Source organism: Anomaloglossus baeobatrachus, chromosome 3, assembly GCF_048569485.1.
Source record: "Anomaloglossus baeobatrachus isolate aAnoBae1 chromosome 3, aAnoBae1.hap1, whole genome shotgun sequence".
Taxonomy (NCBI): domain Eukaryota; kingdom Metazoa; phylum Chordata; class Amphibia; order Anura; family Aromobatidae; genus Anomaloglossus; species Anomaloglossus baeobatrachus.
The window spans coordinates 167,779,214-168,067,571 of NC_134355.1; positions in this window are offsets into that span (position 1 = coordinate 167,779,214).

Consider the following 288,358-nt stretch of genomic DNA (forward strand, 5'->3'; position numbering starts at 1 on the left):
TACCAGCCACTAAGTCCAGTGGCCTGGTATGACATGCCACATACACTTCCACCGGGGCCCACATTCCAGTTCAGTGGCCCGGTAGCACATAACATGGGGGGTGACGTCTTCAAAAAGAATAAGGGGCAAAACACAGCAGGAAAGGGTGTCGTCTTCGAAAAGAATGAGGGGCAGACAGGGGCTATCTACAGTTCAGCATCTCTTCATCTTTACTTGTAGGGATTCTTCTCCGGCTCCCCACCTGGCAGCAGGTAGACAGCGGTCAGCACAGTCTGCGTCTCCTGCGTGGCTGTAGCAGGCCTGCTGCAAGATGCTGCGGCCTGGGCCTGCTCTGAGGTAGTGCTGCTGGCTTGCATAGGGTTACTGGCTGGCGCGAGGCTGCTGGCTTGCAGGGGGTTACCAGCCATACGGCGCCACTCTGGCTCTTCTGGGGCTGCCTCCTTGTCTTGGCGGGCCGCGCCTGGCATGGCGGCGGCCTGGGTTGGAGTCGCTGCTGCGGTGAGATCTTGGCGGGCCGCACCTGGCGTAGCTGCGGCCCGGATCGGCGTCGCCGTGTCGGGCGTCTCTCCAGGGACCGCGGGCATGGCAGCGGGGGTTGGGGCTCTCGCGCCGGCAGGGGCATTAAATGACTCACCCCTCAGTTGCATCTCCGGTGTTCTGGTGGTCGCTGTCCTGCTGCAGGGTGCTGGTATCGGAGCTGCGGTCGTGGCACGCGCGCCTGCAGGAGGACCGGGCAGGAACCCCACCGGGCAATCCGGGCTCCGCCGACTGGGGGTGTCACTCTCTTTACCCGGCTCTGCAGCGGCGGCTGGATCTTCTCCGCTCTCCAGGACGCAGGACACAACCCGGTTCTGAGGTGCGTGTCCCGGCTCGGCCACTCCTCCTCTGGCCGCTCGTTGCTCGGCGTCCATCCTTTTAGCTTCTTCACGCGCCATCTTTTCTTCCTCCGCCTTCTATGGCGGGCACCGCTTCGCGCGCTTTTCTTGGACAAGGGGGCGGGGCTTCTCTTCGCGCCCTTTCTTCTTGCACGCCCCCCTTCTTCCCGCTCTCAGCAGCGCTAATGGCGGCGGTTTCTCAGTAAAGTACACAGTCTGTCACACGGTTCTCCAGGCGCACAGTACCCGGTGTGACCGGGCACGAAATCCTGTTCGTGACGCCAAAAGTTGACTCGCCCACCCCAGGGCTATGGGACACTCGGTGCCGGGCCGGACTAGTCCGGTGGTAGTCAGTGGTGGCTGGGCCCGGCTCCGTGGCCCTGGTGGGTGTCAGTAGAATAAGTGGCTTAAGTTAAAGTTTGTGTTCGTGACGCCACCTGTGGTATGCGGCTAATAAGCCGCCGCTGCTGTGTGAGGCCTCCGGGATGATATTATGGCAGCAATGGTAGTACTGCTCCCCACAGGTGGAGCAATGCCCGGGGCACAGTTGGTGCTTGTAAATGTCTATGCAGATGAAATAACTGAGGCAACTTCAGAGGTGCAGTTCAAGTTCTTTTACTCACAGTTCTTGTCAGGGCAGGCAGAACCCTTGGACTGCTGGGACCGCTGTCAGGGACCTCCGTCTTCTGGGTGATTCAGAGTGTGAAATCCGGTACCCTCTCTCTTAGTGTCTCTTTCTCTGCTGTCTTCACTAGCCTTGCCTTTGTTAAGATGGACTTGGCTTGGCCTCCATTACAGCCTCCAGGCTGGGGGGTCACCTGTCGGCTGATTACCCCTTTTCTGAAGGGCTGCTCTGGGTTCTGGCCCTGGGAGCTTACAACGTCCCTGGGCCTCGGTTTTTACTGTTTGGAGATTGTCTTTTCACTCCTCCAGTCTCTAGGGACCGTCCCCTGTCGCAGCTAATCACTCCACCGATGTCACTGTGGACCAGGCCACCGCAGCCTGCAGCTACTCGTAGCGCCTCTGGGCCCTCGGCTTCGGTACCCAACAAGGACAGCTCGTGGTACCTACAGGACTACCCGCGGCCCTGTGACCCTTTCTTTCCTTCTCTTCTTTCTCCTCCTTGCCTGCCTCAGCAGGCCTCCTCCTCCCTCCTTTCTCTCGTTCTTCTCCTCCAACTACATGCTGCTTCTCTCACTCCCTGAGGTAAACTGAAACTAACTTGACCTTCCTTTCTCTATCTGCTCTCTGGTGGCTCCTCCCACCTCCCCAGTTGCTAAGCTACCACCCTATGGGAGCAGGGATGGGTCTTACAGCCCCTCTCAGCATGCAGCATGGGAGGGTTGCCTGCCACTTTCCCTGGTCCTGTGTGTCCCTAGCAATGGGTGTAGTGTGAATTTACCAGGGGACCGGAGTTCACTTTCTTCCTCTCCCAGAATGGGGCATCACACCGCAGATGGGGTGCAATGACCTGTGGCGACGGAAGCCTCAGGGGCGCCACATGCCTACCTGAAGTGTGGGGTGTGGTGGTGTTGTGACCTGTGTCCCCTGGCTTGCCCAGGGCGACACATTCCCCCTTAGCAAAATGCAGACCGTCCGCGGGCTGCCGTCCTACACCGGTTTTATTTTTCTGTAAAAGGGGTAACAGGGTTAAGCAAACATGAATAACATTTTTTTTAATCAAAAACTCTTCCCAAGACGGGAGGCACATTTACTTAAACGTTGCAACGGTATACGGTCACGGTTTCCGCTCTCTCCCACCCAAGCAACCTGGCCCTGATGCTGCCCCTAAAGCCCAGGCAGCACCCCTTGACCCACAATCCAGCACAAGTTACCCGAGCGGGATCTGTCCTTCCCCTCCAGAGGGTGGCCACTGGTTCCTTTGGTGGCTGGGCCCTGGCCTGCTCTGCTCAGGGCCCTCCCTCCAACCTGCCTCTCCGGAGGCGGCATTGCAGAAACGGTAACGGTACCCAACATATTTACAAGCCACTTAACGTTTGTGGTGCCCTGCAAGTTCACGGGCTTGTCCATGGATAGTTCCCATGCAAAACTTAAACGGTCCCCACGGGGACAACGGTGCCGGCTCATGCCGGTTGCAAATCAACACACAAATCAGGTGAAGTACTCGGTATCATTTTCATTTTCCTTATCATTTCAAACTTTTTAAACTTTTTCAACTTTCAAACACACTGACTTCTGGTCCCAACGGGGACAACTTTTAGGCGGAGGACCGCCGGCTTAGCAGTCCATCCTCACTCGTGGGGCTCTAGTGCCACCTTCACATGGTGCACCGCTCTGGACCCCAATGGTAGCTCGCTGCAGGCGATCTTCTTCCATATTCATGCGGGCATGCACATCCGCTCTACACCCCTCTCGGGCATCGATCTCCCTGCGCAGCTGCTGTTGCCGTCGCTCCCAGCCGGGAGCACTTTCTTTTTGCTCCGGTTCAGCGTGTGCGAGGGACGGGCCCAGCCAGAGACCCTCCGTGTCGGCTACGACCGGTACCTTCTGTAATGAGGGACCCCGCTGTGACATGGCCTGCTCTGCCTCCTGGCAGCTGCATCCCCGCCGTGCCTCCGGTGCATCTTTGCTGACGGGCTCAGCCTTTGGCTTCTTCCATAGAAGCGGTTCAGGGTGGTCATGAGCTTCTGCTGCAGGTCGGTCCGCCGGGGCGGATTGGCAGGGTACCGGTACCGGTGGTTGTGGTAGCGGGCCTAGTGGCGGGGCAGCAGCAGCTAACGCGGGTAGCGGGAGAGGCAGCAGGGTGAACGGGTGTAGGCCGGGCCCCTCAGCCGCAGCGGCCGATCCCTCGGGAATACAGGGACGTGGGTCTCTTACCCGTTCCTCCAAATCTTCCTCCACCTCGCATCTCCACATAGCAGCCACCACTTCCACCATGTCGGCCTCCCGCTCCTCCAGGAGGAGCTGCCTGTGGACCTGCAGACGGCTGCTTAGCTGGACGGTCCGGACTTCCACCCACGCCGCCATGCCCGGCGCGGGGACCACGGTGTTGTTTGTCGGACTCAGCATCTTTAGCAGCGGCCTCCTCCAGGAACCAGTAAATGGCCGCAGGGTCCTGGCGTCCCTGTTTCCATAGCCGCGCTTACATGCGGCCAGCCGCCATCGCGTCCCCCTTAGCTCTTTCCGGCCCCTCCTCTCTCGGGGCGGGGTTTTGGCCTTCGCGCCTCTACTGCTCGAGAAGACGCTCGAGCGGGAACTTTTCGCGCCAAAGATGGCGGCTTCTGAAATTTTTCTGCCGGATGCCTCCGGCGGTAACAAGGCGCACCTCTACCTGACGGCAGAGCGGTAAGATCCTGTTCGTGACGCCAAGTTGTCGCGGGCGGGGAGGAGGGTGTCAGCACACCGCGCTCACCCCTTCTGCTCGGGTCCGGCAGCTGCTCAGTGGTGGCTCGAGCGGTGGGCTGGATCCCGGGGTGTCTCGAGCGACACTCCTCGCCCGAGAGTGAAAGGGGGTGTTTGTTGGGTGTGGGGATTGTTATAGTTCGTGACGCCACCCACGGTTGTGGTGATTGCACCACCGCTGCTCAGTATGGGGGTCCCGGGGATGGTGATGCGGAGCAGCCAGGTGTTGTGTTGCCCCTCCGTGGGTAGGGGTTGGTGATCCCGGGGCCCGGTGATGAGATGTAAAGTGTAGGGCCTGGAGGGCGCAGGGACGCGGGGGCAGCGCTGTGCCTTGCGGCACTGTGGTACTCACTCAGCCTGACACATGGACACAGTTTGTACGGTAAACCAACGGCTGGTAGGACGGTCCCACAGACGGCTGCACCTGCACTCCCGGTAGGTGACGGTGATGTCTCTCTTCCTTGCACCTGTGTTGACTGATGGTAGCGGTGGATTCCCTCCGGTTACCCGCTCCCCGACTGCAATCTGGGCCGGAGGAGCTCTACACTTTGCCCGCAGGCGCTGGCCCTGAGAAACTTGTGCCGTGGTGGTGGCGGTGTCTCTCCAATACGGGTTGGGCTGTTGCCTTCAATCGGGACTTGGTTGTTGGGGGATCTGCGTCCCCGTCACTGACGGATTTGGCAAATCTGGCGACTCCTAGCCTTGCCGGGGTCCGAGAGGCCCCTGCCCTGGTGCTGACTGTCCTTCGGAACACTGCTCCAGACCACCGGGCACACAGCCAACGGGGTCCTTCCAGGAACTTCCAAACGGTCCCCCTCCAGACAGTCACCGCCGTTGCTGACCTTGCTGTTCTGGCCCTCACAAAGCCGGACCCTTCAGGCTGTCATTCTCTTCTGTCACTTTACTTGCTTTTTCTCCTTTTCTACTTTCACTTTCACTCTGTCTAGACTACTCCTTCACTCCTTCCACTTCCTCCTCCTAGACTCATCTGCCTGGTTTCTTCCTGCCTCCAGAGCTGTGAGCTCCTTGGTGGGCGGAGCCAACCGCCTGGCCCACCCCCTGGTGTGCATCACCAACCTCTGGAGGAAGGCAACAAGGATTTGTGGTTAGCTGTGATGTGCCTACCTGAAGTGTGGGGTGTGGTGGTGTTGTGACCTGTGTCCCCTGGCTTGCCCAGGGCGACACACTCCTCACCTCCAGGACTACTCCTCCTTTTATACTCGTCTCCCCCCAGGACTACGCCTCCTATTATCCTCCTCTCCCCCCAGGACTACTCCCCCTATTATTCTGCTCTCCCCCAGGACTACTCCTCCTATTATTCTCCTCTCCCCTTAGGACTATTCCTCCTATTATACTCCTCTTTCCCCAGGACTACTCCCCCTATTATACTCCTCTCACCCCAGGACTACTCCTCCTATTATCCTCTTTTCTCCCCAGGACTACTCCTCCTATTATCCTACTCTCCCCACAGGACTACTCCTCCTATTATACTCTGCTCCCCCCAGGACTCCTCCTCGTATTATCCTCCTCTCCCCCCAGGACTACTCCCCCTATTATTCTCCTCTTCCCTCAGGACTACTCCTCCTATAATTCTCCTCTCCCCTTAGGACTATTCCTCCTATTATACTCCTCTCCCCCCAGGACTACTCCTCCTATTATACTCCTCTCACCCCAGGACTACTCCTCCTATTATCCTCCTCTCCCCCCATAACTACTCCTCCTATTATATTCCTCTCCCCCCAGGACTACCCCTCCTATTATTCTCCTCTCCCCCCAGGACTCCTCCTCCTATTATTCTCCTGTACCCTTAGGACTATTCCTCCTATTATACTCCTCTCTCCCCAGGACTACTCCTCTTATTATACTCCTCTCACCCCAGGATTACTCCTCCTATTATACTCCTCTCACCCCAGGATTACTCCTCCTATTATACTCCTCTCACCCCAGGACTACTCCTCCTATTATCCTTCTTTCTCCCCAGGACTACTCCTCCTATTATCCTGCTCTCCCCACAGGACTACTCCTATTATACTCCTCTCCCCCTAGGACTCCTCCTCCTATTATCCTGCTCTCCCCCAGGACTACTCCCCCTATTATCCTCCTCTCCCCCCAGGATTACTCCTCCTATTATACTCCTCTCTCCCCAGGACTACTCCTCCTATTATACTCCTCTCCCCCCAGGACTACTCCTCCTTTTATACTCCTCTCCCCCCAGGACTACTCCTCCTATTATCTTCCTCTCTCCCCAGGACTACTCCTCCTATTATCCTCCTCTCCCTCCAGGACTCCTCCTCCTATTATCCTGCTCTCCCCCAGGACTACTCCTCCTATTATACTCCTCCCTCCCCAGGACTACTCCTCCTATTATCCTCCTTTCTCCCCAAGACTACTCCTCCTATTATCCTCCTCTCCCCCCAGGACTACTCCTCCTATTATCCTCTTCTCCCCCTAGGACTACTCCTCCTATTATACTCCTCTCCCCCCAAGGACTTCTTTTATTATACTCCTCACCCCCCAGGACTACTCCGCCTATTATCCTCCTCTCCCCCCAGGACTACTCCGCCTATTAGCCTCCTCTCCCCCCAGGACTACTCCTCTTATTATGCTCCTCACCTCCTGGACTACTCCTCCTATTATACTCCTCACCTCCCGGACTACTTCTCCTATTATACTCCTCTCCCCCCAGGACTACTCCTCCTATTATACTCCTCTCACCCCAGGACTACTCCTCCTCTTATTATCCTCCTCTCCACCCAGGACTACTCCTCCTATTATACTCCTCTCTCCCACAGGACTACTCCTCCTATTATCTTCCTCTCTCCCCAGGACTACTCCTCCTATTATCCTCCTCTCCCCCCAGGACTACTCCTCATATTAGAATCCTATCCCCCAGGACTACTCCTCCTATTATCCTCCTCTCCCCCCATAACTACTCCTCCTATTATACTCCTCTCCCCCCAGGACTACTCCTCCTATTATACTCCTCTCCCCCCAGGACTACTCCTCCTATTATCTTCCTCTCTCCCCAGGACTACTCCTCCTATTATACTCCTCTCTCCCCAGGACTACTCCTCCTATTATACTCCTCTCTCCCCAGGACTACTCCTCCTATTAACCTCCTCTCCCCCCAGGGCTCCTCCTCCTATTATCCTGCTCTCCCCCAGGACTACTCCTCCTATTATACTCCTCTCCCCCCAGGACTACTCCTCCTATTATCTTCCTCTCTCCCCAGGACTACTCCTCCTATTATCCTCCTTTCTCCCCAGGACTACTCCTCCTATTATCTTCCTCTCTCCCCAGGACTACTCCTCCTATTATCCTGCTCTCCCCCAGGACTACTCCTCCTATTATACTCCTCTCTCCCCCAGGACTACTCCTCCTATTATCTTCCTCTCTCCCCAGGACTACTCTTCCTATTAAACTCCTATCCCCCAGGACTACTCCTCCTATTATCCTCCTCTCCCCCCAGGACTACTCCTCCTATTATCCTCCTTTCTCCCCAGGACTACTCCTCCTATTATACTCCTCTCACCCCAGGATTACTCCTCCTATTATACTCCTCTCACCCCAGGACTCCTCCTCCTATTATCCTGCTCTCCCCCTAGGACTACTCCTCCTATTATCCTCCTCTCTCCCCAAGGACTACTCCTCCTATTATACTCCTCCCCCCCCAGGACTACTGCGCCTATTATCCTCCTCTCCCCCCAGGACTACTCCGCCTATTATCCTCCTCTCCCCCCAGGACTACTCCTATTATGCTCCTCACCTCCCGGACTACTTCTCCTATTATACTCCTCTCCCCCCAGGACTACTCCTATTATGCTCCTCACCTCCCGGACTACTCCTCCTATTATACTCCTCACCTCCAGGACTACTCCTCCTATAATACTCCTCTCACCCCAGGATTACTCCTCCTATTATCCTTCTTTCTCCCCAGGACTACTCCTCCTAATATCCTGCTCTCCCCACAGGACTACTCCTATTATACTCCTCTCCCCCCAGGACTCCTCCTCCTATTATCCTGCTCTCCCCCAGGATTACTCCTCCTATTATACTCCTCACCTCCCGGACTACTTCTCCTATTATACTCCTCTCCCCCCAGGACTACTCCTCCTTTTATACTCCTCTCTCCCCAGGACTACTCCTCCTATTATCCTCCTCTCCCTCCAGGACTACTCCTCCTATAATACTCCTCTCCACACAGGGCTACTCCTCCTATTATCCTCTTCTCCCCCTAGGACTACTCCTCCTATTCTCCTCTCCCCCCAAGGACTACTCCTCCTATTATCCTCCTCTCTCCCCAAGGACTTCTCCTTTTATTATACTCCTCACCCCCCAGGACTACTCCGCCTATTATCCTCCTCTCCCCCCAGGACTACTCCGCCTATTATCCTCCTCTCCCCCCAGGACTACTCCTCCTATTATACTCCTCACCTCCCGGACTACTTCTCCTATTATACTCCTCTCCACCCAGGTCTACTCCTCCTATTATACTCCTCTCACCCCAGGACTACTTCTCCTCTTATTATCCTCCTCTCCCCCCAGGACTACTCCTCCTATTATACTCCTCTCTCCCACAGGACTACTCCTCCTATTATCTTCCTCTCTCCCCAGGACTACCCTCCTATTATCCTCCTCTCCCCCCAGGACTACTCCTCCTATTAGACTCCTATCCCCCAGGACTACTCCTCCTATTATCCTCCTCTCCCCCCATAACTACTCCTCCTATTATACTCCTCTCCCGCCAGGACTACTCCTCCTATTATCCTCCTCTCCCCCCAGGACTACTCCTCCTAATATCCTCCTCTCCCCCCAGGACTACTCCTCCTATTAGACTCCTATCCCCCAGGACTACTCCTCCTATTATCCTCCTCTCCCCCCATAACTACTCCTCCTATTATACTCCTCTCACCCCAGGACTACTCCTCCTATTATCCTCCTCTCCCCCCAGGACTACTCCTCCTATTATACTCCTCTCCCCCCAGGACTACTCCTCCTATTATCTTCCTCTCTTCCCAGGACTACTCCTCCTATTATACTCCTCTCTCCCCAGGACTACTCCTCCTATTATCCTCCTTTCTCCCCAGGACTACTCCTCCTATTATCTTCCTCTCTCCCCAGGACTACTCCTCCTATTATCCTGCTCTCCCCCAGGACTACTCCTCCTATTATCTTCCTCTCTCCCCAGGACTACTCCTCCTATTATACTCCTCTCTCCCCAGGACTACTCCTCCTATTATATTCCTCTCTCCCCAGGACTCCTCCTCCTATTATCCTGCTCTCCCCCAGGACTACTCCTATTATACTCCTCTCCCCCCAGGACTACTCCTCCTATTATCCTCCTTTCTCCCCAGGACTACTCCTCCTATTATCTTCCTCTCTCCCCAGGACTACTCCTCCTATTATCCTGCTCTCCCCCAGGACTACTCCTCCTATTATCTTCCTCTCTCCCCAGGACTACTCCTCCTATTATACTCCTCTCTCCCCAGGACTACTCCTCCTATTATATTCCTCTCTCCCCAGGACTACTCCTCCTATTAACCTCCTCTCCCCCCAGTACTCCTCCTCCTATTATCCTGCTCTCCCCCAGGACTACTCCTCCTATTATCCTCCTCTCTCCCCAGGACTACTCCTCTTATTATCTTCCTCTCTCCCCAGGACTACTCCTCCTATTAAACTCCTATCCCCCAGGACTACTCCTCCTATTATCCTCCTCTCCCCTCAGGACTACTCCTCCTATTATCCTCCTTTCTCCCCAGGACTACTCCTCCTATTATACTCCTCTCACCCCAGGGCTACTCCTCCTATTATCCTCCTCTCTCCCCAGGACTACTCCTCCTATTATCTTCCTCTCTCCCCAGGACTACTCCTCCTATTATCTTCCTCTCTCCCCACAGGACTACTCCTCCTAATATACTCCTCTCCCCCCAGGACTACTCCTCCTATTATCTTCCTCTCTCCCCAGGACTACTCCTCCTATTATCTTCCTCTCTCCCCAGGACTACTCCTCCTATTAAACTCCTCTCTCCCCAGGACTACTCCTCCTATTATCCTCCTCTCCCCCAGGACTACTCCTCCTATTATCCTCCTCTCCCCCCAGGACTACTCCTCCTATTATCCTCCTTTCTCCCCAGGACTACTCCTCCTATTATACTCCTCTCACCCCAGGATTACTCCTCCTATTATACTCCTCTCTCCCCAGGGCTACTCCTCCTATTATCCTGCTCTCCCCACAGGACTACTCCTCCTAATATACTCCTCTCCCCCCAGGACTACTCCCCCTATTATCCTCTTCTCCCCCTAGGACTACTTCTCCTATTATACTCCTCTCCCCCCAAGGACTACTCCTCCTATTATCCTCCTCTCTCCCCAAGGACTTCTCATTTTATTATACTCCTCACCCCCAGGACTACTCCTCCTATTATACTCCTCTCCCCCCAGGACTACTCCTATTATGCTCCTCACCTCCCGGACTACTCCTCCTATTATACTCCTCACCTCCAGGACTACTCCTCCTATAATACTCCTCTCCCCCCAGGACTACTCCTCCTCTTATTATCCTCCTCTCCCCCCAGGACTACTCCACCTATTATCCTCCTCTCCTCCCGGGACTACTCCTCCTATTATACTCCTCTCCCTCAAGGACTACTTCTATTATACTTCTCTCACCCCAGGACTACTCCTCCTATTATCCTGCTCTCACCCAGGACTACTCCTCCTATTATACTCCTCTCTCCCCAGGACTACTCCTCCTATTATATTCCTCTCTCCCCAGGACTACTCCTCCTATTAACCTCCTCTCCCCCCAGGACTCCTCCTCCTATTATCCTGCTCTCCCCCAGGACTACTCCTCCTATTATCCTCCTCTCTCCCCAGGACTACTCCTCCTATTATCTTCCTCTCTCCCCAGGACTACTCCTCCTATTAAACTCCTATCCCCCAGGACTACTCCTCCTATTATCCTCCTCTCCCCCCAGGACTACTCCTCCTATTATCCTCCTTTCTCCCCAGGACTACTCCTCCTATTATACTCCTCTCACCCCAGGATTACTCCTCCTATTATACTCCTCTCACCCCAGGACTCCTCCTCCTATTATCCTGCTCTCCCCACAGGACTACTCCTCCTATTATCCTGCTCTCCCCACAGGACTACTCCTCCTAATATACTCCTCTCCCCCCAGGACTACTCCCCCTATTATCCTCTTCTCCCCCTAGGACTACTCCTCCTATTATACTCCTCTCCCCCCAAGGACTACCCCTCCTATTATCCTCCTCTCTCCCCAAGGACTTCTCATTTTATTATACTCCTCACCCCCAGGACTACTCCTCCTATTATACTCCTCTCCCCCCAGGACTACTCCTCCTATTATCCTCCTCTCTCCCCAAGGACTTCTCATTTTATTATACTCCTCACCCCCAGGACTACTCCTCCTATTATACTCCTCTCCCCCCAGGACTACTGCGCCTATTATACTCATCTCCCCCCAGGACTACTCCTATTATGCTCCTCACCTCCCGGACTACTCCTCCTATTATACTCCTCACCTCCCGGACTACTTCTCTTATTATACTCCTCTCCCCCCAGGTCTACTCCTCCTATTATACTCCTCACCTCCAGGACTACTCCTCCTATAATACTCCTCTCCCCCCAGGACTACTCCTCCTCTTATTATCCTCCTCTCCCCCCAGGACTACTCCTCCTATTATCCTCCTCTCCTCCCGGGACTACTCCTCCTATTATACTCCTCTCCCTCCAGGACTCCTCCTCCTATTATCCTGCTCTCCCCCAGGATTACTCCTCCTATTATACTCCTCACCTCCCGGACTACTTCTCCTATTATACTCCTCTCCCCCCAGGACTACTCCTCCTTTTATACTCCTCTCTCCCCAGGACTACTCCTCCTATTATCCTCCTCTCCCTCCAGGACTCCTCCTCCTATTATCCTGCTCTCCCCAGGACTACTCCTCCTATAATACTCCTCTCCACACAGGGCTACTCCTCCTATTATCCTCTTCTCCCCCTAGGACTACTCCTCCTATTCTCCTCTCCCCCCAAGGACTACTCCTCCTATTATCCTCCTCTCTCCCCAAGGACTTCTCCTTTTATTATACTCCTCACCCCCCAGGACTACTCCGCCTATTATCCTCCTCTCCCCCCAGGACTACTCCGCCTATTATCCTCCTCTCCCCCCAGGACTACTCCTCCTATTATACTCCTCACCTCCCGGACTACTTCTCCTATTATACTCCTCTCCACCCAGGTCTACTCCTCCTATTATACTCCTCTCACCCCAGGACTACTTCTCCTCTTATTATCCTCCTCTCCCCCCAGGACTACTCCTCCTATTATACTCCTCTCTCCCACAGGACTACTCCTCCTATTATCTTCCTCTCTCCCCAGGACTACCCTCCTATTATCCTCCTCTCCCCCCAGGACTACTCCCCCTATTATCCTCCTCTCCCCCCATAACTACTCCTCCTATTATACTCCTCTCCCGCCAGGACTACTCCTCCTATTATCCTCCTCTCCCCCAGGACTACTCCTCCTAATATCCTCCTCTCCCCCCAGGACTACTCCTCCTATTAGACTCCTATCCCCCAGGACTACTCCTCCTATTATCCTCCTCTCCCCCCTGGACTACTCCTCCTATTATCCTCCTTTCTCCCCAGGACTACTCCTCCTATTATACTCCTCTCACCCCAGGATTACTCCTCCTATTATACTCCTCTCTCCCCAGGGCTACTCCTCCTATTATCCTGCTCTCCCCACAGGACTACTCCTCCTAATATACTCCTCTCCCCCCAGGACTACTCCCCCTATTATCCTCTTCTCCCCCTAGGACTACTTCTCCTATTATACTCCTCTCCCCCCAAGGACTACTCCTCCTATTATCCTCCTCTCTCCCCAAGGACTTCTCATTTTATTATACTCCTCACCCCCAGGACTACTCCTCCTATTATACTCCTCTCCCCCCAGGACTACTCCTATTATGCTCCTCACCTCCCGGACTACTCCTCCTATTATACTCCTCACCTCCAGGACTACTCCTCCTATAATACTCCTCTCCCCCCAGGACTACTCCTCCTCTTATTATCCTCCTCTCCCCCCAGGACTACTCCACCTATTATCCTCCTCCCGGGACTACTCCTCCTATTATACTCCTCTCCCCCCAGGACTACTTCTATTATACTTCTCTCACCCCAGGACTACTCCTCCTATTATCCTGCTCTCACCCAGGACTACTCCTCCTATTATACACCTCTCTCCCCAGGACTACTCCTCCTATTATATTCCTCTCTCCCCAGGACTACTCCTCCTATTAACCTCCTCTCCCCCCAGGACTCCTCCTCCTATTATCCTGCTCTCCCCCAGGACTACTCCTCCTATTATCCTCCTCTCTCCCCAGGACTACTCCTCCTATTATCTTCCTCTCTCCCCAGGACTACTCCTCCTATTAAACTCCTATCCCCCAGGACTACTCCTCCTATTATCCTCCTCTCCCCCCAGGACTACTCCTCCTATTATCCTCCTTTCTCCCCAGGACTACTCCTCCTATTATACTCCTCTCACCCCAGGATTACTCCTCCTATTATACTCCTCTCACCCCAGGACTCCTCCTCCTATTATCCTGCTCTCCCCACAGGACTACTCCTCCTATTATCCTGCTCTCCCCACAGGACTACTCCTCCTAATATACTCCTCTCCCCCCAGGACTACTCCCCCTATTATCCTCTTCTCCCCCTAGGACTACTCCTCCTATTATACTCCTCTCCCCCCAGGACTACTCCTCCTATTATCCTCCTCTCTCCCCAAGGACTTCTCATTTTATTATACTCCTCACCCCCAGGACTACTCCTCCTATTATACTCCTCTCCCCCCAGGACTACTGCGCCTATTATACTCATCTCCCCCCAGGACTACTCCTATTATGCTCCTCACCTCCCGGACTACTCCTCCTATTATACTCCTCACCTCCCGGACTACTTCTCTTATTATACTCCTCTCCCCCCAGGTCTACTCCTCCTATTATACTCCTCACCTCCAGGACTACTCCTCCTATAATACTCCTCTCCCCCCAGGACTACTCCTCCTCTTATTATCCTCCTCTCCCCCCAGGACTACTCCTCCTATTATCCTCCTCTCCTCCCGGGACTACTCCTCCTATTATACTCCTCTCCCTCCAGGACTCCTCCTCCTATTATCCTGCTCTCCCCCAGGATTACTCCTCCTATTATACTCCTCACCTCCCGGACTACTTCTCCTATTATACTCCTCTCCCCCCAGGACTACTCCTCCTTTTATACTCCTCTCTCCCCAGGACTACTCCTCCTATTATCCTCCTCTCCCTCCAGGACTCCTCCTCCTATTATCCTGCTCTCCCCAGGACTACTCCTCCTATAATACTCCTCTCCACACAGGGCTACTCCTCCTATTATCCTCTTCTCCCCCTAGGACTACTCCTCCTATTCTCCTCTCCCCCCAAGGACTACTCCTCCTATTATCCTCCTCTCTCCCCAAGGACTTCTCCTTTTATTATACTCCTCACCCCCCAGGACTACTCCGCCTATTATCCTCCTCTCCCCCCAGGACTACTCCGCCTATTATCCTCCTCTCCCCCCAGGACTACTCCTCCTATTATACTCCTCACCTCCCGGACTACTTCTCCTATTATACTCCTCTCCACCCAGGTCTACTCCTCCTATTATACTCCTCTCACCCCAGGACTACTTCTCCTCTTATTATCCTCCTCTCCCCCCAGGACTACTCCTCCTATTATACTCCTCTCTCCCACAGGACTACTCCTCCTATTATCTTCCTCTCTCCCCAGGACTACCCTCCTATTATCCTCCTCTCCCCCCAGGACTACTCCCCCTATTATCCTCCTCTCCCCCCATAACTACTCCTCCTATTATACTCCTCTCCCGCCAGGACTACTCCTCCTATTATCCTCCTCTCCCCCAGGACTACTCCTCCTAATATCCTCCTCTCCCCCCAGGACTACTCCTCCTATTAGACTCCTATCCCCCAGGACTACTCCTCCTATTATCCTCCTCTCCCCCCTGGACTACTCCTCCTATTATCCTCCTTTCTCCCCAGGACTACTCCTCCTATTATACTCCTCTCACCCCAGGATTACTCCTCCTATTATACTCCTCTCTCCCCAGGGCTACTCCTCCTATTATCCTGCTCTCCCCACAGGACTACTCCTCCTAATATACTCCTCTCCCCCCAGGACTACTCCCCCTATTATCCTCTTCTCCCCCTAGGACTACTTCTCCTATTATACTCCTCTCCCCCCAAGGACTACTCCTCCTATTATCCTCCTCTCTCCCCAAGGACTTCTCATTTTATTATACTCCTCACCCCCAGGACTACTCCTCCTATTATACTCCTCTCCCCCCAGGACTACTCCTATTATGCTCCTCACCTCCCGGACTACTCCTCCTATTATACTCCTCACCTCCAGGACTACTCCTCCTATAATACTCCTCTCCCCCCAGGACTACTCCTCCTCTTATTATCCTCCTCTCCCCCCAGGACTACTCCACCTATTATCCTCCTCCCGGGACTACTCCTCCTATTATACTCCTCTCCCCCCAGGACTACTTCTATTATACTTCTCTCACCCCAGGACTACTCCTCCTATTATCCTGCTCTCACCCAGGACTACTCCTCCTATTATACACCTCTCTCCCCAGGACTACTCCTCCTATTATATTCCTCTCTCCCCAGGACTACTCCTCCTATTAACCTCCTCTCCCCCCAGGACTCCTCCTCCTATTATCCTGCTCTCCCCCAGGACTACTCCTCCTATTATCCTCCTCTCTCCCCAGGACTACTCCTCCTATTATCTTCCTCTCTCCCCAGGACTACTCCTCCTATTAAACTCCTATCCCCCAGGACTACTCCTCCTATTATCCTCCTCTCCCCCCAGGACTACTCCTCCTATTATCCTCCTTTCTCCCCAGGACTACTCCTCCTATTATACTCCTCTCACCCCAGGATTACTCCTCCTATTATACTCCTCTCACCCCAGGACTCCTCCTCCTATTATCCTGCTCTCCCCACAGGACTACTCCTCCTATTATCCTGCTCTCCCCACAGGACTACTCCTCCTAATATACTCCTCTCCCCCCAGGACTACTCCCCCTATTATCCTCTTCTCCCCCTAGGACTACTCCTCCTATTATACTCCTCTCCCCCCAGGACTACTCCTCCTATTATCCTCCTCTCTCCCCAAGGACTTCTCATTTTATTATACTCCTCACCCCCAGGACTACTCCTCCTATTATACTCCTCTCCCCCCAGGACTACTGCGCCTATTATACTCATCTCCCCCCAGGACTACTCCTATTATGCTCCTCACCTCCCGGACTACTCCTCCTATTATACTCCTCACCTCCCGGACTACTTCTCTTATTATCCTCCTCTCCCCCCAGGTCTACTCCTCCTATTATACTCCTCACCTCCAGGACTACTCCTCCTATAATACTCCTCTCCCCCCAGGACTACTCCTCCTCTTATTATCCTCCTCTCCCCCCAGGACTACTCCTCCTATTATCCTCCTCTCCTCCCGGGACTACTCCTCCTATTATACTCCTCTCCCTCCAGGACTACTTCTATTATACTTCTCTCACCCCAGGACTACTCCTCCTATTATCCTGCTCTCACCCAGGACTACTCCTCCTATTATACTCCTCTCTCCCCAGGACTACTCCTCCTATTATATTCCTCTCTCCCCAGGACTACTCCTCCTATTATCCTGCTCTCCCCCAGGACTACTCCTCCTATTATCCTCCTCTCTCCCCAGGACTACTCCTCCTATTATCTTCCTCTCTCCCCAGGACTACTCCTCCTATTAAACTCCTATCCCCCAGGACTACTCCTCCTATTATCCTCCTCTCCCCCCAGGACTCCTCCTCCTATTATCCTGCTCTCCCCCAGGACTACTCCTCCTATTATCCTCCTCTCTCCCCAGGACTACTCCTCCTATTATCTTCCTCTCTCCCCAGGACTACTCCTCCTATTAAACTCCTATCCCCCAGGACTACTCCTCCTATTATCCTCCTCTCCCCCCAGGACTACTCCTTCTATTATCCTCCTTTCTCCCCAGGACTACTCCTCCTAATATACTCCTCTCCCCCCAGGACTACTCCCCCTATTATCCTCTTCTCCCCCTAGGACTACTCCTCCTATTATACTCCTCTCCCCCCAAGGACTACTCCTCCTATTATCCTCCTCTCTCCCCAAGGACTTCTCATTTTATTATACTCCTCACCCCCAGGACTACTCCTCCTATTATACTCCTCTCCCCCCAGGACTACTCCTCCTATTATCCTCCTCTCTCCCCAAGGACTTCTCATTTTATTATACTCCTCACCCCCAGGACTACTCCTCCTATTATCCTCCTCTCCCCCCAGGACTACTCCGCCTATTATCCTCCTCTCCCCCCAGGACTACTCCTATTATGCTCCTCACCTCCCGGACTACTCCTCCTATTATACTCCTCACCTCCAGGACTACTCCTCCTATAATACTTCTCTCCCCCCAGGACTACTCCTCCTCCTATTATCCTCCTCTCTCCCCAAGGACTTCTCATTTTATTATACTCCTCACCCCCAGGACTACTCCTCCTATTATCCTCCTCTCCCCCCAGGACTACTCCGCCTATTATCCTCCTCTCCCCCCAGGACTACTCCTATTATGCTCCTCACCTCCCGGACTACTCCACCTATTATCCTCCTCTCCTCCCGGGACTACTCCTCCTATTATACTCCTCTCCCTCCAGGACTACTTCTATTATACTTCTCTCACCCCAGGACTACTCCTCCTATTATCCTGCTCTCCCCCAGGACTACTCCTCCTATTATCTTCCTCTCTCCCCAGGACTACTCCTCCTATTAGACTCCTATCCCCCAGGACTACTCCCCCTATTTTACTCTTCTCCCCCAGGACTACTCCTCCTATTATACTCCTCTCTCCCCCAGGACTACTCCTCCTATTATCTTCCTCTCTCCCCAGGACTACTCCTCCTATTAAACTCCTATCCCCCAGGACTACTCCTCCTATTATCCTCCTCTCCCCCCAGGACTACTCCTCCTATTATCCTCCTTTCTCCCCAGGACTACTCCTCCTAATATACTCCTCTCCCCCCAGGACTACTCCCCCTATTATCCTCTTCTCCCCCTAGGACTACTCCTCCTATTATAATCCTCTCCCCCCAAGGACTACTCCTCCTATTATCCTCCTCTCTCCCCAAGGACTTCTCATTTTATTATACTCCTCTCCCCCAGGACTACTCCTTCTATTATACTCCTCTCCCCCCAGGACTACTGCGCCTATTATCCTCCTCTCCCCCCAGGACTACTCCGCCTATTATCCTCCTCTCCCCCCAGGACTACTCCTCCTATTATGCTCCTCACCTCCCGGACTACTCCTCCTATTATACTCCTCACCTCCCAGACTACTTCTCCTATTATCCTCCTCTCCCCCCAGGTCTACTCCTCCTATTATACTCCTCACCTCCCAGACTACTTCTCCTATTATCCTCCTCTCCCCCCAGGACTACTCCTCCTATAATACTCCTCTCCCCCCAGGACTACTCCTCCTCTTATTATCCTCCTCTCCCCCCAGGACTGCTCCACCTATTATCCTCCTCTCCCCCCGGGACTACTCCTCCTATTATACTCCTCTCCCTCCAGGACTACTTCTATTATACTTCTCTCACCCCAGGACTACTCCTCCTATTATCCTGCTCTCACCCAGGACTACTCCTCCTATTATACTCCTCTCTTCCCCAGGACTACTCCTCCTATTATCTTCCTCTCTCCCCAGGACTACTCCTCCTATTAGACTCCTATCCCCCAGGACTACTCCTCCTATTATCCTCCTCTCCCCCCAGGACTACTCCCCCTATTTTACTCTTCTCCCCCCAGGACTACTCCTCCTATTATACTCCTCTCACCCCAGGACTACTCCTCCTATTATCCTGCTCTCCCCCAGGACTACTCCTCCTATTATCCTCCTCTGCCCCCAGGACTACTCCTCCTATTATCCTCTTTTCTCCCCAGGACTACTCCTCCTATTATACTCCTCTCCCCCCAGGACTACTCCTCCTATTATCCTGCTCTCCCCCAGGACTACTCCTCCTATTATACTCCTCTCTCCCCAGGACTACTCCTCCTATTATCCTGCTCTCCCCCAGGACTACTCCTCCTATTATCCTGCTCTCCCCCAGGACTACTCCTCCTATTATACTCCTCTCCCCCCCAGGACTACTCCTCCTATTATCCTGCTCTCCCCCAGGACTACTCCTCCTATTATCCTCCTCTGCCCCCAGGACTACTCCCCCTATTATACTCCTCTCCCCCCAGGACTACTCCTCCTATTATCCTGCTCTCACCCAGGACTACTCCTCCTATTATACTCCTCTCCCCCCCAGGACTACTCCTCCTATTACACTCCTCTGTCCCCCAGGACTACTCCTCCTATTATCTTCCTCTCACCCCAGGACTACTCCTCCTATTATCCTCTTTTCTCCCCAGGACTACTCCTCCTATTATACTCCTCTCCCCCCAGAACTACTCCTCCTATTATGCTCTCCCCCAGGACTACTCCTCCTATTATCCTCCTCTCCCCCCAGGACTACTCCCCCTATTATACTCCTCTCCCCCCAGGACTACTCCTCCTATTATACTCCTCTCTCCCCCAGGACTACTCCTCCTATTATCTTCCTCTCTCCCCAGGACTACTCCTCCTATTAGACTCCTATCCCCCAGGACTACTCCTCCTATTATCCTCCTCTCCCTCCAGGACTACCCCCCTATTATACTCTTCTCCCCCCAGGACTACTCCTCCTATTATCCTCCTCTCCCCCAGGACTACTCCCCCTATTATCCTCCTCTCCCCCAGGACTACTCCCCCTATTATCCTCCTCTCCCCCCAGGACTACTCCCCCTATTATCCTCCTCTCCCCCCAGGACTACTCCCCCTATTATCCTCCTCTCCCTCCAGGACTACTCCTCCAACACACACACACACTGCACAAAACATACCTCCCCCCAAAACACACAAACACCCACACAAACCGCGCAAGACACACAGCACCAAACACACACAACACTGCAGACACACAGCGCTCCACAAACAACACAACACACACATCGCAACACACAGCACCACACACACACACACACACACACAACGCTGAAGACACACAGCTCTCTACAAACAACGCAACACACAAAAACACCGCTCTCACCCCCCCACACCCAGACAACACCCAGAACATTTACAGCGCACTACACAAACACTTGGCAACTACAGACAACATCTATATATATATATATATAAAACAAAAATCATACAGTAACTACACAATAAGTTCTAGAATACCCGATGCATTAGAATTGGGCCACCTTCTAGTTAGTTATAAATGACTTAGTGACCAAGTGTAGAACTGGTGGAGGAAGGGTGAATTAGATGGACCTAGGTCTTTTTTCAACCTAAGTAACTATGTAACTATGTTCTTAGAGTTTTGGATTCAATGCTGTTTTTTTTTTCCGGTTGAGGGGTGCTGGAAGCAAGGGGAGAATGTATTCTTAAAAAACAGGGACATTTGGCTAACTCTTATTTAGGACGTTCCAATGATTCTGAATCAATGTGTGAATATTGTCTGAAAAGTGGTGAGATGTATGGACAAATGCTCTTCTTTTATTTGCTGAAATATCAGCACTTTGTGGATTATGTCGTTTCCTTCTTTTGAATATTTTGTATGGAGTCCAGGCCATGAATTCAGTATGCTTTTCATTGAACCATTTAAGTTTGATACTTTTTTTGTGTAACAATCCTGTCTAGTCTTGAAAACTGAGAAATTGTTATTGACTTTTTAGTTCCAGTTGGTTGACAACTAGTAAAATGTAATATATCATTCCTGTCTGTGTATTTGACATGAAGAATGATGTATAACTTGCCTCTTTGGTAACAGTAGTGTGAAGGAAATAGACATTTATGATCAAAATTGTAATTTAGGTCAAATGCTAATAAGATGATCCGGAAAATCCAAAGCGGAGTCTAGAGAACCCACCCATATGCAAAATATATTGTCTATGTAACAAAATAAATAAATAGAATGTGATCTAAAAACGCACAAAAACGCAGCGTCAAAAAAACGCAGTGTGTGAACCTAGCCTAAAAATGACTTGTGTAAGTAAACTGTTCTTCCAAAACTGCCATAAAGCAATTTTCATATGGGGTTTCTACACTGAACCCACAGCGATTCTTTGGATTTATAGATAAAAGGAATCCTGAAATGTAAAGAAAGCTTAAGAGATCATACAAAAATCACTTTCATTGTTTACCAAGCCATTATCACTGTGGAACCTTCTCAATGCTGTTGAGTCCTTTTCATGTGTAACGAAGGTATAAAAGTTGCTAACAATTCATGTAACTAGAAAGGCATTATAGGTTATCTGGACAATTTCACTAATAAAACTGAGAAAATCAACTGTATTAAGGAGAAATTAGATCACGTTTTTTTAAATGGTATCAGATTTTTTTCTAGCAAAATAGCAAGAGATGATCGAATGGAATCAGTAGAGGCCACTATAGGTCTCCCTGATAGTTTGTCCATTCTCTTTTGGGCATTACATATAATACAAAAATAGTGGGATATTTTGTCACTCTAGGTACAGGGGAGTACCAAGCGAAAGGCGAAAATGAAACCGTGTGTCTAGGGAAGGGGGAGATGTTGACCCCCTGACCAAACCTACCACTGGTCCTTGGGGTCCCTCACCACCCTAGATAGGTTCCACTTAAATGCACTGAGCTAGATACCTGACCCTAGGATGACCCTAGAGCATGGCCCTAGATAGGGAACGAGTGGGATGAGCTCTACGAAAACCCTACTAAACACCAAAGAAGACACATGGAGCACACACATAGGGACAGTGCATGAACAACGTCTCCAGATGCCTCAGGAAGAAGTTTAGCAAAGAGCAGCAATAGTCCAACACATGAGTGCAAGTTGCCTGCTTGCATCCAGAGCTTGTGAAGGAACTGAATATCAAAAGTACAAGTTCAAGGAAAATAAGAGTATTTAAACCCAAGGGGAAATAAAGATGAGTAGCAGCTGAAAGGAAAAGGAGTAGTGATGAGCGAGCATGCTTGTTACTACTCGGTACTCGCACGAGTATCACTGTACTCGGGCTACTCGGCGGGTACCGAGTAATTTCGCGATACTCGTGCTGTACTCGTGGTCTTCATCCCTGCATGTTGGCGCTCTTTTGAGAGCCAGCCCTCATGCAGGGATTGGCTGGCAGACAACTGCAATGCCACAGCCCTGTTAGTTGTGGAATTGCAGTGATTGGCCGGCCTGCACAGCGTGACCGAGCCTTTATACCGGCGGGCGCGCTGTGCTCTGCACACAGCCATCTCATATTCCATGCTTTCCACGCCCACAGGCGCCTATGATTGGTTGCAGTGAGACACGCCCCCACGCTGAGTGACAGGTGTCTCACTGCACCCAATCACAGCAGCCGGTGGGCGTATCTATACTGTGCAGTAAAATAAATAAATAAATAATTAAAAAAACCAGCGTGCGGTCCCCCCAATTTTAATACCAGCCAGATAAAGCCATACAGCTGAAGGCTGGTATTCTCAGGATGGGGAGCCCCACATTATGGGGAGCCCCCAACCCTAACAATATCAGTCAGCAGCCGCCCAGAATTGCCACATACATTATATGCGACAGTTCTGGGACTGTACCCGGCTCTTCTCGATTTACCCTAGTGTGTTGGCAAATCGGGGTAATAAGGAGTTAATGGCAGCCCATAGCTGCCACTAAATCCTAGATTAATCATGTCAGGTGTCCCAGAACTGTCGCATCTAATGTATGCGGCAATTCTGGGCGGCTGCTGACTGATATTGTTAGGCTGGGGGGCTCCCCATAACGTGGAGCTCCCCATCCTGAGAATACCAGCCTTCAGCCGTATAGCTTTATCTGGCTGGTATTAAAATTGGGGGGAACCGCACGCCGTTTTTTTTTAATTATTTAATTATTTATTTCACTGCACAGTATACACACACCCACCGGCTGCTGTGTTTGGGTGCAGTGAGACACCTGTCACTCAGCGTGGGGGCGTGTCTCACTGCAACCAATCATAGGCGCCGAAAAGCAGGAAAGCAGGGAATACGAGATTGTTTAATCTCCGGCTTTTTCAAAAGAGGAAAAGCCACCGGAGTTTAGTGAACACAGCTGTGCAGCGCCGCGGCAGTGATCGGGGAACGGTAAGTAAGAGAGAGGGGGGAGAATAACCGACAGACTGTGAGAGGGGGACAGACAAGACAGAGAGAGACCGACAGAGCGAGACCGACCAACGGGAGATAGAATGAAAAAAAATATGACCGACATCGCTAGTAAAAAGCACAAAACGTGCGTTTTGGACATCGGAGTGCCACACAATGTTTTACGTAAAATCTTTCATGTATTAATCTCAAAAAGTAACATACACCAGCTCTATCTCACTATTGGGTATGTGCCCTTAACATTTCCGCCATGAAAATTCATTTTGGTGTCATTTAGGAAGGTTTTCTGGTGAGTCCGTAAAAATGGCGTAAAACGCGGACAAAATTGTTCACAGCTGTGACTTTTGAGTGATAAATGCTTCAAGGGGTCTTCCCCATGCTGTTGCCATGTCATTTGAGCACTCTTCTGAGACTTTTGTGACATTTTTAGGGTTTCTACATGCTGCCGGGGGTCAATTCAGAAAAATACTCGGGTCTCCCATAGGATAACATTGGGCTCGGTGCTCGGGCCGAGTACACGAGTATCTTGGGATGCTCGGCCCGAGCCTCGAGCACCCGCGCTTTTTAGTACTCGCTCATCACTAAAAAGGAGCTTTGCTTGCTCCAAAAGGAAAAAGGATGGAAACTCAGCAAAGGAGATACTAAGTACACTGAATACTAACAGCAGGAATAATAGAAAGTCAGGGAGCCTTTTGCATAGCCAAATGCCGTGACATTATGTTGCCAGTCAGACACAATGGGATTGTCTATCACCCATGACATTTTTCTTCTGTAGAAAATTACAAATCTTTTTGTTTATACCTTGTATGTGTAAATATTGGTCAATACTAGGGATGAGCTGACCTGAACGGTAAAATTTGTGGTCCATACTGGACACGGGGGGTCTGGGGCTCGGACCTGTACATGGACTTTTAAATAAAGTTTGTTTCCAAGTTCGATGTTCAGGTCATGTTCATATGTTAATTAATTTTGTTCAAAGGCTGCAGGGCAGCTAGTGAACAAGCTTTATAGCATGTAGAAGTTGACTGTACACTGCTGGGAACAGTAAAGATAGAAAAAAGATGTGGGCTCCTTAATATTTTTGATAACAGGTAAAAAACATAGGGGGATCCTACTTTTTTTTAAAAAAAATGATTGAAATACCGTATTTTTCGCTTTATAAGACGCACTTTTGTTGCTGCAGGAGGGAGCCTTTGATCTCTTGCTCCCGCTCATATAATATGCACTGCCGCTGTCCATCACCGTGGTGCTGAAACCGCACTGCGGCGATGGGCAGGGGCAGCGGGGCATATTATATCTGCCTGCGCCCCCTTTGAAGGCACATGATCCCCTCTGTGTTAGATATGGCCCCCATACTGCTGCCCATAGTAAAATAAAAAAAGCTTTACTTACCTCCAGCGCTGATCTCCCGGTGTCTCTGCTGCCGCTGTCATCAGGCACGCAGAAATGATATCACTCTGCTGTGCCGATCACATGACCGTCACCGAGAACCAGGAAGTGGAGGAGGAGCAGGGAATATAGGGGAATGTGTGCCAGCAATAGGAGACTTGTGTCAGGCTGCCAGCAATAGGGTACGCATGCCAGCACAGGGGGACATGTGCCATAAATAGGGGACATGTGCCAGCAATAGGGGATGTGTGTCATCAATAGGGGACATGTGGCACCACTGGGGGACGTGTCCCAGCACAAGGGGGCTATATTCAATATAAGGGGGCCATATCCAGATTAAGGGGGGCTAATTTTAGGATGGGGGGCTATGAGGGACATATACCCTATATGATTTGTTAGACGGACACTGGTATTATAAGATGGACCCCATTGAACATTAAAAAAAATTATCTTTTTCTTCACCAAATTTGGGGCTGCGTCTTATAATCAGGTGCGTCTTATAAAGCGGAAAAATACGGTAAATAATTTATAAATATAACGTGATAGTTCCCCTTTGTTTTTGATGCCAGGCATGGCAAAGCAAATAGCTGCAGGCTAGACATATCAAATTAGAAAGGCTCATTGTTATTTGGCCCTTTGCAGCCTTAAAATAGTAGCTCACATCTGCTCCAGAAGTGGCTCATCCATTGGATGCACCAATTCTGGCTCTTTACCTGGCTCTTCCAAATTGCCCTGATGCAGTGACAATGGGGGTAATACTTTTGGGGTTCATGTCAGCTGTGATTGACAGCTGACATCAAACCCAGGAGTTATTAATGGATAGGTATCTATCATGCACCCCCATTACTAACCCGGCAAATATATATTTAAAAAAAGCACAGGCAAAAAAAAGTTTATTTGCATAAACACTCCCTCACATACCCTCGTTTACCAATTTATTAATAAAAAAAAATCCTGGAAGTTCCAATGTAATCCAAAAGGGGGACTAAATACTTCCCCAATCTCCCTCATTCACAAATTCATTAATTTAAAATGCATCCTGGAAATTCTGATGTAATCCAGAGAGTAATATTCCATGACAGCCATCGATTCCTATGAAGATGTGTTCTGAGAATTTTCTCATACTGCAGCTCCATAGGTCACTGCCTGTCATCGGTAGGTCAAAATTTCATAGAAAAAAATATTTAGCAGGACACCATTCCCCTATAGAGATCACCACCAGCACTGAACCTGAACATGAGAACAAATAAGAAGAAAGATGTGCTGGACAAAAGGGATCAACAAAAAAATATAATATTTTATTATAAATAGAATACATGTGAGAAATAGCAAGCAAAACGTGACCAATTCAAAACAATTAAAAAGCTAAAAAAAGGCTGACATAGAAAAATCCCACAATTTCCTAAATAAGCCCACAATATCATAAAACATACAGTCAAAAAATAAACACTAATGTGTGACACCCAATACATACAGACTGGATGTGTATGAAAAACAATATCTGACACCACCCACAGGCCAAACAGTCCCTATGATGCACATATGTAAACAGCACCCTAAAATAGGGCTAATTAGGTAGTGAGACTACCTCTAGCAAACGGGGAAGCCCAAAAGTCTGTGCTGCTAGAAGCCAGGGACTAAAAGTATTACCGTGTTTCCCCGAAAATAAGACCTCCCCAAAAGTAAGACATCCCAGGAGTTTTCAGGGAAACTTTAATATAAGACATCCCCTGAAAATAAGACATAGCTGCGGTCAATAATGAAGTGTCATGCAGCGGTGAAAGAGTTAAAGACACTGCAGGACACTTCATTATAGGCAGCGGGCACCCCCAGAAGAGAGAAGACAGAAGAAAGAAGACCCCCGATCATACTCACTAGAAGCCGACTGGGAGCAGGTGAGCGCATCAAGGTCCTGCAGCGGCAGAACACACACACACATAAGAACAGACACACACACATCAGATCACACTCACTCACTCTCACACACACCTCACACACACACATCAGATCGCATCCACACACTCACAACATCCAGTGATATCGCTTGCTTCTCGGCGGTGATACTGTGCATGCAGTCCCCTTCCAGGACCTGCCGGAGGATCCCATGGCCGGAAGCATGTGGTATCTCCGGATGTTGTGAGTGGTGTGAGCGCGTATGTGCGATATCGTCAGTGTGTGTGTCAGCGTATGCGATCGGATGTGTGAGTGTGTTCGGATGTGTGAGTGTGTGTGTGTGAGTGTATGCGATCGGATCTGTGAGTGTCGGCAGAAGGCAGAGGAGCACGGCGTGCAGCACAGCTGCTGGGACCGCCCACCGGAGGGCACAGGGAGAAGTGGGGTGTGTGTGTGTGTGAGTGTATGCGATCAGATGTGTGCGTGAATACTGTCTGATGTGTGACTGTGTGTGAACGTAAGCGATCGGATCAGTGAGTGTCGGCAGGAGGCAGAGGAGCATGGCGTGCAGCACACCTGCTGGGATCGTGGGGTGGGTAGGAAGAAGTGGGGTGGGTGTGTGTTTGTGTGTTAGTGAGTGTGATCTGATGTGTGTGTGTGTGTGTGTGTGAGATCTGATGTCAGCCAGACGCAGGGGAGCACAGCTGCAGAGAGATTGTTACGGTTGCTGTGGCTCTGGAGACTATGTCCAGATTTCTTGCTACTGCACATGTGCAAGCGCTGGAGACCAAGTCCTATCTTGGAGCCATTACACATGTGCGGGTGACATCATCGCTGACACGAGGTCACATGTCTCTGACACCTTCTAAGCTGATGGGCCACTGGTCATGTGCTTGTGACACGTAGTCACATGTCTCTGACACCTTCTATGCCGATTGGTCGCTGGTCATGTGCTTGTGACGCTTTGCTCGGTGATAGGCCAGCGTGACGTCATTGCTGTCATTCTGGCAGCGGATTGGCTCTGGTGTCCTCCATCTTGGATGAGGCGCAGAGTCTATATAAGACCCTGACACACGCCGCCCGGCGCTCAGTCCTCTTGGTTCATGCATGAGGGTAGACGCCCTGTGCACGTCCCTCTAGGCATCTCTCTGTCTATGTTAGGTGAGCGCTACTGGCAGGGTAGCGTTCTTATACCTTACAGCTTCGGCTGCAGTCTGTATCCTTACCTCTTAGTGGAGCGGACATAGGCAGGTGCCTGAGGCACATGGTCTGGCTGGGCCTTGTGATTCTACTCGTAGGTGGACGTTGCCGCTAGGGTAACGTTCCTTATACTGCGTCTGGTAGTTGTTCGTATCCTCACACACTAGGGGAGCGAACAGAGGTAGGAGCTTTGTGCGGCTAATGCTGCTGTCCGTCTCTTTTGCACCACTAGAAGAGCGGACCTAGGCAGGTGCCATATCTAGTGGTTTGTGTCCTCGCACACTAGTGGAGCGAACGCAGGTAGGAGCTTTGTGCGGCTTACGCTGCTGTCCATCTCTTTTGCACCACTAGAAGAGTGGACCTAGGCAGGTGCCATATCTAGTGGTTCGTGTCCTCGCACACTAGTGGAGCGAACGCAGGTAGGAGCTTTGTGCGGCTTACGCTGCTGTCTGTCTCCTGGTGTGAAGCCCCACAGGTGTAGTGTCAGTGTCGGTGCATTACCTTCAGGGACTCCACGTTGCTGGATCTCCGTCACTGGTAGGAAATCTTCTTGTTTGATCGTGACGCCACTCTCAGTATTGCGGTCAGTGGGGACCGCCACTGCAGGTTAGGGGACGCCTGGGGCTGATGGTGGGTGCAGTCGGATGTAGTAGCCTCCTGAGAGTGAGGCAAGCCCCAGGGCCCTGTGTAGGTTTGTAGTACCACAAGTCGCAGAATAACCACACAGGCAGGAATGTCTTTCAAGGGCTTTACTCACATTTGATGGCAGGGTGAGTAGCCCGGGCGTAGCTGGGATGAACCAGGTGGGAACCAGGTATCCTTCAGGCTGACTTTATGAGGGTGACTACTGACTCGCCTTCCTTAGCCCTTGGTGGTTTGGGGTGACCCCGACTTTTAGTCCCTATGGGGGCCACCCAGGGAAGATGCTGCAGCCTCTCTCCCCTTGTTGTTTGCCGTGTGCTTGTTCCCCGGACCAGGCCACTCCAGCTGCTTGCCTCCTGTGACCTATGGGCCCTCACTGCGGTTACGTGGCTGCGGCTTTTGTGGTGTTGTGGTGTGGGCTTTAAGAGCCCCACACCGGCAGGTTTAGCAGGGAAAGGTGAATCTATCCTCGCTTCGGGATCTGCCGCCCGGTTGGGCCTGGTGCTCTCTAGCAGTCTCCTTACTTCCCACTCCGTTGCACTCTCTAGCTGAAGCTGGCTTTCAGGCAGCACTCCTAGTTGACCGTTCTCCCCCGTCTGTAGCCACTGCGCGGACGCTGTCAGATTGCACAGGTCCAGGGATCTGCTCCTCACTTGAGCTCCCTGGACTCTACACTGAACTGGCTCACTGCTCCTCCTCTCCTGTTCTTGCCAACGCCACCTAGCAACCAGACTCTCCACCACACCCCTTGAGAGGAGATGGAGGCTCTACCCCCTCCACTATTCCAGTGAAGGTGAAGGCTTGCCCCCTCCTGGGATCCCCAGGGGTCCTCTCATGGGTACATGTGTGAGACCTGATCACTATGCGCCTGTGTTCCACACCCCAGTCAGCCTTCTGGATTACCTGTATTGTACTGTCCCCAGCATGGGTGCAGTACTCAGTGGTGCCTGACCAGGTCAGGGGCGCCACATTCCCCCTTAGTTATCACCAGCACGTCCTCGGGCTGCAAGACAACATTTTAAAATGCATAAAACATTAAAACATGTAAAACATTTTTAAAACCACCAGGTATCAGACATCACCACCCTCCACCCACAAGTCCGTTAACCCACCCAAAACCCTCTCAGGAGGCAGGTCACCGGTCCTTTTGGTAACCAGATCTGGGCCATCTACTTCCCCAGACCTTTCCTCCAATCTTCCTCTCCCGTTGGCCGCGACTTCAGCCACTTCTGGCAGGATGTAGAGGCGGCTTTCATGGGCTGGTGGTTTCAGGGTATACCTGGCCTGGTGGATCCGCGCCGTCAGCCTCTTCTGGCAGGATGTAGAGGCGGCCTCCACTGTTGGTGCTGACCAGGTACCCTCTTTGTGGTGGTGAGCCAAGGCCCCATAAACAGGCGTGCTCTCTGGTCGCAGGTGAGCCAAGGCCCTATATACGGACGGGCCCCTCCTGGTTGCAGACGAGCCAAGCCCCTAAACAGGCTGGCCCTGGTGGTGGTGCCACTGGTGTAACTATTTACACTGCGAGAGTTTGTGGCTATAGCAAGTTCATAGCCTTAAAGTTTATTTCTCACAATAGTTTTTGTGGGCACATGCTTAAACGTTGCAAAACAAAACTTTTCAAAACTGGTCAAAACAGTAACTTCTCTTCTTACTTTACTCCTCGGTACCAGGGCTTTGGCCTATTGGGCTACGGCACCTGCTGTTTTCTTGCTCCTTGTCATCCTCTGAGGTAGTTTCATCTGTAGGCTCTTTGTCTTTCCTTTCTTGATCTTCATCTGTTTCCTTTTCTGCATCTGTTTCTGTATCTCTGTCTTTTCTTTCCTCTTTGGGACATGGTGCTACGTCTAAGGCATAGTAGCCCCTTTCTCCTTGATGCAAGGTGAACTGTACTACGTCTCCAATTTTCAAATTTCTGCCTGAATGTCCTCTGGGCAGGTGGGCTTGAACATCTCTCCGATTCACAAATATGCCCTCTTTTATTCCTCTTGCTACAATAAAGCCGTATCCGCTTTTCAAATTGAAGTCCTCTACAACTCCTCTGTAAAGGGGTCCTCTGACCTGGACTCTAGACCTTCTCAGTAATCTTTTCTCCTGCAGGTCTCTGGCTGTGACCTCTCTCTGCTCTGGAGACTGTGGTGTTGGAGGATACTTTGTTCTGCTGCGCCGTGTCTTGCGAGCTGGGTTCATGCTTGCAGGCTCCCAGGTGAGGTCTTTGGGCTGATCTTCGTCAGCAGACGGGGTTAGGTCTTCCTCATCCCAGCGAGTATAGGGCAGCATCTCCGGCTCTGAGTATAGATCCCCTGCTGGTGGCTCCGGAGTCAGCTCCTCAGCTTCCTGGCCTCCTCTCCCCCTTAGTTCTTCGCTGCACTCTGGTTGTGGCAGTGCTGGGGATGGGCTCTCTTCAGCTGGTCTGGGCGGTGGACTCTCTGGCGCGGCTGCAGGGGTTGCCTGAATCTCCTTGGGGGTATGCGGAGGGAGCAGATACCGATCCACCATCTCTTGTGGGAACTGGGCCTCTAGGTCAGCCTTCAGCTTCCAGTATTCAGGGTCCTCTCCTATCAGGGTCTTCCTAGCAGGGACCTCTCTGGACTGGGGAGCGGTGTCTGCTCTGGCCTTGCAGGCCGGGGAAAATAGTGATGCAATCTCTTGGCGGGCCGCGCCCTGTATGGCGGCGGCCTGGTCTTGGCGGGCCGCGCCTGGCATGGCGGCGGCCTGGTCTTGGCGGGCCGCGCCTGGCATGGCAGCGGCCTGGTCTTGGCGGGCCGCGCCTGGCATGGCGGCGGCCTGGATCAGTGTCGCTGTTGCAGGGGGCTCTGTGCAGGCTGGGCTGGACGTCGCTGCAGCGATCGGAGCTTGGCGGGCCGCACCCGGCAGGGCTGCGGCCTGGTTCAGCATCTCACTTGCGGCGCGGACGAGCGTCGCTGCTGCGGTGGGGTCTTGGCGGACTGGGCTCAGCCGGGTGGCAGCCTGGGTCAGCGTCACACCTGCGGCACGGATCAGTATCGCAGTGGTAGTCGGACCTTTGCGGGCCAGGCGGGGCATGGCTGCGGCGGCCTGGATTTGGCGGGCCGCATCTAGCGTGGCTGCGGCCTGGTCCGGTGGCGCCGCGCCGGGCGCCTCTTCCGGGACCGCGGGCGTGGCAGCAGGGGTCGGGGCACTTGTGCTGGCCGGGGCATCACTCGACTCACCCATCTGTGGCAGCATCGGGGTCTGCGTCGTCGCCGCTCGGTCTGACATGCGTCGCGCGGCTCCCTCCTCGTAGGTCCGCACCGCCGCAGCCATCTCCAGGAGCTCCGTGCGTTCTTCCCTAAGCTGTCGCACAATCCCGGCCTCCAGCCGGTCGCAGAAGATGGCAAGCTCCCGGCACCACCAGGCAGCAGAGCCTGGCTCTGGGTATCCACGTCTGGACTCCATTTCCTCTAGCACGCTACTGGCTTCTCTTCTGCTCCGCCGTCTCTGGACGCTTCCGCTTTCTTCATCAGCGAGGTCAGGACTCTGCAGGGGATCTCTGGGTAGCCACACCTCTTCGTGGGCGGTAACTTCTTCCAGCGCGGGCTGCTGTTGTTTTTCAGCGCGCTTTTCATGGTGGCAATATGGCGGCGCTTCCAATTTTTCAAGCGGACCGCCTAGGCACATGGTCACCTGTCTGAACAGGTCTAGTCCTTATCCTGTTCGTGACGCCAGATGTGAAGCCCCACAGGTGTAGTGTCAGTGTCGGTGCATTACCTTCAGGGACTCCACGTTGCTGGATCTCCGTCACTGGTAGGAAATCTTCTTGTTTGATCGTGACGCCACTCTCAGTATTGCGGTCAGTGGGGACCGCCACTGCAGGTTAGGGGACGCCTGGGGCTGATGGTGGGTGCAGTCGGATGTAGTAGCCTCCTGAGAGTGAGGCAAGCCCCAGGGCCCTGTGTAGGTTTGTAGTACCACAAGTCGCAGAATAACCACACAGGCAGGAATGTCTTTCAAGGGCTTTACTCACATTTGATGGCAGGGTGAGTAGCCCGGGCGTAGCTGGGATGAACCAGGTGGGAACCAGGTATCCTTCAGGCTGACTTTATGAGGGTGACTACTGACTCGCCTTCCTTAGCCCTTGGTGGTTTGGGGTGACCCCGACTTTTAGTCCCTATGGGGGCCACCCAGGGAAGATGCTGCAGCCTCTCTCCCCTTGTTGTTTGCCGTGTGCTTGTTCCCCGGACCAGGCCACTCCAGCTGCTTGCCTCCTGTGACCTATGGGCCCTCACTGCGGTTACGTGGCTGCGGCTTTTGTGGTGTTGTGGTGTGGGCTTTAAGAGCCCCACACCGGCAGGTTTAGCAGGGAAAGGTGAATCTATCCTCGCTTCGGGATCTGCCGCCCGGTTGGGCCTGGTGCTCTCTAGCAGTCTCCTTACTTCCCACTCCGTTGCACTCTCTAGCTGAAGCTGGCTTTCAGGCAGCACTCCTAGTTGACCGTTCTCCCCCGTCTGTAGCCACTGCGCGGACGCTGTCAGATTGCACAGGTCCAGGGATCTGCTCCTCACTTGAGCTCCCTGGACTCTACACTGAACTGGCTCACTGCTCCTCCTCTCCTGTTCTTGCCAACGCCACCTAGCAACCAGACTCTCCACCACACCCCTTGAGAGGAGATGGAGGCTCTACCCCCTCCACTATTCCAGTGAAGGTGAAGGCTTGCCCCCTCCTGGGATCCCCAGGGGTCCTCTCATGGGTACATGTGTGAGACCTGATCACTATGCGCCTGTGTTCCACACCCCAGTCAGCCTTCTGGATTACCTGTATTGTACTGTCCCCAGCATGGGTGCAGTACTCAGTGGTGCCTGACCAGGTCAGGGGCGCCACATTGGCACCACTAGAGGAACGGACCCAGGTAGGTGCCATTTCACACTCACTGCTTTTGTCTCTGTGATCTTTAACAGAGACCATTCCACACACCCTCCAAGTAAGGGAGGAATTGCTTTATTTTCTAATTATATTCCTCTGTGAGTTTAACAGAGGTATTGCACTCTGCACTTGTGCTATTATTTTTTACAGTGGCACACTTATATACCCGTTATCCTCTGCCATAGTCTGCAGCAGAGTCTTTGCACGGTGGACCCTGACTGTCTGACATTCCTTTAGGTTTTATTATCAGACAGCCCCCCGTAACAGAGATCACAGGGAGATCACAGGGAGAAGTGTGTGTGTGAGTGAGTGTGTGTGATCTGATGTGTGTGTGTGTGTGTGTGTGTGTGTGAAATCTGATGTCAACCAGACGCAGGGGAGGCATGCAGCGTACATGATGGGAGATCACAGGAGGATCTGGGAGCCATACAGACGCCCTGGGCTGGTAAGTATGACGATCCTGGGAGAATAAGACACCCCCTGAAAATAAGACATAGTGCTTTTTTCAGGGCAAAAAAAAATATAAGACAGTGTCTTATTTTCAAGGAAACAGGGTATTATGAGGCCCGAGAGCCTGTAAAGCAAAATATCACCCCAGGTAGCAGAGCCATCTCAAATGACACAAAGGTTAGACAAAAGGTGTACACTACCCAAGATAATAAGGCCAAAGTGAATGGTGAAGGGCCAGGAAGCCTATGGATATGGGATGTTGCCCACTGTATTTATAATAAAATATTATATTTTTTTGGTTAATCCCTTTTGTCCAGCACATCTTTCTTCTTATTTGTTCTCAAAGCCAGAATTTCTTGTTTTGGTGAGAAATTTTGTACCTACTGCTGACCGGCAATAACTCATATGCGTCCTCATTTTTAATATGTTCCCATGCGGTTTTCTTAAACTACTTATTTACATAATTTTTAAAAACGGCATTTAATCCCATCCGTTTTTGATAACCAACCAACCAAGGTAATGATGACAGCTGAGGGTTGCATCCCGTAGCTGCGGCTTTACCCACTTTGCTTATCAAAAATAGGCTGGCCTGTACTTTTTTTATTTATGTATTCCCTTGCTGCATTTGTTTGTAGGGCAATTTCTCACATTTTACACCCTTTTGCAGTCCCTATCCCTTACTATGACCATTTTACAGCCATTTTACAGCACACAAGTTGAGGTCTACATTGACATATATGGGCTTTGACATCCACGGTCAAGTTTGAGTCCTGAACCAACTTTTATTTTAAGTCCGGCCCATACTGACAAACCCGAACTTCCACTGGTCCCCTCATCTCTAGTCAATACTGTAACTCCTTTCATTTTTTGTTTAACGTTTGGGGTCTATTGGCCTGGGAGGATTTGGTATATCTCCCTATGTTCCAACTGCGGCAGCATTTCATCCAAGTACATAATGTTTATCTATTCATGTTATGTAACAGGCAGCATGGTGGCTCAGTGGTCAGCACTGCAGTCTTGCAGCACTGGGGTCCTGGGTTCAAATCTCACTAAGAACAACATCTGCAAGCAGCATTGCACTGGCTACTGGAGGAAACTCCAATAATGCCAGGCCTGGGTTCAGGTACCTGCACTGCACTTCGGAGCTCTCACCTGAGCTCCGGCGTGCAGCCTAGACTGTACCGTGAGCGCCGAGTGATTGATTCCCTGGCACTTGTGGTTCAGTTCATGTCAGCTGGAGATCAGCCTGGCCTGTCTGCAGCTGACATTAACTGAACCGCAAGCGCAGGGGAATCAATCACTTGGTGCTTGCGGTACAGTCTAGGCTGCACTCTGGAGCTCAGGTGAGAGCTCCGGAGTGCAATGCAGGTACCTGATTCCAGGCCGGGCATTACTGCAGTTTCCTCCGGTAGCCAGTCCGACACTGTCTGCAAGGAATTTGCGTGTCTTTCTTCCAGTTTGTGTGGTTTCCTCCCACACTCCAAACACATACAGATAGGGAATTAAGATTGTGAGCCCTAATGGGTACGGTGTTCCTGATCTATGTAAAGCACTGTGGAATATGTTAGCGCTAGAATATTTTTTAATTTCTTGAGGATTCTCTCCAGACTCCAGTTTAATAAATGTTAGATGTAAATAATAGAAAAAATAGTTAAAGTAGTTTTATTTTTTATCTGCCAAATCAATAGTGCACATGAAAATAAGCAACTTTGTAATATATCTTATTAGAAAAAGCTTCTTCTTTCTCTGCCAGAATTGATCAGTCATTATCAAAATTCTCAATTCTGATTTATTCATTGTAAACTTTCCCATCATTGAGATAGGAGATGGTAGGTGTTACTGATGAGAAACTAGGATGGCAGGAGAAAAAAGGAGCTAGAGACAGAGAGACGTCCTATAGACAGAGGGAGGAGCTAGAGACAGAAGGAAGCGCTATTGACAAAGTGAGGAGCTAGAGGCAGAGAGAGGAGCTATAGACAGAGCTTAGCCGCTTCCTCCATCTACTATCTACATAGAATCTCATCAGCACCATCTCCTATCTCAGTAATGGGAAAGTCTTCACTGAATACAGATTTTACCTCAGAATTGAGAATTTTGATAATGACTGATCAGTTCTGGCCGAGAGAGAAGCAGATTTGTCTGATAAGAAATATTACAAAGTTCCTTATTTTCATGTGTACTATTGATTTATAAAATAGCAATCACAATGAAAGTTTCACTTTAAACTCATGAAAATCCAAAATATTGAGAAAAAGAAAGCAATCATCAGTTTGTAGAAAAATCAGATGTTACCTTTATTCATGCATTGGGGGAGGATGTTAGGATGGCGTGCACAAGGACTACGACTGTTTCGCACCGATTGCTGATGCTTCTACTGGTTGTAGAAGCATAGGCAATCAGTGCGAAACGGCCGTAGTCCTTGTGCACGTCATCCTAACACACTCCCCCAATGCTTGAATAAAGGTAACATCTGATTTTTCTACAAACTGGTGAGTGCTTTTTTTTCTCAATATTTTGGATTTTCATAACACTACAGCTTTGAAGTGCACCCCGGTCAGCAGATCCAAGCTCAGGCTTCACACTAAATGTCCATACAGGTGATATACAATAGTGGTTTAACAATTTACACTTTGAGTGGCGGTTTGAATTGGATTGTTCATCTTATAACAACCAAAAATAGTGCCCAGTGTTTCTCCTCTATTATTGGATACACTTTAAACTCACTTTACCACTTACCTCTGCTGCCCTGCAGGTCCCTAAGTGGTGAACCGTAAAGTGAGAATTAGTTGTTTCTTTTTTTTACTTTTTTATTTTATTCAGGGCAGCAAAATGGTTTCTATCAGCCATCATTTTGCTAAATTCATTCGTAAGTGATTTACAAGAAAATTCTGCATTTTGGGAAATGTCGACTTTTTCAATATTCAACTAGAAATCAATTATACTTGAATATATTTGCTCATTTCTAATTTTATCCTATGGAGGCTTACTGTAAAGTTTCTGTGCACATACTGGAATTTTTTACAAATCCCTTTCTCTACACTGCGGCATAAAATGCAAGTAATGTTACATATTTTGCCAATATTTCCCAAGGTGGTTTCTGTAGATATAGTGCTGTATATCATGTCTTGTATTTTGCTATATTTTAAAAACTTTCATTACAGTTGTTCTGGAAACAGTTCTTTAATCACATTTTAGAAAATGTATATTTACACTAAATAAGCTTCTTACTACAGCAATCTATCCTTAGCAGATATACTTCTGTTACTTATATTTCCCTTCATTTCAAGGCTAATTAATTTTAGCTAAGATAATCCAGGCTAACTAAGCAAAACAGATCCTTCCTAGATGGCTTCAGAATGCTGAGCAGAGGCACTACCACTACTAAAGACGGTGTCATATCAAAAGCGCAGAATTTGTCATTGGAGTTATGCAAGATTTTTTTTTTAAATGCAATTTGCTTTTCCTAGGAAAGATCAGACAATAGGATTATCCTGTCACAACAAGAATGATCAAGATGTAAAACATTCTTCAGAGCGTAGTTCTCCTTTCAGAGGGTAATATGTCTTTACCACTTTGCTGTTGTGTCCAGATAGCTGGTTCTTTTAAAGAAACACTCTAAGGCTAGCGCCACACATCCGTGCCGCCGGCACGTGTTTGTCATTTTTTACACGTACCGGCGGCACGGAGACATGTACAGCAATGCTACCCTATGGTAGCAGGCACACACACGTAAAACCACACGGAACGTGTGTCCGTGTGCGTTTGTACGTGTGTGCGATTTTCAAAGCGCTGACATGTCAGTGTTTTCTCCGGCAGCACGGGTGTCACACGGCCCGCACCCGTACCACACGGGTGTAGTGTGGATGCGGTCCCGTGTGACACGCGCCGGAGAAAAAACACATGTCAGTGAAAAATAAAAAAAACATTAACTCACCTTCTCCAGCCCTCCTGTCTCTGCCGCTGCTGCCTCTTGCTGCCGACCGCCGCTCATTATTCTCATTGAATATTCACTTCACTGCCTGGCAGCAGCAGCAGCGGGGAGACGGGAGGGCTGGAGACCGAGGATCAGCACCACGGACAGCAGCGCGGACGTCAGGAAGGACCAGGTGAGTATAATAATTACCGATTCTACGTGTGCTATCGCGGATAGCACACGTAGAACACACGTGTCCCGCACGTACCAGAGACACCTACTTACCTGCACGCAACACGCAGGGAAAATACGTGTCTCTCGGCACGTGCGTGAATTTCACGTGAGTGTGGCAGAAGCCTAAAAAATAGAAAAGATGCCGTGTGATGAAATATATTAAGCAATTCACCAGATATTTCTTTCTAATATGAGGTCAGGCATCTATTAGTTACTACAGCATCGTATAAAGACATATCTTTACATGTCTCTACAAAAATGATGTTACAGAAGTAGTGAAGCTGACAAATAACTCGACAGATATAATGTAATCTATGATAGTGCTATTCCCAATTCAGTTATGTTTTATGGAATCCCCCATTATTCATTTTTTTTTTCCTTAAAAGCATTATTGGGAGTACGTACAGTATATCACAAAAGTAAATACACCTCTCACATTTTTGTAAATATTTTATTATATCTTTTTAGGAGACAACAATGAAGATATGACACTTTGATACAATGTAAAGTAGACAGTGTACAGCTTGTATAACAGTGTAAATTTTGTGTGCCCTCTAAAAAACTCAAACACAGTCATTCTTGTAAGAAATGCTAACAACGGAAGTGAGTACACCCCTATATTGAAATTGCCAAATTGTGTCCAAAGTTTCAAAATGTTATATCCCCAACACTGACAATTCTGTCATCAGCATCCCTATTCCACTCATCTATATGTTGGAGAACACTTTGGAAAGTTTGTGGGAAGAGGTGTTGATCCCAGAGGATAAATAGAGAGAACTCCGGCACTCTAATAAACCCCAGAAAGGAAAAACACTGAAGTCATGCTGTGATTTATTTTATTGGAAAAAAGGGCAACTGTTGTCCATGAAATAGTCCACAAACGTGTGACATTTCGGCCTAACGGCCTTCATCAGGACGTGCTGTATATAGTTATGAAACAATACAAAAAGCTTTTTGTATTGTTTCATACCTAGATAAAGTCCAGCCTGACAAAGGCCGTTAGGCCGAAACATCACATGTTTGTGGACTATTTCATGTACAACAGTTGCACTTTTTTCTACCAATAAAATAAATCACCAATATCTACATAATGGCGGCACGGTGGCTCAGTGGCTAGCACTGCAGTCTTGCAGCGCTGGGGTCCAGGGTTCAAATCCCACCAAGGACACCATCTGCAAGGAGTTTGTATGTTCTCCCTGTGTTTGCGTGGGTTTCCTCCCATACTCCAAAGACATACAGATAGGGACTCTAGATTGTGAGCCCCAATGGGGACAGTGTTGCCAATGTATGTAAAGTGCTATGGAATTAATAGCGCTATATAAATGAATAAAATTATTAATTATCATTATTATAATAGTTCCCATATATTATTGACTATCAGCATAATCATATACTCTCAATAACAGTGCATGTCACAATTGACGTATTTTCCTCCATCATTTATTCCTTGGCTCACGCCTTGATGTGATTCTATGTCATCATACTAACTGTGACAAAGTCCAGTCTGATAAAGGCCCAAAGCCGAAACGTCGACTTGTTTGGACGAATCATACTACATATTTTACAGCATAATTTGATCAATAAAAAGAAATTTGCATATGAACAGCCGCATGTTTTTTTTGGGAGTAATAGTGTGCCGGGGTTATTCTCTATATTTGTCGTTTTTTCCCCCTGAGCACCTATATATCGGTGACGCAGAGCTTCTCTCCAATTGCAATAAAATAAATCACAGCATGACTTCAGTGTTTTTAATTTCTGGGGTTTATTAGAGTGCCAGAGTTCTCTCTATTTATGCTTATCTTTTTTTCTCCTGAGCACCTATCAATCGGTGACGCAGAGCCTCTCTTATACAGTGATCCCAGAGGAAGCTGAGGAAAAGGAAGAGAATGAGGAAGGGATACCGTTTCCTGTAAGGTCTGGACAGTCAATGCACAGGCGAGTGTCACAGGAGGGTGGAGTCCATTGATCTAGGCGGGCTCATGGTAACAAACAAGCTGGTAGCGAAGGTGCAGGACTCAAGGAAAAAATGGAGGAGGAAGAAGTGTTGGGCGCAGAAAATTCAGGATATGAAGATATTGATCCCGTCTCTGTTGTCTGTGTTTGTTGGGAGGTGATGGAGGAGGCAAACTTCAGTGTTACCCCACCATCAACACAACATGGACTTGGACCTTGCTGCACTATCTGCAATAGAATATCTGTATTGTTAGCATTAGAAATAGTGCTGACTACTGGTTTGCCACCTTTTAGATCCACAGTGCAAGAGTAAATTTAGCAAGATGCTTACCCCCTGGAAAGGAATGGTAGAGTTTCGAAACAAGCATGTAGACCATCTTAACAGTAGTTTTCCACAAAACAGCAGTGAGGCATACAGTGTGCATTGCAGTTTTAGCCTTCCAATTACAAGAACATTGCGTCGGTAATGCAGAAACATGTGCAGCAGCAGATCAAGTAGCTGAAGCAATTTGTGTCAGGTGTGGCACACATTTTTAGACCATTGAATGCACCAACAGAACAGAGTAGAAGTCTGACACATAGTGAATGACTGGAGAGGATGGTGCAGGAGTATTTAGAGATCAATATCGATACCGTAGGGGGGAATTTAACTTTTTTCTATTTTGGTCTTCAAAAATGAAAGCGTGGTCCAAATTCTCCAGTCACGCACAGCCAGCGTTTTCTCAGTATGTGTCTTTATCACTGCTGGTGGTGTATTGATGGATAAGCGCATCTGACTGTCCACTGAAAGTGTAGACCGCCTACCTTTCATAAACCAAATATAGAAAACATGGCTCTCATATAGTGATTATTTTGAAGTTTTATTTAGGAGAATTTTTCCAAACCAGCAAAAACACAGATGTTTCGATCTGAAAAAACCTTCATCAATGTGCGTGGCTCAGTTATACTCCACTAACTTTCATAAAGAGGAAAAAGTTGTGGATGTCCAATGACTATGCCAACCCAGTACCAGACTGTCCAGACTAGACAACGGTGTAGTGCTATGGGTCTTGGAGCGTTATCTCTACACCTTTCTGCCATCTTGCTCTCTCTGGTGAAGGTAGAAATGTTGGTTCAGGCCTTGTTACAGAGCCAGTGCCATGCATCCAAGTTGCGGCGTTCGACTATTTGTAGTCTGTGCCAATAGTTGCTACTTTTCCTGTTGCCTAACCTTAATTTTGAAAATGTGGACACTCCAATTACGGTCTCCAAATTGTCTTTTGTCTGCAGTGGCAGGGTTCTGGGAGCAAGAGGCCTAGGCCTGTATATCATTTTGCTGTCTGTGGTGAACGTAGAAATGTTGAATTAGGTTTGTTACAGGACCGGTCACACTCATCCATGTTGTGGTATTAGACTATTTGTACCCTGTGACAATTGTTGCCACTTTTACTGTTGTCTGACCCAGGCCCGGCATCAGCACCCGGCAAACCTGGTCAAATGCCGGGGCCATGGGCTACCCGGGGGGCCCATTCGTGGTCGCAGGGGGCCCTGTTGCCAGTGCTGTCACCGCCCATAACCCCCGCCCCCCCGCCAAGGATCGCAGTTACAATTGCATCGGCATCGCAAGTGCCGAAACAATTAAAAGCAATGATGAGAGATGGAGCGGCGCGCTCCCTCTCTTATCATTCTCCCCACTCTGACTGTCGGCGCTCTGAGCTTCTGACAGCTCAGCAGCGGAGCGCGGTGACGTCACCACTGCTCGCCTGCAGCGAAATCAGAGTGACAGCAGTGCACACGCCGAGGAGACCGCAGCAGCGAGGGAACGAGGAAAAGTGAGAATGTATGTGATCACAGTGGCCAGACGACCATGGTGGTGCATTAAATGATACGGGGGCTGTATACTACCTGAGGATGCCTAATGTTATGTGGGTCTGCACTGTGCTATATACAGGGTGTATACTACCTGAGGATGCCTAATGTTATGTGAGTCTGCACTGTGCTATATACAGGGTGTATACTACCTGAGGATGCCTAATGTTTTGTGGGTCTGCACTGTGCTATATACAGGGTGTATACTACCTGAGGATGCCTAATGTTATGTGGGTCTGCACTGTGCTATATACAGGGTGTATACTACCTGAGGATGCCTAATGCTATGTGGGTCTGCACTGTGCTATATACAGGGTGTATACTACCTGAGGATGCCTAATGCTATCTGTGTCTGCACTGTGCTACGTACGGGCTGTATACTACATGAGGGTAACTAATGCTATCTGGGGCTACACTGTACTATATGGTGGCTGTATACTACATGAGGGTGCCTCATGCTATCTGGGTCTGCACTGTGCTATATGGCGGCTGTATACTACATGAGGGTGCCTAATGCTATCTGGGTTTGCACTGCTATATGGCTTCTGTATACTACATGAAGGTGCCTAATGCTATCTGGGTCTGCACTGTGCTCTATGGCGGCTGTACACTACATAAGGATGCCTAATGCTATCTGTGTCTGCACTGTGCTATATGGGGGCTGTATACTACATGAAGATGCCTAATGCCATATGGGGACTGCATTGTGCCATATGGGGGCTGCATACTACTACATGGGGGCTACATAATACTATATGGAGGACTTTGGGGGCTTCTTATCACTATATGGAGGCATATGGGGGCTGCATACAACTATACCCTCAGAGTTGTATGTCACCTCCACCCCAGTGCTGTATACCCCCCCGAACTGTATACCCAGCAGAGCTGCTTGTCACCCCCACCTCAGAGCTGTTTGTCCACCTACCCCAGAGCCACTGCCCCCCTCTAGAGCTATATGCCCCCTCTGGAGCTGTGTGCCCCCCATTGCTGTATACCCCTTTCCTCAGTAATATGTATGCCCCCGGTGATGTGTATGTCCCTAGCCTCTCTAGTGATGTATATACAGCATTTTCAGTGTGCTCTATGTGCGGCCATGTCTGTTAGTGACTGCCACCAATCAGCGTGGCACAGATACATGCCCAGGAGGAGCTGGATGGAGACAAGCAGGGAGATGAATGAGGCTGTTCCCGGCTTCCCAATATTAGAAATATCTCTAATGTGTCTGTGTGTCAGTGTATATGACTGTGTGTAGATTTATGTCTATTTATACGTTTTTTTGTGAATTTCTCTTTAAATATGTGTATGTATGCCTGTATGTGTATGTATCTGTGCATGTCTATGTGTGGATGGGGCCCACTGAGACTCTTTCGCCCGGGGCCTACAAAAACCTGGAGCCGGCCCTGGTCTGACCTTAATTTTGAAAATGGGAAGACTTCAAGTAAGGTCTTAAAATTGTCTTTTGGAGCCAGAAGTCTAATCCTGTCACTCATGCATCTCTTCATTTAAAAAAATGGAAATGTCAGGCTACATCCTGTGTGTTGCTTGTGTGCCGGCCACACGCCAGCAGCAGCAGCTGCTCGGATCCGGATTTACGGTATGGCTCGAGGGGTTCTCTGGACCCGGGGGTCGCGTTTACTTCGAATAAAAGGGGGACGTAATTGTACGGGATTTGCTGTAAACTGTGACGCCACCCCCGGTGTGTGGTGAGATGTAGCACCACCGCTGCTGTTATGGGATACCCGGGGGAGATGTGATGGCAGCTGGATGTTAACCCCTCCGTGGGTAGGGATGGATGCCCAGGGGCCCAGTGTTGTGCAGGGTTGCAGGGATCAACACACTTACAGTTCGGTTGTCCTGGTGCTGGATGAGGTTGCACTGATGTGTGGAGTCAATAAACACACAGTTCTTTTGGTAAACCAAGGTGATGGTGGCCGGCCTACGCAGACGGGTGTATCTGGTCCCACACCCGGGCTGGTGGTCAATATCACTTTCCTCTGCAGTTTGTGTTTGCTGTGTTGGACTTCGCAGTATGTAACGCGGGAGTCCACTCCCGGTCCTTTGGTTGGGAGCCGTGCCTGTTTGACGCTGACCCTTGGGATTTACGGGCCCTGGCGGAAGCCCTATCCCTCTCAGTGGGTGGTTGTCTACTTTTCGGGACTTAGGTTGGGACAGGACCTAAAATCCTGCCCTCAATTGGTTAATTAGCTAGGCCGTCGGTGCCAGTCCTGGCTTCATGGTCCAAGTACCTCCTTTGTGCACGGTTTCCAGGTCGGTTCTCCAGTGTTGGTACCGGCGGGCTACAACCCTGCCCCGGTCTACCTCGGATCTCCGGCAGCTGTCTTCCCGTCTCCTGTAGACACTGGCCACTGTATGCCACCTAGCCAGCACGCCAGGGCTCCAACCCTGACGCCTGTCAGCTTGAGCTTCAGACCTTGACACTGATCTGAACTCCACTTAAGCTACAGACTAACTTAAAGTGACCTTTTTCCCACCCCGGTTCTCTAGAACCCTAGGTGGGTGTTCCCCATCCGCCTGGTCCCACCCAATGGTGTGTCTGTCCTACCCTGAGCGGTTGACTAGGATTTCAGGTCGGCTGATTTAACCCTGTGTGGGAAAGGTGTTATGCAGGGGCCTGTGTGTGACTACCTGGTTTTACTAGGGCGTCACACTAGGAGCTTACCTCATTGCTGTGCAAAAACACAATAGTGGGACAATTAATTCCACTGTCCAGCTGTCTGCCTGAATTTTTTTAAAATATGAAGACTCCAAGATGAGTCTTCAAGTTGTGTCTTGTCTGTACTGGCAGAGGTTTGGGAGCAGGAGGCCTAATCCTGTCACTCTTCCACCTCTTGATTTTTAAAATGGAAATGACAGGCCACATCCTGTGTTTTGCATGGACCATACCTTCCTGCTGTGCTAAGACACTATGGGGAAATGGGGGGCAATTGATGCCACTGTCTTGCTGTCTGCCTGAAATGTTTTTAAATATCAAGACTCCAAGATGAATCTCAAAGTTGTGTCTTTTTTGTACTGGCAGGGCTGTAGGACCAAGAGGCCTAATCTTGTCACTTTTTGATTTTTAAAATGGAAATGCCAGGCAACATCCTGTAAGTTGCATGGACCATACCTTGCCAGGGTGCAAAGAGACTATGGGGAAATAAGGGAGTGCAATTGACTCTACTATCCTGCTGTCTTCCTGAAACATTTTTAACTATCAATACTCAAGGATGGGTCTCCAGGTTCTGTCTTGTCTCTACTAGCAGGGATATGGGAGCAAGAGGCTTAATCCTGTCAATCATGTGGCTCTTGATTTTTAATATGGAAATGCCAGGACACATCCTGTGTGGAAGTCAATGCAATTGGGCAGTTTTTAAATTAATATGCATTTGAGAACGCAGTCACACAGTTGCAGAGTTTTGGACTGCTATTCAGGCCAAGTTGGATCAATGGTTATCTCCACTGAACCAGGAGCCAGGGAAGGTCGTGTATGATAATAGTGCAAACCTGATGGCAGCACTACATCTGAGCAACATCACACTTATGGCTTGCATGGCTCACGTCCGCAACCTGGTTGCACAGAAATGCATAGGCCACTGTTCTGGCCTGCATGCATTGCTGCAGAAGGCACAGTCTTTGCATGCTCAGTTTTAAAAATGGAAATGGCAGGCCCCATCCTGTGTGTTGCTTAGACTATACCTCACTGCTATGCAAAGACACTATGGGGAAATGGGAGTGCAATTGATGTCACTGTCCTGCTGTCTGCCTGATATGTTTTTAAATATCAAGACTGCAAGATGTGTCTCCAAGTTGTGTCTTGTCTGTACTAGCAGAGGGGTGGGACAAGAGACCTAACCCTGTCATTCATGCTCTTTTTGATTTCTAAAATGGAGAGGCCAGGCCACACCCTGTATTTTGCATGGAGCATACCTTGCTGCTGTTCAAAGACACTATAGGGAATTGGGAGGAGGATAACTGATTTTACTGTCCTGTGGTGGTCTACCTAAAATGTTTTTAAATATAAAGACTCCAGGATGGGTCTCCAAGCTGAGTCTTGTGTGTACTGGAAGGGGTAAGGGAGCATCAACCCTACACCTGTCTGTCATCCATCTCACTATTTCTTATGCCAGCTAATGGCTTCACTTAAACAGTGGGGCTGCAAAAATGTATTTTTGCTGTTTTGGATGTTTTGTGACACCCCTAAAGGTGTTTTCTCTGCCTTACCTTTGGCATCCCATTGAATCCAATGAGGTTCGACAAGGTTTGACGAATAGTCCGGAGAGCATAGCGTTTGTTCTGGAAGGCTCAGCAAACCAAACTTTGAAAGGTTTGCTCATCTTTAATTCTAATACCACCAAAGTAAATTCTTCCCTATATACTGTAGAAAGGAGACAGCGGGGAATACTTTGCTTCTTGTTTTAAGCAACCATCCTTGTCACACAATGAATTCATTACCCCACAGGGAATTCTTAAGAGCTAAATGCTTGTGTTCTGACAATACTTTGATACTAAAAGTAAAATTATCAAAAACAGACTATCATCAAGAGGATACCATACTGATGCCCTTAATGACACATGCAGTCTTATCCGCAATCATTCTAGACATGATATCCTTTAAAACAATTCACAATTAAGTAAATGTCATCAAAAACAATAATTTCCGTTTTTTTAACATCTTATAGCACACATTTTAAGCAAGTAAAAACAATAGTTCATAAATATTTACCAATTATAAAACAAGATCTGATTCTGAGTAAGATAATGGAGGACAGTTGCATGTGTGTGGCTAGACAGAGTCAATCTTTGGGTAATTCACTTTTTCACATTTTATAATCTAATATTAATCGCCACCAAAATTGGTTGCAATTTCAGGGTTTTTATAAGTGTGGTGGACCTAGGTGTAATGTATGCCCAGTCTCCCAGAATAGGACAACCGTAATTAGCCTTCCAACTGGAAAAACGCACAAGATAGGATCTTTTAAAAATTGTTACACAGATCATGAGATTTATTGCATTGAACGTGTATCATGTAAGTTACGATATGTTGGCTACACTTCCAAAAAATTTTTGAAACGCTTAGCTAAACACATTTCAAATATAAGTAATAGCAATGCATCATATTCGGGGCAGACAAACATTTTGTAACTGCACACAAAGGTAATTTAAATAGTTTCTCCTTTTTTGCTATAGAGTGCGTTAATGCATCTATTAGGGGTTGGAACTGGATAAAAAAACCGTGCATTAAAAGAAGCCTACTGGATTCTTACCTTAAAAACTAAATTTCCAGAATGAATGAACTATAGAAACGGCTTATACTATATTTAATAATTACAATAAAATCATATATTGTACATATATTGTTAATTTGTTTCATAGTTACTACTAGATAATAATGTAATGATCATGTAATATGATGTTTTCAAATTGTAATCAGGAGGTTTTGCTTTTTAATACTAATTCAATTGTTTAACAGAATTAACTGAATTGTTTCAATGCATTTAAGCATGTATATGGGATTTTTTTTCTGTTGTTTAGTCGATGCTGTTTCAAAGGTGTGTACTTTTAAATCGGTGTTGTCACTTGAACTTATTGCCATTTTGGATTGGTTAGTTCATGTATATAAATAACAAGCTGTACTACCCGGCGTTGCCCAGGATATTAACTGTCTCTCTGTTTCTCTCCCAGTCTCTGTCTGTCTATCTCTCTGTCTGTCTCTCTCTATCTCTTTTTCTGTCTCTTTCCCTGTCTGTCTCTCTATCTCTTTTCCTATCTGTCTCTTTATCTCTTTCCCTGTCTGTCTCGCTATCTCTTTCCCTCTCTGTCTCTTTCCCTGTCTGTCTCTCTCTTTCCCTGTCTGTCTCTGTCTGTCTCTTTCCCTGTCTGTCTCTTTCCCTGTCTGTCTATTTGTCTGTGTCTTTGTCTGTGTCTGTCTGTTTCTTTGACTGTTTGTCTCTTTATCTGTCTTTGCCTGTCTCTGTCTGTTTGTATCTTTCCCTCTGTCTGTCTCTTTCCCTGTCTGTCTCTCTTTGTCTGTCTCTTTGTCTGTCTCTTTGTCAAGTCTCTGTCTGTCTGTGTTTGTCTGTCTGTCTCTTTCCCTGTCTGTCTCTCTTTGTCTGTTTCTTTGTCTGTCTGTGTCTGTCTGTGTCTGTCTGTCTGTCTCTTTCCCTGGCTGCATTGTGACACACCAACATTCCATTCAAGGGCATGGCTGCATATTCTTCTGAAGTTCTAGCTGCATTGTTTTTTTTGTCGAATAACTGTAAAGCGCAGGGTAAAAAATTCCCCTCAAAACATAGTCTATGACGTTCCCTGAGTCAAATGGAGTATCTGTGTACAATTTCTTGATTGTACATGCGATGATGCGGATTCCTTTAGTGGTCACACACACACACACACACACACATACATACATACATACATTCAGCTTTATATATTAGATTCACTAATATTTTGTTAGGTATCCTATGAACAAGAGTGCCTTTTTTAACCGGAAACCCATCAGGGATACTATGTCTATGATTATGTTTTTATACATGCTGTAATAAAGAAGAATCAATTTTAATCATTCCAATTCTGGATGTGCCGATGCTTTTTTTTCTACATTACAATTTGTAATATATCTTAAGTGTTATTAAAAAGTACCATGTACTTTATGTTTAAATTTACCAATCGTCTTCTCTTACCTTGGAAAATTATGTTTTGTACAAGGTTGAAAATGATCAAATTGTTGTGGTGCAGATACTTTGCAAACACTTTTTAATCTCACAGTTATCACTAGCATTCTTTATGAGATCATCAACAATAGTCAAATTTACCTTGCCATGCAGGAGTAAATTATCATTTACAAATGTTTGCAGCAGACCCTACATATCTGATGTTGAGAAAAGATAGAAAGATGTTGTCAAATAGCTTTTGCCATCATGCATAAAACCAAACAATTTTAGAGGATTTGGGCAAAAAATGAGTTTCAATGTTATGCAACAACTGTTTTACAAATTACGTTTTATTAGAATTAGATGGCCCTGCTAAAACACATGAGAATGGGTGCTGCAGTCATGGGTCCATCACAATCCACAACTAATAGCCAAATAGCAGGGTGGTAAAATCATCTAATAGCCGACATTTTGTGTTAATATACTTTTGTGTTATGACTAAGGGTATTCCTTCAGTGTCCCATTACTTTTTGTTTTTCATAATACCAGGTTGTTCAACAATAATATGTTTCTGTGTTTCAGAGCCAGAATTACATGGGTAGCCCAGAACTAGATCTTTTACACTGCTAAAATTAATAGATTTTGTGTTACCAACATTTCATGTTATGGCCTTAATTTTAAGACAGTAATAGCAATGCATCATATTCGGGAGCAGACAAACATTTTGCAACTGCACACAAAGGTAATTTAACTAGTTTTTCCTTTTCTGCTATAGAGAGGGTTAATGCACCTATTAGAGGTGGGAATTGGATAAAAAAAAAACCTTGCATTAAGAGAAGCCTACTGGATTCTTACCCTAAAAACTAAATTTCCAGTGCTAGGTTTGAATCCATACGTTTTTGGATCCACAAGTGCAAATTCAGTGATGTGAGTGCCATCAGGTATTTTACTGTTAATCGTCTAAAGTTGAGTTCTGCTAACTTTCTCTCTGGACAAAAACAACTGAATCTGTGTTGTAATAAAGCCACCTTTCCTGCAACCTGTCCAGCATTGAATAGAGTTTTAGTATGGCAAGAAGTAATGAATGGAGTCAGCACACCAAGCACAAAAACAACTGACAGATACGAAAGTATATACAAAATTGAAAGAAGATCCCATGGCAAAAATTAAAGAAAAACTGCAAAGTTTTCTTAATAAGCAAGTTACAATAGGGACCATATTTTCTTAATAAGCAAGTTACAATAGGGACCATATCTAATAAAAAAGCAGAGAGCTTATTACCATCCCATCCAAACAGACCACATTGGCACTTTGCTCTGAAAATCCACAAGTCACAGGTTAACCCACTGGGATGACCTATAGTATCAGGAGTGGGTTCAGTAACAGAACCGCTCTCCAGTTACTTACATTGGTTACTGAACCCACTCCTGAAAGAAATTCCATCCTACATACGTGACTCTGAAGATTGCCTGAGGGCCTTGAGAGAGGTTCAATGGCAATCAAGTTATAACCTGGTCTCAATTGATTCCACAGGATCTGGGTGTAGAGGCAGTAAGATTTTTTTGCAAAAAATGGGAGAATCCACGCCATTTATAAACTTTGCATGTGAGGCATTGATGTTGGTATTAAAAAACAATGTCTTCAAATTTGTAGACTCATGGTGTTTACAGAATGGGGGTGTGGCACCCCCATAGCATGCACCCTAGCCAATTTGTTTTTGGCTAGGTTTGAAGAAGAAACTAGCTATAGTCATACCAACGTCTTTTTACGTCACATCAAATATTATTATCGGAATGTGGACGATATCCTTATAATATGGGATGGCACACAGGCTCAATTTGATATGTTTGTTACTTTCTTAAACACAGTGAACAACTATAACATGCTATTCACTAACGTATTTGGAGGAAATTCTTTGGAATTTCTAGATATTAAAATATCTATACACGAAAACACTCTAAAAACAGAAATGCATAGAAAACCTACAGCTGTCAACATCTTGCTTAGATTTGACAGCGCACATCCAGAACACATTAAAAGATCAGTGCCATATTGTCACGCTCCCCGGGTCCCCTGCGCTGCTCCCCGGCTCACCTGTCACGCTCCCCGGCTCCCCCGCCTCGCTCCCCGGTTCTTCGGTCCGGTCTCCGCCGCTCCCCGCTCTCCAGCCTCCATTGCCTGCGCTTCCCAGGCGTCCTGGTCCCCGCTCCCGGCGCCCGTCGGTTTCTCAGCCCCAGCCCGGCTCTGCTGCTTCCTCCTCTCAGCTCCCTGCTCTGGCTTCTGGCACCCGGGCCGCGCGCATGCGCATTAGGGCGCGCGCGCGGTCACTGACCCTTTCTTAAAGGGCCAGCGTCCATTGACAGGAAATGAAGCACACAGGTACAGGGTATAAAGGGGTTTAATGTCCAAGTGGGCGGGGCCTGATCTTCGTGTTTCTCAAGCTAGGAGTCAGGTCTCCTTGTGTTCCTGTGAGATACTCACCTCTCTCTCTTCTAGAGTCGATCCTGCCTTGCCATCCGGTCCTGCCGAATCCCGAACCCCGAACACTGTCTACCTGCCATCCTGACAGTCCGTACCATCTCGGATCCCTGCGGTGACCCGTCATCTCGCTCCAAAGGTTCCGGACTCCGCCTGACATCATCTTGGCTTCCGAACCTGAGCTTCGTCACCCGGACTACCATCAGTGACTCCGTGGTCCCAGGGACTTCTCCATTATACTTTTGTGTACGGACTGTTCTGCTACCTGTAGTGCTCCAGCTACCGGACCCCTTACCATCATCAAGGAGTTCGGCCCAGTGGATCCACCTCCTGGGTCTGCCCGTCCACCTGGCCCTAACACATATTCTCAATTTTTGAGAAATAAAAGATTGAACAGTAGCAGAGAGGGCTTTATGGAACAAGCCAGTAGTCTAAATAAAAGACTGCTGGAGAGGGGATACCCGCAGGGTGCAATAACCAAGGCTTTAGAGAGATCACAACATACACCAAATCAGGCAGTGAATCAAAATAGTAATCAAAAATTAGACAAAAAAGACATATTTAGGTTCAACTTTAAATATGGACCCATGGACAGGATAATAAGATCTGTTATCAATAGACATTGGCATATCATAGAAAGTGATAAGGATGTACAAATAATTGCAGCAAATAAACCGCAAATCACATACAGGAGATAAAAAAGCTTGGAAGGCATGCTAATAAAAAGATTTGTCCCATAGAAAACCTGGTTAGAAAAAGTGTCCCTCACGGGTAATCATAGATGCGGTAACTGTGAGTATTGTAACCAACACATAACGGGGAAAGCCCTAAAAATTGCAGAACGTTGGTATACAGTTAAAGACTTAATCACATGCCGTACTAAATGGGTGGTATATGTTATATTTTGCCCATGTGGGTTTCATTACATAGGGAAAACCATCAGACCCCTGTTCACTAGATTTAGAGAACATCTCCATTCCATTGGTTCAGGCATAGTTGCAACGCGCCTTATTACACATAAGCAGGAAGCCCATAGTGGAAACCAAAGGTTATTGCGTTTTGCGGGTATATAAAAAATTACCCCATCCCCAGCAGGAGGCGACACACAGAAACATCTACTTAGGAGAGAGGCACACTGGATCATGGATACAAAAGCCCTAGGTCTGATTGGTTTTAATGATAAAAACGATCTGGTAATTTTTTTGTGAATTACCACAGTGACTATATTGTTTAGAACACTGAAAATACATTTTAATACATACTCGCAGAGGGTTAATAATGCTATAAATTTTATAGAACTTTTTCCAACAGTGGCTATGTTAAAGTTTGATAGTCTATATGGTAATATGAGAAATGACCTGATTATGATAGGAAATTAATGAATAGCAATTTTTTGTGACAAACCACTTTCATACCAGTCTGATATGTTACTACTCTGTAAATGTTTTTAATTGTTTTCAATCTGGAACACGTGAAGTTTGACATACCCTATTTAAGAAGTTACTACTCACGTTTAAGTGCGGACTCATGAAAGCACCCTTAGAGGTGGAAACGGTACCGTCGTCCTTTGCGCTCCCTCCCCTCATTTCCCCTCTGTTGTCTCACCTGTTTGCATATAGCAACATTAAACTCCTCACACCGCAGAGTGCTGCCGATCTTTTTTCTTGGAATTTTTTAGTAGAAACTATCAAATTATCATAGGCTCAAGTCTCCTAAAGAAACTAGCAAATGAAATGAATAGTAACACTTTTTTTTTTAAAATAAAAAAGTTAAAGAAAAACATAAACATTTAAAACAACCCTTTCCCTCAGTTAATAAACACAAAATGTAAAAAATGAAAAATATATATATTTATATTGTCCCATCTGTAAAAGTTCAATCAAACAAAATCTAAAACTAAACACCAAAGACCAAAGAGAAAAACAAGCCTATGCCAATCACCGGCAAGATAATTTTTATTTATGGAATGATAAAAAGGTACAAGATCAAATATAAAAAACTACAACAGGTCAAGGAAAGAAAAGGGTGGAGACACCTTGCAAAACTCAGCTGGTACGGCACATAAAAATTAGGCTGTAACATATATCATAAAATATGAATAATTAATCAATAAATAAATTCATCATTGCAAACAATAAATATTATAATAGCAATTATAAATAAAACATAGTGAATACATAGAAAAAATAATAGATATATATATAACGGACACCAGTGTGTCAAAAAAATAGCAGCAGGTTAAGAATGTAACAGCATAAGTGCCACAGTGCGCATGTAATTATCCGTCCAGCAAGCCATACATAAGAGCCAGGTCCCACCACACTCAACGCACGTTTTGCAAGGAATTGAAGGAAGCAATTGTTTTTCCAGGATAACCTTGTATGTAGCTTGATTCATATATCCTTTGCAAAGTTTAATCTGTCCAATTGGACTGGAGTAAGATAATTTTCTCTGATGAGTCTAATTTTCAGCTTTGCCCAACACCTTGTCGTCTAATGGTTAGAAACCTGGAGAGGCATACAAGCCACAGTGTCTTGCACCCACTGTGAAATTTGGTGGAGTATCGATGATGATCTGGGGATACTTCAGCAAGGCTGGAATTGGGCATATTAAACTTTGCGAAGGAGGTGTGAATAAAACCACATACAAGGTTGTCCTGAAAAAAAAGTTGCTTCCTTCTGCTCAGGCAACGTTCCCCAACTCTGAGGACTGTTTTTTCCAGCAGGACAATGCGCCATGCCACACAGCTAAGTCAATCAATGTGTGGATGAAGGACCACCACATCAAAACTCTGTCATGGACAGGTCAATCTTCAGACCTGAACCCCAATGAAAACCTTTGGAATGTAATCAAGAGGAAGATGGATAGTCACAAGTCATCAAACAAAAAAAGAACTGCTTAGCTTTTTGCACAACTAGTGGCATTAGGTCACCCGAAAGCAGTGTTAAAGACTGGTGGAAAGCATGCCAAGACACATGAAGGCTGTGATTAAAAATCATGGCTATTCCACAAAATACTGACTTCTGAACTCTTCCTCAGTAGAGTTCAGCACGGTTCGTGGTTCGTGGTTCTCCAGTTCGCGGTTCGAGTCATTTTGGGGGCTGTTCTAGATCGAAATAGAACTCGAGCTTTTTGCTAAAAGCTCAATAGTTCTAGTTACGTTCGAGAACGGTTCTAGCAGCAAAAAGCCAAGCTAATTACTAGCTGGCTTTTCGCTGTAATAGTGTAAGTCACTCTGTGACTGACACTGTTATGAAATTTCAGCGTATAGTGTGTGGGAACAGCGCATTCAGATCACTGCTGCTGGGATAATGGCGATCGCCATTTTTTTTTTTCCTTGTCTTCCATCCCTAAGCCCACGTGTAGTGGGGTGGGCCAGAATGTCAGACAATCCCAGACACACACACAGCTAAGTGGACTTTTTGCCAGAGAAGCAAGGGCATGTGTCATAGGCTGTCCATGTCACATGTCCCTGCATTATAAAAATGGGTATCTGCCCGTTTGGATGCCATTATCTGCCTTCTGCGTCTGTGTGTCAGTCACCGCTGGTGCAGCTCCTGTCTCCGATACTGTGTACGCTCTACACACAGCGCTAAACAGAATAGGGATAGAAGTTTCTTTCAGTAAGGGCTAATTACAGCAGGCTCAGAGCCTTAGGTGACAGTCAGGTCCGTGGAAAGTGTTTTTAACAGCTACAGATAAGAGCATCTGTGTAGCTAAGGTCAGGGAGTTCCTTGCTGCATTTCACCATTAGGAGGGATAGAAAGTGAGGCTTCCTTTCCTCTACACTGACCCACAACCCGGCCACTGTACCCTCCTGCCCTTTGCACACTCAAGCTCATAGTTACTAAGCCATTATACTAGCAAACACTGGGGAAACTTAGTGGCATCCTAAAAGTGGCTGTTGGACTTCATTAGTGTCCCACTGGTGCATAGATATTTGTAGCACCTCTGCATTGCACACTCAAACTCATTTTTACTAGGCTATTATACTAGCAAACACTGAGGAAACTTAGTGGCATCCTAAAAGTGGCTGTTGGACTTCATTAGTGTCCCAATGGTGCAAAGATATTTGCAGCACTTCTGCATTGCCCGCTCAAACTCATTTTTACTAAGCTAATATGCTAGCAAACACTGAGGAAACTTAGTGGCATCCTAAAAGTGGCAGTTGGACTTCATTAGTGTTCTACTGGTGCAAAGATATTTGCAGCACCTCTGCATTGCACACTCAAGCTCATTGTAACTAAGCCATTATACTAGCAAACACTGAGGAAACTTAGTGGCATCCTAAAAGTGGCTGTTGGACTTCATTATTGTCCCACTGGTGCAAAGATATTTCTAGCACCTCTGCATTGCACACTCAAACTCATTTTTACTAAGCTATTATACTAGCAAACACTGAGGAAACTTAGTGTCATCCTAAAAGTGGCTGTTGACTTCATTAGTGTCTTACTAGTGCAAAGATATTTGCAGCACCTCTGCATTGCACACTCAAGCTCATTTTTACTGAGCTATTATACTAGCAAACTGTGCTGCCAGTTTAAGGGCAATAGTTGCATAGTCCGGGATAGTTATTGTTGTTTATTCTGCTGTCTAACGTAGACCACCGCTGCAATCTACATCACCTCTCAATTTTTACTATCACATTTTAAGTGCACAATCTTGTCGCAATATAAATGAGTGGCAAAATGACAGATGCTGGTGGAAACGGGAACAGGCGTGTTGGAAATGGAAAAAACGTTTGTGTCCTTGGGGAAGGTGGCAAAGCTCCATTAAAATCTGCTGAAGATAGGCCATCTACCAGCAAAAGTAAGATGTCTACTAGTTTCCGTGGACAATCAGATGTGCTCCCTTTTTTACGAACATGAACAACTGGAACAAAGGTAGATGATGGCCAAAAAAAGAAAATGCTTGAATGGATCTCAAGTTATCCAACAAGTGCCCTCTCCGCCACCTTAACTACCGCATCCAAAAAACACCAGTCCTCGGAGTTGTCATCCCAATCACACTTGCTGCCTCCCAGCTCTCAAGTCTCCATCCGCCCTGCACAGTATGGTGGAACAGAGATGGCTGAGTCTGCAGAGCTGTTCAGTCACACTATAGCCTGGAAATCAGAGGTCTGCTCCCAAGCTACAGTGAGTACAAACCAGGAAATGGTCTGCAGTGATGCCCAGAACCTTTGTGACTCAGATTCAGGCTGTGATGACCAAGTTTCTGAGCATAATGTTGACCCTTATTCACAAACTGAAACACCTGTTGTAATAGACAATGAGGAACATACTGATGACGATGAGACGCAGATACGAGATTGGGATGACAACTTAAATATTCGGTCAGGGCAAGAAGAGGCTCGGTCTGAGGGTGAGGGGAGTGCAAACACAATGCTTGATGAGGAACTTCTAGATCCCACCTACTGTCAACCCACAGTCAGGCAGTCGAGGAGGTCAACAGAGGCGGTGGAGGAGGATGCTACTGACGACGAAGTTACCTTGCGCCTTCCTGGACAGAGGAGGAGTACTGGTAGCACGTCTACAACTGAATCCTCAGCCACCCCTCTGCCTCTGAGCACTAGTCGGGGGGGCTCAGCAGGTCGCATGCCCTCTAAGCCTTGCCTAGCCTGGTCCTTTTTTGAACTTGCAAAGGATCGCCCAAATTATGTGATCTGTAAAATTTGTCGGGAATCTGTTAGTAGAGGCCAAAACCTCAGCAGTTTGACAATTTCTTCCATGAATCGTCACATGAATAAATATCATATGTACCAGTGGAAAGCTCACCGTGCTGCAATGCGGCCTAGCGGAGCGAACCATCCACCGCCTGTCCCTTCCAGTGCATCCGCGCGCTCTTCATCTTCTAGGTCTGTGGGGACAGCTGTCACACCTGATTTTCCACGCACAACTTCCACCAGTGTAACTGCAACAAGCAGTTTGCTTGGTAGGTCGTCAGTTGGTTTGGAAGGGGAAACAAGTGCGTGTGTACAGCTCTCTCAGACATCGATAGCATCAAAGTTGGATGAAGGCAACATCATGTCTACACCTGCACTTTCCTCACAAATCTGCATTTTTTCAGGGACACCCTACTCACCACCGTCTACACACAGCAGCCAGATCTCTGTCCCTCAGATGTGGACAAATAAAAGGCCATTTCCTGCAACCCATGACAAAGCTAAGAGTTTGACTTTATCCCTCTGTAAGCTCTTGGCTATCGAAATGCTGCCTTTTCACCTGGTGGACACACAGGATTTTAGAGACCTTATGTCTGTCGCTGTGCCCCAGTACCAGATGCCCAGTCGCCACTACTTCTCTAAGAAAGGTGTGCCTGCGCTACACCAGCATGTCGCACACAACATCACTGCTTCCTTGAGAAACTCTGTGTGTGAACGGGTGCATTTCACCACCGATACTTGGACCAGTAAGCATGGACAGGGACGTTACATGTCGCTTACTGGGCACTGGGTAACTATGGTGATAGATGGTGCAGGGTCTGCTGCACAAGTCTTGCCGTCCCCACGACTTGGGCGTCAATCCTCTGTCTGTCCAAATTCCTCCACAGCTTCTGCCTCATCAACCTCATCTGGGTCCTCCACCTTCGCCCTAAGCCTGCCTGGTCAGTCCACCAGCGTTGGAACTGCGCAGAAGGAATCACGCACCCCTCATTACTATGCTGGCAGCAGAGCACAACTACATCAGTCGGTCTTTGTCTTGAAATGTCTTGGAACTAAGAGTCACACAGTGGCTGAGTAGTGGGCAGCTCTGGAGACTGAGTTTGGTAAATAGTTGTCTCAACTCAACCTGCAGCCTGGTAAGGCCGTATACAACAATGCTGCAAACCTGGGTGCAGCCCTTCGCCAGGGAAAGGTGACACATGTGCCCTGTATGGCTCACGTGTTGAACCTTGTTGTCCAGCAATTTTTAACACACTATCCCGGCCTCGATCGCCTTCTGACCAGGGCACGAAAACTGTCTGCTCACTTCCGCCGTTCAAGTGCCGCAGCTAAGCGACTTGCATCGCTCCAGAAGTCTTTTGGCCTGCCGATCCATTGCCTGAAATGCGATGTGCCGACACGCTGGAATTCGATTCTCCACATGTTACAGCGACTGTGGCAGCACCGCCGAACCCTGGTGCAATACATCATGACGTATAGCCTGGGCCAACGAGATGCAGAGGTGGGGCAGATCACCCTGATGGAGTGGTCTCAGATCAAGGACCTATGCACCCTTCTGAACAGTTTCAACATGGCGACGAATATGTTTAGCGCTGACAATGCCATTATCAGCATGACTATTCCAGTCATTTACATGCTGGAGCACACGCTAAACACTATTCGGACTCAAGGGGTGGGACAACAGGAAGGGGAGGAACTACAGGAGGATTCATATGCGCAAGGGACAACAACATCACCAAGGTCCAGACGTTCATCATCACCAAGGCGGCAGGCATGGGACCATGGGGGACAGGGATCAACAAGGGCGCATATTAGCACGCGAGATGTTGAAGAAGGTGCAGGAGAACATGAAGAAATGGAGGACGAACTGTCCATGGACATGGAAGACTCAGCGGATGAGGGAGACCTTGGTCAAATTTCAGTTGAAACAGGTTGGAGTGAGATGTCAGAGGAAGAAAGAATGGTTAGCACCTCTATGCCACAAACACAGTGTGGACTTGGTCTGCATGGCTGTGCAAGACATATGAGCGACTTCTTGCTGCACTACCTCCAACATGACCCTCTTATTGTCAAAATTAGAAGTGATGATGACTACTGGCTTGCCACACTATTAGATCCCCGGTACAAGTCCAAATTTTGTGACATAATTCCAGCCATAGAAAGGGACGCACGTATGCATGAGTATCAGCAAAAGCTGTTACTCGATCTTAACTTGGCTTTTCCACCAAACAACCGTGGTACACGGAGTGAATCTCCCAGTTGTAACTTGACAAACATGGGACGGTCTCGTTATCTTCAACAGTCTACCCGTTCCAGCAGCACCGTATCTGGTGCTGGTAACAGCAATTTTATTGAATTTTTTAAAACATTTTTTAGACCATCCTTTGCAAGGCCTCCAGAGACAACAAGTCTGACACATAGTCAACTGCTGGAGAGGATGATACAGGAGTATCTCCAAATGAACATCGATGCCATGACTTTGCAAATGGAGCCTTGCTCATTTTGGGCTTCAAATCTTGAAAAATGGCCAGAGCTCTCCACTTACGCCTTGGAGATTTTGTCGTGTCCAGCTGCCAGCGTTGTCTTTGAACGTGTCTTCAGTGCTGCTGGGTGTGTGCTGACAGATAAGCGCACGCGTCTGTCCAATGACAATGTGGACAGAATAACGTTCATAAAAATCAACAAGTCATGGATCCACAAAGAATTTACTACCCCTGTGTCATCCTGGGGAGAGTAAATGCTTGTGGATTTGGAATGTGCTTGATGCAAATCTACCTATGAAGTGTACAACTGGGGCACAAGTGCTGCCACTGAAGGGGTGGGTGTCTGTGTGGCCCAATTTTTGGAAAAAAGGAAGACTCCGCTTGGAGTAACCCTTGCTTGCAGTGTTTCTAAAAATGATCCAAGATGAACAGATCTGGGATCAGCAAAGACTTAGCTACCTACCCCGGTGTCATCCTGGGGACAGTTAAGGATGGCGTATTTTTGAACGTGCTTGATGCAAATCTACCTGTGAAGTGTACAACTGGGGCACAAGTGCTGCCACTGAAGGGGTAAGTGTCTGTGTGGCCCAATTTTTGGAAAAAAGGGAGACTCCGCTTGGAGTCACCTTGCGGTGTTTTACATGATTTGCTAAGGGCATGCCATGCCTATATCTGTGTCTCCTCCTCTTTTTCCTCGTTACGCTGTTTTGTTTTCGCATGAGAATTTGTTCTTGTCACTTTCCTTATGGAAACACCTTTGAGGGTTTTTTCTAGGTGTTTTTATGTGTTTTTTATTGCCTGCCATTGTTTCCTATGTGGTTTGAGCGGTTCGCCGAACCGAAGTCGAACCAGATCTCGGTTCGGCGAACCGAGCTCGAGCCGAACCGTGAATGGTTCGCTCATCTCTATTCCTAAGTTAAAATATTATTAGTATTGTTGTTTCTAAATGATTATGAATTTGTTTTCTTTCCATTATTTGAGGTCTGAAAGCAATGCATTATTTTGTTATTTTGACCATTTCTCATTTTCAGTGAATAAATAATAAATTTATTGCTTGGAAATTCAGTGACATGTTGTCAGTAGTTTAAAGAAAAAAAAAAATTACATTTAAATGTCTTCATTTTTTCCAGGGCTGTATATACAGTCATATGAAAAAGTTCGGGCACCCCTATTAATGTTAACCTTTTTTCTTTATAACAATTTGGGTATTTGCAACAGCTATTTCAGTTTCATATATCTAATAACTGATGGACTGAGTAATATTTCTGGATTGAAATGAGGTTTATTGTACTAACAGAAAATGTGCAATCCGCATTTAAACAAAATTTGACCAGTGCAAAAGTATGGGCACCCTTATCAATTTCTTGATTTGAACACTCCTAGCTACTTTTTACTGACTTACTAAACCACTAAATTGGTTTTGTAACCTCATTGAGCTTTGAACTTTATAGGCAGGTGTATCCAATCATGAGAAAAGGTATTTAAGGTGGCCACTTGTAAGCTGTATTCCTATTTGAATCTCCTATGAAGAGTGGCATCATGGGATCCTCAAAACAACTCTCAAATGATCTGAAAACAAAGATTATTCAACATAGTTGTTCAGGGGAAGGATACAAAAAGTTGTCTCAGAGATTTAAACTGTCAGTTTCCACTGTGAGGAACATAGTAAGGAAATGGAAGAACACAGGTACAGTTCTTGTTAAGCCCATTTATTTTTCAAAAGGACAATAACCTTAAACACACCTCTAGGCTGTGAAAGGGCTATTTGACTAAGAAGGAGAGTGATGGGGTACTACGCCAGATGACCTGGTCTCCACAGTCACCAGACCTAAACCCAATCGAGATGGTTTGGGGTGAGCTTGACCGCAGAGTGAAGGCAAAAAGGCCAACAAGTGCTAAGCATCTCTGGGAACTCCTTCAAGACTGTTGGAAAACCATTTCCGGTGACTACCTCTTGAAGCTCATCAGGAGAATGCCAAGAGTGTGCAAGTCAGTAATCAAAACAAAAGGTGGCTACTTTGAAGAGCCTAGAATATAAGACATATTTTCAGTTGTTTCACACTTTAAGTATTTCATGTGTTAATTCATAGTTTTGATGCCTTCAATGTGAATCTACATTTTTCCGAGTCCTTAAAATAAAGAAAACTCTTTGAATGCGTAGGTGTGTCCAAACCTTTGGTCTGCACTGTATATATATATATATATATATATATATATACATACATATATATGTGACGCCCTGGCCTATCAGGTCGTCACAGGGTATTGTGCAATCTGCCCTTCTGCACAGTATCCCATCCTCCTTGGTTACGGATCCTTGTTTGTTGGTGTTGCTGAGAGACAAGCCAGTCAAAATCCTAGAAACACTTGCACCACACCCACCAGACATGCCATTGGGGGGCCTGAAGGGTTTAGTGCCACTAACGTGGGGGGTTGTCGAGGGAGAGTGAATAAAGTGTGTGGAGAGAAAGAAAGGAGAGAGCAGGTCAAGAGCTGGGCCCCTTGTAGAATACTAGGTGGCAGACGTTGGTCTGGGACTGGTAGGAGCTGGAACCCTGGTCATAGGGGATCGTGTCAAGGGGCACGGATCTGCCGAGGAGGGCAGCCGGCAGCCTTGAGCCATCTCCGGGCAGGGGCCAGGGCACGACGGATACGTGGACCCTAGGCCGGTTAGTAGCTTCATGCAGCCTGGTAATTTACCCGACTGGGGTGAAGTCTTCAGGATTCATCCCTCACCCGCTCCAAAATCGGGGTATTAGCGCACCGATGGGATAGGACTTTTCCAAATACAGTCCAGAAAATCCCAAGCGTGAACCCTGAGAGCAAGCTCACTCCGTTAGCCATACGGGTGAGCGGGACCCGAATAGTTCCACACTACAGGGTCCAAATAGTGAAGAAAGTGCAATGGAAAAGGTCACAGGTTAACAAGCAACACCAAGGGGCACGGATCCATGCATACTCCCTCCCTGCTGCAGAGGTGCTAAGAATTCTGGTTTACAAGCTGTCGGTTTCAGTATTCTTGGACTGAGTGAGAACACAGAAACCCTTTCCTCCCCAACGGCGTCCCTTCACCACCATCACCGGGCTCCCGGGGCAAAAACCCCCTACCCATGGAGGTGTTAAACACCTTGCTGCCTTACCACTGCCACCGGACGCCCCCAACAGCAGGGGTGGTACCCTATCTTACCAAGAACCGTGTGTGGCGTCACAAACTTCTAACCCCCCTGTACATACTCCCCCCCTTAATCGAGTGGCCGCGCGACCCCTCGAGACACCGCGGATTCAGATCCAAGCATCGGCTCGGCTGCTGGCACGGGGGCGGCACATATATATATATATATATATATATATATATATATACAGTGCCTACAAGTAGTATCCAACCCCCTGCAGATTTAGCAGGTTTACACATTCGGAATTAACTTGGCATTGTGACATTTGGACTGTAGATCAGCCTGGATGTGTGAAATGCACTGCAGCAAAAAAGAATGTTATTTCTTTTTTTATTTTTTTTTTTAAATTGTGAAAAGTTTATTCAGAGGGTCATTTATTATTCAACCCCTCAAACCACAAGAATTCTGTTTGGTTTCCCTAAAGTATTAAGAAGTATTTCAGGCACAAAGAACAATGAGCTTCACATGTTTGGATTAATTATCTCTTTTTCCAGCCTTTTCTGACTAATTAAGATCCTCCCCAAACTTGTGAACAGCACTCATACTTGGTCAACATGGGAAAGACAAAGGAGCATTCCAAGGCCATCAGAGACAAGATCGTGGAAAGTCACAAGGCTGGCAAGGGGTACAAAACCCTTTCCAAGGAGTTGGGCCTACCTGTCTCCACTGTTGGGAGCATCATCCGGAAGTGGAAGGCTTATGGAACTACTGTTAGCCTTCCACGGCCTGGACAGCCTTTGAAAGTTTCCACCCGTGCCAAGGCCAGGCTTGTCCGAAGAGTCAAGCCTAACCCAAGGACAACAAGGAAGGAGCTCCGGGAAGATCTCATGGCAGTGGGGACATTGGTTTCAGTCAATACCATAAGTAACGTACTCCACCGCAATGGTCTCCGTTCCAGACGAGCCCGTAAGGTACCTTTACTTTCAAAGCGTCATGTCAAGGCTCATCTACAGTTTGGTCATGATCACTTGGAGGACTCTGAGACAGACTGGTTCAAGGTTCTCTGGTCTGATGAGACCAAGATCGAGATCTTTGGTGCCAACCACACACGTGACGTTTGGAGACTGGATGGCACTGCATACGACCCCAAGAATACCATCCCTACAGTCAAGCTTGGTGGTGGCAGCATCATGCTGTGGGGCTGTTTCTCAGCCAAGGGGCCTGGCCATCTGGTCCGCATCCATGGGAAGATGGATAGCACGGCCTACCTGGAGATTTTGGCCAAGAACCTCCGCTCCTCCATCAAGGATCTTAAGATGGGTCATCATTTCATCTTCCAACAAGACAATGACCCAAAGCACACAGCCAAGAAAACCAAGGCCTGGTTCAAGAGGGAAAAAAATCAAGGTGTTGCAGTGGCCTTGTCAGTCTCCTGACCTTAACCCAATTGAAAACTTGTGGAAGGAGCTCAAGATTAAAGTCCACATGAGACACCCAAAGAACCTAGATAACTTGGAGAAGATCTGCATGGAGGAGTGGGCCAAGATAACTCCAGAGACCTGTGCCGGCCTGATCAGGTCTTATAAAAGACGATTATTAGCTGTAATTGCAAACAAGGGTTATTCCACAAAATATTAAACCTAGGGGTTGAATAATAATTGACCCACACTTTTATGTTGAAAATGTATTAAAATTTAACTGAGCAACATAACTTGTTGGTTTGTAAGACTTATGCATCTGTTAATAAATCCTGCTCTTGTTTGAAGTTTGCAGGCTCTAACTTATTTGCATCTTATCAAACCTGCTAAATCTGCAGGGGGTTGAATACTACTTGTAGGCACTCTATATATATATATTAGTGCAGTATGGTTTTCAGCATACCTGTCACAAGAATATTATAATCTCTGCAGATGTATTAGGAACTTGACTCTTTTTCAAAATCAAAACAGCGTGTTTTTAGATTATTTTCTTTTTCTTTTATTATTAAATACCCTTTCTATGTATCACCCTCATAAGTGGAGCTGTACTCTGCCATATGCTGATGCAGATCATACAATGCAAATGTCATTTCTACCCATCCATATCAGTCTGTGAGGTAGAAAAGGTAATTATTTTGTTGGCATTCTGAAAGTAGAATGTCTAACCACTGCTTTTTTTTAAATGCATTAGAACATGTAAGTGGTATTACTAAGAACTCTTTCAACCACGACTCCATATAGCTTTGAATGCCGTTTATTGTTATTTAAGCATCAAATTCCTTTATTTTAGCTCTCCATTACTTTTAACCTTTTCGAGTTTCTGACTGAAATTTTTCTAAAAGTGGTAAAAAGAACTTAATCTTTTACCCCGTGGTATTTTTCTTTTTTCCCCTGGCTTTCCAAAAGCCATATATTTCTAAAGTTTTCTTTTGACATAGTCATATGAGAGTCTTTTGTGGAACAGGTTATGGTTTTGAATTACACCATTTATTTTAACATCTAATATATAAAGCAGAGTGTATGTGTGTACTGTATGTATGTGTGTGTGCGTATGTCTGCTAAAGGAATCCGCACCGTCGCATTTACAATCATGAAATTTTGCACAGACACTCCATGTGAATCAGGGAGCGTCGTAGACTATGTTTGGATGGGAAAATGTAACCCTGCGCTTTACAGTTAGTCTCCAAAATCCTGCCTCCATTAATCTGAATGGAGGTGGGAGATACGGGCTATTAATAGCAACTATCAGTGGTTGCTATAGGAACAAAATAAACTGTTATTATAAGAAGCTTATGTGTGAGGTAATAAGATGTTGGTCGGTGGGGAGACGGATAGAGAGAGAGACAGAAAAAGACAGACAGAGACAGACGGGGAAAGAGACAGAGAGATAGAGACAGCAGGGCAAAGAGACAGACCTGGAAAGAGACAGCCGGGCAAAGAGACAGAGGGGCAAAGAGACCGCCGGGCAAAGAGACAGACGGGCAAAGAGACAGCCCTGGAAAAAGACAGACCGGCAAAGAGACAGACCTGGAAAGAGACAGATGAGGAAAGAGACAGCCCTGGAAAGAGGATAATAGACAGAGGAAAAAATGACTTAACGTGCAGAAAATCAGTATCATATTAAGTCAACATCACAACCTCAAATGATGCATATACAAATCATTTTTATTATCAGACATGTAAAAGACAGGTTGGATTTTCATTATATATAAATACACCTCAGTGCAAAAAGTTTAAGATCACAGAGTAAACGAGGACAGGGAAAAGCAGCACATTAACATAAACATGGAAAATATACTGGGCTGATTGTCAGCTCACCCATGGAAATTCAAATGAGTTACAGGAGAATGAGAGCAATGTGCCATGGGGAGGACAGGGTAAGTTAGGTTAGTCAGATAGGTGGAGGATGAAACAGGTCATATTCCAAGTCCATATGGCTGAAACCTCCATATGCCATATCATATGTTCAAGGCTCAGTCAGCCCTTCAGAAAAAGGGTCAGACGGAGCATATCAGAAAGCATATCGCAGACCTATTCAGACTTACCCATGTGTCAGGTCGCACCAGCCAGATTGCAAGTCGTGTGCCCCTACGCGTCTCGCCTAAAGCTTCATAAGAGGAAGATAAACAGGAAAAAGTGCCAGTAAGAGATTCCTTGCCGGGTGAGGTTTTAAAACACGTCACCAGTGCTGATAGGTGGATCAAGCTGCCAGTTTTGCCCAGATCGTGGCACGCGCATTAATGTCCCCGCCCCCGCTCGCGTCACTTACACTTTTTCCATTAAATTGTTTTCTGCCATTAGTGAGGTGTTTTTTGGTCCAACATTAGTCTGGCTATGAATCAAGCCAAGCCCATCTTTATTGAATGATCGTCTGTCCATCATCATGCACCTATGAGGGATAACAATGGCTGATATGACCACGGGATGCTTATGCTCATATATGTATATGTTTATTGTATATTTGTACTATTGGGAGGTTTATCAGTACAGCCCTTTTTCTGAAGGGCTGACTGAGCCTTGAACATATGATATGGCATATGGAGGTTTCAGCCATATGGACTTGGAATATGACCTGTTTCATCCTCCACCTATCTGACTAACCTAACTTACTCTGTCCTCCCCATGGCACATTGCTCTCATTCTCCTGTGACTCATTTGAATTTCCATGGGTGAGCTGACAATCAGCCCAGTATATTTTCCATGTTTATGTTAATGTGCTGCTTTTCCCTGTCCTCGTTTACTCTGTGATCTTAAACTTTTTGCACTGAGGTGTATTTATAGATGATGAAAATCCAACCTGTCTTTTACTTGTCTGATAATAAAAATGATTTTTATATGCATCATTTGAGGTTGTGATGTTGACTTAATATGATGATACTGATTTTCTGCACGATAAGTCCTTTTTTCCTCTGTCTATTATCCTGCATTCTAAGGATGTGCTTGAGTGGTCATGTGATAGCCGCATATATGATTCCACAACCGCGGATTTGCTTGTTTATGGGGTTTTTTTAGCCCTGGAGAGACACAGACGGAGACACAGACGGTGAAAGAGACAGCTGGGCAAAGAGACAGCCGGGCAAAGAGACAGCCTGGGAAAAAGACAGACTGGAAAAGAGACAGACTGGGAAAGAGACAGAAGGGGAAAGAGACAGACGGGGAAAGAGACAGACCTGGAAAGAGACAGCCGGGCAAAGAGACAGACCTGGAAAGAGACAGACAGGGAAAGAGACTGGGAAAGAGACAGATGGGGAAAGAGACAGACGGGCAAAGAGACGGACGGGCAAAGAGACAGCCCTGGAAATAGACAGCCCTGGAAAGAGACAGCAAAGGAAAGAGACAGCCCTGGAAAGAGACAGACGGGGAAAGAGACAGACGGGGAAAGAGACAGACAGGGAAAGAGACTGGGAAAGAGACAGATGGGGAAAGAGACAGACGGGCAAAGAGACGGACGGGCAAAGAGACAGCCCTGGAAATAGACAGCCCTGGAAAGAGACAGCAAAGGAAAGAGACAGCCCTGGAAAGAGACAGACGGGGAAAGAGACAGACGGGGAAAGAGACAGACAGGGAAAGAGAAAGACCGGGAAAAGATACGGACGGGGAAAGAGACGGACGGGGAAAGAGATGGACGGTGAAAGAGACGGATGGGGAAAGAGACGGACGGGGAAAGAGATGGATGGGGAAAGAGACGGCTGGGGAAAGAGACAGCCCTGGAAAGAGACAGATGGGGAACGAGACAGACAGACAGAGAGAGACAGACAGACCTAGAGAGACACAGAGAGAGAGACACAGAGATAGAGAGAGACAGACAGAGAGATTGATACAGACAGAGACAGACAGAGAGAGACAGACAGAAACTCGAAGAGAGATAGTTATGCCCGGGTACTACAGCTAGTATAATATAAGAAAGAAAAATCCAGTTGTGGTGAAATAGATACAAAATTTCGTAATCGATTGTAAGGTTTTGTTTCTACAGCATTCATTATACTTTAAAAGTATTAAGTTCCCATATTCCCAGATATGGATGTTTTTAACCTAAATAGTGGCATTTAAGTTAGGTTCCCGGAATACAGAGATATACCTTGCCGTTTGGTTTCCGGGCTTACATGCATTGGCCAATACATAAACTAAATATTAGTCATGAGCGAGTATGCTTGTTACTACTCGGTACTCGCACGAGTATCACTGTACTCGGGCTACTCGGCGGGGACCGAGTAATCTCGCGATACTCGTGCTGTACTCGTGGTCTTCATCCCTGCATGTTGGCGCTCTTTTGAGAGCCAGCCCTCATGCAGGGATTGGCTGGCAGACCACTGCAATGCCACAGCCCTGTTAGTTGTGGAATTGCAGTGATTGGCCGGCCTGCACAGCGTGACCGAGCCTTTATACCGGCGGGCGCGCTGTGCTCTGCACACAGCCATCCAGACAGTGAGTGCAGGGAGAGTGTTGCTGCTTCAGGGAAAGGTTTGCGGCCCTTTATAGTTAGTTCCGGAGCAGGGCTGCAAACAGTGTGACCAGAAGTCCTTCTCAGGACTATTATAGTTGTATACAGGCAGGCAGGGTATAGCCAGGTCGGAGTACAGTAGCAGAGTCCTTTTCAGGACTATTGTTGCTGTATACAGGCATGGTATAGCCAGGTCGGAATACAGGCTAGTGACCAGAAGAGTCCTTGTCAGCACTATTGTAGCAGTATACAGGCAGGCAGGCAGGCAGGCAGGGTATATAGCCATTCCTAGTGGTGACCGTATACCAGCCTTCATCATATCTGGGGCTGGTGTACACAGTCTAAAACAGTCCAGATAGTGTCAGACTTCTCAGTAATTGTCGCTCCTAAAAACCTGTTAGGTTCTTAGTGCGTCCGTGCTTGCATTTAAAAACCGCACGTGTGTGCCTGTCGGTGGCAGCGTACAGGTGCACGTTTTGCACAAACTATTATATAACGCACAAGTCTAGTGAATAATACACGTCAGTCAGCAGTGTCTGATAGTGTCAGACTTCTCAGTAATTGTCGCTCCTAAAAACCTGTTAGGTTCTTAGTGCGTCCGTGCTTGCATTTAAAAACCGCACGTGTATGCCTGTCGGTGGCAGCGTACAGGTGCACGTTTTCCACAAACTATTATATAACGCACAAGTCTAGTGAATAATACACGTCAGTCAGCAGTGTCTGATAGTGTCAGACTTCTCAGTAATTGTCGCTCCTAAAAACCTGTTAGGTTCTTAGTGCGTCCGTGCTTGCATTTAAAAACCGCACGTGTGTGCCTGTCGGTGGCAGCGTACAGGTGCACGTTTTGCACAAACTATTATATAACGCACAAGTCTAGTGAATAATACACGTCAGTCAGCAGTGTCTGATAGTGTCAGACTTCTCAGTAATTGTCGCTCCTAAAACCTGTTAGGTTCTTATTGCGTCCGTGCTTGCATTTAAAAACCGCACTTGTGTGGCAGTCGGTGGCAGCGTCAGGCTCCATATTGTCCCTGGATAGAGACGTGCATGATGGCCTGTAAACCTGAAGTGCCCGTTGTAAGGAAGTGGGTCTATTGTAGTATAGCCCTTAGGCAGGGCAGCCAAAAATTTGGAGGCTCCACATTGTCCCTAGATAGATGTGCATGAGGGCCTCAAAACATTGTTCCCATTGCAAAGGAGCGGGTCTCCTGTCGTTGTAATGCCCATTCTGAAAGAATGGGCGAAAAAATTTACCACTGGGGGTATACCTGAAACAACGGCCTAACTATTGTAACGGTCATCATGATGGCGCATGAGGAGAAGGAGGAGTAGTCCAGCGATTAGCCAAAGTCCAGAAGTGTGTTACCATGGGTGAGTGGAGGTACATGGCAAATTCCCGTTACAAACTTTAAATTCCGCTGTCATTTGCTGGTGGTGTGGGGAAGTCTGGCCCAATCCAACCCTTGTTCATCTTGATCAGAGTCAGCCTGTCAGCATTTTCAGTCGACAGGCGGGTGCGTTTATCTGTAATGATTCCACCTGCGGCACTAAAAACATGCTGTGACAAAACGCTAGCGGCAGGGCAGGCCAGGACTTCAAAGGCGTAGAGAGCCAATTCATGCCACATGTCCAGCTTGGATACCCATTAATTGTAAGGCACAGAGGAATGTCGGAGTACAGTTGTTTGATCTGCAAGGTACTCCTTGAGCATCTGGGCAAACTTAGGATTTCTTGTGGCACTACCCCGCACCTCAGGGGCTGTGGTATGTGAGGGGGTGATAAAACTGCCCCACATCTTGAAGACTGTTCCCCTACCTCTGGCGGATTGGACTTGTGCCCCTCTCGGCTGTACGCCTTGGTTGTCCACTGATTCCTGACCTATGCCGCTAGCGATTTGTGAGGGAAATGCTTTGCCTACTTCCGTGACTATGGCCTTCTGGAACTGCTGCATTTTGCCTGACCTCTCCGCCTCGGGAATAAGAGACATAAAGTTCTCCTATTAGCGTGGGTCTAACAGTGTTACCAACCAGTAATGATTGTCGGCCAAGATGTTCTTAACGCGAGGGTCACGAGACAGGCAGCTTACCATAAAGTCAGCCATGTGTGCCAGACTCTTAACAGCCATCACTTCAGTATCCTGACCAACACGATGACTGAACATGCTGTCCTCCTCCTCCTCCTCCTCCTCATCATCTACCCTGTCCTCTGGCCAGCCACGCTGAACTGAGGATATGACTGCATGTCATATCCTCAATTTGGCCGGAGAGTTGCTCCATGTCTTCATCCTCCTCCTCGTCATAGTCCTCCACTGCACGTTGTGATGAGACGAGGCTGGGCTGTGTGTTATCACCCACACCCACTACTGTTTCTTGCTCAAACTCATCGCGCTCTGCCTGCAATGCATCATGGTTGTTTTTTGAGCAGAGACCATTTTAGAAGGCAGAGAAGCGGTATGGTGACGCTAATAATGTCGTCATCGCCGCTCACCATCTTGGTGGAGTCCTCAAAGTTTTGGCGGATGGTACATAGGTCGGAAATCCATCTCCACTCCTCAGGTGTTATGTGTGGAGTTTGACCCATTTCCCTACGGCTTAGGTGATGCAGGTACTCAACAACTGCCCTCTTCTGCTCACATATCCTGACCAACATGTGCAGAGTTGAATTCCAACGCGTGGGGACATCACACACCAGTCTGTGAGCCGGAAGATGCAAATGGCGCTGAAAGCCGGCAAGGCCGGCTGAAGCAGTAGGTGACTTTCGAAAATGTGCAGACAGGCGGCGAACTTTTACCAGCAGATCAGACAGCTCTGGGTATGACTTTAGAAACCGCTGAACCACGAGGTTGAGCACATGGGCCACGCATGGACCATGTGTCAGCTGGCCTCGCCTCAAAGCCGCCACCAGGTTCCGGCCATTGTCACACAAAACCTTTCCTGGCTTTAGGTTCAGAGGTGTGAGCCAGTGATCTGCATGCTGTTTCAGAGCTGTCCACACCTCTTCTGCATTGTGGGGTTTGTCACCTATGAAGATTAGCTTCAGCACAGCCTGTTGCCGCTTCGCCGAGGCAGTGCTGCAGTGCTTCTGTGTCGCCCTGGACAAGCCAGGGGCCACAGAGCACAACACTTACACACCCCACACTCCCTGCAGGCACATCATAGTCAAAAGACAAAATCCTTGTTGCCTTCCCCAGGGGCTGTTGTCCACACCAGGGGGTGGAGCCAAGCGGTTGGTCTCCACCCACCAAGGAGTTCACAGTCCTGGAGGAGGGAAAACAAAGGCAGTGAGAGTTAAGCTAAGGAAGTGGAAGGAGGAAAGTAGTAGAGAGGAGAAAAGTGACAGCAAAGAGCCTGAAGTTGGTCTGGGTGTGTGGCCCAGACAGGACAGCAAGGTTGGCAGGATGTGGTGACCGTCTGCAGTGGAGGCCGATTGGAGTCTGCCGTAAGGACCGTGGACGGGTGGTGACCCGGCCGTACCGGACCTGTATACGAAGAGAAGCCAGCACCATTGGCAGGGGCCTTTCGGATCCCGGCAAGGCTTGGTGTCGCCGTGAATTTGCCAAATCCGTTAGTGAAGGGGACCTCCGGGTTTCCAAACAGCCAAGTCCCGATAGAAGGCAACCGTCCAACCGTGAAGGGGAGACACCGCCACCGCCAAGGGCAACCGTCTCCCAGGGCCAGCGCCTGTGGGCAAAAGGGGCTCCTCCGGCCCATATCCAGGTTGGGGAGCGGGTTACCGGTGGGAAACAATCACTACCAACACTGAACTTAGGTGCAGGGAGAGACAGTCATCACTAACCTGCACGGAGGAACAACCACAGCCGTCCGAGGGACCCATCCATCCAGCCACTTGTTTTACCGTGAACTGTGTCATCATCATTGGGCTGAGTGAGTACCTCCGTGCCGTGCGGCACAGCGCTGCCCCTGCGACCCTGCACCTCATCAGGCCCCGCAACCCGCCTGTCATCTATCTCTACCCCATCACCGGGCCCCGGGACAACCAACCCCCCTACCCACGGAGGGGATAAATAACAACAAAGCTGCTCCCTGTCACAGGCTCCCGGGATCCCCGTCCAGAGCAGCGGTGGTGTCCACACAATCACCACAACCGTGGGTGGCGTCACGGACAATATCCCCAAAACCCAAACCACCCCTTTTCACTCACGGGCGAGGAGCGCCGCTCGAGTCCCCGGGATCTGGCCATCGCTCAGACTGGGTCCCAGCTTCCACAATATTAACCCAGTGTGCCGTCAACGAGATGTAGCGGCCTTGCCCACAAGCACTTGTCCACGTGTCTGTGGTTAGGTGGACTTTGGCTGAAACAGCGTTGTTCAGGGCACGTGTGATGTTTTATGACACGTGGTTATGCAATTTGGGGACGGCACACCGGGAGAAATAGTGGCGGCTGGGGACTGAGTAACGTGGGACAGCTGCCGCCATCAGGTCGCGGAATGCTTCTGTCTCCACCAGACTAAAAGGCAACATTTCCAGCGCAAGCAGTCGCGAAATGTTAGCATTTAGAAGTGTGGCATGTGGGGCGTTGGCAGTGTATTTGCGCCTGCAATCAAAGGTTTGCTGAATGGATAACTGAACGCTGCGCTGGGACAAGGACGTGCTTGATGATGGTGTTATTTCTGCGTGGGCAACTGCAGGTGCAGGGCCAGAGGAGGCTTGTTCGCGGGCAGCATGGACAGGGGATTGGCATGCACAACAAGCGAAGACGTAGCAGTGACATCAGCAAGCACTGCTCCTCGACTCTGTTGTACATCCCACAAAGTCGGGTGCTTGGCTGACATGTGCCTGATCATGCTGGTGGTGGTCAGGCTGCTAGTTTTGGTACCCCTGCTGATGCTGGCATGGCAGGTGTTGCAAATGGCCTTTTTAGAATCATCTGGAGCCAACTTAAAAAACTGCCAGACTCGGGAAGACCTAACATTTGTACAGGCACCTTGTGTCGTGTTGTTGTTCCGGGGAACGGTTGCCTGACGTCTGCCTGGGGCCACCACCCTGCTTCTTACTGCCTGTTGGGATGCTACGCCTCCCTCCCCCTGTGCACTGCTGTCCTCGCTCTGCATATCCTCCTGCCAGGTTGGGTCAGTTACTGGATCATCCACCATGTCGTCTTCCTCTTCCGCACCCTGCTCCTCCTCCTGACTCTCTGACAATTGTGTCTCATCATCGTCCACCCCTTGTTGAGACACGTTGCCAACTTCGTGAGAACGTGGCTTCTCAAATATTTGGGCATCTGTACATACAATCTCGTCATGGCCCACTTCAACAGGAGCTGGCGAGAGGCCAGAATGTGTGAATGTAAACGTGAACAGCTCTTCCGAGTGTCCAAGTGTGGGATCAGTAATGTCCATGGACGTGTACTCGGCCTGGTGGTAGGAAGGAGGATCAGGTTCTGAAATGTGCGGTGCAGTATCACGGCTACTGACACTTGACCGTGTGGAAGACAGAGTGTTTGTGATGGTGCCAATCTGACTGGAAGCATTATCCGCTATCCAACTAACAACCTGTTGACACTGGTCTTGGTTCAAGAGCGGTGTACTGCTGCGGTCCCCAAGAAATTGGGACAGGACGTGCGAGCGAGTAGATGTGTCCCTTTGTTGTGGCGAAATTAGATCTTGCACACGACCTCGGTCTCTGCCTGCACCACCATCACGTCCACTTCCTTGTTCGTTGCCAATGCCCTTGCGCATTTTGCAATGCTGTGCTGATGTGTATTCACTAGACTTGTGCGTTATATCCAAGTTTTTGCAAAACGCACACAAGTGCACCTTAACGCTGCCACCAACAGGCACACACGTGCGGTTTTTAAATGCAAGCACAGAGGCACTAAGAACCTAACAGGTCTCTATCCAGGGACAACGTGGAGCCTCCCAATTTTTGGCTGCCCTGACAAAGGGCTATTCTACAATACACCCACTTCCTGACAATGGACACTTCAGGTTTACAGGCCCTCATGCACGTCTCTATCCAGGGACAACGTGGAGCCTCCCAATTTTTGGCTGCCCTGACAAAGGGCTATTCTACAATACACCCACTTCCTGACAATGGACACTTCAGGTTTACAGGCCCTCATGCACGTCTCTATCCAGGGACAACGTGGAGCCTCCCAATTTTTGGCTGCCCTGCCAAAGGGCTATACTACAATACACCCACTTCCTGACAATGGACACTTCAGGTTTACAGGCCCTCATGCACGTCTCTATCCAGGGACAACGTGGAGCCTCCCAATTTTTGGCTGCCCTGCCAAAGGGCAATACTACAATAGACCCACTTCCTTACAATGGGCACTTCAGGTTTTCAGGCCCTCATGCACGTCTCTATCCAGGGACAACGTGGAGCCTCCCAATTTTTGGCTGCCCTGCCAAAGGGCTATACTACAATAGACCCACTTCCTTACAATGGGCACTTCAGGTTTACAGGCCCTCATGCACGTCTCTATCCAGGGACAACGTGGAGCCTCCCAATTTTTGGCTGCCTTGCCAAAGGGCTATACTACAATAGACCCACTTCCTTACAATGGGCACTTCAGGTTTACAGGCCCTCATGCACGTCTCTATCCAGGGACAACGTGGAGCCTCCCAATTTTTGGCTGCCCTGTCTAAGGGCTATACTACAATAGACCCACTTCCTGACAATGGACACTTCAGGTTTACAGGCCATCATGCACGTCTCTATCCAGGGACAACGTGGAGCCTCCCAATTTTTGGCTGCCCTGCCTAAGGGCTATACTACAATAGACCCACTTCCTGACAATGGACACTTCAGGTTTACAGGCCCTCATGCACGTCTCTATCCAGGGACAACGTGGAGCCTCCCAATTTTTGGCTGCCCTGCCAAAGGGCTATACTACAATAGACCCACTTCCTTACAATGGGCACTTCAGGTTTACAGGCCCTCATGCACGTCTCTATCCAGGGACAACGTGGAGCCTCCCAATTTTTGGCTGCCCTGCCAAAGGGCTATACTACAATACACCCACTTCCTGACAATGGACACTTCAGGTTTACAGGCCCTCATGCACGTCTCTATCCAGGGACAACGTGGGGCCTCCCATTTTTTGGCTGCCCTGCCTAAGGGCTATACTACAATAGACCCACTTCCTGACAATGGACACTTCAGGTTTACAGGCCCTCATGCACGTCTCTATCCAGGGACAACGTGGAGCCTCCCAATTTTTGGCTGCCCTGCCAAAGGGCTATACTACAATAGACCCACTTCCTTACAATGGGCACTTCAGGTTTACAAGCCCTCATGCACGTCTCTATCCAGGGACAACGTGGAGCCTCCCAATTTTTGGCTGCCCTGCCAAAGGGCTATACTACAATAGACCCACTTTCTTACAATGGGCACTTCAGGTTTACAGGCCCTCATGCACGTCTCTATCCAGGGACAACGTGGAGCCTCCCCATTTTTGGCTGCCCTGCCAAAGGGCTATACTACAATAGACCCACTTCCTTACAATGGACACTTCAGGTTTACAGGCCATCATGCACGTCTCTATCCAGGGACAACGTGGAGCCTCCCAATTTTTGGCTGCCCTGCCAAAGGGCTATACTACAATAGACCCACTTCCTTACAATGGGCACTTCAGGTTTACAGGCCCTCATGCACGTCTCTATCCAGGGACAACGTGGAGCCTCCCAATTTTTGGCTGCCCTGTCTAAGGGCTATACTACAATAGACCCACTTCCTGACAATGGACACTTCAGGTTTACAGGCCATCATGCACGTCTCTATCCAGGGACAACGTGGAGCCTCCCAATTTTTGGCTGCCCTGCCAAAGGGCTATACTACAATAGACCCACTTCCTGACAATGGACACTTCAGGTTTACAGGCCCTCATGCACGTCTCTATCCAGGGACAACGTGGAGCCTCCCAATTTTTGGCTGCCCTGCCAAAGGGCTATACTACAATAGACCCACTTCCTTACAATGGGCACTTCAGGTTTACAGGCCCTCATGCACGTCTCTATCCAGGGACAACGTGGAGCCTCCCAATTTTTGGCTGCCCTGCCAAAGGGCTATACTACAATACACCCACTTCCTGACAATGGACACTTCAGGTTTACAGGCCCTCATGCACGTCTCTATCCAGGGACAACGTGGGGCCTCCCATTTTTTGGCTGCCCTGCCTAAGGGCTATACTACAATAGACCCACTTCCTGACAATGGACACTTCAGGTTTACAGGCCCTCATGCACGTCTCTATCCAGGGACAACGTGGAGCCTCCCAATTTTTGGCTGCCCTGCCAAAGGGCTATACTACAATAGACCCACTTCCTTACAATGGGCACTTCAGGTTTACAGGCCCTCATGCACGTCTCTATCCAGGGACAACGTGGAGCCTCCCAATTTTTGGCTGCCCTGCCAAAGGGCTATACTACAATAGACCCACTTTCTTACAATGGGCACTTCAGGTTTACAGGCCCTCATGCACGTCTCTATCCAGGGACAACGTGGAGCCTCCCCATTTTTGGCTGCCCTGCCAAAGGGCTATACTACAATAGACCCACTTCCTTACAATGGACACTTCAGGTTTACAGGCCATCATGCACGTCTCTATCCAGGGACAACGTGGAGCCTCCCAATTTTTGGCTGCCCTGCCAAAGGGCTATACTACAATAGACCCACTTCCTTACAATGGGCACTTCAGGTTTACAGGCCCTCATGCACGTCTCTATCCAGGGACAACGTGGAGCCTCCCAATTTTTGGCTGCCCTGTCTAAGGGCTATACTACAATAGACCCACTTCCTGACAATGGACACTTCAGGTTTACAGGCCATCATGCACGTCTCTATCCAGGGACAACGTGGAGCCTCCCAATTTTTGGCTGCCCTGCCAAAGGGCTATACTACAATAGACCCACTTCCTGACAATGGACACTTCAGGTTTACAGGCCCTCATGCACGTCTCTATCCAGGGACAACGTGGAGCCTCCCAATTTTTGGCTGCCCTGCCAAAGGGCTATACTACAATAGACCCACTTCCTTACAATGGGCACTTCAGGTTTACAGGCCCTCATGCACGTCTGTATGCAGGGGCATTGGTGAACCTCACAATTTTGGACTGCCCTGGCAAAGGAAAATACTACAAAGACTCACTTCCTCAAAATGGTCACATTAGACTCAAGAGGCCTTCATGTACGTCTCTTCTCAGGGACATTGGAGTGCCACACAATGTTTTACGTAAAATCTTTCATGTATTAATCTCAAAAAGTTACATACACCAGCTCTATCTCACTATTGGGTATGTGCCCTTAACATTTCCGCCATGAAAATTCATTTTGGTGTCATTTTGGAAGGTTTTCTGTTGAGTCCGTAAAAATGGCGTAAAACGCGGACAAAATTGTTCACAGCTGTGACTTTTGAGTGATAAATGCTTCAAGGGGTCTTCCCCATGCTGTTGCCATGTCATTTGAGCACTCTTCTGAGACTTTTGTGACATTTTTAGGGTTTCTACATGCTGCCGGGGGTCATTTCATAAAAATACTCGGGTCTCCCATAGGATAACATTGGGCTCGGTGCTCGGGCCGAGTACACGAGTATCTTGGGATGCTCGGCCCGAGCCTCGAGCACCCGAGCTTTTTAGTACTCGCTCATCACTAGAGTTGAGCGCGGTTCGTGGTTCGTGGTTCTCCAGTTCTAGGCTCGAGTGATTTTGGGGCATGTTCTAGATCGAACTAGAACTCGAGCTTTTTGCAAAAGCTCGATAGTTCTAGAAACGTTCGAGAACGGTTCTAGCAGCCAAAAAACAGCTAAATCTTAGCTTGGTTTCTGCTGTAATAGTGTAAGTCACTCTGTGAATCAAACTATTATCACATTTCAGTGTATAGTGTGCGTGAACAGCGCCTTCAGATCACTGCTGTTTCTATAATGGCGATCGCCATTTTTTTTTTCTTGTCTTCCTTCCCTAAGCGCGCGCGTCTTGTGGGGCTGGCCAGCATGTCAGCCAATCACAGACACACACACACCTAAGTGGACTTTGAGGCAGAGAAGCAACGGCATGTGTGATAGGATCTGCATGTCACATGTCCCTGCATTATAAAACCGGACATTTTCTTCACGATCGCCATTATCTGCCTTCTGCGTCTTTGGTGTCAGACATCACTGTCGCAGTTCCGTCCTTTGTCCTATCGCCGATACAGCTGTATGCGCTGCATACACAGCATTAGACAGCTTAGGGAGAGCACATTCTAGCAGTCCTTTTAAGGGCTCGTACCGGCAGGGTCAGAGAGCCATAGGTGACAGGTCCTGCAAACAGCAACAGCGTCTGTGTAGCCCAGGTCAGGGATTTCCTCCCTGCATTTCACCATTAGGAGGGAATAGAAAGGCAGGCTTCCATTCCTCTACCCAGAGCACCACAATCCTGCCACTGTACCCTCTTGTCCTCTGCACACTCCAACTCATTCTAACTAAGCCATTATACTAGCAAACACTCAGTGTACCTAGTGGCATCCTATCTGTGGCTATTGGACTTTGCTATAGTCCCACTAGTGCAAAGACATTTGCAGAGCACATCTGCCTGCATTGCACACTCCAAGTTTTTTAAACTAAGCAATTTTACTAGCAAACACTCAGTGTACCTAGTGGCATCCTATACGTGGCTATTGGACTTTGCTATAGTCCCACTAGTGCAAAGACATTAGCAGAGCACATCTGCCTGCATTGCACACTCCAAGTTTTTTAAACTCAGCCATTATACTAGCAAACACTCTGTACCTAGTGGCATCCTATACGTGGCTATTGGACTTTGCTATAGTCCCACTAGGGCCAAGACATTTGCAGAGCGCATCTGCCTGCGTTGCACACTCCAACAAATTATAACGAAGCCATTATACTAGCAAACACTCAGTGTACCTAGTGGCATCCTATACGTGGCTATTGGACTTTGCTATAGTCCCACTAGTGCCAAGACATTTGCAGAGCACATCTGCCTGCATTGCACACTCCAAGTTTTTTAAACTAAGCAATTTTACTAGCAAACACTCAGTGTACCTAGTGGCATCCTATACGTGGCTATTGGACTTTGCTATAGTCCCACTAGTGCAAAGACATTAGCAGAGCACATCTGCCTGCATTGCACACTCCAAGTTTTTTAAACTCAGCCATTATACTAGCAAACACACAGTGTACCTAGTGGCATCCTATACGTGGCTATTGGACTTTGCTATAGTCCCACTAGTGCCAAGACATTTGCAGAGCGCATCTGCCTGCGTTGCACACTCCAACTAATTATAACGAAGCCATTATACTAGCAAACACTCAGTGTACCTAGTGGCATCCTATACGTGGCTATTGGACTTTGCTATAGTCCCACTAGTGCCAAGACATTTGCAGAGCGCATCTGCCTGCGTTGCACACTCCAACTAATTATAACGAAGCCATTATACTAGCACACACTCAGTGTACCTAGTGGCATCCTATACGTGGCTATTGGACTTTGCTATAGTCCCACTAGTGCCAAGACATTTGCAGAGCGCATCTGCCTGCGTTGCACACTACAACAAATTATAACGAAGCCATTATACTAGCAAACACTCAGTGTACCTAGTGGCATCCTATACGTGGCTATTGGACTTTGCTATAGTCCCACTAGTGCCAAGACATTTGCAGAGCGCATCTGCCTGCGTTGCACACTCCAACTAATTATAACGAAGCCATTATACTAGCAAACACTCAGTGTACCTAGTGGCATCCTATACGTGGCTATTGGACTTTGCTATAGTCCCACTAGTGCCAAGACATTTGCAGAGCGCATCTGCCTGCGTTGCACACTCCAACTAATTATAACGAAGCCATTATACTAGCAAACACTCAGTGTACCTAGTGGCATCCTATACGTGGCTATTGGACTTTGCTATAGTCCCACTAGTGCCAAGACATTTGCAGAGCGCATCTGCCTGCGTTGCACACTCCAACTAATTATAACGAAGCCATTATACTAGCACACACTCAGTGTACCTAGTGGCATCCTATACGTGGCTATTGGACTTTGCTATAGTCCCACTAGTGCCAAGACATTTGCAGAGCGCATCTGCCTGCGTTGCACACTACAACAAATTATAACGAAGCCATTATACTAGCAAACACTCAGTGTACCTAGTGGCATCCTATACGTGGCTATTGGACTTTGCTATAGTCCCACTAGTGCCAAGACATTTGCAGAGCGCATCTGCCTGCGTTGCACACTCCAACTAATTATAACGAAGCCATTATACTAGCACACACTCAGTGTACCTAGTGGCATCCTATACGTGGCTATTGGACTTTGCTATAGTCCCACTAGGGCCAAGACATTTGCAGAGCACATCTGCCTGCATTGCACACTCCAAGTTTTTTAAACTAAGCAATTTTACTAGCAAACACTCAGTGTACCTAGTGGCATCCTATACGTGGCTATTGGACTTTGCTATAGTCCCACTAGTGCAAAGACATTAGCAGAGCACATCTGCCTGCATTGCACACTCCAAGTTTTTTAAACTCAGCCATTATACTAGCAAACACACAGTGTACCTAGTGGCATCCTATACGTGGCTATTGGACTTTGCTATAGTCCCACTAGTGCCAAGACATTTGCAGAGCGCATCTGCCTGCGTTGCACACTCCAACTAATTATAACGAAGCCATTATACTAGCACACACTCAGTGTACCTAGTGGCATCCTATACGTGGCTATTGGACTTTGCTATAGTCCCACTAGTGCCAAGACATTTGCAGAGCGCATCTGCCTGCGTTGCACACTCCAACTAATTATAACGAAGCCATTATACTAGCACACACTCAGTGTACCTAGTGGCATCCTATACGTGGCTATTGGACTTTGCTATAGTCCCACTAGTGCCAAGACATTTGCAGAGCGCATCTGCCTGCGTTGCACACTACAACAAATTATAACGAAGCCATTATACTAGCAAACACTCAGTGTACCTAGTGGCATCCTATACGTGGCTATTGGACTTTGCTATAGTCCCACTAGTGCAAAGACATTAGCAGAGCACATCTGCCTGCATTGCACACTCCAAGTTTTTTAAACTCAGCCATTATACTAGCAAACACACAGTGTACCTAGTGGCATCCTATACGTGGCTATTGGACTTTGCTATAGTCCCACTAGTGCCAAGACATTTGCAGAGCGCATCTGCCTGCGTTGCACACTCCAACTAATTATAACGAAGCCATTATACTAGCAAACACTCAGTGTACCTAGTGGCATCCTATACGTGGCTATTGGACTTTGCTATAGTCCCACTAGTGCCAAGACATTTGCAGAGCGCATCTGCCTGCGTTGCACACTCCAACTAATTATAACGAAGCCATTATACTAGCACACACTCAGTGTACCTAGTGGCATCCTATACGTGGCTATTGGACTTTGCTATAGTCCCACTAGTGCCAAGACATTTGCAGAGCGCATCTGCCTGCGTTGCACACTACAACAAATTATAACGAAGCCATTATACTAGCAAACACTCAGTGTACCTAGTGGCATCCTATACGTGGCTATTGGACTTTGCTATAGTCCCACTAGTGCCAAGACATTTGCAGAGCGCATCTGCCTGCGTTGCACACTCCAACTAATTATAACCAAGCCATTATACTAGCAAACACTCAGTGTACCTAGTGGCATCCTATACGTGGCTATTGGACTTTGCTATAGTCCCACTAGTGCCAAGACATTTGCAGAGCGCATCTGCCTGCGTTGCACACTCCAACTAATTATAACGAAGCCATTATACTAGCAAACACTCAGTGTACCTAGTGGCATCCTATACGTGGCTATTGGACTTTGCTATAGTCCCACTAGTGCCAAGACATTTGCAGAGCGCATCTGCCTGCGTTGCACACTCCAACTAATTATAACGAAGCCATTATACTAGCACACACTCAGTGTACCTAGTGGCATCCTATACGTGGCTATTGGACTTTGCTATAGTCCCACTAGTGCCAAGACATTTGCAGAGCGCATCTGCCTGCGTTGCACACTACAACAAATTATAACGAAGCCATTATACTAGCAAACACTCAGTGTACCTAGTGGCATCCTATACGTGGCTATTGGACTTTGCTATAGTCCCACTAGTGCAAAGACATTAGCAGAGCACATCTGCCTGCATTGCACACTCCAAGTTTTTTAAACTCAGCCATTATACTAGCAAACACACAGTGTACCTAGTGGCATCCTATACGTGGCTATTGGACTTTGCTATAGTCCCACTAGTGCCAAGACATTTGCAGAGCGCATCTGCCTGCGTTGCACACTCCAACTAATTATAACGAAGCCATTATACTAGCAAACACTCAGTGTACCTAGTGGCATCCTATACGTGGCTATTGGACTTTGCTATAGTCCCACTAGTGCCAAGACATTTGCAGCACGTCTGCCTGCGTTGCACACTCCAACGAATTATAACTAAGTTACATTGTCAGGGATATTTATTCTTTATTATTCTGCTGTTAATAAAGCTAGACCACCACTGCAATCTTCACCACCTCTCAATTTTTACTACCACATTTTCAGTCCACAATCTTGTCGCAATCAACATGAGTGGCAAAATGACAGATGCTGGTGGAAAGGGGAAGAGGCGTGGTGGAAAAGGCAAAAAATGTTTTGTCAGTGGGGAAGGTGGCAAAGCTCCATTATCATCTGCTGAAGATAGACCATCTACTAGCAAAAGTAAGATGTCTACTACTTATTGTGGACAATCCGATGTGCTCCCTTTTTTACGGACACGAACAAGAGGAACAAAGGTAGATGATGGGCAAAAAAGGAAAATGCTTGAATGGATCTCAAGTGGTCCAACAAGTGCCCTCTCAGCCACTTCAAGTACCGCATCCAAAAAACACCATTCCTCTGAGTTGTCATCCCAATCACACTTGATTTCTCCCAGCTCTGAAGTCTCCATCAGCCCTGCACAGTATGGTGGAACTGAGATGGCTGAGTCTGCAGAGCTGTTCAGTCACACTATAGCCTGGGAATCAGAGGTCTGCTCCCAAGCTACAGTGAGTACAGAACAGGAAATGGTCTGCAGTGATGCCCAGAACCTTTGTGACTCAGATTCAGGCCGTGAGGACCAAGTTTCTGAGCATAATGTTGACCCTTTGTCACAAACTGTAACACCTGTGGTTATAGACAATGAGGAACATACTGATGAAGATGAGACGCAGATACCCGATTGGGATGACAACTTAAATATTCGGTCAGGGCAAGAAGAGGCTCGGTCTGAGGGGGAGGGGAGTGCAAACACAACAATTGATGATGACGTTCTAGATCCCACCTACTGTCAACCCCCAGTCAGGCACTCGAGGAGGTCAACAGAGGCGGTGGAGGAGGATGCAACCGACGACGAAGTTACCTTGCGCCTTCCTGGACAGAGTCGGAGCACTGGTAGCACGTCTACAACTGCATCCTCAGCCACCACTCTGCCTATGAGCATTATTCGGGGTGGATCAACAGGTCGCATGGCCTCTAAGCCTTGCCTAGCCTGGGCCTTTTTTCACATCGAAAAAGATCGCCCAACTCATGTGATATGTAACATTTGTCATGATTCTGTTAGTAGAGGTCAAAACCTCAGCAGTTTGACAACTTCTTCCATGAATCGTCACATGAATAAATATCATAAGTCCCGGTGGGAAGCTCACCGTGCTGCAATGCCGGCTAGCGGAGCGAACCATCCACCGCCCGCCCCTTCCAGTGCATCCGCGCGCTCTTCATCTTCTAGGACTGTGGGGACAGCTGTCACACCTGTTTTTCCACGCAAAACTTCCACCACTGTAACCGCAACAGGCAGTTTGCTTGTAAGGTCGTCAGTTGGTTTGGAAGGGGAAACAAGTGAGTGTGTACAGCTCTCTCAGACATCGATAGCACCAACGTTGGATGAAGGCAACATCATGTCTCCGCCTGCACTTTCCTCACAAACCTGCATTTTTCCAGGGACACCCTACTCAACACCGTCTACACACAGCAGCCAGATCTCTGTCCCTCAGATGTGGTCAAATAAAAGGCCACTTCCTCCGACCCATGACAAAGCTAAGAGGTTGACTCTATCCCTCTGTAAGCTGTTGGCTACCGAAATGCTGCCTTTCCGCCTAGTGGACACACAGGATTTTAGAGACCTTATGTCTGTCGCTGTGCCCCAGTACCAGATGCCTAGTCGCCACTACTTCTCTAAGAAAGGTGTGCCCGCGCTACACCAGCATGTCGCACACAACATCACCGCTTCCTTGAGAAACTCTGTGTGTGAACGGGTGCATTTCACCACCGATACTTGGACCAGTAAGCATGGACAGGGACGTTACATGTCGCTGACTGGGCACTGGGTAACTATGGTGATAGATGGTGAAGGGTCTGCTGCACAAGTCTTGCCGTCCCCACGACTTGTGTGTCAATCCTCTGTCTGTCCAAGTTCCGCCACAGCTTCTGCATCCTCCACCTCATCTGGGTCCTCCACCTCCGCCCCAAGCCTGCCTGGTCAGGCCACCAGCGTTCTCACTGCGCAGAAGGAATCACGCACGCCTCATTACTATGCTGGCAGCCGAGCGCAACGGCATCAGGCGGTCTTTAGCTTGACATGTCTTGGTAATAAGAGTCACACAGCTGAGGAGTTGTGGTCAGCTCTGCGGTCCGAGTTTAATAAATGGTTGTCTCCACTCAACCTGCAGCCTGGTAAGGCCGTGTGCGACAATGCTGCAAACCTGGGTGCGGCCCTTCGCCTGGGCAAGGTGACACACGTACCTTGTATGGCTCACGTGTTGAACCTTGTCGTGCAGCAATTTTTAACACACTATCCCGGCCTAGATGGCCTTCTGAACAGGGCACGAAAACTGTCTGCTCACTTCCGGCGTTCAAGCGCCGCAGCTGAGCGACTTGCATCGCTCCAGAAGTCTTTCGGCCTGCCGGTTCATCGCCTGAAATGCGATGTGGCGACACGCTGGAATTCAACTCTACACATGTTACAGCGACTGTGGCAGCACCGCAGAGCCCTGGTGCAATACGTCATGACGTATAGCCTGGGCCAACGAGATGCAGAGGTGGGGCAGATCACCCTGATGGAGTGGTCTCAGATCAAGGACCTATGCACCCTTCTGCACAGTTTCGACATGGCGACGAATATGTTTAGCTCTGACAATGCCATTATCAGCATGACGATTCCAGTCATTTACATGCTGGAGCACACGCTAAACACTATTCGGAGTCAGGGGGTGGGACAACATGAAGGGGAGGAACTACAGGAGGATTCATATGTGCAAGGGACAACAACATCACCAAGATCCAGACGTTCATCATCACCAACGCAGCAGGCATGGGACCATGGGGAACAGGGATCGACAAGGGGGCATAGTAGCAGGCGAAATGTTGAGCAAGGTGCAGGAGAACATGAAGAAATGGAGGACGAACTGTCCATGGACATGGAAGACTCAGCGGATGAGGGAGACCTTGGTCAAATTTCAGTTGAAAGAGGTTGGGGGGAGATGTCAGAGGAAGAAAGAACGGTTAGCACCTCTATGCCACAAACACAGCGTGGACTTGGTCCGCATGGCTGCGCAAGACACATGAGTGCCTTCTTGTTGCACTACCTCCAACATGACAGTCGTATTGTCAAAATTAGAATTGATGATGACTACTGGATTGCCACACTATTAGATCCCCGGTACAAGTCCAAATTTTGTGACATAATTCCAGCCATAGAAAGGGACGCACGTATGCAGGAGTATCAGCAGAAGCTGTTACTCGATCTTAGCTCGGCTTTTCCACCAAACAACCGTGCAGGTGCAGGGAGGGAATCTCCCAGTTGTAACTTGACAAACATGGGACGGTCTCGTCATCTTCACCAGTCTACCCGTACCAGTAGGACCGTATCTGGTGCCGGTAACAGCAATTTTATGGAATCTTTTCATAATTTTTTTAGACCCTCTTTTGCAAGGCCACCAGAGACAACAAGTCTGACACATACTCAACGGCTGGAGAGGATGATACAGGAGTATCTCCAAATGAACATCGATGCCATGACTGTGCAACTGGAGCCTTGCTCCTTTTGGGCTTCAAACATAGAAAAATGGCCAGAGCTCTCCAGTTACGCCTTGGAGATTTTGTCGTGTCCAGCTGCCAGCGTTGTCTCTGAACGTGTATTTAGTGCTGCTGGGTGTGTGCTGACAGATAAGCGCACGCATCTGTCCAGTGACAATGTGGACAGACTGACGTTCATCAAAATGAACAAGTCATGGATCCAGAAGGAATTTACTACCCCTGTGTCATCCTGGGGAGAGTAAATGCTTGTGGATTTGGAATGTGCTTGATGCAAATCAAAACATCCTGTTTGCAACTAGGGCCCAAGTGCTGCCACTGATGGGGTGGGTGTCTGTGTGGCCCAATTTTTGGAAAAAAGGGAGACTCCGCTTGGAGTAACCCTTGCTTGCTGTGTTTTTAAAAGAAGCCAAGATGAACAGAGCTGGGATCAGGAAAGACTTTGCTACCTACCCCGGTGTCATCCTGGGGACGGATAAGAATGGCGTATTTTTGAATGTGCTTGATGCAAATCTAGCTGTGAAGTGTACAACTGGGGCACAACTGCTGCCACTGAAGGGGTGGGTGTGTGTGGGCCCAATTTTTGGAAAAAAGGGAGACTCCGCTTGGAGTAACCCTTGCTTGCTGTGTTTTTAAAAGAAGCCAAGATGAACAGAGCTGGGATCAGGAAAGACTTTGCTACCTACCCCGGTGTCATCCTGGGGACGGATAAGAATGGCGTATTTTTGAATGTGCTTGATGCAAATCAAAACATCCTGTTTGCAACTAGGGCCCAAGTGCTGCCACTGATGGGGTGGGTGTCTGTGTGGCCCAATTTTTGGAAAAAAAGGGAGACTCCGCTTGGAGTAACCCTTGCTTACATTGTTTTTAAAAGAAGCCAAGATGAACAAGTCATGGATCAGCAAAGACTTTATCTACGTACCCCGGTGTCATCCTGGGGACGGATAAGAATGGCGTATTTTTGAATGTGCTTGATGCAAATCAAAACATCCTGTTTGCAACTAGGGCCCAAGTGCTGCCACTGATGGGGTGGGTGTCTGTGTGGCCCAATTTTTGGAAAAAAGGGAGACTCCGCTTGGAGTAACCCTTGCTTGCTGTGTTTTTAAAAGAAGCCAAGATGAACAGAGCTGGGATCAGGAAAGACTTTGCTACCTACCCCGGTGTCATCCTGGGGACGGATAAGAATGGCGTATTTTTGAATGTGCTTGATGCAAATCTAGCTGTGAAGTGTACAACTGGGGCACAACTGCTGCCACTGAAGGGGTGGGTGTGTGTGGGCCCAATTTTTGGAAAAAAGGGAGACTCCGCTTGGAGTAACCCTTGCTTGCTGTGTTTTTAAAAGAAGCCAAGATGAACAGAGCTGGGATCAGGAAAGACTTTGCTACCTACCCCGGTGTCATCCTGGGGACGGATAAGAATGGCGTATTTTTGAATGTGCTTGATGCAAATCTAGCTGTGAAGTGTACAACTGGGGCACAACTGCTGCCACTGAAGGGGTGGGTGTGTGTGGGCCCAATTTTTGGAAAAAAGGGAGACTCCGCTTGGAGTAACCCTTGCTTGCTGTGTTTTTAAAAGAAGCCAAGATGAACAGAGCTGGGATCACAAAGACTTTGCTACCTACCCCGGTGTCATCCTGGGGACGGATAAGAATGGCGTATTTTTGAATGTGCTTGATGCAAATCTAGCTGTGAAGTGTACAACTGGGGCACAACTGCTGCCACTGAAGGGGTGGGTGTGTGTGGGCCCAATTTTTGGAAAAAAGGGAGACTCCGCTTGGAGTAACCCTTGCTTGCTGTGTTTTTAAAAGAAGCCAAGATGAACAGAGCTGGGATCAGGAAAGACTTTGCTACCTACCCCGGTGTCATCCTAGGGACGGATAAGAATGGCGTATTTTTGAATGTGCTTGATGCAAATCTAGCTGTGAAGTGTACAACTGGGGCACAACTGCTGCCACTGAAGGGGTGGGTGTGTGTGGGCCCAATTTTTGGAAAAAAGGGAGACTCCGCTTGGAGTAACCCTTGCTTGCTGTGTTTTTAAAAGAAGCCAAGATGAACAGAGCTGGGATCAGGAAAGACTTTGCTACCTACCCCGGTGTCATCCTGGGGACGGATAAGAATGGCGTATTTTTGAATGTGCTTGATGCAAATCTAGCTGTGAAGTGTACAACTGGGGCACAACTGCTGCCACTGAAGGGGTGGGTGTGTGTGGGCCCAATTTTTGGAAAAAAGGGAGACTCCGCTTGGAGTAACCCTTGCTTGCTGTGTTTTTAAAAGAAGCCAAGATGAACAGAGCTGGGATCAGGAAAGACTTTGCTACCTACCCCGGTGTCATCCTGGGGACGGATAAGAATGGCGTATTTTTGAATGTGCTTGATGCAAATCAAAACATCCTGTTTGCAACTAGGGCCCAAGTGCTGCCACTGATGGGGTGGGTGTCTGTGTGGCCCAATTTTTGGAAAAAAAGGGAGACTCCGCTTGGAGTAACCCTTGCTTACATTGTTTTTAAAAGAAGCCAAGATGAACAAGTCATGGATCAGCAAAGACTTTATCTACGTACCCCGGTGTCATCCTGGGGACGGATAAGAATGGCGTATTTTTGAATGTGCTTGATGCAAATCAAAACATCCTGTTTGCAACTAGGGCCCAAGTGCTGCCACTGATGGGGTGGGTGTCTGTGTGGCCCAATTTTTGGAAAAAAGGGAGACTCCGCTTGGAGTAACCCTTGCTTGCTGTGTTTTTAAAAGAAGCCAAGATGAACAGAGCTGGGATCAGGAAAGACTTTGCTACCTACCCCGGTGTCATCCTGGGGACGGATAAGAATGGCGTATTTTTGAATGTGCTTGATGCAAATCTAGCTGTGAAGTGTACAACTGGGGCACAACTGCTGCCACTGAAGGGGTGGGTGTGTGTGGGCCCAATTTTTGGAAAAAAGGGAGACTCCGCTTGGAGTAACCCTTGCTTGCTGTGTTTTTAAAAGAAGCCAAGATGAACAGAGCTGGGATCAGGAAAGACTTTGCTACCTACCCCGGTGTCATCCTGGGGACGGATAAGAATGGCGTATTTTTGAATGTGCTTGATGCAAATCAAAACATCCTGTTTGCAACTAGGGCCCAAGTGCTGCCACTGATGGGGTGGGTGTCTGTGTGGCCCAATTTTTGGAAAAAAGGGAGACTCCGCTTGGAGTAACCCTTGCTTGCTGTGTTTTTAAAAGAAGCCAAGATGAACAGAGCTGGGATCAGGAAAGACTTTGCTACCTACCCCGGTGTCATCCTGGGGACGGATAAGAATGGCGTATTTTTGAATGTGCTTGATGCAAATCTAGCTGTGAAGTGTACAACTGGGGCACAACTGCTGCCACTGAAGGGGTGGGTGTGTGTGGGCCCAATTTTTGGAAAAAAGGGAGACTCCGCTTGGAGTAACCCTTGCTTGCTGTGTTTTTAAAAGAAGCCAAGATGAACAGAGCTGGGATCAGGAAAGACTTTGCTACCTACCCCGGTGTCATCCTGGGGACGGATAAGAATGGCGTATTTTTGAATGTGCTTGATGCAAATCTAGCTGTGAAGTGTACAACTGGGGCACAACTGCTGCCACTGAAGGGGTGGGTGTGTGTGGGCCCAATTTTTGGAAAAAAGGGAGACTCCGCTTGGAGTAACCCTTGCTTGCTGTGTTTTTAAAAGAAGCCAAGATGAACAGAGCTGGGATCAGGAAAGACTTTGCTACCTACCCCGGTGTCATCCTGGGGACGGATAAGAATGGCGTATTTTTGAATGTGCTTGATGCAAATCTAGCTGTGAAGTGTACAACTGGGGCACAACTGCTGCCACTGAAGGGGTGGGTGTGTGTGGGCCCAATTTTTGGAAAAAAGGGAGACTCCGCTTGGAGTAACCTTTGCTTGCTGTGTTTTTAAAAGAAGCCAAGATGAACAGAGCTGGGATCAGGAAAGACTTTGCTACCTACCCCGGTGTCATCCTGGGGACGGATAAGAATGGCGTATTTTTGAATGTGCTTGATGCAAATCAAAACATCCTGTTTGCAACTAGGGCCCAAGTGCTGCCACTGATGGGGTGGGTGTCTGTGTGGCCCAATTTTTGGAAAAAAAGGGAGACTCCGCTTGGAGTAACCCTTGCTTACATTGTTTTTAAAAGAAGCCAAGATGAACAAGTCATGGATCAGCAAAGACTTTATCTACGTACCCCGGTGTCATCCTGGGGACGGATAAGAATGGCGTATTTTTGAATGTGCTTGATGCAAATCAAAACATCCTGTTTGCAACTAGGGCCCAAGTGCTGCCACTGATGGGGTGGGTGTCTGTGTGGCCCAATTTTTGGAAAAAAGGGAGACTCCGCTTGGAGTAACCCTTGCTTGCTGTGTTTTTAAAAGAAGCCAAGATGAACAGAGCTGGGATCAGGAAAGACTTTGCTACCTACCCCGGTGTCATCCTGGGGACGGATAAGAATGGCGTATTTTTGAATGTGCTTGATGCAAATCTAGCTGTGAAGTGTACAACTGGGGCACAACTGCTGCCACTGAAGGGGTGGGTGTGTGTGGGCCCAATTTTTGGAAAAAAGGGAGACTCCGCTTGGAGTAACCCTTGCTTGCTGTGTTTTTAAAAGAAGCCAAGATGAACAGAGCTGGGATCAGGAAAGACTTTGCTACCTACCCCGGTGTCATCCTGGGGACGGATAAGAATGGCGTATTTTTGAATGTGCTTGATGCAAATCAAAACATCCTGTTTGCAACTAGGGCCCAAGTGCTGCCACTGATGGGGTGGGTGTCTGTGTGGCCCAATTTTTGGAAAAAAAGGGAGACTCCGCTTGGAGTAACCCTTGCTTACATTGTTTTTAAAAGAAGCCAAGATGAACAAGTCATGGATCAGCAAAGACTTTATCTACGTACCCCGGTGTCATCCTGGGGACGGATAAGAATGGCGTATTTTTGAATGTGCTTGATGCAAATCAAAACATCCTGTTTGCAACTAGGGCCCAAGTGCTGCCACTGATGGGGTGGGTGTCTGTGTGGCCCAATTTTTGGAAAAAAGGGAGACTCCGCTTGGAGTAACCCTTGCTTGCTGTGTTTTTAAAAGAAGCCAAGATGAACAGAGCTGGGATCAGGAAAGACTTTGCTACCTACCCCGGTGTCATCCTGGGGACGGATAAGAATGGCGTATTTTTGAATGTGCTTGATGCAAATCTAGCTGTGAAGTGTACAACTGGGGCACAACTGCTGCCACTGAAGGGGTGGGTGTGTGTGGGCCCAATTTTTGGAAAAAAGGGAGACTCCGCTTGGAGTAACCCTTGCTTGCTGTGTTTTTAAAAGAAGCCAAGATGAACAGAGCTGGGATCAGGAAAGACTTTGCTACCTACCCCGGTGTCATCCTGGGGACGGATAAGAATGGCGTATTTTTGAATGTGCTTGATGCAAATCTAGCTGTGAAGTGTACAACTGGGGCACAACTGCTGCCACTGAAGGGGTGGGTGTGTGTGGGCCCAATTTTTGGAAAAAAGGGAGACTCCGCTTGGAGTAACCCTTGCTTGCTGTGTTTTTAAAAGAAGCCAAGATGAACAGAGCTGGGATCAGGAAAGACTTTGCTACCTACCCCGGTGTCATCCTGGGGACGGATAAGAATGGCGTATTTTTGAATGTGCTTGATGCAAATCTAGCTGTGAAGTGTACAACTGGGGCACAACTGCTGCCACTGAAGGGGTGGGTGTGTGTGGGCCCAATTTTTGGAAAAAAGGGAGACTCCGCTTGGAGTAACCCTTGCTTGCTGTGTTTTTAAAAGAAGCCAAGATGAACAGAGCTGGGATCAGGAAAGACTTTGCTACCTACCCCGGTGTCATCCTGGGGACGGATAAGAATGGCGTATTTTTGAATGTGCTTGATGCAAATCTAGCTGTGAAGTGTACAACTGGGGCACAACTGCTGCCACTGATGGGGTGGGTGTGTGTGGGCCCAATTTTTGGAAAAAAGGGAGACTCCGCTTGGAGTAACCCTTGCTTGCTGTGTTTTTAAAAGAAGCCAAGATGAACAGAGCTGGGATCAGGAAAGACTTTGCTACCTACCCCGGTGTCATCCTGGGGACGGATAAGAATGGCGTATTTTTGAATGTGCTTGATGCAAATCTAGCTGTGAAGTGTACAATTGGGGCACAACTGCTGCCACTGAAGGGGTGGGTGTGTGTGGGCCCAATTTTTGGAAAAAAGGGAGACTCCGCTTGGAGTAACCCTTGCTTGCTGTGTTTTTAAAAGAAGCCAAGATGAACAGAGCTGGGATCAGGAAAGACTTTGCTACCTACCCCGGTGTCATCCTGGGGACGGATAAGAATAGCGTATTTTTGAATGTGCTTGATGCAAATCTAGCTGTGAAGTGTACAACTGGGGCACAACTGCTGCCACTGAAGGGGTGGGTGTGTGTGGGCCCAATTTTTGGAAAAAAGGGAGACTCCGCTTGGAGTAACCCTTGCTTGCTGTGTTTTTAAAAGAAGCCAAGATGAACAGAGCTGGGATCAGGAAAGACTTTGCTACCTACCCCGGTGTCATCCTGGGGACGGATAAGAATGGCGTATTTTTGAATGTGCTTGATGCAAATCAAAACATCCTGTTTGCAACTAGGGCCCAAGTGCTGCCACTGATGGGGTGGGTGTCTGTGTGGCCCAATTTTTGGAAAAAAGGGAGACTCCGCTTGGAGTAACCCTTGCTTGCTGTGTTTTTAAAAGAAGCCAAGATGAACAGAGCTGGGATCAGGAAAGACTTTGCTACCTACCCCGGTGTCATCCTGGGGACGGATAAGAATGGCGTATTTTTGAATGTGCTTGATGCAAATCTAGCTGTGAAGTGTACAACTGGGGCACAACTGCTGCCACTGAAGGGGTGGGTGTGTGTGGGCCCAATTTTTGGAAAAAAGGGAGACTCCGCTTGGAGTAACCCTTGCTTGCTGTGTTTTTAAAAGAAGCCAAGATGAACAGAGCTGGGATCAGGAAAGACTTTGCTACCTACCCCGGTGTCATCCTGGGGACGGATAAGAATGGCGTATTTTTTTTTTTAATGTGCTTGATGCAAATCAAAACATCCTGTTTGCAACTAGGGCCCAAGTGCTGCCACTGATGGGGTGGGTGTCTGTGTGGCCCAATTTTTGGAAAAAAAGGGAGACTCCGCTTGGAGTAACCCTTGCTTACATTGTTTTTAAAAGAAGCCAAGATGAACAAGTCATGGATCAGCAAAGACTTTATCTACGTACCCCGGTGTCATCCTGGGGACGGATAAGAATGGCGTATTTTTGAATGTGCTTGATGCAAATCAAAACATCCTGTTTGCAACTAGGGCCCAAGTGCTGCCACTGATGGGGTGGGTGTCTGTGTGGCCCAATTTTTGGAAAAAAGGGAGACTCCGCTTGGAGTAACCCTTGCTTGCTGTGTTTTTAAAAGAAGCCAAGATGAACAGAGCTGGGATCAGGAAAGACTTTGCTACCTACCCCGGTGTCATCCTGGGGACGGATAAGAATGGCGTATTTTTGAATGTGCTTGATGCAAATCTAGCTGTGAAGTGTACAACTGGGGCACAACTGCTGCCACTGAAGGGGTGGGTGTGTGTGTGGCCCAATTTTTGGAAAAAAGGGAGACTCCGCTTGGAGTCACCTTGCGGTGTTTTACATGATTTTAGAAGGGCGTGCCATGCCTATATCTGTGTGTCCTCCTCTTTTTCCTTGTCCAGCTGTTTTGTTTTCGCATGAGTATATGTCCTTGTCACTTTCCAATGTGTTTGAGTTGTTTGTCACCTTTAGGACACCTTTGAGGGTGTTTTCTAGGTGTTTTTCTGTGTTTGTGATTGCCTGCCATTGTTTCCTATGCAGTTCGAGTTCGGTTCGTCGAACGTTCGACGAACCGAACTCGAACGGGAGGTCCGTTCGGCGAACCAACCTCGAGCCGAACCGCGACCGGTTCGCTCATCTCTACTCATCACTACTAAATATCTCTCTTTTGCAGTAATGCAGTGCCATATTTTTCCTAGTACATTTTTGGCTTTTTTCAGTGTGCAACTGTTTGCATTTATAGTTACTATGTTTTTTCAGTTAGCACCTGTTCACATTTGTTGGATGTGCGGGTCAGTTTTTTGATATTTCTAGTGAGTCTCTTTCTGACTGGGCTCTCCGCCCTAAGACCTGGCTGTTCATAACCATTATAGCAGGAGCCTAGCTGCCCATACATGAAGGTTTGCAGTCCAAATAGTGGCATTTTTTTCCAGATATGGATGTTTTTAACCTAGATAGTGGCATTTAAGTTAGGTTCCTGGAATACAGAGATATACCTTGCCGTTTAGTTTTCGGGCTTACATGTATTGGCCAATACATAAACTAAATATCTCTCTTTTGCAGTAATGCAGTGCCATATTTTTCCTAGTACATTTTTGTCTTTTTTCAGTGTGCAACTGTTTGCATTTATAGCTTATTTTTTGTGTCCTGAGCTGACACTTTTAATGGTACCATTTTTGCGCAGATGCTATGTTTTTGCGTTTTGCGCAAAATTTGCAACAACAAAAAACCGTAATTTTCACGTTTGGAATTTTTGTGTTGCTATGCCATTTACGGATCAGATTAACTGATTTTATATTTTGATAGATCAGGCATTTCTGAACATGGTGAAACCAAATATGTGCATATTTTTTATTTTGTTAACTCTTTAATTTTGAATGGGGGTTGATTTGAACTTTTAGGAGTTTATTTTTTCATTTTTTTAAACTTTTTATTTCCTTTTTTTATGTATTTACTATTCCCCCTAGGGGACTATAAGGATCAGCAGTGTAATCGATGATTCATTTCTGTTGATCAGAGCTGCACCCATGCCTGATAGCTGGATATGTCTGCTGCTCAAATAAGTAGACATATGCAGGGATCACTGCCGGCTCACCGCAGCAGCCAGTGGTGATCACTCTTTCATGATTTAGGACATAGCAGTATGTCTTTGGTTGTCAAAGGGTTAAGAAAATGGCGAAAATTATATTCCAAATCTCTTTAGCATAAAACAGAAAAGTATGAAAAAAAATTTTTTGCAACAAAAAACTCTGCAAAACATTAGGATTTCCTGTGACCTTCTTTCATAATGGCTTCTTTTAGGCAATGAATAATGAATCATGATTAGTGATAAGCGAACCCGAAACTGTAAAGTTTGGGGTTCATACCGGTCACCTAGTGTTCGGTACTGAACTCTGAACATGGACATCTCATGGAAGTCAGTTGTACAGTTTTGGTTTGGATGCCGGATAAAGTATTTTGAAAGGCTGGAGCACAACTTTTAAGATATGCGGGCTGCAATTCCAAAACCATATCTAATTGGCCTGGCTGTGATTGGCTGGTGCACCACATGATCTGGCCTGTATAGATGCTGGATTATGGGAGGGTCCTCAATACTGTTTTAAGTCTGGTGCAGAGTGATCTAATAGAGCTCGGTGCAGAGTACCTTAATAGGGCCTGATGCAGAGTGCTGTAACAGAGCCTTGTGCACAGTGTCGTAACATGAGAAAACGATACCTCTTAACCATAACTTATTGTATAAGAATGCACGGATGCCCACAATGGGGCAAACACGTGTCTAGCACATACTCCTAAATAATATGAAAAAACAAGAGGACATGGAGTAATAGATGGTGCAAAACAATAACAAAGTTTATTAATGTGTGAAATAGACAAGACACAAAATGGAAAAAATGGCCATGTAAAATACCATAAAAGACAGAAATGGGGAGAGGGGGTTTATGAATGAAGTAATGGCCCCCAAGGAATGGCTGCAGCATGTACAGGGAGAATCAGAGGTAGATGGAGTACAGGTACAGAATCCTGACTAGCAAAATCTTGCAAGCACAATATAAATATAGCAGCATATAATAAATAATCATAAAGTGCTGGGTACAATAGCGGGTATAATACAAATACAGCAGCATAAACAATTTATAAAGTGTCAAGTGCAATTGGTATCAAGCAAGCCATAGAGCTGCTGTAGATGCAATACATATGTGGAATCCACACTGTCACCTCTAACTATCACAAAACAATTAGGATGTCCTGAGAGTAAAAGAACAACGCTAGCAAAATGCTAAATGCAGAAAAGCCATGATTCCCAATGAAGGGAATCCCCCATGAAAACAGGCCCCCTAAACCTCCAACGTACGTTTCGCAGAGTTAAATAATACCCATGTGGATACCGCTTCATCAGGCAGGGAAGGCGATAGTATGAAGGTGCATGACCTCACTTATTTGTAATGCCCGTTGTACACGTGACTTCCTGGAGTAAGGCCCACCGGAATGATGTGCACGGAGGCCGGCACCACGCCCCCCAACCAAAGGAGCGCCGTCAGGCATGAAGCGCACATGCGGGAACAGGGACACGTCACCCAGATCCCACATGGGCGCTCCCGCCCCCCGTGATGGCGGTCACATTAGAGAGGAGGGAGGAGTCGGCAACCCCGCACGTACTGGAGGGCGGTAGGTCAGGAAGTCAGAGAGGCGTCATCAAAGGGGCAGAGACATATGTCCGATCATGTGACCGGGCAGGGCGGAGTTAAATCAGATGCACAAAAACAATACAGATTCATACATCCAGTAATGTCCAAGTTGGTCCAGCATAAGGTAATATAGATAACGATTGTCTGCCATAAGTTTAGTCCATATAGGTAGCCAAAAGGAGTCCCGTAAAGATAGTCCTATGATGGTCAATGTAGATGTAATCTGGCCTCATTAGTGGATCTCGGACATCAGAAAAACGGGCACCCAATAGATTCATATTAGACACCACCTATTCATAAAAATAAGGCATACAATAAGTGAGAGCCATGAGGCACAAAAAGAAAAAGGAAGGGGAACAACATGAAAAACGGTGTGGAAAATACTTAAAATGAATTTAAAATTATCCATTTATAGAATATAGATAAAAAGTCAATAAAAAAGTGGCAAAGAATATTCATGAGAAAAAAGACATGAAGAGAGTCATTCAGAGAAAACATGCAAAACTAATGACTTCATTGAGTCCCCTAGGGACAAGCGTGTCAAGGGTGCTTATCCACCGGGCTTCACACTGGGCTAATTTTTTCTTAATATTCCCCCCCCTTGAACCACAACTCACTGTGTCAGTTTCACGCACCTCAAGAAGTGTGGGATCGCAATTATGATGCCTCTTGAAGTGTCGGGGAAGAGTTTTAAGAAGAGTGAGATCCTGTACAGTTGTTGCTGCCGAGATGTCGCGCACGTGCTCCCTGACCCTAACGCAGAGCTCACGTAAAGTAAGCCCCACGTAGATCAGAGAGCACGGGCATGTGGCAAAGTACACGTGTGTAGTACCACACAATATGTATTTATGGATCTCAAAAGTCTTTATGTGGCCAGAGGAGAAAAATGTTTTAGTGCGAACAATATTACTACACGCAAGATAGTGACCGCACTTATAACATCCAAGGGTGAGGCCACAGGTACTAAAGGGATTTTTTATGTCTGGGACATAATGACTCCTCACCAACAAATCCTTGATGTTCTTGACACGTCTTGCTGTCACGAGAGGGGCATCCGTGAGGATCCCTGATAGTATCGGGTCAGCAAGTAAAACAGGCCAATGTCTGTGAAGGATCTCCCTCATGGTGTCCCACTTGTGATTATATGTACTAATGAATCTTGGTTCACCACCAGAAGACGCTTGCCTAGGCTTGTAGGTGAGGAGTTGCACCCTAGGGGTTTTTTTAGCCCTAAGATATCCCCTTTTCACCGTCCTCCTACTATAGCCACGCTCCTTGAAGCGACACCCGAGGTCAGTCGACTGAGCCTCAAACTTGTCGTTGGTCGAGCAGATGCGTCTCATTCTCAGGAACTGGCCAGTCGGGATAGCACGAATGGTAAATGGTGTGTGGGCTGACGAGGTATGCAGCAGAGCATTGACCGAGGTACTCTTACGGTGGACATCCGTCTGTATTAGATGATCCGTTCCAACCTCTATTTTGATATCTAAAAAATCAATGCTACTACTGCTATGTCTGTAAGTGAGCCTAATGCCAAAATCATTGACATTTAAATGCCCCAAAAAATCGTCGAGTTGCTCCGCTCGCCCTGACAGAATAATAACACATCATCAATGTACCTTAGCCAGCACTGCACATGGGCGCTAGCAACGACACCCCCGTCGCCAAAGATGTTACGTTCCCTGTACCCTAGGAATAAATTAGCGTACGAAGGCGCACAGGCCGTGCCCATTGCAGTGCCACGCCCCTGAAGGTAAAATTGTTCCTTGAAAACAAAAAAATTATGTGTGAGGGCAAAACGGAGCAACTCGAGGATTAGTGAGCCCATGGTGCCATCCCGACCATCTGCCCCCAAGAAATAACGCACTGCAGCTAACCCGTCCTCGTGTCGTATACAAGTATAGAGGCTCTTAACGTCAGCCATAACCACTTTATGATTATTTATTATATGCTGCTATATTTATTTTGTGCTTGCAAGATTTGCTAGTCAGGATTCTGTACCTGTACTGCATCTACATCTGATTCTCCCTATACATGCTGCAGCCATTCCTTGGGGGCCATTAAATCATTCATAAACCCCCTCTCCCCATTTCTGTCTTTTATGGTGTTTTACATGGCCATTTTTTCCTTTTTGTGTCTAGTCTAGAGTTGAGCGCGGTTCGTGGTTCGAGGTTCTCCAGTTCTAGGCTCGAGTGATTTTGGGCCCTGTTCTAGATCGAACTAGAACTCGAGCTTTTTGCAAAAGCTCGATAGTTCTAGAAACGTTCGAGAACGGATCTAGCAGCAAAAAACCAGCTAAATCCTAGCTTGGTTTCCGCTGTAATAGTGTAAGTCACTCTGTGAATCACACTATTATGACATTTCAGTGTATAGTGTGCGTGAACAGCGCCTTCAGATCACTGCTGTTTCTATAATGGCGATCGCCATTTTTTTTTTTTTTCCTTGTCTTCCTTCCCTAAGCGTGCGCGTGTAGTGGGGCGGGCCAGCATGTCAGCCAATCCCAGACACACACACAGCTAAGTGGACTTTTAGCCAGAGAAGCAACGGCATGTGTGATAGGATGTCGATGTCACATGTCCCTGCATTATAAAACCGGACATTTTCCTCCAGGACGCCATTATCTCTTCTGCGTTTTTGGTGTCAGACATCACTGTCGCAGCTCCGTCCTTTGTCCTATCGCTGATACAGCTGTATGCGCTCCATACACAGCGCTGGACAGCTTAGGGAGAGCACTTTCTAGCAGTCCTTTTAAGGGCTCAAACCGGCAGGGTCAGAGTTAAGGTGACAGGTCCTGAAAACAGCGACAGCGTCTGTGTAGCCAAGGTCAGGTATTTCCTCCCTGCATTTCCCTATTAGGAGGGAATAGAAAGGCAGGCTTCCATTCCTCTACCCAGAGCCCCACAATCCTGGCACTGTACCCTCCTGTCCTCTGCACACTCCAACTCATTATAACTAAGCCATTATACTAGCAAACACTCAGTGTACCTAGTGGCATCCTAAACGTGGCTATTGGACTTTGCTATAGTCCCACTAGTGCAAAGACATTTGCAGAGCACGTCTGCCTGCATTGCACACTCCAACTCATTATAACTAAGCCATTATACTAGCAAACACTCAGTGTACCTAGTGGCATCCTAAACGTGGCTATTGGACTTTGCTATAGTCCCACTAGTGCAAAGACATTTGCAGAGCGCGTCTGCCTGCATTGCACACTCCAACTCATTATAACTAAGCCATTATACTAGCAAACACTCAGTGTACCTAGTGGCATCCTAAACGTGGCTATTGGACTTTGCTATAGTCCCACTAGTGCAAAGACATTTGCAGAGCACGTCTGCCTGCATTGCACACTCCAACTCATTATAACTAAGCCATTATACTAGCAAACACTCAGTGTACCTAGTGGCATCCTAAACGTGGCTATTGGACTTTGCTATAGTCCCACTAGTGCAAAGACATTTGCAGAGCACGTCTGCCTGCATTGCACACTCCAACTCATTATAACTAAGCCATTATACTAGCAAACACTCAGTGTACCTAGTGGCATCCTAAACGTGGCTATTGGACTTTGCTATAGTCCAACTAGTGCAAAGACATTTGCAGAGCGCGTCTGCCTGCATTGCACACTCCAACTCATTATAACTAAGCCATTATACTAGCAAACACTCAGTGTACCTAGTGGCATCCTATACGTGGCTATTGGACTTTGCTATAGAACCACTAGTGCAAAGACATTTGCAGAGCGCGTCTGCCTGCATTGCACACTCCAACTCATTATAACTAAGCCATTATACTAGTAAACACTCAGTGTACCTAGTGGCATCCTAAACGTGGCTATTGGACTTTGCTATAGTCCCACTAGTGCAAAGACATTTGCAGAGCGCGTCTGCCTGCATTGCACACTCCAACTCATTATAACTAAGCCATTATACTAGCAAACACTCAGTGTACCTAGTGGCATCCTAAACGTGGCTATTGGACTTTGCTATAGTCCCACTAGTGCAAAGACATTTGCAGAGCGCGTCTGCCTGCATTGCACACTCCAACTCATTATAACTAAGCCATTATACTAGCAAACACTCAGTGTACCTAGGGCATCCTAAACGTAGCTATTGGACTTTGCTATAGTCCCACTAGTGCAAAGACATTTGCAGAGCACGTCTGCCTGCATTGCACACTCCAACTCATTATAACTAAGCCATTATACTAGCAAACACTCAGTGTACCTAGTGGCATCCTAAACGTGGCTATTGGACTTTGCTATAGTCCCACTAGTGCAAAGACATTTGCAGAGCGCGTCTGCCTGCATTGCACACTCCAACTCATTATAACTAAGCCATTATACTAGCAAACACTCAGTGTACCTAGTGGCATCCTAAACGTGGCTATTGGACTTTGCTATAGTCCCACTAGTGCAAAGACATTTGCAGAGCGCGTCTGCCTGCATTGCACACTCCAACCCATTATAACTAAGCCATTATACTAGCAAACACTCAGTGTACCTAGTGGCATCCTAAACGTGGCTATTGGACTTTGCTATAGTCCCACTAGTGCAAAGACATTTGCAGAGCGCGTCTGCCTGCATTGCACACTCCAACTCATTATAACTATACTAGCAAACACTCGGTGTACCTAGTGGCATCCTAAACGTGGCTATTGGACTTTGCTATAGTCCCACTAGTGCAAAGACATTTGCAGAGCGCGTCTGCCTGCATTGCACACTCCAACTCATTATAACTAAGCCATTATACTAGCAAACACTCAGTGTACCTAGTGGCATCCTAAACGTGGCTATTGGGCTTTGCTATAGTCCCACTAGTGCAAAGACATTTGCAGAGCGCGTCTGCCTGCATTGCACACTCCAACTCATTATAACTAAGCCATTATACTAGCAAACACTCAGTGTACCTAGTGGCATCCTAAACGTGGCTATTGGACTTTGCTATAGTCCCACTAGTGCAAAGACATTTGCAGAGCACGTCTGCCTGCATTGCACACTCCAACTCATTATAACTAAGCCATTATACTAGCAAACACTCAGTGTACCTAGTGGCATCCTAAACGTGGCTATTGGACTTTGCTATAGTCACACTCGTGGAAAGATATTTGCAGAGCACGTCTGCCTGCATTGCACACTCCAACTCATTATAACTAAGCCATTATACTAGCAAACACTCAGTGTACCTAGTGGCATCCTAAACGTGGCTATTGGACTTTGCTATAGTCCCACTAGTGCAAAGACATTTGCAGAGCGCGTCTGCCTGCATTGCACACTCCAACTCATTATAACTAAGCCATTATACTAGCAAACACTCAGTGTACCTAGTGGCATCCTAAACGTGGCTATTGGACTTTGCTATAGTCCCACTAGTGCAAAGACATTTGCAGAGCGCGTCTGCCTGCATTGCACACTCCAACTCATTATAACTAAGCCATTATACTAGCAAACACTCAGTGTACCTAGTGGCATCCTAAACGTGGCTATTGGACTTTGCTATAGTCCCACTAGTGCAAAGACATTTGCAGAGCACGTCTGCCTGCATTGCACACTCCAACTCATTATAACTAAGCCATTATACTAGCAAACACTCAGTGTACCTAGTGGCATCCTAAACGTGGCTATTGGACTTTGCTATAGTCCCACTAGTGCAAAGACATTTGCAGAGCACGTCTGCCTGCATTGCACACTCCAACTCATTATAACTAAGCCATTATACTAGCAAACACTCAGTGTACCTAGTGGCATCCTAAACGTGGCTATTGGACTTTGCTATAGTCCAACTAGTGCAAAGACATTTGCAGAGCGCGTCTGCCTGCATTGCACACTCCAACTCATTATAACTAAGCCATTATACTAGCAAACACTCAGTGTACCTAGTGGCATCCTATACGTGGCTATTGGACTTTGCTATAGAACCACTAGTGCAAAGACATTTGCAGAGCGCGTCTGCCTGCATTGCACACTCCAACTCATTATAACTAAGCCATTATACTAGTAAACACTCAGTGTACCTAGTGGCATCCTAAACGTGGCTATTGGACTTTGCTATAGTCCCACTAGTGCAAAGACATTTGCAGAGCGCGTCTGCCTGCATTGCACACTCCAACTCATTATAACTAAGCCATTATACTAGCAAACACTCAGTGTACCTAGTGGCATCCTAAACGTGGCTATTGGACTTTGCTATAGTCCCACTAGTGCAAAGACATTTGCAGAGCGCGTCTGCCTGCATTGCACACTCCAACTCATTATAACTAAGCCATTATACTAGCAAACACTCAGTGTACCTAGGGCATCCTAAACGTAGCTATTGGACTTTGCTATAGTCCCACTAGTGCAAAGACATTTGCAGAGCACGTCTGCCTGCATTGCACACTCCAACTCATTATAACTAAGCCATTATACTAGCAAACACTCAGTGTACCTAGTGGCATCCTAAACGTGGCTATTGGACTTTGCTATAGTCCCACTAGTGCAAAGACATTTGCAGAGCGCGTCTGCCTGCATTGCACACTCCAACTCATTATAACTAAGCCATTATACTAGCAAACACTCAGTGTACCTAGTGGCATCCTAAACGTGGCTATTGGACTTTGCTATAGTCCCACTAGTGCAAAGACATTTGCAGAGCGCGTCTGCCTGCATTGCACACTCCAACCCATTATAACTAAGCCATTATACTAGCAAACACTCAGTGTACCTAGTGGCATCCTAAACGTGGCTATTGGACTTTGCTATAGTCCCACTAGTGCAAAGACATTTGCAGAGCGCGTCTGCCTGCATTGCACACTCCAACTCATTATAACTATACTAGCAAACACTCGGTGTACCTAGTGGCATCCTAAACGTGGCTATTGGACTTTGCTATAGTCCCACTAGTGCAAAGACATTTGCAGAGCGCGTCTGCCTGCATTGCACACTCCAACTCATTATAACTAAGCCATTATACTAGCAAACACTCAGTGTACCTAGTGGCATCCTAAACGTGGCTATTGGGCTTTGCTATAGTCCCACTAGTGCAAAGACATTTGCAGAGCGCGTCTGCCTGCATTGCACACTCCAACTCATTATAACTAAGCCATTATACTAGCAAACACTCAGTGTACCTAGTGGCATCCTAAACGTGGCTATTGGACTTTGCTATAGTCCCACTAGTGCAAAGACATTTGCAGAGCACGTCTGCCTGCATTGCACACTCCAACTCATTATAACTAAGCCATTATACTAGCAAACACTCAGTGTACCTAGTGGCATCCTAAACGTGGCTATTGGACTTTGCTATAGTCACACTCGTGGAAAGATATTTGCAGAGCACGTCTGCCTGCATTGCACACTCCAACTCATTATAACTAAGCCATTATACTAGCAAACACTCAGTGTACCTAGTGGCATCCTAAACGTGGCTATTGGACTTTGCTATAGTCCCACTAGTGCAAAGACATTTGCAGAGCGCGTCTGCCTGCATTGCACACTCCAACTCATTATAACTAAGCCATTATACTAGCAAACACTCAGTGTACCTAGTGGCATCCTAAACGTGGCTATTGGACTTTGCTATAGTCCCACTAGTGCAAAGACATTTGCAGAGCGCGTCTGCCTGCATTGCACACTCCAACTCATTATAACTAAGCCATTATACTAGCAAACACTCAGTGTACCTAGTGGCATCCTAAACGTGGCTATTGGACTTTGCTATAGTCACACTAGTGCAAAGACATTTGCAGAGCACGTCTGCCTGCATTGCACACTCGAACTCATTATAACTAAGCCATTATACTCGCAATTTTTGCTGCCAGTTTAAGGGCCGTAGTTGCATTGTCAGGGATATTTATTCTTTATTATTCTGCTGTTAATAAAGCTAGACCACCACTGCAATCTACACCACCTCTCAATTTTTACTACCACATTTTCAGTCCACAATCTTGTCGCAATCAACATGAGTGGCAAAATGACAGATGCTGGTGGAAAGGGGAAGAGGCGTGGTGGAAAAGGCAAAAAAGGTTTTGTCCGTGGGGAAGGTGGCAAAGCTGCATTATCATCTGCTGAAGATAGACCATCTACCAGCAAAAGTAAGATGTCTACTACTTACCGTGGACAATCCGATGTGCTCCCTTTTTTACGGACACGAACAACAGGAACAAAGGTAGATGATGGGCAAAAAAGGAAAATGCTTGAATGGATCTCAAGTGGTCCAACAAGTGCCCTCTCTGCCACTTCAAGTACCGCATCCAAAAAACACCAGTCCTCTGAGTTGTCATCCCAATCAAACTTGATTTCTCCCAGCTCTGAAGTCTCCATCAGCCCTGCACAGTATGGTGGAACTGAGATGGCTGAGTCTGCAGAGCTGTTCAGTCACACTATACCCTGGGAATCAGAGGTCTGCTCCCAAGCTACAGTGAGTACAGAACAGGAAATGGTCTGCAGTGATGCCCAGAACCTTTGTGACTCTGATTCAGGCCGTGAGGACCAAGTTTCGGAGCATAATGTTGACCCTTTGTCACAAACTGTAACACCTGTGGTTATAGACAATGAGGAACATACTGATGAAGATGAGACTCAGATACCCGATTGGGATGACAACTTAAATATTCGGTCAGGGCAAGAAGAGGCTCGGTCTGAGGGGGAGGGGAGTGCAAACACAACAATTGATGATGAAGTTCTAGATCCCACCTACTGTCAACCCACAGTCAGGCACTCGAGGAGGTCAACAGAGGTGGTGGAGGAGGATGCAACTGATGACGAAGTTACCTTGCGCCTTCCTGGACAGAGTCGGAGTACTGGTAGCACGTCTACAACTGCATCCTCAGCCACCACTCTGCCTCTGAGCATTATTCGCGGTGGATCAACAGGTCGCATGGCCTCTAAGCCTTGCCTAGCCTGGTCCTTTTTTGACATAGAAAAAGATCGCCCAAATTATGTGATCTGTAAAATTTGTCATGGTTCTCTTAGTAGAGGTCAAAACCTCAGCAGTTTGACAACTTCTTCCATGAATCGTCACATGAATAAATATCATATGGCCCGGTGGGAAGCTCACCGTGCTGCAATGCGACCTAGCGGAGCGAACCATCCACCGCCTGCCCCTTCCAGTGCATCCGCGCGCTCGTCATCATCTAGGACTGTGGGGACAGCTGTCACACCTGTTTTTCCACCCACAACTTCCACCACTGTAACCGCAACAGGCAGTTTGCTTGGTAGGTCGTCAGTTGTTTTGGAAGGGGAAACAAGTGAGTGTGTACAGCTCTCTCAGACATCGATAGCCCCAGTACCAGATGCCTAGTCGCCACTACTTTTCTAAGAAAGGTGTGCCCGCGCTACACCAGCATGTCGCACACAACATCACCGCTTCATTGAGAAACTCTGTGTGTGAACGGGTGCATTTCACCACCGATACTTGGACCAGTAAGCATGGACAGGGACGTTACATGTCGCTCACTGGGCACTGGGTAACTATGGTGATAGATGGTGAAGGGTCAGCTGCACAAGTCTTGCCGTCCCCACGACTTGTGTGTCAATCCTCTGTCTGTCCAAGTTCCGCCACTGCTTCTGCATCCTCCACCTCATCTGGGTCCTCCACCTCCGCCCCAAGCCTGCCTGGTCAGGCCACCAGCGTTCTCACTGCGCAGAAGGAATCACGCACCCCTCATTACTATGCTGGCAGCAGAGCGCAACGGCATCAGGCGGTCTTTAGCTTGACATGTCTTGGGAATAAGAGTCACACAGCTGAGGAGTTGTGGTCAGCTCTGCGGTCCGAGTTTAATAAATGGTTGTCTCCACTCAACCTGCAGCCTGGTAAGGCCGTGTGCGACAATGCTGCAAACCTGGGTGCGGCCCTTCGCCTGGGCAAGGTGACACACGTACCTTGTATGGCTCACGTGTTGAACCTTGTCGTGCAGCAATTTTTAACACAGTATCCCGGCCTAGATGGCCTTCTGAACAGGGCACGAAAACTGTCTGCTCACTTCCGCCGTTCAAGCGCCGCAGCTGAGCGACTTGCATCGCTCCAGAAGTCTTTCGGCCTGCCGGTTCATCGCCTGAAATGCGATGTGGCGACACGCTGGAATTCAACTCTCCACATGTTACAGCGACTGTGGCAGCACCGCCGTGCCCTGGTGCAATACGTCATGACGTATAGCCTGGGCCAACGAGATGCAGAGGTGGGGCAGATCACCCTGATGGAGTGGTCTCAGATCAAGGACCTATGCACCCTTCTGCACAGTTTCGACATGGCGACGAATATGTTTAGCGCTGACAATGCCATTATCAGCATGACGATTCCAGTCATTTACATGCTGGAACACACGCTAAACACTATTCGGAGTCAGGGGGTGGGACAACAGGAAGGGGATGAACTACAGGAGGATTCATATGCGCAAGACACAACAACATCACCAAGGTCCAGACGTTCATCATCACCAAGGCGCCAGGCATGGGAGCATGGGGGAAAGGGATCAACAAGGGCGCATGGTAGCAGGCGAGATGTTGAGGAAGGTGCAGGAGGACATGAAGAAATGGAGGACGAACTGTCCATGGACATGGAAGACTCAGCAGATGAGGGAGACCTTGGTCAAATGTCAGTTGAAAGAGGTTGGGGGTAGATGTCAGAGGAAGAAAGAACGGTTAGCACCTCTATGCCACAAACACAGCGTGGACTTGGTCCGCATGGCTGCGCAAGACACATGAGTACCTTCTTGTTGCACTACCTCCAACATGACCCTCGTATTGTCAAAATTAGAAGTGATGATGACTACTGGCTTGCCACACTATTAGATCCCCGGTACAAGTCCAAATTTTGTGACAGAATTCCAGCCATAGAAAGGGACGCACGTATGCAGGAGTATCAGCAGAAGCTGTTACTCGATCTTAGATCCGCTTTTCCACCAAACAACCGTGCAGGTGCAGGGAGTGAATCTCCCAGTTGTAACTTGACAAACATGGGACGGTCTCGTCATCTTCAACAGTCTACACGTACCAGTAGGACCGTATCTGGTGCTGGTAACAGCAATTTTATGGAATCTTTTCATAATTTTTTTAGACCCTCCTTTGCAAGGCCACCAGAGACAACAAGTCTGACACATAGTCAACGGCTGGAGAGGATGATACAGGAGTATCTCCAAATGAACATCGATGCCATGACTTTGCAAATGGAGCCTTGCTCCTTTTGGGCTTCAAACCTAGAAAAATGGCCAGAGCTCTCAACTTACGCCTTGGAGATTTTGTCGTGTCCAGCTGCCAGCGTTGTCTCTGAACGTGTCTTCAGTGCTGCTGGGTGTGTGCTGACAGATAAGCGCACGCGTCTGTCCAGTGACAATGTGGACAGACTGACGTTCATCAAAATGAACAAGTCATGGATCCAGAAGGAATTTACAACCCCTGTGTCATCCTGGGGAGAGTAAATGCTTGTGGATTTGGAATGTGCGTGATGCAAATCTAGCTGTGAAGTGTACAACTAGGGCACAAGTGCTGCCACTGAATGGGTGGGTGTGTGTGGGGCACAATTTTTGGAAAAAAAGGGAGACTCCGCTTGGAGTAACCCTTGCTTACATTGTTTTTAAAAGAAGCCAAGATGAACATGTCATGGTTCAGCAAAGACTTTATCTACCTACCCTGGTGTCATGCTGGGGACGGTTAATTATGGCGTATTTTTGAATGTGCTTGATGCAAATCAAAACATCCTGTTTGCAACTAGGGCCCAAGTGCTGCCACTGATGGGGTGGGTGTCTGTGTGGCCCAATTTTTGGAAAAAAGGGAGACTCCGCTTGGAGTAACCCTTGCTTGCTGTGTTTTTAAAAGAAGCCAAGATGAACAGAGCTGGGATCAGGAAAGACTTTGCTACCTACCCTGGTGTCATCCTGGGGACGGTTAATTATGGCGTATTTTTGAATGTGCTTGATGCAAATCTAGCTGTGAAGTGTACAACTAGGGCACAAGTGCTGCCACTGAATGGGTGGGTGTGTGTGGGGCACAATTTTTGGAAAAAAAGGGAGACTCCGCTTGGAGTAACCCTTGCTTGCTGTGTTTTTTATAAATGATCCAAGATGCACAGAGCTGGGATCAGGAAAGACTTTGCTACCTACCCCGGTGTCATCCTGGGGACGGTTAATTATGGCGTATTTTTGAATGTGCTTGATGCAAATCTAGCTGTGAAGTGTACAACTGGGGCACAAGTGCTGCCACTGAATGGGTGGGTGTGTGTGGGGCCCAATTTTTGGAAAAAAGGGATACTCCGCTTGGAGTCACCTTGCGGTGTTTTACATGACTTTAGAAGGGCGTGCCATGCCTATATCTGTGTCTCCTCCTCTTTTTCCTTGTCCAGCTCTTTTGTTTTTGCATAAGTATATGTCCTTGTCACTTTCCCATGTGTTTGTGTTGTGAGTTGTTTGTGACCTTTTGGACACCTTTGAGGGTGTTTTCTAGGTGTTTTTATGTGTTTGTGATTGCCTGCCATTGTTTCCTATGCAGTTCGAGTTCGGTTCGTCGAACGTTCGACGAGCCGAACTCGAACGGGACCTCCGTTCGGCGAACCGACCTCGAGCCAAACCGGGACCGGTTCGCTCATCTCTAGTCTTGTCTATGTCGCGGGCGGGGAGGAGGGTGTCAGCACACTACGCTCACCCCTTCTGCTCGGGTCCGGCGGCTGCTGCTCAGTGGTGGCTCGAGCCGTGGGCCGGATCCCGGGGGTTTCTCGAGCGGCACTCCTCGCCCGTGAGTGAAAGGGATTTGTTGGGTGTGGGGATTGTTTATTGTCCGTGATGCCACCCACGGTTGTGGTGATTTCACCACCGCTGCTCGATATGGGGATCCCGGGGATGGTGATGCGAAGCAGCCAGGTGTTGTGTTGCCCCTCCGTGGGTAGGGGTTGGTGATCCCAGGGCCCGGTGATGGCTTGGGAGGTGCAGGGCCTGGTGGGCGCAGGGACGCGGGGGCAGCGCTGTGCCTTGCGGCACTGTGGTACTCACTCAGCCTGAGACGTTGACACAGTTTTTACGGTAAACCAAACGGCTGGTAAGACGGTCCCACGGACGGCTGCACTTGCTCTCCCGGTAGGTGACGGTGATGTCCCTCTTCCTTGCACCTTTGTGTACTTGTTGGTTGCGATGGGTCCCCACCGGTAACCCGCTCCCCGGCTTCAAGCTGGATCGGAGGAGCTCTACTCTTTGCCCGCAGGCGCTGGCCCTAAGAAACTGGTGCCTTGGCGGTGGCGGTGTCTCTCCTACACTGGCTGGGCTGTTGCCTTCAATCGGGACTTGGTTGTTGGGGGATCTACGTCCCCTTCCCTGACGGATTCGGCAAATTATGGCGACTCCAAGCCTTGCCGGGGTCCGAGAGGCCCCTGCCCTGGTGCTGACTGTCCTTCGGAACACTGCTCCAGACCGCCGGGCACACAGCCTACGGGGTCCTTCCAGGAACTTCCAAACGGTCCCCCTCCAGACAGTCACCGCCGTTGCTGACCTTGCTGGCCTGTCCTGCACACAGCTGGACTACTTCAGGCTTTTGCACACTCCTTCTGTTCTGTCACCACTCTTGCTTTCCTCCTTTACTACTTTTCTTCCTTCTACTTTCACTTAGCTGTTTACTTTAGCCCTGTCTGGCTACTCCTTCACTCTAGCCCTGCCTGGGCTAATCTGCCTGGTTTCTCCCGCCTCCAGAGCTGTGAACTCCTCGGTGGGTGGAGCCAACCGCCTGGCCCACCCCCTGGTGTGAATCATCAGTCTCTGGAGGAAGGCAACAAGGATTTTTGGTTAGCTTAGATGTTCCTACCTGGGATGTAGGGTGTGGTGGTGTGTGACCTGTGTCCCCTGGCTTGCCCAGGGCGACACATTCCCCCTTAGCAAAATGCAGACCGTCCGCGGGCTGCCGTCCAACACCGGATTTATTTTTCTGTAAAAGATAACATGGTAAAATAACATATGTACATTTTTAATAACTCTTCCCAAAACGGGAGGCACATTTCTTTAACGTTGCATAACGGTTTACGGTTACGGTTTCCACTCTCTCCCACCCAAGCAACCTGGCCCTGATGCTGCCCCTAAAGCCCAGGCAGCACCCCTTGACCCACAGTCCAGCACAAATTACCCGAGCGGGATCTGTCCTTCCCTCCAGAGGGTAGCCACCGGTTCCTTTGGTGGCTGGGCCCCAGCCTGCTCTGCTGAGGGCCCTCCCTCCAACCTGCCTCTCCGGAGGCGGCATTGCGGAAGCGGTAATGGTAAACAACATATTTACAAGCCACTTAACGTTTGTGGGTGCCCTGCAAGTTCACGGGCTTGTCCATGGATAGTCCTCCATGCAAAATAGCTTTTTAAACGGTCCCTACGGGGACAACGGTGTCGGCTCCAGCCGGTTGCAAATCAACAAAGCAAATCAGGTGAAACTTCGGTATCATTTTCTTATCATCTTTCAACTTTTTAAACTTTTCAACAACAAAGTGGTGGTCCCAACGGGGACTGGACAACGGTGCTCCGCTGCCCTACTGGGTATTTTCGTCCTCCTCGACCGGCTCGGGGTGGAAGGACACGGGCACCAGCCCCTCCAGTGCATAGCAAGCACGGCGTGGAAGGGCCGCCCGATACCCGTTGCCCCCGGTTCGGGGAACATAGGTGGCCTCCATGCCAGGCAGGGCGACGACCCCCTCCTCTTCTTCTGACACAGGCTCAGTGTCAGGACCGGAGTCGCTATCTTCTGCCCCCGCCGCAGTCACAGAGAGAGGCACACCCGACGGGCCAGGTGCGGTGCAGCGCGCGAGCGAGTAGGACGGAGGTAACACAGGAGCCAGGGGTAGACCGGGTCCCTCAGCCGCAGCGACCGGTCCCTCGGGGACACAGGGGCGTGGGTCATTCTCCAGCTCCTCCATCACGGCCTCCACTCCATACACTCGCGCCACAGCAACTAGGGCCTCCACCTCTGCGGCCCACTGCTCCATCAGCCCGCCGATCTGACTCTGGTAGCGACGGCCGATCCCCGCCGCCCGGGCTCTCAACCATGCTGCTGTTCCAGACACCGGCTCGGTAGTCTCTGCAGAACTAGGTGGGGCGGACATCTCGGCAGTCGTGCTTTCCAGGAACCCAGTATTCTGCAGAGTCCTGGCGTCCCTGCTTTTTATAGCTGCAGCTACATGCGTCCAGCCGCCATCGCGTCCCCCTTAGCTCTTTCCGGCCCCTCCTCTCTCGGGGCGGGGTTTTGGCCTTCGCGCCTCTACTGCTCAAGAAGGCGCTCGAGCGGGAACTTTTCGCGCCAAAGATGGCGGCTTCTGAAATTTTTCTGCCGGACACCTCCGGCGGTAACAAGGCGCACCTCTACCAAACGGCAGAGCGGTAAGATCCTGTTCGTGACGCCAAGTTGTCGCGGGCGGGGAGGAGGGTGTCAGCACACTACGCTCACCCCTTCTGCTCGAGTCCGGCGGCTGCTGCTCAGTGGTGGCTCGAGCCGTGGGCCGGATCCCGGGGGTTTCTCGAGCGGCACTCCTCGCCCGTGAGTGAAAGGGATTTGTTGGGTGTGGGGATTGTTTATTGTCCGTGACGCCACCCACGGTTGTGGTGATTTCACCACTGCTGCTCGATATGGGGATCCCGGGGATGGTGATGCGGAGCAGCCAGGTGTTGTGTTGCCCCTCCGTGGGTAGGGGTTGGTGATCCCGGGGCCCGTTGATGGCTTGGGAGGTGCAGGGCCTGGTGGGCGCAGGGAGGCGGGGGCAGCGCTGTGCCTTGCGGCACTGTGGTACTCACTCAGCCTGAGACGTTGACACAGTTTTTACGGTAAACCAAACGGCTGGTAAGACAGTCCCACGGACGGCTGCACTTGCTCTCCCGGTAGGTGACGGTGATGTCCCTCTTCCTTGCACCTTTGTGTACTTGTTGGTTGCGATGGGTCCCCACCGGTAACCCACTCCCCGGCTTCAAGCTGGACCGGAGGAGCTCTACTCTTTGCCCGCAGGCGCTGGCCCTAAGAAACTGGTGCCTTGGCGGTGGCGGTGTCTCTCCTACACTGGCTGGGCTGTTGCCTTCAATCGGGACTTGGTTGTTGGGGGATCTACGTCCCCTTCACTGACGGATTCGGCAAATTATGGCGACTCCAAGCCTTGCCGGGGTCCGAGAGGCCCCTGCCCTGGTGCTGACTGTCCTTCGGAACACTGCTCCAGACCGCCGGGCAAACACAGCCTACGGGGTCCTTCCAGGAACTTCCAAACGGTCCCCCTCCAGACAGTCACCGCCGTTGCTGACCTTGCTGGCCTGTCCTGCACACAGCTGGACTACTTCAGGCTTTTGCACACTCCTTCTGTTCTGTCACCACTCTTGCTTTCCTCCTTTACTACTTTTCTTCCTTCTACTTTCACTTAGCTGTTTACTTTAGCCCTGTCTGGCTACTCCTTAACTCTAGCCCTGCCTGGGCTACTCTGCCTGGTTTCTCCCGCCTCCAGAGCTGTGAACTCCTCGGTGGGCGGAGCCAACCGCCTGGCCCACCCCCTGGTGTGAATCATCAGTCTCTGGAGGAAGGCAACAAGGATTTTTGGTTAGCTTAGATGTTCCTACCTGGGATGTAGGGTGTGGTGGTGTGTGACGTGTGTCCCCTGGCTTGCCCAGGGCGACACATCTATTTCATACATTAATAAACTTTGTTATTGTTTTGCACCATCTATTACTCCATGTCCTCTTGTTTTTTCTCAGTGTCGTAACAGCCTGGTGCAGAGTACCTTAACAGATCCTGGTGCAAAGTACCTTAACCCTTTCACCACCGGGCATGAAAACAAACTTCTGACCAGGACATTTTTTTACAATTCTTATCAGAGTCACTTTAAGAGGTTATATCTCTTGAATGCTTCAACGGAACCTGGTCATTCTGACATTGTTTTTGTGACTTCATGATAGTTGTGAATTTTGGCCGATTTTTTTACATTTATTTGTGAAAGTATTGTAACTTTGGCGAAAGTTTTGGCCATTTTGCAATTTTCAAACTTTTCCACATGTCTACTTTACATCACTGCAATTTTTGAAACATATTCTTTTTGTTAGGAAGGTAGAAGGGTTAAAAGTTCATCAGCAATTTCTCATATTTCCAACAAAATTTGCTAAACCAAAATTACCTAAAAGTTACACCATTCTAAAAACTGCACTCCTCAAACTGCTCAAATCCACATCAAAGAAGTTTATGTCACGCTGTAGAAAGGTCTGTTGAGAAGTAGTACCGTGTATTCCCCACTAGGAGGCAACAGTGTAGTGAAGGAGCGTCAAAGTAACACTGTGACAGAAAAGAGGCTGAAGTACAGCAGAGTAACTTCATCACTTCACTGGCAAACCAACAGGGGGCAATAGAGTAGTTAAGCAGTCAGGATCTAGCCGGAAAGTCAATTCAGTGCACAGGGAGGATCAGGATCAGGTCAGAAAACAGAACGAAGGTCGGATGCTGGGAGATCAAGTATGTAGAGAGGAACACAAAGGGCACCGGGAACAGAACACAAGACCGGAGGGTGAGGAGACACAAACACAGGTAGGAGGATGAACCAGGATGGGTAAACAAATGATAGGAGAGGGGAGTCAGGGACTGGGACAGACGGACGAATGGGGGAAGGTACAAGTCAGGGCACGGTAACAAGGAGTCAGATCAAACAGGAAATCTCACCAGAGCCAATCACAGGCTGCAGAGCAAAACTATAACCAGCGCTGTAATTCTGGTGCAAAGCCCAGGAATAGTGTCTCCTGAAACCGGAACGAGGCTGATGGAAGTTAACCCCTGACATGACCAGGCCAGTTCTGGGAAACTCTGGAGTGGGGAATATCTGGATCAAGGCAGTTTATTAACCCTTTAGGTGCTTCAAAAGGAATTAAAGCAATGTAGAAGGAAAAAATTAAAATGTTACTTTTTCATGCAAAAAATGTTACTTTAGCCAAAAAAATGTTACATTTTCACAAGGGTATTGGGAAAAAATGCACCATTAAATTTATTGTGAAATTTCTCCTGAGTGTGTAGATACCTCATATGGGGTGGAAATCAATTGTTTTAGAAACTAGACCCATCAAGGAAATTATTTAGATGTCTGGTGAGCACCTTGAACCCCCAGCGGCTTCACAGAAGTGTATAAAATTGAGCTGTGAAAATATTTTTTTTTTCACCACAAAATTGTTACTTCAACCAGGTAGCTTTTTTTCACAAGGGTATCAGGAAAAAAATGCACTGTAAAATTGATTTTGAAATTTCTCTTGAGTATGCTGATACTGCATATGTTGTTGAAATCAACTGTTTGGGCGCACAGCAGGGCTCACAATGGAAGAAGTGGCATTTGCCTGCAAAAGTAGCTGGAATCAATAGTGGATGCCATGTCACATTTGTAAAGCCTCTGATATGCCTAAACAGTGGAGCTCCCCCACAATTGACCCCATTTTCGAAACTAGACCCCTCTGGTGTAATAATCCACTCTATTTATCTTCTCTATTGTGCATTCTTTTGGGGTGCAAAGAAAGAGGAGAACATAAAATAGGGGATGTAGCTATGGTGCTGCTGGTGTAGGTGCTTCAGGGAGAGGATGTGGTTGATCTGTTCCTGATAAACACCTAAATTAAGCACCTTTTTTTGGTGCACAAAGGTGACAGGATGTTTGGCATAATTTCATAGGCCCAAGTACCGCTGGACAAATGGTAAGATCAGAACAAGTAGAGGTGGTTTTAGGTTTGGATAGTTGAGCGTGTCTCCATTTACTTTGCTTTGTCTTGCATGCAGTCCTCTGCTGAAAGGACTGAGTTTGCACTTGTGGCCCATGGGTATTTGTCTTCCACCTCACCCCCTTGCAGTTTAAGCCCCAAGTCAATGAGCAGTCACTTCAGTTTTTTGATGGCTCTGCTGACTGAGGTTCCATGTTCCATCCAACTGGCTTTGCCCTTGAAGTGGAAGAGGTTGAGTGCACTGTTGCTCAACAATATTTAGTGTTTGAGGATGAGTTCATTGGGGAACTAGTGCACACTCTCTGATGGTGATGAAATTCAGGTACCAAATGCTGTGGCTTTCTGCATTGTGCAGACTGGCAAGAGAAAGCAGGGATGAGGAGTGGTTGGAAGATGATGCAATGATGATGAAGTCTTAGACCCCACATGGAGTGAAGGCCATCCAAGTGTTGTGCACATTACAAATAAAGAGGAGGTAGTCACGCTTCCCCAGCTGCATATCAAAAGTGGGAGCAGGGTGCAAAAGCAAAGTGGCCGGCCCTTAGCCAGTATGTCAGCTGCTACTGTCCGCCGTGCCGAAGATCTGAGCATACCAAAGCAAGCTCAAAGCAGCTTCTTGACATGGCATTTCTTCAGGCAATGTGTTGATGACAAGACACGGGTGGTTTGCCCACTGTGCCATCAGAGCCTGAAGTGAGGCATAAATGTTCTTAAACTTAGCACTACCTGCATGACAAGGTATTTGAATGCAAAGCACAAGCCGCAGTTTCCTGAAAAAAAATCTTAAAAAATCTGAGGCTCTTCCTGCTCCCTGTTCTGCTGTGGTCTTGGCCTCTTCCTCCCACTCCCAAGCATCTGGATCCCTTCAAATAGAGGATGTGACAGCAGCACCAGCAGTGTCACCAACCATCACTATGTGACGCCCTGGACACCCCAGGGGTCACAGGTCATTACATTCACCACATACACCCCCACCTCAGTAAGGTACCACCAGTCAACCAAAAGACCTGATTGCCTCCCTCAGAGTCAGACAGGCACACCAGGTGGGCAGAGTCAGGCGCATAGACACGCCCTCTGAGGAGTCTGCTGGCCTGAGGCAGGAAAACACAAGTAGATTGAGTTAGGAGAGAGGAGTGAGAGGAGTCAGTTCTGCTTGGGGCCTGGGTTGGAGCCTAGGACCCCAGATCAGTCAGGCAGGCAGACGGTAGTGGCCGCCTGCAGGAGACCGGGAATACGACCGGCGGAACCGTAAGGGACCGGGAAAGGGTAGTGACCCGCCGGAACCGAACCAGGGAGCCAACTGGATACCGGAGCACCAGGCAGGGTACTCAGACCCCAAACTAGGCTATAAGCCACCACCATAGTCAAATCAACTGATTGCGGTCTGGACCTCAGGGGTTCATTCCCACCTAAGTCCCGATTGAAGGCAACAGCCCAACCCGTCCAGATAGGAGCCATCGCCAGAGGCCAGAGATCCAAGGGGCCAGCGTCTGTGGGCAAACGGGCTCCTACGACACATATACGCCGGGGAGCGGGCTACCAGTGCTCAGGTACAGTAGCCAAGACCACATACAGGTGCAGGAGAAAGGCGGACATTACCAACCGATCTGGAGAAACTGCAGCCGGCTGCGGGACCCATCCGTCACCCCGTTTGGTTTACCAGCGCCTCCAGTGCCTTGTATCAGAGTGAGTACACCAGTGCCCTCAGGCACCGCATCACACCGCACTGCACCCTGCACCCCGGCCCCTTGCCAAGCGGGCCCAGGGACCAACATCCCCTACCCACGGAGGGGTCAACACCTAGCTGCGACCCTACACCGCTCCCGGGAGTCCCCGTACCTTTACCGCAGCGATGGTGTCCACCATCACCACAACCCGTGGGTGGCGTCACGATCTTTCCAACACAACCACCCCACAACCCCTGCGTGCACCGCCACTACACCCTTCCAGAGCGACGTGACCCCCGGGTCCGGAGGCGCTCGAGCCACCGACACACACGAGCCCGGACCCAAGCGGCTCGGCGGTTGCAGCCGAGGCCGCGGGGCGGTACAACTATCCCATTGAAGTGTTAAACTGTCCATCTCCCAAACACTAAAGAGAAAGTACCCATCTAGCCACCCACAAGCCCTGGTCCTGAATGACAGCATTTCAAACTTCCTGGCCTTTGAAATACTGCCATTCCAGCTGGTGGAAGCGGACAGTTTTAAAAAACCTATGGCAGTGGCTGTTCCACAGTACGTGGTTCCCAGCTGCCACTACTCTTTCAGATGGGTCATCCCTACCCTGCACAAATATGTTGTGAACAAAATCAAGTGTGCAATACACAACGCCATCAGTGCCAAGGTTCACAAAACTACTGATATGTGGATCAGTAAGCATAAACAGGTACGTTTTATATCCCTAATTGCCCACTGAGTAAATGTAGTGGTGGCTGGGCCTGAGGTGGAAGGTGTTCTAGCACATGTCCTACCATCAATGAGTATTGCTAGATGTTTCTTTGTCCATGTTGCCAACTCCACATACTCCGCTTCCTCCATCACCTCCTTTCTGGTCAGCATAATGCATGCACCAACAAATTCAGCACAGCCAGGGTAAAACAGCAGCAGGTTGATCTGAAACATCTTTTTGGGGATCAAAATACCACACTGCACAGGAGAAGTTGACCAGGACAAACAACAGACCGATGAATGGCTAGTGCCTCTGAAACTCAAGCCTGGTCTGGTGGAATTTCAGCTGCAGCACAGAAAGGTGAGTCGCTCTTTGGAACAGCACCACTTCATAACCAACGAGGGATGTGTGAGCCACGTTGCACTGCTTTGCGTACTCCACACTGGAGATGAGCGAGTACTGTAATATTCGTAATCACTGCACTCGTAATGAGCACTTTGTAATACTTGCGTATTCTTTCCAAATAGCAAGTACAATGCACGTTCATGGGAAATGCAAGTAATTTTCTGCTGAACCCAACAAAAAGGCCTGGGGGCCTGAGGAAAAGGTTGAAATGAATGGGAAAGTGATTAAACTGAATGGGGAGAGCCTGGATAATATGTCTGCATGCATTTCTTTCTCACATATAGTTTTTGGGAGTAAGCATGTCACAGTATTACGCCACTTTTCCAGATGCACAAGAACACCTGCAAAACCTAAACTAAATTGCATTTTACAGGCCAAAAAAGTTAAGAAACAGTTTTTCCTGCATAATCACTTGTATATAAGGCTAAATAAACTAGAGAAACAAAAATCCCTTTTAGCATTTGTTCACACGTAGTGTTTTGACTTTTTTTACTTTTACAATTGGGAGGATCCTGACATACAGTCAGGGCCAGAAATATTTGGACAGTGACACAAGTTTTGTTATTTTAGCTATTTACAAAAACATGTTCAGAAATACAATTATATATATATAATATGGGCTGAAAGTGCACACTCCCAGCTGCAATATGAGAGTTTTCACATCCAAATCGGAGAAAGGGTTTAGGAATCATAGCTCTGTAATGCATAGCCTCCTCTTTTTCAAGGGACCAAAAGTAATTGGACAAGGGACTCTAAGGGCTGCAATTAACTCTGAAGGCGTCTCCCTCGTTAACCTGTAATCAATGAAGTAGTTAAAAGGTCTGGGGTTGATTACAGGTGTGTGGTTTTGCATTTGGAAGCTGTTGCTGTGACCAGACAACATGCGGTCTAAGGAACTCTCAATTGAGGTGAAGCAGAACATCCTGAGGCTGAAAAAAAAGAAAAAATCCATCAGAGAGATAGCAGACATGCTTGGAGTAGCAAAATCAACAGTCGGGTACATTCTGAGAAAAAAGGAATTGACTGGTGAGCTTGGGAACTCAAAAAGGCCTGGGCGTCCACAGATGACAACAGTGGTGGATGATCGCCGCATACTTTATTTGGTGAAGAAGAACCCGTTCACAACATCAACTGAAGTCCAGAACACTCTCAGTGAAGTAGGTGTATCTGTCTCTAAGTCAACAGTAAAGAGAAGACTCCATGAAAGTAAATACAAAGGGTTCACATCTAGATGCAAACCATTCATCAATTCCAAAAATAGACAGGCCAGAGTTAAATTTGCTGAAAAACATCTCATGAAGCCAGCTCAGTTCTGGAAAAGTATTCTATGGACAGATGAGACAAAGATCAACCTGTACCAGAATGATGGGAAGAAAAAAGTTTGGAGAAGAAAGGGAACGGCACATGATCCAAGGCACACCACATCCTCTGTAAAACATGGTGGAGGCAACGTGATGGCATGGGCATGCATGGCTTTCAATGGCACTGGGTCACTTGTGTTTATTGATGACATAACAGCAGACAAGAGTAGCCGGATGAATTCTGAAGTGTACCGGGATATACTTTCAGCCCAGATTCAGCCAAATGCCGCAAAGTTGATCGGACGGCGCTTCATAGTACAGATGGACAATGACCCCAAGCATACAGCCAAAGCTACCCAGGAGTTTTTGAGTGCAAAAAAGTGGAACATTCTGCAATGGCCAAGTCAATCACCAGATCTTAACCCAATTGAGCATGCATTTCACTTGCTCAAATCCAGACTTAAGACGGAAAGACCCACAAACAAGCAAGACCTGAAGGCTGCGGCTGTAAAGGCCTGGCAAAGCATTAAGAAGGAGGAAACCCAGCGTTTGGTGATGTCCATGGGTTCCAGACTTAAGGCAGTGATTGCCTCCAAAGGATTCGCAACAAAATATTGAAAATAAAAATATTTTGTTTGGGTTTGGTTTATTTGTCCAATTACTTTTGACCTCCTAAAATGTGGAGTGTTTGTAAAGAAATGTGTACAATTCCTACAATTTCTATCAGATATTTTTGTTCAAACCTTCAAATTAAACGTTACAATCTGCACTTGAATTCTGTTGTAGAGGTTTCATTTCAAATCCAATGTGGTGGCATGCAGAGCCCAACTCGCGAAAATTGTGTCACTGTCCAAATATTTCTGGACCTAACTGTACATTTTGTAGGTCCCTCTATCATACATAATTTTTAGTAAGCTATTTCCCAGTACTTTACAAGGCCAGCTAGAACATGCTCATTGGTACGTTGGTCTTTCACCTGAGGGGCCTCATGTGGTCCTGTAACATATGTTTTGGAGGGAATGCTGTTACTTATACATTTGGGTGGTCACTCCCCATTGAGACTCAAATGATGGAATACATACTCCATAACAGTTTACAGTACGCCCATCATGGAAATGGGCTTTACTCTCCTCCTCCAATTCAAATTTAGTGGTCTGAAATGTAAATGTGTGTGTAAGCAGGAATAGCGAGAGTAGATTCTGTCTTGAATGGCAAGCAACAAGGTCTCTTTGCATTTCTCAAGCAGAAACAAATCTTCCATGATCACACAGTGTACTGTGGATACATAGAAAGCTAGCCGATCCATTCCTCGACCTTGTCCTCCTTCCTCCCCCTATCATCAGTCACAGGAGACATATGACCACAAGCTTGTCTACTCTGAGGATCTCTTTTGTATGTATCCTTTGGTTGGCTTTGGCGTCTCACCATGCAGCATTGAAGAAGGACGTGAGGAGGTGGCATGCATTGATACGCAAATATTTGAGAACCTATGGCCAGAAGAAAGCTAGTTTGAAGAACCTGATCTACTGTCTCCTAAGGTGGAGGCTGTTGATGATGAGACACAGATTCCATCAGGTCAGCCTACAATCTCAACTGGGAAGGATGATGAGATGGAAGAAGAGTTGGTCGACGATGAGTCCACTGATCCAACCTGGACCATTGACATGCATAACCAGCACAGCATCACACAGGAAAATGGATACATACCAAGAACACAGGCACAAAGGGGTAGTTTTTTTGCCCAGAGTGAGAACTGGGTCAACTGTTCCAAAAAGCACTCCCTCTGTGGCCCAAGTCAGGGCAAGGGGGCGTTCAGCCGCTATCTGGAAGTTTTTTTCTCAAAGTCCTTCAGAGAAAATCATTGTAATCTTTAGCATCTGTCATCCAAGTTGAGCAGAGGCCAGGGCAAGGAAACCTGAGCACCACCAGTATGCGGACCCACAGGGCAGCGAAGCACCCCAGTAATAATAACAATAATCTTTATTTCTATAGCACCAACATATTCCGCAGAGCTTTACAATTCAAAGGCTCATATACAAGCAAGTAACAGTTACAGAAAATACACCGTGTGCTGAATTATTAGGCAAATTGTATTTTAGAGGATTTTTTTATTATTGATACACAATTATGTTCTCAATCAACACAAAGGACTCATAAATATCAAAGCTTAATAGTTTTGGAAGTTGGAGTTGTTTTTTTAGGACGATATCTGTTTGTGCAGGTAACTATTATTGTGCAGAATTATTAGGAAACTTAATAAAAACCAAATATATTTCCATCTCACTTGTTAATTTTCACCAGGTAAACCAATATAACTGCACATAATTTAGAAATAAACATTTCTGACATGCAAAAACAAAACCCCCCAAAAATAGTGACCAATATAGCCACCTTTCTTTATGATGACACTCAACAGCCTACCATCCATAGATTCTGTCAGTTGCTTGATCTGTTTATGATCAACATTGCGTACAGCAACCACCACAGACTCCCAGACACTGTTCCGAGAGGTATACTGTTTTCCCTCCCTGTAGATCTCACATTTTATGAGGGACCACAGGTTCTCTATGGGGTTCAAATCAGGTGAACAAGGGGGTCATGTCATTATTTTTTCATCTTTTAGACCTTTACAGGCCAGCCACGCTGTGGAGTGGTTGGATGCATGTGATGGAGCATTGTACTTCATGAAAATCGTGTTTTTCTTGAACAATACCGACTTTTTGGGTACTACTGCTTGAAGAACTTGTCTTCCAGAAACTGGCAGTAGGTCTGGGAGTTGAGCTTCACTCCATCCTCAACCCAAAAAGGTCCCACAAGTTCATCTTTGATGATACCAGCCCATACCAGTACCCCACCACCACCTTACTGGCGTCTGAGTCGGAGTGGAGCTCTCTGCCCTTTACTGATCTAGCCTCTGGCCCAGCCATCTGGCCCATCAAGAGTCACTCTCATTTCATCAGTGCTTTTTGATACTCCAGTAATGTTGCAGCTTTGAAATATGGTCAAACTGCTTGCAAATGGCATCTTGGCAGCTTCACACTTGATTTTCCTCAATTCATGGGCAGTTATTTTGCATTTTTTTTGCCCAACACATTTCTTGCGACCCTGTTGGCTATTTGCCATGAAACGCTTGATTGTTTGGTGATCACGCTTCAAAAGTTTGGCAATTTCAAAACTGCTGCATCCCTCTGCAAGACATCTAACAATTTTGGATTTTCAGAGCCCGTCAAATCTCTCTTCTGACCCATTTTGCCAAAGGCAAGGAAGTTGCCTAATAATTAAGCACACCTTATATAGGGTGTTGATGTCCTTACACCACACCCCTCCTCATTACAGAGATGCACATCACCTGATTTACTTATTTGGTAGTTGACTCTCAAGCCTATACAGCTTGGAATAGGAAAACATGTATAAAATTTATCATGTGATCAAAATACTCATTTGCCTAATAATTCCGCACACAGTGTACAATAATTATAGCAACAAAACCAATCCTGCTCATGAGATCTTACATCTACAATGAGGTTGGGGGGGCAAGTCACAGGTGCACTGCTCATTTCCAATGAAAATCCAGCATCTCAAAGAAATAGGGGATTGAAAAAGGCTGCCTGATCCAGTCAGCCAATCTTAGAGATGCTTTTGGGTGCGATGGAGTTTGATGGAGAATTATGTTGAGAGAAGTTGTGGAAGGACTATGAGCATTTAATTCGATTTGGGAGTGTGATAAGGCACCGTAAAAAGATACCGTATTTTATGCTTTATAAGACGCACTTTTGTTCCCCCAAATTTTGGGGGAAAGTAGGGGGTGCATCTTATAATCCAAATATACGGATTACTACAGGGCCCAGGGGAGGTGGGGGCAGCTCTGGAGCGGTGCTGGAGGCTGGTGGAGGCTGGTAAAGGGTGCAGGAGGCAGCAAGAGATCTCCTGCTCCCGCTCATATAATATGCACTGCCGTTGTCCATCACCGGGGTGCTGAAACCGCACCGCGGTGATGGGCTGGGGCAGCGGCGCATATTATTTCTGTCTGCTCCCCCATTTGATAGCACATGCCCCCCCTGTGTTAGATATGGCCTCCATGCTGCTGCCCATAGTAAAATAAAAAAACTCTTTACTTACCGCCTCCAGCACTGATCTCCCGGTCTTTCTGCTGCCGCTGTGATCAGGCACGCAGAGATGATATCACTCTGCTGTGCCGATCACATGACCGGCACCAAGAACAAGGAAGTGCAGGAGCTCAGCAGCACGGAGGGAGACATCGGGATTGCAGCACTAGAGAAGGTGAGGAAAGAGTGTTTTATTTTACTATAGGCAGCAGCATGGGGGCCATATCAAACACAGGGGAGGTGTGCCATCCATAGGGGGCCATATCAAACACAGGGGAGGTGTGCCATCCATAGGGGGCCATATCAAACACAGGGGAGATGTGCCATCCAAAGGGGGCCATATCAAACACAGGGGAGGTGTGCCATCCATAGGGGGCCATGTCAAACACAGGGGGAGGTGTGCCATCCATAGGGGGCCAAATCAAACACAGAGGGAGGTGTTCCATCCATAGAGGGCCATATCAAACACAGGGGAGGTGTGCCATCCATAGGGGGCCATATCAAACACAGGGGAGGTGTGCCATCCATAGGGGGCCAAATCAAACACAGGGGGAGGTGTGCCATCCATAGGGGGCCATATCAAACACAGAAGGAGGTGTGCCTTCCATAGGGGTCAATATTAAACACAGGGGGAGGTGTGCCATCCATAGGGGGCCATATCAAACACAAGGGGAGGTGTGCCATTCATAGGGGGCCATGGGCAGCACAGGGGGATGTTTGCCATCCATAGGTGACCTGTGCCAGCTGTAGGAGATGTGTGCCATCTATAGGAGACCTGTGCCAGCTGTAGGGGACATGTGCCAGCACAGGGGGATGTGTGCCATAAATAGGGGACATGTTCCATCAATAGGAGACATGTGCCAGAAATAGGGAACGTGTGCCAGCAATTGGGGACGTGTGCCATCAATGGGAACATGTGGCATCACTGGGGAACGTGTGCCAGCACAAGGGTGCTATATTGAATATAAGGGGGCCATATCCAGATTAAGGGGGCTAATTTTAGGATGGGGGGATAGGAGGGACATATACTCTATATGATTTGTTAGACGGACACTGGCATTATAAGACGGACCCCATTTAACACTAAAAAAAAAATTCTCTTTTCCTTCACCAAATTTGGGGGTGCGTCTTATAATCAGGTGCGTCTTATAAAGCAAAAGATACGGTATGTTTTTAGGGAGTGTCTGAAGCTGAGTAAGTTGTGGTCATCCTGATTTCTTGGGTCAGAGCAGTACAAAGAATTGGTGCAGCTCGGGAGAAGTCTTGTTTCCGGAAGTGGGAGGATTGGATTAGTGTGGATGATAGTCAAAAGTCATTTGTGGAGTGTAGAGAGTATTTAGGGTGATAGACAGAGATGGGTTGGAAAAGAAGGGGGGTGTCGCATTGTGGAAAGCTTTGTGGGTGATAAGCAATTTGAATTGGATCCTGTGATATATGGGCAGCCAGTGCAATGACTGGCACAGAGCAGAAGCATCCGAGTAATGGTTAGCCAGATAGGTGACGCTGGCTGCAGCATTAAAGATGGACTGTAGAGGAGAGAGTCTAGTTAGGGGGAGACCAATTAATACATAATTGCAGAAGTCAAGGCAGAAGTGGATCAGGGCCATGGTGAGGGTTTTTGTAGTTTCCATGGTAAGAAAGTGTGGATGCTAGAGATGTTCTTGAGGTTCAAGCGAAAGGAGCGGGCAAGAGATTGTATATAGGAGATGAAGCAGAGATTGATGTTGAGCATAACCCCCAGATAGCGAGCCTGCTTCCTAGGAGTTATTATTGCGGTACCACACATAGAGAGCGGAGGTTAGAAGATGGAGGGAATAGAAGTAGTTCAGTTTTGAAAAGTGAAGTTTCAAATAGAGAGCAGACATGATGTTGGAAACTGCAGACAGACAGTAGGTGGGCAGAACACCAGGGTACTAAATTTGTACCTGCGGGTCAAGCCACTGCCATATCGCCAGTGCTACGTCCTTCACAATATGCTGTCCAGAAGGCAGGCGCTCATACATTCTGCCCACAAGCAATGATGGCACAGACACAGCAAACATCTACCACATCCACTTCCTTGTCCCAGCGAAGCGTCCAGTTGTCTGTGCCTGAGAGCTTGGAATGGAAGCCTAAATACCTAGCCACGCACCCACAAAACCTAAACTTGCACACTGCCAAATTGCTAGCCATGGAGATGTTGCTGTTTAGGCTTGTGGGAACACAGTGTTTCCATGATCTCTTGGCTGTCGCTGCCCCACGATACAGTGTTCCCAGCCGCCACTATTTTGCCCAGTGTGCCGTCCCCACATTACACAAGCACATGTTAAACAATCTCAATCGTGCTCTGACTAATGCCATAACCGGGAAGATCCACCTAACAACAAACACGTGGACAAATTGTTGTGGACAGGAATGCTACATATCTGTCATGGCAAACTGGGTGAACCTGGTGGAGGCTGGGACAAAGTTGCAAACTTGAACATCACACATCCTACCCATGCCAAGAATAGCGGGCCCAAATTCTACGAGCGTTTCCGCCTCATCATATGCCACTTCTTGTCTCCCATCCCACTCCTCCTGCTCCTCATCCTCTACTGAATTACCCTGCCCATCACTGGCAAGTAGAGAGCTGTGCAGTTCCATTCGGCAAAGTGGCAACATGTTCTGCTGAAGCTGATCTGTTTAGGTCAAAAACCACACACTGCAGCAGAGCTTTGGCAAGGTATAAAATATCAGACCGATCAGTGGCTGTCCCTGCTGCACCTCCAACCTGGTATGGTTGTTTGCGATAAAGGGTGTAACCTGGTGGTGGCTTTAAAGGTAGGCAAGCTGGTACACGTTCCATGCATGGCTCATGTGCTGAACTTAGTTGTTCAGAAATTTCTTAAAACATACCCTGACTTGCCGTACCTACTTAAGAAAGTTAAAAAAAGGAAAAACAAAAACTGAGTATGAGTTGTTGTACATGCAACGTAAGTAAGCTTAAACTTGAGAAGGTGCACCGTACTAATGCCCATTTCCACCATTCCTCTATCGCTTCTGCTAGACTTTCAGAGCTGCAAAAGTGCTTGAATTTGTGAAGTCATTGAGTCATGTGCGACCTGCCCATGCGGTGAAACTCTACATATCATATGTTGATGAGGTTTAGTGAGCAGCAGAGGGCAGTAGCTGAATAGCTACACTACACATAACAACTGTTGAGTGTGTGTGAATCATTGACATTTGTGAGGTTCTTGAGAATTTTGAGTACTGCACCAAGCTGGTGAGCGGTGATCAGGCTATTATCAGTTTAACCATCTCGCTGCTGTGTCTGTTGAAACAATCACTGCATAATCTCTAAGAGGATACTTTGACTGCCCAGCATGTGGCTATGGAGCCAGATTTCCCAATGGGTGATATTACCCAGCCCAGCCAATATTCTGAGGAAACATTGAGTGAAGATGAGGAAGATGAGGTGCCGAATGAAGAGGAAAATCGATGAATAATTTCAGCTAGGGATGTCACTGCTAAGTCAGTTTATTACATGTACACTCACTATACACTATACACAGAGTTCCTGTGTATAATGTCACTGGTGATTACTGTATTATCTGTATACTAACACTATATACAGAGCTTCTGTGTATAATGTAACTGGTGATAATATCAGTGTTATTAGTATTGTGGATTTTGTTCATAATCATTATTGTGGAATTGTTTGTCACTGTGTGGTACTAATGTGTTCTCTGGTCACGGTTTGGTGGTATTTGTCTTTTGTATGTGGTATTATTTGGTCATTATGTGATCTGGTCATAGTGTTGCAGTATTTCTCCCTTGTATATGGTAATATTTGGTTACCGTGTGGTCTAATTATGGTGTGGTGGTATTTCTCCCTTGTATTTGGTTGTATTTGATCACTATGGGGTGGTAATATGTGGTCTGGTTACGGTGTGGTGGTATTTCTCCCTTGTACTGTATTGGGACATTATAGCCTAATGGGGGACATTATAGAATAAATTGGTATATTGTAAGGCAATGAGGGACATTGTGGAGCAAATTGGGACATTATGAGGAAATGGAGACAATATGAAACAACTTGGTACATTATGGGGCAGTGGGGGAAATTATACAGTAGAATAAATAGGGCCATTATATGAAAATGAGGGACATTATGGAACACATTGATTAGGTCATTATGGAGCAACGGAGGAAATTATGAAGAAAATTTGGACATTATGGGGGACATTATGGGGAAATTAGGGTCATTCATTATGAGACAATTAGGAAGGGGATTGTGAAAGGCAGCATAGTATAATGAAGAGGGGGGACTTTATGCAAAGAGTATGGGGGAGATATTATAGAAATGGCAAGTTTTGGGGGGACATTATTGAAAGGGACACTGTGGGGCTATTTTGGAGAAGAGCAGCGTGTGGGGGATATTTTGTGCAGGAAGCAATTAACAACCCCTTCTGATGCCTCTTGTTTCCCCAGACATTATTAAATAAAGGGGAGCAGAAGGGGAGACACTTTTAAATAAAGGGGGCCAGGAAGGGGGATATAATTAAACAAAAGGGACCAGGATGAGGGACATAATTGCAATATGGGTCAAGAACGAGGAACATACATTGGTTTATGGTGGCTTGTGGGGACATAATTACTGTAGGGGCACATTAGGTGGCATTATTACTGATTAAATATAGGTTAATTTTGAGGAATTGTTTTCAATGGGGGAAAAAAAAGTCTGACGTAGTGTAGAAATTTAGGAAAAAGTATGGAATGTGCCGTGAAAGTGATCAGCTATAGGTGACTGTGTATTATTTTCTGTAGAGTTGCATCATGGCAGGAAGTAGTGATGCTGGTCAGTGCTGAATGAAGACGAAAGGCGAAGAATAACTTCAGCTAGGGATGTCTCTGCTAATTCAGTGTATTACATGTACACTCACTATTAGAGTTGAGCGCGGTTCGCGGTTCGAGGTTCTCTAGTTCACGGCTCGAGTGATTTTGGGGGCTGTTCTAGATCGAACTAGAACTCGAGCTTTTTGCTAAAGCTCGATAGTTCTAGATACGTTCGAGAACGGTTATAGCAGTCAAAAGACAAGCTAATGACTAGCTGGCTTTCCGCAGTAATAGTGTAAGTCACTCTGTGACTCACACTATTATGAAATTTTAGCGTATAGTGTGTGTGAACAGCGCATTCAAATCACTGCTGTTTGGATAATGGCTATTGCCATTTTTTTTTTTTTTTCCTTGTCTTCCTTCCCTAAGCGCGCGCGCGTAGTGGGGCAGGCCAGCATGTCAGCCAATCCCAGACACACACACAGCTAAGTGGACTTTTAGCCAGAGAAGCAACGGCATGTGTGATAGGATATCCATGTCACATCTCCATGCATTATAAAAACGGCCATTTTCCTCCAACACGCCATTATCTGCCTTCTGCGTCTTGGTGTCAGTCACCGCTGGCGTAGCTCCTGTCTCTGATACTGCTGTGTACGCTCTATACACAGCGCTATACAGAATAGGGATAGAAGTTTCTATTAGTCCTTGTAAGGGTTAATACCGGCAGGGTCAGAGCCATAGGTGACAGTCAGGTCCGTGAAAACAGATTTTAACAGCTACACAAGATGACAGCTAAGGTCAGGGATTTCCTCGCTGCATTTCCCTATTAGGAGGGATAGAAAGGCAGGCTTCCTTTACTCTACCCAGACCCACAACCCTGCCACTGTACCCTCCTGCCCTTTGCACACTCAAACTCATTGTTACTAAGCCATTATACTAGAAAACACTGAAGAATCTTAGTGGCATCCTAAAAGTGGCTGTTGGACTTCCATTAGTGTCCCACTGGTGCAAACCTATGTGCAGCACCTCTGCATTGCACACTCAAACTCATTGTTACTAAGCCATTATACTAGCAAACACTGAGTAAACTTAGTGGCATCCTAAAAGTGGCTGTTGGACTTCCATTAGTGTCCCACTGGTGCAAACCTATGTGCAGCACCTCTGCATTGCACATTCAAACTCATTGTTACTAAGCCATTATACTAGCAAACACTGAGTAAACTTAGTGGCATCCTAAAAGTGGCTGTTGGACTTCCATTAGTGTCCCACTGGTGCAAACCTATGTGCAGCACCTCTGCATTGCACACTCAAACTCATTGTTACTAAGCCATTATACTAGCAAACTATGCTGCCAGTTTAAGGGCCGTAGTTGCATTGTCAGGGATAGTTATTGTTGTTTATTCTGCTGTTAATAAAGATAGACCACCGCTGCAATCTACACCACCTCTCAATTTTTACTACCACATTTTAAGTGCACAATCTTGTCGCAATCAAAATGAGTGGCAAAATGACAGATGCTGGTGGAAAGGGGAAGAGGCGTGTTAGAAAAGGAAAAAAAGGGTTTGTCCGTGGGGATGGTGGCAAAGCTCCATTAACATCTGCTGAAGATAGACCATCTTCCAGCAAAAGTAAAATGTCTACTACTTACCGTGGACAATCCGATGTGAACCCTTTTTTACGGACACGAACAACTGGAACAAAGGTAGATGATGGCCAAAAAAAGAAAATGCTTGAATGGATCTCAAGTGGTCCAACAAGTGCCCTCTCCTCCACCTCAACTACTGCATCCAAAAAACACCAGTCCTCTGAGTTGTCATCCCAATCACACTTGCTTTCTCCCAGCTCTGAAGTCTCCATCCACCCTGCACAGTATGGTGGAACTGAGATGGCTGAGTCTGCAGAGCTGTTCAGTCACACTATAGCCTGGGAATCAGAGGTCTGCTTACAAGCTACAGTGAGTACAGACCAGGAAATGGTCTGCAGTGATGCCCAGAACCTTTGTGACTCAGATTCATGCAGTGATGACCAAGTTTCTGAGCATAATGTTGACCCTTATTCACAAACTGAAACACCTGTTGTAATAGACAATGAGGAACATACTGATGACGATGAGACGCAAATACCAGATTGGGATGACAACTTAAATATTCAGTCAGGGCAAGAAGAGGCTCAGTCTGAGGGTGAGGGGAGTGCAAACACAACAATTGATGAGGAAGTTCTAGATCCCACCTACTGTCAACCCACAGTCAGGCCCTCGAGGAGGTCAACAGAGACGGTGGAGGAGGATGCAACTGACGACGAAGTTGCCTGTTACGGTTGCTGCGAGCACTGGAGACTAAGTCCAGATTTCTTACTACTGCACATGTGCGAGCGCTGGAGAATAAGTCCAGATTTCTTGCTACTGCACATGTGCGAGCGCTGGAGACTAAGTCCAGATTTCTTGCTACTGCACATGTGCGAGCGCCGGAGACTAAGTCCTATCTTGGAGCCATTGCACATGTGCGGGTGACATCATCGCTGACACGAGGTCACATGTCTCTGACACCTTCTATGCCGATTGGTCGCTGGTCATGTGCTTGTGATGCCTTGCTCGGTGATAGGCCAGCATGACGTCACTCCTGTCGTTCTGGCAGCGGATTGGCTCTGGTGTCCTCCATCTTGGATGAGGCACAGAGTCTATATAAGACCCTGACACACGCCGCATGGCGCTCAGTCCTCTTGGTTCATGCATAAGAGTAGACGCTCTGTGCGCGTTCCTCTAGGCATTCCTCTGTCTATGCTAGGTGAGCGCTACCGGCAGGGTAGCGTTCTTATACCTTACAGCTTCGGCTGCTGTCCGTATCCTTACCTCTTAGGGGAGCGGACATAGGCAGGTGCCTGAGGCACATGGTCTGGCTGGGCCTTGTGGTTCGACTCGTAGGTGGACGTTGCCGCTAGGGTAACGTTCCTTATACTGCGTCTGGCAGTTGTTCGTATCCTCGCACACTAGGGGAGCGAACAGAGGTAGGAGCTTTGTGCGGCTTACGCTGCTGTTCGTCTCTTTTGCACCACTAGAAGAGCGGACCTAGGCAGGTGCCATATCTAGTGGTTCGTGTCCTCGCACACTAGTGGAGCGAACGCAGGTAGGAGCTTTGTGCGGCTTACGCTGCTGTTTGTCTCTTTTGCACCACTAGAAGAGCGGACCTAGGTAGGTGCCATTTCGCACACATTGCCTTTGTCTCTGTGATTATTAACAGAGATCATTCCACACACCCTCCAAGTAAGGGATGAATTGCTTTACTTACTTATTATATCCTTCTGTGAGTTAACAGAGGTATTGCACTCTGCCATAGTCTGCAGCAGAGTCTTTGCACGGTGGACCCTGACTGTCTGATACTCCTTTAGGTTATCAGACAGCCCCCCGTAACATTAGGACTGAGCCAAGGGTCTGGCAGTTATGGCAGAATATCAGCAGTTACACCGTTACATACAAGTTCTTGAGTCACGGCTCAAGAGTATAGAGGATAAACCTCAGATCATGGTGACATCTGCACATGATCCTCGACTTGCTCTGCCAAACAGATATTCTGGCGATGCCAGATCATGTCGTGGTTTCATTAGTCAGTGTCAGATACACCTAGAGGTCAACTCTTCTCGCTTCTCTACGGAGAGGTCCAGAGTAGGCTTTATCATCTCCTTACTTCAGGACAAAGCCTTAGAATGGTTGACTCCCCTATGGGAGCGCTCTGATGTGGTTACTCTGAGACATCAAGACTTTCTTGATGCTCTTAAGGCGGTATTCATGGGTCCGCAGGTTACCCATGATGCGGCCCTGAGACTGTTAGATCTATCTCAGGGTTCGTTATCCACTAGTTCTTATGCCATTGCTTTTAGAACTCTGGTGGCAGAACTAGATTGGCCAGAGAAGGTGTTGATTCCTATCTTCTGGAGAGGGTTGGCAGGCTATGTCAAGGATGCTCTTGCTACTCGTGAGGTCCCTGCTTCTCTGGAGGACTTGATCACAGTAGCAACGAGGATCGATGTACGCCATAAGGAACGTAGACTCGAGGTCTCTTCCTCACGCCCTAAGCATCAGGCTATTCCAGTTGTTGAGGGTCCACTACCATCTTCCTCAGCATCTGAAACATCTCCCACTCCTATGGAGTTAGGTCATACGTCTTCCAGACTACGCAAGTCTGGTCCTCCTATATGTTACGTATGTCGTCAGGCTGGGCACTATGCCAACAAGTGTCCTAGTCGTCAGGGAAACTCCCTGGCCTAGTAACCATTAGAGGGGGGTTACTAGAGACGTCTTCTGCACCCTCTAAGTGTTGTATCCCAGGTCAGCTCTCGTTATCTGAGAATACATGGCCTATTATGGCTTTTGTGGATTCCGGAGCTGACGGGACTTTTGTGTCCTCAGGATTTGTAAAGGGACACAATATTCCCTCTATCATGTTAGAGGCGCCTATTCCTGTCCGTGTTGTTAATGGAACTATGTTGTCTGACTCCATTACATTGAGGACAGTTCCCTTGCGCCTTTCCCTGTCTCAGGGTCACATAGAGGAGATTTCTTTTCTTGTTTTGCCTGAGGGTATAGACGACATCCTTCTGGGTCTCCCATGGCTTCGGACTCATGCTCCTCACATTGACTGGGAGTCTGACAGCATTATTAGTTGGGGTTCGAAATGTCAGTCCCGATGTCTTCCCTTACCACCTAAGGTCATTGCGGTTGCATCTACTGATCTCTCTCCCATACCTACACCCTATCTGGAATTCGCTGACGTGTTCTCCAAACAGGGTGCTGAGGTTCTTCCACCCCATAGGCCATATGACTGTGCCATAGACCTTATCCCAGGTTCGGTTCCACCTAAAGGCAGGGTTTACCCCCTGTCGATACCCGAGTCGGAGGCCATGTCGACCTATATAAGAGAGAGTTTAGAGAAGGGGTTCATTCGTAAGTCTGTCTCTCCCGCGGGAGCTGGGTTTTTCTTTGTTCGGAAGAAAGAGGGTGATTTGCGTCCCTGCATAGATTACAGGGGTCTCAACGCAATCACAATAAAGAACAAATACCCATTACCTTTAATTTCGGAGCTCTTTGACAGATTGAGAGGAGCTCAAGTTTTTACAAAGTTGGATCTGCGGGGTGCGTATAACTTGGTACGAATTCGAAAGGGTGACGAATGGAAGACCGCTTTTAACACCCGAGACGGTCACTATGAATACCTCGTCATGCCTTTTGGGTTATGTAATGCACCCGCAGTATTTCAGGACTTCGTAAACGATGTGTTCAGGGATTTACTGTTATCCTCAGTAGTGGTGTATCTGGACGACATCCTGATTTTTTCTCCTGATCTGGAGACTCATCGTCAGGATGTCGTTCGTGTCCTTTCCCGTTTAAGGGAGCACTCATTGTTTGCTAAACTCGAGAAATGTGTATTCGAGCAGTCCTCATTGCCTTTTTTGGGTTACATTATCTCACAAGAGGGCCTGGCTATGGATCCTGCGAAGCTCTCTGCTGTCCTGCAATGGCCCGAACCTCATTCCTTGAAGGCGGTGCAACGCTTCTTAGGATTCATAAATTATTACAGGCAGTTCATACCCCATTTTTCTACTTTGGTGGCCCCTTTGGTGGCCTTGACTAAGAAAGGTGCTAATCCAAAAGCCTGGTCTACTGAGACATCTCAGGCTTTTGAGGCAGTAAAAAGACACTTTTCAACTGCTCCCGTTCTTCAAAGACCCGATGAGAGTAAGCCCTTCCTCTTAGAGGTTGATGCCTCTTCAGTGGGTGCTGGTGCGGTCTTGTATCAAAAGAACGGTGCAGGTAGAAAAAGGCTGTGTTTCTTCTTTGCGAAAACCTTTTCACCAGCAGAGAGAAACTATACCATTGGGGATAGGGAACTGCTCGCCTTGAGATTAGCCTTGGAGGAGTGGCGTCACTTGCTGGAAGGAGCGAAACATCCTTTCCAGGTCTATACAGACCATAAGAATCTGACGTACTTACAAACCGCTCAGCGTCTGAATCCTCGCCAAGCCCGCTGGTCCTTGTTTTTCTCCCGCTTTCACTTCTCCATCAACTATCTGTCTGGGAGTAAGAATAACAAGGCAGACGCCCTGTCTCGCTCTATGCTTTCTACCCAGGAGGAGATTGACGAACCTCGTCTTATCCTTCCCTCCAGGGTTTTTCATACGCTCTCCCCTGTGACGTTAGACCAAATCCCACCGGGCAAGACCTTTGTTCCGCCTGATCGACAGAATGATATACTGTCATGGGCCCACACCTCAAAGGTGGGTGGGCATTTTGGTATTAGGCGGACACGAGAGTTACTGGAGAGGTGGTATTGGTGGCCACACTTAGCCAGCCACGTCAAGAGATATGTCGGTTCCTGCTACTCGTGTGCTCGCAACCGTCCATTACGGCAGAGACCGGCTGGGCTCTTGCATCCTTTACCAGTGCCAGATAGACCATGGGAGGTGGTAGGCATGGACTTTGTGGGTGATCTTCCATGTTCACAGGGACATAGATTTGTGTGGGTCATTACGGACCATTTCTCCCGGATGGTTCATCTCGTACCGTTATCGAGAATCCCATCTTCCAGGGTACTAGCCAAACTATTCCTCAAGCATGTCTTTAGGCTTCACGGGATGCCAGATCGTATCATTTGTGATAGAGGCCCGCAATTTACTTCCCGTTTCTGGCGAGATCTTTGTAGCCTTCTGCAAATTGAGTTGAATCTCTCTTCGGCATACCATCCGGAGACCAATGGTTTGGTTGAGCGTACCAATCAATCTATGATTATATACCTTCGACACTTTGTTGCTGAGAACCACGATAACTGGTCCTCCCTCCTACCCTGGGCAGAATTTGCCCTTAACAATTCGCTGGCTGAGGCCACTGGGCAGACACCGTTCATACTCAATAATGGGCAACACCCTAGGGTACCGGTACCGTTTCCCGCTGCTGCACCTCCTCCTCTTGTGGCCGACTGGGCAACTAATGCCAGAGAGGTTTGGGATCGGACTCAAGAGTCGATCCAAGCAGCTAAGGACCGTATGAAGACGGTGTCCGATCGGTTTCGTCGCCCGGCTCCTGTCTTTTCTCCAGGGGACTTTGTGTGGCTCTCTGCAAAACACGTGAGACTTAGAGTGAGCTCTGTCAAATTTGCTCCTCGCTTCCTGGGTCCTTATGAGGTTCTTCGACAGGTAAATCCTGTAGTCTACCAATTGAAGTTACCCGTCCATCTTAAGATTCATGACAAATTCCATGTCTCACTGCTAAAGCCGGCTATTTTACCTCACGCTCGTGAAGTGCACTCTCCTGCCTCTGATTCCTCTCGCTCTAGCTATGAGGTACGAGCCATAGTTGGTTCTAAGATGGTTAGAGGGCGCCGGTTCTTCTTGATAGATTGGGAGGGTTACGGCCCGGAACATCGCTCTTGGGAGCCTGAGGAGGCTGTCCATGCTCCCGACTTAGTTGCCGATTACCTGCGTCGCCGGGAGGGGGGCCCTTGAGGGGGAGGTACTGTTACGGTTGCTGCGAGCACTGGAGACTAAGTCCAGATTTCTTACTACTGCAAATGTGCGAGCGCTGGAGACTAAGTCCAGATTTCTTGCTACTGCACATGTGCGAGTGCTGGAGACTAAGTCCAGATTTCTTGCTACTGCACATGTGCGAGCGCCGGAGACTAAGTCCTATCTTGGAGCCATTGCACATGTGCGGGTGACATCATCGCTGACACGAGGTCACATGTCTCTGACACCTTCTATGCCGATTGGTCGCTGGTCATGTGCTTGTGATGCCTTGCTCGGTGATAGGCCAGCATGACGTCACTCCTGTCGTTCTGGCAGCGGATTGGCTCTGGTGTCCTCCATCTTGGATGAGGCACAGAGTCTATATAAGACCCTGACACACGCCGCATGGCGCTCAGTCCTCTTGGTTCATGCATAAGAGTAGACGCTCTGTGCGCGTTCCTCTAGGCATTCCTCTGTCTATGCTAGGTGAGCGCTACCGGCAGGGTAGCGTTCTTATACCTTACAGCTTCGGCTGCTGTCCGTATCCTTACCTCTTAGGGGAGCGGACATAGGCAGGTGCCTGAGGCACATGGTCTGGCTGGGCCTTGTGGTTCGACTCGTAGGTGGACGTTGCCGCTAGGGTAACGTTCCTTATACTGCGTCTGGCAGTTGTTCATATCCTCGCACACTAGGGGAGCGAACAGAGGTAGGAGCTTTGTGCGGCTTACGCTGCTGTTCATCTCTTTTGCACCACTAGAAGAGCGGACCTAGGCAGGTGCCATATCTAGTGGTTCGTGTCCTCGCACACTAGTGGAGCGAACGCAGGTAGGAGCTTTGTGTGGCTTACGCTGCTGTTCGTCTCTTTTGCACCACTAGAAGAGCGGACCTAGGTAGGTGCCATTTCGCACACATTGCCTTTGTCTCTGTGATTATTAACAGAGATCATTCCACACACCCTCCAAGTAAGGGAGGAATTGCTTTACTTACTTATTATATCCTTCTGTGAGTTAACAGAGGTATTGCACTCTGCCATAGTCTGCAGCAGAGTCTTTGCACGGTGGACCCTGACTGTCTGATACTCCTTTAGGTTATCAGACAGCCCCCCGTAACATTGCCTTGCGCCTTCCTGGACAGAGTCAGAGTACTGGTAGCACGTCTACAACTGCATCCTCAGCCACCACTGTGCCTCTGAGCATTAGTTGGGGTGGATCAGCAGATCGCATGCCCTCTAAGCCTTGCCTAGCCTTTTTTGACATAGCAAAAGATCGCCCAAATTATGTGATCTGTAAAATTTGTCGTGATTCTGTTAGTAGAGGACAAAACCTCAGCAGTTTGACAACTTCCTCCATGAATCGTCACATGAATAAATATCATCTGTCCCAGTGGGAAGCTCACCGTGCTGCAATGCGGCCTAGCGGAGCAAACCATCCACCGCCTGCCCCTTCTAGTGCATCCGCGCGCTCTTTATCTTCTAAGACTGTGGGGACAGCTGTCACACCTGGTTTTCCACGCACAACTTCCACCACTGTAACCGCAACAGGCAGTTTGCTTGGTAGGTCGTCAGTTGGTTTGGAAGGGGAAACAATTGCGTGTGTACAGCTCTCTCAGACATCGATAGCACCAACGTTGGATGAAGGCAAAATCATGTCTCCGCCTGCACTTTCCTCACAAACCTGCATTTTTCCAGGGTCAACACCGTCTACACACAGCAGCCAGATCTCTGTCCCTCAGATGTGGACAAATAAAAGGCCATTTCCTGCGACCCATGACAAAGCTAAGAGGTTGACTTTATCCCTCTGTAAGCTCTTGGCTACCAAAATGCTGCCTTTCCACCTGGTGGACACACAGGATTTTAGAGACCTTATGTCTGTCACTGTGCCCCAGTACCAGATGCCGAGTCGCCACTACTTCTCTAAGAAAGGTGTGCCCGCATGTCGCACACAACATCACAGCTTCCTTGAGAAACTCTGTGTGTGAATGGGTGCATTTCACCACCGATACTTGGACCAGTAAGCATGGACAGGGACGTTACATGTCGCTGACTGGGCACTGGGTAACTATGGTGATAGATGGTGAAGGGTCTGCTGCACAAGTCTTGCCGTCCCCACGACTTGTGTGTCAATCCTCTGTCTGTCCAAGTTCCGCCACTGCTTCTGCCTCCTCCACCTCATCTGGGTCCTCCACCTCCGCCCCAAGCCTGCCTGGTCAGGCCACCAGCGTTCTCACTGCGCAGAAGGAATCACGCACCCCTCATTACTATGCTGGCAGCAGAGCGCAACGGCATCAGGCGGTCTTTAGCTTGACATGTCTTGGAAATAGGAGTCACACAGCGGATGAGTTGTGGGCAGCTCTGGAGACTGAGTTTAATAAATGGTTGTCTGCACTCAACCTGCAGCCTGGTAAGGCCGTGTGCGACAATGCTGCAAACCTGGTTGCGGCCCTTTGCTTGGGCAAGGTGACACACGTGCGTTGTATGGCTCACGTGTTGAACCTTGTTGTCCAGCAATTTTTAACACACTATCCCGGCCTAGATGGCCTTCTGAACAGGGCACGAAAACTGTCTGCTCACTTCCGCTGTTCAACCACCACTGCTGAGCGACTTGCATCGCCATTCCAGACGTCTTTCGGCCTGCCGATTCATTGCCTGAAATGCGATGTGGCGACACGCTGGAATTCGACTCTCCACATGTTACAGCGACTGTGGCAGCACCGCCGAGCCCTGGTGCAATACGTCATGACGTATAGCCTGGGCCAACGAGATGCAGAGGTGGGGCAGATCACCCTGATGGAGTGGTCTCAGATCAAGGACCTATGCACCCTTCTGCACAGTTTCGACATGTTTAGCGCTGACAATGCCATTATCAGCATGACAATTACAGTCATTTACATGCTGGAGCACACGCTAAACACTATTCGGAGTCATGGGGTGGGAGAACAGGAGGGGGAGGAACTACAGGAGGATTCATATGCGCAAGACACAACAACATCACCAAGGTCCAGACGTTCATCATCACCAACGCAGCAGGCATGGGACCATTGGGGACAGGGATCAAAAAGGGCGCATGGTAGAAGGCGAAATGTTGAGGAAGGTGCAGGAGAACATGAAGAAATGGAGGACGAACTGTCCATGGACATGGAAGACTCAGCGGATGAGGGAGACCTCGGTCAAATTTCAGTTGAAAGAGGTTGGGGGGAGATGTCAGAGGAAGAAAGAACGGTTAGCACCTCTATGCCACAAACACAGCGTGGACTTGGTCCGCATGGCTGCGCAAGACACATGAGTGCCTTCTTGCTGCACTACCTCCAACATGACCCTCGTATTGTCAAAATTAGAAGTGATGATGACTACTGGCTTGCCACACTATTAGATCCCCGGTACAAGTCCAAATTTTATGACATAATTCCAGCCATAGAAAGGGACGCACGTATGCAGGAGTATCAGCAGAAGCTGTTACTCGATCTTAGCTCGGCTTTTCCACCAAACAACCGTGCAGGTGCAGGGAGTGAATCTTCCAGTTGTAACTTGATAAACATGGGACGGTCTCGTCATCTTCAACAGTCTACCCATACCAGTAGCACCGTATCTGATGCTGGTAATAGCAATTTTATTGAATCTTTTCATAATTTTTTTAGACCATCCTTTGCAAGGCCACCAGAGACAACAAGTCTGACACATAGTCAATGGCTGGAGAGGATGATACAGGAGTATCTCCAAATGAACATTGATGCCATGACTTTGCAAATGGAGCCGTGCTCATTTTGGGCTTCATATCTTGAAAAATGGCCAGAGCTCTCCACTTACGCCTTGGAGATTTTGTCGTGTCCAGCTGCCACCGTTGTCTCTGAACGTGTCTTCAGTGCTGCTGGGTCTGTGCTGACAGACAAGTGCACGCGTCTGTCCAGTGACAATGTGGACAGACTAACGTTCATCAAAATGAACAAGTCATGCATCCACAAGGAATTTACTACCCCTGTGTCATCCTGGGGAGAGTAAATGCTTCTGTATTTTGAATGTGCTTGATGCAAATCTAGCTGTGAAGTGTACAACTAGGGCACAAGTGCTGCCACTGATGGGGTGTCTGTGTGGCCCAATTTTTGGAAAAAAGGGAGACTCTTCTTGGAGTAACCCTTGCTGTGTTTTTAAAAATGATCCAAGATGCACAGCGCTGGGATCAGGAAAGACTTTGCTACCTACCCCGGTGTCATCCTGGGGACGGTTAAGTATGGCGTATTTTTGAATGTGCTTGATGCAAATCTAGCTGTGAAGTGTACAACTGGGGCACAAGTGCTGCCACTGAAGGGGTGGGTGTGTGTGTGGCCCAATTTTTGGAAAAAAGGGAGACTCCGCTTGGAGTAACCCTTTCTTACATTGTTTTTAAAAATGATCCAAGATGCACAGAGCTGGGATCAGGAAAGACTTTGCTACCTACCCCGGTGTCATCTTGGGGATGGTTATGTATGGCGTATTTTTGAATGTGCTTGATGCAAATCTAGCTGTGAAGTGTACAACTGGGGCACAAGTGCTGCCACTGAAGGGGTGGGTGTGTGTGGGGCCCAATTTTGGAAAAAAGGGAGACTCCGCTTGGAGAAACCCTTGCTTACATTGTTTTTAAAAATGATCCAAGATGCACAGAGCTGGGATCAGGAAAGACTTTGCTACCTACCCCAGTGTCATCCTGGGGTTGGTTAAGTATGGCGTATTTTTGAATGTGCTTGATGCAAATCTAGCTGTGAAGTGTACAACTGGGGCACAAGTGCTGCCACTGAAGGGGTGGGTGTGTGTGGGGCCCAATTTTTGGAAAAAAGGGAGACTCCGCTTGGAGTCACCTTGCGGTGTTTTACATGATTTTAGAAGGGCGTGCCATGCCTATATCTGTGTCTCCTTCTCTTATTCCTTGTCCTGCTCTTTTGTTTTCGCATGAGAATACGTCCTTGTCACTTTCCCATGTGTTTGTGTTGTGTTGTGAGTTGTTTGTCACCTTTTGGACACCTTTGAGGGTGTTTTCTAGGTGTTTTTATGTGTTTGTGATTGCCTGCCATTGTTTCCTATGCGGTTCGAGTGGTTCGTCGAACGTTCGCCGAACCGAACTCGAACGAGACCTCTGTTCGGCAAACCGAACTCGAGCCGAACCGCGACCGGTTCGCTCATCTCTACTCACTATACACTTGTTCCTGTGTATAATGTCACTGGTGATCACTGTATTATCTGTACACTAACAATATATATAGAGCTCCTGTCTTCAAACGTTTTTATTAATCGCTAATAAAGAATCAAGTTGTGTTAGCTTCTATAATTTTTGAATATACATAGGTTTATGAAAACAGAGCAATAGAAATAATTATATTATTAAACACTTTATGAAGGGATGGGTGTGGGAAAAATCAGGGAGGATTAATATTGGGTCAGGATATAATTTTATTGGGGATAAAAAGGGAACAAAAGAGGTAAAATGGTGAGGGAAGGGAGGACGGGGATAGGGGAAGACAGTCATGTCCAATCACATTTTACACAGTTAGATTAGATCTGCTGTCTATCATGTCACTGGTGATAATATTAGTGTTATTAGTATTGTGGTTTTTGTTCATAATCATTATTGTGGTATTGTTTGTCACTGTGTGGTAGTAATATGTTCTCTGGTCACGGTTTGGTGGTATTTGTCTCTTGTATGTTGTATTATTTGGTCATTATGTGATCTGGTCATAGTGTCGCAGTAGTTCTCAATTGTATATGGTAATATTTGGTCACCATGTGATCTAATTATTATGTATTGTGTATTGTGTATTTCTCCCTTGTCTGTGATTGAATTTGGTCACTACGTGGTGGTAATATGTGGTCTGGTCACAGTGTGGCGGTATTTCTCCCTTGTATGAGGTTGTATTTGGCCACTATGGGATGGTAATATGTTGTCTGGTCACGGTTTGGCGGTATTTCTCCCTTGTATGTGGTATTATTGGTCTTGGTATAGTGGACTGTGTTGTGTATGGAGGTTACTTTTTCTCTCTATTTATAAGGGGGAGATTATTTCCAATGGAGAATAAATACTTGAATATTTAACCCCTCCCTGTCCTGTGAATATTACACTGTAGCAAATATGCACTTACAGAGGTTCTCTGCTGAAAATAAGTAATCACCTTTTCTAAGGCCCCATGCACATGTTGAGTATTTGGTCAATATTTTACATCAGTATTTGTAGCCAAAACCAGGAGTGGTAAAATCAGAGGAAAAGTATAATAGAAACTCTGGCACCCCTTCTGCATTTTTCACCTACTCCTCTTTCTGGCTACAAATACTGCTGTAATATAATTACCAAATACTGAAAGTGTGAACAAGGCCTAAGTATAAGTGATAACATATTGATCAGTGGGGTTCCAATTGATGGGACCCGCACTGATCGGCAAAATGTGCAACTTTTATCCCCATTGGATCTCATGTCCGACTCGATCCCTGATCCATTCATTCCCTCAGTGGCTGTTAGTGCTGCACTTGTTTTTATCTGAGTGCTCCACAGAGGATGAATGGAGCTGCAGTCACACATCCGATCTGCCACCACTGCATCATATAATGGGGATAAAAGTGTCCTGTCAGGGAGAAAAGTTCCACATTCTTCCGATCGGTGCAGTTTCCACAGGTCAGATTCCACTGATCAATAAGTTATTACCTACCTAACCTGTGGATTGGTGATAACTAGGGATGATCGAATACCAAAATATTTGCTTCGACGAATATCCGATGAATAGGTCGCCACTATTCGCGTATTCCTGAATATTCAATGCCCAATGTAAGTCTATGGGAAACCCGAATAATTTCACGTTGGACCTAACAGTGAGCTGTGATGACTGAGGAAAAGGATGAAATGGATGGGAAAAGGCAGAAACAGTATTCTCTCTCTCCCTCTCTCTTTCTCTCTTTCTCCCTCTCCCTCTCTCTTTTTCTCTCTCTCTCTCTCCTGTGCAGCGCCGCTCCAGTGATCGGTGAGTATGAAAGAGAGAGGGAGAGACTGACTGACCATAATGCCCACTGGCTCATATAGCCCCTATGACGATGTGCGGCCAAGTCAATCACAGTAACACCACAACAAAGATGACTGCGGCGTTACTGTGAGGGCAAGCAACGTCAGATGTGGCTGGAAAACAGACGCCAGGATCTCAGAAATTAAACTGAAAGTATCGCAGTGGATACTGTTTTATTCGTCGGATAGCAAATAGTGCGAATACCCCATTATCCGTTGGATACTGAATAGTGGAAAATACTTTCGCTTCCCTAGTGATAACGTGTTTTCACCAAAGAACCCCTGTACTGCAAACTACTATGATTGTTCATTAATTATGGTGTGTGCACAGTAGATGTGCAGACGCTGCCTGTGTTTTGCAGTCAATGCTCCACTATAATGGGTCGGGAATAATGGCTAATTAGGTATTTGCATATAGCTGTAGGGTGGGACCCTAGAGTAATTTCCCCCTGTAGGCCCCAGACATGCCAGTCTGACCCTGGTGAGCAGTACCATGCACTTTACTCGAAAAAAGCAGGTCGGATAATCGTATCTGCTCATTTTGAGTACCGAGCACCCCAGCATGGTAGTGCTTGCTCATCACTAGTGCTTACCCCTCTTGTAAGCAGGAATTCTCATCTACAAAGATTTAATGTTTACAATAAAAGCAGAATAACTTCTGTCTGTATTATCCTGCATCATGACTTCAGAAAAATGATAAAATAGCATCACAAAATTTGTCATCGTTGGCTGACTTTTTGACAAGTTATTTAAAGGGAACCAACCAGCAGGATTTTCATAGATAAAGTAAAGCCAGTGAGATGCTGGTGCTAGGATGCTGAATCTAAGCATAACTTTTGTTCAGAAATTGGAAGTTTTATTTCAGAAATATGTGCAAGTAGAGTTCCAGCAATGCACTGCTCTTTGATTGAAAGGTGCAACAGGAAAGGAATATATGGGTCAGGTCTTGCTATCTATTCCCACCCCTGTATGTCTGCCTGTGCTAGAAATAACATCTATGACAGGTACAGGGGGTGGAAAGCCAGGCAGACAGACAGGCACGGGAATAGATAGCAAGACCCTACCCACATATTTCCTTCCTGTTGCACCTGTCAATCAAATAGAAGTGCAATGCTCGAAATTTATTTGCACGTATTTCTGAAATAAAACATCCAATCTATGTGCTTAGATTCAGCATCCTAGTGCCAGTATAGAACTGGCTTTACTTTTTATATGAAAATCCTGCTGGTTGGTTCCTTAAGGTTCTGCTCCCACTGGTACTACAGGTGGTCTTCCAAATTCAGAAATTCCTTGTCCTCCTGCTACAGCTTGTTTTTTTTAAACAAGCTCTATTTTCTCACCCTTTTAAAGCACTGAGTTTCGCTAGCAATGTCTCCAACATGGCATGTGGATGTGGAAGAAGATTCTTTGGTGGGATGAAACCAAAGTAGAACTTCTTGGACTTATTTGTGTAGCAGAAAGCTAACACTGCATATCCCCCAGAAAGCACCATCCTTATCATTAAACAAGTTTATGCCAGCTTCATGCTCTGGAAAGGCTTTTCCTCAGTAATGACAGAGAAGCTGCTCAGAGTTGATGAAAAGATGGATGGAGCTAAATGCTGGTCAGTCCTGGAAGAAACCTGTTACAGTCTGCAAAAGACTTAACACTAGGGCATAGCTTCAATTTCTAGCATGGTAATGACCCTACAAATACTGCTAGAGCTACAATGAATGCTTTAGATCAAAGCATATTCATGTGTGTGAATGGCCTAGTACAGTTTAGACCTAAATCACATTGAGAATCTGTGGCAAGACTAGAAAATTGCTGTTCACAGACGCCTTCACTGAGCTAGAGCTATTTTACCAAAACAAATGAGCAAAAATGTCAGCCTCTAGATGTGCAATGCTGGTAGAGACACATCCCAGAAGACTTGCAGCAGTAATTGTAGTGAAAGATGGTCCTACCAAGTATTGACAGGGGGAATACAAAGCACATTACAGTATTGACATTTATGTTTTTAAAATATTTAAAAAAACATCATTTTCTTTATACTTCCCAAATATTTGCTGTGTTGTATTGGTATGTAACATAAAAATTATTTATTAAAATAAAAATTAAAATTATTTTTTCACGGCATTGTGCATGTGAAGCTTTTGAAGAGAGCTGTGTTTTTAACAGATAAACCATTTTTTATTATTGATTGTGATTTTATGCTTTTTTTAACAACACTTAAAAACCTTTTTTTAAAGCTTACTTTTTTAATATTTTAACTTATATAATTGCTTTCATAATACACTGTGCAACATTTATATACCACAAAAAATGACTTGGGATGGTGCATTTCCTCAATATCAATATTTTATTAATTCCAAAATTTTAAAATTATTTTCCATAGACATACATATGTGCAAAACAAGGTCACAAACTTTTTTCCACACTGGACTTGCTCCAATACCACTGTTTATAGGTCCTATTGCTGCACTGACTTATTGTTGGCATATATCATGCCTATTTTACTTAAATTAGTAAATTTCACCCCCTTCTGGATACATGAGTATGCTTAGTACTGCTCCCAATGCCTCCCCAATGCTATCAATTAGCGCTGTGGTTTAGTGATTCTTGGTGAGGTTAGTTAGCCTGAACAATGATGCAGTGAAGTGCAGCTTTTACTGACCTGTGCAGAGTACAAGGTGGTTGTGCCGTCCTTAGTCCCGACGCGCGTTTCCCACTTCTTCAGGGGACGTGTGCAACATTTGTTGTATTTAGAGATGATCGAATCTTTCAAAGTTCGGTTCTCCAATCTTTGGCGAAATTCCAATGTTCGCCAGACTGTTCTTCAAATGTATTCAAACCCCTTTGGATTCAATGGGAAGCCAAACCTAAGGCAGAGGTAACACCTTTAGGGGAGTCAAAAACCTTACAAAACAGCAAAAATATGTTTTGAGGTGCTGCAGAACTGTTTTGGAATAGCCATTACCTTACTAGACCATTGACATAAGGAATATTAAGTTAGGTGAGAAACAGGTGTAGGGCTGGTGCTCCCATACCACTACCACTACAGACAAGTCACAACTTGGAGACCCATCTTCGAGTCTTGATATTTAATTGATATTTAAAAACATTTTAGGCAGACAGCAGGATAGTGGCATCAATTGTCCCCCCATTTCCCCATAGCGTCTTTGCACAGCAGTGAGGTATAGTCCATGCATACAACATACAGGATGTGGCCTGGCATTTCAATTTTAAAAATCAAGAGGTGGATGAGAGACAGAATTAGGAATGTTTACAAAAATTAAGGTCAGACAATAGGAAAACTGGCAACAATTGATACAGACTACAAATAATTGAACGCCAAACATAGATGCATGGGACCGGCCCTGTAACAAGGCCTGAACCAGCATTTCTACCTTCACCAGAGACAGCAAGATGACAGACAGGCATAGAGCTGGTGCTCACAGACCCCAGGCATTACACCATCGCCTAGTCTACACAGTCTGGGACTGTGGTGGCAAAGTCATTGAACATTCACTACTTGTTAACCTTTATGAAAGTTAGGTGGTCTGTGCTCTCAGGAGACATCCAGATGCACTTATCCTTCAATACACTACCAGCAGCGCTAAAGACACATTCTGAGAGAACGCTGGGTGCTGGGCAGGCTAAAACCTCAAAAGTATGACTGGCGAGCTCATTTCATCTTCATCTTCCATTTTTCAAGACCAAAATATAAAACAGACCTATCCTCTTATGTCATAGGTATTGAACTCTAGATACTCCTTCACCATCCTCTCCAGTTCACTATTTGTCAGACATCTTCTCTGTTCTGCTTGTACTTGCAATAGTCTAAAAAATGGGTGACAAACCTTACAGGAATTGCTTGTGCCACTTGAACTGCTGCTGCAAATGTTTCTGCATTGAAGATGTGACATTTCCTTGCTTGGAATTCTAGAACTGTGATGCACGCTGTGTACCTCACTGCTGTCTTGTGGACAATTAGTCTTAAGATAGTCTACAAGCTTGTTTTGATACTCCTGCATCCTTGCATATCTTTCAAGGGGAAGCATCTTGCTAAATTTGCTCTTGTATGGGATCTAACAGAGTGGCAACCCATTATTCAGCACTATTTCTAATCCTAAAGGCTAAACTACCCGCAACGACATCGCTAGCGAGATGTTGCTGGGGTTACCAAATTCGTGACGCACATCCGGCCTTGCTAGCGATGTCGTTGAGTGTGACACATACGAGCGACCGCTAACGATGCAAAATACTCACCAAATAATTGATTGTTGACACGTCGTCCATTTCCAAATATCATTGTTGGTGCTGGACGCAGTTCCTGAGGCAGCACACATCTCTATGTGTGACACTCCAGGAACGACAAAAAACACTGTACCTGCGTCCTACGGCAACGAGGTGGGTGTGACATTCATGCGGCTGCTCTCCACCCCTCCGCTTCAATTGGACGCCTGCCATGTGACGTCGCTGTGACGCCGCATGAACCGCCCCCTTAGAAAAGAGGCTGTTCACCACCCACAGCGACGTCGCTAGGCAGGTAAGTCTGTGTGACGGGTACTAGCGATATTGTGCGCCACAGGCAGCGATTTGCCCGTGACGCACAAACGACGGGGGCGGGTGCTTTCATGAGCGACATGGCTAGCGATGTCACGGCGTGTAAAGTGCCCTTTAACAATATGGACATCATGTTGCAGCAAGATGGTGGTCATGTGTCAGACGCTTCCATGAGGTCCAAGTTCATGTTGTGTTGGTGGTGGGGTAACACTCAAGCTTAGCTCTTCCATCCAACCACAGACAACAGAGATTACATAGTTACATAGTTACTTAGGTTTTAAAAAGTCCTAGGTCCATCTAGTTCAACCTTCCTCCACCAATTCTACATTTTGTCCCTAAGTCACTTATAACCAACAGTGTTGTGTGCACTGAGGAAATCATCCAGCCTTTTTTTAAAAGCTGTATCTGCCATTACGACCTCTTGTGGTAGGGTATTCCACAGTCTGACTGCTCTAACTGTAAAGAACTCTTTCCTATTTAGTTGCCGGAATCGCTTTTCTTCCACTCACAGTGTATACCCACTGGTCCTTAGTATTGTCCTTGGAAGAAATAAGTCATGTGCCAGTCCTTTATATTGACCACACATGTATTTATACATATAAATGAGATCTCCTCTGAGACATCTTTTTTCTAAGCTAAACATATTTAACTTTTTCAACCTGTCATCATATGGGAGGCCTTCCATTCCTTGTAGTAGTCTAGTTAGCCCCCTTTGAACTGACTCCAACTTCTGAATGTCCTTTTTAAAATGTGGAGCCCAAAACTGGATCCCATATTCCAGATGCGGCCTTACAAGTGATTTATAGAGGGGTAACAATATGTTGGAATCATGGGATCTAATTTCACTTTTTATACTCCCTAAAATCTTGTTTGCTTTAGCAGCAGCTGCCTGACATTGAGTACTGCTGCTCAGCTTATTTTTAATGAGAATACCCAAGTCAGTCTCCTGTTCTGTAGTCCCGAGTTTACTTCCATTTAATGTATACGTAGCTACAGTAGTTGCTTGGATCTACCCTTTTACCTTTCTTAAATAACGTTACCACATCAGTAATCCTCCAATCCTGAGGCACCAACCCTGTTACAAGCGTGTCTAAAAAGATGAGATACAGCGGTCTGTCGATTATGGAGCTCAATTCCCTCAATATTCGTGGATGAATGCCATCTGGCCCAGGGGATTTGTCAATGTTTAATTTACCCAGATGTAGGCGTACTTCTTCTTGTGTAAAATTAATTATATCGGGTGGTGAACTTTGATTTTTCCCTTGTTGAATGATCCATGGAACAGTCAGTTTTTTGAAGAACACAGATGAGAAGTGCCTGTTTAATATTTCAGTCTTTTGTTTGTCCTCTATAACTAACTTGTTATTATATTTTAGGCCCCCTTCAGACGTCCGTGAAAAAAACGATCCGTTATTTCACGTACGTGTTAAAAGGGTGGTTTGCTCCCTGTGTGCCGTGTTTGTGGCACATTCCTGTTCACCGTGTGTTATACGTAATAACACATGGAGAACGGAAAGCCCCGCCTTACCTGATTCTTCCGGCGCTGTCTGTGGTGCTGACTGACAGCGTAGGGCACAGGCCACACCCCACTGATGCTGCTTCCGGCCCCCATTGAAGAAGATGCGTTGTTCAAATTCACTTGGGGACGGATGCAGGTGACAGCCGCGGCAGAGACTGCAGGGCTCGTGGAGGTGAGTTTGTATTTTTTTATTTTTTACAATGCCACGTGTGTTTCTCTGGCGCATGACATGTGCACCCGCATCCACACTACATCTGTGTGGTACATGTGCGGGCCCGTGCTGCTGGAGAAACACGGACATGCATCCGTGTGGAGCACATGGCACACGTCTGCTCCACACGGAGGAACGGGCCACTGGCAGAACATGTGCGTGCACATATACCCATTGATTTTAATGGGTTATACGTGTGCCCGTGTCTCCGGTATATATGGGCACGAACCTAGCACATACCGGAGACACGGACGTGTGAAGGGGGCCTTAAAGGGCCGATACCATCCTTTGTTTTCCTTTTGGCATTAATGTATTCATAAAAGATTTTTGGATTTATTTTAATGTCATTGGCGATTTTTGTTTCAGTAGCTAATTTTGCTTGCGTGATTTCTTTTTTTGCATTTCCTATTGATATCTTTATACTTCTGAAATGCTATTTCTGTATTCTCAGCCTTCAAGATTTTAACCGCCCTTTGTTTTTGTTTTATTATACTTTGTACTGTCTTATTTATCCAAAGTGGTTTCTTTTTAAACCTGGACATTTTATTACCAGAGAGTAAAGGTTTTTTGCAGGACTCTAGGAGTATATCCTTAAACTTACCCCATTTATGTTCTGTATCCTCAGTTACCAAACAATTGTCCCAAACTACACATTTAAGCTCTTCCCTTAATTTGTTGAAATTAGCTTTTCTAAAATTCCAGGTTTTAGCATTTCCCCTTTTAAATATTCTGGTGAATATTACTTTTAAGGTTACCATATTATGATCGCTGGTGCCCAAGTGCTCCCAGACCTGTAGATCTGAATTTGTATCTGGTCTATTTGACAGGACCAGATCTAGCAAAGTATCTCCTCTGGTCAATTCATCTACCATCTGAGAGAGGAAATTGTCTTGAATAGTAGATAAGAACTTCCAGCTTTTAGCACAACCAGAAGATTTTATGTCCCACTGTATGTCTGGATAGTTGAAATCCCCCATAATAAGAACCCAATTATTATTATTATTATTATTATTATTATTATTATTATTATTATTTGTATTATTATTATCTGCCTTTTCAATTTGTTGCAGCATTTCAACCTCTACCTTCTTCCAACAAGCCTACAACCTACAATAACCCTCAGTCCAGTAAACCACTGTGCAACCAGCTCTGTCCTTACCTATTGTACCATCACCCATTCCCTATAGACTGTGAGCCCTCGTGGGCAGGGTCCTCACTCCTCCTATACCAGTCTGTTATGTACTGTTAATGATTGTTGTATGTATACCCTCTTTCACTGTAAAGCGCCATGGAATAATTGGCGCTATAATAATAAATAATAATAATAATAATACCTGTTCAGGTATGTTAGGAGGCTTATAGCAAACTCAATTAGTATTTTTCCATTATTCCCATCCCCATGTACATTGACTCTACATTGTTGCAGTTCCCCCCCAATTTCATCATTCAACATAGGTTTTAGGTTAAACTTGATAAATATACACACCCCATCACCTTTTTTGTCTTTCCTGTCCTTCCTGAATGTAGTATAACCCTGTATGTTTGTCACCCAGTCATTGCTTTCATCCAGCCAGGTTTCCGTAATGCCCACCACATCATAATCTTGGGATCAATATCTTCTTCATCTCCTGAGTTTTCTGCGCCCATCATCTCTTCCTCTTCCATTTGTTCATTGGCTCCTGCACCTTCACAACCAGTTTGTCTGTTACCATGAGCCCACCTCGATCAGTGGACTCCACCCTCCCATGACACTTGCATGTGCGACCACTGTCCGGACCTTAAAGAAAATGGTGTCCCTTTCTCAGCCTGCTCTGCTTCCTCATCTTCCTCTGAGACTACCCCCTCCCCCCACAGACTATTCAATGTGTGCTCCAATATAACCAGCATAGTGATTCTGATGATGGGATTGTCAGTGCTAACCATCTTTGTAGGCATTTCAAAACTGTACAGAAGGGTGCAGAGGTCATTGATCTGTGCCCACTCAGCAATCTTCATTTGCCCCACGTTCGGACTACAGTGACCCAGGTTATGCCTCATGGCATAGTTCATCTGGTCTCGCAACTGGTGTCACAGTCACTGTAACATGTTCAAAGTGGAATTCCACCGTATCAGCACATCGCATATCAACCGGTTAACTGATAGACCAAAAGACCTTTGTAGCATTGCTAGTCAATTAGTTGTGGGATGCGAATGGCGGAAGTGAGCACACAGTGACCATACCTTCTGCAGGAGTGCATCCAGGCCAGGATAATAGCCTATAACTTGCTGTACAACCAGGTTAAGGATGTGAGCCATGCAAGGCACATATGTGATGATGCTCAAACGTAGAGCTGCAACCATGTTTGAACCATTAGCGCACATGGCCTTCCTAGCTCTAGGTTCAGTGGAAACAGCTATTGCTCAAACTTGGCCTGGATAGCTTTCCACAATTCTCCAGCTCTATGACGGTGTTCTCTAATGCATATTAATTTAATTACTGCTGATTGCATTGAACCCTGGCTGAGCTGTACAGCGGTGGAGGAATTCTCTCTGCACTTTTCGAACACATGTTACATTAAGGGAGAGGTTGAGGGCACATGGAATTTCAAGACTTCTGAAGCAGCCCCTTCTCTGCCTTCCCCCGCAGTCACCAGTGTAACCCAGTGCTCAGTCAGGGAGATGTAACGCCCCCGGCCATGTTTGCTCGTTCAGGTGTCAGTGGTGAAATGCACTCTGGGAAATGCAGAGTTTTTCATGGAAAAGGTAATATTGTCTGTAACATGATGGAAGGCACAGCAATTGGTACTGCTGTACAGCAATGGCCATCAGGATTCGGAAACCGTCTGTGTCCACTAGGCAGAAAGGTAGCATTTCCATGGCCAACAATTTAGACATGGTGAAGTTCAAGCTCTTTGCTTTGGCATGTGACAGAGGAAATTATCTTTTACGTGACCAAAACTGTAGAACCAAAGGCTGGCTGCTGTGCTGAGAGATTGTGAAGTAGGGTGCACACAACACGACCTGTTGACTGTGAGAGAGGTGTAGTCAGAGATATAATGGTGAATTGAGAAACATGTGGTGTGCTCGGTGTCTCACAAGGGACAAAAACACCATGCACAGTTACTTCTGTAAGAGTTTGATGGGCTATCACTCACCCTAACTGTAGCGAGTAAACAAGTGGAGGTTCTGCGGTCAGAGACCTGTGTATGAATAGTTTTTTCAGTTACTCAGGGTGAGGAAGACATATCAGACATGGTAGATTTGGGGTGAGGGATTTGGGTAGGCTCGGTAGTCCAAATTTTAGGGCAGTAATATTCCCACAGTAATGTTTGACGCCCCTGGACTAGTCAGGGCTTCACAGGGTACTGCACGCTCTTTATATCTTAGTGCAGGACTCAACCCCCCATGGTTCTGGGTTCCCAACCAATAGCACTGCCTCCATCAGCATCCAAATCCCAACCACACCAGACACCACATACTGTCAGACACAACAGTGGGCTGCTGAGCTTGTATAGGGCTGCCCACCTAGGGGTCAGGCAGACTGGTAGGAGGGAAGTAAGTTAGAACAGAGTTAGCCCTCAAGTAGGGAGGAGCTGAAGAGTTGGAGCTCCCTGGGAGTGAGAGGTTGGGTGGCAGACGGTGGTCTGGGCCAGAGGAGTCGGAGACCCGGTTGCAGGGTATTGAGGCTGGGTGCCATGACCCGGTCTTGGAGGACGGGAGGCATCAGAGTCTAATAACCAGTCTGGGACCAAAACCAAAGCGGGGTACTGGACCCTAGGTTGGGGGGTAGCTTCAGGCAATCCGGCAATTAACCTGCGGAGGATAGTGACTTTATTGACTGTCCCCAAGAAGCTCAGAGATCAGGGGCGATAGCGCAACAAGGGGGATAGGGCTTTCCAACCCAAGCAGCCCACAGAAATCCCAAGTGTGAGCCCTTGAGATCACAGCTCCACTACCAATAAGTATGGAGCGGGGCCCGGACAGCTTTATGCCAATGGGCCACAAGAACACTTTTAATTTGTGCACAGAGACAAGTTCCGGACCACCTACCAGTACTATAGGGGACGGATACCCGGATGGGCTCCCCCAAGAGTGCAGCGGCACCCAAAGACTTGGTTCATCTTGTTGTTAGAGTCTGCTTTGCGGTCACATCATCACCAACACTGCCTGAGTCAGTACATGGTCCTCCCCACTTCCTATCCACACCACGCTCCCCAACACCACCATCCAGAGTCCCGGGGCCTACCTTACCCGTGGAGGGAAACGTCATCTGGCTGCCCCCACTCCATCTCCCCTGGGTACTCCCATCGGCAGCGGCGGTACTCCCCTTACCACGAACCATGGGTGGCGTCACAACTATTATCCCCTTATTGGTCAATAGCCACTTTATACAAGACAAATCAAAAGGTATCTTCAAAAGCAAAGGACCAAAATGGGGCTGTAGACCCTGCAGGAAATGTATAGCATGTACTAACATTACAACCACGGAAGAATTTATGGATGAAACAGGCACAAAGACCTATAAAATCACACATCAAATCAGTTGTGGTACAGTGGGAGTAATTTACAGTGCAAAATGTCCATGTGACAAAATATATATCGGAATGACAACCAGAGAATTACGCCGGAGAACAAGAGAACACCTACTGGACATCAGAGCTGCTAAGGAGACTGACGATATTTTGGGCATGAAAACCATACCAAGACATTTTAAACAGTTCCATCATTGTGATGATACACAACTAAAGGTAAGCCGAATAGACAAAGTTATTATAACTGAAAGTACTGGAAGAAACTAATAGCCCAGAAGGAAGTCCGGTGGATTTCTACCCTCAATGCTCTTTCACCATTAGGTCTGAATGAAACCATGAGTTTATCCCCCTTTCTATGAATCTCAAACCAGGTTTTTAGTGAGTAAAAATGTTTCAATCTATGACCACCTAAGAAGATGTTTGACCCATCTTGATACATTTTAATTCATATTTTTTAGTATGTTATTTTTAACTTTTATGTTTTCCTCTATTATTCCTAGTTATTTCGCCTTCAAGATTATCACCACTTTCCTCTGTACTAGCGTGTTCTTTTGCTTTCATGATCTCCTGCCTCCAGGACCATGAACTCCTCAGTGGGTGGGGCAAACTGCCTTGCTCCACCCCACCTGGTGTGGACATCAGCCCCTGGAGGGAGGCAACAAGGATTTTGTGTCTGGCTGATGTGCCTGTCTCAGGGTGGGGGTGTATGTTGTAGTACCTGTGATGACCTGGCTAGTCCAGGGCACCCCATTCCCCCTTGGTTAAATGCAGACCGTCCGCGGGCTGCCCGTCCATCACCGGTTTTATTTTTCTTTTCAACTGTAAAAATAATAAATAACATGTAATGGTAAACATTAAGCATACTTCAGGCCATCTTGAACGTTGCAAAAACACATATTTACATTTTTAATAACAACAGACGGCTTCCGCTCTCCCACCCAAGCAACCTAGCCCTGATGCTGCCCCTAAGAAGTGGACAGCACCCCTTGACCCCAGTCCAGATCTAGGCTGCCCGAGCGGGAACGGGTACAGTGCCTCGCACCTGGCTGTCACTTCAGGGGACCCCACGTCCATGGGGGACCCCTGACCCCCAGAGGATTGCCACCGGTTGTGGTAGTGGCGGGCCTGGGCCATCTCTTTCCTCCAGGCCCATCCTCCAAATCAGCCTCTCCGGAGGTGGCAACGGAAACATGCCCCAACATATTTACAATCCCACCAGTTCGTGGGTGCCCTGCAAGTTCTCAGGCATGTCCATGAAGAGTTCCTCATGCCAACGGTACAAAGGGTCTCTACGGGGACAACTTGCCAGCAACGGCCGGGTCAATCACGGTATCAATCAGGTTACTTTCTCGGTTGATTCGTTCATTTACTAATTTACACATTCACTTAACAGGTTACGGTACTGGTGGTCCCAACGGGGACAACGGTGCAACGGAAGGACCGCTGCCTACTCCGACTCTTCCTCTGAGGGAGCCTCACCCTCCGCTGCCAATTTTTTAAACATGCGGTAGCAGGCCTGTTGGGACAGGGCCACCCGGTATCCATTTCCACCGGCGCGCGGGACATAGAAAGCTACCGGCCCACTGCTGTGACGAAGACTCTCACCCGCTTCCTCGGACTTCGAAACTGGCTCTGTATCAGGTCCGGAATCGTCACTCCTAACCCCCTCATGGTCAGGCGCTTCCTCTAGGGCCAGGCGGACTACCGGGGCCTTCTTCTCCTCTGCGCCAGGTGAGTCGTTACCAGTCGCAGCAGCATCCGGGCCTGCAGCCTCCTCAAGCTCTCCGACCTCTGGACCCTCGGCACTCAGCATTTCGGGTCCCACCGTCGTAGCAGCAGGTCAGGCAGGTTAGCGCTGGGGAGCCCCATGGGTAGTGGCAGGGACGGTACAAGGGCCAGGATCGGACCGGGTCTCCCAGCCGCAGCGGCCGGTCCCTGTGGGACATGGAGGCGTGGGTCACTCACCAGCTCCGTCACGTCGGCTCCCATCTCGTGCATCTGGGCAATCGCAACCAGCGCTTCCACCTCGGTGGTCCACTGCTCTGCCAGGAGACGTATCTGATTCCGATGACGTTGGTTAGACTCAGTTACTCGGGCCCTCATCCACGCCACGGTCCCGGGCGGGGGCTGCAGGGCCTCGGGCGGTGCAGGTGGGGCTGACATGGTGTCGCGGCTTCAGGGTTCCAGGAACCGGGTTGTTTACAGAGTCATGGCATCCCTGCTTTCACTGCCTCGGTTTACATGCGGCCGGACGCCATCCGTCCCCCTTTGGTCTTTTCTCGGCACCTCCTCTTCAGGGGCGGGGCTTTGGCTTTTGCGCCTCCACTGCTCGAGAAGACGCTCAAGCGGGAAAATCTTCGCGCCCAAGATGGCGGATTCTGAAATTTTTCGGCCGGACACCGCCGGCGGGGCACAAAGTGCACTTCTACCAGCCGGCAGAACGGTAAGATCCTGTTCGTGACGCCAAGTTGTCGCGGGCAGGGAAGGACGCCGCTGCGCTGCGCTCGCTAATGCTCCGGGGACTCGAGCGGCGCTCCTCGCCCGTGAGTGAAAGGGGGGTAGTTTGGTTTGGGGATTTGGTCCGTGACGCCACCCACGGGTTGTGGTGAGGTTGGGCACCACCGCTGCTGGTGACGGGGATCCCAGGAGCGATGGCAGAGAGCAGCTGGGATGTTGTTTTCCCCATCCGTGGGTAGGGGTTGGCAGTCCCGGGGACTGGTGAGATGACGGGGAGGCAGGGTTGGATGGGTGCAGGGTCGCCTGGACTGCGCAGCACGGTAGTACTCACTCAGCCATAAAGGTACGCAAAGTCTCTGGTAAACCAAACGGCTGGATGGACGGGTCCCGCAGCCGGCTGCTGTGGCTTCTTCTGGACGGTTAGTGGTGGCTGCCTTTCCCTGCACCTTTGTGTATGTTTGGTCCCGATAGAATCCCACTGGTAACCCGCTCCCCAGCGTGTGTATGTGCCGGAGGAGCCCTTTTGCCCGCAGGCTCTGGCCCTTGGAACTCTAGCTGTAGCGGTAGCTGTATTTCCTTTTGCTGGTCGGACGGTTGCCTTCAATCGGGTCTTGGCTGTTAGGAAACCCCTGGGGTTCCAGGCACTGACGGATTTGACCTCTAATGGTGACTCCAAGCCTGGTCGGAGTCCGTAGGCCCGGCCTGTGTGTGCTGGCTTCACTTCACTCCCCGGTTCGGTACCGGTGGGCCACCGCCCGTCCCCGGTCCTACGGTTCCGCGGTGATCTGCCTCTCCTGTAGACGGCCACCACCGTCTGCCAACCTTGCTCTTGGTGCCCGTGCCACATACCCGGGCACGGTCAGTTTGCTCCTCTCCTACCACTTCCCTACTCAACTCTCAACTCTGACTGACTTCCTTCTCCTGCCTCCAGGACCGTGAACTCCTCAGTGGGTGTGGCCAACTGCCTGGCTCCACCCCACCTGGTGTGGACATCAGCCCCTGGAGGGAGGCAACAAGGATTTTGTGTCTGGCTGATGTCCCTGTCTCAGGGTGGGGGTGTATGTTGTAGTACCTGTGACGACCTGGCTAGTCCAGGGTGCCACATATATGCTTGTCATTACACTATACACTTTGTGTTCCACCTACAATATTTCTACTTTAGGTTACATATATTCACTTTACACATATTTTCATCACTTTTAACACTTATTCACTATCACTAACTCTGTTACTGACTGTTCCAATATTACCATATTTCCTATTATCTTTTATCTGGTATCCATACAATTCCACTATTCTGATTATGCAGTATATTCAGTCACCTTTATGCCTGATGGGTGCAATTAGTCCGGTCATGTGACCCCATAGGGAGGTCCTCTAACAATTTATATTGTTCTTCTGTTATGTTAACACTTAGCTATCTCCACTAGATATTCTTCCAAGACAATGTGCTACAAGGTTGAACGCACATATACCCCCTTATCTCTTTATACATAACATGTTAAACATGATTACCTAAGCGGAGAGCCGTACTACCGGGTTTTGCGTTCCACTGTGGAACGCTCTAACGTCCATGACACACTCATTAACCCTTAGGCACACGCGATATCTCACAACGCTACCCAGACATATAGAAACAATGCATCCTGACGCCACTTCCTGCCGTGGGACCGCGCTTAATCATAGCGCGGCCCCGCGACCGGAAGTGACGTCAGACACCGCACGGCCATGCACGAGGTATTCATTGGTGCCATACATCCTTTATAAGAGCACAACACATTATAATATTCATGTTTGCTTTGAAAAAGATGGCAAAACGAGCGTTGTGGAGCTTCCCTGTGGTCCCTGGTATGTAACTATGGTTATCTACTGTATTGCTACGTATTTAAATATGTTGTAACCCCATAGGTGCCTTACATACTACTTTCCCTATGTTACCTTTTGTTATATGGTTCTTTTCATGTCAGACTCTCAGCAATTATGTCACTTAACATATTATATTGTGGCTATATGGTTCAGGGTTGAGTGCACTGGGCACTTCATATTTATTTACCATCTGCTGTTATCCATTTAATCAACCCAAGTCGTTCCATGCTACACATATCTAGCTTGATGAATTCATATATGCTGAGCGTATGTATATTTATTCACTGACTATTTTGTCTACCTATTGTCGGTTTCCATATAGCATAGAGGAAATATGTGGATTAGCTCAGGTTTTTTCCTTATATATTCCTAAATTATTTACTTATTCTCTAAAGCACTTGGCACTTTATGCAGCCCTTCTGATTGTATTTTTGGTATAGATGATTTATATGTATTACTAACCTGACCTACTCCATATTACTACTTTTTTTCTTTACTGGCACTTCATGTGCAGGTGACCAATTCAGGGTCTCTTTTTTCACTGTGTAATTTCTCTGCCCTTTTACCCTCTTATCCTTATCCCAAAAAGCTTTTTAATTTTTTCAATAATAAAAATGATTGTTTCTACAATATGTGTTTCAGTTCTATTCTTGTAGGTTATAACTATTATCTCCTGTAAACACCCCCTTTTACATTCGAGTAGCCGCGAGCCCCCGGGTCCGGAGACCCTCGAGCCACAGCAAACCCCGGATCCAAGCGGTTCAACTGCTGCAGGGGCGGCACAAATGCATGTTGGTTCCTCATGTGCTGATTCATGAATGTACTCTACTGCAGATAATGATAGTTGTGTCATTCTTTGTGTGACGCCCTGGGCAAGCCAGGGGTCACAGGTCATCACACCACCACACCCTACATCCCAGTTAGGAACACCAAAGCTACTGAAATCCTTGTTGCCTTCCTCCAGGGGCTGATGTTCACACCAGGGGGTGGGCCAGGCGGTTGGCTCCGCCCACCGAGGAGTACACAGCCCTGGAGGCGGGAAGAACCAGGCAGATAGAAGTGGAAGTTCAAAGTATAAGGAAGTGGTAGAGGAGCTAATTGAAAGTGAAGTGGTAGTGGAGCAAAGAAGAAAAGGAGTAAAAGTGAGCGTAGAAAGACCTGAAGTTAGTCCAGCTAAGTGCAGGACAGGTCAGCAAGGTCAGCAACAGCGGTGATCGTCTGGAGGGGGACTGCTCGGAGGTTGCTGGAAGGACCGCGGTCGAGTAGTGGCCCGGCGGTCTGGAGCAGTATACGAAGGACAGTCAGCACCAGGGCAGGGGCCTCTCGGACCCCGGCAAGGCTAGGAGTCGCCATAATTTGCAGAATCCGTCAGTGAAGGGGACGTCGATCCCCCAACAACCAAGTCCCGATTGAAGGCAACCGTCCAACCATTAGTGAGGAACACCGCCACCGCCAGGGCACCAGCTCCTCAGGGCCAGCGTCTGCGGGCAAAGTAGGGCTCCTCCGGCCCATATCCAAGCCGGGGAGCGGGTTACCGGTGGGAACCCATCGCTACCAACGTCTCAGGCTGAGTGAGTACCACAGTGCCGCAAGGCACAGCGCTGCCCCCGCGTCCCTGCGCCCACCAGGCCCTGCACCCACCAGGCCCTGCACCCTTCCACACCATCACTGGACCCCGGGGATCACCAACCCCTACCCACGGAGGGGCAACACAACACCTGGCTGCTCCGCATCACCACTCCCGGGATCCCCATATTGAGCAGCAGTGGTGCTACAAATCACCACAACCGTGGGTGGCGTCACGGACAATCTCCCCAACAAAACCCCTTTCACTCACGGGCGAGGAGTGCCGCTCGAGAACCCCCGGGATCCGGCCCACTACTCGAGCCACCACTGAGCAGCAGCAGCAGCCGGACCCGAGCAGTGGGGGTGAGCGCGGTGCTGACACCCTCCTCCCCGCCCGCGACAACTTGGCGTCACGAACAGGATCTTACCGCTCTGCCGTTGGGTAGAGGTGCGCCTTGTGACCGCCGGAGGTATCCGGCTGAAAATTTCCAGAAGTCGCCATCTTTGGCGCGAAAAGTTCCCGCTCGATCATCTTCTCGAGTAGCAGAGGCGCGAAGACCAAAACTCCGCCCCAATAGAGGAGTGGCCGGAAGGAAGCTAAGGGGGACGCGATGGCGGCTGGATGTATGTAGCGCGCGGCTGTACGAGCCAAGCCGCTGGGACCCCGCGATTTGCTGAGCCTTACAACGAGATGTCTGTTACGCCTAGCTACGCGGAGGCTACTGAGCCAGTGCCCGGAACAGCGGCATGGCTGAGGGCCCGAACGGCAGCGATCTGCCGACACTACCGGAGCCAGATCTGCAGGCTGATGGAGCAGTGGACCGCGGAGGTGGAGGATATAGCTGCGGTTGCACGAGTGTATGGGATGGAGGCCATGATGGAGGAGCTGGTGAGTGACCCACGCCCCTGTGTCCCCGAGGGACCGGCCGCTGCGGCACCCGGTCTGCCCCTGGCTCCCACGCCACCTCCGCCCTCCTTACCCGTGCACCGTACTGTGCCTGGCCCATCGGGCGTACACCCCTTTGTGACTGTGGCCGGGAGAGCAGCCAGCCTAGAAGCTACGGCAGTTGGTAGCCACCTGTCATGTGCAGAGGCTGGCGATAGTGATTCCGGGCCTGACACCGAGCCCATGTCAGAAGAGGATGGGTCCGCCGCAGCAGAAGAATCGGAGTAGGGCAGCGGGGCACCGTTGTCCAGTCCCCGTTGGGACCACCTTGAGTTTGTTTAAAAGTTGAAAAAGTTTGAAAAGTTTACAGAGAATGATAAGAAAAATGATGATTACCGAGTACTTCACCTGATTCTTTGTGATTGAACCGGCCGGAGCCGGCACCGTTGTCCCCATGGGGACCGTTTGAAAAGTTAGCATGGGAACTATCCATGGACAAGCCCATGAACTTGCAGGGCATCCACAAACGTTAAGTGGCTTGTAAATATGTTGTTTTACCGTACCGTTTCCGCAGTTGCCGCCTCCGGAGAGGCAGGTTGGAGGGAGGGCCCTTAGCAGAGCAGGCTGGGGCCCAGCCACCAAAGGAACCGGTGGCTACCCTCTGGAGGGGAAGGACAGATCCCGCTCGGGTAACTTGTGCTGGACTGTGGGTCAAGGGGTGCTGCCTGGGCTTTAGGGGCAGCATCAGGGCCAGGTTGCTTGGGTGGGAGAGAACGGAAACCGTACCAGTAAAACCGTTTAGTAACGTTTAAGCAATGTGCCTCCCGTTGTGGGATGATGTTATGCATTAATATGTTACCGTTTACCTTTTTCAGAAAATAAAACCGGTGTTGGACGGGCAGCCCGCGGACGGTCTGCATTTTGCTAAGGGGGAATGTGACGCCCTGGGCAAGCCAGGGGTCACAGGTCATCACACCACCACACCCTACATCCCAGTTAGGAACACCAAAGCTACTGAAATCCTTGTTGCCTTCCTCCAGGGGCTGATGTTCACACCAGGGGGTGGGCCAGGCGGTTGGCTCCGCCCACCGAGGAGTACACAGCCCTGGAGGCGGGAAGAACCAGGCAGATAGAAGTGGAAGTTCAAAGTAGAAGGAAGTGGTAGAGGAGCTAATTGAAAGTGAAGTGGTAGTGGAGCAAAGAAGAAAAGGAGTAAAAGTGAGCGTAGAAAGACCTGAAGTTAGTCCAGCTAAGTGCAGGACAGGTCAGCAAGGTCAGCAACAGCGGTGATCGTCTGGAGGGGGACTGCTCGGAGGTTGCTGGAAGGACCGCGGTCGAGTAGTGGCCCGGCGGTCTGGAGCAGTATACGAAGGACAGTCAGCACCAGGGCAGGGGCCTCTCGGACCCCGGCAAGGCTAGGAGTCGCCATAATTTGCAGAATCCGTCAGTGAAGGGGACGTCGATCCCCCAACAACCAAGTCCCGATTGAAGACAACCGTCCAACCATTAGTGAGGAACACCGCCACCGCCAGGGCACCAGCTCCTCAGGGCCAGCGTCTGCGGGCAAAGTAGGGCTCCTCCGGCCCATATCCAAGCCGGGGAGCGGGTTACCGGTGGGAACCCATCGCTACCAACGTATCAGGCTGAGTGAGTACCACAGTGCCGCAAGGCACAGCGCTGCCCCTGCGTCCCTGCGCCCACCAGGCCCTGCACCCTTCCACACCATCACTGGGCCCCGGGATCACCAACCCCTACCCACGGAGGGGCAACACAACACCTGGCTGCTCTGCATCACCACTCCCGGGATCCCCATATTGAGCAGCGGTGGTGCTACAAATCACCACAACCGTGGGTGGCGTCACGGACAATCTCCCCAACAAAACCTTTTTCACTCACGGGCGAGGAGTGCCGCTCGAGAACCCCCGGGATCCGGCCCTCCGCTCGAGCCACCACTGAGCAACAGCAGCCGGACCTGAGCAGAGGGGTGAGCGCGGTGCCGGCACCCTCCTCCCCGCCCGCGACATTTGCGGTCTCAAGAAAGGCCCATGCTAGGCAACCCTTAATGCAAACTGCAGACCCATGACTGAGTTGTGGCTGATGATGTAGGGCTTCTCATGGTTGCATCGCTACTAGGGATGATTGAATACCAAAATATCCGCTATGACGAATATCCGACAAATAAGTCACCACTAGAGATGAGCGAACCGGTCGTGATTTGGCTCGAGTTCGGTTCTTCGAACGGAGGTCTCGTTCGAGTTCAGTTCGTCGAACGTTCGATGAACCGAACTCGAACCGCATAGGAAACAATGGCAGGCAATCACAAACACATAAAAACACCTAGAAAACACCCTCAAAGGTGTCCAAAAGGTGACAAACAACTCACAACACAACACAAACACATGGGAAAGTGACAAGGACATATACTCATGCAAAAACAAAAGAGCTGGACAAGGAAAAAGAGGAGGAGACACAGATATAGGCATGGCACGCCCTTCTAAAATCATGTAAAACACCGCAAGGTGACTCCAAGTGGAGTCTCTCTTTTTTCCAAAAATTGGGCCACACACACACACACACCCCTTCAGTGGCAGCACTTGTGCCCCAGTTGTACACTTCACAGCTAGATTTGCATCAAGCACATTCAAAAACACGCCATACTTAACCGTTCCCAGGATGAACCCGGGGTAGGTAGCAAAGTCTTTGCTGAACCATGACTTGTTCATCTTGGCTCCTTTTAAAAAACACAGCAAACAACGGTTACTCCAAGCGGAGTCTCCCTTTAATCCTAAAATTGGGCCCCACACACACCCACCCCTTCAGTGGCAGCAGTTGTGCCCCAGTTGTACACTTCACAACTAGATTTGCATCAAGCACATTCAAAAATACGCCATTCTTAACCGTCCCCAGGATGACACCGGGGTAGGTAGCAAAATCTTTCCTGATCCCAGCTCTGTTCATTTTGGCTTCTTTTTAAAAACACTGTAAGCAAGGGTTACTCCAAGCGGAGTCTCCCTTTTTTCCAAAAATTGGGCCCCACAGACACCCCATCAGTGGCAGCACTTGTGCCCTAGTTGCAAACAGGATGTTTTGATTTGCATCAAGCACATTCAAAAATACGCCATTCTTAACCATTCCCAGTATGACACCGGGGTAGGTAGCAAAGTCTTTGCTGAACCATGACTTGTTCATCTTGGCTCCTTTTTAAAAACACGGTAAGCAAGGGTTACTCCAAGTGGAGTCTCCCTTTTTTCCAAAAATTGGGCCCCACACACACCCACCCCTTCAGTGGTAGCAGTTGTGCCCCAGTTGTACACTTCACAGCTAGATTTGCATCAAGCACATTCAAAAATACGCCATTCTTAACCGTCCCCAGGATGACACCGGGGTAGGTAGCAAAGTCGATGCTGAACCATGACTTGTTCATCTTGGCTCCTTTTTAAAAACACGGCAAGCAAGGGTTACTCTAAGCGGAGTCTCCCTTTTTTCCAAAATTGGGCCCCACACACACCCACCCCTTCAATGGCAGCAGTTGTGCCCCAGTTGTACACTTCACAGCTGGATTTGCATCAAGCACATTCAAAAATACGCCATTCTTAACCGTCCCCAGGATGACACCGGGGTAGGTAGCAAAGTCTTTGCTGAACCATGACTTGTAAATCTTGGCTCCTTTTAAAAAACACAGAAAGCAAGGGTTACTCCAAGCGGAGTCTCCTTTTTTTCCAAAAATTGGGCCACACAGACACTAACCCCTTCAGTGGCAGCACTTGTGCCCCAGTTGTACACTTCACAGCTAGATTTGCATTAAGCACATTCAAAAATACGCCATCATTAACCGTCCCCAGGATGACACCGGGGTAGGTAGCAAAGTCTTTGCTGAACCATGACTTGTTCATCTTGGCTCCTTTTAAAAAACACAGAAAGCAAGGGTTACTCCAAGTGGAGTCTCCCTTTTTTCCAAAAATTGGGCCACACAGACACCCCATCAGTGGCAGCACTTGTGCCCTAGTTGGAAACAGGATGTTTTGATTTGCATCAAGCACATTCCAAATCCACAAGCATTTACTCTCCCCAGGATTACACAGGGGTAGTAAATTCCTTGTGGATCCATGACTTGTTCATTTTGATGAACGTTAGTCTGTCCACATTGTCACTGGACAGACGCGTGCGCTTATCTGTCAGCACACACCCAGCAGCACTGAAGACACGTTCAGAGACAACACTGGCAGCTGGACATGACAAAATCTCCAAGGCGTAAGTTGAGAGCTCTGGCCATTTTTCAAGATTTGAAGCCCAAAATGAGCAAGGCTCCATTTGCAAAGTCATGGCATCAACGTTCATTTGGAGATACTCCTGGGAGATTCACTCCCTGCACCTGCACGGTTGTTTGGTGGAAAAGCCGAGCTAAGATCGAGTAACAGCTTCTGCTGATACTCCTGCATACGTGCGTCCCTTTCTATGGCTGGAATTATGTCACAAAATTTGGACTTGTACCGGGGATCTAATAGTGTGGCAAGTCAGTAGTCATCATCACTTCTAATTTTGACAATACGAGGGTCATGTTGGAGGTAGTGCAGCTAGAAGGCGCTCATGTGTCTTGCGCAGCCATGCAGACCAAGTCCAGGCTGTGTTTGTGGCATAGAGGTGCTAACCGTTATTTCTTCCTCTGACATCTCCCCCCAACCTCTTTCAACAAAAATTTGACCAAGGTCTCCCTCATCCGCTGAGTCTTCCATGTCCATGGACAGTTCGTCCTCCATTTCTTCATGTTCTCTTGCCCCTTCCTCAACATTTCGCCTGCTACCATGTGCCCTTGTTGATCCCTGTCCCCCATGGTCCCATGCCTGCCGCGTTGGTGATGATGAACGTCTGGACCTTGGTGATGTTGTTAAGTCTTGCGCATATGAATCCTCCTGTAGTTCCTCCCCTTCCTGTTGTCTCACCCCCTGACTCCGAATAGTGTTTAGCGTGTGCTCCAGCATGTAAATGACTGGAATTGTCATGCTGATAATGGCATTGTCAGCGCTAAAAATATTCGTCGCCATGTCGAAACTGTGCAGAAGGGTGCATAGGTCCTTGATCTGAGACCACTCCATCAGGGTGATCTGTCCCACCTCTGCATCTCGTTGGCCCAGGCTATACGTAATGATGTATTGCACCAGGGCTTGGCGGTGCTGCCACAGTCACTGTAACATGTGGAGAGTCGAATTCCAGCGTGTCGCCACATCGCATTTCAGGCGATGAACCGGCAGGCCGAAAGACTTCTGGAGCGATGCAAGTCGCTCAGCTGCGGCGGTTGAACGGCGGAAGTGAGCAGACAGTTTTCGTGCCATGGTCAGAAGGCCATCTAGGCCGGGATAGTGTGCTAAAAATTGATGGACAACAAGGTTCAACACGTGAGCCATACAAGGCACGTGTGTCACCTTGCCCAGGCGAAGGGTCGCACCCAGGTTTGCAGCATTGTCGCACACGGCCTTACCAGGCTGCAGGTTGAGTGGAGACAACCATTTATTAAACTTAGTCTCCAGAGCTGCCCACAACCCAGCAGCTGTGTGACTCCTATTTCCAAGACATGTCAAGCTAAAGACCGCCTGATGCCGTTGCGCTCTGCTGCCAGCATAGTAATGAGGGGTGCGTAATTCCTTCTGCGCAGTGCGAACGCTGGTGGCTTGACCAGGCAGGCTTGGGGCGGAGGTGGAGGACCCAGATGAGGTGGAGGAGGCAGAAGCAGTGGCGGAACTTGGACAGACAGAGGATTGACACACAAGTCGTGGTGACGGCAAGACTTGTGCAGCAGACCCTTCACCATCTATCACCATAGTTACCCAGTGCCCAGTCAGCGACATGTAACGTCCCTGTCCATGCTTACTGGTCCAAGTATCGGTGGTGAAATGCACCCGTTGACACACAGAGTTTCTCAAGGAAGCGGTGATGTTGTGTGCGACATGCTGGTGTAGCGCGGGCACACCTTTCTTAGAGAAGTGGTGGCGACTGGGCATCTGGTACTGGGGCACAGCGACAGACATAAGGTCTCGAAAATCCTGTGTGTCCACCAGGCGGAAAGGCAGCATTTCGGTAGCCAAGAGCTTACAGAGGGATAAAGTCAACCTCTTAGCTTTGTCATGGGTCGCAGGAAATGGCCTTTTATTTGTCCACATCTGAGGGACAGAGATCTGGCTGCTGTATGTAGACGGTGTTGAGTAGGGTGTCCCTGGAAAAATGCAGCTTTGTGAGGAAAGTGCAGGTGTAGACATGATGTCGCCTTCATCCAATGTTGGTGCTATCGATGTCTGAGAGAGCTGTACACACGTACTTGTTTCCTTTTCCAAACCAACTGACGACCTACCAAGCAAACTGCCTGTTGCGGTTACAGTGGTGGAAGTTGTGCGTGGAAAACCATGTGTGACAGCTGTCCCCACAGTCCTAGAAGATGAAGAGCGCGCGGATGCACTAGAAGGGGCAGGCGGTGGATCGCTCCGCTAGGCCGCATTGCAGCACGGTGAGCTTCCCACCGGGACATATGATATTTATTCATGTGACGATTCATAGAAGAAGTTGCCAAACTGCTGAGGTTTTGCCCTCTACTAACAGAATCATGACAAATTTTACAGATCACATAATTTGGGCGATCTTTTGCTATGTCAAAAAAGGACCAGGCTAGGCAAGGCTTAGAGGGCATGCGACCTGCTGATCCACCCCGACTAGTGCTCAGAGGCAGAGTGGTGGCTGAGGATGCAGTTGTAGACGTGCTACCAGTACTCCGACTCTGTCCAGGAAGGCGCAAGGTAACTTCGTCATCAGTTGCATCCTCCTCCACCATCTCTGTTGACCTCCTCGAGGGCCTGACTGTGGGTTGACAGTAGGTGGGATCTAGAACTTCCTCATCAATTGTTGTGTTTGCACTCCCCTCACCCTCAGACCGAGCCTCTTCTTGCCCTGACCGAATATTTAAGTTGTCATCCCAATCTGGTATCTGCGTCTCATCGTCATCAGTATGTTCCTCATTGTCTATAACAACAGGTGTTACAGTTTGTGAAAAAGGGTCAACATTATGCTCAGAAACTTGGTCCTCACGGCCTGAATCAGAGTCACAAAGGTTCTGGGCATCACTGCAGACCATTTCCTGGTCTGTACTTACTGTAGCTTGGGAGCAGACCTTTGATTCCCAGGCTATAGTGTGACTGAACAGCTCTGCAGACTCTGCCATCTCAGTTCCACCATACTGTGCAGGGCGGATGGAGACTTCAGAGCTGGGAGAAAGCAAGTTTGATTGGGATGACAACTCAGAGGACTGGTGTTTTTTGGATGCGGTAGTTGAGGGGGCGGAGAGGGCACTTGTTGGACCACTTGAGATTCATTCAAGCATTTTCCTTTTTTGGCCATCATCTACCTTTGTTCCAGTTGTTCGTGTTCGTAAAAAAGGGAGCACATCGGATTGTCCACGGTAAGTAGTAGACATCTTAATTTTGCTGGAAGATGGTCTATCTTCAGCAGATGTTAATGGAGCTTTGCCACCATCCCCACGGAAAAACCCTTTTTTTCCTTCTCCAACACGCCTCTTCCCCTTTCCACCAGCATCTGTCATTTTGTCACTCATTTTGATTGCGACAAGATTGTGCACTTAAAATGTGGTAGTAAAAATTGAGAGGTGGTGTAGATTTCAGCGGTGGTCTAGCTTTATTAACAACAGAATAAACAACAATAATTATCCCTGACAATGCAACTACGGCCCTTAAACTGGTAGCAGTGTTTGCTAGTATAATGGCTAAGTAACAATGTGTTTGAGTGTGCAATGCAGGTAGACGTGCTGCAAATATCTTTGCACTAGTGGGACAATACAGATGTCCAACAGCCACGTTAAGATGCCACTAAGTTCACTCAGTGTTTGCTAGTATAATGGCTTAGTAACAATGAGTTTGAGTGTGCAATGCAGGCAGACGTGCTGCAAATATCTTTGCACTAGTGGGACAATACAGAAGTCCAACAGCCACGTTTAGGATGCCACTAAGTTCACTCAGTGTTTGCTAGTATAATGGCTTAGTAACAATAAGTTTAAGTGTGCAATGCAGGCAGACGTGCTGCAAATATCTTTGCACTAGTGGGACAATACAGAAGTCCAACAGCCACTTTTATGATGCCACTAAGTTCACTCAGTGTTTGCTAGTATAATGGCTTAGTAACAATGAGTTTGAATGTGCAATGCAGGCAGACATGCTGCAAATATCTTTGCACTTGTGGGACAATACAGAAGTCCAACAGCCAAGTTTAGGATGCCACTAAGTTCACTCAGTGTTTGCTAGTATAATGGCTTAGTAACAATAAGTTTAAGTGTGCAATGCAGGCAGACGTGCTGCAAATATCTTTGCACTAGTGGGACAATACAGAAGTCCAACAGCCACGTTTAGGATGCCACTAAGTTCACTCAGTGTTTGCTAGTATAATGGCTTAGTAACAATGAGTTTGAGTGTGCAATGCAGGCAGACGTACTAGTGGGACAATACAGAAGTCCAACAGCCACGTTTAGGATGCCACTAAGTTCACTCAGTGTTTGCTAGTATAATGGCTTAGTAACAATGAGTTTGAGTGAGCAATGCAGGCAGACGTGCTGCAAATATCTTTGTACTAGTGGGACAATACAGAAGTCCAACAGCCACGTTTAGGATGCCACTAAGTTTATTCAGTGTTTGCTAGTATAATGGATTAGTAACAATGAGTTTGAGTGTGCAATGCATGCAGACGTGCTGCAAATATCTTTGCACTAGTGGGACAATACAGAAGTCCAACAGACACTTTTATTATGCCACTAAGTTCAATCAGTGTTTGCTAGTATAATGGCTTAGTAACAATGAGTTTGAGTGTGAAATGCAGGCAGATGTGCTGCAAATATCTTTGCACTAGTGGGACAATACAGAAGTCCAACAGCCACGTTTAGGATGCCACTAAGTTCACTCAGTTTTTGCTAGTATAATGGCTTAGTAACAATGAGTTTGAGTGTGCAATGCAGGCAGACGTGCTGCAAATATCTTTGCACTAGTGGGACAATACAGAAGTCCAACAGCCACGTTTAGGATGCCACTAAGTTCACTCAGTGTTTGCTAGTATAATGGATTAGTAACAATGAGTTTGAGTGTGCAATGCATGCAGACGTGCTGCAAATATCTTTGCACTAGTGGGACAATACAGAAGTCCAACAGACACTTTTATTATGCCACTAAGTTCACTCAGTGTTTGCTAGTATAATGGCTTAGTAACAATGAGTTTGAGTGTGCAATGCAGGCAGATGTGCTGCAAATATCTTTGCACTAGTGAGACAATTCAGAAGTCCAACAGCCACGTTTAGGATGCCACTAAGGTCACTCAGTGTTTGCTAGTATAATGGCTTAGTAATTATGAGTTTGAGTGTGCAATGCAGGTAGACATGCTGCAAATATCTTTGCACTAGTGGGACAATACAGAAGTCTAACAGCCAAGTTTAGGATGCCACTAAGTTTACTCAGTGTTTGCTAGTATAATGGCTTAGTAACAATGAGTTTTAGTGTGCAATGCAGGCAGACGTGCTGCAAATATCTTTGCACTAGTGGGACAATACAGAAGTCCAACAGCCACGTTTAGGATGACACTAAGTTCACTCAGTGTTTGCTAGTATAATGGCTTAGTAACAATGAGTTTGAGTGTGCAATGCATTCAGACGTGCTGCAAATATCTTTGCACTAGTGGGACGATACAGAAGTCCAACAGCCACGTTTAGGATGCCACTAAGTTTACTCAGTGTTTGCTAGTATAATGGCTTAGTAACAATGAGTTTTAGTGTGCAATGCAGGCAGACGTGCTGCAAATATCTTTGCACTAGTGAGACAATACAGAAGTCCAACAGCCACGTTTAAGATGCCACTAAGTTCACTCAGTGTTTGCTAGTATAATGGCTTAGTAACAATGAGTTTGAGTGTGCAATGCAGGCAGACGTGCTGCAAATATCTTTGCACTAGTGTGACAATACAGAAGTCCAACAGCCACGTTTATGATGCCACTAAGTTCACTCAGTGTTTGCTAGTATAATGGCTTAGTAACAATGAGTTTGAGTGTGCAATGCAGGCAGACGTGCTGCAAATATCTTTGCACTAGTGGGACAATACAGAAGTCCAACAGCCACGTTTAGGATGCCACTAAGTTCACTCAGTGTTTGCTAGTATAATTATGGGGAGATAAGGTATGCACACCAGTGACTATGGAAGGGGAATACATGGAATAGCAGAAACTGCTGTGTGAATACTGACATGAAAAATTCAATAGCTAATTGTAAGAATGAAATGTGAAAAATGGAACCTGCATTACTGCCATGAATATATGAATAAAGAGAAATTTAGCTACTGAATTGATCAATGCAGAAGAGCCCCAACACTACGCCAAAGTATTTCTCTACGTTGGGGTCCCTAGCTTGTGTGTGTCCTCTCATGCAGTTAAAAAACTTACCGTGTATGGGACGCTGAGACCCAGGCTATATATGCGTATAATGTGGATTGGCAATAGGTGTGTATGGGGAGGGTTCACAAACGAAAAACTACTAACATTAAGGAATAACGTTTGGAACTCCATTCTATGTCTGAACTGGGTGCAAAAAACCTAAAAAACATCACTATGGGGAGATAAGGTATGCACACCAGTGACTATGGAAGGGGAATACATGGAATAGCAGAAACTGCTGTGTGAATACTGACATGAAAAATTCAATAGCTAATTGTAAGAATGAAATGTGAAAAATGGAACCTGCATTACTGCCATGAATATATGAATAAAGAGAAATTTAGCTAATGAATTGATCAATGCAGAAGAGCCCCAACACTACGCCAAAGTATTTCTCTACGTTGGGGTCCCTAGCTTGTGTGTGTCCTCTCATGCAGTTAAAAAACTTACCGTGTATGGGACGCTGAGACCCAGGCTATATATGCGTATAATGTGGATTGGCAATAGGTGTGTATGGGGAGGGTTCACAAACGAAAAACTACTAACATTAAGGAATAACGTTTGGAACTCCATTCTATGTCTGAACTGGGTGCAAAAAACCTAAAAAACATCACTATGGGGAGATAAGGTATGCACACCAGTGACTATGGAAGGGGAATACATGGAATAGCAGAAACTGCTGTGTGAATACTGACATGAAAAATTCAATAGCTAATTGTAAGAATGAAATGTGAAAAATGGAACCTGCATTACTGCCATGAATATATGAATAAAGAGAAATTTAGCTACTGAATTGATCAATGCAGAAGAGCCCCAACACTACGCCAAAGTATTTCTCTACGTTGGGGTCCCTAGCTTGTGTGTGTCCTCTCATGCAGTTAAAAAACTTACCGTGTATGGGACGCTGAGACCCAGGCTATATATGCGTATAATGTGGATTGGCAATAGGTGTGTATGGGGAGGGTTCACAAACGAAAAACTACTAACATTAAGGAATAACGTTTGGAACTCCATTCTATGTCTGAACTGGGTGCAAAAAACCCTAAAAAACATCACTATGGGGAGATAAGGTATGCACACCAGTGACTATGGAAGGGGAATACATGGAATAGCAGAAACTGCTGTGTGAATACTGACATGAAAAATTCAATAGCTAATTGTAAGAATGAAATGTGAAAAATGGAACCTGCATTACTGCCATGAATATATGAATAAAGAGAAATTTAGCTACTGAATTGATCAATGCAGAAGAGCCCCAACACTACGCCAAAGTATTTCTCTACGTTGGGGTCCCTAGCTTGTGTGTGTCCTCTCATGCAGTTAAAAAACTTACCGTGTATGGGACGCTGAGACCCAGGCTATATATGCGTATAATGTGGATTGGCAATAGGTGTGTATGGGGAGGGTTCACAAACGAAAAACTACTAACATTAAGGAATAACGTTTGGAACTCCATTCTATGTCTGAACTGGGTGCAAAAAACCCTAAAAAACATCACTATGGGGAGATAAGGTATGCACACCAGTGACTATGGAAGGGGAATACATGGAATAGCAGAAACTGCTGTGTGAATACTGACATGAAAAATTCAATAGCTAATTGTAAGAATGAAATGTGAAAAATGGAACCTGCATTACTGCCATGAATATATGAATAAAGAGAAATTTAGCTACTGAATTGATCAATGCAGAAGAGCCCCAACACTACGCCAAAGTATTTCTCTACGTTGGGGTCCCTAGCTTGTGTGTGTCCTCTCATGCAGTTAAAAAACTTACCGTGTATGGGACGCTGAGACCCAGGCTATATATGCGTATAATGTGGATTGGCAATAGGTGTGTATGGGGAGGGTTCACAAACGAAAAACTACTAACATTAAGGAATAACGTTTGGAACTCCATTCTATGTCTGAACTGGGTGCAAAAAACCTAAAAAACATCACTATGGGGAGATAAGGTATGCACACCAGTGACTATGGAAGGGGAATACAAGGAATAGCAGAAACTGCTGTGTGAATACTGACATGAAAAATTCAATAGCTATTTGTAAGAATGAAATGTGAAAAATGGAACCTGCATTACTGCCATGAATATATGAATAAAGAGAAATTTAGCTACTGAATTGATCAATGCAGAAGAGCCCCAACACTACGCCAAAGTATTTCTCTACGTTGGGGTCCCTAGCTTGTGTGTGTCCTCTCATGCAGTTAAAAAACTTACCGTGTATGGGAAGCTGAGACCCAGGCTATTTCTGCTATTTCATGTATTCCCCTTACATAGTCACTGGTGTGCATACCTTATCTCCCCACAGTTAACACCACTGGACTGCTCTAGCACAACAGGAATGGTAGCAAGGAAGCACGGCGCCTAACCCTCATGTGCTGAGCCACGAATCTTGGCGTGACAGGCACCGTTCGCCTAGCCCTACCTACCGCTTCCAACAAGGCTTATGCCACCAAGAACTCTAAATGAAGACTGCGCACCTCCATGTTGTCTCCAGCCCCTTTTATAACCTGGGTCCGCCCCAAACCCAGGGTGGAACCACCAAGGTCCAATAGCAGAGTGCCATGTCATCAGTGACGTCACATGCGACCTATCTGGAACCGCCACATCATTGATGACCTCATGGCAGCCACGCCCCAAACACTTCACAAGTCATCGTCTGACGACCAATGGTGAGGTGCCAGATCATAGGGGCGGGCCTCTGCGAGCCAATCCGGAGTTGCCACATCATCAGGACACCTGACACCCTCTGCCCTATCAGGACCTGCCACCTCACGGACATGCTCAGTGAGGTCCTTACCGGACCTAGTGTTGGGGCTCTTCTGCATTGATCAATTCAGTAGCTAAATTTCTCTTTATTCATATATTCATGGCAGTAATGCAGGTTCCATTTTTCACATTTCATTCTTACAATTAGCTATTGAATTTTTCATGTCAGTATTCACACAGCAGTTTCTGCTATTCCATGTATTCCCCTTCCATAGTCACTGGTGTGCATACCTTATCTCCCCATAGTGATGTTTTTTAGGTTTTTTGCACCCAGTTCAGACATAGAATGGAGTTCCAAACGTTATTCCTTAATGTTAGTAGTTTTTCGTTTGTGAACCCTCCCCATACACACCTATTGCCAATCCACATTATACGCATATATAGCCTGGGTCTCAGCGTCCCATACACGGTAAGTTTTTTAACTGCATGAGAGGACACACACAAGCTAGGGACCCCAACGTAGAGAAATACTTTGGCGTAGTGTTGGGGCTCTTCTGCATTGATCAATTCAGTAGCTAAATTTCTCTTTATTCATATATTCATGGCAGTAATGCAGGTTCCATTTTTCACATTTCATTCTTACAATTAGCTATTGAATTTTTCATGTCAGTATTCACACAGCAGTTTCTGCTATTCCATGTATTCCCCTTCCATAGTCACTGGTGTGCATACCTTATCTCCCCATAGTGATGTTTTTTAGGTTTTTTGCACCCAGTTCAGACATAGAATGGAGTTCCAAACGTTATTCCTTAATGTTAGTAGTTTTTCGTTTGTGAACCCTCCCCATACACACCTATTGCCAATCCACATTATACGCATATATAGCCTGGGTCTCAGCGTCCCATACACGGTAAGTTTTTTAACTGCATGAGAGGACACACACAAGCTAGGGACCCCAACGTAGAGAAATACTTTGGCGTAGTGTTGGGGCTCTTCTGCATTGATCAATTCAGTAGCTAAATTTCTCTTTATTCATATATTCATGGCAGTAATGCAGGTTCCATTTTTCACATTTCATTCTTACAATTAGCTATTGAATTTTTCATGTCAGTATTCACACAGCAGTTTCTGCTATTCCATGTATTCCCCTTCCATAGTCACTGGTGTGCATACCTTATCTCCCCATAGTGATGTTTTTTAGGTTTTTTGCACCCAGTTCAGACATAGAATGGAGTTCCAAACGTTATTCCTTAATGTTAGTAGTTTTTCGTTTGTGAACCCTCCCCATACACACCTATTGCCAATCCACATTATACGCATATATAGCCTGGGTCTCAGCGTCCCATACACGGTAAGTTTTTTAACTGCATGAGAGGACACACACAAGCTAGGGACCCCAACGTAGAGAAATACTTTGGCGTAGTGTTGGGGCTCTTCTGCATTGATCAATTCAGTAGCTAAATTTCTCTTTATTCATATATTCATGGCAGTAATGCAGGTTCCATTTTTCACATTTCATTCTTACAATTAGCTATTGAATTTTTCATGTCAGTATTCACACAGCAGTTTCTGCTATTCCATGTATTCCCCTTCCATAGTCACTGGTGTGCATACCTTATCTCCCCATAGTGATGTTTTTTAGGTTTTTTGCACCCAGTTCAGACATAGAATGGAGTTCCAAACGTTATTCCTTAATGTTAGTAGTTTTTCGTTTGTGAACCCTCCCCATACACACCTATTGCCAATCCACATTATACGCATATATAGCCTGGGTCTCAGCGTCCCATACACGGTAAGTTTTTTAACTGCATGAGAGGACACACACAAGCTAGGGACCCCAACGTAGAGAAATACTTTGGCGTAGTGTTGGGGCTCTTCTGCATTGATCAATTCAGTAGCTAAATTTCTCTTTATTCATATATTCATGGCAGTAATGCAGGTTCCATTTTTCACATTTCATTCTTACAATTAGCTATTGAATTTTTCATGTCAGTATTCACACAGCAGTTTCTGCTATTCCATGTATTCCCCTTCCATAGTCACTGGTGTGCATACCTTATCTCCCCATAGTGATGTTTTTTAGGTTTTTTGCACCCAGTTCAGACATAGAATGGAGTTCCAAACGTTATTCCTTAATTTTGCTAGTATAATGGCTTAGTAACAATGAGTTTGAGTGTGCAATGCATGCAGACGTACTGCAAATATCTTTGCACTAGTGGGACTATACAGAAGTCCAACAGCCATGTTTAGGATGCCACTAAGTTCACTCAGTGTTTGCTAGTATAATGGCTTAGTAACAATGAGTTTGAGTGTGCAATGCAGGTAGACGTGCTGCAAATATCTTTGCACTAGTGGGACAATACAGAAGTCCAACAGCCACGTTTAGGATACCACTAAGTTCACTCAGTGTTTGCTAGTATAATGGCTTAGTAACAATGAGTTTGAGTTTGCAATGCAGGCAGACATGCTGCAAATATCTTTGCACTAGTGGGACAATACAGAAGTCCAACAGCCACGTTTAGGATACCACTAAGTTCACTCAGTGTTTGCTAGTATAATGGCTTAGTAACAATGAGTTTGAGTTTGCAATGCAGGCAGACATGCTGCAAATATCTTTGCACTAGTGGGACAATACAGAAGTCCAACAGCCACGTTTAGGATACCACTAAGTTCACTCAGTGTTTGCTAGTATAATGGCTTAGTAACAATGAGTTTGAGTGTGCAAAGGGCAGGAGGGTGCAGTGGCAGGGTTGTGGGTCTCTGGGTAGAGGAAAGGAAGCCTGCCTTTCTATCCCTCCTAATGGGGAAATGCAGCGAGGAAATCCCTGACCTTAGCTACAAAGACGCTGTCATCTTGTGTAGCTGTTAAACTCTGTTTTCACGGACCTGTCACCTATGGCTCTGACCCTGCCGGTATTAGCTCTTAAAAGGACTGATAGAAAGTGCTATCCCTATTCTGTATAGCGCTGTGTATAGAGCGTACACAGCAGTATCGGAGATAGGCGCTGCGCCAGCGGTGACTGACACCAAGGACGGAGAAGAGATAATGGCGTCCGGACGGGCAGACACTCGTTTTTATAATGCAGGGACATGTGACATGGACATCCTATCACACATGCTGTTGCTTCTCTGGCTAAAAGTCCACTTAGCTGTGTGTGTGTCTGGGATTGGCTGACATGCTGGCCCGCCCCACTACACGCGCGCGCTTAGGGAAGGAAGACAAGGAAAAAAAAAAAAAATGGCGATCGCCATTATCCATACAGCAGTGATCTGAATGCGCTGTTCTCGCACACTATACACTGAAATTTCATAATAGTGTGAGTCACAGAGTGACTTACACTATTACAGCGGAAAGCCAGCTAGGAATTAGCTGGTCTTTTTGCTGCTAGAACCGTTCTCGAACGTATCTAGAACTATCGAGCTTTAGCAAAAAGCTCGAGTTCTAGTTCTATCTAGAACAGCCCCCAAAATCACTCGAGCCGCGAACTGGAGAACCTCGAACCACGAACCGCGCTCAACTCTAGTCACCACTATTTGCGTATTCGCAAATATTCGACGCCCAATGTAAGTCTATAGGAAACCCGAATAATTTCACGTCGGACCTAACAGCGAGCTGTGGTGACTGAGGAAAAGGCTGAAATGGATGGGAAAAGGCAGAAACAGTATGGGCACAGCCTGTAGAAGGTGCGTGACTACATTTCTGCTCCCCCGACCCTCAACCGCCTCCCGATCATCCAAGGTGGCAGCGCGCACACCACCGCGCCACCCGCATTCACCCTCTTCCTCTGCCATGACACATGCGACAGAAAATTCATCCCCGGGTCCAGCTAAGTCACCCCCTTATTCCCCCCCAGTGTTCCTCAGTGTCTCCGTACCTGGCGTAGCATTGATCCCCCGCAATCCGACCTTCACAATAAACGCTGGCTGCATGAGCAGAGAGTGGCTGTGAGCTAAGCTTTCTGCATTGAGAAAAGCTGTGCTGGAATCATGCCTGGTCACTCTCTCTACTCTCTCTCCTCTCTCTCTTTCCCTTGCAGCTCTGCTCATTCACGTTTCCTTTCCCATGCTTTATACTGCAGCTCTGCTCATTCACATTTCCTTTCCCGTGCTTTACACTGCAGCTCTGCTCATTCACGTTTCCTTTCCCGTGCTTTACACTGCAGCTCTGCTCATTCACATTTCCTTTTCCCTGCTTTACACTGCAGCTCTGCTCATTCACATTTCCTTTCCAATGCGGAAGGCACAGCTGCTGTGTGAGGCATCCAGCGCAGCTGCTGTGTCAGTGGCCGGTGAAGTATGAGCCATTCTGACTATGTCAGTGGTTAGGATTTCAAATTATGGCACCCAGAGTCCACGCATGCGCATGCGCAGATGGAGCTCTCGGGTCAAGATCTCCATCTGCTCACGCGTCGCCTTCGGGCGCCATTTCTTTAAAGCCCTCACCAACCCACAGCATGGTGCAGAGCCAGGATGGAGCAGAGAACGGCGGCAGCTATAGGCATAGAAGTGCTGTCTAGGTACAGTAAAGTAGCCATGCGCTACGCACTGAAACCACCTATAGCACAACATGGTGGAAAACAATGGAGTTAGCATTTTTATCTCGAAAACGGAACGAGATAGAGAAAAAAATGAATTACAAAGTTGTAGGGCATCGTCAATTCAATACGAATTGATACCTTGAATACAGAAATGCTATGATTAGAACGTGTAAAACTCACAAGACTGCGGATGTGAAGCGATACCTCATGGAGACCTTCCTACAAGTCATTGGGTATGGTGGCTGCGTGGAGTGGCCTCCACGCTCACTTGACCTGACCCAAATGGACTTCTTTTTGTGAGGTCACATCAAACATCAGGTGTATGCGACCCCTCCACCAACATTGCAGGACCTACGACAACGTATTACAGATGCTTGTGCAAACGTGTCACCTACCATATTGCACAACGTGCAGCAAGATACAGTATGCTGTCCAGAGTCCAGATGTGCATTGCAGCTGACGGTGGCCACTTTGAGTATCAAAGATAAATGAGCGCCATATGCGTGACCAGCGTTCAATGTTTTGGGGGGTTCATGTGTTTCATATCATAGCATTTCTGTATGCAAGGTGTTGATTTATATTGAATTGTTGATGCCCTTCAATTTTTCTCCATCTCGTTACGTTTTCGAGATAAAAATGCTAACGCCGTTGTTTTCCATTAGGTGGCGCTATAGGTGGTTTCATTACGTAGCACATGGATACTTTACTATACCGAGACACCACTTCTATGCCTATAGCTGCCGCCATTCTCAAGTTAATGGCAGTGGACAGGATATGGGTGGACACACTGTATAGCAGACAATGAAGCCATTAAAACTTGTTAGTGGTGTCTATGGGCTGACAAATAGAATATTCTCCCTTTGTTTAACTTTTCATTCTTTGCCTTTACTAGCGACTGTGACATTTTAGGGTATTAAAGTGTGGAGATAATCTCTATATCTGGAATTAAAATATGCAGCAGTAGCCTGGTTGTGTATGACAGCTGAGTTTTGCAGCAAATGTCATGGGCAGAACTCTTGTGCTCCATCAAATATAACTGTACTCCGAATTGATGAGACTTCCTGCAGTCTGGATGTACATATATGTCCATTTGTTGGAACGGCTTAAAATGGTTTATTCAAGAACAAAATTAATTTTAAAGTTCATTTTAACCAATAGATCTTGAAATAATAAAATGTTCAACAACTGGATGTGTTAAAAAATGTTCCTGTGCTGAGATAATCTTATAAATGTGCACCTGTGATGTACTGTGTAATGGCTGTGTCTGACCATACAGGGACATGGTCTGATCATAACAGCAAAAAAACAGAAGAAAAAGGTTCCGCACCACCAAGCGTTACCTTTAGAAGGGTGAAAAGGTTTTGGTATCGTGTTAGCCATGACTGCAGTATTGTAGAGGCTTCACCTAGTACATCAATTTACCTCCCCTTAAGGTTCACAACCACCCCATACCTGGATGCCCTTCCACAAATGACAGACAACCATTTTGGATTAATTATGGCCAAATTGGCCTTTATTATAACAAACATACAATCAAGGCCGGCTTTAGGCATGTGCGACTTGTGCGGTCGCACAGGGCGCCGACGACCATGCTTCAGGGGGGGCGCAGCAGAGAGGTAAGAAGTTGTAAATTTCCTGGCTCCTCCGGTCCCAGCACAGCATTTTTACTGTACCTGCCACCGGTTACTTACTTAACTTTCTGTAAGCCTGGCCAACCGGGCCCACCACCTTCACCGAGCCCCAGTTACAGCTGCAGCGGAGGGGCGCGGTGTCGCTTCAGCCACTACTGCAGTCTGCACATGACTAACGTGCATGCGAAATCCTTCTAGGGCATTGCATGCAAATTAGCCATGTGGTGGGGGAGGCACTGTGAGTGGAGCAGAGCAGGGAGGCAGAGCGTCATCCCGCAGCCCAATGTGATGAGGTCATCACTCTGCACCTCATCACAGTGCTGCGGGCAACATGGAGCTGGTGAGCGCATGGCATCCAGCAGGGAGAGGTAGGCGCTCTATGAGCTGAAGATTGCCGGGGGTGGTGGGGGAGCCGCTGACTCCAGCCGCAGGGGGCAGGGGGGGGCGCTGACTCCAGCCGCAGGGGGCGGGGGCGCTGACTCCAGCTGCAGGGGGCGGCGGGGGCCGCTGACTCCAGCCACAGGGGGCCGCTGACTACAGCCGCAGGGGGAGGGGGGGCACTGACTACTGCCGTGGGGAGCGGGGGGGGCGCTGACTCCAGGCGGGGGGCGGCGGGGGCCGCTGACTCCAGCCACAGGGGGCCGCTGACTACAGCCGCAGGGGGAGGGGGGGCACTGACTACTGCCGTGGGGAGCGGGGGGGGCGCTGACTCCAGGCGGGGGGCGCTGACTACAGCCACGGGGGGGCCGCTGACTACAGCCGCGGGTGGCCACTGACTACAGCTGCGAGGGGCTGCTGACTACAGCCATGGGGGGGCACTGACTACAGCTGAGGGGGGAAGGAGAGGCCGCTGACTACAGCCGCGGGGGAGCCACTGACTACAGCTGCGAGGGGCGGGGGGGCGCTGACTACAGCTGCGGGGGGGCACTGACTACAGCGGCGGGGGGGCCGCTGACTAAAGCCACGGGTGGCGGGGGTGCCGCTGACTACAGCTGCATGGGGCAGGGAGGGGTCGCTGACCACAGCCAAGGGGAGCGGGGAAAGGCCGCTGACTACAGCCGCGGGTGGTGAGGAGGCCGCTGACTACAGCCGTGGGTGGTGGTGGGGGGCCGCTGACTACAACTGCAGGGGGTGGGGAGGGGCCACTGATTACTGCCGCAGGGGGCGGGGAGGGGCCGCTGACTACAGCCACGGGTGGTGTTGGGGGGGCACTGACTACAACCTCGGGGGGGGGCAGGGGAAGGGTGCTGACTCCAGCCGCGGGGGGCAGGGGAGGGGCACTGACTCCAGGGGCGGGGGGGGTGCTGACTCCAGAGGTGGGCGCTGACTCCAGCCGCGGGGGGTCGCTGTTCCAGCCTCAGGTTGTGGGGGTGCCCGCTGACTGCAGCCCCTGCCTTTCTTTAGCTGGATGTGTGGAGGGCACACATCCAGCTGAAATGCATCGCTGCTCAGAGAGGATGCTGCAGGAGGTGGGAGCCGGGGAGGGTAAGTAAAATGTTTGTTTTTTTTCTTTTTGCAGTAGACAAATATACGAGGAGAAACCAAGAAAGACACATATACACAAGAAGGTGGGGATATATACCAGGAAGGGGACAAAAACAAGGATGGGGACATATATACCAGAATGTGCCCAGGAGGGGAATATATATATACATCAGGAGAAGCCTAGGATGTGGATATATATATATTTGCTGGGTAGCGACGAATAAACCAGGATGGGAACAAATATACCGGGAGGAGGACATATATACCAAGAAGCGGACAGAAACAAGGATAGTGATATATATACCAGAATGTGCCCAGATGTGGGATATACATACCAGGAGGTGCCCAGGATTGGTCATATATACCAGGATAGAGACATATAAACCAGGATGGGGACATGCATACCAGGAAGGGCCTAGGATGCAGACATATATACCAGGACTTGGACATATATACCAGGAGGATATTATACAGAGAGACAATGTGTGGGGGGGGATAGTATACAGAGGGGTAGTGTGTGTGGGTTGATATACAGAGGAGCATTGTGTGTGTGTGTGACAGGATATATAAAGAGGGGCAGCTTGTGTGGGGGATAGTGTACAAAGGAGCAGCGTACATGAGGGATATTACACAGAGGGTCATTGTTTGTGTGCATATTATACGGAGATGCAGTGTGTGGGGGGTATATAAAGGGGCAGTGTGTGTGTGTGTGTGTGTGTGGAGGATGCTACACAGAGGAGCAGTGTGTGGGATATTATACCAATGGGCTGTTTGTGTTGGTATTTACAGTGGAGCAGTGTACGTGCGGGACATTATACAGAGGAGCAGTGTGTGGAGGGGATATATTGAGGAGCAGTGTTTGTGGGGAGATATTATACAGAGGAGCAGTGTGTGGGAGGATATTATACAGAGGAGCAGTGTGTGGGAGGATATTATACAGAGGAGCAGTGTGGGTGGGAGGATATTATACAAAGGAGCAGTGTGGGTGGGAGGATATTATACACAGGAACAGTGTGTGTGGGGGATATTATATTAATAAACAGTGTGTGGGGGATACTAAACAGAGGAGCAGTGTGTTGGGGGATATTGTACAGAGGAGCAGTGTGTATGTGGGGATATTATACAGAAGACCAGTGTGGGGGGGGTATTATGCAGAGGGGCATTGTGTGTGCGGGATATTATACAGAGAAGCAGTGTGTGGGGGGATATTATACTGAGGAGCAGTGTGTTGGGAGATAGTATACTGAGGTGCAGTGTGTGTGTGGGAGATAGTGTACTAAGGTGTAGGGGGATATTATACAGAGGAGCAGTGTGGGGGGGATATTACACAGAGGAGCAGTGTATGGGGGATATTATACAGAGGAGCAGTGTGTGTGGGAGATAGTGTACTGAGGTGTAGGGGAATATTATACAGAAGAGCAGTGTGGGGGGATATTATACAGAGGAGCAGTGTGGGGGGATAGTATACAGAGGCGCAGTGTGTGGGGGATATTATACAGAGGAGCAGTGTGTGTGGGGGATATTATACAGAGGAGCAGTGTGTGTGGGAGAGATATTATACAGAGGAGCAGTGTGTGGGAGGATATTATACAGAGGAGCAGTGTGGGTGGGAGGATATTATACAGAGGAGCAGTGTGGGTGGGAGGATATTATACACAGGAACAGTGTGTGTGGGGGATATTATATTAATAAACAGTGTGTGGGGGATACTAAACAGAGGAGCAGTGTGTTGGGGGATATTGTACAGAGGAGCAGTGTGTATGTGGGGATATTATACAGAAGACCAGTGTGGGGGGGTATTATGCAGAGGGGCATTGTGTGTGCGGGATATTATACAGAGAAGCAGTGTGTGGGGGGATATTATACTGAGGAGCAGTGTGTTGGGAGATAGTATACTGAGGTGCAGTGTGTGTGTGGGAGATAGTGTACTAAGGTGTAGGGGGATATTATACAGAGGAGCAGTGTGGGGGGATATTACACAGAGGAGCAGTGTATGGGGGATATTATACAGAGGAGCAGTGTGTGTGGGAGATAGTGTACTGAGGTGTAGGGGAATATTATACAGAAGAGCAGTGTGGGGGATATTATACAGAGGAGCAGTGTGGGGGGATAGTATACAGAGGCGCAGTGTGTGGGGGATATTATACAGAGGAGCAGTGTGTGTGGGAGAGATATTATACAGAGGAGCAGTGTGTGTGGGAGAGATATTATACAGAGCAGCAGTGTGTGTGGGAGAGATATTATACAGAGGAGCAGTGTGTGTGGGAGAGATATTATACAAAGGAGCAGTGTGTGTGGGAGAGATATTATACAGAGGAGCAGTGTGTGTGTGTGTGTGTGTGTGTGTGTGTGTGTGTGAGATACTTTACAGAGAAGCAGTGTGTGGGAATATTATACAGGGATATCATGTGGGAGTACACTGAGGGGCAGTGTGTGGGGGAATATTATAAATAGGGGCAGTGTGGGAGAGAGATTATGGAAAGGGGTGGTGTAGAGAGTATATTATGGAGAGAGGAGGTATAGGCATGTATTATTAATGTTCTAAGGGAAATGTTTTATTTTCTGGAACAACTTCAAAGGGGCTAACACTTTTGACCATAACTGTATGTGTATATATATATATATATATATATATATATATATATGAGGGGTGGAGTCGGAGCTGGGGTGGGGTGTAATATCCATGGATTCAGCATAAATGTTTGAAATCGGAAGACCTCTAAAAAAATGAGATCAGACGTGGTGACATTAATGTGGATTTGAGGTGCAGATTCTCCAGCACAAATTTGTAATTTATTGCACATTTGAAGAGATCAATTTTCTTAGGATATAAAAAAGATGGCCTCCTGTCCTCGTCTGTTTCCTGGGAAACTCAGTAAAAAATCAGTAGGGGGGGGGGCACCAAAGGGCAGTTTTGCACAGGGCGCCATTCAGGTTAAGGCCGGCCCTGCATACAACAAATCAACATGATAAGGGAGGAGGTTCTTGGAGCTCCAAAGCCTGGCGGAAGCCATAAATACTTGAAATCATCCAGCATTACCGCCAGCTGCGACCACAAGCTCGGGGGTACCACTATTGGTGGAAAATTACCAACATCATCGATTCCCAGGGACTCCACCCTGAAGAGCCCCCCAATCCGCCAGGCAATAAACCAAGATCTGATCCAAAATGGGAGGTTAAATCCACCAGATGTACCACACCCCACCACCATTTATCCACCAGATCCAAAATGGGAGGTTACATCCACAAGATGTACCACCCCCCAACCACACTTTTTGCCACCAACTCCAAGAACCCCCGCCACAGCGAGCATTACCTGACTCCTCATAATGCAAGTCTCCCCACCAACCAAAAAGTGCCCGCCCCACACCTTCCTGGATGCATTCATCCACACATCAATACACAATGCACTCAGGTGGATCTCGACACACTTCCAAACATTTTTTTCCCCAGGTTCCACGTCTGTATTTCTTAGCAACAATCGCACCGGTTTCTAGAAGCAGAATATCCCATTCTGCTCCGTTCTACTTTTTTTTTTTTAATTTTGTTGACAGTCCGAGCTGCAAGCCACGATTTTCTGGGCACAATGTCCGACCACTCCACCTTCATATTGGGAACTGACGCCCATGAGTGCAGAAAAAACGTGCCAGATAATCTGAATTAAAAACCCAGAACGATCCCCTTGACATGTAAAACAAACCCATCAGGAGAACGGTCCAACCATCCAAAACGGTGGAATTCCAACAACACTTGTCACCGTCTCTCAAACCAGACCCCGATCCACCGAACAGTTGCCACACATGTGCACAAACCCCACAGTTCCCATTCACTCACACCCAACGAGCCTCCAATGGCCAACAAACTACACTGCCCGGGTGCTCCATGGGTAATACATAGGGGGGGGCGAGTAAACAAGGAAAGAAGGTATGACAGTAACCTCACCACTGTCAAAAGAATCTTACCCAGGAGTTCCAACCTCTCAGGCTATCCTTATGATACCTTCCTTTGCCCCCCTACTCCGAATGTGGGCGCAAATACGTTTGTATCTCTTGTATTCTCACCTACCAATTCTTTTCACCACCTCTCGAAGGAAGCCTGCTCGTACAGTCCCAACTGCAACCCCAATTTGAAAAGAATGGAATGAAAAACCTGTTAGCCTACTGCCATAAGGCAGCCAGGCACCATCCACAAAATTGACACGAGCTAGAATCTTCAACAAAAAGGAACTGTCGCTATGCCTTAATAATGACCCTGGACGCTTGGCCTCTAAACTTAGCCAATGTCTAAAACATTCCACAGGATGCCTCCTGAATCCTCTAAAGCCCCAACCTCACCAGCCTACCCTTATTTGTCAGATTCGATCTTTGGCATCTGGATCCCAACAATCCCGACTGAATGCCAGGAATTCCCCCCGCACTGGCACAAATGTCTGGTCCACTTACCAAAGATGGTGACCAGTTCCCCAATCCTCATGGCTCCAAAAAAGGCCCATGAAAAGCCAAATCCAACAACCCTTCTCACCAACAACCCTTCTCAAACCATGAAAATACACCAAATGTAGCCCGGAGGTCATCTCCTTTAGGTCCTTGAATGCAACTGGCCTATGTATATTCATTTAAGTCAGCCCCTCCTGCAACCTTTTAAGGCCTGACACACCAGGAGATCTTTCATAATGTCTGACGCACAAAACTTATCTCTGAAAACGCCACCCATACCCAACATAATAACTTGAGGGACCAACCAGCCCTACCGCGCAATCCCATTTACCAACACAGTGACACACTAAATCCTCTTGGGATATTGACTCCACAAATTGTCGCTACCAGGCGACCCACCCTTCCCCGATGCATTATAGGGTGAACTACGGCCCAATCACAAAGGAACCAAACTAAACAATGAGCCCTGTGTTCAGCACCCAGCTCAACACTCCACTATCACATGGCAGCCGCGGACTCCACCCATGGCACCAAAGACCGAAAATTATCCCACTGCTAGTGCGCGAGTGAATCCGCGATGGAGTCCTCCAACCCCAGAAACCTGAATACCCTACCCAGAAAATGAAGCCAAAACACCCCGAGATGAGATGTCGCATAACCCGAACCATGGGTGATGACGCACCATCAGTTTAATTGATGACCATGACTGCCCACATATTGTTGTCATGGAAATGTATCCCGATTACTAAACTATCACCCCGAATTGTCCTTGCCCACACCAATCCAGCCAAACGACTGCTCACCAATTGACCCTAACATACGATCCAAAGCCAATACGGCTCACCACATCCGTAAAAGCTCCCAGCCAAAACTTTTCAAACACCTCCCTCAATAACAAAGACCGCCCATTGCACATCTCCAGAAAACTTTCCAACACCTGCATACCCACTTTTTTTTTTTGTTTTGTTTGGAAACCTGCACTCCAAGCGCACAGTATCAATCGTGATCCCTAAGAAACTAATGCAAGTTGAGCAACCTTCTATTTTCTTGTGCGCCAAACGAACCCCCCCCATCAACCAGCTACACACTCCATGGAAGCCAGAAAGAACTAATGAAACGTATGGCCCAGGAGGTCCAATGAACATGTTACGAACCGGCGCCGCCATAGCCGCAAGCAGCCTGCTGCGGTTCCTGTTGCGCCCAGGCGCCGGCTGCCGTTCTTGGCCGTGCCTCGGGTCGTCCAGTTGGCTGTTCCTTCCACCACGTCTAAGTGTGGAGAGGCGGCTAGTGCGCATGCGTGCGCCAATTTACCCCAGCCAGAGTTTAAGCCCAGTGTTTTGCCTAGTGAGCATGCTCAGCCTGTTTGTGTTATGTCTGAGACTAAGTCCTCAGTTCAGGCTGCTGAGCATGCTCCCGCAATTAACCCTAACAGCCTCTTTGCACAGGTACTTGGACTTCGTGCTGTATCTAAGTTCTGGGATGTGCCTACTGAGCATGCTCAAACTGATAGTCTGCTTTCTAAGCCTGTTGCTCAGGCTACTGAGCATGCTCAGGCACTTAGTGCATCAGAGGCTAGGTCCGGTAAGGACCTCACTGAGCATGTCCGTGAGGTGGCAGGTCCTGATAGGGCAGAGGGTGTCAGGTGTCCTGATGATGTGGCAACTCCGGATTGGCTCGCAGAGGCCCGCCCCTATGATCTGGCACCTCACCATTGGTCGTCAGACGATGACTTGTGAAGTGTTTGGGGCGTGGCTGCCATGAGGTCATCAATGATGTGGCGGTTCCAGATAGGTCGCATGTGACGTCACTGATGACATGGCACTCTGCTATTGGACCTTGGTGGTTCCACCCTGGGTTTGGGGCGGACCCAGGTTATAAAAGGGGCTGGAGACAACATGGAGGTGCGCAGTCTTCATTTAGAGTTCTTGGTGGCATAAGCCTTGTTGGAAGCGGTAGGTAGGGCTAGGCGAACGGTGCCTGTCACGCCAAGATTCGTGGCTCAGCACATGAGGGTTAGGCGCCGTGCTTCCTTGCTACCATTCCTGTTGTGCTAGAGCAGTCCAGTGGTGTTAACTGTGGGGAGATAAGGTATGCACACCAGTGACTATGTAAGGGGAATACATGAAATAGCAGAAATAGCCTGGGTCTCAGCTTGCCATACACGGTAAGTTTTTTAACTGCATGAGAGGACACACACAAGCTAGGGACCCCAACGTAGAGAAATACTTTGGCGTAGTGTTGGGGCTCTATTGCATTGATCAATTCAGTAGCTAAATTTCTCTTGATTCATATGTTCATGGCAGTAATGCAGATTCCATTTTACACATATTCACTCTGTTACGGGGGGCTGTCTGATAATAACCTAAAGGAGTATCAGACAGTCAGGGTCCACCGTGCAAAGACTCTGCTGCAGACTATGGCAGAGTGCAATACCTCTGTTAACTCACAGAAGGATATAATAAGTAAGTAAAGCAATTCCTCCCTTACTTGGAGGGTGTGTGGAATGATCTCTGTTAATAATCACAGAGACAAAGGCAATGTGTGCGAAATGGCACCTACCTAGGTCCGCTCTTCTAGTGGTGCAAAAGAGACGAACAGCAGCGTAAGCCGCACAAAGCTCCTACCTCTGTTCGCTCCCCTAGTGTGCGAGGATACGAACAACTGCCAGACGCAGTATAAGGAACGTTACCCTAGCGGCAACGTCCACCTACGAGTCGAACCACAAGGCCCAGCCAGACCATGTGCCTCAGGCACTTGCCTATGTCAGCTCCCCTAAGAGGTAAGGATACGGACAGCAGCCGAAGCTGTAAGGTATAAGAACGCTACCCTGCCGGTAGCGCTCACCTAGCATAGACAGAGGAATGCCTAGAGGAACGCACACAGAGCGTCTACTCTTATGCATGAACCAAGAGGACTGAGCGCCATGCGGCGTGTGTCAGGGTCTTATATAGACTCTGTGCCTCATCCAAGATGGAGGACACCAGAGCCAATCCGCTGCCAGAACGACAGGAGTGACGTCATGCTGGCCTATCACCGAGCAAGGCATCACAAGCACATGACCAGCGACCAATCGGCATAGAAGGTGTCAGAGACATGTGACCTCATGTCAGCGATGATGTCACCCGCACATGTGCAATGGCTCCAAGATAGGACTTAGTCTCCGGCGCTCGCACATGTGCAGTAGCAAGAAATCTGGACTTAGTCTCCAGCGCTCGCACATGTGCAGTAGCAAGAAATCTGGACTTAGTCTCCAGCGCTCGCACATGTGCAGTAGCAAGAAATCTGGACTTAGTCTCCAGCGCTAGCACATGTGCAGTAGCAAGAAATCTGGACATAGTCTCCAGTGCTCGCAGCAACCGTAACACACTCTTGCATATAGCTATTGGATTTTTCAAGTCAGTATTCACACAGCAGTTTCTGCTATTTCATGTATTCCCCTTACATAGTCACTGGTGTGCATACCTTATCTCCCCATAGTGATGTTTTTTTAGGTTTTTTTAGGTTTTTTAGGTTTTTCCACCCAGTTCGGACTTAGAATGGTGTTCCAAACGTTACTCCTACCAGTGGCGTTAACTGGGCTGCGACTGCTGCGTCACCTGTTCAGTTGTGCCTCCTACGCACACGGACAGAATACCTGTTGCATTACCTGTCCGAGAGTGCCCTCTACGCACACGGACAGTGCACCTGCTGCACCACCTGTCCGGTTGTGCCCTCTACGCACACGGACAGCGCACCCCAGAACCCCTGTGAAGTTAACAGGGTGTTCCTGGATTGGGTGTGTGAACCCTATTATCCTCCTCGGCTTCCCAGTCAAATGCTACTGGTGTGACTACCTGGTCTGACGTGTCCTTTACACACGTGGCCAGTCGAGTGGTGGCCAGAAACGCTAATCGGAGGACCGCTCGGCCTGATGTGTCTTACACATGTGGCCGACAGGGCACTGTCGCAGCGGTCTTCTCGGTCAACGCTAACTGGTTACCATCCGGCCTGACGTGTTGTTACACACGTGGTTGGAGTAGCGTCTGCTCCACCGAAACGCTAACTGGGTTGTCGTCCGGTCTGACGTGTCCCTACACACGTGACCAGTTCCTTGAGTTATCTCAGAGCCATCCAGCTCTATAGTCTCCGCCTAACCCACAGGGTGCCAGCAGCTCCATTACCATCTGGAGCACGGTAGGCCCCGACTGGCGATTGGGATATATACCCCTGGTCCTAATCTGCCGGTCCCCCCGTAACAGAACACAAGTTGTCAGGGTAGTGGATCACCCACAAAATCCACCGGCTGGTTACATACTACCATTCCAAAAATGACTAGATGCTTCAGACTGAGCGCACAGGAGTGAATATCCCATGGGCAAAAAACCTATCCTAAAATAAACACCGACACAAAAACAACCGAACAACCACACACTGTCAGGGTGGGCCGGTCCATCCTGGCTAGCAAATTGACCCTGTACCATAGCATTTATCGCAATCCAAAACCCATGTCAACCAATGTATGCACCACAGGGCAAAGAGCAGGGCTAATGCCACCATGACCAAAACACCCCTTAGGAAATGACGAATCATACTGATCCAAATTGTTCAAGTTCCTTTTTTTTATCTTTTTTTTTTTTAATTTTTACTTTTTGCTCCCCCCCCTGGCAGTGAATGACCAAATCGCCGAAACAAAGTAAGGGGCGGTAGGGGGTGGGGTAAAAGAAAGGACCTGCCATGCGACCCCCGAAAACCACCTTTTGACTAACCCTACGCCCCACCACTAGGGGGCGTTGATAGCCAGACTCCAAATTCTAAATAGAACAGAACTATAAGTGGCGGAGAAGGAATCCTAAACAACCCCAGCAAAAAACTGTTCTCTAACAACACCGCCTGTTCCTAGTCCGAGCACTTCTCAGATCGGGGACCATCTCTTGGTCCCTCGCCAGTCTCACCCCTGTAAAGCATCCCCACCTGACTGTGCGACAAATCGACTTACCCAGCACACTGGTGCTGAAACTAACAACTACCCCGAACTTGCATAGAACTGCCAGCACTCTTCTGCCTTGAAGACAGCCCCAGTGCGCCCCCTGCTGACTGCAGGCCTCCTTTATATTAAGTTTTATATACAGTATATTCCCAACACAAATCTCTCCCATGGAAGGAGGGAGAACATCTCGACATATTCCTTCCAAAACTATCCCTTAAATCCCATGCCAGGGTACCCCCAAAAGTCCTTCAAAACACCCATACGCCACACCATTTTCACCCTGTCATCCAGAATGATATGATCCCACTCATTATCCTCCGCTGTCTGCAACCACACCAAGATCGCACTACCGTGTGATCCCCCATATTCAGACTGACCAACCCCTTTTCTCCGTCACCCTCGGGTTCCCAAACTGGGACCGGCGACCCCTGTAAACAGATAGGGACCCCAGCCTGCGAGCCCCAATGGGGACGGCGCCGCCACTACATGCAAAGTGCCATGGAACAAACATCGCTCTAAAAACAAATATTACATATTATTATAAACACCTATTGGTCTGCTTCAATTTTTCTCATAAATCACGTACTCCCCCACCTCCCCCATACTCCGCCCACACGATACATCAACAACTTGACTGACATCCACCCCCAGTAAAAAACTATACTGTATTAGAAAGGGACAAGATACACATAAAACCCTACTTACCAGGCTACGCCGGCACGAAGCACCGACCAGCCACCATTGCAGAATCCAGGTGACCCGTCTCCAATCGACACGGCATCTCCTCCTCTGCGTTGCCCGCCGGGGAGCCCTGACCCGCTCACATGCTCAGACGCAGCTCGACCAGGGAGGTGACAGCTCGTGGGCAGCGTCCCTAAATCCGAATCCCAGGAAACCACGGCCAGCGTGTATCCTCCTTGTCTCTCCAGCATCGCAAGGTCCCGCAGGTGATGGGTCTCTCGTAGCCAAGCAGCCCCACCGACTGGAACATCGCCAGGTGGAACCGCCGCCATCTTGTTGTTGCCTTCTTCTCTGGTGCTGGAAGAGGGAAGAGGCCCGGTCCCATGACCGACTGCTAGACACACCCACTTTGCAGGTCCCAGCCGCCTCTATGGATTCCTCTCGCACCGAGGCCTGCGAACGGGTGCAGAGGGAAAAGGACACGATGAGGAGGGTCCCCTAGGGGCTTCTGCGGCGCCACCGGGGCCCGGAGCGACGTTAGGGGAGAGGCACACTGGCAGCCTGGCCCTGCGTGATGGCCGGGCAGGGGTAGAAGCAGCATCTGCTCCTGCCAGCAGTCCTCCCACGATCTCTTGCAGCCGTGCCTGGATCTCTGCTCCATCAGACCTGCTGGCAGCTCCCCTCAGCCGTCCCTGAAGATTCTCCAGTGCAGACATCCTCAGATTCAGGCGATGAGAGAAGGTGAGGACAGGCACAGGTACCTTCAGCAGTGGTGGCTCTGTGCCGACTGCAGGCCACTACTTTTACCTCACCCTATATACATTCCTACAAATCTCCTGACCACACCTCCCTAAACTACCTCCCCTTAAAGTATCAAACCCCAGCACAGCCCAGCTTGCTCTGCTTTTAACCTTTTGCTTGCCCTCCAAAGCTGAGTCATGGGTCACTCTGCCCATGACTGTGCTTAGGGCTCCGTTCTTCCTATTGAAAAATTATTGAATGTTCTCAGTGAGAGGAACAAAATTTTGTTCCTCTCACTGAGAACATTCAATAACTTTAGAAGGGTATCACACAAACATGAGAATCAGCTCAGGCACTCCGTGATCTCGGCTCAGAGGTGCACATCTGGTCAGGTGAAGAATTCCATATACAGTCCAAAGGAGGGATGAGACCGCACTCTCCAAAACATGCCAAAGGATCTTCTTTATTAAATTACAAGTGCATGATAAAAAGCACGAGAGGAGCTAGGTGCAGGCCCCCTCCAGGACGACGACCGTTTCACATCTAATTACGCTTTGACAGGTCCATATGGAGAGACGGGAAACACCCCCTCTTTAAGAGGAGCACCTAGTCCACATCACTGCCATTAAAAATAATGAGGAGTATACAAACACAAAAGTGATACAAAAGCAAAAATATAACAAGTACCATAAAAAATGACAAATAAACCAACAAGTAGGTACAGGGGTAAGAGGATGCATTACAAAAAAACAGATAGATAATTTCTACCATTAAGTCCCAGATCTCCTTGTGCATTAAATTTAATGATCAGCTTCGCCTCAATCTGTAACAGCAGTTTATGCAGGTTACCACCCTGGGAGGGAGATTAACCCTTTCAAGTCGTGCAAAACGTAATACCTCTGGAATGCCATTATGGCTGTCGCGAATATGATCAATTAGGCGGGGAAAACCTCTGCCAGTGGTGATAGAATTATAATGTTCCTAGAACCAAACATATAAAGGTCTAATTGTTTTCCCAATATAAAACCTGCCGCAAGGGCAGAAAATTATGTAAATGACAAATTTCGTTTTACACAAGAAAAGTTTGACCAAAATTAGAAAAAGGGCCAATCTGCAGAGGATTATTGGTGAGATAAAATTTACAGAATCCGCAATTGCCGCAGCGGTAATTACCCAACGGACGACACTTGTCCAGCCATGTTACAGGGCAGTTAAAGGCCGCTTTGCACACAACGATATCACTAGCGTTCTCGTTAGCGATGTGACACGCCCAGATCATTGCTACGATTTGCCAAGATCGCTCATAGGTCATTTTGTAGCGGTCACACGTACCCGTCTCACAAGTGATGCAACATCGTTCACCGATATATTGTTTGACCAAGGCAGTCGTGTGGACACCATCACACAGCATTCCTCCCAACGATTCTGGCAATCACTGAGGTGTATAAATTGTCCATAGTATACACCCTGGTGTGACACCAATCAGAGCGGAGGAGGCGTGGAGCATTGTTTGTAACGACACGCCCGCGTCGCTGAAGACGGACGCACTAACGATGTTGTTCGTTGTTGGCAGGGTGTCAAACATAGCAATATGTCTGCTGTGTTCGAAACGACGAACAATATTTTGAAAATAAACGACGTGTCAACGATCGCTATTTTTACGATTGTTAGGAGTTGCTCGTAGGTGTCACACGCAACGACGTTGCTAACGACGACGGAACTGCGTCACGAAAAACGTGACCCCGACGACATATCGTCAGATAAATCATAGCGTGTAAAGGGGCCTTAAGTCTGTTTCTCATCAATAAATCCTTCAGATTATTGCATCTTCGATACGTCACTAAAGGTTTTAAATGAGTCATTTCTTTCAAATCCACATCTCTCTCCAAAATATTCCAGTTATTGTACAACATGTTTTTTATCCTAGTCTTGAGGGGGACTTGAAATTAAAAATGAATCTCTGTGGGCAAATATTGTCAGCTGTCTGCTTTTTTACAGCCAGCTGAGAATGCCTAGAAATAGCTTTCTCATAGGAGGTCTCTATGACGTCATCAGGATAGCCTCTATTTTTAAAATCAATTTCAAATCTGACGCCTGCTCTAAAATATTTTGTCATCATTATTAATTCTTCTTAGCCTTAAAAACTGGCCAAACAGTAAAGCGGTTTTTGTATGTCTGGGATTGGCACTGTTAAAATGGAGTAAGGAATTGGAGGAAGTGGGTTTCCTGAAAACCTTTGTCAAAACCATTCCATCCTTGATTGTGATGTCGACATCTAAAAAACTTAGAGAGTCACCCCCGAAGAGAGAGGTGAATGACATATTCATCGTGTTAGTGTTTGTATCACTTTTGCGTTTGTATACTCCTCATTGATTTTAATGGCAGTGACGTGGACTAGGTGCTCCTCTTAAAGAGGGGGTATTTGCCGTCTCTCCTTATGGACCTGTCGAAGCGTAGCACAGGTCTGCAAAAAAAAATTTTTCAAGAGCTGTTTTGGTTATTCCACGTAATCTTTATGTTTCTGAGTGCGCTGAATCCGAAAATGACCTCCGTTTTGTCATAGGACATCACGTTTTCTGACAATTTAAGTAACTATGTTAAATAAGACAATACCTCAAAATAAATGAAAATAGACTCATAAAATTAATATTTTATTACAAATGTTTCATGAAAATCATTTTTTTAAATGCAATAAGCTCACTAACACACACTAAAATTGATTCTTCTTTCCTGTGAGGCTTCTCTTGGTACATTTACGATTGTGAGTAGCATCTGTAATGTCTCTCTGAAGTGTCCAACAGTAGTCTGCCATCATTGTAATGCTCTATCTTCCCTGGTATTTTCTTTCCATCTCTTTAATGTCCTGGTGCAATTGTTCACCTTGCTCTTCACTCACAGCTCCCAAATGTTCAGGAAAGTTGTCAAGGTGGGAATGGAGGAAATGCACTTTCAAACTCTTCAGGCAACCTAAAGCTTAAAATGCTTTCAGCATTCGTCAGACGATTTGTTTGTAGTCGGGGTCTTTGTTATTGCCTAAAAAATTTTCTACGACCTCTTTAAATGCAATCCACCCTTCTTTTTGAGGATGCGTCATGGTATTGATAAATTCTTGATCAGATATAAGCCTTCTATTGTCTGGTCCGACGAACACACCTTCCTTCAATTTTGCCTCCGAGAGGCCTGGAAACTTGGCGACCAAGTATTTGAAGCATTCTCCATCTTTTGGAAGTGATTTTACGAATTGCTTCATCAATCCCAATTTGATGTGGAGAGGTGGTAGAAGAACTTTATAGGGAGGAACCAAAGTTTCTCGGAGGACATTTTTTTCACCAACTGTGAGCACCCTTGGCTGCCAATTCTTCTTGGTCCAGTGATTTTGTCGGTCTTGACTGTCCCGTAGACATAGAAAACAAGGGTATTTGGTATACCCAGCTTGTTGCCCGAGCAGCATGCATAAGACTTTCAAATCCCCGCCCACTTGCCAGCCATGGTCTTCATATTTAAGTTTACGAAGAACCAATTCCAAGTTCTCGTAGGTTTCCTTGAGGTGTACGGAATGACCTACAGGGATGGAAGCATAAAAAACGCCGTTGTGGAGTAACACTGCTTTGAGACTTCTTTTTGAAGAATCTATAAAAAGACACCTTTGCGCTTAATCATATTGGATTTTGAATTGACCCATCAAACCTTCGACATCGATGCAATAAACCAACTTATATTCCTGGGCAAAGTAAGGAACGAACTCATCTTCACGATGTCTGAACCATGAAAATTTTTTTACTGATTAATATAATGGTTTGGAACTGTCACTGTAGTCTTGCTGAGTATTATATATATATTCCGATAATGTATATGGATTTATACACATATGAATGGTGTATTTTATCCATTATATATGGTTACTGCCTCATACTGCTAGATTACTTACACCCTTTTGTTTTCCCTCCTTCCAATAGACACGCTGAAGTTTACTATGGTTTCCATGGAGCTCCGAATCCGGGTTACACTGCTTCACCGTTCCTTTTGTTACTGCGCATGCGCGCACTTCCGTGTTTCACTGCGCACGCGCACATTGCGTTCCACCATGCGTTCCTCCATACAGGAAATTCAATTAGTTGGCCCGCCCCTATTAGGCATTTAAACCTCACCGCGGCTCTGTTCTATCCCACTCCACCACTGATCTCCTAAGGCACAGGTAATGTCATAGCGCTCTTGAAGGCTATTATTATGTTCTTCTATGGGATCTTGTCTTTATATTCATTTTGACCGCTGTTTCACTTTATTCTCTAGCTATCTTACTAGCGATAACTGCACTCCATTCCTCACTAGGAAATTCCACTTTTTTCACGAGGTAATATAATGAGTTCATTGTTGCATTTAAATGCATTCTTTGTTATATTTTAATATGTGGTTTAAAAGTTATATTCTTGTCCCATAGATAATCACATATGTGAACATTATACCCAGTTATCCAAAGATTTTGGGGAGATTCTGATTGGGTATGTTCTAAGTTTATGTTCCTTCTGGCAGATTTATGCATTTTCTTTTCTTTTTCTGTATCTAATATATGGGCCTTTCTTCTAGAAAATTCTATGCGAAGTTCAATGATATGCTTCACAGGATAAAACAATTTTCCTGTCTTCAGACTATATTAGGTATATATGATGTCATTTAATTATTTTTGATACGGATATGACTTATAATATCTTATTTATTCATGGTACTGATAATTGCATATGTTTCTATTTTCTTTATTTAGTTTTGAAAAAGGCATTCGCCGAAACGTTAAAAATAAAAATTAAATAAATAAAAATTCCAAGTATACAAGACTCTTTCAATTTTTGTGTGCCGGGGTTCTCTATATTTATGTAACTAATATTTCCCCAGAGCACCTTACTCAGTGAGCCGGGCTTTCAGTCAATTGTCTATAACATATTTTTTGGTCTGTACTCCTGACGTACCATATTTACATTATCAATTATGGCTTACAATATTTCTTATAATGAAGAAGAATCTTCTGCTATCCATTCAAGAGTCACTACCTCTGGACAATTTTTGTTTACTCCGAGTGAAGAATCACGGACAAAGGAGTATGAATGTGAGTTGAAACGTCAGGTAGCCTTGGAGCTCCATCTTATTACCCTTGCTGAGTATTACAAGGTTAAGAGGATACCACGAGGATTACGTGTCTCATTACGACCTACCCTGTTTTCTGACAACCTGGAGTTTTGTACCACATTTGAACACATTCTGAACAAATGCTCGTATGACCTGATGACCCTTACTATTGATTATTTACATAAAGAATTGGACACCATCTCTAGGCAAATATCATCTATTAAAGGACAATTATCGAATACTTTTTCATCCACTGATTTATCAAATATGAAGTCTAAAATGGACTCTACCATTTCCGATTATAAGAGAACTCTTCAAGAGCGAAAACAAAATAAATTTACACTTGATGAGGAGGATTATAAGCGTGGACAGGTTTATAGGTGGCGATGTGGCGAATCCTTCCCGCGCGGACGCTTCCCACCTAGGACCGATTTTTCCTCATCTGCCAGTTCTGGCAGTGAAATGGAGTTACACCAGGTACCTTTTTTAGGGCAACGTCGCGCATTCTCACAAACAAGACGAGGAGGGGGCAGAGGAGATCAGCCGTTGGGAGATCGAATGACAACAAGATCACAGGTAGGACGGACCTTATCTTCAATATATCCTCTTACACCCTGTCCCCCCTTGAGTCACAAGTGCTACAAAAAGGCTTGACCTTTTGCCCGACCCCTCATTTTGATTCCTTTTTACTTGAACAGGAATTAAATAAGTTCTACAGATCAGTGAGACTTAAAGTTCATTTTAATCAGGGACCTTTTGATCAGAACCCAGTGTTGCCAGATACTCAGCCTGTTACACAATTCTCATTTAGTAAACTTAATTTGACAATGTCTAGCAATTTCATGCCTCCTCGGACCTATCATCCTGCTGAGACCTTTATCTCTCTTGTCAAGTCAGATATTGATCAATTTATTCATACTGTCAGAAGCGGAGAATTGCGGGTTAAGAAAAATCTAACTCCAGGTGAAACCCAAGCACTGCGGTCTCTTCAGAATAATTCCGCAATTATAATCAAACCAGCTGATAAGGGCGGGTCCTTGGTGGTGATAGACAAGAGCTATTATATTTCCGAGATAATGACACAATTAGCTGATAGAACTACTTATTTACCGTTATCACATGATCCGTCTAGTGATATTAAGAAAAATATTTTAGATATGATCCAACGTTATTCCACTCTAGGAGTTATTGATTCTAAATTAGCTACCTATTTGAACAAAGTCAACCCAGTCACTCCGGTTTTATATACGTTACCAAAGGTACATAAAGATTTATGGCATCCACCCGGACGTCCTATAGTTGCTGCGGTTGACTCTTTGTTATCACCTTTAGCAATAACGTTGGATCGTATCTTATCACCTCTGGTATCTAAAACCCCCTCTTATTTACGTGATACGGGAGATTTCTTACATCAGCTACAGTCTCTTAGTCCATTCCCACCCGGCTCGTTCCTTGTCATTCTGGACGTTAACTCTCTCTATACGAGTATCGACCATGCTCTTGGAATCTTAGCGGTTACCTGGTTTTTGGATCACTATAGTGATTTTTCATCTGCCCAAAAGGAATTTTGTCTTGATCTTCTATCTATTGTACTTCACAAAAATTATTTTTTATTCCAGGATCAGTTTTATTTTCAAATTAAGGGCACAGCTATGGGTTCAAATGTTGCCCCACCATATGCAAACATATACATGACTCACTTCGAGTCCATGTTTGTGTATACCCATCTGCTGTTCCGTAATCCTATAGCGGTTTATAAACGATACATTGACGATATTTTTATTGTCTTCACAGGCTCCCAGTCGCTTTTTGACGATTTTTTTCAGTATTTAAATACGAGGGTAGCTGGTCTTTCTTTCACTCAACACGTTGATTTATCCAGTATAAATTTTCTTGACACTCTTATCCATCTGGATCAGGGTGGCCACATCCTTTCTGATATGTACGTTAAACCCACTGATCGCAATAGCCTTTTGCATTATACAAGCAGCCATCCACGTCATCTAAAAAATTCTTTGCCGATCTCTCAGCACAAAAGAGTATCACGTAATGTTTCATTGTTAGATCAGCGTTCCCGTAGACATGAGGAGATGTCACAAAAATTCTTGCAGCGCGGATATCCCGCATCAGTAGTTGAGTCCGCATTTCAGGAGAGTTTAAACCCTACTTGTAAACCCAGGAGGGAGGGACCTTTTATTTCTTTTGTTAATACATTTCACCCCTTTCATCCGGTTATTAAGAAAATTATTCTTAGACACTGGCAGGTATTACAGAGATCCTATCCTCAAATAACTGAATTCTCCACTTCCCCTTTGTTTAGCTGTAAACGTTACCCAAATCTCCGTGATCTTTTAGTCAAGGCGGACATTGGATCAACAATTCTTCGGTCCCGACAGACTTTCCTTTCTACTCCCAAAAAAAAGTAATTTCCCGTGTCTCCATTGTCCCCATTGCTCGAATATGGTTAAGGGCAACCAATTCACACATCCCCGTACTGGGAAGGTTTTCCAAATAAAAGAATTTTTTACTTGTGACACATCATATGTAGTTTACCTAATAAAGTGTCCGTGCGGTCTCGGATATGTTGGGGAGACCACGCAGCATGTCCGAGACCGCATAGGGAAACACAAATCTACCATTAGATGTAGGATGACTATGTTGCCTATACCTTATCATTTCATACAGTGTGGACATACTGTGTCCCAACTTCGTTTTCAGGTTTTGGAGCACGTGCCCCCATTGAGGCGTGGAGGTGATAGGGTTCGAAAATTAAAAAACAGAGAATCTTATTGGATTCATATGATTAATACCCTGTCCCCCCATGGCCTCAATAGGGAGTATGAATATTATTGAATTGGAGATATGGGGTCCATCCTATTTTGTGATTCTTTTGGGTGTGGATATGTATGCATGAGTGTATGGGTATCCACACACATCTATGCTGTGTATGTATGCATATATGTATGTATAGTCATCACGATAAACCCTTTTTTACTGATTAATATAATGGTTTGGAACTGTCACTGTAGTCTTGCTGAGTATTATATATATATATATTCCAATAATGTATATGGATTTATACACATATGAATGGTGTATTTTATCCATTATATATGGTTACTGCCTCATACTGCTAGATTACTTACACCCTTTTGTTTTCCTTCCTTCTCATAGACACGCTGAAGTTTACTATGGTTTCCATGGAGCTCCGATTCCAGGTTACACTGCTTCACCGTTCCTTTTGTTACTGCGCATGCGCGCACTTCCGTGTTTCACTGCGTACACGCACATTGCGTTCCACCGTGCGTTCCTCCATACAGGAAATTCAATTAGTTGGCCCGCCCCTATTAGGCATTTAAACCTCACCGCGGCTCTGTTCTATCCCACTCCACCACTGATCTCCTAAGGCACAGGTAATGTCATAGCGCTCTTGAAGGCTATTATTATGTTCTTCTATGGGATCTTGTCTTTATATTCATTTTGACCGCTGTTTCACTTTATTCTCTAGCTATCTTACTAGCGATAACTGCACTCCATTCCTCACTAGGAAATTCCACTTTTTTCACTTGAGGTAATATAATGAGTTCATTGTTGCATTTAAATGCATTCTTTGTTATATTTTAATATGTGGTTTAAAAGTTATATTCTTGTCCCATAGATAATCACATATGTGAACATTATACCCAGTTATCCAAAGTTTTTTGGGGAGATTCTGATTGGGTATGTTCTAAGTTTATGTTCCTTCTGGCAGATTTATGCATTTTATTTTATTTTTCTGTATCTAATATATGGGCCTTTCTTCTAGAAAATTCTATGCGCAGTTCAATGATATGCTTCACAGGATAAAACAATTTTCCTGTCTTCAGACTATATTAGGTATATATGATGTCATTTAATTATTTTTGATACGGATATGACATACTAGAAGGTGGCCCGATTCTACGCATCGGGTATTCTAGAATTTACGCATTGTGTAGTTCATGCATGATTTTTGTTATATATATATATATAGATGTTGTTGTGTGTAGTTACCAAGTGTTTGTGTAGGCGCTGTACATGTTCTGGGTGTTGTCTGGGTGTGGCGGGGGGTGAGAGCGGTGTTGTATGTGTGTTGCGTGTGTTGCGTTGTTTGTGGAGCGCTGTGTGTCTGTAGCGTTGTGTGTGTGTGTGTTGCGCGGTTTGTGTGGGTGTGGTGTGTTTTGGGGGGAGGTATGTTTTGTGCAATGTGTGTGTTGTGCGGTATGTGTGTATATTTATGTATGCCGCGGTGTTTGTGTGTTGGGTGTTGTGTGTGTGCAGCGTTGTCTGTGTGTGTGGGTGTCTGTGTAGGGTGGTGTTTGTGGTTCCCAGTGTGTGTGTGGTGTGTTGTGTGTGTGTGTGTGTTGGGGGGAAGTGTGCACCTCCCATTGTGCTCCATCCCCCATGCTGCGCACCCCCCATCGTGCTCCATCCCCCATGCTGCGCACTCCCCATCGTGCTCCATCCCCCATGCTGCGCACTCCCCATCGTGCTCCATCCCCCATGCTGCACACTCCCCATCGTGCTCCATCCCCTATGCTGCGCATTCCCCATCGTGCCTCATCTCCCATGCTGCGCACTCCCCATCGTGCTCCATCTCCCATGCTGTGCACTCCCAAACGTGCTCCATCCGCCATGCTGCGCACTCCCAAACGTGGTCCATCCGCCATGCTGCGCAATCCCAAACGTGCTCCATCCGCCATGCTGCGCACTCCCAAACGTGCTCCATCCGCCATGCTGCACACTCCCCATCGTGCTGCATCCCCCATGCATGCTCCATCCGCCATGCTGCGCACTCCCAAACGTGCTCCATCCGCCATGCTGCGCACTCCCAAACGTGCTCCATCCGCCATGCTGCGCACTCCCAAACGTGGTCCATACGCCATGCTGCGCACTCCCAAACGTGCTCCATCCGCCATGCTGCGCACTCCCAAACGTGCTCCATCCGCCATGCTGCGCACTCCCAAATGTGGTCCCTCCGCCATGCTGCGCACTCCCAAACGTGCTCCATCCGCCATACTGCGCACTCCCCATCGTGCTCCATCCCCCATGCTGCGTACTCCCAAACGTGCTCCATCCGCCATGCTGCGCACTCCCAAACGTGGTCCATCCGCCATGCTGCGCACTCCCAAACGTGCTCCATCCGCCATGCTGCGCACTCCCAAACGTGCTCCATCTGCCATGCTGCACACTCCCAAACGTGGTCCATCCGCCATGCTGCGCACTCCCAAACGTGCTCCATTCGCCATGCTGCGCACTCCCAAACGTGCTCCATTCCCCATGCTGCGCACTCCCCATCGTGCTCCATCCCCCATGTTGCACCAGCATCAGCCTCTCTGCCCCCAGCATCAGCCTCTCTCCTCCCAGCATCAGCCTCTCTCCTCCCAGCATCAGCCTCTCTCCTCCCAGCATCAGCCTCTCTCCTCCTAGCATCAGCCTCTCTGTCCCCAGCATCAGCCTCTCTGTCCCCAGCATCAGCTTCTCTCCTCCCAGCCTCAGCCTCCCCCAGCATCAGCCTCTCTTCTCTCAGCCTCCCCCCTCCCAGCCTCCCCCAGCATCAGCCTCCCCCACCCAGCCTCCCCCAGCATCAGCCTCCCCCTCCCAGCCTCCCCCAGCATCAGCCTCTCTCCTCCCAGCCTCCCCCAGCATCAGCCTCTCTCCTCCCAGCCTCCTCCAGCATCAGCCTCTCTCCTCCCAGCCTCCCCCAGCATCAGCCTCCCCCTCCCAGCCTCCCCCAGCATCAGCCTCTCTACTCCCAGCTTCCCTCCTCTCAGCCTCCCCCAGCATCAGCCTCTCTCCTCCCAGCCTCCCCCAGCATCAGCCTCTCTCCTCTCAGCCTCCCCCAGCATCAACCTACCCCAGCATCAGCCTACCCCAGCATCAGCCTCCCCCAGCATCAGCCTACCCCAGCATCAGCCTCCCCCAGCATCAGCCTCTACCTCCTAGCCTTCCCCAGGATCAGCCTCTCTCCTCCCAGCCTCCCCCAGCACGCCGTGCTCCTCTGCCGACACTCACAGATCCGATCGCATACACTCACACTCACACACACACACTCACACATCAGAACACACTCACACACATCCGATCGCATACACTCACACACACACTGACGATATCGCACATACGCGCTCACACTCACAACATCCGGAGATACCACATGCTTCTGGCCATGTGATCCTCTGGCAGGTCCTGGAAGGTCACTGCACAGTATCGCCGCCGAGAAGCAAGTGATATCCCAGGATGTTGTGAGTGTGTGGATGCGATGTGATGTGTGTGTGAGGTGTGTGTGAGAGCGAGTGTGATCTGATGTGTGTGTGTGTGTTGTTATGTGTGTGCGTGTGTGTATGTTCCGCCGCTGCAGGACCTTGATGCGCTGGTAACTATGCTACCATGGTTACCAGTGTATCCCGTCCCCCGCTCGCACGGGAGCCCACACCAGCATACGGCGGCAACCCCAGCAATGCGAGGGTATGTGTCGGCTGGGTTGGCGGCGTACGCTGATGTGGGCTACCGGGGGTACAGTACTCACCTGGGAATCGTGGCTCCATGTCGGTTCGGGGAATGCGGGGGGCGGGGCCAGAGCGAGCGTGCATTGCATGAGGGGGGCGGGGCGTGGCCGAGTTGCCAATGCGTGCAGGGTGCCGGGGCGAGAGGCCAATCCGTGTGGGGGGCGGAGCCTGGGCGAGCGGTCGGCCAATCTGTGAGGGGGCGGAGCCTGGGCGAGCGGCCAATCCGTGCGGGGGGGCGTGGCCATGGCGAGCCCAGCGGCCAATCAGCTTTGTGTCACCATAAGGACACAATTTTGGAGCAAGACAGACAGACAGACAGAATAAGGCAATTATATATATAGATAATATCTTATGTATTCATGGTACTGATAATTGCATATGTTTCTATTTTCTTTATTTAGTTTTGAAAAAGGCATTTGCCGAAACGTTAAAAATAAAAATTAAATAAATAAAAATTCCAAGTATACAAGACTCTTTCAATTTTTGTGTGCCGGGGTTCTCTATATTTATGTAACTGATATTACCCCAGAGCACCTTACTCAGTGAGCCGGGCTTTCACTCAATTGTCTGAACCATGAAAAAGACACTCCTGGCAACAATAAATTCTTGCTTTTGAGCCTTGAGCCGAGTAACTCAGCAACATCTTTGGGAAGATTTAAGTCTCTTACCAAATTGTTCATCTCCTCCTGGGAAAACAATTTTGGTCTTGTAATATCTTCAAAGTCAGAACTTGATTCATCTGGTTCAGGTATGACTCCATCTTGATCGGACATACAGTGCTGGCAAAAAGTATTGGCACCCCTGCAATTCTGTCAGATAATACTCAGTTTCTTCTTGAAAATGATTGCAATCACAAATTCTTTGGTATTATTATCTTCATTTATTTTCCTTGCAATGAAAAAAACACAAAAGAGAATGAAATAAAAATCAAATCATTGATCATTTCACACAAAACTCCAAAAATAGGCCACCCTTAGCATAATACTTGGTTGCACGACCTTTAGCCAAAATAAATGCAAAGAACCGCTTCCGGTAACCATCAATGAGTTTCTTACAAATACAATGCTCTGCTGGAATTTTAGACCATTCTTCTTTGGCAAACTGCTCCAGGTCCCTGAGATTTGAAGGGTGCCTTCTCCAAACTGCCATTTTGAGATCTCTCCACAGGTGTTCTATGGGATTCAGGTCTGGACTTATTGCTGGCCACTTAAGTAGTCTCCAGTAGAGATGAGCGAACCGGTCGTGGTTCGGCTCGAGGTCGGTTCGCCGAACGGAGGTCCCGTTCGAGTTCGGTTCGTCGAACGTTCGATGAACCGAACTCGAACTGCATAGGAAACAATGGCAGGCAATCACAAACACATAAAAACACCTAGAAAACAACCTCAAAGGTGTCCAAAAGGTGATAAACAACTCACAACACAACACAAACACATGGGAAAGTGACAAGGACATATACTCATGCGAAAACATGTGTATGAGTATATGCAAGGAAACATCGATGCCATTACTGTGCAACTTGAGCCCTGCTCATTTTAGGCTTCCAATCTGGATAAATTGCCTGAGCTCGCCACGTACGCCTTGGGGATCTTGTCGTGTCCTGCAGCCAGCGTTCTCTCGGAACCTGTCTTCAGTGCTGCTGGGGGTCTGCTGGCAGATAAGCACACATGTCTGTCCACTGACAATGTGGACATGGCTCTCAGAGGACTTTTCTTCCCCTGGGTCAGCCAGGGGACGGGAAAGGCACGCGTATTTTTGAGAGTGCTTCATGCAAAGCATCTTTTTCTTTTTCCAAAGGGGGGTCAACTGATGCCAGTCAAGTGGGGTGTGTGTGGCCCAATTAGTGGCAACGAGGGAGACTGTGGTTGGAGTCCCCTCGCTGTGTTTCTAAAAGAACCAAGATGAACAAGTCATGGCTCTCAGAGGACTTTTCTTCCTCTGGGTCAGCCAGGGGACGGGAAAGGCACGCGAATTTTTGAGAGTGCTTCATGCAAAGCATCTTTTTCTTTTTCAAAAGGGGGGTCAACTGATGCCAGTCAAGTGGGGTGTGTGTGGCCCAATTAGTGGCAACGAGGGAGACTGTGGTTGGAGTCCCCTCGCTGTGTTTCTAAAAGAACCAAGATGAACAAGTCATGGCTCTCAGAGGACTTTTCTTCCCCTGGGTCAGTCAGGGGACGGGAAAGGCATGCGTATTTTTGAGAGTGCTTCATGCAAAGCATCTTTTTCTTTTTCAAAAGGGGGGTCAACTGATGCCAGTCAAGTGGGGTGTGTGTGGCCCAATTAGTGGCAACGAGGGAGACTGTGGTTGGAGTCCCCTCGCTGTGTTTCTAAAAGAACCAAGATGAACAAGTCATGGCTCTCAGAGGACTTTTCTTCCCCTGGGTCAGCCAGGGGACGGGAAAGGCACGCGTATTTCTGAGAGTGCTTCATGCAAAGCATCTTTTTCTTTTTCAAAAGGGGGGTCAACTGATGCTAGTCAAGTGGGGTGTGTGTGGCCCAATTAGTGACAATGAGGGAGACTGTGGTTGGAGTCCCCTCGCTGTGTTTTACATGATTTTCGAAGGGCATGACATGCCTAAGAGGTTGAGTTTCATCATCTGCAACTTGTTGGCAACAGAAAGGCTGCCTTTACACCCTTTTGAGATTGAGGATTTTCGAGACCTTATGCCCATTGCAGTGCCCCAAGAGCCGATGGCCAGTCGTCACTCCTTCTCCAAGAAAGGCGTGCCCGCGCTACCACAGCAGGTCGCACACAACCTCACCGATTCCTTGAGAAGCTCTGTGTGTGACAGGGTGCATTTCACCACAGATACTTGGACCAGTAAGCATGGACAGGAGAGTTACATGTTGCTGACTGGGCACTGGGTAACTATGGTGAGAGATGGAGAAGGGTTTGCTGTACAAGTCTTGCCATCCACACGACTTGTGTGTCAATCCTTAATCTGTATGTACAAGTTCCTCCACTGCTTCTGCCTCCTTAACCTCGTATGGGTCCTCCACCTCGGCCCAAACCCTGTGTGGTCAGGCCACCCGCGTTGTAACTGCGCCCAAGGAATCCCACACACCTCCTTACTATGCTGGCAGCAGAGCTCAAGGCCATCAGGTGGTCAAATGTTTACTTTGAAATGTAGGGGAAATGTGAGACACCGCTGAGGAATTGTGGACGGTTAGCTCTGGAGAGTGAGACCGAGTTTCATCAATGGTTGTCTCCACTCAACCAGCAGTCAGGGAAGGTCGGGTGCGCCAATGATGCAAACCAGTCTGCGACCCTTCTTCAGGGCAATGTGACACATGTGCCTTGTATGGCTCACGTGTTGAACCTGGTTGTCCAGCAATTTTTAAAACACTATCCCGGCCTACATGGCCTTCTGCAGAGGGCACGGTGTAATGCCTGCCTGGATCGACACACTCACATGGGCTGTAAAGGATAGGCTAGAGGCAAGCCACTCACCAAGCTGGACACCCAGAACCCTGAAACCCTTTAACCCCTATACAGTGATTTGGAATTACACAGGGCCCAAGTTGATCAATACCTGTGGAAGGCTGCAGTTCCAGAGAATAGTAGTCATGCAGGGTCAAAAACATTAATTGAGGAAGAGGAACAGAATGGGATGGCAAGGACTTAATCAGAAAACAAACAGAGGTGAAATGCGGATCGGCCAACGAGGTACATAAACAGCAATCAGGAAAAGTAGTCAGGTAACAAGCACACAAACTCATAAAACGGAACTGGGGGTAACAGTAACAAGAAGTTCATAGCTTTGTCTGGCAGTGGTCTGCAGACAGGAGGGGCCTAAAAAAGGGTGTGGTGTCTTCCCATTGGTTGTAGCTGAATGATGGTACTTCATCTGTGAGATACCCACCACCTACATTCAGCCTGTGGTTCTGTATGTGTCAAGGTAACGCAACCCAGTGGGTGACCATAACCTGCGTCCACCTGCGCCGCAGGCATCGACTCCTTTCCCATCATCAGCACTATGCACGAAAGGAACACGTTGTCACCTGGCGACCGGAGTACAAATTGATTGAGTGGACTACGTTGGTGACTTAACAGCCGTGTGCGGCAATGATGCAAACCTGTCTGCGGCCCTTCGTCAGGGCAATGTGACACACGTCCCTTGTATGGCTCACGTGTTGAATCTGATTCTCCAGCAATTTTTAAAATACCATCCCGGCCTACATGGCCTTGTGCAGCGGGCACGCTGCTATGTGCTCACTTTCATCCTTCGCACCCAGCAGCTCAACAACTTTCATCGCTCCTGAAGTCTTAGGGTCTGGCAGTTAAACGCCGGAAATGCGATGTTCCGACACGCAGGAATTGGAATGTGCACATGTTGCTGCGTCTGTGGCAGCACCGCAGAGCCCTGCTGAAATACGGTATGATGTATACCCTGGGCTAACTTGATCCAGAGGTGGTGCAGATCACGCTGCTGGAGTGGTGTCAGATCAAGGACCTATGCACCCTTCTACACAGTTTACAAATGTCGACGAAGATGTTTAGCACTAGCGATGCCATTCTCAGCGTGACAATTCTGGTCATCTACAAGATGGAGCACACTGTAAGCATTATTCGGAGTCAGGTGTTGGTCCAAGAGGAAGGGGAGTAAGTACAGGAGGAGTCATATGCAGAAGGGATAATAAGATGTACAAGGTCCATACGTTGAGCAGCACCTAGGCGGCAGTCATGGTGGGGGATAGGGATTAACAAGGGCGCATAGTATCAGCAAAAATTGTTGAGGAAGGTGCAGGAGCCCATGAAGAAATGGAGGACGAACTGGCGATGGGCATGGAAGACTCAGCAGATGAGTGAGAGCTTGCTCACATTTCGGTTGTGCGAGGTTGGGGGGAGAGGGCAGAGGAAGGAGGCACGATTCTCACCTCTCTGCCACCAACAAACCAAGGACTTGGTCCTCCTGGATGCACAAGACACATGAGCGCCTTCTTGCTGCACTAAATACAACATGACTAGAGAAGAGCGAACCGGTCCCGGTTCGGCTCGAGGCGGTTCGCCGAACGGAGGTCCCGTTCGAGTTCGGTTCGTCGAACGTTCGACGAACCGAACTCGAACTGCATAGAAAACAATGGCAGGCAATCACAAACACATAAAAACACCTAGAAAACACCCTCAAAGGTGTCCAAAAGGTGATAAACAACTCACAACACAACAAAAAACACATGGGAAAGTGACAAGGACATATACGCATGCGAAAACAAAAGAGCTGGACAAGGAAAAAGAGGAGGAGACACATATATGAGTATATGCAAGGAAACATCGATGCCATTACTGTGCAACTTGAGCCCTGCTCATTTTAGGCTTACAATCTGGATAAATTGCCTGAGCTCGACACGTACGCCTTGGGGATCTTGTCGTGTCCTGCAGCCAGCGTTCTCTCGGAACCTGTCTTCAGTGCTGCTGGGGGTCTGCTGGCAGATAAGCACACGTGTCTGTCCACTGACAATGTGGACATGGCTCTCAGAGGACTTTTCTTCCCCTGGGTCAGCCAGGGGACGGGAAAGGCACGCGTATTTTTGAGAGCGCTTCATGCAAAGCATTTTTTTCTTTTTCAAAAGGGGGCTCAACCGATGCCAGTCAAGTGGGGTGTGTGTGGCCCAGTTAGTGGCAACGAGGGAGACTGTGGTTGGAGTCCCCTCGCTGTGTTTCTAAAAGAACCAAGATGAACAAGTCATGGCTCTCAGAGGACTTTTCTTCCCCTGGGTCAGCCAGGGGACGGGAAAGGCACGCGTATTTTTGAGAGTGCTTCATGCAAAGCATCTTTTTCATCTTGAAAATTGGGTCAACTGGTGCCAGTCAAGTGGGGTGTGCGTGGCCCAGTTAGTGGAAACGAGGGAGACTGTGGTTGGAGTCCCCTCGCTGTGTTTCTAAAAGAACCAAGATGAACAAGTCATGGCTCTCAGAGGACTTTTCTTCCCCTGGGTCAGCCAGGGGACGGGAAAGGCACGCGTATTTTTGAGAGTGCTTCATGCAAAGCATCTTTTTCATCTTGAAAATTGGGTCAACTGATGCCAGTCAAGTGGGGTGTGTGTGGCCCAATTAGTGGCAACGAGGGAGACTGTGGTTGGAGTCCCCTCGCTGTGTTTCTAAAAGAACCAAGATGAACAAGTCATGGCTCTCAGAGGACTTTTCTTCCCCTGGGTCAGCCAGGGGACGGGAAAGGCACGCGTATTTTTGAGAGTGCTTCATGCAAAGCATCTTTTTCTTTTTCAAAAGGGGGGGTCAACCGATGCCAGTCAAGTGGGGTGTGTGTGGCCCAGTTAGTGGAAACGAGGGAGACTGTGGTTGGAGTCCCCTCGCTGTGTTTCTAAAAGAACCAAGATGAACAAGTCATGGCTCTCAGAGGACTTTTCTTCCCCTGGGTCAGCCAGGGGACGGGAAAGGCACGCGTATTTTTGAGAGTGCTTCATGCAAAGCATCTTTTTCTTTTTCAAAAGGGGGGGTCAACCGATGCCAGTCAAGTGGGGTGTGTGTGGCCCAGTTAGTGGAAACGAGGGAGACTGTGGTTGGAGTCCCCTCGCTGTGTTTCTAAAAGAACCAAGATGAACAAGTCATGGCTCTCAGAGGACTTTTCTTCCCCTGGGTCAGCCAGGGGACGGGAAAGGCACGCGTATTTTTGAGAGTGCTTCATGCAAAGCATCTTTTTCTTTTTCAAAAGGGGGGGTCAACCGATGCCAGTCAAGTGGGGTGTGTGTGGCCCAGTTAGTGGAAACGAGGGAGACTGTGGTTGGAGTCCCCTCGCTGTGTTTCTGAAAGAACCAAGATGAACAAGTCATGGCTCTCAGAGGACTTTTCTTCCCCTGGGTCAGCCAGGGGACGGGAAAGGCACGCGTATTTTTGAGAGTGCTTCATGCAAAGCATCTTTTTCATCTTGAAAATTGGGTCAACTGGTGCCAGTCAAGTGGGGTGTGCGTGGCCCAGTTAGTGGAAACGAGGGAGACTGTGGTTGGAGTCCCCTCGCTGTGTTTCTGAAAGAACCAAGATGAACAAGTCATGGCTCTCAGAGGACTTTTCTTCCCCTGGGTCAGCCAGGGGACGGGAAAGGCACGCGTATTTTTGAGAGTGCTTCATGCAAAGCATCTTTTTCTTTTTCAAAAGGGGGGGTCAACCGATGCCAGTCAAGTGGGGTGTGTGTGGCCCAGTTAGTGGCAACGAGGGAGACTGTGGTTGGAGTCCCCTCGCTGTGTTTCTAAAAGAACCAAGATGAACAAGTCATGGCTCTCAGAGGACTTTTCTTCCCCTGGGTCAGCCAGGGGACGGGAAAGGCACGCGTATTTTTGAGAGTGCTTCATGCAAAGCATCTTTTTCTTTTTCAAAAGGGGGGGTCAACCGATGCCAGTCAAGTGGGGTGTGTGTGGCCCAGTTAGTGGAAACGAGGGAGACTGTGGTTGGCGTCCCCTCGCTGTGTTTCTAAAAGAACCAAGATGAACAAGTCATGGCTCTCAGAGGACTTTTCTTCCCCTGGGTCAGCCAGGGGACGGGAAAGGCACGCGTATTTTTGAGAGTGCTTCATGCAAAGCATCTTTTTCTTTTTCAAAAGGGGGCTCAACCGATGCCAGTCAAGTGGGGTGTGCGTGGCCCAGTTAGTGGAAACGAGGGAGACTGTGGTTGGAGTCCCCTCGCTGTGTTTCTAAAAGAACCAAGATGAACAAGTCATGGCTCTCAGAGGAGTTTTCTTCCCCTGGGTCAGCCAGGGGACGGGAAAGGTACGCGTATTTTTGAGAGTGCTTCATGCAAAGCATCTTTTTCTTTTTCAAAAGGGGGGGTCAACCGATGCCAGTCAAGTGGGGTGTGTGTGGCCCAGTTAGTGGCAACGAGGGAGACTGTGGTTGGAGTCCCCTTACTGTGTTTTACATGCTTTTAGAAGGGCATGACATGGCTTAGAGGTTGACTTTCAGCATCTGGAAACTGTTGGCTACCAAAATGCTGCCTTTCCAACCTTTTTAACCGAGGATTTTCGAGACCTTATGCCCATCGCAGTGCCCCAAGAGCCGATGCCCAGGCGCCACTCCTTCTCCAACAAAGGCGTGCACGCGCTACACCAGCATGTCGCACTAAACATCACTGATTCCTTGAGAAACTCTGTGTGACAGGGTGCATTTCACCACAGATAATTGGCCCAGTAAGCATGGACAGGGGCGTTACATGTCGCTGACTGGGCAATGGGTTACTGTGGGGAGAGATGGAGAAGGGTCTGCTGTACAAGTCTTGCCGTCCCCACGAGTTGTTTCAATCCTTCTTCTGTATGTAGAAGTTAATACACTGCTTCTGCCTCTTCAACCTCGTGTGGGTCCTCCACCTTGGCGCAAACCCTGTTTCGTCAGGCCACCCTTCCTTGCTAACTGCGCACAAGGACTACCACACACCTCCTTACTATGCTGGCAGCAGAGCTCAATGCCATCAGGCGGTCAAAGGTTTACTTTGAAATGTATGGGAAATGTGAGTCACACCGCTGAGAAGTTGTGGACGGTTAGCTCTGGAGACCGAGTTTCATCAATGGTTGTCTCCACTCAACCAGCAGCCAGGGAAGGCCGGGTGCGACAATGATGCAAACATGGGTGCGGCCCTTCGCTGTGACAATGTGACACACGTGCCTTGTGTGGTTCACGTGCTGAACCTGGTTGTCCAGCAATTTTTAAAGCACTATCCTGGCCCACATGGCCTTCTGCAGAGAGCACGGTGTAACGCCTTCCTTGATCCACACACTCAGATGGGCTGTAAATGATAGGCTAGAGGGAAGCCACTCACCAAGCAGGACCCCTAGAACCCTGAAACCCTTTAACCCCTATACAGGGATTAGGAATTACACAGGGCCTAAGGTGAATAATACCTGTGGAAGGCTGCAGTTCCAGAGAATAGTAGTCAGGCAGGGTCAAAACATTAATTGAAAAACAGGAACAGAATGGGACGGCCAGGACTTAATCAGAAAACAAGCATAGGTGAAATGCGGATCGGCCAACAAGGTACATAAACAGCAAGCAGGAAAAGTAGTCAGGTAACAAGCACACAAAATCATAAAACTGAACTGGGGGTAAAAGCAGAGCTATGTCTGGCAGTGGTCTGCAGACAGGATGGGCATAAAAAAGGGTGTGGTGTCTTCCCATTGGTTGTAGCTGAATGATGGTATTTCATCTGTGAGATACCCACCAGCTACATTCAGCCAGAGATTCTGCATCTGTCAAGGTAATGCAGCCCAGTGGGTGAGCATAACCTGCGTCCACCTGCGCTGCTGGCATCGACTCCTCTCCCATCATCAGCACTATGCATGAAAGGAACACGTTGTCACCTGGCGACCGGAGTACAAATTGACGGAGCGTACTCCGTTGGTGACTTAACAGCCGTGTGCGGCAATGATGCAAACCTGGCTGCGGGCCATCGTCAGGGCAATGTGACACACGTGCCTTGTATGGCTCACGTGTTGAACCTAATTCTCCAGCAATTTTTAAAACACCATCACGGCCTACATGGCCTTGTGCAGCGGGCACGCTCGCTATGTGCTCACTTCCATCGTGCGCACACAGCAGCTCAACAACTTTCGTCGCTACAGAAGTCTTTAGGTCTGGTGGTTAAACGCCTGAAATGCGATGTGCCCACACGCAGGAATTTGAATCTGCTCATGTTGCAGCATTTGTGGCAGCACCGCCGAACCCTGCTGCAATACGTTATGACATATAGTCTGGGATAACTTGATCCAGAGGTGGTGCAGATCACGCTGCTGGAGTGGTGTCAGATCAAGGACCTATGCACCCTGCTACACAGTTTACAAATGTCGACGAAGATGATTAGCACTGGCAATGTCATTCTCTGCGTGACAATTCTGGTCATCTACATGATGGAGCACACTGTAATTATTATTCGGAGTCAGGTGTTGGGACAAGAGGAAGGGGAGGAAGTACAGGAGGAGTCATATGCGGAAGGGATAACAAGATCTACGAGGTCCAGATGGTCAGCGGCACCTATGCGGCAGTCATGGTGAGGGAGAGGGATTAACAAGGGCGCATAGTATCAGCAAAAAGTGTTGAGGAAGGTGCAGGAGCCCATGAAGAAATGGAGGACGAACTGGCGATGGGCATGGAAGACTCAGCAAATGAGTGAGAGCTTGCTCACATTTCGGTTGTGCGAGGTTGTGGGGAGAGGGCAGAGGAAGGAGGCACGATTCTCACCTCTCTGCCACCAACACACCAAGGACTTGGTCCTCTTGGATGCACAAGACACATGAGCGCCTTCTTGCTGCACTACCTACAACATGACCCTCGGATTGTACGAATTCAAAGTAATCCAGAATACTGGGTTGCCACACTGTTAGATCCCCGGTACAAGACAAAATTTGGCGAAATAATTCCTGCCATAGAAATGGACGCACGTATACAGGAGTATCTGCAGAATGTGGTACGCAATCTTAGATCTGCTTTTCCACTAAACACCAGTGCTGCACAGAGTGAATCTCAACGCTTTGTCATGGATAGGAGGAAATGGTCTTTTACTTGTCCACATCTGAGGGACCGAGGGCTGGCTGCTGTGCTGAGATGGCGTTGAGTACGGTGTCCCTGCAGAGTTGCACTTTTGGTCATATACCAAAATGAGTTGAAAAAGGACAGGTGCTGGTGGAAAGGGGAACAGGTGTGTTGGAAAGGGGAAAAAAGTTTTGGTCCGTGGATTTGGTGGTTAAGCAAAAGTAACATTTGCTGAAGAAACACCATCTGTTACAGTGGGACTGGCAGATTTGGATAAAGTGGTATATACTATGTTACCGCTATATAACGAAAATTAATAAGAAAAGAAAGAGAAAGGTATATATCCCCATCAGCAGTCAGTGTCCACCGTGCTCCCAGTTGGAAAAGGAGAGGTTGGCAACTGGAAGGTTTGGTGGAGGATACAGAGCTGTGTGGCTATGAAACTAATAGTAGCCTGAACCGAGTTAGACGCCATTCGGATCTGGAGACTGGGAGCCCTGTTAGTGTCACAGGGTCCACATGCCCACCCAGCCCAGGAACTCCCTGTTAACAACACAGGGGCCATTTAGTACGCTGACCGTGTGCGTAGGGGCACACCTGTGGACAGCAGGCGCATCAGCAGCAGCAGGCCTGTTAATGCCACTGGGCTGCACAAGCAGGACTGGTAGGACAGGAGCTGGTCTTAACCGTTCTGCGTTACCAACTGTGGTGGTGGCCTGAATTGACACCCTATCCCTGCCTACCTCTGGCCTAAAGCCACAATGGGTTCAACACATGGAGGTGTGCTCTTTCGGAGCATAATAGAAGACTGCGCACCTCCTTGTTGGCTCCAGCCCCTTTTATAACCTGGGTCCGCCCCAAACCAGGGTGAACCACAATGCACCTAACTAGCGTCCTATTTGGAACCGCAACTTCAATGATGAACTCATGGCTGCCATGACCCAAACACCTCACCAGTCATCATCTGACCATCAATAATGAGGTGACAAGTCATAGGGGCGGGCCTCTGCAAGCCATTTGGGAGTGGCCTGGCCACATCGTCAGCACACCTGATGCCCTGTGGTCTATATGGGCCCCCCCACATCAGGGGCAGGGCCAAAGAGTTCATTACCGGACCTAGTTTCTGATGCAGTAAGTGCCTAAGCATGGTCAGTTGCATGAAATAGAGTCTCTGAAAAAAGACTATCAGCTTTAGCATGGTGTCTCGGCATAAAACAGGACTTAGACCCGGCACGGAATGCAAGTACCTGTGCAAAGAGGCTTTTCACACTAAGTGTGGGAGCATGCACTGTATCCCGAAATGAAGACTTAGCATCAGGAATGGCACAGTCAGGCTGAGCATACTCACTAGGCGAAACACTGTAGTTAGGCTGCAGCTGGGGTAAATTCGCACACGCATGCGCACTAGCTGCCTCTCCACACTTACACGTGGAGGAGAAATTGCTCTTCGGGTGTGGACTTGGAGATGCTGTCTATGAACAGAAGGAAAAGGTAAAGGAAGCCTCACTTTCTATCCCTCCGAATTATCAAATGCAGCAATGAATTCCCTGAGTTTGCTATAACATTAGCGTAGCAAAATGTGCATGAGGGTGTCATGCAGAGGTGCTAGAAATAGCTTGGCACCAGTGGGACAATAGTGAAATACAACATCCAGTTCTATGATGCCACTAAATGGCAGTATTTTTTGCTATCATTATAGCTTATTAAAAACAGAGCAGGAGGGTGTCCTGCACAGGTGCTGCACATAGATTTGCACCAGTGGGGCACTAATGGAGTACAACAGCCACTTCTTGTATGCCACTAAGTTTACTCAATTTTTGGTATTATAATGTCTTAGTAAGTAACAATGAGTTTGAGTGTGCAATGCAGGCAGAGGTGCTGCAAATATCTTTGCACTAGTGGGACTATACAGAAGTCCAAGAGCCACGTTTAGGATGCCACTAAGTTTCCTCAGTGTTTGCTAGTATAATGGCTTAGTAACAATGAGTTTAAGTGTGCAATGCAGGCAGAGGTGCTGCAAATATCTTTACACTAGTGGGACTATACAGAAGTCCAATAGCCACGTTTAGGATGCCACTAGGTTCACTCAGTGTTTGCTAGTATAATGGCTTAGCTACAATGAGTTTGAGTGTGCAATGCAGGCAGACGTGCTGCAAATATGTTTGCACTAGTGGGACTATACAGAAGTCCAATAGCCACGTTTAGGATGCCACTAAGTTCACTCAGTGTTTGCTAGTATAATGGCTTAGTAACTATGAGTTTGAGTGTGCAATGCAGGCAGACGTTCTGCAAATATCTTTGCACTAGTGGGACTATACAGAAGTCCAATAGCCACGTTTAGGATGCCACTAAGTTCACTCAGTGTTTGCTAGTAAAATGGCTTAGTAACAATGAGTTTGAGTGTGCAATGCAGGCAGAGGTGCTGCAAATATCTTTGCACTAGTGGGGCAGAGGTGCTGCAAATATCTTTGCACTAGTGGGACTATACAGAAGTCCAATAGCCACGTTTAGGATGCCACTAAGTTCACTCAGTGTTTGCTAGTATAATGGCTTAGTAACAATGAGTTTGAGTGTGCAATGCAGGCAGAAGTGCTGCAAATATCTTTGCACTACTGGGACTATACAGAAGTCCAACAGCCACGTTTAGAATGCCACTAGGTTCACTCAGTGTTTGCTAGTATAATGGCTTAGCTACAATGAGTTTGAGTGTGCAATGCAGGCAGACGTGCTGCAAATATCTTTGCACTAGTGGGACTATACAGAAGTCCAATAGCCACGTTTAGGATGCCACTAAGTTCACTCAGTGTTTGCTATTATAATGGCTTAGTAACAATGAGTTTGAGTGTGCAATGCAGGCAGAGGTGCTGAAAATATCTTTGCACTAGTTGGACTATACAGAAGTCCAACAGCCACGTTTAGGATGCCACTAAGTTTCCTCAGTGTTTGCTAGTATAATGGCTTAGTAAGTATGAGTTTGAGATTGCAATGCAGGCAGACGTGCTGCAAATATCTGTGCACTAGTGGGACTATACAGAAGTCCAATAGCCACGTTTAGGATGCCACTAGGTTCACTCAGTGTTTGCTAGTATAATGGCTTAGCTACGAGTTTGAGTGTGCAATGCAGGCAGAGGTGCTGCAAATATCTTTGTTTGCACTAGTGGAATTATACAGAAGTCCAACAGCCACGTTTAGGATGCCACTAAGTTTCCTCAGTGTTTGCTAGTATAATGGCTTAGTAACTATGAGTTTGAGTGTGCAATGCAGGCAGACGTGCTGCAAATATCTGTGCACTACTGGGAATATACAGAAGTCCAATAGCCACGTTTAGGATGCCACCAAGTTCACTCAGTGTTTGCTAGTATAATGGCTTAGTAACAATGAGTTTGAGTGTGCAAAGGGCAGGAGGGTACAGTGGCAGGGTTGTGGGTCTCTGGGTAGAGGAAAGGAAGCCTGCCTTTCTATCCCTCCTAATGGGGAAATGCACGAGGAAATCCCTGACCTTAGCTACACAGACGCTGTCATCTTGTGTAGCTGTTAAACTCTGTTTTCAGGACCTGTCACCTATGGCTCTGACCCTGCCGGTATGAGCCCTTAAAAGGACTGATAGAAAGTGCTATCCCTAAGCTGTCCAGCGATGTGTATGGAGCGTATACAGCAGTATCGGCGATAGGAGCTGAGCCAGTGATGTCTGACACCAAGGACGCAGAAGAGATAATGGCGTCCGGACGGGCAGATACTCGTTTTTATAATGCAGGGACATGTGACATGGACATCCTATAACACATGCCGTTGCTTCTCTGGCTAAAAGTTCACTTAGCTGTGTGTGTGTCTGGGATTGGCTGACATGCTGGCCCTCCCCACTACACGCGCACGCTTAGGGAAGGAAGACAAGGAAAAAAAAAATAAATGGCGATCGCCATTATCCAAACAGCAGTGATCTGAATGAGCTGTTCCTGCACACTATACACTGAAATGTCATAATTGTGTGAGTCACAGAGTGACTTACACTATTACAGCGGAAAGCCAGCTAGGAATTAGCTGGGTTTTTTGCTGCTAGAACCGTTCTCGAATGTATCTAGAACTATCGAGCTTTTGCAAAAAAGCTCGAGTTCTAGTTCGATCTAGAACAGCCCCCAAAATCACTCGAGCCGCGAACTGGAGAACCACGAACCGCGAACCACGCTCAACTCTAGTCTCCAGTGCTTTCTATCAAACCATTTTCTAGTGCTTTTTGAAGTGTTTTTTGGGTCATTATCCTGCTGGAAGACCCATGACCTCTGAGAAAGACCCAGCTTTCTCACACTGGGCCCTACATTATGCTGCAAAATTTGTTGGTAGTCTTCAGACTTCATAATGCCATACACACAGTCAATCAGTTTAGTGCCAGAGGCAGAAAAGCAACCCCAAAACATCATTGAACCTCCGCCATGTTTGACTGTAGGGACCGTGTTCTTTTCTTTGAATGCCTTTTTTTTTTCCTCTAAACTTAATGTTGATGGCTTTTCCCAAAAAGCTCTACTTTTGTCTCATCTGACCAGAGAACATTCTTCCAAAATGTTTTAGGCTTTCTCAGGTAAGTTTTGGCAAACTCCAGCCTGGCTTTTTTATGTCTCAGGGTTAGAAGTGGGGTCTTCCTAGGTATCTTACCATACAGTCCATTTTCATTCAGACGCCGACGGATAATACGGGTTGACACTGTTGTACCCTCGGACTGCAGGGCAGCTAGAACTTGTTTGGATGTTTGTCAAGGTTCTTTATCCACTATCCGCACAATCCTGCGATGAAATCTCTCGTCAATTTTTCTTTTCCTTCCACACCTAGGGAGGTTAGCCACAGTGCCATGGGCTTTAAACTTCTTGATGACACTGCACACCGTAGACACAGGAACTTTCAGGTCTTTGGAGATGCATTTGTAGCCTTGAGATTGCTCATGCTTCTTCACAATTTGGATTCTCAAGTCCTCAGACAGTTCTTTGGTCTTCTTTCTTTTCTCTTTGCTCAATGTGGTACACACAAGGACACAGGACAGAGGTCGAGTCAACTTTAATCAATGTCAACTGGCTGCAAGTGTGATTTAGTTATTGCCAACACCTGTTAGGTGCCACAAGTAAGTTACAGGTGCTGTAAATTACACAAATTAGAGAAGCATCACATGATTTTTCAAACAGTGCCAATACTTTTGTCGACCCTATTTCTTATGTTTGGTGTGGAATTATATCCAATTTGGCTTTATGACAATTTTTTTTTTTTTTCATTGAAGACAAATTAAATGAAGATAATAATACCAAAGAATTTTTGATTGCAATCATTTTCAAGAAGAAACTGAGTATTATCTGAGTATTATCTGACATAATTACAGGGGTGCCAATACTTTTGGCCAGCACTGTAGTTGTTATCTCTTCCAAGGTAGCAAGAGCCTTGGGTACTGGTATATCTGTGCCATGGGGGATGGGACGAATTGCTGAGTGAATTATTGGGATATGAAATGAAATGCTTCCATTTTGAATTATACCCTTTCACATTGCATGAACAAAAGTAACAATCGTCACTATGGTTCTTTTGCTCTCGCCATACCATAAGAATCCCTTAACGGAAAGCTTTTTTCTTACCTTTGAACCAATTTTGGAAGTCCTCAACACACCGTTTGCACACTTTATGAGGCTCCCAAGCTTTATCTTGAACTCCAAGCTTTAGTCCGAAATATGCGAAGTATACTTTTTTCACAAAGTCTGTAATATTCAGCTGTTGCTTCAACACTGTATATTCAGCACAAATGTAACAGAAACTGTCATGCGAATTAATTCCGCTGAGCCATAATGCTAATTTTGGGAAACATGGTTGAATATGAAGAGTTAACACGAACTGAGATTAAAAAGTGTGAACAGGCGAGAACAAAGATAAAACAATTGAAATAAGCCCGGGCATGTCAGAGCCCGCTCATTCAGATTGGAAAATGTTGATGCTGGTTTTATTAGCTCACTCTGAAAGTTCTTTTCTTTGAAAGTTATATTTTTTTGGCATTATATATCTTCAATTCATTGATGTGAATTAATTAATAGTAATTTTAACTAAATTAAAAAAATATGAAAAATTTACTAAATTTGAAGAGAATTTTGCATTTTGTGGCAAATCCTGACGTCCAGGATTTTTTTCAATATTTTTTTCCTTTTCAGCACACCAAAATACATGGAAATTAGATGAAAATAATCAAACAGCTTTTTAGTCGCAGACCTGTAATTAGACGCGAAACGGCCATCGTCCTGGAAGGGGCCTGTACCTAGCTCCTCTCCTGCTTTTTATCATGCGCCTGTAATTTAATAAAGAAGATCCTTTGGCATGTTTTGGAGAGTACGGTCTCATCCCTCCTTTGGACTGTACATGGTCTGATCATACCACATCTCCTGGGACTGGAAGGACACAAAAAAGTATAAAGGTATTACAATACAGGATAACAGCTGATTATTTTTGTGAGGTAAAGCATTTTTCTGCCTGTTTGGAAAAAATTGTTTACCTAAAAGGTTTATTTGCAATACCGTGCTGTAATGTCTCTATACATCTTTACTTCCTTCCCCAGGAAGGTGTTGACCTCTTTTAGAACATACCAGTCTCCAGGCTGTAGTTTATTACAAAGAAAGCTAAATTCATATTATTCATCATTAAGGTTGTTGTGACTTTCTATGTCGTTCTAGTCTAAAAATATTCTAAAACATATAAAGTGTATAAGGAAAAAAAATCTAAAAGGGCAATTTAAGAGCAGTAGCAAAGTTCAACCATTTTTTTTAATTTACTTACATATTGACAAATTGTAAAATCTTTTTAGAATTTATTTTCAAGAAGCCAAATAACAACTTTTTAATTAGTAACAAGCAATTGATATTAATGGTACAATTTAGCTGACAGTACATGTTGACATGTATTAAGAAATTCAATTTTGCCAAGGCCACAATACAGTTACTGCAAAGAGACAGAAAAATGTCAATACTGCTTCATTGTATGTGATGTTTCTTCTCATCATGATACCATGTTTTGTCCATTGTTTTTGTGATCATTGTAGTGATATATTTCATGAATCTAAGCCAATATTTTTTGCCATTACACCTTTTTAATGCCTTCAATACTTTGGATATTGTGGTACGTCGTAGGTTGCTTCCCTGCTTTGATACGGGCTCGGCTTTCTCTGCACATGACAACTGATCTGGTCAGCCGACATGTGCCTTTAACAGCCGTGAATCAGACATCCGCCTGGGGCTTTTATCCAGTTAAATACCACTGTCAATCTCTAATACCAGGATTTAACATGCACCATCAGGGAGTGCGCCATTCCCCACTCCCATCAGCGCTCCCAAAACATTATTGCAGGTAACTGATGGGTTGCCATGATAGCCAGGGGTCAGCTGATGACTCATGTGTCTGCAATGACGCATTTTCTGTGAAATTTTGTTTAAAAAAAAATATGAAAAAAATAAAAAAAATACAAGTTCAAATCACCTCCCTGTTGCCCCATTGAAAATGAAACAATTTAAAAAACAATAAAAATAGACTTATTTGGTATTACTGTGTTCAGAAGTGTCTGATTTATCAACATATAAAATAAATTAAATTAATCTGATCGGTTAACAGCTTAAGGAAGTGTTTGGCTGTCGCAACATTTGAATAAAATGCAATGAAGGTAATCCAAACATTATATCTACCCAAAAACGGTATCACTAAAACATCAGCTCAGGGCTATCACTTAGCCCCAGATCCCAAAACATAAAAATGTTACAGTTCTCAGAAAATGGCGCCAAAAACTATTTTATTTTGCCACTTAAAAAAAAAATTATACATGTTTGGCATCTGCATTCTCATACTGATCTATTCAATTCAAATGTTCAACTCATACAGCAAATATCAAGTTGTCTTCCAACTATATTGATGGAAAAATAAAAAAAATAATGGCTCTTGGAAAAATACGCAGATGAAAAAATGAAAGCGGAAAAACAGAAAATCACGCGGGGGTGAAGGGGTTGATAATTAGAGAAACTTTTGGATTTCATATATGGTACATGCTTTTTACTACTTTCCATGTCTAGCTATCCACTTTGAGAGGTATATTTTTACATTTCATTGATATATTTCCACTAAATGGATCAAGCCTATAATCCTATTCCCTTACAAATAAATGAGAATTTACTTTTATATGGGTGGAACTATCTGAAGAATATGTAGCAATAAGGCCATGAAAATTAGCCTTATTTTTGCAGATTAAATAACAAAAAAAAAAGTATTTGAACAAAAATATGTTGTTATTCCAGGCATCTACTTGTCTATTCTGAGCATTGTTTTTTATATATATATATATATATATATATATATATATATATATATATATATATATATATATATATATATACATACATTAGTGTCGACATCCATATAGAATAATCAAAGTTTTCCATTTACTCTATGTAAATTTTAGCTATGTTCTTACTTAATGTGCAGACTTTGATAAATGGATTCCTATAAGCTAATGTTATTTCTTGCTTCAGGGGAAATTAATATTTTATATAGCATTTTGTAACAATGATTTCGCTAGAAAGAATACTTGAGTGTAGAATTCTAAAATGTATTCAGCCATTTGTTACAGATATTCTAATTTTAATCCTTAACTAAATCTTAACAAATACATTGATATGTAATTTTTCTCTACTACATAACATATGATTACATAATTATAAAGCTAAATGACTTTATATTGTGTATTAAACAAAGCAAAAAGATGATCAAAAAGATCTGCTGAGAATCCCTCTAGAAAACAAGTTTCATAAAAATGTACAGGTCCTGGCAAATTCAATCTATTTCTGATATAATTTGCACAGATCACTGAAAAGATTACCCATAATTATTTCATACATTGCTGAAAATTGCATCAGCCAGAGAGCAAGCTTACATGATGGCAGGTGTGACGATGTGGGCTACCCCATTATGCCTTGCACCTATTACACCACATTGTCTAGCACAGCCAATTAGGAGGGACAATCACAGCCGCTATTTAAAAAAAGCAAGAACAGCAGTTCCATGTTAGAGTTTTGCACCCTCGCAATAAAAGGTAAGAGTGCAAAGCTCATCATTAGAGATAGTGATAGATTGGCCTAACACCAAGTGTGGAAGTTTAAGTCCCCTCAGTCCTAATTTTTCTATTGAAAAAATATACTAAAAACAAATGTGTCTGTCTGAGGCCCCCTTCAAACGTCCGTGAAACACGTGCGTGTTTGTTCCGTTTCCGTATTTACCAGAGACACGGACAAACATGCACCAATGTTAATCTATGATTGTGGTCACACGTGCGTTATTTCATTATGTCCGTGTGTGCGTGCCCGTGATCCGTATGTGTGTGCGTTTTGCACGGATGCATGTCCGTTATCTGCACGGAGCACGCACAAGTGGACACAATGAAAGTATATGGGTATGTGCACACACGTTAGTAAACACGTATGCATCTACCTATAGTCCGTGTCCGTTTGGTGTTTTTATTTCTAGTGATGTCGGCCATTCTTTCTATTTCTGTGTATGTCGGTCAATCTCCCTGAGTCCATCGGTCGGTCTCTCTGTCTCTCTGTCGGTCTCTCTGTCTGTCTGTCCCTCTCTCACAGTCTGTCGGTCAGTTTCCCCCCCTCTCTCATACTTACCGTTCACCGATCACCGGCGCGGCGCTGCACGGCATTCACACTTCTGCGGTGGCTTTTACTATTTTGAAAAAGCCGGCCGCTCATTAAACAATCTCGTATTCCCTGCTTTCCCCGCCCACCAGCGCCTATGATTGGTTGCAGTGAGACACGCCCCCACGCTGAGTGACAGGTGTCACCCAATCACAGCAGCCGGTGGGCGTGTCTATACTGTGCAGTAAAATAAATAAATAAATAATTAAAAAAAACGGCGTGCGGACCCCCCCAATTTTAATACCAGCCAGATAAAGCCATACGGCTGAAGGCTGGTATTCTCAGGATGGGGAGCTCCACGTTATGGGGAGCCCCCCACCCTAACAATATCAGTCAGCAGCCACCCAGAATTGCCGCATACATTAGATACGACAGTTCTGGGACTGTACCCGGCTCTTCCCGATTTGCCCTGGTGCTTTGGCAAATCGGGGTAATAAGGAGTTAATGGCAGCCCATAGCTGCCACTATATCCTAGATTAATCATGTCAGGCGTCTCCCCGAGATTCCCTTCAAGATTAATCTGTAAGTGACAGTAAATAAACACACACACCCGAAAACTCCTTTATTAGAAATAAAAAAACGCAAACATATACCCTGGTTCAACAATTTAATCAGCCCGAAAAAGCCCTCCATGTCCAGCGTGATCCAGGATGGTCCAGCGTCGCTTCCAGCTCTGCTGCATGGAGGTGACCGGAGCTGCAGAAGACACCGCCGCTCCTGTCAGCTCCATGCAGCAACTGAAGACAGACGCACGATCAGCTGAGCTGTCACTGAGGTTACCCGCTGTCACTGGATCCAGCGTTGACAGCGGGTAACCTCAGTGACAGCTCAGCTGATCGCGCGGCACTCTTCATTTGCTGCGTGGAGCTGACAGGAGCGGCGGTGTCTTCTGCAGCTCCAGTGACTGCTGCTGACTGATATTGTTAGGCTGGGGGGCTCCCCATAACGTGGAGCTCCCCATCCTGAGAATACCAGCCTTCAGCCGTATGGCTTTATCTGGCTGGTATTAAAATGGAGGGGGACCGCACGCCATTTTTTTAAATTATTTATTTATTTATTTTACTGCACAGTATAGACACGCCCACCGGCTGCTGTGATTGGGTGCAGTGAAACACCTGTCACTCAGCGTGGGGGCGTGTCTAACTGCAACCAATCATAGGCGCCGGTGGGCGGGGAAAGCAGGGAATACGAGATTGTTTAATGAGCGGCCGGCTTTTTCAAAATAGTAAAAGCCGCCACAGCAGTGTGAATGCCGTGCAGCGCCGTGCCGGTGATCGGGGATCGGTGAGTATGAGAGAGGGGGAAACTTCGGTCACTCGGGGGATTAGCGGTCACCGGTGAATCCTTCACAGGTGACCGCTAATCAGGACTCGACACAGACAGAGCCGCGGTATGAGGATGAAGTTTGGTGAAGTTCACCCGATTTCATTCTCATCGCGCAACTCTGTCGGCTGTCAGCCGACATTTATAAACGACATGTGTGTGCATCACACACACGGACATTCCACACGGACATTCCACATGGACATTCCACGTACACATACACGTTCTTTCCACACGCACACAGGGACGTTCTACACACAAACACGGCTAGCATACGCAATTCACACAGATGCCACACGGACCATAAAAACGGACACAAAAACGGGACACGGACCCGAAAAATGGCCCGTAACACACGTGCGTGTTTTTCACGGATGTGTGAAGGGGGCCTGAGAAAGTGTGTTTCCTGGCTAGTGTGCCGGTTAAGTGATATCTTTTTGCATTTTTTTGTAAAGGGTTTTCTTTTAAATACAAAAGAACATTCTCAACAATGGATACATTTAAATGCCAAACTGTATTTGTATTTAAAAAGGTTTTTTTTTTTTTTGCATAACTGTTTTAATAGTCTAGCTATAGATCCATACATAACACATGAAAGAGGCCTGTTGCATATGCTTGCTTTTAACCATGCACCTAATTGGCTTTGTTTGAAAATATTATTTTTGGGGTGTTATTTTTATTTTCTACTTATTTTTTATATTTTTCAAAACAATACTGCGTGCTGTTGTTGAATGTTCCTTTGTGAGCTATTAACTACATGTACCTATATAATATCATAACTTCTTGGGGTTGTAGCAGAATCTTTGTTAAGGGGGATAATTAAAAAAAAAGTTTAGTGTTTTGCATAAATGTTTTACAAATTCTAAGTTTACAACCAAAATTCATCACAAAAATGCTTTATGATTCTGTTACTGTTCTTCTTTGATGTGTAGAATAAAGCTCTTTTAGGGCTCTGGAATTTTGATCACAATTGTGAGTAAAATTTTAAAAATAAATATATAAAAAAAAACATAAAAATATATATTTTGCAAAACTGTTTTTCTTTATATGGAAATATGCATTTCCTAAAAAAAGACATGATCTTAACAGATGACATCAATAAAAATAAAAATTTTATTTGAAAAAAATTACAAATCAAAAAGGATAGATAAAGATAAGAGATAAAAAGATGAGTAAGGAGAGAATGAGAGAGTCCTGACATTGCAAAAGGAAGCACTATTTAAATAAAAATAGTTGCAGATAGGAATTGAGTATCTCTATATGCCAAAATAAAAAAAACTACTGTAAGTTTGCATAAGCAATTTCCAAGAATTTAAGGATAATGTTTGTGCCCAAAAGAGGAGTATACAACTGTAGTAGTGATCAAAAATTCAGCTTTGTTCTTCAGATAATAGACTAAAAGATGGTGTTCTAAATTACTGTTTTTCATAACATTCTGCATAGTTAAACAAAATAAAAGTGCAATGCAGTATAATATACAATAATAAAATGCTCGATAAAGCATTGAGTGGCTCAAGCACGCTCAGTACTTGGCCGATTATTGCAAGTGCTTAAGTGCCATGATCGAATCTATGTGCTTTGCGACTTTTTTCAGCCACTAAATATGCGGGGATTGCCTGCCAATCACAGTAATGCAATAGGCATGTTGGCTACTAGCATTACTGTGATTGACAGGCCGCATCACTTTACCCAGTCTTTTATGAGACTTGGGGGTGCAATGCTCAGCACAGAGCAGTTCAGTGAGCTCTGTCTAGGAGGTACAGCTTAGATTAGAGCTGGCATATAGGCAGTGTTTTACATGTGCACTCTTTAGTGCCTTTCCCATGGCACTAAAGTCTGATTTAATTTCATAAGTAAAAAAATCATTGAAAAAACAGTTTAGGGTCCCCCCTATTTTTGATAACCAGCCAAGGGAAAGTGAATAGTATTGGGCTGGTATTATCAGTTTGGGAAGGTCTATGGTTAGTTGTTGCAGTTAATAGCGCATCCAGACCGGGATAATGACCTAGAAATTGCTGTACAACCAGGTTGAGGACATGAGCCATGCAAGGCATATGTTTGGTGTTGCCCAGCCATAAGGCCACCACCAGGTTTGCAATTTTATCGCACATGGCCTTCTCCGGCTCCAGGTTCAGTAGAGACACCCATTGATCAAACTCGGCCTGGGTAGTGGTCCACAACTATGCAGGTATGTGACTGCATTCTCCAGTGTATAGTAATTACAGCACTGCCTTACTGCATTGAGCCCTGGCTATGCTGTACGGAGGTGAGGGGATTCCCTCTGCACTGTTGTAACGTTTGTTATATTAAGGAAGAGATTTAAGGTGCAGGTGGAGGCTCTAGAGGAAGTATAGGTAACAGAAGTAGGGGAGGAAGCGGTAGATCAAGAGGTTTGTCCTGCAAGCCTTGGTTATTTCAAGACTTGGGAAGCAACCTCTTCCCTGTCTACCCCCACAGCCACCTGAGTAATCCAGTTTCCATTCAGTGAAATGTAATGCCACTGGCCATGCTTGCTTGTCTGTGTCAGTGGTGAAATGCACCTTGGGAGACACAGAGTTTTTTAAGAAAAACGTAATGTTGTCTGCGATATGATGGTGTAGTGCAGGCGCAATTTATTAGAGAAGTAATGGCGACTGGACAACTCGTACACTGTGAGGGAGGTGCAGGCAGAAATGTTGTGTTGTAATGTGAAACATGTGGCGTTCTCGGTGTGAGAGGTTGGTCAAAATCTACAGGAATGTCCATTTCCATAATAACTGATTGTCTCTCCCTGTAGATGGTAAAAAAGTGGAGGTTCTGTGGGGGGAGACCTGGGTGAAAACAGTTTTGAGGGTGACAATGGAGGAAAAAGCATCAGATGCGGTTGATGAGGTATTGAGTAGTTGAGGATGCCGGCTAGGTCACATTTTAGCGCAGTAAGATTCCCAAACCAACGCATATTGGTTGGTCAAGTGACGATTCATGTTCATGCATGTAGTAGACAAATTAAATTTTTGCCTCTAGTGAGTTGTTTTTTTTTACAAAATTTACAGAGAACATGAGTTGGTAATCCATTCTGGTCGCAAAAAAAGGCCCATGCTAGGCAAACTTTGCCGTTCACACAAAATGTAGACCTACCATTGCAGCTGGATACAGTCAGAGCTGTGGCTGAGGATGCAGTGGGCATCCTGGTTGCATCACTACATGTCTGTGCAGGAAGCACCTCATCTTCTTGCTCCACCTCCTCTGCTGTGCTACTTGGCTGCATGCCTCTGGGTCCACACCAAGTGGGATCTACAACTTCATTGTCATCTTCTCTGTTCTTCCACTCCTTGCCCTGACAGTAACTCTTCTCCTCTTCTTGACCTGGCATCACACTACAGTACGCATGTGCCTCAGGTATCTGAGTCTTATCATCATCACCTCCCCCCTGGGGGTTAACATCTGTTGACGAGGATATGCATCCTGCTCAGACCCTACTTCATCCAGGCTTTGTCCAACTGACGAAGATTTTGGGCATCATTACAGAATATTTCCTCCTCTTCAGTCTGTGAATCTTTGAAGCAGACCTCTGATGCCCTTGGCACAAAATGTGTGAACAGCTCTTCAGACTCTCCCATGTGTGGTTCCCCACAGTCATTTGGGTGGTTGGAGAGTTGTGATTCAAGAGGTAACAAGTGTAATTGAGGTGGCACCTCTTACGAATGAACTGTGTTTTGAGGTGCAAGAAAAGGAGGAGAGGTCACTTGATGCAACGCTTGCCATCCACTCTAGCACATACTGTTTCTGGCCATCATTTACAAGTTGAAGCGATGTGTGTCTGCCAAAGAAATGGAGTGGAGCAGCTCGTCCAGTAACGGAAATTGTTCTCAGTTCTCTTGGGACAGGAAAAGTCAGTGTTTACCAAGTAGAGCTTTGACTAACATTAGAACATTCCCCACAAACACCTCAAACACCTCACCTATTCCCCCTTCTACCACGACCCTGTTATTTAAGACTCATATTTGATTTTGCCCTCCCCTTTGAAACAGATGTTTTGCAACCCTAGGCCCACACATGTCAGACATCTGACATGAAAGTAAAATTTCTGTATTTCTTGAATGGGGTGGCAATATTGGGATGATCCACAGAAGTACCAATACCTAGGTAGATAGTTCACCGGCAAATTTTTAGCAGGCACTGTATAGTAGCAATACCTATTGAGATAGTTCCCTGGCAAATTTTTAGCAGGCAGTAAAAAGGACCAATACCTATTGAGATAGATGATTCAATAGCAATTTTTTAGAAAGATTCTAAAGCACCAATACCTAGTTAGATGGTTCACTGACAGATTCTTAGGAGACACTAAAAAGTAGCAATACCTATTGAGATGGTTCACTGGCAATTTTTTAGCAGGCACCAAAAAGCACCAATACCTATTGAGATGGTTCACTGGCAAATTTTTAGCAGGCACTGTAAAGTAGCAATACCTATTGAGATAGTTCCCTGGCAAATTTTTAGCAGGCAGTAAAAAGGACCAATACCTATTGAGATAGATGATTCAATAGCAATTTTTTAGCAAGATTCTAAAGCACCAATACCTAGTTAGATGGTTCACTGACAGATTCTTAGGAGACACTAAAAAGTAGCAATACCTATTGAGATGGTTCACTGGCAATTTTTTAGCAGGCACCAAAAAGCACCAATACCTATTGAGATGGTTCACTGGCAATTTTTTAGCAGGCACTGTAAAGTAGCAATACCTATTGAGATAGTTCCCTGGCAAATTTTTAGCAGGCAGTAAAAAGGACCAATACCTATTGAGATAGATGATTCAATAGCAATTTTTTAGCAAGATTCTAAAGCACCAATACCTAGTTAGATGGTTCACTGACAGATTCTTAGGAGACACTAAAAAGTAGCAATACCTATTGAGATGGTTCACTGGCAATTTTTTAGCAGGCACCAAAAAGCACCAATACCTATTGAGATGGATCACTGGCAAATTTTTAGCAGGCACTGTAAAGTAGCAATACCTATTGAGATAGTTCCCTGGCAAATTTTTAGCAGGCACCAAAAAGCACCAATACCTATTGAGATGGTTCACTGGCAAATTTTTAGCAGGCACCAAAAAGTACCAATACCTATTGAGATGGTGCACTGGCATATTTTTAGCAGGCACTAAAAAGTACCAATGCCTATTGAGATAGTTCACTGAATTTTTTTTAACAGGCGCTAAGAAGTAACAATACCTATTGAGATGGTTCACTGGCAAATTTTGGCAGGCACTCTAAAGTACCAATACCTACCGTAGTTAGATGGTTCATGCTCCTCTGGCCTCCCCACCCACTCCTGTCATTTCATTAAACACATACCCACATTCATCATACAGCACCACAATCATATCCAAAAGCATCATATGTTATTAAAAAAGCATTTTGGAAAACTAACATAGAAGATTATTACCGGATTTTCCCAATTAATGCTCGGGTAGACGACCTAGAACAGGATAGGGAAATGCTCGTACTGAAGTTGAAATTGGCAAATGCAAACCAAACAAGTTCGCCCATCTGTAATGATGATTATTCTATAGTAGACAAGACCAGGAAACCAGATATGGATGCCAAAGCATATCATTAGTGGAAGAGGGTATGGGCCTTGGCAAAACACAGTTGAGGTCATATGTGGCTAAAACGTCCTGCAGAGCAAAAGCTGCTTCTTTTGCAGTTGACTTTCTGGTTTGCATAGATTGGGAATTACAGCTCTTCCCCAGCACATCATGGGTTATAAAATATATATATATATATATATATATATATATATATGTCAACACAGAACACCCTTCAATAATCACATAACGACCGTGAACTCATAATAACAGGAACAACAAAACAGAACAAAGTATATGGCAAAATTGATTATCTTTATTACATGCAGTAAAACTTTACAATACATTTTTTTTTTTTTACAAGAGATTAAAAAATTGAAAAAGTGGTCAACAGGTGTATAGGACCAGAGAACACCCAATGTAATGTTCAAATGCTTGAAAAATAGTATATATTATATTGTATAATGTGCCCAATAATTATATAAAGATTTCATATACCAAGTGGTAATTTATAAAGGCCAACATTAAAAAATTATCATAATTTGGATAATAAAAGTGACGAACACTGCATAAAAAATAGCATAAATTGGCATATAATGAGCGGATAATATACTGGTATTGCACTGAGAAAAAATTATATTAAATATATTAAACAGTTGTAAGAAAATAAAATATTGTAAATAACAATACTCTATTTTATTATAATAAAGTGCTAGTGGTAAGATAAGCAGAATTCAAGAGAATAATATGAATAAGTCAAGTAAAGTGCAATGTGATAGAAAAAAATTGAGATGCAAAAAATGTACTGCGAACAAACCAGGTAATATCCAAGCTATGCTAGGCAGAATAAGTGCTGACTAAATTTGGTTAAATAGCAGCAATTAATACATATTATAAGGGTTTGCCAGCATAGCCGAAATGCACATAACAATTTACTGAGCTGAAAACACAGTGTAACAAAAAGCTACAGTGAGACGTCACTTACAAGGGTGAAAGCTGGTCCTGCCACTCCGACGTACGTTTCATGTATGACTTCTTCAGGGAAGAATATAATTTTTTCTCAGTGCAATACCAGTATATTATCCGCTCATTATATGCCATTGTATGCTTTTTTTTATGCAGTGTTCGTCACTTTTATTATCCAAATTATGATAATTTTTTAATGTTGCCCTTTATAAATTACCACTTGGTATATGAAATCTTTATATAATTATTGGGCACATTATACAATATAATATATACTATTTTTCAAGCATTTGAACATTACATTGGGTGTTCTCTGGACCTATACACCTGTTGACCACTTTTTCAACTTTTTAATCTCTTGTAAAAAAATTTATTTTACCATATATATATTTATGTTGTATTTATACTGTATATACAGTACAGACCAAACGTTTGGACACACCTTTTCATTCAAAGAGTTTTCTTTATTTTCATGATTTTGAAAATTGTAAATTCACATTGAAGGCATCAAAACTATGAATTAACACATGTGGAATGAAAGACTTAACAAAAAAGTGTGAAACAACTGAAAATATGTCTTATATTCTAGATTCTTCAAAGTAGCCACCTTTTGCTCTGATTACTGCTTTGCACACTCTTGGCATTCTCTTGATGAGCTTCAAGAGGTAGTCACCGGAAATGGTTTTCACTTCACAGGTGTGCCCTGTCAGGTTTAATAAGTGGTATTTCTTGCCTTATAAATGGGTTTGGGACCATAAGTTGTGTTGGGCAGAAGTCTGGTGGATACACAGCTGATAGTCCTACTGAATAAACTGTTAGCTGCTTTTTTCTTGCCATAATACAAATTCTAAGTAAAGGAAATGAGTGGCCATCATTACTTTAAGAAATAAAGGTCAGTCAGTCCGAAAAATTGGGAAAACTTTGAAAGTGTCCCCAAGTGCAGTGGGAAAAATCATCAAACGCTACAAAGAAACTGGCTCACATGAGGACCGCCCCAGGAAAGGAAGAGCAAGAGTCACCTCTGCTGCGAAGGATACGTTTATCTGAGTCACCAGCCTCAGAAATCGACAATTAACAGCAGCTCAGATTAGAGACCAGGTCAATGCCACACAAAGTTCTAGCAGCAGACACATCTCTAGAACAACTGTTAAGAGGAGACCTTGTGCAGCAGGCCTTCATGGTAAAATAGCTGCTAGGAAACCACTGGTAAGGACAGGCAACAAGCAGAAGAGACTTGTTTGGGCTAAAGAGCACAAGGAATGGTCATTAGACCAGTGGAAATCTGTGCTTTGGTCTGATGAGTCCAAATTTGAGATCTTTGGATCCAACCACCGTGTCTTGTACGACGCAGAAAAGGTGAACGGATGGACTCTGTCTGGTTCCCATCATGAAGCATGGAGGAGGAGGTGTGATGGTGTGGGGGTGCTTTGCTGGTGACACTGTAAGGTATTTATTCAAAATTGAAGGCATACTGAACCAGCATGGCTACCAAAGCATCTTGCAGCGGCATGCTATTCCAACCGCTTTGCGTTTAGTTGAACCATCATTTATTTTTCAACAGAACAATGACCCCAAACACACCTACAGGCTGTGTAAGAGCTATTTGACTAAGAAGGAGAGTGAAGGGGTGCTACGCCAGATGACCTGGCCTCCACAGTCACCAGACCTGAACCCAATTGAGATGGTTTGGGGTGAGCTGGACCGCAGAGTGAAGACAAAAGGGCCAAGAAGTGCTAAGCATCTCTGGGAACTCCTTCAAGACTGTTAGAAGACCATTTCTGGTGACTACCTCTTGAAGCTCATCAAGAGAATGCCAAAAGTGTGCAAAGCAGTAATCAAAGCAAAAGATGGCTACTTTGAAGAACCTAGAATATTAGTCATATTTTCAGTTGTTTCCCATTTTGTTGTTAAGTATGTCATTCCACATGTTTTAATTCATAGTATTGATGCCTTCAATGTGAATCTACAATTTTCAGAGTCATGAAAATAAAGAAAACTCTTTGAATGAGTAGTGTCCAAACTTTTGGTCTGTACTGTATATAGTCTAACAACAGATAATGTGTGACTGCTCAGGCAAGGCTGAATGTAATGGACCTATGTCTTTTTTCAACTTATTGTAACCATGTTACACAGAGTAACATCACTCATTCATTTAGAAAAAACAAGATGGGCAGATATCTGAGCAAGACTCAAGTATCCTCCTACCCCTTCTCCTCGTGCTTACCTTACTGTCAGAGAGGTCCAAGTTTTAAATAGTACCTGGTTGGTGTCATCATCATCATAATCATCATTCACAGTTACTGATTGTTGTACTGAGGGGTACTTCTATTAGTTCTCTGGTGCAAATTAAAGTGCTTTGAAGTGATTTTACCCCCCCCCCCCCCACCCGCCGAAATTATGGTTGACAAAGCCATACAGCGGACAAATTACTGCTGGCCACAAGATAGGAAATCTCACAATGGATAGCTCCCTGACAACTGCATCTAGTCAGTTGAGTGTCAATGCCTGTAATATTCTAGCTGCTTTACATTTAAGAGAAAAACTTACTTTCCCAGCATGGCTTATATCCTAAATTTATTTGTGCAAAATTTCTTCAAAAACCTTACTTGAGGAAGGAGGTGGCTATGGCTTGGAAAGTGCATAAGAAACCATTCTTATGTGGCAAAATACATTTTCTGACTTTGCAAAGACATAATGTTCTTCCAAAGCACCACCTGATTTGTGACATTGCAATTCACTGGAAATCAATGCTTTATATTTTGTAACATTAATGCAAGCAGTGAAAAGGGATGACAGACTATTTCATACAACAGCAAAACTGTAGCATTAGGCTACTTTCACACATCAGTTTTCTGTATTCAGGCACAGTCCTTTTTTTTCCTGATCCAACGGATCCTGAAAAAAAAGTGAAAACCGTATCCACCGGATCCGTTTTTTTAACGGATCCGTTATGCCGGATCCGTTAAAAAACGGATCCGGTGGATACGGTTTGCATCCGTTTTTGCATCCTTTCCGTCCGTTTTTTGGCTGGATCCGTTTTGTTAATTACATTGGAGCATGCTCAGTTTAGAAAAACGGATCCGGCGGCCGCATCCGTTTTTTACCGCATTACGCCGGATCCGGCGTCCATAGGCTTCTATTGTAAAACACGCCGTATCGCGCCGGATCCGGCGCGATGCGGTTTTTTTGCCGGACAAAAAAACGTTGCAAGCTACGTTGCCTCCGGCCGCCGCTTTCACTAATTTTGCCGCATCCGGAAAAAAACGGATGCAACGCAAAGCCATCCGGTACAATCCGGTAACAATGCAAGTCTATGGGGAAAAAAACGGATGCGGTACCGGATCCGTTTTACCCGTTTTTTTCCGGATTGAACCTGATGGCAAAAAACTGATGTGTGAAAGTAGCCTTAGTTGCTAAGAGGTCTACCTCTGGAAGCAAATGAGAGATACATGTTGCCAACTAAGGATCTTCAGGGAAATAAACACATTTGTCAGTAGGAACAATTGTGATATCAAAGAATCAGTGTCTAATGATTTAATGTTTAACCCCTTAACGACCGCGGGCAGTAAAATTACGTCCTAAATGACATAATGTTACTGCCCGCGGTCCTCCGGCGGCAGCATGCCGCGATCGGCACACATCTCAGCTGATTTTCACAGCTGAGATGTGTGCCTGCTAGGCACGAGCACAATCGTTATCTGCTCGTGCCGATTAACCCCTTATATGGCGCTGTCAATACATGACAGCGCCATTATAAGCACGATTGCGGTAATGTTTTCCTTACCGCCCGATACCGGAAGTCACGTGACGTGATCACGTGACTCCCGATAGTTGTCATGGTAGCACAGGGTCATGTGATGACTTCTGTACTACACCTGACTTGGTTTCACTTTCGCTGTGCCAGGGGCACAGCAAAAGAGAAAGACAGCGTATCTGCCGTTTACAGCCTTGTAGCTGTGATCAGCAGATACTGCAGAGCGATTGGAATGCTGATCGCAATAGCCCCCTAGGGGGACTAGTAAAATAAAAAAAAAAGTTAAAAAAAGTTTTAAAAAATTAAAAAAAACAAAAAAACCTAAAAGTTCAAATCATTCAAATTCGCCCCATTGAAAATTAAAGGGTTAAAAAAATAAAAAATATACACACATTTGGTATCGCCGCGTTCAGAAACACCCGATCTATCAAAATATAAAATCAATGAATCTGATCAGTAAACGGCGTAGCGGCAAAAAAAATTCCAAACGCCAAAACGATGTTTTTTTGTCGCCACAACTTTTGCGCAAAATGCAATAAGAGGCGATAAAAACGTAGCATCTGCGCAAAAATGGTACCGTTAAAAACGTCAGCTCGAGACGCAAAAAATAAGCCGTCATTGAGCCATAGATCCCGAAAAATGAGAACACTACGGGTCACGGAATATGGCGTAAAATGTGCGCCACTTTTTTCGGACAAACTTCCAATTTTTTTTTTAACCCTTATATAAAAGTAAACCTATACATGTTTGGTGTCTACGAACTCACACTGACCTGAGGCATCACACCCACACATCAGTTTTACCATATAGTGAACACAGTGAATAAAATATCTCAAAAACCATAGTGCTATCGCACTTTTTTTGCAATTTTTCAGCATTTGGAATTTTTTTGCCATTTTCTAGTACACTATATGGTAAAACTGATGGTTTCATTTAAAAGTACAGCTCGTTCTGCAAAAAATGAGCCCTCACATGACCATATTGACTGAAAAATAAAAAAGTTACGTCTCTCAGAAAAAGAATGGCGAAAAAAAAAAACGGAAAGCGAAAAATCGGCCGGTCGTGAAGGGGTTAATCTATGAAAAACTCCTGCAGTCAGTTGCATAAAGAGAAAATTCCATTTATTTCCTGAAATTCAATAACCAAGATGTGTAAATGTGACGTTTTGGTCTATTAAAGACCTTTGTCAAACACACACCGGAATCGTGATCAGTGGGTGCACACAAAAAACAGCAGTCATGTGGCAGTGCGACTATATCGCTGTGGGGATGTGCTGTTTATATCTTTTGTGTGTATTAAAACAACACAAAGAAAAAAGTAAATTGGACATCATATCATACAAAATCTCCAAAATTGGCCAGACAAAATTGTTGGCTCTGTTCTAACATTATGGGTAAACTACTTTGTTTCAAGCATGTGATCCTCGTTCAAACTCACCTGTTGCAAATAATAGGTGTGGGCAATATGAAAAGCTCCCCTGAAATAAAATAAAAAGGGAGGCGTTGACTCAGTCTTTGAATTGTGGGTCTGTGTATGCCACACTATGCATACAGAACAGAAAGAGGAGAAGAGAACTGAGAAGTTTGTATACTTTTCTAACTTCACTGGATGTGGATGGCAAAGAAATATTGATGAAATGTTGCAACACACGGTAATCCAGATGATGGATAAGCAGCCTCAATCAATTTCCAAATAAATTTAAGGTGTCTTGCAGGCTCAGGGTGCGTCTGTGTCAGCGTGAACTATAACTGGACATCTGAATTAAATGAAACGCTATAGCAGGAGACCCAGGAGAATCCCACTGCTGACAGAGACATAAAAAAGATAGACTGCAGTTTGTCAAAATATATGTGAGTAAGCCAAAATTCTTGTGCAAAAGCATTTTGTGGACAGATGAGACCAAGATATGGTAAAGTACCTCATTATACTGCTTGTTGAAAATGGAATGAGGTTCTACAAAGAAAAGAACACCTTACCTACAGTCAAATATGGTGAAGTCCCAAGATGAATCTCAGCTCTGCTACATCCAAAGAAAAAATATATCCTCTTTCCGCAGGCTCTGGGTATGCCTGATAGCCAAGGGCGACCCAACTGTGAGCATGTGACATCACTCAGTTCACCGGAGGTTACATCCAAGTCAGAGCTGAGGTAATACTGGGTGCTCCGCCGCTGCTCTTAGTGAATGTGATGCCAGATTGTTGTACTGCTGGACATGGATATGGCTGTGCCCAGCAGTTCAACAGTCAGGTCACGTGAGGTCACACTGCGTGCTTCGCTGCTGACCTCAGTGAAAGTGCTGCAGGATTGTTGGATAGCTTCCATATGTCTACTTTACTGTGGCTGGTTATCAAAAATGGGGGGACCCTACACTTTTTTCCCCCCTCTATTATGATATGCAGTTCACAGGTGGGGGCTGCATGATGTAGCTTTCGTTTTATCCACGCTGGATATCAAAATATAGCAGGAGCCCAAGTCATATTTTAAGTTTATTTATTCTTATTTAAATAAATTCTTATTCTTTATTTATTTATTTATTTACTCTTATTTATTGTAGCAAACTGACAACAAATCACAAATGCAGAAACATGGTGGAGGGCATGTATAGAAGTCTGCATTCAATCACAGACACTTGCACAAAGGGTGGGCGGGGGAAGCAGTGAATATTAATTAACATTAAATAGCGGGCCTAAAAAAGAGTCTGACTGCAGTGTGATCCTTCAGAAAACATGGTATGTATAACTTTCTTGCTCTTACTACCATTTAACTTCCATTTGTAGCACCCTATCACTTACCATTTTACAGCCCAGAACTTCTTGTACTCATTAACTTGCATGAATTTCATTGTCTTATGTCAAGTTCAGGGTCAAGTTCAGCTGCCAAACCTGATTTTTTTTTTTTTAGTCCATGCTGGTTAAGCAAACCTGAACATGGTTTGCCCATGACTAGTGCCGACACTTTCAGCCATGACTGTATAAGTAGGCCATAGGAACTGACAGCCTGTTATGTGGGCCGGATTTCACTAAAGAATGAAGTGTACTTACAGTGCATACAGATAGGAAATCAGAAGAAGCCTGTTAGGGCCACACGGGGCACTAGTGCGATCCTCGCATGACACTCGGCTCGCGCTGGCAGCACAGCAGGAGCCGAGTGTCATGCTAGTATCCCTGCGACTGAGGTCCGACTGTGCGAGCGGACCTCAGCTGCGGGGGGGAGGGCCGGCTCTGCGGAGGGGCAGGGTGGTTCTGAGGAGGGGAGGGATTTATCTCCCTCTCTCCTCCGTTGTCGGCTATTGCGATTCTCGCTCTGCACGTGCAGTACAGCAGTGTACCACGAGTGCAGTGCGATTTTTTTTTCACCCCATTCACTTGAATGGGTGTGAGAGAAAAGAGTCTCGCATTAAAGTGGCAGCATGCTGTTTTCTCGGTCCGATTAGGGCTGAGAAAATAATTGCTCATTTGCGCTGACACCCAGGCTAAAATTGGTCCGAGTGGAATGCGAGGTTTTATCGGGTGACTTAGGCCTTAAGCTCAGAATAAATTGTTAGCTTGGAGGTGGTACAAGTCTGTCAGATTGTTTGGGCACAGGGAGTTCTCATCCAAAATAAATAGTTGGCCCCCTACTGGGAATTATGGGAGACAGCACCCCAGTGAAAACCACTAAAGCTGGGTTCACACATAGCGACAACGACAATGATGTCGCTGCTACATCACCATTTTCGGTGACATAGCAGCGACGTCCCGTTGCTGTCGCTGTGTGTGACATCCAGCAATGACCTGGCCCCTGCTGTGAAGTCGCCGGTCGTTGCTAAATGTCCTGCTTCATTTTTTGCTCATTGATCTCCCGCTGTGAAGCACACATCGCTGTGTGTGACAGCGAGAGAACGACGAACTGAGGCGAGCAGGATGCAGGGAGCCGGCGTCTGGCAGCCTGCGATAAGCTGTATCCACGGTAAACATCGGATAACCAAGGGAAGCCCTTTCCTTGGTTACCCGATATTTACTTTAGTTACAGTGTCCGCCGCTCTCTCGCTGCCAGTGCCGGCTCCCTGCTCCCTGCACACAGCCAGAGTACACATCAGGAAATAAGCAAAGGTTTGCTTATTAACCCGATGTGTACTGTGGCTATGAGTGTAGGGAGCCAGCGCTAAGTGGTGTGCGCTTGTAACCAAGGAAAATATCGGGTAACCAAAGAAGCTTTTTGGTTGGTTACCCGATATTTACCTTAGTTACCAAGCGCAGCATCGCTTCCACAGCGACGTGTGTCGTTATGATCGCTGCTGCGTCTGCTGTGTGTTGACAGCTAAGCAGCGATCATAACAGCGACTTACAAGGTCGCTGTTGTGTCACAGAAAATGGTGACGTAACAGCGACGTCGTTGTCGCTGTCGCTATGTGTGAACCCAGCTTAAGTCTCTGAATGGCTCTCTGCGTTGATCAAATATCAGTGTCCAGTGCCAAACCATTGCCCACCAGTAACAAAGAGATTTTTACAAATTTTGCCGACTGTCATGGTGGCGTTGGGATCTGTTCAGGCTACTGATTCTGATAACAACCGATAACTTCTCTGGTGTCTGTTAACAATGCAGGCAGACTCGGGCATCGAACCGTAGAGTGGTAGTTCATATGCACGCTAGCAAGAATTAATCTTTGCTAGTCTGCTTCTTAGTCTCCATTAATCTCATGTTCTGGGGGAGTTAATTACAACTGTTCCCTTTCTATATAAGCGGGCTAGATCCTTCCTTCTATGCCAGCTATAGCTTATCCTAGCTGATCTGGTGATGTATTGTGATCCAGACTATATGGTGATTCTGGTATCTTTTGATGAGTGAGCTTGTGGAGTTAACCCTTGATGCCTTTTGTTTCTACCTTCCTGCTCTTGTTTTTCTTCTGAGTCTCTCATTGTTAAATCCTGTGTGTGTGCACTGTGTCAGAGTTTTGGCTTTCCCTTGTTTGTCTTTTTCGGAGCTTCTTTCTCACTTCTGGCCCTTTTTTCCCTGGTAGGAGGGGGAAATCAGGTTAGATCTGGTCAGGAGCAAAGACAGGCATGGGACTCAGGCATCTCCACCATGAGGAGTAAGCCTGAGGTTATTGATAGCCTAGGGTCCTCTACCATTAGGGACAGCATAGAAAGCCCTGTTCCTCATTAACTTACAGTCACATTGTGACACCACCTAAAGCAAATCTCATCTAGTTTCATTATATTTAATATTTAGCAGAGACAATCCAAATGAACAACCAGGTTCAGTTGCATCTGGACTGTTTATGTTCTGCAGCAAATAGCCAAGAACTGGGCCAGTTGACTATGGATATGGATGTACTGTCATGTCTAGCTTTAAGTGTACTGTCAGAAGGTATTCAGCATGGCTGGTGTATTTGTCTCACCCAAGAAGAAGAGTTTTTTGTTCAGCTCACCTTTGGATTTGTTGTGGCCAATTTGAATGATCAGTGCATGGACAGTCAGCAGGCCGGTTCCCAGGAGTTCAAACAAAAAAAGGAGTTTAGTCCAGCACCTGAAGAGGGATCATTCCAGTTCCAAAATATTCAAGGACTTGATAAAATCATTATTGTTTATTAGTGTATGAAGATACAAAAAATTAAAATCATTGCGTCTTATGCGTTTCAAGCCTAAACAGGGCTCTTACTCATAGCATGCTATTGACGTGGTTTTGTTTTTTAAGAAATAGGAAAGGACGGTTAGTGGTTGTATTCCAGTGTTGGTCAAAGATTATGCTGTTCGCTACACAAAAAAACATGGTTTATTTCAAAGCTTTTCAAAGCTGCGTCACTTCTTCACCAAGAAAAAAAGAATACCACAGTACAACAATACAATACCCCCATGCTAGTAAAGGTATGATATTCAGCCTATTAAAGCCTCTATGTTTTGAAATACAGAATATTGTATACAGATTCCCCCACCCCTTTATTACCCTCCATAACACTATAAAAGAACAAAAAATAAATAAAAATTAAAACTTGTCACTGATCACCTCATCTCTTTCACCGCATTTTGTGCAGCCAAACACTGTGACCTTCTATTGCCAGAAACCATATGATTGTCTGTCACCTGTGACACCCCACCGTGACATGTCCAGTCTGTATAAGCCATCCTTTCTGTACCTGTATCAGCTACTGCAGATCTAGGGACTGCCTTGGAATGGTATCTTTCCGAAGTACAAACCTAACCTCACCACCAGAGGCTCTAGAAAAAACTAAGTAGCTACTTAGTCACAGCCCTCCAGGGTAAGCCAGAGCTCCGTGGTCTCGTCTCCACCATAATGCCCATCCATCCATAACAATAATGCACCTAGACCAATGTCATACTATAGCTGCATATACATTAAATGGAAATATACTACGGAACAGGAAAAGGACTTTGGTATTCTGCTTACAAGTAAGCTAAGCATCATTACTTACTGTCAGGCAGCAGCTGCAAAATCAAACAAGATTTTATGGTATTAAGCTTAGAATAAAGTCACTTCACAGGAGATCTCATCTATATCTATAAATACATATGTGGTAAATTCAAGGTATTGGCACATAATACTCAGGTCCAAAGGTGAAGGTGTACACATTACGCACATAGTGTTGAGTGAGTAGTTAAGTAATTATACTCGCAATGCTGTTAGTGAGTACTGTCCGCTACTCGCATATTCGTTACGAGTAGCGGGAACAAAGTAAGTCAATGGTAAATACTTGCTAAGTAGCGAGTAACCCGAAAGCTGTACTTTTCGTGCGAGTAGTAAATAGTACGACTTTCGGGTTACTCGCTACTTAGTGAGTATTTCCCATTGACTTACATTGCGCCTGCTACTCGTAATGAATATGCGAGTAGCGGACAGTACTCGCTAACAGCATAGCGAGTACGAATAGTTAACTACTGGCTCAACTCTATACGCACATCATCACACCCACACACAGCAACCCCCACTTTTCTGTAGTATGCTGGGGTGCCAAATATACAGGACTCATTCACGGCTACCACCCTGGGCGTGTCTATCTTTGGTGTAGTCAGCAGTATGTGAGTCCCTGGCAAGGAAAACAGGTGAACACCCATGGCATAGATGAGAGGGTGTCTGAAGTTAGGTGATCAGTGATGGCTCTGTGGCACCCCTGAGTCTTCCGTCGCCTCAGAGATATTGCCCCTCAGCCAGAGGTGTGGTATCCCATCCTGGGTAAGAATGGGGTCCACTACCGGTTCACAGATCAAATCTGCACACACCAATTTGTAGGCATATGTGGTGCCCCTGACCTGGTCAGGCACCACTGAGTACTGCTCCCATATAGTAATCAGGTCTCCCACATTGACCTTTGAGGGGACTCCTGAGAGATTCTAGGAGGGGGCGTGGCCTCCATGTCCACTCAAGGGGTGTGGTGGAGAGCCTGGTTGCTAGGTGGCATAGGCAGGCACAGTGGAAAGAGAGGAAGTAGAGAGGAGAGAGGAGTGAGGAGTCTGGAAGTGGAGCTCAGAGAGAGCAGACGTGCAGAACCCACTAGTGAGCCAGTTTAGAGTGTGCAGCCCAGGGAGAGCAGTCGCAGGCAGCAGACCCTGGAGTTGGAGCACTTGAACATGACTACCGACGGGGGAGATCAGTCACCTGGTAGTGCCACCTGAAATCCACCCAAGGCTAGAGAGAGCAAAGGGGTGGCAGAGTAAGGGGACTGCCAGGGAGGTACCAGGCCCGCAAGGGTAACAGGTCCCAGTGCAGAGATAGATTCCCCTTTCTTCTGCCAAACCTGCCTGAGGGGACACTTCAGACCCTCAAGACAACAACACAGAGTCCGCAGCCACGTAGCAAAGAGGGCCCATAGTTCACAGGAGGCAAGCAGCCGGAGTGACCTGGTCCAGGCTACAAGCAAACGGGCCGAAACGAGGGGAGAACAGGCAGCAGCCAGTTCCCTGGGTGACCCCCGTAGGGACTTCAAGTCGGGGTGACCACAAAAACACAAAGGGCTAAGGAAAGCGAGTTGGTAGTCACCCTCATCAGCCAGCCGGAGGGATTCCTGGTTCCAGCCTGGTTCATCCCAGCTACGCCCGGGTTACTCACCCTGTCACCTAATGTGAGTAAAACCCCTGAAAGACATTCTGCTTGTGCGTGTGAGTCATTCTGCGACTTGTGGTTCCATACACTTACACAGGGCCCTGGGGCTTGCCTCACTCTCGGGAGGCCACTACCACTGACTGCACCCACCATCAGCCCCAGGCACCCCTTAATCTGCAGTGGCGGTTCCCACTGACCGCAATACCAAGAGTGGAGTCACGACAACCCTAGAAGAAGGTTCCCTACCTGTCACCAGACCGTCCCGCCACGTGGAGTCCCTGAAGGTAATGCACACTGACACAACACCTGTGGGGCTTCACACATAGTCATGGGGCCGTAAGTCCCATTCATTGGTCCCAATGGTGTGGGAGGGGCCTAGCCAAGGGGTGTGTGGGAGGAGTCAAAAAGAGTGAGCAGAGGAACAAGTCAGTCAGTTTCAGAAGGGAAGGAGTGAAGGAGGTTCCTGGTGGAGATCCTGGGGTCTTGATAGGTCCGGGTGACACCGACAGAAGAGATTCCAGGGTCACGGAAGGAAAATTGTCCCGTGACTTGGTCCACTAGAAAGATTGGGTGGAGGGATCAGGCTGCAAAATCAGGGACGGTCCCTAGACTGAGGGAAGAAAGACATTTCCTTAAAGTAAAACCGAAGGCCTGGGAGATCGTTGCAGGCGCCCAGGGCCGCAACCCGCCACAGATCACTGGTGAAGGTGAGCAAGATATGACAGAGGTCAGCCACTTTTGTACAGGCCCTGTGGTGGAGGTGCAAGACAATCCAAAAACAGTTGAGCGCTGGGAGACAGCCAGAGAAAGGACACATAGAGAGGTAAACCGGGATTAACCCTTGACCTATTCGGGATCGGCAGAGGTCCCTGACAGCGGATCCTGGCATTCCGTGGGTAACCGGTCAACTGCAGCACTGAGACTGAACAGTGAGTAAAACATCTTAACTGCAAGCCCTGTGTCGTCTGGTTTATCCTGCACCTCGTCCACAAATACCATAGACTTTACCAAGCACCCAAGGTTGCCCCGGGGTACCCGCTCTACCTGTGGAGAGCAAGAAACACCTCAGCTGCCATAACATTAGCCCCGGAGGTCCCTTCCAGCAGCTGCGGCTCCATAGCTGCAAATTACCACAGGTGGCGTCATGAATATAAACTTTATCATCATCTCCCTAATATTGCCATTTTAATTGACTCCACCAGGGTCACGGAGTCGGGCCCCGCCACCGCTGACTACCCCGGACTAGTCCGGCCCAAAACTGAGTCACCTTATGCCCTGGGGTGAGTCAAGTCAGCTCCATATACAGACTAAAATGGTGAACAGTAGTGCAGATGAAACAGCACCTGAAAATGGGCAATCTAAGATGGCGACAAGAAGCATGGGTCATAACATGGCAACAGATTGTGGACTGAAGTAAAGGAGGACTTTTCATTTTGGGTGTAAATAGTGCCTGAGAACATGAAAATGTGCGCAGTCCACTAGAGTGTTGGCCTGGAAGAGGGTGTACTCTGAAGTCAAAATCCAACCCAAGCTGGGAAGTGTGTTCAGGAAGAAGGTATGATTCAAATTGACATGTAGCCCATTGGTTAAGAGACAACAAGTGACGGGGCGCTGTTGAGGATGGAACCAATGAGAGTGAAAGGTGATGTGTCAGCAGACTGACCCCAGAAGAGGCAGAGTCAGACATGCAAGAAGTATGCAGGAGTTTCCGATTGGTGCTACTTTCCCTGTGGCTTGCCAAGAGAGAGATACACATGGAGTTGAGTTTCTGCAATATTTCCCCAGTGGCCATAGTTACTGAAAAATGGCCTATTGATGTGTCAGAGTTTGAAATGAGAAGCTGGCAGCACATGAGCAGCAGTTCTGTGGGGTCCATTAGTGCAGCATCAAGAAGGGAGTTACTCCGACAGTCCTGGTTGGAAAACCTGGGTACCCAAACTTTCACTGAGAAAGAGCACCTCTCATGTCAACAATTACATCCTTTGCAGGGGCTGGGACATCAAAAAACGTGTACGGTAAAGACTCGGCTTGGGTGTTTATGGCAGGAATCAACATGCTGCAGGCTGACCCAGGAAGTAAGCAGCATCCTGAGCAGCCCTGGAAGTAGAGAACACCCCATTACCAAGGACCTGGAAGAAGTGGCAAAGAAGAAGTTCTCAAAAGACAGAGGAATCCTAATCTTTTGATGCTGTTGGTTTTATTGGACTGTAGTTGAGACACAAGAGCCTTTCTTTTAGAGTCTATGTAGGATGTTCCTCATGGCCGAGTAGGTCTGGATTTTATTTTTCACCCCCCCCCCCCCACGCTTTTGCCCCTTTTGCACATTCTCCTGCTGGTTTGGATCAATTTGTCCCATTGACTGTTGCCCCATCCCAGTCATGGACTTTACCCAATCAGCAGTGTACCATGCCAATTAAATTACTGTGCCTTGTCCTATGGACTGTCATGATGGTGAAAGGGGTACGTATGTACCAATGTTCTGGCCAGGTCAAAAACTTAGTACTTTGCCACTTTGCAATCAAAGACTGTGTAATGCGAGCCCTTGTGGAAGAGGTGTCACTGCAACTTTAATCACTGTGCATCAGCTGTAAAAGAGGACCTTGTAAGAGAAAGGATATACCTTGAGAGAAACACAGGAAGAGGGTATTGGCTCAAGAAGTGGCCTTCGTAATGAATTACGGTCATTTGTTTGGGTGCAGGATCCGTAGCGTTACATATTGACCCTTGTCGTTTTGCAAGAAGAAAGAGGTGCTCCTCATTTGTCTGTTCACTGTTCACAAGTAGAATGCTGTTTCCAGAAATCATTAAGTGCTTCTGTTTGATAAAGTAGATAAAGTGAATTGTATTGCCTGCTGCCCTGTGTACTCAAATTGTCTACCAAGTAGAGTACCTTGTTTATAACAACTCGTCTGGTCTGAAGATCAAGTGCCTTAAGGAGTATCAGAAGCACCCACAGCCGAAGACGAAGGTATTCACGGTAATTATGTAGTCACACCCAGACACACAGCAACCCCACTTTTCTGTAGCATGCCGGGTGTTGAAATATACAGCACTCGCCCATGGCTACCACCCCGAACACGATTACATTCACACTAACAACTTCCTATTTTGAAAAGGTGATGTGACTCGCCCACCCCAGGGCTATGGGACACCCGGTGCCGGGCCGGACTAGTCCGGGGGTCGTCAGTGGTGGCGGGGCCCGACTCCGTGGCCCTGGTGGGTGTCAGTAAATATGGCTGGTGACTTGGGAGCAATTAAAGTATTTGTTTCGTGATGCCACCTGTGGTATGCGGCTATTAAGCAGCCGCTGCTGTGTAAGGCCTCCGGGGTGATGATATGGCAGCAATGGTGGTACTGCTCCCCACAGGTGGAGCGGTGCCCCGGGGCACACTGTTGGTGCTCATGAGAGTCTATGCAGATGAAATAACAGAGGCAACACCAAGGGTGCAGTTTCAAGTTCTTTACTCACAATTCTTGTCAAGGCCGGCAGGAACCCTTGGACTGCTGGGACCACTGTCAGGGACCTCCGCCGTTTCTGGGTGATTCTTGGAGCGAAACCCGGTACCCTTCTCTTAAGTGTCTCTGTCTTCAGCTGTCTTCCTAAGCCTTGCCCTTTTGTAGGATAAACCTGGCTTGGCCTCCACAACAGCCTCCAGGCTGGGGGGTCACCTGTCGGCTGATTACCCCTTTTCTAGAAGTTCTGCTATGGGCTGTGGCCCGGGGAACTTACAACATTCCCTGGGCCTCGGTTTTTACTGTTTGGAGATGATTTTGCGCTCCTCCGGTTTCTAGGGACCGTCCCCTGTTGCAGCTTGATGCCTCCACCAATGTTCCTGTGGAACAGGCTACCGCAGCTCTACAGCTACCCGTGGCCCTGGGACCCCTTCTGTTCTCTGCTTGGTGTCACCTGGACCCTCTGAGTCCCAGGATCTTTACCAGGAAGCGTCTCTTTCTTCGTTTCAGCTCCTGACTGACTTGGAGCTCTCTTTCCTTTCACTTCTCCTCCTTGCCTGCCTCCTGCAGACCTCCTCCTTCCCCACACTCTCTCTATCTGCTCAAACTAGACTTTCCTTTCTGTGTCTACCCTCATGTGGCTCCTCCCACCTCCCCAGTTGCTCTGATCTACCCTATAGGAGCAGGGATGGGTCTTACGGCCCCTCCCAGCATGCAGCATGGGAGGGTTTCTGCCACTATCCCTGGTCCCAGTGTGTTCCTAGCAATGGGTGTAGTGTAGATTTACCAGGGGATCAGTGTTCACTCCCTTCCTCACCCAGAATGGGCATCACACCGCTGGATGGGGTGCAATGACCTGTGGCGACGGAAGCCTCAGGGGCGCCACAGATGTATACCTTTGTTCTAAAAATGGAGACAGATTTTTTAGTAGCATTTAAAGTAGTTCTCTGTGAATGAGATAAAATGGCTTACATAGAATAATTCAGAGTGCAGACCATCCTAGTAAAATCTCAGTGCAGGTTACTGACTAAAAATGTATAACTCCTAAAACCAATGTCTCAATTGACATCACAGGTTTTGATTCATATACTGTATACTTCAGTTAGTGGTCGGGAGCACAGGCTGTCATATGTGAAGAAATAGATCTCTTCCTCACTGAGCACAATGAGGTTTGTCTTCACTGTCAATCTCCTCAATGTTTATTTGCTTTCCATTTGAACATTTGAACGCAGTCAGTCTCCGTGCACTGCTATAAAATTGTCTGACTGATGGACGAAGACGAAGCCAGAGAGCTCTTCGTCTAGCACAACATAGGTTAAAAGATATCTTCACATATGAGAGCTGTGCTGTGGCTCTGACTGAGGTATGCGTGACAGATATCTTTTGAGTTCAGGAGATACTGTAAAGGAAAAAATGCACATAATAGGGTGACCATATTAGAAGAGAAATAAATGGTGTTGCTCACCTAACAGGTTAAGGGATAGCCACCACAAAATAATTTGCGAACATTTAGAAATATTGTTTTATATATTCAGACAGAAAACTTTTTTATATAAATACAGTGCCTACAAGTAGTATTCAACCCCCTGCAGATTTAGCAGGTTTACACAATCGGAATTAACTTGGCATTGTGACATTTGGACTGTAGATCAGCCTGGAAGTGTGAAATGCACTGCAGCAAAAAAGAATGTTATTTCTTTATTTGTTTTTTTTTTTAAATGGTGAAAAGTTTATTCAGAGGGTCATTTATTATTCAACCCCTCAAACCACCAGAATTCTGTTTGGTTCCCCTAAAGTATTAAGAAGTATTTCAGGCACAAAGAACAATGAGCTTCACATGTTTGGATTAATTATCTCTTTTTCCAGCCTTTTCTGACTAATTAAGACCCTCCCCAAACTTGTGAACAGCACTCATACTTGGTCAACATGGGAAAGACAAAGGAGCATTCCAAGGCCATCAGAGACAAGATCGTGGAGGGTCACAAGGCTGGCAAGGGGTACAAAACCCTTTCCAAGGAGTTGGGCCTACCTGTCTCCACTATTGGGAGCATCATCCGGAAGTGGAAGGCTTATGGAACTACTGTTAGCCTTCCACGGCCTGGACAGCCTTTGAACGTTTCCACCCGTGCCGAGGCCAGGCTCGTCCAAAGAGTCAAGGCTAACCCAAGGACAACAAGGAAGGAGCTCTGGGAAGATCTCATGGCAGTGGGGACATTGGTTTCAGTCAATACCATAAGTAACGTACTCCACCGCAATGGTCTCCGTTCCAGACGAGCCCGTAAGGTACCTTTACTTTCAAAGCGTCATGTTAAGGCTCGTCTACAGTTTGCTCATGATCACTTGGAGGACTCTGAGACAGACTGGTTCAAGGTTTTCTGGTCTGATGAGACCAAGATCGAGATCCTTGGTGCCAACCACACACGTGACGTTTGGAGACTGGATGGCACTGCATACGACCCCAAGAATACCATCCCTACAGTCAAGCATGGTGGTGGCAGCATCATGCTGTGGGGCTGTTTCTCAGCCAAGGGGCCTGGCCATCTGGTCCGCATCCATGGGAAAATGGATAGCACGGCCTATCTGGAGATTTTGGCCAAGAACCTCCGCTCCTCCATCAAGGATCTTAAGATGGGTCATCATTTCATCTTCCAACAATACAACGACCCAAAGAACACAGCCAAGAAAACCAAGGCCTGGTTCAAGAGGGAAAAAATCAAGGTGTTGCAGTGGCCTAGTCAATCTCCTGACCTTAACCCAATTGAAAACTTGTGGAAGGAGCTCAAGATTAAAGTCCACATGAGACACCCAAAGAACCTAGATAACTTGGAGAAGATCTGCATGGAGGAGTGGGCCAAGATAACTCCAGAGACCTGTGCCGGCCTGATCAGGTCTTATAGAAGACGATTATTAGCTGTAATTGCAAACAAGGGTTATTCCACAAAATATTAAACCTAGGGGTTGAATAATAATTGACCCACACTTTTATGTTGAAAATTTATTAAAATTTAACTGAGCAACATAACTTGTTGGTTTGTAAGATTTATGCATCTGTTAATAAATCCTGCTCTTGTTTGAAGTTTGCAGGCTCTAACTTATTTGCATCTTATCAAACCTGCTAAATCTGCAGGGGGTTGAATACTACTTGTAGGCACTGTATATATATATATATATATATATATATATGTATATATATATATATATATATATATATATATATATATATATGTATATATATATATATATATATATATATATATATATATATATATATATATATATATATACAGTTAGGTCCAGAAATATTTGGACAGTGACACAATTTACGCGAGTTGGGCTCTGCATGCCACCACATTAGATTTGAAATGGAATCTCTACAACAGAATTCAAGTGCAGATTGTAACGTTTAATTTGAAGGTTTGAACAAAAATATCTGATAGAAATTGTAGGAATTGTACACATTTCTTTACAAACACTCCACATTTTAGGAGGTCAAAAGTAATTGGACAAATAAACCAAACCCAAACAAAATATTTTTATTTTCAATATTTTGTTGCAAATCCTTTGGAGACAATCATTACCTTAAGTCTGGAACCCATGGACATCACCAAACGCTGGGTTTCCTCCTTCTTAATGCTTTGCCAGGCCTTTACAGCCGCAGCCTTCAGGTCTTGCTTGTTTGTGGGTGTTTTCGTCTTAAGTCTAGATTTGAGCAAGTGAAATGCATGCTCAATTGGGTTAAGATCTGGTGATTGACTTGACCATTGCAGAATGTTCCACTTTTTTGCACTCATGAACTCCTGGGTAGCTTTGGCTGTATGTTTGGGGTCATTGTCCATCTGTACTATGAAGCGCTGTCCGATCAACTTTGCGGCATTTGGCTGAATCTGGGCTGAAAGTATATCCCGGTACACTTCAGAATTCATCCGGCTACTCTTGTCTGCTGTTATGTCATCAATAAACACAAGTGACCCAGTGCCATTGAAAGCCATGCATGCCCATGCCATCACGTTGCCTCCACCATGTTTTACAGAGGATGTGGTGTGCCTTGGATCATGTGCCGTTCCCTTTCTTCTCCAAACTTTTTTCTTCCCATCATTCTGGTACAGGTTGATCTTTGTCTCATCTGTCCATAGAATACTTTTCCAGAACTGAGCTGGCTTCATGAGGTGTTTTTCAGCAAATTTAACTCTGGCCTGTCTATTTTTGGAATTGATGAATGGTTTGCATCTAGATGTGAACCCTTTGTATTTACTTTCATGGAGTCTTCTCTTTACTGTTGACTTAGAGACAGATACACCTACTTCACTGAGAGTGTTCTGGACTTCAGTTGATGTTGTGAACGGGTTCTTCTTCACCAAAGAAAGTATGCGGCGATCATCCACCACTGTTGTCATCCGTGGACGCCCAGGCCTTTTTGAGTTCCCAAGCTCACCAGTCAATTCCTTTTTTCTCAGCATGTACCCGACTGTTGATTTTGCTACTCCAAGCATGTCTGCTATCTCTCTGATGGATTTTTTCTTTTTTTTCAGCCTCAGGATGTTCTGCTTCACCTCAATTGAGAGTTTCTTAGACCGCATGTTGTCTGGTCACAGCAACAGCTTCCAAATGCAAAACCACACACCTGTAATCAACCCCAGACCTTTTAACTTCTTCATTGATTACAGGTTAACGATGGAGACGCCTTCAGAGTTAATTGCAGCCCTTAGAGTCCCTTGTCCAATTACTTTTGGTCCCTTGAAAAAGAGGAGGCTATGCATTACAGAGCTATGATTCCTAAACCCTTTCTCCGATTTGGATGTGAAAACTCTCATATTGCAGCTGGGAGTGTGCACTTTCAGCCCATATTATATATATAATTGTATTTCTGAACATGTTTTTGTAAACAGCTAAAATAACAAAACTTGTGTCACTGTCCAAAAATTTCTGGACCTAACTGTATAATTGCCTTATTCTGTCTGTCTGTCTGTCTGTCTTGCTCCAAAATTGTGTCCTTACGGGGACACAGGCTCGCCATGGCCCAGCTCCCCCCTGCACGGATTGGCCGCTCGCCCAGGCTCCGCCCGCACACGGATTGGCTGGCTGCTCGCCCAGGCTCTGCCCCCCCAACGGATTGGCCTCTCGCCCCGGCACCCTGCACGCATTGGCAACTCGGCCACGCCCCGCCCCCCTCACGCAATGCACGCTCGCTCTGGCCCCGCCCCCTAAACGCATTCCCCGAACCGACATGGAGCCACGACTCCCAGGTGAGTACTGTACCCCCGGTAGCCCACATCAGCGTACGCCGCCAACCCAGCCGACACATACCCTCGCATTGCTGGGGTTGCCGCCGTATGCTGGTGTGGGCTCCCGTGCGAGCGGGGGACGGGATACGCTGGTAACCATGGTAGCATAGTTACCAGCGCATCAAGGTCCTGCAGCGGCGGAACATACACACGCACACACATCAGATCACACTCACTCTCACACACACATCACATCGCATCCACACACTCACAACATCCTGGGATATCGCTTGCTTCTCGGCGGCGATTCTGTGGAGTGACCTTCCAGGACCTGCCGAAGGATCACATGGCCAGAAGCATGTGGTATCTCCGGATGTTGTGAGTGTGAGCGCGTATGTGCGATATCGTCAGTGTGTGTGTATGTGTATGCGATCAGATGTGTGTGAGTGTGTTCTGATGTGTGAGTGTGTGTGTGTGAGTGTATGCGATCGGATCTGTGAGTATCGGCAGAGGAGCATGGCGTGCTGGGGGAGGCTGGGAGGAGAGAGGCTGATCCTGGGGAAGGCTGGGAGGGGGAGGCTGATGCTGGGGGAGGCTGGGAGGAGAGAGGCTGATGCTGGGGTAGGCTGATGCTGGGGTAGGCTGATGCTGGGGGAGGCTGGGAGGGTGTAGGCTGATGCTGGGGTAGGCTGATGCTGGGGTAGGCTGATGCTGGGGGAGGCTGGGATGGTGTAGGCTGATGCTGGGGTAGGCTGATGCTGGGGGAGGGTGTAGGCTGATGCTGGGGGAGGCTGAGAGGAGAGAGGCTAATGCTGGGGGAGGCTGGGAGGAGAGAGGCTGATGCTGGGGGAGGCTGGGAGGGGGAGGCTGATGCTGGGGGAGGCTGGAAGGAAGGAGGCTGGGAGTAGAGAGGCTGATCCTGGGGAAGGCTGGGAGGGGGAGGCTGATGCTGGGGAAGGCTGGGAGGAGAGAGGCTGATGCTGGAGGAGGCTGGGAGGAGAGAGGCTGATGCTGGGGGAGGCTGGGAGGAGAGAGGCTGATGCTGAGGGAGGTTGGGAGGCGAGAGGTAGATGCTGGGGGAGGCTGGGAGGGGGAGGCTGGGAGGGGGGAGGCTGAGAGAAGAGATGCTGATGCTGGGGGAGGCTGGGAGGGGGAGGCTGATGTTGGGGGAGGCTGGGAGGGGGAGGCTGATGCTGGGGGAGGCTAGGAGGAGGTAGGCTGTTAGGGGGGAGGCTGAGAGAAGAGAGGCTGATGCTGGGGGAGGCTGAGGCTGGGAGGAGAGAGGCTGATGCTGGGGACAGAGAGGCTGATGCTGGGAGGAGAGAGGCTGATGCTGGGAGGAGAGAGGCTGATGCTGGGAGGAGAGAGGCTGATGCTGGGGGCAGAGAGGCTGATGCTGGTGCAGCATGGGGGATGGAGCACGATGGGGGGTGCGCAGCATGGGGGATGGAGCATGATGGGGAGTGCGCAGCATGGGGGATGGAGCACATTTGGGAGTGTGCAGCATGGCAGATAGAGCACGTTTGGGAGTGCGCAGCATGGCGGATGGACCACGTTTGGGAGTGCGCAGCATGGCGGATGGAGCACGTTTGGGAGTGCACAGCATGGCGGATGGAGCACGATGGGGGGTGCGCAGCATGGGGGATGGAGCACGATGGGAGGTGCACATCTCCCCCCAACACACACGCACACACACAACACACCACACACACACTGGGAACCACAAACACCGCCCTACACAGACACCCACACACACAGACAACGCTGCACACACACAACACCCAACAAACAAACACCGCGGCATACATAAATATACGCACATACCACGCAACACACACACATTGCACAAAACATACCTCCCCCAAAACACACCACACCCACACAAACCGCGCAACACACACACACAACGCTACAGACACACAGCACTCCACAAACAACGCAACACATGCAACACACATACAACACCACTCTCACCCCCCGCCACACCCAGACAACACCCAGAACATGTACAGCGCCCTACACAAACACTTGGTAACTACAGAAAACAACATCTATATATAGTTAGGTCCAGAAATATTTGGACAGTGACACAAGTTTTGTTATTTTAGCTGTTTACAAAAACATGTTCAGAAAGACAATTATATATATATAATATGGGCTGAAAGTGCACACTCCCAGCTGCAATATGAGAGTTTTCACATCCAAATCGGAGAAAGGGTTTAGGAATCATAGCTCTGTAATGCATAGCCTCCTCTTTTTCAAGGGACCAAAAGTAATTGGACAAGGGACTCTAAGGGCTGCAATTAACTCTGAAGGTGTCTCCATCGTTAACCTGTAATCAATGAAGTAGTTAAAAGGTCTGGGGTTGATTACAGGTGTGTGGTTTTGCATTTGGAAGCTGTTGCTGTTACCAGACAACTTGCGGTCTAAGGATCTCTCAATTGAGGTGAAGCAGAACATCCTGAGGCTGAAAAAAAAGAAAAAATCCATCAGAGAGATAGCAGACATGCTTGGAGTAGCAAAATCAACAGTCGGGTACATTCTGAGAAAAAAGGAATTGACTGGTGAGCTTGGGAACTCAAAAAGGCCTGGGCGTCCACGGATGACAACAGTGGTGGATGATCACCGCATACTTTCTTTGGTGAAGAAGAACCCGTTCACAACATCAACTGAAGTCCAGAACACTCTCAGTGAAGTAGGTGTATCTGTCTCTAAGTCAACAGTAAAGAGAAGACTCCATGAAAGTAAATACAAAGGGTTCACATCTAGATGCAAACCATTTATCAATTCCAAAAATAGACAGGCCAGAGTTAAATTTGCTGAAAAACACCTCATGAAGCCAGCTCAGTTCTGGAAAAGTATTCTATGGACAGATGAGACAAAGATCAACCTGTACCAGAATGATGGGAAGAAAAAAGTTTGGAGAAGAAAGGGAACGGCACATGATCCAAGGCACACCACATCCTCTGTAAAACATGGTGGAGGCAACGTGATGGCATGGGCATGCATGGCTTTCAATGGCACCCATCTAGTCACAGAACTGTTTAAAAAGGGCTGAACCAAACATGTGATCAAATGCAAGGAGAGAGCAAGACAATACAAAAACATTAACCCATTAAGGTGAACCAATCCATATAGTGCCATGAACACTTATATACATACATAGTAGCAAAGCAAGATTAATATGCAAACATCAATTCATTTCTTTTATTTAAACCCTTAGGGAATCTTGTACCCATTAAAAACATCCATTTTATTTCCCTCTGAAAAAGGATATCTTTCAAATTTCCACCTCTTCTAGGTAGTTTAATTTTTTCAATGGCATTGACTTTCATGCCTTTCAAATCACCTGCATGTGCGTCACGGAAATGTTGAGACACTCCTGATAATTTTCTCGTGGTAGCATTATTCACATCATAGATGTGTTCAGATATCCTTTTTCTGAGGGAACGACAAGTGCTGCCTATATATTGTAACTGACAAATGGTACAAGATATCAAATAAACCACATGGTCTGAACTGCAGTTTATAAGTGATATTATTTTATAAGTTTTTTTATCCGTAAATGAAGAAAAATCCTTTACATTTAACATATAACCACATAATCCACAAGATCTATGGCCGCATTTAAATGAACCTGTGCTAGGTAACCAATTACCGGCATTTTTTTCCTCTTTGTTGAAACTGCACCTGTTCATATGATCACTAGGTGATAACTTATCACCTAGTGATCATATGAACAGGTGCAGTTTCAACAAAGAGGAAAAAAATGCCGGTAATTGGTTACCTAGCACAGGTTCATTTAAATGCGGCCATAGATCTTGTGGATTATGTGGTTATATGTTAAATGTAAAGGATTTTTCTTCATTTACGGATAAAAAAACTTATAAAATAATGTCACTTATAAACTGCAGTTCAGACCATGTGGTTTATTTGATATCTTGTACCATTTGTCAGTTACAATATATAGGCAGCACTTGTCGTTCCCTCAGAAAAAGGATATCTGAACACATCTATGATGTGAATAATGCTACCACGAGAAAATTATCAGGAGTGTCTCAACATTTCCGTGACGCACATGCAGGTGATTTGAAAGGCATGAAAGTCAATGCCATTGAAAAAATTAAACTACCTAGAAGAGGTGGAAATTTGAAAGATATCCTTTTTCAGAGGGAAATAAAATGGATGTTTTCAATGGGTACAAGATTCCCTAAGGGTTTAAATAAAAGAAATGAATTGATGTTTGCATATTAATCTTGCTTTGATACTATGTATGTATATAAGTGTTCATGGCACTATATGGATTGATTCACCTTAATGGGTTAATGTTTTTGTATTGTCTTGCTCTCTCCTTGCATTTGATCACATGTTTGGTTCAGCCCTTTTTAAACAGTTCTGTGACTAGATGGTTTAGAGACTGAATAAGAACTGGATGTTCGAAACGCGTCCTCTCTGACATGGGCTTACCATTGTAGCATGGACTTTTTAATGATAAGAAAATAAAGAAGTTTTTATTTTAAAGTACAATACGCCTGGAGTTTTGTGCTGGTGAAATCCTTCAACCACTTTCTATGCACATGGACTGGCTCTCCAAACCCTTCTCCATGCACAGCCCAGGATTACTGGCTTCCATTGCACAGGTGAGCTGGGCAAAAAACCTGTTTTACTATTACTTGTAGGCACTGTATGTTATTTTTGTCCCTTTGTCCTGATGAAGGGAGCAGAGCTCCTGAAACGCGTAGACTCAAGCTACAATAAAGGAACATTGAATATCTTCTCGTCCTTGTGCCTGGTGAATAGTGCGGCATAAAACCCCTTCTCCATTATTACTCTCTGTTATCTACCACGGGGGCTGCAGCAGAATTCACCTTAACACCACATGCTTATACAGGAGTTGTGACTGGCACAACTCTTTGAGGTGAGTGCAAATCTTCCACTTCTCTCGGTATATACCGGGTAAGACCCTATTGCGCTTTCTATTTCCACAGTTTTTCTGAACAACTGTTAAGAGGAGACTTTGAGCAGCAGGCCTTCATGGTAAAATAGCTGCTAGGAAACCACAGCTAAGGACAGGCAACAAGCAGAAGAGACTTGTTTTGGCTAAAGAACACAAGGAATGGACATTAGACCAGTGAAAATCTGTGCTTTGGTCTGAAGAGTCCAAATTTGAAATCTTTGGATCCAACCACCGTGTCTTTGTGGAAAATTGAACGGATAGACTCTACATGGCTGGTTCCCACCGTGAAGCATGGAGGAGGAGGTTTGATGGTGTAGGGGTGCTTTGCTGGTGCCACTGTTAGGGATTTATTCAAAATTGAAGGCATACTGAACCAGCATGGCTACCACAACATCTTGCAGTGGTGTGCTATTCCATCCGGTTTGCATTTAGTTGGATCATCATTTTGTTGAGGATAAGAATTGAGTATAAAAAAAAAACTTAATTCAGCCATTTCATAGACTCAGGTATATACTGTAGTTTAGTAAATGTAAACTAACACACATGTTTATGTATGCTTTTGTTCCTTACTAACATGTATATACGTATATTGCATATTCAGTGTATTTTCCTTAGACACAGTATATATCAGTATATGTAACTTAAAGATGGCTGCTATATCCTGTCTACACCCAAAGGAGATGATAAACAAAGAAATTCCTGGAGCCTGGACTGACCAATCAGGAAGAGACTAAACAGATCTATATGTCTTGAAGCCCCGACCTGCGATACTTGATTGGACTAAAACTTTTGTTTACACCCCTTTACTTCTCGGTCTAGGGGCTTTGTTTAAGAATAAAGTTCAGTTGCCTCAGTGGCAGTCATGGAGATAGATGTAACTGACTCGTAGTCCGTTATTTAATCTCACGTGCACACATGACATTTTAATTTGGAACAGCGGTCAGATCGAAAAGGGATCACTTAGGTCCTGTTTACAACAATTTATTTTTCAACAGGACAATGACCCCAAATACACCTCCAGGCTGTATAAGGGCTATTTGACTAAGAAGGAGAGTGGTGAGGTGCTACGCCAGATGACCTGGCCTCCACAGTCACCAGACCTGAACCCAATCGAGATGGTTTGGGGTGAGCTGGACCGCAGAGTGAAGGCAAAAGAGCCAACAAGTGCTAATCATCTCTGTTACCTCCTTCAAGACTGTTAGAATACCATTTCCGGTGACTACCTCTTGAAGCTCATCAAGAGAATGCCAAGAGTGTGCAAAGCAGTAATCAAAGCAAAAGGGGGCTACTTTGAAGAACCTAGAATATAAGACACATTTTCAGTTGTTTCACACATTTTTAAATATTTCATTCCACTTGTTCTAATTCATAGTTTTGATGCCTTTAATGTGAATCTACAAATTTCAGAGTCATGAAAATAAAGAAAACTCATTGAATGAGAAGGTATGTCCAAACTTTTGGTCTGTCCTGTATATATATATATATATATATATATATATATATATATATATATATATGTATATATATATAGTTAATGTTTTTAAATGAAAGACCTCAAGGAACATACAGGAGAGTCCATCATTCACTTTTCAAACAGACATTGATATTTCAACAATCAGTGGTGCTTCATAACTGGACAGGATGATTTCATAGAAGTGTGATTCATTTAGAGATACATTGTGTTGTTCATGTGTTCCCTTTATTTTTTTTAGCAGTGTATATACTGTATATATAAAAGGTTTTTTTGTCGGAATTTATAAAAAATGATTTCTAAAAATTTGCAAGTGATTTTTTTTTTTCTATGCCTTTTATAGACAGGTTGGGAAGCTGTTTTACGGCATGTACGGTGTTACAATTTTTAAAGCCTAATTGAATATTTAGTAGCCACCATAAAGACACAGTCACGTTGCCTCCAGTAGGAAAAAAAGAACTTTAAGATTAAGCTGTGCAGCTGGAAAAAAAGTTTTTGCTGCTGTCATTTGGAAACAGGTTTTTTATTAAACAATGCAATTCTGCATCGAACCAGTGTCTTTTTCAAGTTCAAAAAATGATCTCTTGTGAGTTGACATACAGATCTTAGAAACTATATGCCTTCCACCTGACACGTGATTAGGACGGGCTGTAGTGGGAATTATATCAGGCATGCCATTTTTCCTCATTCTTGGAGAACCTCTTTAAGTCCTGAAACACACATCCGTGAAAAAGCACGCACGTGTGTTACAACCGTTTTTTGGGTCTGTGTCTCGTTTTTGTGTCCGTTTTTATGATCCGTGTGGCATCTGTGTGAATTGTGTATGCTAGCCGTGTGTGCATGTGGAATGGCCGTGTGTGCGTGTGAAACTTAACTGACGTGTGTGTGTGTTGTCCATGTGAAATGTCCGTGTGTGATATAAAATGTAGTTGCTACATGTCGGCTGACAGCAGACAGCGACGCGCGCTGAGAATGAACTCGGGTGAACTTCACCCGACTTCATTGTCATCTCGTGGCTCTGTCTGTGTCGCGTACTGATTAGCGGTCACCTGTGAAGCACTCACCCTTGACCACTAATCCCCTGAGTGACTGAAGTGAGCAGCGTGATTAGCGCTGCCGTCACTCAGGCTACCCGCGGCTAGCTGGATCCTCCACCCATGGCCGCAACTCACCTATGACTTCATCGCTGTCACTCGGGCGACTTGCTGTCACAGGTAGAGGATCCAGCAGTGGCCATGAGTAACCTGAGTGACAGCTCAGCTGATTGCGCGGTTCACCACAGTTGCTGCGTGGAGGTGAGAGGAGCGGTGGTGTTTCTCTGCAGCTCTTGTCACCTTCATGTAGCAGAGCGGGACCTCCGTGGATTACGCCGGACATGGATGGGTATCTGGGGCATAATAAATTGGTGAACGCGTGTTTTTTGTAGTGTTTATTATTTCAAATAAAGGATTTTTTCACTGTGTGTGTTTATTTACTGTAACTTACAGATTAATCATTGGGGGTGTCTCATAGACGCCTTCAATGATTAATCTAGGACTTATTGGCAGCTATGGGCTGCCAATAACTCCTTATTACTCCGATTGCCAATGCACCAGGGCAAATCGGGAAGAGCCAGGTAGAGTCCCAGAACTGTCGCATCTATTGTATGCGGCAATTCCAGGCGGCTGCTGGCTGATATTGTTAGGCTGGGGGACTCCCCATAACGTGGAGCTCCCCATCCTGAGAATACCAGCCTTCAGCCGTGTGACTTTACCCTGGCTGGTATCAAAATAGGGGGGGAACCGCACGTCGTTTTTTTTAATTATTTATTTATTTTTTTTACAGCACAGTATAGACCCGCCCACTGGCGGCTGTGATTGGTTGCAGTGAGATAGCTGTCACTCAGCGTGGGGGTGTGTCTCACTGCAACCAATCATGGGCGCCGGTGGGCGGGGAAAGCAAGGAATACGAGATTGAATAATGAGCAGCCGGGTTTTTCAAAATAGTAAAAGCCGCCGGAGTTTATTGAACAGCTGTGCAGCGCCGCGCCGGTGATCGGGAGGAACGGGGAGTATGAGAGAGGGGGGAGACTGACTGACAGACTGTGATAGAGGGACAGAAAGACAGAGAGACCGACCGACGGACTGAGGGAGATTGACCGACATAGACAGAAAAAGAAAGAATAGCCGACATCGCTACAAAAAAGCACAAAACATACATGGAGCATACAGAGATGCATCCGTGTCACGTTATTGTGCGCACATACCCATTGACTTTCATGGGGTCCGTGTGTGCATGTTCCGTGCTGAAAACGAATATGCTTCAGTGCAAAACGGAAACACATACGGATAACGGACACACGGACCTTATGGAATCACACACGTGTGACCTCAATGATAGATTAACATTGGTGCATGTTTGTCCGTGTCTCCAGTACATACGAAAACAGGACAAACACGCACGTGTTTAACGGATGTGTGTTTCAGGCCTAAGGCTGCTTTCACACATCCGGTATTTGCAGTGCGGCTCAATCCGGCTCAAAAACCTACACAACGGATGCGGCGAAAAAAACGGATCCGTTGCATAAGTTTTTCCATGCTGCCCATTTGTTTTTTGATGGATGTGGCTTAATACTGAGCATGTGCAGTGCAAAAAACCGCATCCGGCCGCCGGATGTGGTTTTTGCCGCAGGATGCCGCATCCAGCGTCCATAGGCTTGTCTTCTAAATCGCGCAGCACAAAAAAACGTGCCAGGCAACATTCCATCCGGCCACCGCATGGGCTAAATATGCTGCATCCGGCAAAAAATGGACGCAACACAAGGCCATGTGGCACAATACGGCGCTAATGCAAGTCTATGCGGAAAAAACGCAACCGGCGGCGAAAAAAAACTGTTTTGTTTTTTCTGCAAAGCACCGTATTGTGCCGCTCAGCAAAAACTGGATATGTGAAAGTAGCTTAAAAGATTTAATTGCTGAGATTTGGTTATCTTCAATTCCTGCTTTTGCCCCAAGATTACAGTTGAGCGCGGTTCGCGGTTCTAGGTTCTCCAGTTCGCGGCTCGAGTAATTTTGGGGGCTGTTCTAGATCGAACTAGAACTCGAGCTTTTTGCTAAAGCTCGATAGTTCTAGATACGTTCGAGAACGGTTCTAGCAGCAAAAAGACAAGCTAATTACTAGCTGGCTTTCCGCTGTAATAGTGTAAGTCACTCTGTGACTCACACTATTATGAAATTTCAGTGTATAGAGTGCGGGAACAGCGCATTCAGATCACTGCTGTATGGATAATGGCGATCGCCATTTTTTTTTTTTTTCCTTGTCTTCCTTCCCTAAGCGCGCGCGTGTAGTGGGGCGGGCCAGCATGTCAGCCAATCCCAGACACACACACAGCTAAGTGGACTTTTAGCCAGAGAAGCAATGGCATGTGTGATAGGATGTCCATGTCACATGTCCCTGCATTATAAAAACGAGTATCTGCCCGTCCGGACGCCATTATCGCTTCTGCGTCTGGGTGTCAGTCACCGCTGGCGTAGCTCCTGTCTCCGATACTGCTGTGTATGCTCTATGCACAGGACTATACAGAATAGGGATAGATGTTTCTTTCAGCCCTTGTAAGGGCTAATACCGGCAGGGTCAGAGCCATAGGTGACAGTCAGGGCAGTGAAAACAGATTTTAACAGCTACACAAGATGACAGCGTCTGTGTAGCTAAGGTCAGGGATTTCCTCGCTGCATTTCCCCATTAGGAGGGATAGAAAGGGAGGCTTCCTTTCCTCTACCCAGACCCACAACCCGGGCACTGTACCCTCCTGCCCTTTGCACACTCAAACTCATTGTTACTAAGCCATTATACTAGCAAACACTGAGGAAACTTAGTGGCATCCTAAAAGTGGCTGTTGGACTTCTGTATTGTCCCACTAGTGCAAAGATATTTGCAGCACGTCTGCCTGCATTGCACACTCAAACTCTTTGTTACTAAGCCATTATACTAGCAAACACTGAGGAAACTTAGTGGCATCCTAAACGTGGCTGTTGGACTTCTGTATTGTCCAACTAGTGCAAAGATATTTGCAGCACGTCTGCATGCATTGCACACTCAAACTCATCGTTACTAAGCCATTATACTAGCAAACACTGAGGAAACTTAGTGGCATCCTAAAAGTGGCTGTTGGACTTATGTATTGTCCCACTAGTGCAAAGATATTTGCAGCACGTCTGCCTGCATTGCACACTCAAACTCATTGTTACTAAGCCATTATACTAGCAAACACTGAGGAAACTTAGTGGCATCCTAAAAGTGGCTGTTGGACTTCTGTATTGTCCCACTAGTGCAAAGATATTTGCAGCATGTCTGCCTGCATTGCACACTCAAACTCATTGTTACTAAGCCTTTATACTAGCAAACACTGAGGAAACTTAGTGGCATCCTAAAAGTGGCTGTTGGACTTCTGTATTGTCCTACTAGTGCAAAGATATTAGCAGCACGTCTTGCTGCATTGCACACTCAAACTCATTGTTACTAAGCCATTATACTAGCAAACACTGAGGAAACTTAGTGGCATCCTAAAAGTGGCTGTTGGACTTCTGTATTGTCCCACTAGTGCAAAGATATTTGCAGCATGTCTGCCTGCATTGCACACTCAAACTCATTGTTACTAAGCCATTATACTAGCAAACACTGAGGAAACTTTGGGGCATCCTAAACGTGGCTGTTGGACTTCTGTATTGTCCCACTAGTGCAAAGATATTTGCAGCACGTCTGCCTGCATTGCACACTCAAACTCATTGTTACTAAGCCATTATACTAGCAAACACTGAGGAAACTTAGTGTCATCCTAAACGTGGCTGTTGGACTTCTGTATTGTCCCACTAGTGCAAAGATATTTGCAGCACGTCTGCCTGCATTGCACACTCAAACTCATTGTTACTAAGCCATTATACCAGCAAACACTGCTGCCAGTTTAAGGGCCGTAGTTGCATTGTCACGGATAATTATTGTTGTGTATTCTGCTGTTAATAAAGCTAGACCACCGCTGAAATGTACACCACCTCTCAATTTTTACTACCACATTTTAAGTGCACAATCTTGTCGCAATCAAAATGAGTGGCAAAATGACAGATGCTGGTGGAAAGGGGAAGAGGCGTGTTGGAAAAGGAAAAAAAGGGTTTGTCCGTGGGGAAGGTGGCAAAGCTCCATTAACATCTGCTGAAGATAGACCATCTTCCAGCAAAAGTAAGATGTCTACTACTTACCGTGGACAATCCGATGTGCTCCCTTTTTTACGGACACGAACAACTAGAACAAAGGTTGATGAATGCCAAAAAAGGAAAATGCTTGAATTGATCTCAAGTGGTCCAACTAGTGCCCTCTCCGCCACCTCAACTACCGCATCCAAAAAACACCAGTCCTCTAAGTTGTCAGCCCAATCACACTTGCATTCTCACAGCTCTGAAGTCTCCATCCGCCCTGCACAGTATGGTGGAACTGAGATGGCTGAGTCTGCAGAGCTGTTCAGTCACACTATAGCCTGGGAATCAGAGGTCTGCTCCCAAGCTACAGTGAGTACAGACCAGGAAATGGTCTGCAGTGATGCCCAGAACCTTTGTGACTCAGATTCAGGCCGTGATGACCAAGTTTCTGAGCATAATGTTGACCCTTATTCACAAACTGAAACATCTGTGGTAATAGACAATGAGGAACATACTGATGATGATGAGACGCAGATACCAGATTGGGATGACAACTTAAATATTTGGTCAGGGCAAGAAGAGGCTTAGTCTGAGGGTGAGGGGAGTGCAAACACAACAATTGATGAGGAAGTTCCAGATCCCACCTACTGTCAACCCACAGTCAGGCCCTCGAGGAGGTCAACAGAGACGGTGGAGGAGGATGCAACTGATGACGAAGTTGCGCCTTCCTGGACAGAGTCGGAGTACTGGTAGCACGTCTAGAACTGCATCCTCAGCCACCACTGTGCCTCTGAGCACTAGTCGGGGTGGATCAGCAGGTCACATGCCCTCTAAGCCTTGCCTAGCCTGGTCCTTTTTTGACATAGCAAAAGATCGCCCAAATTATGTGATCTGTAAAATTTGTCATGATTCTGTTAGTAGAGGGCAAAACCTCAGCAGTTTGACAACTTCTTCCATGAATCGTCACATGAATAAATATCAGATGTCCCAGTGGGAAGCTCACCGTGCTGCAATGCGGCCTAGCGGAGCGAACCATCCACCGCCTGCCCCTTCCAGTGCATCCATGCGCTCTTCATCTTCTAGGACTGTGGGGACAGCTGTCACACCTGGTTTTCCACGCACAACTTCCACCACTGTAACCGCAACAGGCAGTTTGCTTGGTAGGTCGTCAGTTGGTTTGGAAGGGGAAACAAGTACGTGTGTACAGCTCTCTCAGACATCGATAGCACCAACGTTGGATGAAGGCGACATCATGTGTACGCCTGCACTTTCCTCACAAAGCTGCATTTTTCCAGGGACACCATACTCAACACCGTCTACACACAGCAGTCAGATCTCTGTCCCTCAGATGTGGACAAATAAAAGGCCATTTCCTGCGACCCATGACAAAGCTAAGAGGTTGACTTTATCCCTCTGTAAGCTCTTGGCTACCGAAATGCTGCCTTTCCGCCTGGTGGACACACAGGATTTTAGAGACCTTATGTCTGTCGCTGTGCCCCAGTACCAGATGCCCAGTCACCACTACTTCTCTAAGAAAGGTGTGCCTGCGCTACACCAGCATGTCGCACACAACATCACCACTTCCTTGAGAAACTGTGTGTGTCAACGGGTGCATTTCACCACCGATACTTGGACCAGTAAGCATGGACAGGGACGTTACATGTCGCTGACTGGGCACTGGGTAACTATGGTGATAGATGGTGAAGGGTCTGCTGCACAAGTCTTGCCGTCCCCACGACTTGTGTGTCAATCCTCTGTCTGTCCAAGTTCCGCCACTGCTTCTGCCTTCTCCACCTCATCTGGGTCCTCCACGTCCGCACCAAGCCTGCCTGGTCAGGTCACCAGTGTTCACACTGCGCAGAAGGAATCACGCACCCCTCATTACTATGCTGGCAGCAGAGCGCAACGGCATCAGGCGGTCTTTAGCTTGACATGTCTTGGAAATAGGAGTCACACAGCGGCTGAGTTGTGGGCAGCTCTGGAGACTGAGTTTAATAAATGGTTGTCTCAACTCACCTGCAGCCTGGTAAGGCTGTGTGCGACAATGCTGCAAACCTGGGTGCGGCCCTTCGCCTGGGCAAGGTGAAACACGTGCCTTGTATGACTCACGTGTTGAACCTTAATGTCCAGCAATTTTTAACACACTATCCCGGCCTAGATGGCCTTCTGACCAGGGCACGAAAACTGTCTGCTCACTTTTGCCGTTCAACCGCCGCAGCTGAGCGACTTGCATTGCTCCAGAAGTCTTTCGGCCTGGCGGTTCATCGCCTGAAATTCGATGTGCCGACACGCTGGAATTCAACTCTCCACATGTTACAGCGACTGTGGCAGCACCGCCGAGCCCTGGTGCAATACGTCATGACGAATAGCCTGGGCCAACGAGATGCAGAGGTGGGGCAGATCACCCTGATGGAGTGGTCTCAGATTAAGGACCTATGCACCCTTCTGCACAGTTTCGACATGGCGACGAATATGTTTAGCGCTGACAATGCCATTATCAGCATGACAATTCCAGTCATTTACATGCTGGAGAACACGCTAAACACTATTCGGAGTCAGGGGGTAAGACAACAGGAAAGGGAGGAACTACAAGAGGATTCATATGCGCAAGACACAACAACATCACCAAGGTCCAGACGTTCATCATCACCAACGCGGCAGGCATGGGACCATGGGGGACAGGGATCAACAAGAGCACATGGTAGCAGGTGAAATGTTGAGGAAGGTGCAGGAGAACATGAAGAAATGGAGGACGAACTGTCCATGGACATGGAAGACTCAGCGGATGAGGGAGACCTTCGTCAAATTTCAGTTGAAAGAGGTTGGGGGGAGATGTCAGAGGAAGAAAGAACGGTTAGCACCTCTATGCCACAAACACAGCGTGGACTTGGTCCGCATGGCTGCGCAAGACACATGAGCGCCTTCTTGCTGCACTACCTCCAACATGACCCTCGTATTGTCAAAATTAGAAGTGATGATGACTACTGGCTTGCCACACTATTAGATCCCCAGTACAAGTTTAAATTTTGTGACATAATTCCACGTATGCAGGAGTATCAGCAGAAGCTGTTACTCGATCTTAGCTTGGCTTTTCCACCAAACAACCGTGCAGGTGCAGGGAGTGAATCTCCCAGTTGTAACTTGACAAACATGGGACGGTCTCGTCATCTTCAACAGTCTACCCGTACCAGTAGCACCGTATCTGGTGCTGGTAACAGCAATTTTATTGAATCTTTTCTTAATTTTTTTAGACCGTCCTTTGCAAGGCCACCAGAGACAACAAGTGTGACACATAGTCAACGGCTGGAGAGGATGATACAGGAGTATCTCCAAATGAACATTGATGCCATGACTTTGCAAATGGAGCCTTGCTCATTTTTGGCTTCAAATCTGGAAAAATGGCCAGAGCTCTCAACTTACGCCTTGGAGATTTTGTCGTGTCCAGCTGCCAGCGTTGTCTCTGAACGTGTCTTCAGTGCTGCTGGGTGTGTTCTGACAGATAAGCACACGCGTCTGTCCAGTGACAATGTGGACAGACTAACGTTCATCAAAATGAACAAGTCATGGATCCACAAGGAATTTACTACCCCTGTGTCATCCTGGGGAGAGTAAATGCTTGTGGATTTGGAATGTGCTTGATGCAAATCAAAACATCCTGTTTGCAACTAGGGCACAAGTGCTGCCACTGATGGGGTGTCTGTGTGGCCCAATTTTTGGAAAAAAGGGAGACTCCGCTTGGAGTAACCCTTGCTTACATTGTTTTTAAAAATGATCCAAGATGCACAGCGCTGGGATCAGGAAAGACTTTGCTACCTACCCCGGTGTCATGCTGGGGACGGTTAATTATGGCGTATTTTTGAATGTGCTTGATGCAAATTTACCTGTGAAATGTACAAGTGAGGCACAAGTGCTGCCACTGAAGGGGTGGGTGTGTGTGGGGCCCAATTTTTGGAAAAAAAGGGAGACTCCGCTTGGAGTAACCCATGCTTGCCGTGTTTTTAAAAAGGAGCCAAGATGAACAAGTCATGGTTCAGCAAAGACTTTGCTACCTACCCCGGTGTCATCCTGGGGCGGTTAAGAATGGCGTATTTTTGAATGTGCTTGATGCAAATCTAACTGTGAAGTGTACAACTGGGGTCCAACTGCTGCCACTGAAGGGGTGGGTGTGTGTGTGGCCCAATTTTTGGAAAAAAAGGGAGGCTCCACTTGGAGTAACCCTTGCTTACATTGTTTTTAAAAATTATCCAAGATGAACAAGTCATGGTTCAGCAAAGACTTTGCTACCTACCCCGGTGTCATCCTGGGGACGGTTAAGAATGGCGTATTTTTGAATGTGCTTGATGCAAATCTACCTGTGAAGTGTACAACTGAGGCACAAGTGCTGCCACTGAAGGGGTGTGTGTGTGGCCCAATTTTTGGAAAAAAGGGAGACTCCGCTTGGAGTAACTTTTGCTTGCCGTGTTTTTAAAAAGGAGCCAAGATGAACAAGTCATGGTTCAGCAAAGACTTTGCTACCTACCCCGGTGTCATCCTGGGGACGGTTAAGAATGGCATATTTTTGAATGTGCTTGATGCAAATCTACATGTGAAGTGTACAACTGGGGCACAACTACTGCCACTGAAGGGGTGGGTGTGTGTGGGGCCCAATTTTTGGAAAAAAAGGGAGACTCCACTTGGAGTAACCCTTGCTTACATTGTTTTTAAAAATGATCCAAGATGAACAGAGCTGGGATCAGGAAAGACTTTGCTACCTACCCCGGGGTCAACCTGGGGATGGTTATATATGGCATATTTTTGAATGTGCTTGATGCAAATCTAGCTGTAAAGTGTATAACTGGGGCACAAGTGCTGCCACTGAAGGGGTGGGTGTGTGTGTGGCCCAATTTTTGGAAAAAAGGTAGACTCCGCTTGGAGTCACCTTGCGGTGTTTTACATGATTTTAGAAGGGCGTGCCATGCCTATATCTGTGTCTCCTCCTCTTTTTCCTTGTCCAGCTCTTTTGTTTTCACATGAGTGTATGTCCTTGTCACTTTCCCATGTGTTTGTGTTGTGTTGTGAGTTGTTTGTCACCTTTTGGACACCTTTGAGGGTGTTTTCTAGGTGTCTTTATGTGTTTGTGATTGCCTGCCATTGTTTCCTATGCGGTTCGAGTTCGGTTCGTCGAACGTTCGCCGAACTGAACTCGAACGAGACATCCGTTCGACGAACCGAACTCGAGCCGAACCACGACCGGTTCGCTCATCTCTACCCAAGATATGAACTGTGCCTTTACAGTACAATTATATCATGGAGTGAAAAAGGGCTAGAGAACAATATACTGTCTAATTTTAAATTTTATCTGTTTGATATTAGGTTTTGTGTGGTGATACACTGCAGTAAACATATAAAGATCATTCTATATTTTAGATGAAAAAATTCTGAACTGATTTACTTTACTTTTTTTTTAATACAATCCAATTGCTGTATTATATCTATGAAACAATAGTACTTTGTTGGCATAAGTTGTGTCACTAAGCTCCATTATGGTGCTTTTCCTGTTACTGGTACATATAAACGTATCAGTATATAAACACACACACACACACACACACACATATAAAGGTATCAACCACTGAGGACTCTCAGTTCTTTTAAACAATTTTTTTGGTACATATAAAGTGTTTTTCCCACTGAATAGTAACATTTGACAGCATAGAAATTAGAAAAACTGTAATTACATGCATGAGCAGTATATAACGTCTAGGTGCTTGTATTGCTGTATGTATATTTACATGCATGACATCATTAGTGTGTAGGGAGCCACATGGAAAACATCTAAATTGGAAATTATTGGATATATCAGAATACAAATTATCATTATATGATACAATCAAGGAGAAAAAGGGGAAAAAAATCATTGAAACTGCGTATTAAATGTACAGGACAAATGTTGTCTCATAGGCTGTGCATTCTAAACCCGGAAAATCATGTTTTCAAGCATATGAGAACTTCTAAATGACTTGTAGCAGCATGAAATTTTGATGAAACGAGTGCTGTTGTTGCCATAAACGCTCTCTCATCCATTATGGTTTTGCATTAATAAAGTAAACTCCTTTTAAACATCTCTTGACTGTGGTTGGCAGCTCAATCCATGTATTTCAAGCTTCAGATGAGACATCAAATCTTTGTTGCTTGATAATTTTAATGCTCACATTGTGATATGAAACTGGTTTTAAAAAGGTTTCCCAAGGCTCAAGAGACGTTTCTACAATCACTCAATGTAAATATGCATTGTGAGATTGTGAGAGTGTGCAATGTGCACACTATTAGGATTCTTCTCTTTTTCTACCCTTTAGAGGGTGGTTATATGCCAACTAGCCAACTAGATTCTCATCTGTTCATCATTCTCTCCATAATTCTTCCTGAAAGTGGGGTGTACATCATGGAGGATGAGAACTGGATAATATACTCTGACTCATGGTCATCTCCATAACAGCTCCCATATGTAAAAAAAAGGTAATAGAATACATTACATATGCGGTATAAATTGTGTCTCTTTGCACAATTTAATGTTCCTTATCGTCATCATGGCCCTCATCAGACTACAATGCATAATATATGTACGATGTACAGAATATAGAAAAACCCTTCTAATCATCTCACTGCTCATTTCTCCGGCTGTCCCTGCTCCCTGCCCACTGTCTGGTCCTTTGTGCCACTGTTGCATCTCCTGCCCAGTGTTCACTCTGGGAACGTGGGGATGTTTGAAAAGGTGAGTGGGGAGGTAAATATGTTTTTTTCCCCTTTTTTGCCGGCTGCTTAATTCTTTGATTACTCCTGCAGCTCCCTGCCCGCTGTTCATTCCTCCATGCCTCTGACATTCACTATTCAGTGGGCAGGGAGCAGCAGGGATGACTGCAATAGTGATAGGTGTGATGAGTATTAACTTTTTTTTCTTTTTTACCTTTTGAAAGCTCTTTACAATATTCAAGATGGAATCTTCAGCCTGACTCAATTTTGCTGAATTCACATAAAGCAAAATGTAAAAAAGATTGTATTCTCCAAAATGCAGATTTTTGTAATTTTGTAATTCAATTCCACTCTAATAAGTTTTCCTTCTATAGCATAAACTATTGGTGCATGAAAGTTGGCACTGATTCATGCCTGATTAATTTTGTCAAATATTATTTTCCACTCTCGAGACAACCTGGTCAGCTTTGGTATGAAAAATCAACTGGCTGCACCGAATACCCTCTCTAGCATGACACTGGGGACTGGACACGACAGCACACTCATAACAAACTGGACCAGCTATTGCTACTGATCCAATTTGCTGACTCAGAGGTCCATGGGATCATGGCCCACGGTATTTTCCTGAGAAAGGACATGGTCTATTTATGACTTTACCTTCACTCCTGGGCCTGAAAACACCTTTCTAACTGGGCCATTTTTTACAATTCTGACCAGCGTCACTTTGACAGGTTATAACCTTGGAATGCTTTAACTGATCCTGGTGATTCTGAGTTTGTTTTTTCATGACATATTGTACGTCATGATAATTGTACAATTAGGCCGCTTTCACATTGCATTTTTACCTATATTCACTGGTCCCATCGGGGCATCCGTCCAAATCCCTCCCCCCCCCGCAAAACGTGTTTCAGACGCATACGCCAATGGGGCCTTTGACGATAATGGAGCAGACGGAGTCAGCGTGTGCTCTGTCTTGCACCATTTTTGGGCATATATAGTGCCTTGCGAAAATATATAATTTTTCAACCTTTTCCCACATTTCAGATTTCAAACATAAAGATAAAAAATGTTAATATTATGGTGAAGAATCAACAATAAGTGGGAAACAATTGTGAAAGTGAATGATATTTATTGCTTATGTTAAAATTTTGTAAAAAATAATAAACTGAAAATTCGGCCGTGCAATATTATTCGGCCCCTTTGAGTTAATACTTTGTAGCGCTACCTTTTGCTGCGATTACAGCTGCAAGTCGCTTGGGGTATGTCTCTATCAGTTTTGCACATCGAAAGACTGAATTTCTTGCCCATTCTTCTTTTGCAAACAGCTCGAGCTGAGTGAGGTGGGATAGAGAGCGTTTGAGAACAGCAGTTTTCAGCTCTTTCCACAGATTCTCGATTTGATTCAGGTCTGGACTTTGACATGGCCATTCAATACCTGGATATATTTATTTGTGAACCATTCCATTGTAAATTTTGCTTTATGTTTGGGATCATTGTCTTGTTGGAAGGCAAATCTCCGTCCCAGTCTCAGGTCCTTTGCAGACTTCAACAGGTTTTCTTCAAGAACGGTCCTGTATTTGGCTCCATCCATCTTTCCATTAATTTTAACCATGTTCCCTGTCCCTGCTGAAGAAAAGCAGGTCCAAACCATGATCCTGCCACCACCATGTTTGACCGGGGGGATGGTGTGACCAGATTTTGGAAATTACACCCCTCTGGGAATTCATCTATGGGTGTAGTGACGATTTAGTCTCTGGAAAACATTCATGGTGTCAAACAAAGTGAATGTTGCAGAATTAAAAATTGCAAATAAGCCCAGTATATTTTAGTGCCCGTATATTGTGCCCAGCTCATGCTTCTGTAAACCTGCACTCCGTACATTGCAGGCTCTCCTCACTATAACAATGGCAGACATCTGGATGCTACCTGTGGTTTAGGCACATTGTGGAGCTCAGAAGAGAGGGGGGCATTAAGAATTGGGAGCACAAAATTCACTGGATTTCTTTTTTTGAGGGAGTGAGCTATATTGCTTTTTGAGAGCCTTTGTGTTACCAGTAATGTGAAAGCCCCGTATATTTCCTTTAACTGATGATAGACCTGAGTGGGGACTAGTGTATTTGTGTGTTTAGTTGAGTGCTATTTGGTGGCGATTTGGTACAGAACATTTTGGATAATTTCCAATTTATCTTGTGCTCTATGCTGAGCATTTACATCGGGGTTTCCATTTACGTCTCCAAAATATGTGATTCAGGTGAAACTCATGACGCATCCATTCACTATTGAGACAGCAGGGTTAGGGGTACTTCTCACATAGTGAGATCGCTAGCGAGATCGCTGTTGAGTCACGGTTTTTGTGACGCAGCAGTGACCTCATTAGCGATCTCGCTGTGTGTGACACTGAGCAGCGATCTGGCTCCTGCTGTGAGATCGCTGCTTGATGCACACACTGCTGGTTCATTTTTTTATTGTCGCTCTCCCGCTGTGAAGCACACATCGCTGTGTGTGACAGTGAGAGAGCAACAATTTGAATGTGCAGGGAGCAGGGAGCTGGCGTCTGGCAGCCTGTAGTAAGCTGTAACCAAGGTAAACATCGGGTAACCAAGGTGGTTACCTGATATTTACCTTAGTTACTAGCGTCCGCCGCTCTCACGCTGCCAGTGCCGGCTCCCTGCTCCCTGAACACGTAGCCGGATTACACATCGGGTAAATAAGCAAAGGTTTGCTTATTAACTCGATGTGTACTGTGGCTATGAGTGCAGGGAGCCAGCACTAAGCGGTGTGCGCTGGTAACCAAGGTACATATCGGGTAACCATAACCGATGTTTACCATGGTTACCAGTGTCCGCAGCTTCCAGACGCCGGCTCCCTGCAAGCGCAGCATCGCTTCCATGTCGCTGCTGGCTGGGGGCTGGTCTCTGGTCGCTGGTGAGATCTGCCTGTCTGACAGCTCACCAGCGACCATGTAGCAACGCACCAGCGATCTTGACCAGGTCAGATTGCTGGTGGGATCTGTTACGGTTGCTGTGGCTCTGGAGACTATGTCCGGATTTCTTGCTACTGCACACCTCTCTGACACCTTCTTTGCCGATTGGTCGCTGGTCATGTGCTTGTGACGCTTTGCTCGGTGATAGGCCAGCGTGACGTCGTTGCTGTCATTCTGGCAGCGGATTGGCTCTGGTGTCCTCCATCTTGGATGAGGCACAGAGTCTATATAAGACCCTGACGCACACCGCCCGGCGCTCAGTCCTCTTGGTTCATGCATGAGGGTAGACACCCTGTGCACGTCCCTCTAGGCATCTCTCTGTCTATGTTAGGTGAGCGCTACTGGCAGGGTAGCGTTCTTATACCTTACAGCTTCGGCTGCAGTCCGTATCCTTACCTCTTAGTGGAGCGGACATAGGCAGGTGCCTGAGGCACATGGTCCGGCTGGGCCTTGTGATTCTACTCGTAGGTGGATGTTGCCACTAGGGGAACGTTCCTTATACTGCGTCTGGCAGTTGTTCGTATCCTCGCACACTAGGGGAGTGAACGCAGGTAGGAGCTTTGTGCGGCTTATGCTGCTGTCCGTCTTTTTTGCACCACTAGAAGAGCGGACCTAGGCAGGTGCCATATCTAGTGGGTCGTGTCCTCGCACACTAGTGGAGCGAATGCAGGTAGGAGCTTTGTGCGGCTTACGCTGCTGTCCGTCTCTTTTGCACCACTAGAAGAGCGGACCTAGGCAGGTGCCATATCTAGTGGTTCGTGTCCTCGCACACTAGTGGAGCGAACGCAGGTAGGAGCTTTGTGCGGCTTATGCTGCTATCCGTCTCCTGGCACCACTAGAGGAACGGATCTAGGTAGGTGCCATTTCCCACTCACTGCTTTTGTCTCTGTGATCTTTAACAGAGACCATTCCACACACCCTCCAAGTAAGGGAGGAATTGCTTTATTTTCTAATTATATTCCTCTGTGAGTTTAACAGAGGTATTGCACTCTGCACTTGTGGTATTATTTTTTACAGTGGCACACTTATATACCCCTTATCCTCTGCCATAGTCTGCAGCAGAGTCTTTGCACGGTGGACCCAGACTGTCTGACATTCCTTTAGGTTTTATTATCAGACAGTCCCCCGTAACATTAGGACTGAGCCAAGGGTCTGGCAGTTATGGCAGAATATCAGCAGTTACACCGTTACATACAAGTACTTGAGTCGCGGCTCAAGAGTATAGAGGATTAACCTCAGACCATGGTGACATCTGCACATGATCCTCGACTTGCTCTGCCAAACAGATATTCTGGCGATGCCGAATCATGTCGTGGTTTCATTAGTCAGTGTCAGATACACCTAGAGGTCAACTCTTCTCGCTTCTCTACGGAGAGGTCTAGAGTAGGCTTTATCATCTCCTTACTTCAGGACAAAGCCTTAGAATGGGCGACTCCCTTATGGAGTAACTCTGAGACATCAAGACTTTCTTGATGCTCTTAAAGCGGTATTCATGGGTCCGCAGGTTACCTATGATGTGGCCCTGAGACTCTTAGATCTATCTCAGGGTTCGTTATCCACTAGTTCTTATGCCATTGCTTTTAGAACTCTGGTGGCAGAACTAGATTGGCCAGAGAAGGTGTTGATTCCTATCTTCTGGAGAGGGTTGGCAGGCTATGTCAAGGATGCCCTTGCTACTCGTGAGGTCCCTGCTTCTCTGGAGGACTTGATCACAGTAGCAATGAGGATCGACGTACGCCATAGGGAACGTAGACTCTAGGTCTCTTCCTCACGCCCTAAGCATCGGGCTATTCCAGTTGTTGAGGGTCCACTACCATCTTCCTCAGCATCTGAAACATCTCCCACTCCTATGGAGTTAGGTCATACGTCCTCCAGACTACGCAAGTCTGGTCCTCCTATATGTTACGTATGTCGTCAGGCTGGGCACTATGCCAACAAGTGTTCTAGTCGTCAGGGAAACTCCCAGGCCTAGTAACCATTAGAGGGGGGTTACTAGAGACGTCTTATGCACCCTCTCAGTGTAGTATCCCAGGTCAGCTCTCATTCTCTGAGAATACATGGCCTATTATGGCTTTTGTGGATTCCGGAGCTGACGGGACTTTTGTGTCCTCAGGATTTGTAAAAAGACACAATATTCCCTCTATCATGTTAGAGGCGCCTACTCCTGTCCATGTTGTTAATGGGACTATGTTGTCTGACTCCATTACATTGAGGACAGTTCCCTTGCGCCTTTCCCTGCCTCAGGGTCACATAGAGGAGATTTCTTTTCTTGTTTTGCCTGAGGGTATAGACGACGTCCATCTGGGTCTCCCATGGCTTCGGACTCATGCTCCTCACATTGACTGGGAGTTCGACAGCATTATTAGTTGGGGTTCAAAATGTCAGTCCTGATGTCTTCCCTTACCACCTAAGGTCATTGCGGTTGCATCAACTGATCTCTCTCCCATACCTACACCCTATTTGGATTTTGCTGACGTGTTCTCCAAACAGGGTGCTGAGGTTCTTCCACCCCATAGGCCGTATGACTGTGCCATAGACCTTATCCCAGGTTCAGTTCCACCTAAGGCCCGGGTTTACCCCCTGTCGATACCTGAGTCGGAGGCCATGTCGACCTATATAAGAGAGAGTTTAGAGAAGGGGTTCATTCGTAAGTCTGTCTCTCCCGCGGGAGCTGGGTTTTTCTTTGTTCGGAAGAAAGAGTGTGATTTGCGTCCCTGCATAGATTACAGGGGTCTCAACACAATCACAATAAAGAACAAATATCCGTTACCTTTAATTTCGGAGCTCTTTGACAGACTGAGGGGAGCTCAGGTTTTTACGAAGTTGGATCTGCGGGGTGCGTATAACTTGGTACGAATTCGAGAGGGTGACGAATGGAAGACCACTTTTAACACCCGAGACGGTCACTATGAATACCTCGTCATGCCTTTTGCTTTATGTAATGCACCCGCAGTATTTCAGGACTTCGGAAACGATGTGTTCAGGGATTTACTGTTATCCTCCGTCGTGGTGTATCTGGACGACATCCTGATTTTTTCTCCTGATCTGGAGACTCATCGTCAGGATGTCGTTCGTGTCCTTTCCCGTTTAAGGGAGCACTCTTTGTTTGCTAAACTCGAAAAATGTGTATTCCAGCAGTCATCCTTGCCTTTTTTGGGCTACATTATCTCACAAGAGGGTCTGGCTATGGATCCTGCGAAGCTCTCTGCTGTCCTGAAATGGTCGAAACCTCATTCCTTGAAGGCGGTGCAACGCTTCTTAGGATTCATAAATTATTACAGGCAGTTCATACCCCATTTCTCTACTTTGGTGGCCCATTTGGTGGCCTTGACTAAGAAAGGTGCTAATCAAAAAGTCTGGTCTACTGAGACATCCCAGGCTTTTGAGGCACTAAAAAGACACTTTTCAACTGCTCCCGTTCTACAAAGACCTGATGAGAATAAGCCCTTCCTCTTGGAGGTTGATGCCTCTTCAGTGGGTGCTGGTGCGGTCTTGTATCAAAAGAACGGTGCAGGTAGAAAAAGGCTGTGTTTCTTCTTTGCTAAAACCTTTTCACCAGCAGAGAGAAACTATACCATTGGGGATAGGGAACTGCTCGCCCTGAGATTAGCCTTGGAGGAGTGGCATCACTTGCTGGAAGGAGCGAAACATCCTTTCCAGGTCTATACAGACCATAAGAATCTGACGTACTTACAAACCGCTCAGCGTCTGTATCCTCGCCAAGCCCGCTGGTCCTTGTTTTTCTCCCGCTTTCACTTCTCCATCAACTATCTGTCTGGGAGTAAGAATAACAAGGCAGACGCTCTGTCTCGCTCTATGGTTTCTACCCAGGAAGAGATTGACGAACCTCGTCTTATCCTTCCCTCCAGGGTTTTTCATACGCTCTCCCCTGTGACGTTAGACCAAATCCCACCGGGCAAGCCCTTTGTGCCGCCTGATCGACAGAATGATATACTGTCGTGGGCCCACACCTCATAGGTGGGTGGGCATTTTGGTATTAGGCGGACACGAGAGTTACTGGAGAGGTGGTATTGGTGGCCACACTTAGCCAGCCACGTCAAGAGATATGTCGGTTCCTGCTACTCGTGTGCTCGCAACTGTCCATTACGGCAGAGACCGGCTGGGCTCTTGCATCCTTTACCAGTGCCAGATAGACCATGGGAGGTGGTAGGCATGGACTTTGTGGGTGATCTTCCGTGTTTACAGGGACATAGATTTGTGTGGGTCATTACGGACCATTTCTCCTGGATGGTTCATCTCGTACCGTTACCGAGAATCCCGTCTTCCAGGGTACTAGCCAAACTATTCCTCAAGCATGTCTTTAGGCTACACGGGATGCCAGATCGTATCATTTGTGATAGAGGCCCGCAATTTGCTTTCCGTTTCTGGCGAGATCTTTGTAGCCTTCTGCAAATTGAGTTGGATCTCTCTTCGGCATACCATCCGGAGACCAATGGTTTGGTTGAGCGTACCAATCAATCCATGATTATATACCTTCGACACTTTGTTGCTGAGAACCACGATAACTGGTCCTCCCTCCTACCCTGGGCAGAATTTGCCCTTAACAATTCGCTGTCTGAGGCCACTGGGCAGACACCATTCGTACTCAATAATTGGCAACACCCTAGGGTACTGGTACCGTTTCTCGCTGCTGCACCTTCTCCTCTTGTGGCCGACTGAGCAACTAATGCCAGAGAGATTTGGGATCAGACTCAAGAGTCGATCCGAGCAGCTAAGGACCGTATGAAGACGGTGTCCGATCGGTTTCGTCGCCCGGCTCCTGTCTTTTCCCCAGGGGATTTTGTGTGGCTCTCTGCAAAACACGTGAAACTTAGAGTGAGCTCTGTCAAATTTGCTCCTCGCTTCCTGGGTCCTTATGAGGTTCTTCGACAGGTAAATCCTGTAGTCTACCAATTGAAGTTACCCGTCCATCTTAGGATCCATGACAAATTCCATGTTTCACTGCTAAAGCCGGCTATTTTACCTCACGTTCGTGAAGTGCACTCTCCTGCCTCCTCTCGCTCTAGCTATGAGGTATGAGGTACGAGCCATAGTTGGTTCTAAGATGGTTAGAGGGCGCAGGTTCTTCTTGATAGATTGGGAGGGCTATGGCCCGGAACATCGCTCTTGGGAGCCTGAGGAGGCTGTCCATGCTCCCGACTTAGTTGCCGATTACCTGCGTCGCCGGGAGGGGGGTCCTTAAAGGGGGAGGTACTGTTACGGTTGTTGTGGCTCTGGAGACTATGTCCAGATTTCTTGCTACTGCACATGTGCAAGCGCTGGAGACTAAGTCCTATCTTGGAGCCATTGCACATGTGCGGGTGACATCATCGCTGACACGAGGTCACATGTCTCTGACACCTTCTAAGCTGATTGGCCACTGGTCATGTGCTTGTGACACGTGGTCACATGTCTCTGACACCTTCTATGCCGATTGGTCGCTGGTCATGTGCTTGTGACGCTTTGCTCGGTGATAGGCCAGCGTGACGTCATTGCTGTCATTCTGGAAGCGGATTGGCTCTGGTGTCCTCCATCTTGGATGAGGCACAGAGTTTATATAAGACCCTGACGCACGCCACCCGGTGCTTAGTCCTCTTGGTTCATGCATGAGGGTAGACGCCCTGTGCACGTCCCTCTAGGCATCTCTCTGTCTATGTTAGGTGAGCGCTACCGGCAGGGTAGCGTTCTTATACCTTACAGCTTCGGCTGCGGTCCGTATCCTTACCTCTTAGTGGAGCGGACATAGGCAGGTGCCTGAGGCACATGGTCCGGCTGGGCCTTGTGATTCTACTCGTAGGTGGACGTTGCCGCTAGGGTAACGTTCCTTATACTGCATCTGGCAGTTGTTCGTATCCTCGCACACTAGGGGAGCGAACAGAGGTAGGAGCTTTGTGCGGCTTATGCTGCTGTCCGTCTCTTTTGCACCACTAGAAGAGCGGACCTAGGCAGGTGCCATATCTAGTGGGTCGTGTCCTCGCACACTAGTGGAGCGAACGCAGGTAGGAGCTTTGTGCGGCTTACGCTGCTGTCCGTCTCTTTTGCACCACTAGAAGAGCGGACCTAGGCAGGTGCCATATCCAGTGGGTCGTGTCCTCGCACACTAGTAAAGCGAACGCAGGTAGGAGCTTTGTGCGGCATACGCTGCTGTCCGTCTCCTGGCACCACTAGAGGAACGGACCTAGGTAGGTGCCATTTCTAGTGGTTCGTGTCCTCGCACACTAGTGGAGCGAACGCAGGTAGGAGCTTTGTGCAGCTTACGCTGCTGTCCGTCTCCTGGCACCACTAGAGGAACGGACCTAGGTAGGTGCCATTTCCCACTCACTGCTTTTGTCTCTGTGATCTTTAACAGAGACCATTCCACACACCCTCCAAGTAAGGGAGGAATTGCTTTATTTTCTAATTATATTCCTCTGTGAGTTTAACAGAGGTATTGCACTCTGCACTTGTGCTATTATTTTTTACAGTGGCACACTTATATACCCCTTATCCTCTGCCATAGTCTGCAGCAGAGTCTTTGCACGGTGGACCCTGACTGTCTGACATTCCTTTAGGTTTTATTATCAGACAGCCCCCCGTAACAGGATCGCTGGTGCATCGCTAAAGTGTGACAGTACCCTTACTCCGGACTCTATTTGCTCTCTGTTCAGCAATGTCCGTCTTTTCAAATGTGTGTTAATTACCGCACTTTTGTGCACGCCTAAAAAAAGGTGTAAAAAGATGAACACTGCCGGACCACAGGCCAGACATGAGGGGAAACTGAATTGTTGGGAATTTTATCTGAATGAGGTTTTTCAGAGATTTAGGGGCACTTTGCACACTGCGACATCGCAGGTGCGATGTCGGTGGGGTCAAATTGAAAGTGACGCACATCCGGCATCGCATGCGACATCGCAGTGTGTAAAGCCTAGATGATACGATTAACGAGCGCAAAAGCGTCGTAATCGTATCATCGGTGCAGCGTCGGCGTAATTCATAATTACGCTGGCGCGACGGTCCGATGTTGTTCCTCGCTCCTGCGGCAGCACACATCGCTGTGTATGAAGCCGCAGGAGCGAGGAACATCTCCTACCGGCGTCACCGCGGCTTCCGTAGGATATGCGGAAGGAAGGAGGTGGGCAGGATGTTTACATCCTGCTCATCTCCGCCCCTCCGCTCCGATTGGCCGCCTGCCGTGTGACGTCGCAGTGACGCCGCACGACCCGCCCCCTTAACAAGGAGGCGGGTCGCCGGCCACAGGGACGTCGCACGGCAGGTGAGTGTGTGTGTGAATCTGGCGTAGCGATAATTTTTGCTATGCCAGCTATCACCACATATCGCTGCTGCGACGGGGGTGGGGACTATCGCACTCAGCATCGCAGCATCGGCCTGCGATGTCGCAGTGTGCAAAGTGCCCCTTAGAGAACTTGTCCACGATCCGTACAAGCTGGGTACTGGACACAGTGTGTCTTCTCCTGCATATATGTCAAAGGCGGAGGGAACGCGCTCGCCACGCTCGGGTCCGGGGCTTCTGCTGCTGCTGCTCGGTGGCTCGAGTGGTGGACCGGACCTGGGGACTCGAGCAGCGCTCCTCACCCGTGAGTGAAAAGGGGGTGGTTTGGTTAGGGAGATTGTTCGTGATGCCACCCACGGGTCGTGGTGATGATGGCACCACCGCTGCTGGTAACGGGGATCCTGGGAGAGATAGTAGGGAGCAGTTGAGATGTTGTCCCCTCCGTTGTTAAGGGGTTTGGCGTTCACGGGGCCCGGTGGTGACGGGGAGGCTGGATGGCTGTGGTGCAGGGACTGTGCGGCGCGGTGCCGGACGGCACTGGTGTACTCACTCAGACAATCATTGACAGAGTCGTTGGTAAACTAAAACGGCCGGATGGACGGGTCCCGTAGCCAGCTGCAGTGTTGTTGTTGTGCTCTCCCTGGACGGCTGATGGTGGCTGTCTTTTCCTGCACCTTTTAGAATGTTGTGGCTCCTGTGGTTGCCCATCGGTAGTCCGCTCCCCGGTGTATAGGTGCCGTGGGAGCCCGTTTTGCCCAAAGGCGCTGGCCCTTGGATCTCTAGCCTGTGGCGGTGGCTGTATATCCTCTCTAGGTGGATGGTTGCCTTCATCCGGGACTTGGTAGTTGGGAAACCCCTGGGGGTCCTGTCACATTCGGATTTGACTATTGACGGCGGCTCCAAGCCTGGTCGGGGTCCGATAGCCCTGCCTGTGTGCTTAGCTTCACTCCGTTTCCCGGTCCGGTACCGGCGGGCTGACGCCCGACCCTGGTCCTTATGGCTCTGCTGAGTTCCACTAACTCCTGCAGACGGTCACCACCGTCTGCCAACCTTGCTGTCAGTGTCTGGGCTCAAACCCAGACACCCAAGTGTTCACTCCTCTCTCTTTCACCTCCAAGACTGAACTACTCCAAACTCTAACTGACTGCTTTTCCCGCCTCCAGGCCTGTGAACTCCTTGGTGGGTGGGGCCAACCACCTGGCTCCGCCCCACCTGGTGTGGACATCAGGCCCTGGAGAGAGGCAACAAGGGTTTTTTTTGTTTGGCTGCTGTAACTGCCTAGGGTGGGGGGTGTGTATGTTGGTATGTATGTGACTACCTGGCTAGTCCAGGGCGTCACACTCCCCCTTGGTAAAATGCAGACCGTCCGCGGGCTGCCCGTCCATCACCAGTTTTATTTTTGTTCAAAAACTGTAAAAGATAAATAACACATTAAAACTCTCAACATATGCATATTTTTCAAATCTTCCCTGACGGGAGGTGCATTGCTTTAACGTTTCAAACATTTTTATTAAACGGGCAGCACCCCTTTACCCCAGTCCAGATCCAGGTTACTCGAGCGGGAACGGGTACGGTGTCTCGCACCCGGCTGTCACTTCAGGGGACCCCACGTCCAGGGGGACCCCTTACCCCCGGAGGATGACCACCGGTCCTGGTAGTGGCCGGGCCCCAGCCTCCTCTGCTTCAGCCTCGTCCTCCAATCTGCCTCTCCGGAGGTGGCCCGGACGGAAACCTGCCCACTAAATTATTTACAGGCCACAAGTTCGTGGGTGCCTGGCCAGTTCTCGGCCATATCCATGAGCAGTTTCTCATGCATACGGTAAACACATAGGGTCCATCCAGGGACAACTTGCCGGCAACGGCCGGAATAATCAAGTAGACAATCAGATGAAGCTTCGGTTGGATTATTTTTCATTCATTCAAACTGCTGAGGGTCCCAACGGGGACAACTTGGTTGCAACAGAGGACCGCTGCCACTATTTGAGGTCGCACTCATCCAGGACCTCCTCCAGCTCGATATCCAGACGGCATGGTGGAAGAGGAGGCTGGGGCCGCATCTGCACCCCGCGGCTCTCCCTTTGTTTAACGTCCAGGGCGAACCAGCCCCTCTCCCCGCACTGTCGGGTGTTGGTTACCAGGTCGCCAGGCAACAGATCGCGACCTGGGTGGCCCGTGGGAAGGTGTGAGTTTACATCGCGGCGGGCCACAAACACTTCGGCCTCCAGGCCCGGCTCGTAGATGAAACTAAACCCACTTCGTGTGTCAAACTGCAGGACTTGGCCCTCATACACCGGGCCCCGCACCCGAAAGGTGGCATGGTGGAGTGCATCCTTCTCCTTAATCACTCGCGCCATCTCTTCGGCCCTCTGCTGCTCCCTGGCAGCAATTTCTCGGCCCAACTGGCTTGGTTCCCTGTCCCAATAAGGGGCGTTGGCAGACCCCTGTGCTCGGGTCGGGCCCTGCTGGACAGCACCCACTCCGGCCACGACCAGTACTCTCTTGTGGGGGTCCTGCGGTGATGTGGCCTGAACTGATTCTTTGCAGTGGCGGCCCAGTGCAGCCTTCAGCCAAGGCGTGGGACTCAGGGACAGCTGGCCTCACCGGTTGGGCCTTTGGCCCGCAGCGGCCGGTTCTTCCACGGCCGGGCGGACTGCCGGAGCCGGGATGATGTCAGGTGCGGCCACTTCTGGGGCTGACGGCTTCTTGTCGCGGACGGGCACCTCCCGCGGGATCTTCCATGGCAGCGGGAGGGATGCAGGCCGTTCACAGACAACGCCCCCAGGTCGGTCCTCTAGGGCGGACGGGTTTGATTCCGCTACCGGTGTTGGGGGTAGCGGTCCAAGCGGAGGGGCATCAGCAACCAGTACAGATGGCGGAGGAGGCAGGAGGGTGAGCGGGCGCAGGCTGGGCCCCTCAGCCGCAGCAGCCGGTCCTTCTCGGACACAGGGGCGTGGGTCGCTTACCCGCTCCTCCAACACTTCCTCCACCTCGCGTCTCCACACGGCCGCCGCCACTTCCTCCATCTCGGCCACCCAGCGCTCCATCAAGAACCGGACCTGGGTTTGAAGGCCGCAGCACATTTGTGCGGTCCAGGCTTCCACCCACGCCACCGTTACTGGCGTAGGCTCGGGAATCTCGGCATCACCGGACGGGACGGACATGCTTGCTGGCAGACTTCCAGGAACCGCATATGTTGCAGAGTCCTGGCGTCCCCGCTTTTTATGCCCTCGGCTCCATTAGGCAGGCTTTCACCCGCCCTCCTTGGTTCTTTCTACCACTTCCGCTTGTTGGGGGCGGGGCTTCACTTTCACGCCTTCCCTGCTAGGGGAAGACGCTTGAGCGGGAGATTTTCGCACCAAAGATGGCGGCGCTTTCAATTTTTTGGCCGGACGCCGCCGGCGGGGACCACAAGGCGCACTTCTTCTGGTAGGTAGATCGGTTCTATCCTGTTCGCAGACGCCAAGTTGTAGCGGGTGGAGGGGACGCGCTCGCCACGCTCAGGTCTGGGGCTTCTGCTGCTGCTGCTCGGTGGCTCGAGCGGGGGACTGGACCCGGGGACTCGAGCAACGCTCCTCACCTGTGAGTGAAAAGGGGGTGGTGGTTTGGTTATGGAGATTGTTCGTGACGCCACCCACGGGTCGTAGTGATGATGGCACCACTGCTGCTGGTAACGGAGATCCCGGGAGAGATGGTAGGGAGCAGCTGAGATGTTGTCCCCTCTGTGGGTAGGGGGTTTGGCGTTCCCGGGGCCCGGTGGTGGTGACGGGGAGGCTGGATTGCTGGGGTGCAGGGACTGCGCGGCGCAGTGCCGGACGGCACTGGTGTACTCACTCAGAAAATCACTGACAGAGTCGTTGGTAAACCAAAACGGCCGGATGGACGGGTCCCGCAGCCGGCTGCAGTGTTGTTGTTGTGCTCTCCCCGGACGGCTGATGGTGGCTGTTTTTCCTTGCACCTTTTAGAATGTTCTGACTCCTGTGGTTGCCCACCAGTAGTCCGTTCCCCGGCGTATAGGTGCCGTAGGAGCCCGTTTTGCCCGAAGGCACTGGCCCTTGGATCTCTAGCCTGTGGCGGTGACTGTATATCCTCTCTAGGTGGACGGTTGCCTTCAATCGGGACTTGGTAGTTGGGAAACCCCTGGGGTTCCTGTCACATTCGGATTTGACTATTGACGGCGGCTCCAAGCCTCGTCGGGGTCCGATGGCCCTGCCTGTGTGCTTAGCTTCACTTCGTTCCCCAGTCCGGTACCGGCGGGCCGACACCCGACCCCAGTCCTTACGGCTCTGCGGAGTTCCACTAACTCCTGCAGACGGCCACCACTGTCTGCCAACCTTGCTGTCAGTGTCTGAGCTCCAACCCAGACACCCAAGTTTTCACTCCTCTCTCTTTCACCTTCAAGACTGAACTACTCCAAACTCTAACTGACTGCTTTTCCCGCCTCCAGGCCTGTGAACTCCTCGGTGAGTGGGGCCAACCACCTGGCTCCGCCCCACCTGGTGTGGACATCAGGCCCTGGAGGGAGGCATCAAGGGTTTTGTGTTTGGCTGCTGTAACTGCTTAGGGTGGGGGGTGTGTATGTTGGTATGTATGTGACTACCTGGCTAGTCCAGGGAGTCACATATATGCAAGTGTTCTCCACAGGAGACCACAGTTGCCTGTGCCCACTATCAAGATTTGGGGCGCTGTTGACTTTCTCTCTGTTTTCCCAGCTGAGGACACTCGTGTCTCCACATAAATTGACATGCTGCATGTAGGAAAGCCGCATCACAGATCAGTTTACGCTGTAGAGAAAAGAAGCATGGTAGGCATGGGATTTATATAAATTCATCCACTTTGCTTGTACTGTACAATGCAGGAGTTTGAACTCAGTGAAAACATGCTACATCTATAATGCTGCTATTCCTGATTGTGGACACGTACCCTTGCACATAATAACTGAGCAAGCGCTCACCACAATCTTTTAGAGGCAGAATGAACAAGTCAATAGCACTTAAAGAATTGGCTTTGTTTATTTTTATGCTGTTCACCTTGCGGTTTCAACGGCTTTATTCCTCATGTCAGTACGATTATAGCTATACTAGGTTTATATCTTTTTTTAAGTTTGGCAACTATTTTACTAAGGCCTCTTAACACATGGAGAACAGGAACTTTCTGCTCACCTGTCCCTGGCGTTGCTGTCTTTGGTGCTGATCTACGGTCTCTGCCCTGCCGACTCCCCGCTGCTGCTGCTTCAGGCCCGCAGTGCAGTGACTATGCGATGAGCATAATGAACGGCGGTCGTAAGCAAGTGACAGCAGCGATAGAGACAGCAGCGCTGGTGAAGGTGAGTATAGAAATTCCTTTTAATTCACAGACACGTATGTTTTCGCCGATGCGTGTCACATGGATCACATCCGTGCGGATCATGTGCGGTCCGTGTGGCACCCGTGATGCCGGAGAAAAATGAACATGTCTACGTGTGGAGCACACGAGCACACGAATGCTCCACATAAACAGTTCATGGCAAAACACGCACGTGAGCACAGACCCATTGATTTTAATGGGTCTACGTGTGTCCTTGTCTCCGGCACATGAGAAATTGGACCAAACACGTATCGGTGACACAGACGTGTGAAGGAGACATAAAAACACTTTTTAGAAAATAGATGGTTTTTTGCATTAACGAATTTTGAAGGCTATATTTTTTTATCTGCCGACAGTCATGTGAGGGCTTGTTTTTTGCGGGATGAGTTGTAGTTTTTATTGGTACCATTTTGGCCACATAATAGTTTTTAATCGCTTTCTATTCCACTTTTGTTAGGCAGAATCAAAAAGAAACAGCAGCAACTTAGGAATAGTTTTGTGTTTGTTTTTACACCGTTTACCATGCCTTAAAAGTGAGAAGACAGTTTTATTCTTCGGGTCCGTACGATTACAGCGATACCACATGTATATAGTTTTTTTATGTTTTGCCACTTTTACACCATAAAAACTATTTGCACAACCCAGCGTCACAGATGAAAGCATTATCCTTAAGTTATAACTATCTACTGGAGGACACGCTCCTCTCTCTTGACACATATCTCCACAAGTGAGAGAGAGACCTATAATGCACCATCACACCAGGGCAATGGCAGACGTCATTCTCAATGATAGGAAAGCATACCAAATGTTCAGACCACCTAAAAAATGCACAGAAAGTCCTGTACAGGTGGTATTTCAACCCATATAGATTGTCGCAAATCTACCCAACTCCTCAGACGTGTGCTGGAGATGTGGAGACACTAGCGCAGGTATGATGCACATCTAGTAGACTTTTAATAAGGTAAAATAATTATGGAATGCAATTAATCATTTATTGTCCCAAATTAGCTATATTCCAATAAAAAATTACTAAAGAACAGACGCTTCTTGCCATTGACCTGGACTTAGACCCGTACGAATTCTGGACAGTGATGATGCATGTCCTCATAGCCACCAAAAGCAAAATAGCGAGTAACTGGAGAAATCCTGAGTGTCCATCACTGGACATAATTACAGCATTGGTCAATGACAACTGTCTTTCCGAGAAAATAATCGCCTCTTCCACTAACAAGACTCAAAAATGGGATAGCTGGCTATCCTTCAGATTAAACACTGTGAATGTAGAGATGTAACATTATGGGTAACACACGGGTACAATCTAATGTCCTCACCTCTTCCACTTCCCCATTCTTTCCAAATACCTTGTTGTGATAAGAAGTAGTGATGAGCGAGTACTAAAAAGCTCGGGTGCTCGAGGCTCGGGCCGAGCATCCCAAGATACTCGTGTACTCGGCCCGAGCACCGAGCCCAATGTTATCCTATGGGAGACCCGAGTATTTTTATGAAATGACCCCCGGCAGCATGTAGAAACCCTAAAAATGTCACAAAAGTCTCAGAAGAGTGCTCAAATGACATGGCAACAGCATGGGGAAGACCCCTTGAAGCATTTATCACTCAAAAGTCACAGCTGTAAACAATTTTGTCCGCGTTTTACGCCATTTTTACGGACTCACCAGAAGACCTTCCAAAATGACACCAAATGAATTTTCATGGCGGAAATGTTAAGGGCACATACCCAATAGTGAGATAGAGCTGGTGTATGTTGAGATTAATACATGAAAGATTTTACGTAAAACATTGTGTGGCACTCCGATGTCCAAAACGCACGTTTTGTGCATTTTACTAGCGATGTCGGTCATTTTTTTTTCATTCTATCTCCCGTCGGTCGGTCTCGCTCTGTCGGTCTCTCTCTGTCTTGTCTGTCCCCCTCTCACAGTCTGTCGGTTAGTTCCCCTCCTCTCTCTTACTTACCGTTCCCCGATCACTGCCGCGGCGCTGCACAGCTGTTCACTAAACTCAGGCGGCTTTTCCTCTTTTGAAAAAGCCGGCCGCTCATTAAACAATCTCGTATTCCCTACTTTCCTGCTTTTCGGCGCCTATGATTGGTTGCAGTGAGACACGCCCCCACGCTGAGTGACAGGTGTCTCACTGCACCCAAACACAGCAGCCGGTGTGTGTGTGTAT